Genomic DNA, 283,313 nt, shown 5'->3' on the forward strand with positions numbered 1-283,313 from the left:
AAAGATCAACAGTATGCAAATAGAAAAGACAGTTTTGTGGTAAAATCACACTTGAAATGTAAGTGACAAGCAGTGCTGTTTTAAAAAGCAGGACATTTTGTGGCAGTTTGTAAAAAGCACAAAGATGCGCAAAGTTTCGAAAATCTTGTCGCAACAGTTTGAGTTCTTTTTTTATCATTTTGCTTGCTTGAAAAATATTTTGTTAAGCATAAAATGGCCGAAATTCTTTTGAAAATAATCATAGATTTGAAAAATTCCAAAGTTTTCATGGAAGAATGAACATACAGTGAGCACATTTTTGCAAAGTTTTGTGTGCATGATAAAAGGCATTTATCTCCAAGTTTGCAATCATGGGCCAAAGATTTGAATGTCACTTCTAAATAGATATTCTTGAAGATTTAAATGTATATATATATATATATATTGTACACATAGATAAAATATATCGGCAATATCATTTATAATGAAAACCATTGAGCCTCAATAATTTTTTTCCACTCCTCAGTTTGTCTTAGATAGCAGCTATTGGTAGCGTGGCCGACCGGTCTAAGGCGCTGGATTTAGGCTCCAGTCTCGCAAGAAGCGTGGGTTCAAATCCCACCGCTGCCATGTCTGTATTTTCAAGATTACATTTTAGTGAGGTTACGTGTTTTGTTTTCACAGAGATTTGATCTGTTTTGTGTACTTCTTATTTTGTGTTTTCTGATATTATTAAAACAGAGTATTTTGGAGTAGGTAACATTCTATATTGATAAAAATACATCTGTTAGAAAGCCTTAGTAAACATAGAATGACATCCACATTTTCAAGACAAAACTTACTGTTACATTATAACTCTGTAATCACTGAAAAAGGGAGGCTTTGAAACAAAAACGAATCAAAAGTTAAAAAGAAGATGATACCAAATATCGAGTGATGAGGATATAGGATGTGAAGATTAGATGTGAAATCATTTGGAAAGATCAACAGTATGCAAATAGAAAAGACAGTTTTGTGGTAAAATCACACTTGAAATGTAAGTGACAAGCAGTGCTGTTTTAAAAAGCAGGACATTTTGTGGCAGTTTGTAAAAAGCACAAAGATGCGCAAAGTTTCGAAAATCTTGTCGCAACAGTTTGAGTTCTTTTTTTTATCATTTTGCTTGCTTGAAAAATATTTTGTTAAGCATAAAATGGCCGAAATTCTTTTGAAAATAATCATAGATTTGAAAAATTCCAAAGTTTTCATGGAAGAATGAACATACAGTGAGCACATTTTTGCAAAGTTTTGTGTGCATGATAAAAGGCATTTTTCTCCAAGTTTGCAATCATGGGCCAAAGATTTGAATGTCACTTCTAAATAGATATTCTTGAAGATTTAAATGTATATATATATATATTGTACACATAGATAAAATATATCGGCAATATCATTTATAATGAAAACCATTGAGCCTCAATAATTCTTTTCCACTCCTCAGTTTGTCTTAGATAGCAGCTATTGGTAGCGTGGCCGAGCGGTCAAAGGTGCTTGATTTTGGTCTCCAGTCTCGCAAGAGGCGTATTTTCAAGATTACATTTTAGTGAGGTTACGTGTTTTGATTTCACAGAGATTTGATCTGTTTTGTGTACTTCTTATTTTGTGTTTTCTGATATTATTAAAACAGAGTTATTTGGAGTAGGTAACATTCTATATTGATAAAAATACATCTGTTAGAAAGCCTTAGTAAACATAGAATGACATCCACATTTTCAAGACAAAACTTACTGTTACATTATAACTCTGTAATCACTGAAAAAGGGAGGCTTTGAAACAAAAACGAATCAAAAGTTAAAAAGAAGATGATACCAAATATCGAGTGATGAGGATATAGGATGTGAAGATTAGATGTGAAATCATTTGGAAAGATCAACAGTATGCAAATAGAAAAGACAGTTTTGTGGTAAAATCACACTTGAAATGTAAGTGACAAGCAGTGCTGTTTTAAAAAGCAGGACATTTTGTGGCAGTTTGTAAAAGCACAAAGATGCGCAAAGTTTCGAAAATCTTGTCGCAACAGTTTGAGTTCTTTTTTTATCATTTTGCTTGCTTGAAAAATATTTTGTTAAGCATAAAATGGCCGAAATTCTTTTGAAAATAATCATAGATTTGAAAAATTCCAAAGTTTTCATGGAAGAATGAACATACAGTGAGCACATTTTTGCAAAGTTTTGTGTGCATGATAAAAGGCATTTTTCTCCAAGTTTGCAATCATGGGCCAAAGATTTGAATGTCACTTCTAAATAGATATTCTTGAAGATTTAAATGTATATATATATATATTGTACACATAGATAAAATATATCGGCAATATCATTTATAATGAAAACCATTGAGCCTCAATAATTTTTTTCCACTCCTCAGTTTGTCTTAGATAGCAGCTATTGGTAGCGTGGCCGACCGGTCTAAGGCGCTGGATTTAGGCTCCAGTCTCGCAAGAAACGTGGGTTCAAATCCCACCGCTGCCATGTCTGTATTTTCAAGATTACATTTTAGTGAGGTTACGTGTTTTGTTTTCACAGAGATTTGATCTGTTTTGTGTACTTCTTATTTTGTGTTTTCTGATATTATTAAAACAGAGTATTTTGGAGTAGGTAACATTCTATATTGATAAAAATACATCTGTTAGAAAGCCTTAGTAAACATAGAATGACATCCACATTTTCAAGACAAAACTTACTGTTACATTATAACTCTGTAATCACTGAAAAAGGGAGGCTTTGAAACAAAAACGAATCAAAAGTTAAAAAGAAGATGATACCAAATATCGAGTGATGAGGATATAGGATGTGAAGATTAGATGTGAAATCATTTGGAAAGATCAACAGTATGCAAATAGAAAAGACAGTTTTGTGGTAAAATCACACTTGAAATGTAAGTGACAAGCAGTGCTGTTTTAAAAAGCAGGACATTTTGTGGCAGTTTGTAAAAAGCACAAAGATGCGCAAAGTTTCGAAAATCTTGTCGCAACAGTTTGAGTTCTTTTTTTTATCATTTTGCTTGCTTGAAAAATATTTTGTTAAGCATAAAATGGCCGAAATTCTTTTGAAAATAATCATAGATTTGAAAAATTCCAAAGTTTTCATGGAAGAATGAACATACAGTGAGCACATTTTTGCAAAGTTTTGTGTGCATGATAAAAGGCATTTTTCTCCAAGTTTGCAATCATGGGCCAAAGATTTGAATGTCACTTCTAAATAGATATTCTTGAAGATTTAAATGTATATATATATATATTGTACACATAGATAAAATATATCGGCAATATCATTTATAATGAAAACCATTGAGCCTCAATAATTCTTTTCCACTCCTCAGTTTGTCTTAGATAGCAGCTATTGGTAGCGTGGCCGAGCGGTCAAAGGTGCTTGATTTTGGTCTCCAGTCTCGCAAGAGGCGTATTTTCAAGATTACATTTTAGTGAGGTTACGTGTTTTGATTTCACAGAGATTTGATCTGTTTTGTGTACTTCTTATTTTGTGTTTTCTGATATTATTAAAACAGAGTTATTTGGAGTAGGTAACATTCTATATTGATAAAAATACATCTGTTAGAAAGCCTTAGTAAACATAGAATGACATCCACATTTTCAAGACAAAACTTACTGTTACATTATAACTCTGTAATCACTGAAAAAGGGAGGCTTTGAAACAAAAACGAATCAAAAGTTAAAAAGAAGATGATACCAAATATCGAGTGATGAGGATATAGGATGTGAAGATTAGATGTGAAATCATTTGGAAAGATCAACAGTATGCAAATAGAAAAGACAGTTTTGTGGTAAAATCACACTTGAAATGTAAGTGACAAGCAGTGCTGTTTTAAAAAGCAGGACATTTTGTGGCAGTTTGTAAAAAGCACAAAGATGCGCAAAGTTTCGAAAATCTTGTCGCAACAGTTTGAGTTCTTTTTTTATCATTTTGCTTGCTTGAAAAATATTTTGTTAAGCATAAAATGGCCCAAATTCTTTTGAAAATAATCATAGATTTGAAAAATTCCAAAGTTTTCATGGAAGAATGAACATACAGTGAGCACATTTTTGCAAAGTTTTGTGTGCATGATAAAAGGCATTTTTCTCCAAGTTTGCAATCATGGGCCAAAGATTTGAATGTCACTTCTAAATAGATATTCTTGAAGATTTAAATGTATATATATATATATTGTACACATAGATAAAATATATCGGCAATATCATTTATAATGAAAACCATTGAGCCTCAATAATTTTTTTTCCACTCCTCAGTTTGTCTTAGATAGCAGCTATTTGTAGCGTGGCCGTGCGGTCAAAGGTGCTTGATTTTGGTCTCCAGTCTCGAAAGAGGCGTATTTTCAAGATTACATTTTAGTGAGGTTACGTGTTTTGTTTTCACAGAGATTTGATCTGTTTTGTGTACTTCTTATTTTGTGTTTTCTGATATTATTAAAACAGAGTTATTTGGAGTAGGTAACATTCTATATTGATAAAAATACATCTGTTAGAAAGCCTTAGTAAACATAGAATGACATCCACATTTTCAAGACAAAACTTACTGTTACATTATAACTCTGTAATCACTGAAAAAGGGAGGCTTTGAAACAAAAACAAATCAAAAGTTAAAAAGAAGATGATACCAAATATCGAGTGATGAGGATATAGGATGTGAAGATTAGATGTGAAATCATTTGGAAAGATCAACAGTATGCAAATAGAAAAGACAGTTTTGTGGTAAAATCACACTTGAAATGTAAGTGACAAGCAGTGCTGTTTTAAAAAGCAGGACATTTTGTGGCAGTTTGTAAAAAGCACAAAGATGCGCAAAGTTTCGAAAATCTTGTCGCAACAGTTTGAGTTCTTTTTTTATCATTTTGCTTGCTTGAAAAATATTTTGTTAAGCATAAAATGGCCGAAATTCTTTTGAAAATAATCATAGATTTGAAAAATTCCAAAGTTTTCATGGAAGAATGAACATACAGTGAGCACATTTTTGCAAAGTTTTGTGTGCATGATAAAAGGCATTTTTCTCCAAGTTTGCAATCATGGGCCAAAGATTTGAATGTCACTTCTAAATAGATATTCTTGAAGATTTAAATGTATATATATATATATATATATATTGTACACATAGATAAAATATATTGGCAATATCATTTATAATGAAAACCATTGAGCCTCAATAATTTTTTTCCACTCCTCAGTTTGTCTTAGATAGCAGCTATTGGTAGCGTGGCCGAGCGGTCTAAGGCGCTGGATTTAGGCTCCAGTCTCGCAAGAGGCGTGGGTTCAAATCCCACCGCTGCCATGTCTGTATTTTCAAGATTACATTTTAGAGAGGTTACGTGTTTTGTTTTCACATAGATTTGATCTGTTTTGTGTACTTCTTATTTTGTAATTTTCTGATATTATTAAAACAGAGTATTTTGGAGTAGGTAACATTCTATATTGATAAAAATACATCTGTTAGAAAGCCTTAGTAAACATAGAATGACATCCACATTTTCAAGACAAAACTTACTGTTACATTATAACTCTGTAATCACTGAAAAAGGGAGGCTTTGAAACAAAAACGAATCAAAAGTTAAAAAGAAGATGATACCAAATATCGAGTGATGAGGATATAGGATGTGAAGATTAGATGTGAAATTATTTGGAAAGATCAACAGTATGCAAATAGAAAAGACAGTTTTGTGGTAAAATCACACTTGAAATGTAAGTGACAAGCAGTACTGTTTTAAAAAGCAGGACATTTTGTGGCAGTTTGTAAAAGCACAAAGATGCACAAAGTTTCGAAAATCTTGTCGCAACAGTTTTAGTTCTTTTTTTATCATTTTGCTTGCTTGAAAAATATTTTGTTAAGCATAAAATGGCCCAAATTCTTTTGAAAATAATCATAGATTTGAAAAATTCCAAAGTTTTCATGGAAGAATGAACATACAGTGAGCACATTTTTGCAAAGTTTTGTGTGCATGATAAAAGGCATTTTTCTCCAAGTTTGCAATCATGGGCCAAAGATTTGAATGTCACTTCTAAATAGATATTCTTGAAGATTTAAATGTATATATATATATATATATATTGTACACATAGATAAAATATATCGGCAATATCATTTATAATGAAAACCATTGAGCCTCAATAATTTTTTTCCACTCCTCAGTTTGTCTTAGATAGCAGCTATTGTTAGCGTGGCCGAGCGGTCAAAGGTGATTGATTTTGGTCTCCAGTCTCGCAAGAGGCGTATTTTCAAGATTACATTTTTAGTGAGGTTACGTGTTTTGTTTTCACATAGATTTGATCTGTTTTGTGTATTTCTTATTTTGTGTTTTCTGATATTATTAAAACAGAGTATTTTGGAGTAGGTAACATTCTATATTGATAAAAATACATCTGTTAGAAAGCCTTAGTAAACATAGAATGACATCCACATTTTCAAGACAAAACTTACTGTTACGTTATAACTCTGTAATCACTGAAAAAGGGAGGCTTTGAAACAAAAACGAATCAAAAGTTAAAAAGAAGATGATACCAAATATCGAGTGATGAGGATATAGGATGTGAAGATTAGATGTGAAATCATTTGGAAAGATCAACAGTATGCAAATAGAAAAGACAGTTTTGTGGTAAAATCACACTTGAAATGTAAGTGACAAGCAGTGCTGTTTTAAAAAGCAGGACATTTTGTGGCAGTTTGTAAAAAGCACAAAGATGCGCAAAGTTTCGAAAATCTTGTCGCAACAGTTTTAGTTCTTTTTTTATCATTTTGCTTGCTTGAAAAATATTTTGTTAAGCATAAAATGGCCCAAATTCTTTTGAAAATAATCATAGATTTGGAAAATTCCAAAGTTTTCATGGAAGAATGAACATACAGTGAGCACATTTTTGCAAAGTTTTGTGTGCATGATAAAAGGCATTTTTCTCCAAGTTTGCTATCATGGGCCAAAGATTTGAATGTCACTTCTAAATAGATATTCTTGAAGATTTAAATGTATATATATATATATATATTGTACACATAGATAAAATATATCGGCAATATCATTTATAATGAAAACCATTGAGCCTCAATAATTTTTTTCCACTCCTCAGTTTGTCTTAGATAGCAGCTATTGGTAGCATGGCCGAGCGGTCTAAGGCGCTGGATTTAGGCTCCAGTCTTGCAAGAGGCATGGGTTCAAATCCCACCGCTGCCATGTCTGTATTTTCAAGATTACATTTTAGTGAGGTTACGTGTTTTGTTTTCACATAGATTTGATCTGTTTTGTGTACTTCTTATTTTGTGTTTTCTGATATTATTAAAACAGAGTATTTTGGAGTAGGTAACATTCTATATTGATAAAAATACATCTGTTAGAAAGCCTTAGTAAACATAGAATGACATCCACATTTTCAAGACAAAACTTACTGTTACATTATAACTCTGTAATCACTGAAAAAGGGAGGCTTTGAAACAAAAACGAATCAAAAGTTAAAAAGAAGATGATACCAAATATCGAGTGATGAGGATATAGGATGTGAAGATTAGATGTGAAATCATTTGGAAAGATCAACAGTATGCAAATAGAAAAGACAGTTTTGTGGTAAAATCACACTTGAAATGTAAGTGACAAGCAGTGCTGTTTTAAAAAGCAGGACATTTTGTGGCAGTTTGTAAAAAGCACAAATATGCGCAAAGTTTCGAAAATCTTGTCGCAACAGTTTTAATTCTTTTTTTATCATTTTGCTTGCTTGAAAAATATTTTGTTAAGCATAAAATGGCTCAAATTCTTTTGAAAATAATCATAGATTTGAAAAATTCCAAAGTTTTCATGGAAGAATGAACATACAGTGAGCACATTTTTGCAAAGTTTTGTGTGCATGATAAAAGGCATTTTTCTCCAAGTTTGCAATCATGGGCCAAAGATTTGAATGTCACTTCTAAATAGATATTCTTGAAGATTTAAATGTATATATATATATATATATATATATATATTGTACACATAGATAAAATATATTGGCAATATCATTTATAATGAAAACCATTGAGCCTCAATAATTTTTGTCCACTCCTCAGTTTGTCTTAGATAGCAGCTATTGGTAGCGTGGCCGAGCGGTCTAAGGCGCTGGATTTAGGCTCCAGTCTCGCAAGAGGCGTGGGTTCAAATCCCACCGCTGCCATGTCTGTATTTTCAAGATTACATTTTAGTGAGGTTACGTGTTTTGTTTTCACATAGATTTGATCTGTTTTGTGTACTTCTTATTTTGTAATTTTCTGATATTATTAAAACAGAGTATTTTGGAGTAGGTAACATTCTATATTGATAAAAATACATCTGTTAGAAAGCCTTAGTAAACATAGAATGACATCCACATTTTCAAGACAAAACTTACTGTTACATTATAACTCTGTAATCACTGAAAAAGGGAGGCTTTGAAACAAAAACGAATCAAAAGTTAAAAAGAAGATGATACCAAATATCGAGTGATGAGGATATAGGATGTGAAGATTAGATGTGAAATCATTTGGAAAGATCAACAGTATGCAAATAGAAAAGACAGTTTTGTGGTAAAATCACACTTGAAATGTAAGTGACAAGCAGTACTGTTTTAAAAAGCAGGACATTTTGTGGCAGTTTGTAAAAAGCACAAAGATGCGCAAAGTTTCGAAAATCTTGTCGCAACAGTTTTAGTTCTTTTTTTATCATTTTGCTTGCTTGAAAAATATTTTGTTAAGCATAAAATGGCCCAAATTCTTTTGAAAATAATCATAGATTTGAAAAATTCCAAAGTTTTCATGGAAGAATGAACATACAGTGAGCACATTTTTGCAAAGTTTTGTGTGCATGATAAAAGGCATTTTTCTCCAAGTTTGCAATCATGGGCCAAAGATTTGAATGTCACTTCTAAATAGATATTCTTGAAGATTTAAATGTATATATATATATATATTGTACACATAGATAAAATATATTGGCAATATCATTTATAATGAAAACCATTGAGCCTCAATAATTTTTTTCCACTCCTCAGTTTGTCTTAGATAGCAGCTATTGGTAGCATGGCCGAGCGGTCTAAGGCGCTGGATTTAGGCTCCAGTCTTGCAAGAGGCATGGGTTCAAATCCCACAGCTGCCATGTCTGTATTTTCAAGATTACATTTTAGTGAGGTTACGTGTTTTGTTTTCACATAGATTTGATCTGTTTTGTGTACTTCTTATTTTGTGTTTTCTGATATTATTAAAACAGAGTATTTTGGAGTAGGTAACATTCTATATTGATAAAAATACATCTGTTAGAAAGCCTTAGTAAACATAGAATGACATCCACATTTTCAAGACAAAACTTACTGTTACATTATAACTCTGTAATCACTGAAAAAGGGAGGCTTTGAAACAAAAACGAATCAAAAGTTAAAAAGAAGATGATACCAAATATCGAGTGATGAGGATATAGGATGTGAAGATTAGATGTGAAATCATTTGGAAAGATCAACAGTATGCAAATAGAAAAGACAGTTTTGTGGTAAAATCACACTTGAAATGTAAGTGACAAGCAGTGCTGTTTTAAAAAGCAGGACATTTTGTGGCAGTTTGTAAAAGCACAAAGATGCACAAAGTTTCGAAAATCTTGTCGCAACAGTTTTAATTCTTTTTTTATCATTTTGCTTGCTTGAAAAATATTTTGTTAAGCATAAAATGGCCCAAATTCTTTTGAAAATAATCATAGATTTGAAAAATTCCAAAGTTTTCATGGAAGAATGAACATACAGTGAGCACATTTTTGCAAAGTTTTGTGTGCATGATAAAAGGCATTTTTCTCCAAGTTTGCAATCATGGGCCAAAGATTTGAATGTCACTTCTAAATAGATATTCTTGAAGATTTAAATGTATATATATATATATATTGTACACATAGATAAAATATATTGGCAATATCATTTATAATGAAAACCATTGAGCCTCAATAATTTTTTTCCACTCCTCAGTTTGTCTTAGATAGCAGCTATTGGTAGCGTGGCCGAGCGGTCTAAGGCGCTGGATTTAGGCTCCAGTCTCGCAAGAGGCGTGGGTTCAAATCCCACCGCTGCCATGTCTGTATTTTCAAGATTACATTTTAGTGGGGTTACGTGTTTTGTTTTCACATAGATTTGATCTGTTTTGTGAACTTCTTATTTTGTAATTTTCTGATATTATTAAAACAGAGTATTTTGGAGTAGGTAACATTCTATATTGATAAAAATACATCTGTTAGAAAGCCTTAGTAAACATAGAATGACATCCACATTTTCAAGACAAAACTTACTGTTACATTATAACTCTGTAATCACTGAAAAAGGGAGGCTTTGAAACAAAAACGAATCAAAAGTTAAAAAGAAGATGATACCAAATATCGAGTGATGAGGATATAGGATGTGAAGATTAGATGTGAAATCATTTGGAAAGATCAACAGTATGCAAATAGAAAAGACAGTTTTGTGGTAAAATCACACTTGAAATGTAAGTGACAAGCAGTACTGTTTTAAAAAGCAGGACATTTTGTGGCAGTTTGTAAAAAGCACAAAGATGCGCAAAGTTTCGAAAATCTTGTCGCAACAGTTTTAGTTCTTTTTTTATCATTTTGCTTGCTTGAAAAATATTTTGTTAAGCATAAAATGGCCCAAATTCTTTTGAAAATAATCATAGATTTGGAAAATTCCAAAGTTTTCATGGAAGAATGAACATACAGTGAGCACATTTTTGCAAAGTTTTGTGTGCATGATAAAAGGCATTTTTCTCCAAGTTTGCTATCATGGGCCAAAGATTTGAATGTCACTTCTAAATAGATATTCTTGAAGATTTAAATGTATATATATATATATATATATTGTACACATAGATAAAATATATCGGCAATATCATTTATAATGAAAACCATTGAGCCTCAATAATTTTTTTCCACTCCTCAGTTTGTCTTAGATAGCAGCTATTGGTAGCGTGGCCGAGCGGTCTAAGGCGCTGGATTTAGGCTCCAGTCTTGCAAGAGGCGTGGGTTCAAATCCCACCGCTGCCATGTCTGTATTTTCAAGATTACATTTTAGTGAGGTTACGTGTTTTGTTTTCACATAGATTTGATCTGTTTTGTGTACTTCTTATTTTGTGTTTTCTGATATTATTAAAACAGAGTATTTTGGAGTAGGTAACATTCTATATTGATAAAAATACATCTGTTAGAAAGCCTTAGTAAACATAGAATGACATCCACATTTTCAAGACAAAACTTACTGTTACATTATAACTCTGTAATCACTGAAAAAGGGAGGCTTTGAAACAAAAACGAATCAAAAGTTAAAAAGAAGATGATACCAAATATCGAGTGATGAGGATATAGGATGTGAAGATTAGATGTGAAATCATTTGGAAAGATCAACAGTATGCAAATAGAAAAGACAGTTTTGTGGTAAAATCACACTTGAAATGTAAGTGACAAGCAGTGCTGTTTTAAAAAGCAGGACATTTTGTGGCAGTTTGTAAAAGCACAAAGATGCACAAAGTTTCGAAAATCTTGTCGCAACAGTTTTAATTCTTTTTTTATCATTTTGCTTGCTTGAAAAATATTTTGTTAAGCATAAAATGGCCCAAATTCTTTTGAAAATAATCATAGATTTGAAAAATTCCAAAGTTTTCATGGAAGAATGAACATACAGTGAGCACATTTTTGCAAAGTTTTGTGTGCATGATAAAAGGCATTTTTCTCCAAGTTTGCAATCATGGGCCAAAGATTTGAATGTCACTTCTAAATAGATATTCTTGAAGATTTAAATGTATATATATATATATATATTGTACACATAGATAAAATATATTGGCAATATCATTTATAATGAAAACCATTGAGCCTCAATAATTTTTTTCCACTCCTCAGTTTGTCTTAGATAGCAGCTATTGGTAGCGTGGCCGAGCGGTCTAAGGCGCTGGATTTAGGCTCCAGTCTCGCAAGAGGCGTGGGTTCAAATCCCACCGCTGCCATGTCTGTATTTTCAAGATTACATTTTAGTGGGGTTACGTGTTTTGTTTTCACATAGATTTGATCTGTTTTGTGAACTTCTTATTTTGTAATTTTCTGATATTATTAAAACAGAGTATTTTGGAGTAGGTAACATTCTATATTGATAAAAATACATCTGTTAGAAAGCCTTAGTAAACATAGAATGACATCCACATTTTCAAGACAAAACTTACTGTTACATTATAACTCTGTAATCACTGAAAAAGGGAGGCTTTGAAACAAAAACGAATCAAAAGTTAAAAAGAAGATGATACCAAATATCGAGTGATGAGGATATAGGATGTGAAGATTAGATGTGAAATCATTTGGAAAGATCAACAGTATGCAAATAGAAAAGACAGTTTTGTGGTAAAATCACACTTGAAATGTAAGTGACAAGCAGTGCTGTTTTAAAAAGCAGGACATTTTGTGGCAGTTTGTAAAAAGCACAAAGATGCGCAAAGTTTCGAAAATCTTGTCGCAACAGTTTTAGTTCTTTTTTTATCATTTTGCTTGCTTGAAAAATATTTTGTTAAGCATAAAATGGCCCAAATTCTTTTGAAAATAATCATAGATTTGAAAAATTCCAAAGTTTTCATGGAAGAATGAACATACAGTGAGCACATTTTTGCAAAGTTTTGTGTGCATGATAAAAGGCATTTTTCTCCAAGTTTGCTATCATGGGCCAAAGATTTGAATGTCACTTCTAAATAGATATTCTTGAAGATTTAAATGTATATATATATATATATATTGTACACATAGATAAAATATATTGGCAATATCATTTATAATGAAAACCATTGAGCCTCAATAATTTTTTTCCACTCCTCAGTTTGTCTTAGATAGCAGCTATTGGTAGCGTGGCCGAGCGGTCTAAGGCGCTGGATTTAGGCTCCAGTCTTGCAAGAGGCGTGGGTTCAAATCCCACCGCTGCCATGTCTGTATTTTCAAGATTACATTTTAGTGAGGTTACGTGTTTTGTTTTCACATAGATTTGATCTGTTTTGTGTACTTCTTATTTTGTGTTTTCTGATATTATTAAAACAGAGTATTTTGGAGTAGGTAACATTCTATATTGATAAAAATACATCTGTTAGAAAGCCTTAGTAAACATAGAATGACATCCACATTTTCAAGACAAAACTTACTGTTACATTATAACTCTGTAATCACTGAAAAAGGGATTCTTTGAAACAAAAACGAATCAAAAGTTAAAAAGAAGATGATACCAAATATCGAGTGATGAGGATATAGGATGTGAAGATTAGATGTGAAATCATTTGGAAAGATCAACAGTATGCAAATAGAAAAGACAGTTTTGTGGTAAAATCACACTTGAAATGTAAGTGACAAGCAGTGCTGTTTTAAAAAGCAGGACATTTTGTGGCAGTTTGTAAAAGCACAAAGATGCGCAAAGTTTCGAAAATCTTGTCGCAACAGTTTTAATTCTTTTTTTATCATTTTGCTTGCTTGAAAAATATTTTGTTAAGCATAAAATGGCCCAAATTCTTTTGAAAATAATCATAGATTTGAAAAATTCCAAAGTTTTCATGGAAGAATGAACATACAGTGAGCACATTTTTGCAAAGTTTTGTGTGCATGATAAAAGGCATTTTTCTCCAAGTTTGCAATCATGGGCCAAAGATTTGAATGTCACTTCTAAATAGATATTCTTGAAGATTTAAATGTATATATATATATATATATTGTACACATAGATAAAATATATCGGCAATATCATTTATAATGAAAACCATTGAGCCTCAATAATTTTTTTCCACTCCTCAGTTTGTCTTAGATAGCAGCTATTTGTAGCGTGGCCGAGCGGTCAAAGGTGCTTGATTTTGGTCTCCAGTCTCGCAAGAGGCGTGGGTTCAAATCCCACCGCTGCCATGTCTGTATTTTCAAGATTACATTTTAGTGAGGTTACGTGTTTTGTTTTCACATAGATTTGATCTGTTTTGTGTACTTCTTATTTTGTGTTTTCTGATATTATTAAAACAGAGTATTTTGGAGTAGGTAACATTCTATATTGATAAAAATACATCTGTTAGAAAGCCTTAGTAAACATAGAATGACATCCACATTTTCAAGACAAAACTTACTGTTACATTATAACTCTGTAATCACTGAAAAAGGGAGGCTTTGAAACAAAAACGAATCAAAAGTTAAAAAGAAGATGATACCAAATATCGAGTGATGAGGATATAGGATGTGAAGATTAGATGTGAAATCATTTGGAAAGATCAACAGTATGCAAATAGAAAAGACAGTTTTGTGGTAAAATCACACTTGAAATGTAAGTGACAAGCAGTGCTGTTTTAAAAAGCAGGACATTTTGTGGCAGTTTGTAAAAGCACAAAGATGCGCAAAGTTTCGAAAATCTTGTCGCAACAGTTTTAATTCTTTTTTTATCATTTTGCTTGCTTGAAAAATATTTTGTTAAGCATAAAATGGCCCAAATTCTTTTGAAAATAATCATAGATTTGAAAAATTCCAAAGTTTTCATGGAAGAATGAACATACAGTGAGCACATTTTTGCAAAGTTTTGTGTGCATGATAAAAGGCATTTTTCTCCAAGTTTGCAATCATGGGCCAAAGATTTGAATGTCACTTCTAAATAGATATTCTTGAAGATTTAAATGTATATATATATATATATTGTACACATAGATAAAATATATCGGCAATATCATTTATAATGAAAACCATTGAGCCTCAATAATTTTTTTCCACTCCTCAGTTTGTCTTAGATAGCAGCTATTTGTAGCGTGGCCGAGCGGTCAAAGGTGCTTGATTTTGGTCTCCAGTCTCGCAAGAAGCGTGGGTTCAAATCCCACCGCTGCCATGTCTGTATTTTCAAGATTACATTTTAGTGAGGTTACGTGTTTTGTTTTCACATAGATTTGATCTGTTTTGTGTACTTCTTATTTTGTGTTTTCTGATATTATTAAAACAGAGTATTTTGGAGTAGGTAACATTCTATATTGATAAAAATACATCTGTTAGAAAGCCTTAGTAAACATAGAATGACATCCACATTTTCAAGACAAAACTTACTGTTACATTATAACTCTGTAATCACTGAAAAAGGGAGGCTTTGAAACAAAAACGAATCAAAAGTTAAAAAGAAGATGATACCAAATATCGAGTGATGAGGATATAGGATGTGAAGATTAGATGTGAAATCATTTGGAAAGATCAACAGTATGCAAATAGAAAAGACAGTTTTGTGGTAAAATCACACTTGAAATGTAAGTGACAAGCAGTGCTGTTTTAAAAAGCAGGACATTTTGTGGCAGTTTGTAAAAGCACAAAGATGCGCAAAGTTTCGAAAAACTTGTCGCAACAGTTTTAATTCTTTTTTTATCATTTTGCTTGCTTGAAAAATATTTTGTTAAGCATAAAATGGCCCAAATTCTTTTGAAAATAATCATAGATTTGAAAAATTCCAAAGTTTTCATGGAAGAATGAACATACAGTGAGCACATTTTTGCAAAGTTTTGTGTGCATGATAAAAGGCATTTTTCTCCAAGTTTGCAATCATGGGCCAAAGATTTGAATGTCACTTCTAAATAGATATTCTTGAAGATTTAAATGTATATATATATATATATTGTACACATAGATAAAATATATCGGCAATATCATTTATAATGAAAACCATTGAGCCTCAATAATTTTTTTCCACTCCTCAGTTTGTCTTAGATAGCAGCTATTTGTAGCGTGGCCGAGCGGTCAAAGGTGCTTGATTTTGGTCTCCAGTCTCGCAAGAAGCGTGGCTTCAAATCCCACCGCTGCCATGTCTGTATTTTCAAGATTACATTTTAGTGAGGTTACGTGTTTTGTTTTCACATAGATTTGATCTGTTTTGTGTACTTCTTATTTTGTGTTTTCTGATATTATTAAAACAGAGTATTTTGGAGTAGGTAACATTCTATATTGATAAAAATACATCTGTTAGAAAGCCTTAGTAAACATAGAATGACATCCACATTTTCAAGACAAAACTTACTGTTACATTATAACTCTGTAATCACTGAAAAAGGGAGGCTTTGAAACAAAAACGAATCAAAAGTTAAAAAGAAGATGATACCAAATATCGAGTGATGAGGATATAGGATGTGAAGATTAGATGTGAAATCATTTGGAAAGATCAACAGTATGCAAATAGAAAAGACAGTTTTGTGGTAAAATCACACTTGAAATGTAAGTGACAAGCAGTGCTGTTTTAAAAAGCAGGACATTTTGTGGCAGTTTGTAAAAGCACAAAGATGCGCAAAGTTTCGAAAATCTTGTCGCAACAGTTTTAATTCTTTTTTTATCATTTTGCTTGCTTGAAAAATATTTTGTTAAGCATAAAATGGCCCAAATTCTTTTGAAAATAATCATAGATTTGAAAAATTCCAAAGTTTTCATGGAAGAATGAACATACAGTGAGCACATTTTTGCAAAGTTTTGTGTGCATGATAAAAGGCATTTTTCTCCAAGTTTGCAATCATGGGCCAAAGATTTGAATGTCACTTCTAAATAGATATTCTTGAAGATTTAAATGTATATATTTATATATATATATATTGTACACATAGATAAAATATATCGGCAATATCATTTATAATGAAAACCATTGAGCCTCAATAATTTTTTTCCACTCCTCAGTTTGTCTTAGATAGCAGCTATTGGTAGCGTGGCCGAGCGGTCAAAGGTGCTTGATTTTGGTCTCCAGTCTCGCAAGAGGCGTATTTTCAAGATTACATTTTAGTGAGGTTACGTGTTTTGTTTTCACAGAGATTTGATCTGTTTTGTGTACTTCTTATTTTGTGTTTTCTGATATTATTAAAACAGAGTTATTTGGAGTAGGTAACATTCTATATTGATAAAAATACATCTGTTAGAAAGCCTTAGTAAACATAGAATGACATCCACATTTTCAAGACAAAACTTACTGTTACATTATAACTCTGTAATCACTGAAAAAGGGAGGCTTTGAAACAAAAACGAATCAAAAGTTAAAAAGAAGATGATACCAAATATCGAGTGATGAAGATATAGGATGTGAAGATTAGATGTGAAATCATTTGGAAAGATCAACAGTATGCAAATAGAAAAGACAGTTTTGTGGTAAAATCACACTTGAAATGTAAGTGACAAGCAGTGCTGTTTTAAAAAGCAGGACATTTTGTGGCAGTTTGTAAAAAGCACAAAGATGCGCAAAGTTTCGAAAATCTTGTCGCAACAGTTTGAGTTCTTTTTTTATCATTTTGCTTGCTTGAAAAATATTTTGTTAAGCATAAAATGGCCCAAATTCTTTTGAAAATAATCATAGATTTGAAAAATTCCAAAGTTTTCATGGAAGAATGAACATACAGTGAGCACATTTTTGCAAAGTTTTGTGTGCATGATAAAAGGCATTTTTCTCCAAGTTTGCAATCATGGGCCAAAGATTTGAATGTCACTTCTAAATAGATATTCTTGAAGATTTAAATGTATATATATATATTGTACACATAGATAAAATATATTGGCAATATAATTTATAATGAAAACCATTGAGCCTCAATAATTTTTTTCCACTCCTCAGTTTGTCTTAGATAGCAGCTATTGGTAGCGTGGCCGAGCGGTAAAAGGTGCTTGATTTTGGTCTCCAGTCTTGCAAGAGGCGTATTTTCAAGATTACATTTTAGTGAGGTTACGTGTTTTGTTTTCACAGAGATTTGATCTGTTTTGTGTACTTCTTATTTTGTGTTTTCTGATATTATTAAAACAGAGTATTTTGGAGTAGGTAACATTCTATATTGATAAAAATACATCTGTTAGAAAGCCTTAGTAAACATAGAATGACGAATAATGAAAAGTTCAGTCCGCGCTCTGGCTCTTTAAACTTGGAGTGTTGGTCCCTCTCAGTTCTCTTGCTGCTTCTGTATTTATGAGGTGTCTCCCCCACCTCCAAATGTGGTCTCCACCGGAACCCCGATGGTGATACCAATATCAGCAAAACAAGAAAAAACACAAAAGCGCACCAAGATGAGAGATAGATATTGTATTAGCAACAAATAATTCTGGTGTCTATCACAGGAGTAGGGCATCACATAGGAAGTATGAAGGGTAATCTCAGTTCTGAGAGATCAGACCCGCGCGCTGGGGCTGTCTCTGTTCACTCTCCTGTCCTCCACGTGTGGTAGCGTGGTGCAGAGTGTAGCACACATGTGCAGGAACCGGGGCCTTCAATAGGTGTCCTTAGGATGCCTGTCCGTTTTTGATAGCATAGAAACGATCGGAAATAAGCAGGAACGGTACACTTGAGTGTGTACTGGTGGTGGGTAGTAAAACCGCCAGCCACAACAGTCGCGACGCGTTTCGTTTAACAAAGTAAACTTCTTCAGGCGAATTTTTGGGACACCTGTTTAGGGGTCCTTTATAGGTCTAATTCTGTGCGTCATTGGTTAATACCTAATGGCTGCATGGCCAATCAGGCTCATATACTGATAGGGGCGGGCCACAATAGGAAGACCTCCCTGTTAGTTCATTTAATCCAGTAATGAATTACACTAATTGAGTATATATATAAGTGTAAATAGAAAGGTAAACAGACCTTAATGGGGAGCCAAAATCATGTGTCCCAAATAGTCAAGTGCAATAAAATATGCATAGTAGTAGCATAAAAAACAAAGTATATGTGCATACTGGATAACAACATTAATAACATTAAATGACATATAAATAACTTTTAAAATATGGGAAATAGAACAAATGGAAAGGTGGGTGGGGGGAGGGGAAGAATTGAAGAAAAAGTGGGGGGGGAAAAAAAAAAAAAAAAAAGGAAGTAGGGAAAAAAAAAAAAAAAAAAAAAAAAGGGCTTATAAAATGAATAAAAACCACTGTAATGATAAAGTAGCTAAAAAAATCAGATAAAAAACAGATAAAAAAGGTATTAGACCAATGTTTGTATCAAATTGCAGTATGCATGGTTTCACCTCAAAAAAGGGGTTATTGATCACTTTTTGGCACTACACGGCACTTTACCTTTTCTCCAACGTAGGTTTATTCACAGTTCAATTGAATTTATATTGAAACACAATTATTTTCTTTTTGAACACGAGTTTTATTTACAATTGTGTGGCACTGCAATGGGGACACGTTTTGCACCATCTTTCGCAAATTTGTATATGGGATGGTGGGAATTGGCCAACATATGGGGCATTGATGTATCTGCGCCGCAGTTAATTATGTGGCGCAGATACATCGATGATGTGATTGTTATCTGGGACGGTGATGACACCTCGTTTGATAGCTTTGTTGCAAGGTTGAATGATAATTTGTTCAATCTCACTTTTACCAGTGAAATAAGTCCAAGTAAGATCATCTTCTTGGACTTAGAAATTTACATAATCAACAACGAGTTACACACGAAAACCCATTTTAAGAACACTAATGTTAACTCCTTTCTACACCCAGAAAGTGGACATGAAAGGAGATGCATTAATAACATCCCATTCAGCCAGTTTTTGCGCATTAGGCGTAACTGTGCTGATATAGAAACGTTCAAGGTACAATCTCAAATACTCTTTGAGCGTTTCTTTCAAAAGGGCTATGATGTGACTCTTATAGATAGAGCCTACAAAAGAGCATTAAACATTAATAGGAAGAAACTGATTCAACCTAAGAATAGTAAACCCAATGGTAAACAAAAGTGTGTTTCCACTGGAAAGACACTAGTTCAACCATTGGAGAATCCAGTGACTAATGGCTCTCTTATCACATTGCCCACTTCAGATTCCAGTGAAACAGACCATAAAAATAATAAAAGGAAGAATGAGAAACATGCACCATATTTCGTAACAAAATTTAATAGTTCTCATAGAAAGATCAAATATATTTTGAACAAATACTGGTACATTTTGCAGATGGATCCAATCTTGGCAAAAACTTTACCAGAAAGACCAATGATTGTGTTCACAAAATCCGACAATCTAAAAAGTATCTTGGCCCCTAGTCTCCTCAAAGGCAGTGATTCAAACAAAAAGAAAGATCTTAGGGAGATGTTAGGCATTAAAGGTAACCACAGATGCAATAGGTGCAAAATCTGTCCACGAATGCTTACTCAGGATTACTTTAAATCTAAAGCGACAGATATTAGATATGAAATTAATAGCTACATCGATTGCGTAACCACTCATGTCATTTATATCCTGCAATGTGGATGTGGTTTACAGTATGTGGGCCGTACTAAACGTCAGCTCAAAATTAGAGTGATGGAGCACCTCAGAAATATCACTAATATTCCCAAGCTACTGGCATCTAATAAACCATTGACACATCTGTTGTCACACTTTAAGGATGTCCATCAGTGTAGCACTATAGGGGTTAAATATATGGGCATCGAACATATAACAACTAATGTACGGGCTGGTAACATAGATCTTCAGATTGCAAAAAGGGAGCAATTCTGGATATTTACCCTCCAATCCAAGTACCCGGGGGGCTTGAACGACTATGTGGAATTAACCCCTTTTTTGAGGTGAAACCATGCATACTGCAATTTGATACAAACATTGGTCTAATACCTTTTTTATCTGTTTTTTATCTGATTTTTTAGCTACTTTATCATTACAGTGGTTTTTATTCATTTTATAAGCCCTTTTTTTTTTTTTTTTTTTTTCCTACTTCCTTTTTTTTTTTTTTTTTTTCCCCCCCCCACTTTTTCTTCAATTCTTCCCCTCCCCCCACCCACCTTTCCATTTGTTCTATTTCCCATATTTTAAAAGTTATTTATATGTCATTTAATGTTATTAATGTTGTTATCCAGTATGCACATATACTTTGTTTTTTATGCTACTACTATGCATATTTTATTGCACTTGACTATTTGGGACACATGATTTTGGCTCCCCTTTAAGGTCTGTTTACCTTTCTATTTACACTTATATATATACTCAATTAGTGTAATTCATTACTGGATTAAATGAACTAACAGGGAGGTCTTCCTATTGTGGCCCGCCCCTATCAGTATATGAGCCTGATTGGCCATGCAGCCATTAGGTATTAACCAATGACGCACAGAATTAGACCTATAAAGGACCCCTAAACAGGTGTCCCAAAAATTCGACTGAAGAAGTTTACTTTGTTAAACGAAACGCGTCGCGACTGTTGTGGCTGGCGGTTTTACTACCCACCACCAGTACACACTCAAGTGTACCGTTCCTGCTTATTTCCGATCGTTTCTATGCTATCAAAAACGGACAGGCATCCTAAGGACACCTATTGAAGGCCCCGGTTCCTGCACATGTGTGCTACACTCTGCACCACGCTACCACACGTGGAGGACAGGAGAGTGAACAGAGACAGCCCCAGCGCGCGGGTCTGATCTCTCAGAACTGAGATTACCCTTCATACTTCCTATGTGATGCCCTACTCCTGTGATAGACACCAGAATCGGGGATTATTAAAGAAATTTTATATGTAAGTTACTAATTTTATTATTTGTTGCTAATACAATATCTATCTCTCATCTTGGTGCGCTTTTGTGTTTTTTCTTGTTTTGCTAAACATAGAATGACATCCACATTTTCAAGACAAAACTTACTGTTACATTATAACTCTGTAATCACTGAAAAAGGGAGGCTTTGAAACAAAAACGAATCAAAAGTTAAAAAGAAGATGATACCAAATATCGAGTGATGAGGATATAGGATGTGAAGATTAGATGTGAAATCATTTGGAAAGATCAACAGTATGCAAATAGAAAAGACAGTTTTGTGGTAAAATCACACTTGAAATGTAAGTGACAAGCAGTGCTGTTTTAAAAAGCAGGACATTTTGTGGCAGTTTGTAAAAAGCACAAAGATGCGCAAAGTTTCGAAAATCTTGTCGCAACAGTTTGAGTTCTTTTTTTATCATTTTGCTTGCTTGAAAAATATTTTGTTAAGCATAAAATGGCCCAAATTCTTTTGAAAATAATCATAGATTTGAAAAATTCCAAAGATTTCATGGAAGAATGAACATACAGTGAGCACATTTTTGCAAAGTTTTGTGTGCATGATAAAAGGCATTTTTCTCCAAGTTTGCAATCATGGGCCAAAGATTTGAATGTCACTTCTAAATAGATATTCTTGAATATTTAAATGTATATATATATATATATATATATATTGTACACATAGATAAAATATATCGGCAATATCATTTATAATGAAAACCATTGAGCCTCAATAATTCTTTTCCACTCCTCAGTTTGTCTTAGATAGCAGCTATTGGTAGCGTGGCCGAGCGGTCAAAGGTGCTTGATTTTGGTCTCCAGTCTCGCAAGAGGCGTATTTTCAAGATTACATTTTAGTGAGGTTACGTGTTTTGTTTTCACAGAGATTTGATCTGTTTTGTGTACTTCTTATTTTGTGTTTTCTGATATTATTAAAACAGAGTTATTTGGAGTAGGTAACATTCTATATTGATAAAAATACATCTGTTAGAAAGCCTTAGTAAACATAGAATGACATCCACATTTTCAAGACAAAACTTACTGTTACATTATAACTCTGTAATCACTGAAAAAGGGAGGCTTTGAAACAAAAACGAATCAAAAGTTAAAAAGAAGATGATACCAAATATCGAGTGATGAGGATATAGGATGTGAAGATTAGATGTGAAATCATTTGGAAAGATCAACAGTATGCAAATAGAAAAGACAGTTTTGTGGTAAAATCACACTTGAAATGTAAGTGACAAGCAGTGCTGTTTTAAAAAGCAGGACATTTTGTGGCAGTTTGTAAAAAGCACAAAGATGCGCAAAGTTTCGAAAATCTTGTCGCAACAGTTTGAGTTCTTTTTTTATCATTTTGCTTGCTTGAAAAATATTTTGTTAAGCATAAAATGGCCGAAATTCTTTTGAAAATAATCATAGATTTGAAAAATTCCAAAGTTTTCATGGAAGAATGAACATACAGTAGCGACATCTTTTATTCGAGTAAATGCCGGCGGCATGCCGGGATCTACCCCAGCTGCCGCCAGTCAGAAACGCGCGCCGCCGCGTTTCCCCCACGCACCCCCCCTCCACATCGCGCGCAATTACCCCCCCAAAGACACCCCGAACCCGGCTTCTACTCTGCCCCTCTGCTTCCCCGCACCCCCGCTTACCTAGATTTGAACTCCAGGGGTGTCGGGGAAGCCTGGGGAAGCCGGGGAAGACGGGGAAGCCGGGCACGCTTGTGACCGTGACGTCACAGTGCGCCGCCACGCGCCGCGGCTACCCGCTTCCCAGCCTCATTCAGCCAGCGGCATTTGCTCGAATAAGAGCTGCCGCTGCTTTACAGTGAGCACATTTTTGCAAAGTTTTGTGTGCATGATAAAAGGCATTTATCTCCAAGTTTGCAATCATGGGCCAAAGATTTGAATGTCACTTCTAAATAGATATTCTTGAAGATTTAAATGTATATATATATATATATATTGTACACATAGATAAAATATATCGGCAATATCATTTATAATGAAAACCATTGAGCCTCAATAATTTTTTTCCACTCCTCAGTTTGTCTTAGATAGCAGCTATTGGTAGCGTGGCCGAGCGGTCAAAGGTGCTTGATTTTGGTCTCCAGTCTCGCAAGAGGCGTATTTTCAAGATTACATTTTAGTGAGGTTACGTGTTTTGTTTTCACAGAGATTTGATCTGTTTTGTGTACTTCTTATTTTGTGTTTTCTGATATTATTAAAACAGAGTTATTTGGAGTAGGTAACATTCTATATTGATAAAAATACATCTGTTAGAAAGCCTTAGTAAACATAGAATGACATCCACATTTTCAAGACAAAACTTACTGTTACATTATAACTCTGTAATCACTGAAAAAGGGAGGCTTTGAAACAAAAACGAATCAAAAGTTAAAAAGAAGATGATACCAAATATCGAGTGATGAGGATATAGGATGTGAAGATTAGATGTGAAATCATTTGGAAAGATCAACAGTATGCAAATAGAAAAGACAGTTTTGTGGTAAAATCACACTTGAAATGTAAGTGACAAGCAGTGCTGTTTTAAAAAGCAGGACATTTTGTGGCAGTTTGTAAAAAGCACAAAGATGCGCAAAGTTTCGAAAATCTTGTCGCAACAGTTTGAGTTCTTTTTTTATCATTTTGCTTGCTTGAAAAATATTTTGTTAAGCATAAAATGGCCCAAATTCTTTTGAAAATAATCATAGATTTGAAAAATTCCAAAGTTTTCATGGAAGAATGAACATAAAGTGAGCACATTTTTGCAAAGTTTTGTGTGCATGATAAAAGGCATTTTTCTCCAAGTTTGCAATCATGGGCCAAAGATTTGAATGTCACTTCTAAATAGATATTCTTGAAGATTTAAATGTATATATATATATATATTGTACACATAGATAAAATATATCGGCAATATCATTTATAATGAAAACCATTGAGCCTCAATAATTTTTTTCCACTCCTCAGTTTGTCTTAGATAGCAGCTATTGGTAGCGTGGCCGAGCGGTCAAAGGTGCTTGATTTTGGTCTCCAGTCTCGCAAGAGGCGTATTTTCAAGATTACATTTTAGTGAGGTTACGTGTTTTGTTTTCACAGAGATTTGATCTGTTTTGTGTACTTCTTATTTTGTGTTTTCTGATATTATTAAAACAGAGTTATTTGGAGTAGGTAACATTCTATATTGATAAAAATACATCTGTTAGAAAGCCTTAGTAAACATAGAATGACATCCACATTTTCAAGACAAAACTTACTGTTACATTATAACTCTGTAATAACTGAAAAAGGGAGGCTTTGAAACAAAAACGAATCAAAAGTTAAAAAGAAGATGATACCAAATATCGAGTGATGAGGATATAGGATGTGAAGATTAGATGTGAAATCATTTGGAAAGATCAACAGTATGCAAATAGAAAAGACAGTTTTGTGGTAAAATCACACTTGAAATGTAAGTGACAAGCAGTGCTGTTTTAAAAAGCAGGACATTTTGTGGCAGTTTGTAAAAAGCACAAAGATGCGCAAAGTTTCGAAAATCTTGTCGCAACAGTTTGAGTTCTTTTTTTATCATTTTGCTTGCTTGAAAAATATTTTGTTAAGCATAAAATGGCCCAAATTCTTTTGAAAATAATCATAGATTTGAAAAATTCCAAAGATTTCATGGAAGAATGAACATACAGTGAGCACATTTTTGCAAAGTTTTGTGTGCATGATAAAAGGCATTTTTCTCCAAGTTTGCAATCATGGGCCAAAGATTTGAATGTCACTTCTAAATAGATATTCTTGAATATTTAAATGTATATATATATATATATATATATTGTACACATAGATAAAATATATCGGCAATATCATTTATAATGAAAACCATTGAGCCTCAATAATTCTTTTCCACTCCTCAGTTTGTCTTAGATAGCAGCTATTGGTAGCGTGGCCGAGCGGTCAAAGGTGCTTGATTTTGGTCTCCAGTCTCGCAAGAGGCGTATTTTCAAGATTACATTTTAGTGAGGTTACGTGTTTTGTTTTCACAGAGATTTGATCTGTTTTGTGTACTTCTTATTTTGTGTTTTCTGATATTATTAAAACAGAGTTATTTGGAGTAGGTAACATTCTATATTGATAAAAATACATCTGTTAGAAAGCCTTAGTAAACATAGAATGACATCCACATTTTCAAGACAAAACTTACTGTTACATTATAACTCTGTAATCACTGAAAAAGGGAGGCTTTGAAACAAAAACGAATCAAAAGTTAAAAAGAAGATGATACCAAATATCGAGTGATGAGGATATAGGATGTGAAGATTAGATGTGAAATCATTTGGAAAGATCAACAGTATGCAAATAGAAAAGACAGTTTTGTGGTAAAATCACACTTGAAATGTAAGTGACAAGCAGTGCTGTTTTAAAAAGCAGGACATTTTGTGGCAGTTTGTAAAAAGCACAAAGATGCGCAAAGTTTCGAAAATCTTGTCGCAACAGTTTGAGTTCTTTTTTTATCATTTTGCTTGCTTGAAAAATATTTTGTTAAGCATAAAATGGCCGAAATTCTTTTGAAAATAATCATAGATTTGAAAAATTCCAAAGTTTTCATGGAAGAATGAACATACAGTGAGCACATTTTTGCAAAGTTTTGTGTGCATGATAAAAGGCATTTATCTCCAAGTTTGCAATCATGGGCCAAAGATTTGAATGTCACTTCTAAATAGATATTCTTGAAGATTTAAATGTATATATATATATATATATATATTGTACACATAGATAAAATATATCGGCAATATCATTTATAATGAAAACCATTGAGCCTCAATAATTTTTTTCCACTCCTCAGTTTGTCTTAGATAGCAGCTATTGGTAGCGTGGCCGAGCGGTCAAAGGTGCTTGTTTTTGGTCTCCAGTCTCGCAAGAGGCGTATTTTCAAGATTGCATTTTAGTGAGGTTACGTGTTTTGTTTTCACATAGATTTGATCTGTTTTGTGTACTACTTATTTTGTGTTTTCTGATATTATTAAAACAGAGTATTTTGGAGTAGGTAACATTCTATATTGATAAAAATACATCTGTTAGAAAGCCTTAGTAAACATAGAATGACATCCACATTTTCAAGACAAAACTTACTGTTACATTATAACTCTGTAATCACTGAAAAAGGGAGGCTTTGAAACAAAAACGAATCAAAAGTTAAAAAGAAGATGATACCAAATATCGAGTGATGAGGATATAGGATGTGAAGATTAGATGTGAAATCATTTGGAAAGATCAACAGTATGCAAATAGAAAAGACAGTTTTGTGGTAAAATCACACTTGAAATGTAAGTGACAAGCAGTGCTGTTTTAAAAAGCAGGACATTTTGTGGCAGTTTGTAAAAAGCACAAAGATGCGCAAAGTTTCGAAAATCTTGTCGCAACAGTTTGAGTTCTTTTTTTATCATTTTGCTTGCTTGAAAAATATTTTGTTAAGCATAAAATGGCCGAAATTCTTTTGAAAATAATCATAGATTTGAAAAATTCCAAAGTTTTCATGGAAGAATGAACATACAGTAGCGACATCTTTTATTCGAGTAAATGCCGGCGGCATGCCGGGATCTACCCCAGCTGCCGCCAGTCAGAAACGCGCGCCGCCGCGTTTCCCCCACGCACCCCCCCTCCACATCGCGCGCAATTACCCCCCCAAAGACACCCCGAACCCGGCTTCTACTCTGCCCCTCTGCTTCCCCGCACCCCCGCTTACCTAGATTTGAACTCCAGGGGTGTCGGGGAAGCCTGGGGAAGCTGGGGAAGACGGGGAAGCCGGGCACGCTTGTGACCGTGACGTCACAGTGCGCCGCCACGCGCCGCGGCTACCCGCTTCCCAGCCTCATTCAGCCAGCGGCATTTGCTCGAATAAGAGCTGCCGCTGCTTTACAGTGAGCACATTTTTGCAAAGTTTTGTGTGCATGATAAAAGGCATTTATCTCCAAGTTTGCAATCATGGGCCAAAGATTTGAATGTCACTTCTAAATAGATATTCTTGAAGATTTAAATGTATATATATATATATATATATTGTACACATAGATAAAATATATCGGCAATATCATTTATAATGAAAACCATTGAGCCTCAATAATTTTTTTCCACTCCTCAGTTTGTCTTAGATAGCAGCTATTGGTAGCGTGGCCGAGCGGTCAAAGGTGCTTGATTTTGGTCTCACGTCTCGCAAGAGGCGTATTTTCAAGATTACATTTTAGTGAGGTTACGTGTTTTGTTTTCACAGAGATTTGATCTGTTTTGTGTACTTCTTATTTTGTGTTTTCTGATATTATTAAAACAGAGTTATTTGGAGTAGGTAACATTCTATATTGATAAAAATACATCTGTTAGAAAGCCTTAGTAAACATAGAATGACATCCACATTTTCAAGACAAAACTTACTGTTACATTATAACTCTGTAATCACTGAAAAAGGGAGGCTTTGAAACAAAAACGAATCAAAAGTTAAAAAGAAGATGATACCAAATATCGAGTGATGAGGATATAGGATGTGAAGATTAGATGTGAAATCATTTGGAAAGATCAACAGTATGCAAATAGAAAAGACAGTTTTGTGGTAAAATCACACTTGAAATGTAAGTGACAAGCAGTGCTGTTTTAAAAAGCAGGACATTTTGTGGCAGTTTGTAAAAAGCACAAAGATGCGCAAAGTTTCGAAAATCTTGTCGCAACAGTTTGAGTTCTTTTTTTATCATTTTGCTTGCTTGAAAAATATTTTGTTAAGCATAAAATGGCCCAAATTCTTTTGAAAATAATCATAGATTTGAAAAATTCCAAAGTTTTCATGGAAGAATGAACATAAAGTGAGCACATTTTTGCAAAGTTTTGTGTGCATGATAAAAGGCATTTTTCTCCAAGTTTGCAATCATGGGCCAAAGATTTGAATGTCACTTCTAAATAGATATTCTTGAAGATTTAAATGTATATATATATATATATATATTGTACACATAGATAAAATATATCGGCAATATCATTTATAATGAAAACCATTGAGCCTCAATAATTTTTTTCCACACCTCAGTTTGTCTTATATAGCAGCTATTGGTAGCGTGGCCGAGCGGTCAAAGGTGCTTGATTTTGGTCTCCAGTCTCGCAAGAGGCGTATTTTCAAGATTACATTTTAGTGAGGTTACGTGTTTTGTTTTCACAGAGATTTGATCTGTTTTGTGTACTTCTTATTTTGTGTTTTCTGATATTATTAAAACAGAGTTATTTGGAGTAGGTAACATTCTATATTGATAAAAATACATCTGTTAGAAAGCCTTAGTAAACATAGAATGACATCCACATTTTCAAGACAAAACTTACTGTTACATTATAACTCTGTAATCACTGAAAAAGGGAGGCTTTGCAACAAAAACGAATCAAAAGTTAAAAAGAAGATGATACCAAATATCGAGTGATGAGGATATAGGACGTGAAGATTAGATGTGAAATCATTTGGAAAGATCAACAGTATGCAAATAGAAAAGACAGTTTTGTGGTAAAATCACACTTGAAATGTAAGTGACAAGCAGTGCTGTTTTAAAAAGCAGGACATTTTGTGGCAGTTTGTAAAAAGCACAAAGATGCGCAAAGTTTCGAAAATCTTGTCGCAACAGTTTGAGTTCTTTTTTTATCATTTTGCTTGCTTGAAAAATATTTTGTTAAGCATAAAATGGCCCAAATTCTTTTGAAAATAATCATAGATTTGAAAAATTCCAAAGTTTTCATGGAAGAATGAACATACAGTGAGCACATTTTTGCAAAGTTTTGTGTGCATGATAAAAGGCATTTTTCTCCAAGTTTGCAATCATGGGCCAAAGATTTGAATGTCACTTCTAAATAGATATTCTTGAAGACTTAAATGTATATATATATATATATTGTACACATAGATAAAATATATTGGCAATATCATTTATAATGAAAACCATTGAGCCTCAATAATGTTTTTCCACTCCTCAGTTTGTCTTAGATAGCAGCTATTGGTAGCGTGGCCGAGCGGTCAAAGGTGCTTGATTTTGGTCTCCAGTCTCGCAAGAGTCGTATTTTCAAGATTACATTTTAGTGAGGTTACGTGTTTTGTTTTCACATAGATTTGATCTGTTTTGTGTACTTCTTATTTTGTGTTTTCTGATAATATTAAAACAGAGTATTTTGGAGTAGGTAACATTCTATATTGATAAAAATACATCTGTTAGAAAGCCTTAGTAAACATAGAATGACATCCACATTTTCAAGACAAAACTTACTGTTACATTATAACTCTGTAATCACTGAAAAAGGGAGGCTTTAAAACAAAAACGAATCAAAAGTTAAAAAGAAGATGATACCAAATATCGAGTGATGAGGAAATAGGATGTGAAGATTAGATGTGAAATTATTTGGAAAGATCAACAGTATGCAAATAGAAAAGACAGTTTTGTGGTAAAATCACACTTGAAATGTAAGTGACAAGCAGTGCTGTTTTAAAAAGCAGGACATTTTGTGGCAGTTTGTACTGTAAAAAGCACAAAGATGCGCAAAGTTTCGAAAATCTTGTCGCAACAGTTTTAGTTCTTTTTTTTATCATTTTGCTTGCTTGAAAAATATTTTGTTAAGCATAAAATGGCCCAAATTATTTTGAAAATAATCATAGATTTGAAAAATTCCAAAGTTTTCATGGAAGAATGAACATACAGTGAGCACATTTTTGCAAAGTTTTGTGTGCATGATAAAAGGCATTTTTCTCCAAGTTTGCAATCATGGGCCAAAGATTTGAATGTTACTTCTAAATAGATATTCTTGAAGATTTAAATGTATATATATATATATATATTGTACACATAGATAAAATATATCGGCAATATCATTTATAATGAAAACCATTGAGCCTCAATAATTTTTTTCCACTTCTCAGTTTGTCTTAGATAGCAGCTATTGGTAGCGTGGCCGAGCAGTCAAAGGTGCTTGATTTTGGTCTCCAGTCTCGCAAGAGGCGTATTTTCAAGATTACATTTTAGTGAGGTTACGTGTTTTGTTTTCACAGAGATTTGATCTGTTTTGTGTACTTCTTATTTTGTGTTTTCTGATATTATTAAAACAGAGTTATTTGGAGTAGGTAACATTCTATATTGATAAAAATACATCTGTTAGAAAGCCTTAGTAAACATAGAATGACATCCACATTTTCAAGACAAAACTTACTGTTACATTATAACTCTGTAATCACTGAAAAAGGGAGGCTTTGAAACAAAAACGAATTATAAGTTAAAAAGAAGATGATACCAAATATCGAGTGATGAGGATATAGGATGTGAAGATTAGATGTGAAATCATTTGGAAAGATCAACAGTATGCAAATAGAAAAGACAGTTTTGTGGTAAAATCACACTTGAAATGTAAGTGACAAGCAATGCTGTTTTATAAAGCAGGACATTTTGTGGCAGTTTGTAAAAAGCACAAAGATGCGCAAAGTTTCGAAAATCTTGTCGCAACAGTTTGAGTTCTTTTTTTTATCATTTTGCTTGCTTGAAAAATATTTTGTTAAGCATAAAATGGCCCAAATTCTTTTGAAAATAATCATAGATTTGAAAAATTCCAAAGTTTTCATGGAAGAATGAACATACAGTAGCACATTTTTGCAAAGTTTTGTGTGCATGATAAAAGGCATTTTTCTCCAAGTTTGCAATCATGGGCCAAAGATTTGAATGTCACTTCTAAATAGATATTCTTGAAGATTTAAATGTATATATATATATATAAATATATATATTGTACACATAGATAAAATATATCGGCAATATCATTTATAATGAAAACCATTGAGCCTCAATAATTTTTTTCCACTCCTCAGTTTGTCTTAGATAGCAGCTATTGGTAGCGTGGCCGAGCGGTCAAAGGTGCTTGTTTTTGGTCTCCAGTCTCGCAAGAGGCGTATTTTCAAGATTACATTTTAGTGAGGTTACGTGTTTTGTTTTCACAGAGATTTGATCTGTTTTGTGTACTTCTTATTTTGTGTTTTCTGATATTATTAAAACAGAGTATTTTGGAGTAGGTAACATTCTATATTGATAAAAATACATCTGTTAGAAAGCCTTAGTAAACATAGAATGACATCCACATTTTCAAGACAAAACTTACTGTTACATTATAACTCTGTAATCACTGAAAAAGGGAGGCTTTGAAACAAAAACGAATCAAAAGTTAAAAAGAAGATGATACCAAATATCGAGTGATGAGGATATAGGATGTGAAGATTAGATGTGAAATCATTTGGAAAGATCAACAGTATGCAAATAGAAAAGACAGTTTTGTGGTAAAATCACACTTGAAATGTAAGTGACAAGCAGTGCTGTTTTAAAAAGCAGGACATTTTGTGGCAGTTTGTAAAAAGCACAAAGATGCGCAAAGTTTCGAAAATCTTGTCGCAACAGTTTGAGTTCTTTTTTTATCATTTTGCTTGCTTGAAAAATATTTTGTTAAGCATAAAATGGCCCAAATTCTTTTGAAAATAATCATAGATTTGAAAAATTCCAAAGTTTTCATGGAAGAATGAACATACAGTGAGCACATTTTTGCAAAGTTTTGTGTGCATGATAAAAGCATTTTTCTCCAAGTTTGCAATCATGGGCGAAAGATTTGAATGTCACTTCTAAATAGATATTCTTGAAGATTTAAATGTATATATATATATATATATATATTGTACACATAGATAAAATATATCGGCAATATCATTTATAATGAAAACCATTGGGCCTCAATAATTTTTTTTCCACTCCTCAGTTTGTCTTAGATAGCAGCTATTGGTAGCGTGGCCGAGCGGTCAAAGGTGCTTGATTTTGGTCTCCAGTCTCGAAAGAGGCGTATTTTCAAGATTACATTTTAGTGAGGTTACGTGTTTTGTTTTCACAGAGATTTGATCTGTTTTGTGTACTTCTTATTTTGTGTTTTCTGATATTATTAAAACAGAGTTATTTGGAGTACTGTAGGTAACATTCTATATTGATAAAAATACAACTGTTAGAAAGCCTTAGTAAACATAGAATGACATCCACATTTTCAAGACAAAACTTACTGTTACATTATAACTCTGTAATCACTGAAAAAGGGAGACTTTGAAACAAAAACGAATCAAAAGTTAAAAGAAGATGATATCAAATATCGAGTGATGAGGATTTAGTATGTGAAGATTAGATGTTTAATCATTTGGAAAGATCAACAGTATGCAAATAGAAAAGACAGTTTTGTGGTAAAATCACACTTGAAATGTAAGTGACAAGCAGTGCTGTTTTATAAAGCAGGACATTTTGTGGCAGTTTGTAAAAAGCACAAAGATGCGCAAAGTTTCGAAAATCTTGTCGCAACAGTTTGAGTTCTTTTTTTTATCATTTTGCTTGCTTGAAAAATATTTTGTTAAGCATAAAATGGCCCAAATTCTTTTGAAAATAATCATAGATTTGAAAAATTCCAAAGTTTTCATGGAAGAATGAACATACAGTGAGCACATTTTTGCAAAGTTTTGTGTGCATGATAAAAGGCATTTTTCTCCAAGTTTGCAATCATGGGCCAAAGATTTGAATGTCACTTCTAAATAGATATTCTTGAAGATTTAAATGTATATATATATATAAATATATATATAGTACACATAGATAAAATATATCGGCAATATCATTTATAATGAAAACCATTGAGCCTCAATAATTTTTTTCCACTCCTCAGTTTGTCTTAGATAGCAGCTATTGGTAGCGTGGCCGAGCGGTCAAAGGTGCTTGATTTTGGTCTCCAGTCTCGCAAGAGGCGTATTTTCAAGATTACATTTTAGTGAGGTTACGTGTTTTGTTTTCACAGAGATTTGATCTGTTTTGTGTACTTCTTATTTTGTGTTTTCTGATATTATTAAAACAGAGTATTTTGGAGTAGGTAACATTCTATATTGATAAAAATACATCTGTTAGAAAGCCTTAGTAAACATAGAATGACATCCACATTTTCAAGACAAAACTTACTGTTACATTATAACTCTGTAATCACTGAAAAAGGGAGGCTTTGAAACAAAAACGAATCAAAAGTTAAAAAGAAGATGATACCAAATATCGAGTGATGAGGATATAGGATGTGAAGATTAGATGTGAAATCATTTGGAAAGATCAACAGTATGCAAATAGAAAAGACAGTTTTGTGGTAAAATCACACATGAAATGTAAGTGACAAGCAGTGCTGTTTTAAAAAGCAGGACATTTTGTGGCAGTTTGTAAAAAGCACAAAGATGCGCAAAGTTTCGAAAATCTTGTCGCAACAGTTTGAGTTCTTTTTTTATCATTTTGCTTGCTTGAAAAATATTTTGTTAAGCATAAAATGGCCCAAATTCTTTTGAAAATAATCATAGATTTGAAAAATTCCAAAGTTTTCATGGAAGAATGAACATACAGTGAGCACATTTTTGCAAAGTTTTGTGTGCATGATAAAAGCATTTTTCTCCAAGTTTGCAATCATGGGCCAAAGATTTGAATGTCACTTCTAAATAGATATTCTTGAAGATTTAAATGTATATATATATATATATATATTGTACACATAGATAAAATATATCGGCAATATCATTTATAATGAAAACCATTGGGCCTCAATAATTTTTTTTCCACTCCTCAGTTTGTCTTAGATAGCAGCTATTGGTAGCGTGGCCGAGCGGTCAAAGGTGCTTGATTTTGGTCTCCAGTCTCGAAAGAGGCGTATTTTCAAGATTACATTTTAGTGAGGTTACGTGTTTTGTTTTCACAGAGATTTGATCTGTTTTGTGTACTTCTTATTTTGTGTTTTCTGATATTATTAAAACAGAGTTATTTGGAGTACTGTAGGTAACATTCTATATTGATAAAAATACAACTGTTAGAAAGCCTTAGTAAACATAGAATGACATCCACATTTTCAAGACAAAACTTACTGTTACATTATAACTCTGTAATCACTGAAAAAGGGAGACTTTGAAACAAAAACGAATCAAAAGTTAAAAGAAGATGATATCAAATATCGAGTGATGAGGATTTAGTATGTGAAGATTAGATGTTTAATCATTTGGAAAGATCAACAGTATGCAAATAGAAAAGACAGTTTTGTGGTAAAATCACACTTGAAATGTAAGTGACAAGCAGTGCTGTTTTATAAAGCAGGACATTTTGTGGCAGTTTGTAAAAAGCACAAAGATGCGCAAAGTTTCGAAAATCTTGTCGCAACAGTTTGAGTTCTTTTTTTTATCATTTTGCTTGCTTGAAAAATATTTTGTTAAGCATAAAATGGCCCAAATTCTTTTGAAAATAATCATAGATTTGAAAAATTCCAAAGTTTTCATGGAAGAATGAACATACAGTGAGCACATTTTTGCAAAGTTTTGTGTGCATGATAAAAGGCATTTTTCTCCAAGTTTGCAATCATGGGCCAAAGATTTGAATGTCACTTCTAAATAGATATTCTTGAAGATTTAAATGTATATATATATATAAATATATATATAGTACACATAGATAAAATATATCGGCAATATCATTTATAATGAAAACCATTGAGCCTCAATAATTTTTTTCCACTCCTCAGTTTGTCTTAGATAGCAGCTATTGGTAGCGTGGCCGAGCGGTCAAAGGTGCTTGATTTTGGTCTCCAGTCTCGCAAGAGGCGTATTTTCAAGATTACATTTTAGTGAGGTTACGTGTTTTGTTTTCACAGAGATTTGATCTGTTTTGTGTACTTCTTATTTTGTGTTTTCTGATATTATTAAAACAGAGTTATTTGGAGTAGGTAACATTCTATATTGATAAAAATACATCTGTTAGAAAGCCTTAGTAAACATAGAATGACATCCACATTTTCAAGACAAAACTTACTGTTACATGACCAGGGAGGTTCCAGGCGGTTCCCCTCTCCCCCCGCCTTGTACCCACATGCAACGTACAAATAAAGACAGGAAACGGGAGCTGGAGGTAAAATGGCCGCGGCTATTTATTTATACAGAAAACCTAATGGGGTAAATGCACTCCCTGCCAGAGTGTGCTCCTTTGACAGGAGGGGGAGGGGACGGTCAGCCGGCCCTCGAACCGCTGACCTCGTGTCCCCTACGCGAGCGGGCTCTCGAGGTCATGGATAACTGACCTTGCCCACTCGTACTCCCCCCGGGCTCAAACGGCCCAGCTCCCAGTCTGGTAAGAACAAGCACCCACCCCCCAAGAGCCGCCGCGACAAAGGCAAAACTGGTCAATGACCCCTCCTGTTCGGAACCTCGTCCTTTCACTCAGCACAGTATCAGCTGTTCGTGCTGTAATGGAACAAAGAACCATTAACACGGCATACAATGCATATGTCCACATTCCTGGGAATACCCTGCCCTGCTCAACCTTCTGCTGCCGTTCATTACATGATTGCAATCACTAACTAAGGGGATGGGTGGGTGGGAAATCGTCTGGCGGGCAGCCAAAGAGGATGTGCTGCCCGCCAGCCTGGCCTTAAGTAGGCCTTCCTGGAACTCCTCCCCTGTCCTGGGGAGGGAGGTGTGGGGGCGGGCCAGCGAGGGGAAGGCCGGACCCCCCCCGGTCATGAAGCCCCCCCGCCTATGGCTAGGGGGGCCGCTTGACCAGGGAGGTTCCAGGCGGTTCCCCTCTCCCCCCGCCTTGTACCCACATGCAACGTACAAATAAAGACAGGAAACGGGAGCTGGAGGTAAAATGGCCGCGGCTATTTATTTATACAGAAAACCTAATGGGGTAAATGCACTCCCTGCCAGAGTGTGCTCCTTTGACAGGAGGGGGAGGGGACGGTCAGCCGGCCCTCGAACCGCTGACCTCGTGTCCCCTACGCGAGCGGGCTCTCGAGGTCATGGATAACTGACCTTGCCCACTCGTACTCCCCCCGGGCTCAAACGGCCCAGCTCCCAGTCTGGCAAGAACAAGCACCCACCCCCCAAGAGCCGCCACCGACGGGTCTATTTAACCCCCCTTAAACTAGGCCCGTACCGCCAACCCTCCAGACCCTCTCGAAGCCCTCCCGGAAACTCAAATAAGTCTACCCCGCCTGGCATGCCTAGCAGCGGGACCGATGCTCCTCTACCGGCCCAGCCTGCCCTCTCCATTCCACCTGGGGCTGCCAATCGCGCCTGGGGCAGTAGTTACTCAACTTGCCATGCTTTTTAAAGATGCCCTGAGAATCGCTTTTTTCGCTGCACTATCCCTCACCCGGTCCCGGACATACCCACCTCCGGAGCCGCAGGCCGCCTTTACCCAGCGCTATCTGGGATTTCGCCTTTTTTACTGCTGCAGGCTTCTTACCCGCCCTCAGTGACCCCTAGGGAATCGACCCTGGCAGTGGACTGGGCCACGCCTCTTCCCTTGCTCGCTCTGTGTCGCCCACTGCAAGCCTTGACGCATCTCCTCGATACCGCCCTAAACGCGACTCCTTACCATTACCCGATACGCCATATGCCGTACCTTCCACGGCGTGTCTCCATCAACCGCCTGCCGGGGCTGTTCCACCATCTGTGCAGTGCGTGATGCTGCCGGGTGGGTCGGCTACCGCGCCCCTGACCCCGGCCGTGGCTGAAGAATTGAAAGACACCGGGGTCCGGCTGATGGCTGTTGGTACTGGAATGGGATTCGCGGTGCCAGTGACCCCGGCCGTGGCCACCTGTGGCTTCCCGTGAGGAAGAGACCTGGGCTGCGACTTGGTTCGCCCTTCACCCGATGCCGGCTCCACGTAGTCGAACCATGCTGCGTTCTCTGCTCTACGAAACATTGGCACCAACCGCGGTTGCGGTTGGCCGTCTTTGTCTCCTTGGCCCTGCCGACTCTGCAGGCGAAATCCTGACAGTGACACCGCCCGCGTCAGCAACGGGCGGCCGTGTGGCGTGCCGTGACGCCCTGTTCTGCGTCACGGTGGCTGGAAGTCGCCGCCCCTCCTTGGCGGGCCGACCTGCGCGCCGATCCGCCGTGTCCTGCGTCCCAGCGGTCGAAGTCCTCCCCACCTTCGCTGAGGCCCGACCAGGCCGCTGTGACGCCCTGCCTCGCGGTACCGTGACCGAGGGCTGCCGCCCTGCGTGCGGTTGCTGAACTTCGCCTGCCGCCTTGCACTGCAGCACCCTCCGCGCTCCCTTCCTGTGGAGCGCGGCTTCTCTGCCTGCCGCCTGTCTAGCGCGCAATGCTGCCTGAGGGCTGTCGACTGTCGCCTGTTGCGTTGTGCTGCAGCGCCCTCCGCTTTGACGCCCTGCCTCACGGTACCGTGACCGAGGGCTGCCGCCCTGCGTGCGGTTGCTGAACTTCGCCTGCCGCCTTGCACTGCAGCACCCTCCGCGCTCCCTTCCTGTGGAGCGCGGCTTCTCTACATGCCGCCTGACGCGTTGTGCTGCAGCGCCCTCTGCTTCCCCTTCCCGCGGGGAGCAGCCTTAGTGCCACGTGCTGGTTTCACAGAGAACGCCTGCAGCCACCGATCCAACCATGCCTCGTCATGGTTTTCCGCCTCGACTTGAAGAAGGCGTAACTGCTCTGCCATTGCTGCCATGCAGCCCGCTTCCCGTATGCCTGTCCAAAATTTTCACGCGACGGGGCACCGGCCCGTCCCTACCCGGCCCTGCTTGCACGGGTCGTGACTATTGCCTGCCCCAGGATTAGCAACCCAGGGCCTCACGCGCTGTGACCGCGTGCCTTCGCCAGCCCCTCTCCCCGCACAGCAAACCGTACGCACCCGCGCGCATTTCCGTGTGCCCATATACACGCGCGCGCGCATTTCCGTGTGCCCATATACACCCGCGCGCATTTCCGTGTGCCCATACACACCCGCGCGCACCCATAAACATCCACGCGCACCCATATAAACCCGCGCGCACCCCGCTACACACGCACCCTGCGTGTGCCCGTATACACAGACGCGCGCATTTCCGTGTGCCCATATACACACACGCGCATTTCCGTGTGCCCATATACACACGCGCGCATTTCCGTGTGCCCATATACACACGCGCGCATTTCCGTGTGCCCATATACACACGCGCGCATTTCCATGTGCCCATATACACCCGCGCGCATTTCCGTGTGCCCATACACACCCGCGCGCACCCATAAACATCCACGCGCACCCATATAAACCCGCGCGCACCTGCGTGTGCCCCGCTACACACGCACCCTGCGTGTGCCCCGCTACACACGCACCCGCATTTCCGTGTGCCCATATACACACGCGCGCATTTCCGTGTGCCCATATACACACGCGCGCATTTCCGTGTGCCCATATACACACGCGCGCATTTCCGTGTGCCCATATACACACGCGCGCATTTCCATGTGCCCATATACACACGCGCATTCCCGTGTGCCCATATACACACGCGCGCATTCCCGTGTGCCCATATACACACGCGCGCATCTCCGTGAGCCCATATACACACGCGCGCATTTCCGTGAGCCCATACACACGCGCGCATTTCCGTGAGCCCATATACACGCGCGCATTTCCGTGTTCCCATATACACGCGCACATCTACGTGTGCCCGTATACACGCGCGCATCTACGTGTGCCCATATACACACGCGCGCATCTACGTGTGCCCATATACACACGCGCGCCCATATACACACGCGCGCATCTACGTGTGCCCATATACACACGCGCGCATCTACGTGTCCATATACACGCGCGCATTTACGCATGTCCATATACACGCGCGCATTTACGCATGTCCATATACACGCGCGCATCTACGTATGCCCATATACACACGCGCATTTACGTGCACCCCTATACCCATGCGCGCGTTTACGTGCACCCCTATACCCACGCGCGCATTTACGCTTGGTATTTATCATCTAATAATTACTACAGTATATTTATATAGTTTATAATGTCACTAGATAAAGAGCTCTACTGACATCTACGTGTGCCCATACACACGCGCGCGCGCATCCACGTGTGCTCATACACACGCGCGCATCCACGCGTGCTCATACACACGTGCGCCCATACGCACTCGCGCACATCTACGTGTGGCCATAAATACCCGCACGCATCTACGTGTGCCCACGCACGCAAGCGCACATCTACGTGTGCCCCTATACACCCGCACACTTCTACGTGTGCCCCTACCCATATAAACATCCACATGTGCCTACATACAGACTTCTGATGTGCCTACACGTATATCGCAGAGAACAACGCATGCAACCACCGATCCAACCATGCCTCGTCATGGTTTTCCGCCTCGACTTGAAGAAGGCGTAACTGCTATGCCATTGATGCCATGCAGCCCGCTTCCCGTATGCCTGTCCAAAATTTTTGCGCGACGGGGCACCGGCCCGTCCCTGCTTGCACGGGTCGCGACTATTGCCTGCCCCAGGATTAGCAACCCAGGGCCTCACGCGCTGTGACCGCTTGCCTCCGCCAGCCCCTCTCCCCGCACAGCAAACCGTACGCACCCGCGCGCATTTCCGTGTGCCCATATACACCCGCGCGCATTTCCGTGTGCCCATATACACACGCGCGCATTTCCGTGTGCCCATATACACACACGCGCGCGCATTTCCGCGTGCCCATACACACCCGCGCGCACCCATATACATCCACGCGCACCCATATAAACCCGCGCGCACCTGCGTGTGCCCCTCTACCCACGCACGTGCGCGCCCTGCGTGTGCCCGTATACACACGCGCGCATTTCCGTGTGCCCATATACACACGCGCGCATTTCCGTGTGCCCATATACACATGGGCGCATTTCCGTGAGCCCATATACACGCGCGCATTTCCGTGAACCCATATACACGCGCGCATCTACGTGTGCCCACATACACACGCGCGCGCATCTACGTGTGCCCATATACACACGCGCGCATTTACGCGTGTCCATACACACGCGCGCATCTACGCGCGTCCATACACACGCGCGCATCTACGCGTGTCCATACACACGCGCGCATTTACGCGTGCCCATACACACGCGCGCATCTACGCGTGTCCATACACACGCGCATTTACGCATGTCCACATACACGCGCGCATTTACATGCACCCCTATACCCACGCGCGCATTTACGTGTGGTATTTATCATCTAATAATTACTACAGTATAGTTATATAGTTTATAATGTCACTAGATAAAGAGCTCTACTGACATCTACGAGTGCCCATACACTCGCGCGCATTTACGTGTGCCCATACACACGCGCGCATCCACGTGTGCCCCTACACACGCGCGCATCCACGCGTGCTCATACACGCGCGCATCCACGTGCACCTGCCTACGTGTGCCCATACGCACTCGCGCACCTCTACGTGTGGCCATACATACCCGCACGCATCTACGTGTGCCCACACACGCAAGCGCACATCTACGTGTGCCCCTATACACCCGCACACTTCTACGTGTGCCCCTACACATATAAACATCCACATGTGCCTACATACATACTTCTGATGTGCCTACACGTATATCCATATATCCAACTACCTGTGCCCACACACCTATCCCCCACACATGCGCCTCCGCACGCACGCCTCCCCATGCGCCCATCCATGAATTAATTGGGGAATTCAGATAAAGTAACCAAGCATAAATGCTAAACATTGCGATTCCCATTAACAAGTATTTATCATCTAATAATTACCACAATATATCTATATAGTCTATAATGTCCCTAGATAAAGAGCTCTATTGACATTATATAATTCTCTGCACCGTCTGAGACCATAAGTGGGGGGGACACGTCGCCAGTCAGACCGCGCTCCCTCCTATGCAAATCTTATGCCAGCCTTTCTGTCCCAACTTCGCCATACCCCCACCCCGCACGGGCGGGCAACTGCTACCCCCGCACGGGATACCAGAAGGAAGCGGCCGCTGGGAGCAGTCAAGCATCCACTTGCCATCGCTCCCAGCGCCTCAGCGTGTGTCCCCCCGCCGAACTACAGTATATTTATATAGCTTATAGTATACATGCCTACATACACGTACACCGATTTACCTGTACCCATGTACACATATATACGTACCCGCACACACATACCTGCACATAATCGCCCCGAGCGCATCAGCGTGTGTCCCCCCGCCGAACTACAGTATATTTATATAGCTTATAGTATACATGCCTACATACACGTACACCGATTTACCTGTACCCGTGTACACATATATACGTACCCGTATACACATATATATACCCGCACACACAAACCTGCACATAATCGCCCCGAGCGCATCAGCGTGTGTCCCCCCGCCGAAACTAACTGCGGGGGCAGACCGTGAAGCGCCAACCTTGGCCGCCCCCTCTTTGCGCTTACCCCCGGCCTAGGGCCGCAACCACTAAGAGCGGCTGCACTAGCCTATACATGCGTATATCTCCACTTACGTATACGTGCATACCCATATACACATGTACATACACACCCACATACCTGCACATAACACCCATAAATACCTGTACGTACATCCACATATATACCCACGCACATATACATATATATACCCATACCACACATACATATATATATATATATACACCCCCATACATATATATATACACACATATACATATATATACACACCCATATCACACCCATATATACCCATACAACGTTATTTATTTATTATAGATTTTTTCCGGCCGGCCCCCCCTGTACAGCCCACCTCACGCATACATTTTAACGACCCCACAAGTGTGGGGGAAGGGGGGGGCGCGGGAGCAGCCGCCTCTCCAGCCGCATGGCTGACCGGTCCACCCCAACCCCCGTGCCCCGAGGCCACTAAACGAAAAGGGGGGGGGGGGGAGGGGTAGGAGGGGCCTCTGCCCGCGCTACATTCCACCACGTGGGACTGCGCCCCAGCCCCCGAACGGGCCGCGAGCAGCCGCCCGCATGGGACACACGCGGGCCGCATGCCTCGGCCGGAACCCCCTCTCCCCGCAACCAACATCCCTCTGCCTCTCCCCGCCGGGTGCCCCTACCCATGGCAGCCGCCGCGGGGCTATGCGGATGGAGGAGGCACCCGCCCGCACAACGCTGCGGGAGCAGGTAGCCCCCCTCCCCCCCCCCAGGAGAAGCGGGGAAAAACCCGTCAGGCCCCTACTGCCCGCCAGACCCCCTCTGTCCCCCGAGACCAACCCCTCCCCGCCTGCAGCCGCCGCGGCACAGGCTTAAGTCCGACCCCCCCAGCTGCATGCTGCGCGCCGCAGATGGAGGATGGGGACGGGCCGCTACCCTACGGGGTCCCTCTCCTCCCTGCATCCCGCCTCCCCCCTCGCCGCCGATTCAAAAATCGCGGCTATACAGGAGGGGGGAGTGCCCAGGATTGACCCCCCTTTCGGGGCCTTACCTTAGTTTAAACTGCAGGGAGGAGCGGGACGTCCAAATCGTCTGGCGGGCAGCCAAAGAGGATGTGCTGCCCGCCAGCCTGGCCTTAAGTAGGCCTTCCTGGAACTCCTCCCCTGTCCTGGGGAGGGAGGTGTGGGGGCGGGCCAGCGAGGGGAAGGCCGGACCCCCCCCGGTCATGAAGCCCCCCCGCCTATGGCTAGGGGGGCCGCTTTATAACTCTGTAATCACTGAAAAAGGGAGGCTTTGCAACAAAAACGAATCAAAAGTTAAAAAGAAGATGATACCAAATATCGAGTGATGAGGATATAGGACGTGAAGATTAGATGTGAAATCATTTGGAAAGATCAACAGTATGCAAATAGAAAAGACAGTTTTGTGGTAAAATCACACTTGAAATGTAAGTGACAAGCAGTGCTGTTTTAAAAAGCAGGACATTTTGTGGCAGTTTGTAAAAAGCACAAAGATGCCCAAAGTTTCGAAAATCTTGTCGCAACAGTTTGAGTTCTTTTTTTATCATTTTGCTTGCTTGAAAAATATTTTGTTAAGCATAAAATGGCCCAAATTCTTTTGAAAATAATCATAGATTTGAAAAATTCCAAAGTTTTCATGGAAGAATGAACATACAGTGAGCACATTTTTGCAAAGTTTTGTGTGCATGATAAAAGGCATTTTTCTCCAAGTTTGCAATCATGGGCCAAAGATTTGAATGTCACTTCTAAATAGATATTCTTGAAGACTTAAATGTATATATATATATATATTGTACACATAGATAAAATATATTGGCAATATCATTTATAATGAAAACCATTGAGCCTCAATAATGTTTTTCCACTCCTCAGTTTGTCTTAGATAGCAGCTATTGGTAGTGTGGCCGAGCGGTCAAAGGTGCTTGATTTTGGTCTCCAGTCTCGCAAGAGTCGTATTTTCAAGATTACATTTTAGTGAGGTTACGTGTTTTGTTTTCACATAGATTTGATCTGTTTTGTGTACTTCTTATTTTGTGTTTTCTGATAATATTAAAACAGAGTATTTTGGAGTAGGTAACATTCTATATTGATAAAAATACATCTGTTAGAAAGCCTTAGTAAACATAGAATGACATCCACATTTTCAAGACAAAACTTACTGTTACATTATAACTCTGTAATCACTGAAAAAGGGAGGCTTTAAAACAAAAACGAATCAAAAGTTAAAAAGAAGATGATACCAAATATCGAGTGATGAGGAAATAGGATGTGAAGATTAGATGTGAAATTATTTGGAAAGATCAACAGTATGCAAATAGAAAAGACAGTTTTGTGGTAAAATCACACTTGAAATGTAAGTGACAAGCAGTGCTGTTTTAAAAAGCAGGACATTTTGTGGCAGTTTGTACTGTAAAAAGCACAAAGATGCGCAAAGTTTCGAAAATCTTGTCGCAACAGTTTTAGTTCTTTTTTTTATCATTTTGCTTGCTTGAAAAATATTTTGTTAAGCATAAAATGGCCCAAATTATTTTGAAAATAATCATAGATTTGAAAAATTCCAAAGTTTTCATGGAAGAATGAACATACAGTGAGCACATTTTTGCAAAGTTTTGTGTGCATGATAAAAGGCATTTTTCTCCAAGTTTGCAATCATGGGCCAAATATTTGAATGTTACTTCTAAATAGATATTCTTGAAGATTTAAATGTATATATATATATATATATTGTACACATAGATAAAATATATCGGCAATATCATTTATAATGAAAACCATTGAGCCTCAATAATTTTTTTCCACTTCTCAGTTTGTCTTAGATAGCAGCTATTGGTAGCGTGGCCGAGCGGTCAAAGGTGCTTGATTTTGGTCTCCAGTCTCGCAAGAGGCGTATTTTCAAGATTACATTTTAGTGAGGTTACGTGTTTTGTTTTCACAGAGATTTGATCTGTTTTGTGTACTTCTTATTTTGGGTTTTCTGATATTATTAAAACAGAGTTATTTGGAGTAGGTAACATTCTATATTGATAAAAATACATCTGTTAGAAAGCCTTAGTAAACATAGAATGACATCCACATTTTCAAGACAAAACTTACTGTTACATTATAACTCTGTAATCACTGAAAAAGGGAGGCTTTGAAACAAAAACGAATTATAAGTTAAAAAGAAGATGATACCAAATATCGAGTGATGAGGATATAGGATGTGAAGATTAGATGTGAAATCATTTGGAAAGATCAACAGTATGCAAATAGAAAAGACAGTTTTGTGGTAAAATCACACTTGAAATGTAAGTGACAAGCAGTGCTGTTTTAAAAAGCAGGACATTTTGTGGCAGTTTGTAAAAAGCACAAAGATGCGCAAAGTTTCGAAAATCTTGTCGCAACAGTTTGAGTTCTTTTTTTTTCATTTTGCTTGCTTGAAAAATATTTTGTTAAGCATAAAATGGCCCAAATTCTTTTGAAAATAATCATAGATTTGAAAAATTCCAAAGTTTTCATGGAAGAATGAACATACAGTGAGCACATTTTTGCAAAGTTTTGTGTGCATGATAAAAGGCATTTTTCTCCAAGTTTGCAATCATGGGCCAAAGATTTGAATGTCACTTCTAAATAGATATTCTTGAAGATTTAAATGTATATATATATATAAATATATATATTGTACACATAGATAAAATATATCGGCAATATCATTTATAATGAAAACCATTGAGCCTCAATAATTTTTTTCCACTCCTCAGTTTGTCTTAGATAGCAGCTATTGGTAGCGTGGCCGAGCGGTCAAAGATGCTTGATTTTGGTCTCCAGTCTCGCAAGAGGCGTATTTTCAAGATTACATTTTAGTGAGGTTACGTGTTTTGTTTTCACAGAGATTTGATCTGTTTTGTGTACTTCTTATTTTGTGTTTTCTGATATTATTAAAACAGAGTTATTTGGAGTAGGTAACATTCTATATTGATAAAAATACATCTGTTAGAAAGCCTTAGTAAACATAGAATGACATCCACATTTTCAAGACAAAACTTACTGTTACATTATAACTCTGTAATCACTGAAAAAGGGAGGCTTTGAAACAAAAACGAATCAAAAGTTAAAAAGAAGATGATATCAAATATCGAGTGATGAGGATATAGGATGTGAAGATTAGATGTGAAATCATTTGGAAAGATCAACAGTATGCAAATGGAAAAGACAGTTTTGTGGTAAAATCACACTTGAAATGTAAGTGACAAGCAGTGCTGTTTTAAAAAGCAGGACATTTTGTGGCAGTTTGTAAAAAGCACAAAGATGCGCAAAGTTTCGAAAATCTTGTCGCAACAGTTTGAGTTCTTTTTTTATCATTTTGCTTGCTTGAAAAATATTTTGTTAAGCATAAAATGGCCCAAATTCTTTTGAAAATAATCATAGATTTGAAAAATTCCAAAGTTTTCATGGAAGAATGAACATACAGTGAGCACATTTTTGCAAAGTTTTGTGTGCATGATAAAAGGCATTTTTCTCCAAGTTTGCAATCATGGGCCAAAGATTTGAATGTCACTTCTAAATAGATATTCTTGAAGAATTAAATGTATATATATATATATATTGTACACATAGATAAAATATATTGGCAATATCATTTATAATGAAAACCATTGAGCCTCAATAATTTTTTTCCACTCCTCAGTTTGTCTTAGATAGCAGCTATTGGTAGCGTGGCCGAGCGGTCAAAGGTGCTTGATTTTGGTCTCCAGTCTCGCAAGAGGCGTATTTTCAAGATTACATTTTAGTGAGGTTACGTGCTTAGTTTTCACAGAGATTTGATCTGTTTTGTGTACTTCTTATTTTGTGTTTTCTGATATTATTAAAACAGAGTTATTTGGAGTAGGTAACATTCTATATTGATAAAAATACATCTGTTAGAAAGCCTTAGTAAACATAGAATGACATCCACATTTTCAAGACAAAACTTACTGTTACATTATAACTCTGTAATCACTGAAAAAGGGAGGCTTTGAAACAAAAACGAATCAAAAGTTAAAAAGAAGATGATACCAAATATCGAGTGATGAGGATATAGGATGTGAAGATTAGATGTGAAATCATTTGGAAAGATCAACAGTATGCAAATAGAAAAGACAGTTTTGTGGTAAAATCACACTTGAAATGTAAGTGACAAGCAGTGCTGTTTTAAAAAGCAGGACATTTTGTGGCAGTTTGTAAAAAGCACAAAGATGCACCAAGTTTCGAAAATCTTGTCGCAACAGTTTGAGTTCTTTTTTTATCATTTTGCTTGCTTGAAAAATATTTTGTTAAGCATAAAATGGCCCAAATTCTTTTGAAAATAATCATAGATTTGAAAAATTCCAAAGTTTTCATGGAAGAATGAACATACAGTGAGCACATTTTTGCAAAGTTTTGTGTGCATGATAAAAGGAAATTTTCTCCAAGTTTGCAATCATGGGCCAAAGATTTGAATGTCACTTCTAAATAGATATTCTTGAAGATTTAAATGTATATATATATATATATATATATATATATATATATATATATATATATATATATATATATATATATATATATATATATATATATATATATATATTGTACACATAGATAAAATATATCGGCAATATCATTTATAATGAAAACCATTGAGCCTCAATAATTTTTTTCCACTCCTCAGTTTGTCTTAGATAGCAGCTATTGGTAGCGTGGCCGAGCGGTCAAAGGTGCTTGATTTTGGTCTCACGTCTCGCAAGAGGCGTATTTTCAAGATTACATTTTAGTGAGGTTACGTGTTTTGTTTTCACATAGATTTGATCTGTTTTGTGTACTTCTTATTTTGTGTTTTCTGATATTATTAAAACAGAGTTATTTGGAGTAGGTAACATTCTATATTGATAAAAATACATCTGTTAGAAAGCCTTAGTAAACATAGAATGACATCCACATTTTCAAGACAAAACTTACTGTTACATTATAACTCTGTAATCACTGAAAAAGGGAGGCTTTGAAACAAAAACGAATTATAAGTTAAAAAGAAGATGATACCAAATATCGAGTGATGAGGATATAGGATGTGAAGATTAGATGTGAAATCATTTGGAAAGATCAACAGTATGCAAATAGAAAAGACAGTTTTGTGGTAAAATCACACTTGAAATGTAAGTGACAAGCAGTGCTGTTTTTAAAAGCAGGACATTTTGTGGCAGTTTGTAAAAAGCACAATAATGCGCAAAGTTTCGAAAATCTTGTCGCAACAGTTTTAGTTCTTTTTTTATCATTTTGCTTGCTTGAAAAATATTTTGTTAAGCATAAAATGGCCCAAATTCTTTTGAAAATAATCATAGATTTGAAAAATTCCAAAGTTTTCATGGAAGAATGAACATACAGTGAGCACATTTTTGCAAAGTTTTGTGTGCATGACAAAAGGCAATTTTCTCCAAGTTTGCAATCATGGGCAAAAGATTTGAATGTCACTTCTAAATAGATATTCTTGAAGATTTAAATGTATATATATATATATATATATATTGTACACATAGATAAAATATATCAGCAATATCATTTATAATGAAAACCATTGAGCCTCAATAATTTTTTTCCATTCCACAGTTTGTCTTAGATAGCAGCTATTGATTAGCGTGGCCGAGCGTTCTAAGGCGCTGGATTTAGGCTCCAGTCTCGCAAGAGGCGTGGGTTCAAATGCCACCGCTGCCATTTCTGTATTTTCAAGATTACATTTTAGTGAGGTTACGTGTTTTGTTTTCACATAGATTTTATCTGTTTTATGTACTTCTTATTTTGTGTTTTCTGATATTATTAAAACAGAGTATTTTGGTGTAGGTAACATTCTAAATTGATAAAAATATATCTGTTAGAAAGCCTTAGTAAACATTGAATGACATCCACATTTTCAAGACAAAACTTACTGTTACATTATAACTCTGTAATCACTGAAAAAGGGAGGCTTTGAAACAAAAACGAATCAAAAGTTAAAAAGAAGATGATACCAAATATCGAGTGATGAGGATATAGGATGTGAAGATTAGATGTGAAATCATTTGGAAAGATCAACAGTATGCAAATAGAAAAGACAGTTTTGTGGTAAAATCACACTTGAAATGTAAGTGACAAGCAGTGCTGTTTTAAAAAGCAGGACATTTTGTGGCAGTTTGTAAAAAGCACAAAGATGCGCAAAGTTTAGAAAATCTTGTCGCAACAGTTTGAGTTCTTTTTTTATCATTTTGCTTGCTTGAAAAATATTTTGTTAAGCATAAAATGGCCCAAATTCTTTTGAAAATAATCATAGATTTGAAAAATTCCAAAGTTTTCATGGAAGAATGAACATACAGTGAGCACATTTTTGCAAAGTTTTGTGTGCATGATAAAAGGCATTTTTCTCCAAGTTTGCAATCATGGGCCAAAGTTTTGAATGTCACTTCTAAATAGATATTCTTGAAGATTTAAATGTATAAATATATATATAATGTACACATAGATAAAATATATCGGCAATATCATTTATAATGAAAACCATTGAGCCTCAATAATTTTTTTCCACTCCTCAGTTTGTCTTAGATAGCAGCTATTGGTAGCGTGGCCGAGCGGTCAAAGGTGCTTGATTTTGGTCTCCAGTCTCGCAAGAGGCGTATTTTCAAGATTACATTTTAGTGAGGTTACGTGTTTTGTTTTCACATAGATTTGATCTGTTTTGTGTACTTCTTATTTTGTGTTTTCTGATATTATTAAAACAGAGTTATTTGGAGTAGGTAACATTCTATATTGATAAAAATACATCTGTTAGAAAGCCTTAGTAAACATAGAATGACATCCACATTTTCAAGACAAAACTTACTGTTACATTATAACTCTGTAATCACTGAAAAAGGGAGGCTTTGAAACAAAAACGAATTATAAGTTAAAAAGAAGATGATACCAAATATCGAGTGATGAGGATATAGGATGTGAAGATTAGATGTGAAATCATTTGGAAAGATCAACAGTATGCAAATAGAAAAGACAGTTTTGTGGTAAAATCACACTTGAAATGTAAGTGACAAGCAATGCTGTTTTTAAAAGCAGGACATTTTGTGGCAGTTTGTAAAAAGCACAATAATGCGCAAAGTTTCGAAAATCTTGTCGCAACAGTTTTAGTTTTTTTTTATCATTTTGCTTGCTTGAAAAATATTTTGTTAAGCATAAAATGGCCCAAATTCTTTTGAAAATAATCATAGATTTGAAAAATTCCAAAGTTTTCATGGAAGAATGAACATACAGTGAGCACATTTTTGCAAAGTTTTGTGTGCATGACAAAAGGCAATTTTCTCCAAGTTTGCAATCATGGGCCAAAGATTTGAATGTCACTTCTAAATAGATATTCTTGAAGATTTAAATGTATATATATATATATATATTGTACACATAGATAAAATATATCAGCAATATCATTTATAATGAAAACCATTGAGCCTCAATAATTTTTTTCCATTCCACAGTTTGTCTTAGATAGCAGCTATTGATTAGCGTGGCCGAGCGTTCTAAGGCGCTGGATTTAGGCTCCAGTCTCGCAAGAGGCGTGGGTTCAAATGCCACCGCTGCCATTTCTGTATTTTCAAGATTACATTTTAGTGAGGTTACGTGTTTTGTTTTCACATAGATTTTATCTGTTTTATGTACTTCTTATTTTGTGTTTTCTGATATTATTAAAACAGAGTATTTTGGTGTAGGTAACATTCTAAATTGATAAAAATATATCTGTTAGAAAGCCTTAGTAAACATTGAATGACATCCACATTTTCAAGACAAAACTTACTGTTACATTATAACTCTGTAATCACTGAAAAAGGGAGGCTTTGAAACAAAAACGAATCAAAAGTTAAAAAGAAGATGATACCAAATATCGAGTGATGAGGATATAGGATGTGAAGATTAGATGTGAAATCATTTGGAAAGATCAACAGTATGCAAATAGAAAAGACAGTTTTGTGGTAAAATCACACTTGAAATGTAAGTGACAAGCACTTCTGTTTTAAAAAGCAGGACATTTTGAGGCAGTTTGTAAAAAGCACAAAGTTGCGCAAAGTTTCGAAAATCTTGTCGCAACAATTTGAGTTCTTTTTTTATCATTTTGCTTGCTTTAAAAATATTTTGTTAAGCATAAAATGGCCCAAATTCTTTTGAAAATAATCATAGATTTGAAAAATTCCAAAGTTTTCATGGAAGAATGAACATACAGTGAGCACATTTTTGCAAAGTTTTGTGTGCATGAAAAAAGGCATTTTTCTCCAAGTTTGCAATCATGTGCCAAAGATTTGAATGTCACTTCTAAATAGATATTCTTGAAAATTTAAATGTATATATATATATATATATTGTAGACATAGATAAAATATATTGGCAATATAATTTATAATGAAAACCATTGAGCCTCAATAATTTTTTTCCACTCCTCAGTTTGTCTTAGATAGCAGCTATTGGTAGCGTGGCTGAGCGGTCTAAGGCGCTGGATTTAGGCTCCAGTCTTGCAAGAGGTGTGGGTTCAAATCCCACCGCGGCCATGTCTGTATTTTCAAGATTACATTTTAGTGAGGTTACGTGTTTTGTTTTCACATAGATTTGATCTGTTTTGTGTATTTCTTATTTTGTGTTTTCTGATATTATTAAAACAGAGTATTTTGGAGTAGGTAACATTCTATATTGATAAAAATACATCTGTTAGAAAGCCTTAGTAAACATAGAATGACATCCACATTTTCAAGACAAAACTTACTGTTACATTATAACTCTGTAATCACTGAAAAAGGGAGGCTTTGAAACAAAAACGAATTATAAGTTAAAAAGAAGATGATACCAAATATCGAGTGATGAGGATATAGGATGTGAAGATTAGATGTGAAATCATTTGGAAAGATCAACAGTATGCAAATAGAAAAGACAGTTTTGTGGTAAAATCACACTTGAAATGTAAGTGACAAGCACTTCTGTTTTAAAAAGCAGGACATTTTGAGGCAGTTTGTAAAAAGCACAAAGATGCGCAAAGTTTCGAAAATCTTGTCGCAACAGTTTGAGTTCTTTTTTTTATCATTTTGCTTGCTTGAAAAATATTTTGTTAAGCATAAAATGGCCCAAATTCTTTTGAAAATAATCATAGATTTGAAAAATTCCAAAGTTTTCATGGAAGAATGAACATACAGTGAGCACATTTTTGCAAAGTTTTGTGTGCATGATAAAAGGCAATTTTCTCCAAGTTTGCAATCATGGGCCACAGATTTGAATGTCACTTCTAAATAGATATTCTTGAAGATTTAAATGTTTATATATATATATATTGTACACATAGATAAAATATATTGGCAATATCATTTATAATGAAAACCATTGAGCCTCAATAATTTTTTTCCACTCCTCAGTTTGTCTTAGATAGCAGCTATTGGTAGCGTGGCTGAGTGGTCTAAGGCGCTGGATTTAGGCTCCAGTCTCGCAAGAGGTGTGGGTTCAAATCCCACCGCTGCCATGTCTGTATTTTCAAGATTACATTTTAGTGAGGTTACGTGTTTTGTTTTCACATAGATTTGATCTGTTTTTTGTATTTCTTATTTTGTGTTTTTTGATAATATTAAAACAGAGTATTTTGGAGTAGGTAACATTCTACATTGATAAAAATACATCTGTTAGAAAGCCTTAGTAAACATAGAATGACATCCACATTTTCAAGACAAAACTTACTGTTACATTATAACTCTGTAATCACTGAAAAAGGGAGGCTTTGAAACAAAAACGAATCAAAAGTTAAAAAGAAGATGATACCAAATATCGAGTGATGAGGATATAGGATGTGAAGATTAGATGTGAAATCATTTGGAAAGATCAACAGTATGCAAATAGAAAAGACAGTTTTGTGGTAAAATCACACTTGAAATGTAAGTGACAAGCACTTCTGTTTTAAAAAGCAGGACATTTTGAGGCAGTTTGTAAAAAGCACAAAGATGCGCAAAGTTTCGAAAATCTTGTCGCAACAGTTTGAGTTCTTTTTTTATCATTTTGCTTGCTTGAAAAATATTTTGTTAAGCATAAAATGGCCGAAATTCTTTTGAAAATAATCATAGATTTGAAAAATTCCAAAGTTTTCATGGAAGAATGAACATACAGTGAGCACATTTTTGCAAAGTTTTGTGTGCATGATAAAAGGCATTTTTCTCCAAGTTTGCAATCATGGGCCAAAGATTTGAATGTCACTTCTAAATAGATATTCTTGAAGATTTAAATGTTTATATATATATATATTGTAAACATAGATAAAATATATTGGCAATATCATTTATAATGAAAACCATTGAGCCTCAATAATTTTTTTCCACTCCTCAGTTTGTCTTAGATAGCAGCTATTGGTAGCGTGGCCGAGCGGTCAAAGGTGCTTGATTTTGGTCTCCAGTCTCGCAAGAGGCATATTTTCAAGATTACATTTTAGTGAGGTTACGTGTTGTGTTTTCACATAGATTTGATCTGTTTTGTGTATTTCTTATTTTGTGTTTTCTGATATTATTAAAACAGAGTATTTTGGAGTAGGTAACAATCTACATTGATAAAAATACATCTGTTAGAAAGCCTTAGTAAACATAGAATTACATCCACATTTTCAAGACAAAACTTACTGTTACATTATAACTCTGTAATCACTGAAAAAGGGAGGCTTTGAAACAAAAACGAATCAAAAGTAAAAAAGAAGATGATACCAAATATCGAGTGATGAGGATATAGGATGTGAAGATTAGATGTGAAATCATTTGGAAAGATCAACAGTATGCAAATAGAAAAGACAGTTTTGTGGTAAAATCACACTTGAAATGTAAGTGACAAGCAGTGCTGTTTTAAAAAGCAGGACATTTTGTGGCAGTTTGTAAAAAGCACAAAGATACGCAAAGTTTCGAAAATCTTGTCGCAACAGTTTTTTGTTTTTTTTATCATTTTGCTTGCTTGAAAAATATTTTGTTAAGCATAAAATGGCCCAAATTCTTTTGAAAATAATCATAGATTTGAAAAATTCCAAAGTTTTCATGGAAGAATGAACATACAGTGAGCACATTTTTGCAAAGTTTTGTGTGCATGATAAAAGGCATTTTTCTCCAAGTTTGCAATCATGGGCCAAAGATTTGAATGTCACTTCTAAATAGATATTCTTGAAGATTTAAATGTTTATATATATATATATTGTACACATAGATAAAATATATTGGCAATATCATTTATAATGAAAACCATTGAGCCTCAATAATTTTTTTCCACTCCTCAGTTTGTCTTAGATAGCAGCTATTGGTAGCGTGGCCGAGCGGTCAAAGGTGCTTGATTTTGGTCTCCAGTCTTGCAAGAGGCATATTTTCAAGATTACATTTTAGTGAGGTTACGTGTTGTGTTTTCACATAGATTTGATCTGTTTTGTGTATTTCTTATTTTGTGTTTTCTGATATTATTAAAACAGAGTATTTTGGAGTAGGTAACATTCTATATTGATAAAAATACATCTGTTAGAAAGCCTTAGTAAACATAGAATGACATCCACATTTTCAAGACAAAACTTACTGTTACATTATAACTCTGTAATCACTGAAAAAGGGAGGCTTTGAAACAAAAACGAATTATAAGTTAAAAAGAAGATGATACCAAATATCGAGTGATGAGGATATAGGATGTTAAGATTAGATGTGAAATCATTTGGAAAGATCAACAGTATGCAAATAGAAAAGACAGTTTTGTGGTAAAATCACACTTGAAATGTAAGTGACAAGCACTTCTGTTTTAAAAAGCAGGACATTTTGAGGCAGTTTGTAAAAAGCACAAAGATGCGCAAAGTTTCGAAAATCTTGTCGCAACAGTTTTAGTTCTTTTTTTATCATTTTTGCATGCTTGAAAAATATTTTGTTAAGCATAAAATGGCCCAAATTCTTTTGAAAATAATCATAGATTTGAAAAATTCCAAAGTTTTCATGGAAGAATGAACATACAGTGGTGACCAACTTTATTCTTATTTTCGCGGCTGTGATTTAAGCATTTTATTCCCGCTGGCTGCAATACTGCAATGCCATGTAAAAACGAAAGTGGTTACCACAATCTGTGTACAGTTTGGATACAGTCTAGATATTAATGCCTCTGCATTATATCACTACATCAAAACGCCCAAAGAAATGAGCTATATTTCCCTACACATGACACTCCCAATAATTAACAATTAAAGTCCAATTAGATATATAGATAGAACCCCACATCCCCAAAAAGGAAAAAATGTAAGTCAAAAATCAATACAGAAGCAACTATAGCAATAATTATAATATAACTATAGAAATAGTTCTAAGCGAGATATTCGTGTGTCTATGATGAAACCCCACAGGTCCTTAAGATACTTATTTAAGAAACGCCTGGTAAAGAAGAACCAAGATAGGAAAAGTTAGCCCAAACCTGGACATGACTCAAGCTGTTCACCACATACTCTTGAGATTTGTGAATTTGGGAAATATAAGTCTGCTGTCCTTTTTATTAACCTCACAGTTAAGGTTAAGGTTATCAAATAGCGATATGTGTGTTTACATATTATATATCACATTTTTTCGTTTATGAAAAGCCGAGGGAGGGAGGGAGCCACTTACTCCTGGCCCTTGCCATGTTGCCGATTCAGAGTGTCCTGGGTAATCACAGGACACTCACCCAAGTCCTTTGGAGAGGAGAAGACCGTTTTGATCTGGTCTATCGTACACCAGATTATGGTTTACGGGACTCCAGCCTTCCTCCAAAGGCAAGAGATCTATTGGAGTCTCAGACCCCACAAAGATCTCCGTTGTTAAGTTTTTGTATGTCTCATCCCTTGTTTTTCCTTCCCACCCCCCCCTCTCCCATCTGGCCGCTTGCCACGCAACAGTCTGAAAGTTCCCTCAAAAGGACACCGATGTCATGGACAGCTACAGAAAAGGTACAGATCACCTACAAACACCCCACACCAAACACTAAGGTTAGATCACTCCGTTTAGAGATGCTGTAATGGGGTTAATAATCATATCTCACAATGTGAAAGGCTTAAATAGCCCGAATAAACGACATATAGCTTTTGCCGACTACCAACGTAAAAAAGCTGATATCATATTATTACAAGAAACACATTTTAGCATAAAAAACGCCCCAAAATATCTAGATAGAAGATTCAGACAATTTTATTTCTCATCTTCCCCAAAGAAAACAAAGGGAGTAGCAATTATATTCCATAACAAATGTCCCTTTAAAGCAGAAAAAGTTATTAAAGACAAGAACGGAAGATATTTAATCCTCATAGGTTCTATAAATGGCCAAACACTATCTATTGCATCTATCTACGCCCCCGGTGAAGTGGACCCCACTTTCCTCACAAGCGTTTTCAATAAACTAAACAAGGTTGCACAGGGCCCTTTAATAATAGCAGGGGACTTTAACACAGTCCTCGACCCAAACATGGACAGATCAAACCCGCAATCCCGACAATCCAAATATACGGCATACACTCTACGACAGGGCCTGAAAGAGAATAATCTCCTAGACATCTGGAGGGAACAACACCCCACCGATAGAGATTATACCTTTTTCTCGCACCCCCACTCTTCATATAGCAGAATCGATTACTTCTTTATCTCTAGCAGACTGGTCCCGCAGATCTCCCATACAGGGATCCATGATATTTCATGGTCGGATCATGCGCCTATAGAGCTACGGTGCACCCAGCTAATTCTTGACAGACCTAGAGCAAACTGGAGACTAAATGAAGCCCTATTAAAAAATCCTGTCACCGCCCAATTAGTAGCCAACGAAATAGATCAATTTTTCCAAACGAACCACGGTTCAGTAGACTCTTATCTATCCCTATGGGGGGCTCATAAAGCCACGCTCAGGGGCATACTAATTAGTATAGCGTCTAGAAAAAAAAGAGAACGTGAATACAAACTAAATTTACTACAATCTAAATTGAAAACCCTAGAGGACAAACATAAACAATCCAATAACCCAAACCTACTCAAACCAATAAAAGATGCCAAAATAGAACTAAATCTTCTGTTGACATCCCAGGCTGATATATCCCTGAATTGGTCAAAGAGGAAATTTTTCGATAAAGCAAACAAGCCAGATACTATGCTCGCCAACAAACTGAGACACAGACCCCCCAATTATAGTATACAAGCCATTAAAAAATCCTCAGGTTCTATCTCTGGCAATCCTTCTGTAATTGTAGATGAATTCAAGTCATTCTACGAGAAATTATATAATGGGGATAAAATAGTACATAACCAAACCACTGATCGATCTCGTGAGTCATTTCTCTCGAGTTCAAAGCTGCCAAAGCTGACGTATGAAGAGAGAGGACGACTGAGTTCTGACTTTACCACAGAAGAGCTAGATCTAGTTATAGACAACCTTAAAAATTCAAAAGCCCCGGGACCAGACGGCTTCTCGGGCCTCTATTATAAGAAATTCAGTAAGATATTGACCCCATACCTGCTCAAAATGTTCAACGCGGTATTAGCAGGCCAACCCTTTCCCGAAGACATGCTCCAAGCGTCAATCTCTGTAATTCATAAATCTGGCAAAGACCCATTAGACTGTAAAAGTTACCGACCTATCTCGCTTATCAATACGGATATCAAAATCTATGCTAAATTAATTGCCAATAGATTAAGTCAGATCCTACCTAGACTAATACACCCAGATCAAGTCGGATTCATTAAGGATAGACAAGCGGGAGATAATATCCGACGAATCATTGATCTGTTAGAAATAGCCAAATCAAAAAATGTAAAAATTATGGTGTTAAGTCTAGATGCAGAAAAGGCCTTCGATAGGATCGACTGGGCATACCTAAAAGCTACACTTGGAGCATTTGGTTTCGAGAATAAATTAATATCAGCTATCATGGCGCTATACACTGGCCCGACAGCTAAAGTTAAGCATCAAGGTTACCAATCGGACATGTTTAAGATCAAGAGTGGCACGAGACAGGGTTGTCCCCTCTCGCCCTTACTCTTCGCCATGTGCATGGAGCCCTTAGCGGCACATGTGAGAAACAATCCAGATATCTCCGGTCTCAAAATAGAGAACCAGATCCATAAAATAGCTCTCTATGCTGATGATGTACTAATGGTCTTGTCAAAGCCACTCACCTCTCTCCCTAACCTCTTCAGCCTATTAGATAAGTTTAACAAAATATCAGGATTTAAAATAAACCAGTCAAAGTCAGAAGCCCTGAACGTTAACATTCCAAAACCAGAAGAAAAACTAATCTCTTTGAACTTCAACTTTCAATGGCAGCTTAAAGCGATCAAATACCTAGGGATATTCATCACAAGTGAATATAAATCTATCTATAAAGCAAACTATCCCAAATTAATTAAAACACTGAAGGAGGATATAAGAAAGTGGGCGAAATTCAATATCTCCTGGATAGGAAAAATATATAGCATAAAAATGAATATTCTCCCACGCATCTTATACTTATTCCAAACCCTCCCAGTGCCGTTAAATTTAAAGGAAATTAGAGATCTACAATCCATCATCTTTACATTCATTTGGAGTGGCAAAAAATCTAGAATTACTAAACAGACACTATTGAAACACCCAACAGAAGGGGGCTTAGCAGTACCTTGCTTGATTTCATACTTTCGTGCGGCCCAATTATGCCAACTTTCCCAATGGCAAATACACCCTGATTTGAAGCGATGGGTAGCATTGGAAAGCAAAGCTTGTTCCCCATTGGAACTAAGCAATCTAATATGGACCCCAAAAATAGCAAGAAAATCCGCTATACAACAACCGCTATCCTCAATGACCAATTCTTTAGCAATCTGGGATGCTACCAAATTTAGGTGCGGACTTACGTCCAGAAAAACCCTAATGACACCCCTATGGGGAAACCCACACTTTGCTCCGGGTATGCCTAGCGCTAACTTTCAAATCTGGAAACAGTATAATATTATGAGATTACAAGATCTGGTGGTAGATAACAAACTAATATCATTTACACAATTAAGAGAAGAGAAAAATATCCCACATTCAGAATTTTTTAGATACCTCCAGATCAGAGCCTTCTACAATAATTCAACCCCATACCCACCATTGACAACATTTGAAAAGCTCTGTCTGAAAGAGACCAACACAAGGGGACTCACATCGCAGATGTATAGAGAAGTGATCGGTTCTGGAACTAAAGTCACCCACAAACTAGGTTACATGCTAAAATGGGAACTGGACTTAGGGGAGACCCTAGATGTTGACGAATGGACCCAAATAGCAACAGCAGCTGCTAAGAGCTCGATTTGCACAACATTAAAGGAGAACGCATATAAAGTCCTAATGAGGTGGTACCTCACCCCACTTAGACTATCCAAATTTGTAAACGGTAGTTCACCACTCTGTCCTAGACAGTGTGGAGAACCCGCTGATCTGTTACATATGCTGTGGTCCTGCCCCCGGCTGATTCCAATGTGGAAAAAAATCATTAATTGGCTTCATAGGCTTTTGGGCCTCGATATCCCATTTGATCCTGGTCTCTTCCTTCTGGGAAGGGCAAGACAAGGCTTCTCAAAAGCCACTCTTAAATTAATAGCACATTTTGCTACAGCCGTGCGGTGCGAGATTGCAGCATTATGGAAACAAAATGAAATTCCTGTTATCCCCAAAATTCGGAATAGAATTTGGTTCGTATGCCAGATGGAAAAATTGACAAGTCTAGTCAATGACACTGGCGAAAATTTTCTAAAAGTCTGGACGCCTTGGCTGGCCCAGACAGACATCCCTGGGGTGAAGGGTGCCACCGTTTTGCTTTAATAGTAACTAGATACGTTCTCCGTTAATGGAGTAGCTTACCCAGCAGCAATAAATTAAACCAGACATCGGTTCCCGAGGTGTTGATCAGAACCGCGGCCTCCCAACTTCCCTCTCATCCTCCCCACCCTCTTCCTCTTCCCCCCCCACCTAATTTTACTTTAGGATTATTTATTATTTAAGTCTATGTTGTTACTTATAACTTTGGTTCTGATGATAATGTTTGTGTTCAGATATCATACATAAGAGATATGAATAATGCTGGTCACAGTACTGGAAATAAGATGTATACATGCTGTATTTTCACAAAAATAAAATACAAGTTATAAAAAAAAAAAACGCATGGGGGCGTTTGCGAGCTGTTGTCTCTGAAGTCTAATACCTTCGCGGTTCAACCTGCAGTACACAGTCTGTGCGTGCGCGTGCAGTAATAGTAAAATTGCATATTTAATTTATTTTAAAGTACAGTACTGTACATGCTCGGACCTTGTTGGGGTGAAGTGAGGGGGTTCCTAACATCTGGGGGAAAATGAATTTTAATTCTATGGTGAGTACTGTCTTGTTGCCGTATTATTTTGGTGGGGCTAGCTGGGTACTTCTTTAGGGGGCTGACCATTACTGTACATTAAAACTTTTCTTTTTTTTCCTCAGAAAAGAAAACGGCTAATGGGGGGATTTCGATGGATAATATTGTACTGTATGCTGATGTTTTCCGGCCGTACAGTATACTGTGTAATAAACCCGAATAAATAAAACTATGCATTTATTCTACATATTCAGTATCGTTTCATTATGTGTCTTACACAGTATACTGTACAGTGGTATACAGTGCCTAACATCTATGGACAAAAGGAATTTTATTTCTAGGTGCCCTAGAACAGAAGTTCCCACGCCAATTACCCATGAACTTGACCGCGGCCCTAAGTAGTTCCTACGCCAATTGCGCGAATATAATGTAAAAAAACCCATTCTGTGGGTCTGAGCGGGTTTAAATTTACCTGGTCCTCATGCGGGAGGACCCTTGCCATAGTGGCAAAATATCAGCCTTGCACGACCCCCGGAACCGGTGGTACCAAAAGACAGTTTAAAAGCACATTACCAAAGTGGCTTTTTTTCTGCCATGCAAGTCAATGGCAGAAAACTAACATTTAACATCACCCTGACTCCGTTCTGTTGCCACGAGAGGGTCGCAATTTGCCATGCAATCCTGCCGCAACTAGGACTACATGGTCACCGAATCTGAGCCCTCTAGGTCGAACAGAACCGGAGTTGTGGGTTCCAGGTTTCTGCTCATTCTGACTTAGCCGGTTCAAAGCTTTCTCTGCCATTGCGCTCAATGGCAGGACACTCCTCGCTGGCGTGACCCTTTCTCGTCGCCATTACTGCTCGGACCCTGTTGGGGTCAAGTGAGGGGGTTCCTAACATCTAGGGGCAAAATTTTATTTCTAGGTGCCCTAGAACAGAAGTTCCCATGCCAATTGACCTAGTTCCCACGCCAATTGCCATAGTTCCTACACCAATTGCACGACCAGGCAGTTAAAAAACAGTGCAGCAAGCCTCTACATTTGTTACACTGGCAAAGGAGAAAATGGAAACAATGTGAGGCAATTCAACATGGTCTTTTATTGGTGGAGTCAGTACAAAAACATTTATTTACAATGTTGAAACATTTAAAGTGCACAGCAATTCTAACCATCAACACACAATAATACATTCTGCAGCCTTTATTAAATTCTTCTGCCACAAAACATTTTTGGTGCATGGGGCACAGGGAGTTAAAGTGACTTGCTTTTTATGTACTGTATTTGGGGGTTGTCTTTGGGTTTTTATTCATCAAATTATTATGATGAACTGTCTTTTGAAATGACTCTGCTGTTAACTATTTCAGCCACACACCTCAAGAGTTTTTAATCCCTCCCTAGACAAGCGTCAATCGGCCGAGTCACCCTAGCCTACCATCCCTCTCTCTCCACTGGGTCGTTGATCTTCTGCATATTGCCATTGTGTTCTTAATCCGCCCATAGCCGAGCTACAAACACTCAGCACGCCTGCGTCTAATCACACCATCCCCCTCCCCCATCTCTTAGAGGCCTGTTGTTTGAACGGTAATGCTTTCGAAAATCCCCTCTCGAATTTGAAAATGTAAATCTGATGTTCACAGCACTGTGAGAATTGAGAGTACACTGATACAGTATTTCATCAGGGTGTAAAAATATTTGTCAGTCACTATGGTTTACAGTCACATGTTGGTTTACAGTCACATGTTTTTAATTCAATACAGTACATTCTTTAATATATTTAAAATAAAAATATATAAATCCTGGTATAAATCCTGGTAAAATATTTTATAAATAAATAAATAAATAAAATAATTCATTGGTGCACTGTTTATGATTCGCAGGAAAGTGAATAAATATTTATTTTATTTTATCAGGAACCAAAAAATACAAATATAAAAATAATCAGGAATAATACATACAGTAATGCAGTCTTTATTAAGTTATTTTGGCAGCTTGAAATTGGATAACCATTTGGAAAACCTTTGTAAAACATGGGGAAACATGATTAATGCACATTTATAAGAATATTATTTAATACTACAGTATACAGTATACAGTACAGTACTGTAATGTACTGTATAATATACTGTACAGTATATACTGTATAGTAAAATTATTTTTTCTTTAGTCTTTATCTTTTCCTCATTCTGTCTGCAGTACAGTAGTTCATTGAGAGAGGAGAGGTTTTGTGTACATCATTGCTGCTGTTTATATACTGTACATTTGACTGTACAAGCAGATTTGACTGGACACAACGCCCCCAACCCCTAGGCCACCGTTTTTCCTGGAATGACAAGAAAACCAAAAATTAGTGCAGTTACTGTACTGTATTATGGCAGAACTACTGTAGGTGGCTGGTGCAGCTTTCTCTGGAAAGAAAAAAAATGGGGCAGTTAGTAGGCAGTTACTGTAGTACTGTCAAACTAGTGTACTGTATACTGTACTGGAACTACTGTATACTCTGACTACTGTTAAATTCTATGTACTGTACTGTAACCTGATGGCTGGTGCTGCTCTCTCTGTAAAGAAAAAACTAACTACTGTATACTCTTATTATCTGGAAAGAAAAAATCTGTGCCATACTTACCTGTAACATACTGTACTTACAATACTACAGCACAGTACTACTTTCCTGATGCTTACCCATTAAGCGCGATGACAATGGGCAACACAGTGGCATTATGGCCTATATATTTATTGCAGCGTTCCACGGTGAGTACATCGTTCCAAAAACTCATTATGTCTTTCAACAACTCGTCATTTTTGGAGGGTTTCACCACTTTCCGGATATGGTTCTTCAGCTGATGCCAGACCATTTTGATTGGATTGAAGTCTGGCGACCTGTCATTGGAAAGAAAGGACAATTGGTTTAAGAGCTAAAAACAGTGGGGAACAAAAATTGGACATGGTCTACTGCACTTACTCCGCTGGCATCTTCACCCAGTTGATGCCGCCCTCAAGGATATGCACCGTTGACGCAGTGTGCTTGGGCTCGTTGTCCTGGTAGAAGCGGTGACCATTGGGGAAGTCGCGTGTGATGTATTGCATCTCGGGCACAATGTTGTCTTGGAAGAAAGCTTTATTCATGATTCCTATAGCAAGAAAAGAAAAGTGCTCAAAAATTGCACAATAGTACAGTACAGTGCATACGGTAAGTCAACACTAGTCAAGTACAGTGCATTAGGCAACATTATATTTGATAAATTTTACCTTCAAAGATGACAATGCATCCCGGTCCATGCCTAGAAATGGCACCCCACACATGCAGCTTCACAGGGTGTTTTGGCCGCGGCTTCCAAGATAAGCGGCCTTTTTGTGGAACGCAAACCGTGCAAATCTCTCCAGCGACACAGTAGACTCATCAGTGAAGATGCAATCCTGGAAAATCTCCCCGCTGTCGATCCATGCCTGGGCCTGGAGCACTCTTTTGATTTTGTTTGCGTCCCGTATCATGGGGTACACTCTGTAATGACAAGGAATAAAAAAAATTTTTGTGGCACAGGGCAGTACAGTTTGCTAAACAACACTTTTACCTCCTGTACTGTCCAGTACTAACCTCACACGTCCATGTTTCCATCCAATATTGCGTCTCATATTCTTTATGCTGCTCTCGGATACAGTCAGATTGTGCTTTTCCTGCAGAGTGTTTTTAACCCTTAATGCACACCTCTCATAATTCCCCTCACTTATTTTGTCCACCAGAACAGTTGTCTCCCTACAATGTAAAGAAATTATATTGTTTTATTAATATGCAGCAATATAAAATGTATATAAATGTAATGTTGTAATATACATTAAATATAAATAGACAAAATATAAATACTGTTGTACTATAAATATAAATAGACAAAATAAATATACTGTTGTAATATAAATATAAATATACAGTACATCCTATTCAGTATACTGTATACCGTTGTAAGATTAATTGAAATATATAAAAAATGTATACTGCTGTACTATAAATATAAATAGACAAAATATATATACTGTTGTACTATAAATATAAATATGCAGTACATCCTATTCAGTATATACCGTTGTAAGATTAATTGAAATATACAACAAATGTATACTGCTGTACTATAAATATAAATAGACAAAATATATATACTGTTGTACTATAAATATAAATAGACAAAATAAATATACTGTTGTAATATAAATATAAATATACAGTACATCCTATTCAGTATATACCGTTGTAAGATTAATTGAAATATACAAAAAATGTATACTGCTGTACTATAAATATAAATAGACAAACTACTGTACAGTATGTTGTAATATAAATCAACAGACATAACAACAGTATTACAGTAGATACAGAACTGTACTGTAGATGTACAGTACAGTTTTCTATATATTTTTTTTGTTAAGTTTTATAAATATACTTACGCGTTTGTTACCCTTGGTGCCTTTTTCCGGTCTCTGTTTTTTCCTTGTGCATGATAGCTCACGGTGGTTAATGGCACAACGAGGCCAGAAGTAGCTAACCAGCATTGGATAGCAGCAATTTGGTGTCCACTCCTGTACATCTCCTTAATTCGCATGCTGAAATCCTTTGAAATCTTTTTAACAGGCATTGCTGCAAGTAGAAAGAAATACAAACACAAGAATGTATATTCGATGTTTAGTCGATGTGTATTCTATGTGCAGTCAATGCACAAAATGGATAGTGTATTTATACGGTAATGACTCACACGCCCACTTTCAATACCAGTACCTGGACACCATGCATAAAAAGTTACACACTTTGCATAGGCCACCACTCCAGGATCTTTATCTGAACTTGTCCTTGTCCAGATACTGTACTGCATTGTGCCACCTGCTTCCATTGAGCATCCCCGTTTCTATGGACGCAAGAACCCACTCACCTCTGCCGTGCCTGTCATGCTGAAAAAGCGAAAGGCGGTTGCCGTTTCCATGCTAAGTCAAAAGCGACAGGCTAAGGCAAATAAAGAAAACCTTCTGCTGACCCCAAAGTTTAAGGGTTTTCTTAGACGTAAGCCTCATTATGTGAAGAAGATATACGGTGATGTACTCTAGACGCAGAACGAATGGCAGCCAACCCATCGGACCCGCAGACCACTTCCTCCCATATGCTTCGACGACTCTGCTTTAGCTGTCCCGGAAATCTTCATCCCGTCTTCTCCACCCCCATCTTCTCCGGTTCCATCTGACGACGGGTCACTGTCTCCTTTGCGCTTAGACGACTCTGCTTCTCGCACGGAAATCCACAGGTCACCTCCTCCACTCTCCATCGATGCCGCTTCTCTCCATGGAAGCCCCATCTCATCCTCCATTGCACCCATCCCCCCAGATGTCCAGACGCCATGCACAAGAAGCAACTCGTTGGACCGGATGCTGAATGGGATAAGTGTGGATCTCCCCGGGAATTCTATTGTGCTGGCAAAGATGGATCTGCTTCTGGAGACCATGCTAAATGTGGAGCAACGGATGCTACAAATGGAGCAACGGATGGAGAAGATAGAGGCTGACATTGCGGGCATACATTATTTGCTCGGTGCTAATGCCCCTTTTTCCCTGACGCCGGAGCAGGAGGGTGACATGGATGTGATGAATGGGACCTTTGACCCCATTCCATCACCAAGCACACCCCCTCCACCACAAGATGTAGTGTGGTGATGATAATTACAGTACCATATCGAAAGACAGTCCTGTTTGAAAAGTCAGTCCTGGTAGTAGAATGATTCATCAACAATGTGAGGTAGATTTTCCTCTAGGCGTGTTCCCTTATGTTGTCTGCAATAACAGATAAAGAAAACACACCATTGCGCAGTATACAGACTCAATTGCCCCAACCTGAAGAGGAAAATCCCTACTTACAGGATATTTTCTTGTTTATTCGGGGGAGAGAATCTGTTCTTTGGCTCTCTTCCTCCACCTTGATCTCCATGGGCCCCTCGTGGTACCTAAGGTGGCTCTCTTCAACTCGGTCTGCGTCGTCCCAGTAGCAGCATACACCGCAACAACCGTTGGAGAAAATTGAAAGACAGCCTAGTGTACTCCGCAAATTTTATTTAACAATGTTAAAAAGCAGCGATGAAATAAGAAATAAAAGAACGGAAGAATTAAAATTGTTACTAGGTTCTGAAGTAAATGTATGGTGTGTTTATTGCAATAAGTTTCTTCAGTTCACTATCATTAGAGATTTGTAAAGCAGCAGTGCCATCATGAGGTTTATCTATGAACTGCAGACTGTTCAAACAATTTTAATTCTTCAGTTCTTTTATTTCTTATTTCATTTTCTCCTGTTAAAGAATGAAAATGTCAACCAAAAGCAGAAAGTAGTTATAAATTCTAATGGAAATCTTACACAGCCACTGAGGTTGGAGGTTCAAACAAAGAGAAAACACAGGGCTTTGAAACACACTTTGGGAACTCATTTCTGGTTTCTGAATTTCTGCTTTGGATGGGGCGAAGAAAATGTAATATCTATAGACAGAGTTAACATGATAATATATGTAATTTTGAAAAGAATTGCTAGAAGTTTGATTTTCAATGTCGAAAACACCTTAGATAGGCAAATATCTGCTTTTTTTCCACATGGCAAATCTATGTTGCAAAATAAAATCACATTTAGTTTTAGGACTTTTTTATTGGACTAACAATTTATGTCATAGGACAAGCTTTCGAGAGTTATCCTCTTTTCTTCAGGTATTGCTTCAGGTATTGCTTGACCTGAAGAAGAGAGGATAACTCTCGAAAGCTTGTCCTATGACATAAATGGTTAGTCCAATAAAAAAGGTATCACCGAATACTGAAGAACTCATTTATTCTGCACTATATATATATAAATATATTTATATATAAATATTTATATATATACAAATATATATATATATATATATTTATATATATATATATATATATATATATATATACATATATATATATATAAAATAAATATATATATATATATATATATATATATATATATATATATATATTTAACTAATATACCAGTAACCCCATAAGTTCTCTAACAGTTTTGCATTGCACAGGAATGACACTATAGGCAACCGGTGGTCCTCAGGTGTTCCCTCTGGTTTCCCCGCTTGTCGCCTGAATGAAGTGTGTGCACACAAACTATAACAAAAACACACATAACTGCATATAAATAAAGAACCATAAAAAGAAACAAAGTTTTGTCCATGTAACCATTAGTTAACATGCCGGTAATTAACCGCTACCGCCTGTAAGGGGTTAAACCATCATCAGCCACCATTTGGAAGGCATAACCACAAACCCCACTACCCAACCCTGTGAGGCATAACCACCATCACCACCAACACACAGGGAGCACTATCCTCTGTCCCTTGGCGACAATATACCCTACCCCCAATACCCACAATCACAACAGTTCACACACCCACAATAAACATAACAATTTGTAAAAAAGTATACCTAACCCACCGTCACCATATAGCAAATCTATTGTGCTTTAACTGCACCCCTTAAAAACAATAACGGTTCATAAGCCCAACAGGTAATAATGGGTTATGTCACCCTGCATCCATTCATAGTTAGAGTGGCTTCAGCTATTTCTGTTTATATATATATAATTTATTATATACATAATATAAAATATATTTATATATATATATATATATATATATATATATATATATATACATATATATATATATATATATATATATATATATATATATATATATATAATATAGATATATATATATAATATAGATATATATATATATATATATATATATATATATATATATATATATATATATATATATATAGATATATATATAAAACACACAAAAAAGGAAGTTGCTCAACATCTAATATTAAAGGTGAAATCAAGCCCCCAGATTAATACTGACTATAGGGGTAAAATAAAATATAAACCCCAAATTAAAGCAGTTAGAAAAATTATCGAGCTTGTTGGTGCTAGGGGATAATAACAACTATATAGAACACACAAATGAAAGGACAAAGACAACCCCCTTGTTAGCACTCTAAATTACACCTAAAGAAAATCTACTAATAAAGATTATATTGCAAGAACCAGATGCACTGCAGAGTCAGAAAAATGAACAAGATTTTATTGGAATAACAGCAAGACACACTAACTTAAAAACATGAATATACTAAAGACCGCCTAACAAAATATATGTATCAAAAATATATTAGATAAAAGGGGGACTGTTGATCTAGTGAATTGAATTCTATTTTACCTCAAAAAAACTAAAGTGTGTCTAAATGAATATAAATTGTAACACAGAAGTAGTTTAATATAACCCTTAAAGGTAATACAAAATATTATAAATCCCTACTGGCATGAATGCCTAATAGAGAGATATATGATGGATTGTGGCATGGAGGAAAAGTATATGATCAATGACCCAGTATACAGCCAGGAAAAATAATATATTACCAAAAATAAAGGGGGAAGAAAAAAGCAAACAGGGAAAAAAATTATATAAAAATAATAATCATACCCTGCCTAGCAATTCCCCCCCAAAAAAGGAAAACAATGAGAATTGATGCAGCGAACAAAAAAATATACCTATTAATGACATGCTAACAAACAGAGTCATACAAATGTAAAATACAGCAGTGCATAGCACTGCAAGGACAAGTAATGCCCAGACAGCAAAGAGAGTTAATACTCAGCTGTAGCAGGGTTGCGTGAGGCATGTGTCCATCAGATTGTAGAAGGTTTCTTCCAATGTTTGTGCATAGCAGAAATAAAGAGAATAAAAAAATGCTGCAGCAGATCCTTCACAAGTCCATCCAAATAAAGATTACATGGGGGCTGTCAAAAAATAAACACTCAACGCGTTTCACCCGTCGGTGGGCTTCTTCCCGGAGTAGTAAAATTTAAAGTGCAGGCGAGCAGTGTTATATAGGAGGAGAAGTAATCAGTTGCAGCATTGTCAGTATTTCTTTATCCAATAGAAGATGCTGGCCAAGTTCAATTGCATCACAAACACCAGTGCAAGTAATAATGTAATTACTTAAGGTAACAATAGGTTAAATAGGTTGAACCTATATATTGGCAGTGGTGCGCATGTGCTTATCAACTTTGCTAACAGCAGCCAGTGTCACCATAAAAAAGCATATAGGTAGCCTAGATCACAGGCAATAAGAGATAAAAGATCCCTTAGAAACTAGTAAGGCTGCTATAAACATATTAATCATCTGAACTTGATCACTGTCATTTCATTATGCACAAGATCATAGACAGAAGGCAGCAGTCATATTTCAGAAAGTACTTGTACTGCTGCAGAGTCCTAAGTTGTATACATCGCTACTCATCACAGTCTTAATTGTATCAGCAATACATTACTTCTATTATTGGCTTAACAGCTTCTAAAGACATATATAGACTTATATCAATTGTTGCATAACACTGCATCTGACTCTGCAGTGCATCTGGTTCTTGCAATATAATATAATAATAATATATATATAATAATATATATAATCTTTATTAGTAGATTTTCTTTAGGTGTAATTTAGAGTGCTAACAAGGGGGTTGTCTTTGTCCTTTCATTTGTTATATATATATATATATATATATATATATATATATATATATTTTTATAATATAGTATATATCTCGTTTCAAATATATGTGCAATTTAACAATGATTCACAATGTACAGAGACATGGGACAGGATATGCATGTAGCAATCTCAAACATCTGACCTGTCATTGACAACATGACTGGCAAATTGCAAACAAAGCCAATTGGAAATAACAACACATCTCTTAAGACAATACAGCAAGCACCTATCCACACCAGGCAAGAGTAAATCGCAATACAACTTAAAAATCAGCAATTTGATCAGGATGCAAATAATATTTCCATGCTGTACACAATAGCTAAAAATGGTCCAACTTAAATACACGAATGACACTAAACATTTTAAATAAACAAAACAAGTACACCAGAAAAAGTTACCAACATGCAATGTATGCCTTCCGAAATACAGTACAAGCAAATGTAAACATAGAACCTACTCAAGATTGTTATGCAAACACATAACCATAGGAAAAACAACAATATTTCCACCTAACAACATCATACACAATCTAAAGACATGAAGTAAGACACAATAAAGAATTAAGGCTAGGTCCCAACATATACCCATGCAATCCTCCTGATCTGAAATGACAACTGCATTTACATTGCATTTGACACACACACAATAGTAATGAAATATGGCAAAGACTTGCCGAAGACATGATGAAATGCAATAAACATGGGGACAACCACGCTTAAATAAACATGTTTGTATATAGTTCAATAGTGATACATATACATACATGCCCATGAAATGGACAATTGAACACCATATCAGACTTCTGAAAAAAACAATACAGAAATAGTTACAGCTTAAATAAGAAACATGTCTTCACTTTCCTTACCATTACATGACCAATCACCGACTTAAGGGGGAACTGCTATGTCTTCAACAAATCCAAAGACAGGAACAAGGAACACATACAATATTCAAACTTTGTAATCCAATGTTATGTATTCTTTATTGTCTTTGTAATCCATTCCGTATGTGGTCTTCTTTTCTGTGTCTTCTTCACCGTCTGTGTGGTCTTCGGGGTATGCAGCCTTCTTTGTCGGTGACGCACGTCCATCTTCTTGAGAGGAGAGGTCCTCTCCCCACGGCGTAAAGATGGAAAATGAGACGACATAGGGTTTTATAGGCCTATAACGTCACATTTGCCATGAAATGGTTCTCATGGTCCTGATTGGTCCCTGAAAAACATGCATTCTTGGATACGGCTAACACAATTGATGAGGTCATTTAACGGAAATGAAGCCAGCCAATCAGAATGGCTGTGCTTTCTTTCCCTTTAACATGACGTCAACCAAACAAAAATGGTGCCGTCACATGGGACTACAGCCAATGAGATCGTGGAAATTAAGGAAACGATCTCATTGGCTGTAGTTCCATGTGACGACGCCATGTTGGTGTGTTTGACGTCATGTTATGGGAAATGTAGCACAGCCATTCTGATTGGCTGGCTTCATGTCCTTTAAATCACATCATCATTTGTGTTAGCCTTATCCAAATTCACATGTGTTTCACGGACCAATCAGGACCGTGAGAAGCAATTGATGCAAAATGTGACTTCATAGGCCTATAAATGTCTATGTCGTCTCATTTTCAAGCTAGACTCCGTGGGGAGAGGACCTCCACTCTGAAGAAGATGGACGTGCGTCACACAAGAAGAATCTAGAAGACCTCTAAGACCCCGCAGACGGGGAAGAATACACAAGAAATACGACCACAGACGGCATGGATTACAAAAACAATAATGAATGAACCAGAATGGATTACAAAATGTTTTTTATTTTTGGGGTTCCTGGTTCCGGTTTTTGGATTATTTGAAGACATCGCGGTTCCCCGTTAAGTCGGTGATTGGTCATCTAATGGTATGTAAAGGAAAGAAATGTATTTTGATTGAAGTTAAACTTTCTATTTGTGTATATTTCTCACAAGTCAGAGGAATGATTGTAATGACCATTTAAGGTCCATGTATTTATGTCAATCCCTATGGCCCTAGATACCTACATGATTAGTAATTTTTTTTTGCAAATGTTTACTGCATGATTGCATGTCTTCCACAACTATATTCGCTCTTATTTTACTATTGAGTGTGTGACATGTCATTGACAATAATGTAAGGAAATTACGAGGATGATGATTGCATGGCTATATGTTGTGACCCTGCGTTAATTGTGTATTGCGGCTTATTTTGTTCATGTAGATTGTGTATTATCGTTTTCGTTTGCAATCAATTGGTTTGTGGTATGGCTTTGTTTTTCCATAAAAATGTTGAATATGGTTTCTTGTGTTAGATGTGCTTGTGATGTTAATCTAATGCCATTAATCTTGTGTTACAAAAGTATTCTTGTCTACTTGTTGTGTTTATATGTCATCTTGGTGGATGGTACGCCTCCAGGTGTGTTGGGGGGCATTGTGGTTATGGCTCCCAGGTGATGGTTTGGGGGCTGTATGTATGTAAAGGCATGTATGTGTTTTATATTAAGTTTTTGGCCCCACTTACTTCATACAGCTGTCAGCACCCGAGGGACACCAGCAGGCTATAGTACCATTCCTGTGTACAAATACAGAACTATGGCTTCTGTATAAAAGGGGGGTTTGTGTGTTGAGTGGGGCACAGGATCGGATTGTGTGGTTTGTAGTAATGTTTATTGGTGGACTTTTTTCCCTGGAAACATGCAACGGGAACGTAACACCTTCAGTGCCATCACGGATTGCCGTTAACGGAATAAAGTAGCTTAACTGGTTTTGTTTCAAGAGTGTGCGGGAGCAGGGGGTCCCTTGTACGTAAACGCATTGTTTTCAGCCTACGGGACAACATGTTTCCCAAGTTTGAGGACCTAGGTTGGGGCAGAAATTCCAGTTTCACCGCCATCTTTATAGAGCCCACGACGTGGCTTGCACGCTATGCAGATTGCAGTGACATTGATGACCGATGCCCCATACCGGGACCTGTAAATTAGAAAGCAGGGGTTCTCTGAAGCGGAAGTCAATGCGGTTCAGCTCATGGTAGACCCTGCTCCGACACAGTATTATGAACTTGTCCAGAAATGCAGTTTCCTTACCGTTGCGGATAGGCGCAACGGAAAGGAGTTGTAGTCTATAGCTAGGATTTTTTTTTTTACAATTGGGTATATGTGTAGTGCTTGTACAGAGCTGAACAGCATGGGTTTCAGGACCGGGAACCCGCTAGTTCACGATATATAGGCCCTGTTATGAGTTACGGTTATCCACAGGAAATTGGACTTTGCCGCGTCACGTGACCGGAACATTTTCATTTTGCCAGGGATATCACCATCCCTTAACGTGGCATATATCTCTTGACGTAGGGGGTTCCAGGAGCTGATGCGGTTCAGGTCTGGAGCACCCCTGCTCATGTCCAAGACTGCAACCAATCATGTTTGTAGTGCACAATCGCATGTAAGAGGCATGCATTTACACGCTGCCTCTCCATGCAGTTCTTGCAGGCATCTTTTTTGGATATATTTATACTGCTATGTAACTGCACGCACAATCTCACAGGGGCAAGAAGGTGATTGAGCGAACTGACCCTTCTGGCCAACGCAGGCCGTAAAAGTGCCAAACAACATATTTTGCACAGCGTTTATGCCTTATCAATGTTTCTGCCAAGACAGGTAACCCATCTGTGCGCTACGTGAAGTGGCTTACTAAATAAGCACCTAGGGATTCCGTCTTACATGTCATTGCACTGTACCTTGAAAGGTTATAATACATTGCATTGCCTGTAGAATGTCAATATGCCACTGCAGCAACATTAGTTATAACCTTGTCTCCTTGTTGCGAATATTAGATACCAGTCACTGACACTTTACATAATCTAAAGCCACTAGGGCTTTATGCATTGGTCAGTTTTCTGCATTGTCAATGGCTGATTGTGATGCAGCTGCTGTACATAATTGCACACCTGTGCAGCCTTACACACACCTGACTTTTTCACGTACGGATAGAAATGCATGTAATTCTGAGCACTGTACATGATAGCTATGGCGGATGGACACCTACAGCTCATACAGTTCTGCTTGGCAAGAAGACAATGTCTTATTCAGCATGTACACAGGACAGCTTGAGGAGAGACAGGATGTCAGGGGTAACGACAGGTTGGAGGAGAGGAGAGAGGAGATAGGGCAGGACAGGGTGGAGGAGAGAGTGGAGGACAGGAGACAGGGCAGAGTACAACAGAGGGTTGAACTGAATATGCAGTTAGAACATGATATGATTGAGATAAATCAAGTGGATAGGAGACAGGAGAAAAGGCTTAGAGTTCCAAGGCAACGTATGGTACATGACCGAACTTTATTGGAGGGGTTAAGTGAAGAGGAAATATGTAGTAGATATCGTCTGAGTTCGGCTGCACTCTTAGATTTGTACTCTGAATTGCAAGCAGATTTGGATAGGCCAACAGAGAGAGGCCATGCAATCCCAGGCATAGTACACATGTTAAGTAGTATTCACTTTCTAGCATCGGGGTCTTTCAAGACTATCGTAGGCATTGTAGTTGGTGTCTCACAATCTGCGTTTTCACGAGGCCTGAATATGTTTTTAAGTGCCTTAACGAAACGTGCACGAAAATACATTCATTTCCCCAATGACAATGCACAGTGGATGGAAGTTAGAAATGGATTTTATGCAGTAGCAGGCCTCCCATGTGTCATGGGTGCAATAGATTGCACCCATGTCGCTTTGGCACCACCATCTGTGGAGGAGTATGTGTACAGGAATCGGAAACATTTTAATTCGATCAATGTCCAGGCTGTACAGTATGTGACTCCAAGATGAAAATCATGAATGTAGTAGCCAAGTATCCGTGATTAACACACAACTCGTCCATTCTGAGTAATTCGTCAGTTTTTCACGGGTTTCAAACAGGATATTATGACAACGGATGGCTGATTGGTAAGTGTATATGTATGTTCATGCAGCATAAAGAGATGCAGTGGTTCACGTGGCTATGCATGTGAATAAAATACTTCATACCATGGTCTGCATTGTGTTCTGTGTTTCTAATTGTTCTGTTATTTGCCTGTTTTTTTTCCTTCAGGAGACTCAGGATATGCCTTTCAAAGGTGGCTTCTAACACCTGTACCAAGACCTGTGACATTGGTGGAGGACAGATACAATGCAGCCCACATATCTACAAGGTGCATAATAGAACGGACGTTTGGGTTGCTGAAAAGCAGGTTCCGGTGTCTAGATAAATCTGGGGGGGCCTTGCTATACAAACCTTCTAAGGTTTCATCAATAGTTGTGGCTTGCTGCATTCTACACAACATTGCGTTGGCGTACAATGTACGCTGAAATTTGCCAGAGTTTGTGGACGACGAATCTTTTGGCAATGATGGGGTGCCTCATGAGCAAACAGCCAGTGCCGTGGAGACACGAAGACATGTCATTGAAAACTATTTTTCTGGTAAGCAAGATAATCTTACTAACTTTTTTATTTAGTCTGTGCATGATGGGTAACTGTAATTAACTGTCACATTGTCATGTACATAGGTTGAACGTTGATGGGACCATGTGTTTACCATGTATGACCATGGACGCGGTAAGTTGATGTGTTTTCAGTACTGTCCTGGAATGTTACACAAACTAAAGTTAATAACACATTTTTAAAGTGACATATCTATGTACTTTTATATAAGGCATGACCTATACATGTAGCTTTTGCTTGTCTTGCATGTATTACCAAAGTGCTATGTTGTGCTATTTATGTTTGCTCAACATGGTACATTAATGTGTGTTATGTGATGACATATTTCATGTATGTAAAGTGTACGTTTAAACAGGTAATGTGTACAGAAGCATGACAATTGTATTAACATTATGTCTGTGTATTTGAACGCTTACATGTTTTGTACCATTCCTATTATACATGGAACAATAACATGAACATGCTGTGTTACAGGAATTACAAAAGTAGAAAATAAAATTGATACTCAGGCTCAAATGTGTAGGTGCACAGTACAGCACACACTGTTGAATGCTTGAGTCAACATTAATACTCCCAAATTGCATTGCCGTGTTCAAATATATATTAACATGCTGTATAGATGGGAATACTGATTCAAATGCCATGTTAAACGTGTGTCCACATACTTTGCATGTAAGTTAATATACAAAACGTTTCCTGTTTGTAAGCAATGCTGCCCTGTGCATAGGTTATAGAAATTTTGTCCAAACCTTGAAATAGTGTTTCTTCTTTCTTACTCTTAGGTTTACAATCCTAACTGTGGTACATGTACATTGTTTCTGTCATGATTTCCTGCCCTATTCTTGTTTGGTGCTATACTGCTGCGGCTAATCTGAGTCTAACACATCGCCGGTTTTTCCCTGGCTTTTTCCTGGAATGCGACGCACTTCACCTGGAGCATGCCGCATTCATTTTGCATTCTCAGCTATGGGTCATGCGCGGGTCATGCGCGGTTGATACGCGGTTGATGCGTTTATTGAGAATGGTTTGGATTTAATAGGTTGCAAGTCTTCGCGTGTCCGCCAGATGGCAGATATTCATGAATTGTAATGCGCATGCGCTTCAGTAATGTGTCGACTTGCAGGTGTTTTGTTTAAAAAAGATACCACAGTGTGCTATTGTAACTTGGCCTTGAGACTGAAGGAAGAGGTTGCAAAAATGTATCAATTTGGGCTTTTCATATTAAATAAAGACAAAGACCAGTTTCTGTTACAGTATTCTCCAGAGAGCCATCGCCATGAGTGTTGAAGTGCAGCCCGTTTTCCAAAAACCCGACAGAAGTTACGCGTATTTGATATGGGCCGCAATTAATGCAACAGATGATAAGATGGCAACAGTTGTTCAAATTTATCAATATTTTATCGAAAACTATGACTTTTACAAATTTTCGCCAGCTCCTCATACGTGGAAGCGTTCAATAAGGAAAAGGTTATGTAGTGATCCCTGTTTTTATCGTATTGAGCCACAATTTGTTGGAGGGTATTGGTGTGTATCACTGGCTTTTTCCTGTATCTATGATCATGCAGACGGCAAAAGGCGAAGGGTAGTGTTAAAACCAACTAAGAAATGACAGTCGCTGCCAAGCAATGCACCGCCACTGGCTTCTGATAACAGTCCCATCGTCAGTGACAACCCTGAGCCTGAGTCGGATTTCACGTGCAGTTTCGATCAAGCTTGCATGTACCTAAGTTTCACGGTCTCCTAGACCTCCTGCCTAGACATAGTTCTTCTTTGTCCACTGGGTGTGCTGCAGTCTTCTGTTTCCTCTGGGTTCCTCTGTCTGCCTGTCTGTCTTCTTGTTGCTCCTGTCTCTGCCCTTTATAGCTTCTGCTTCCTGGTTGGTTCAATTGCCTTTGCTTGAAGTCAGACTCCTATTGCACATGCCTCTGATCCTGATCTGTTTTCTGTACCTGTACCTGTATTATAGAAATCTGTTCACAGTAAAAGCCCTTGCTGGTAATCTGGCTTGTCCCTGTTTGTTCCTGTTCTCAGTCCCTGCCCCCAGACCTGTCCTTGCTCCCCTGTCCTGTTCCAGTCTCCTCGTTGCTGACCTCTGCTTGTTACCTGACTTCGCTACCTGCTGCCTGCCTCGGACCTCTGCTTGTTACCTGACTTTGCTACCTGCCGCCTGCCTCGGAACCTCTGATTGTGACCCCTACTACGCTCGTGCTGTTCCGGCCACCGAGATCCTACCCGCCACAGGAGTCTCCCGTGACACTAAGCAATTTCCAGCCTCATCAGCTGACTACAGGTGGACTAGTCCCACTGCAAACTATCGATGTGGATGATCAAGAACACTGGACTGGCAGTGGACTGGCGCCAGCTGAATGGGAAATTCTATGGTGAGTATTGTTGCCGTATTATTTTCTGTGTTTTTTTATTTTGACAATACAGTATCAATATTGGTGCGATTCAAAAGTCAAGCGATTCTCCTGTAAGCAATATCATTGGCTGACCGGCTTCTACAGTACTGTACTGCAGATACTGAACAATTGGTGGAACGCTAGGCGCATGCTATTTGGAACCTTCTTGAAACGCATGTGTGTCATTACATTGACGATATGCACATGCACATGTGAACAGAAGATGCCCCCCGAGAAAATTATTGGTGGGACTGGCTGGGAACTTCTTTAGGGGGCTGACCATTACAGTAAAACTTTTCTTTTTGTTTTTCCTCAGAAAAGAAAACGGCTAATGGAGGGATTTCGATGGCTAATATCGCTTTGTGTAACAATGTCTGCACATTGCTGAATCGGATTTAAAAAGCCACGTACCAGAGTCTACAGTTTAGTGGCCGTTGTTAATGATTAGGATAGAATACTGTACCTGAAACAGTATGCTGATGTTTTCCGGCCGTACCGTATACAATACTTTTTTCTATACAGTATACTGTGTAATAAACCCGAAAAAATAAAAACTATGCATTTATTCTACACTAGCTGATATACCCGGTGTTGCCCGGAGGCCATGAGGGGGGGCGTGAAAGGCAGGGGGGGGGCGTGAAAGGCAGGGGGGGCGTGAAAAGCAGGGGGGGGGCGTGAAAGGCAGGGGGGGGCATGAAAGGCAGGGGGGGGCGTGAAAGGCAGGGGGGGCGTGAAAGGCAGGGGGGGCGTGAAAGGCAGGGGGGGGGCGGCGTGAAAGGCAGGGGGGGGCGTGAAAGGCAGGGGGGGGGTGAAAGGCAGGGGGGGGCGTGAAAGGCAGGGGGGGCGTGAAAGGCAGGGGGGGGCATGAAAGGCAGGGGGGGCATGAAAGGCAGGGGGGGCGTGAAAGGCAGGGGGGGCGTGAAAGGCAGGGGGGGGCATGAAAGGCAGGGGGGGCATGAAAGGCAGGGGAGGGCGTGAAAGGCAGGGGGGGGGGCATGAAAGGCAGGGGGGGGCGTGAAAGGCAGGGGGGGCGTGAAAGGCAGGGGGGGCGTGAAAGGCGGGGGGGCGTGAATGGCAGGGGGGGCGACACACACACACAGTGTGACACACACACACAGTGTCACACACACACAGTGTCACACACACACACACAGTATCACACACACACAGTGTCACACACACACACAGTGTCACACACACACACACAGTGTCACACAGACACACAGTGACACACACACACGTCACCTAGAGCGACACACACGCGACACCTACCTCTACTTCCGGCCGCCGCCATCTTCTCACTCGGCGCCGTGAGGGAAGAAGGGTGTCCTTCCGGGCGCGCCGCCATCTTAGGCGCCGCGAGGGAGGAAGGGGGTCCGCTGCCTGTTCCCCCGCCGGGGATGGAGATGAGGCGCCGCGAGGGAGGAAGGGGGTCTGCTGCCTGTTCCCCCGCCGGGGATGGAGATGAGGGGAGCACCGGGAGAGGTGAGCGGAGGGGGTGTAATGTGCGCGTGTGCACAGGGACAATAAAGGTAATGGACACGTGCGGGCGGTGTAATGTGTGCGGCGGCGGGCATATATGAGCGGTTTAGACGGGCATGTGGCCAGAGAGCGGGATGAAAAGAGATGATGTGCACAGGGACAATAAAGGAAATGGGTGAGTGTGAATGTGTGGAATGTGTAAGATGTGTGTGTGTGTACACAGGGGTGAGAGTGTGTGTGTGTGTGTACACAGGGCTGACAGTGTGTGTGTGTGTGTGTGTGTGTGTGTGTGTGTGTGTGTGTGTGTGTGTGTGTGTGTGTGTGTACAGGTTGTTGTTTGACAGGGGTGAGTGTGAATGTGTGTGTACACAGGGGTGACAGTGTGTGTGTGTGTACAGGGTTGAGTGTGAGTGTTTGTACAGTGTTGAGTGTGGCACTGAGTGTGTGAGTGTGAGGGGGTGAATGTGTGTACAGGGTTGTGTGTGAGTGTGGGGGGTGACAGTGTGATATGTCAACTTACCAAGGAGTCCTCAGAGGTTCTGGGCGTGTGGTGTGACTGCAAGTGTGTGAGAGTGAAGGAGGTGATGTCACAGTGGGGCGTACCTCTTGGCCAATGAGAGTCACGGACCAATCAGATTCACCGCAGATAGCACTAACCTCACTAACCATTCGATTTTATATATTAAGTTGTATTACAGTGCCAGTACATACAGTACAGTACAGTATGTGTCTTCTATTTTTTTTAATACTCTTATAATGAGCATGCCTACAGTGTACAGTGCAGTATGCCTCGACATTCTAGAAACACTGTATTTTGTTACAGTAGCAAAGGAGCCAATGGAACAATGTAAAACAAATAAACATTTTCTTTTATTGGTGGAGTAAGTACAAAAACATTTATTTACAAATACTGTACAATGTAGAAACATTTTAAGTGCACAGCAATTCAAAACATCAACAGGTGTATGGTTTACTGCTACAGTAGTGAAAACATTTATGTATAGAAAGTAAAAACATTTACAATCAGTCAGTATGGTTTGCAGTCACATGTTTTAAAAACAAATTCTTTATTCATAAAATATACAAAACCCAACATCTCCTTTATTAAAGTCAAAACATATACAGTGGGATGGTCTGCAAAACAGTCTGCACCAGTAAAGTCCTCGAGGGCAGCAGACAGGCCCGGTTTTCAAGACAACCTTGAAAACCGTGCCTGTTTGCAGCCCTCGGGGACTGGAATTGTGCAGGTCCTGTGTGTGTGTGTGTACAGCAAGTTAAAACAGTAAGTTAAATACAGTTAAATACAGTTCAGCACAACAGTATGGTCTTACAGTTCCCGTGATTAAACCATAAAGTCCACATATTGTCCGTCCATGGCCGTTTCCTTGCATGGCGCAAAACGCCATTAATGCAGTCTCGAACGCCTTTCATTACAGGATCTGTAATTGGATAAAAGCGCCGCATTTCATCCCGAATGTTCTTTCTTAAATTGGCAGGAAGCGCCTTTTTTACGCGATTTCCATCGTAGTTCACTCTGAAGGCCCAGTCGCAGTACGACGAGTAGGGAACATGGTGCTTAAAAAGTAACAAGGCATACTTGTGGGGTGCACCAGCACTCATCACCCTATACTTCTCCCTGAGTGTCGGTGGCAGATCGCACAGAGTGATGTCGGGCACCGTATCGATGCGAGCGAATGTAGGTCTTCTGCGAGCGGGTGTGCTTGAGGCGACGGGCAGTGGTAGGTTGTCTGGGAGGAAGCTTTCCTCTGGTCTTGGTTGCCGTGTTGTCTCCTGGCGTGGTCTTGACGGGGTTGTCATGTCCTCCTCAACGACATACATGTACACAACATCTTCTGGTGGAGGGGGTGCACTTGGTGATGGAAGGGGGTCGATGCTCCCATTCCTCACATCCATGTCACTCCCCTGCTCCGGCATCAGGGAAACAGGGGCATTAACACCGAGCAAATGATGTATACCCGCTATGTCAGCCTCTATCTTCTCCATCCGTTGATCCATCCATTGATCCATATCTAGCATCCATTGATCCATATGTATCATCTGTTGATCCATATGTAGCATCTGTTGCTCCACATTTAATATGGTTCCCAGAAGCAAATCTATCTTTACTAGCATGATAGAGTTCCCGGGGAGATCCACACATCCCATTCAGCATCCGGTCTAACGAGCTGCTTCTTGTGCATGGCGTTTGGACATCTGGGTGGATGGGTGCAACAGAGGATGAGATGGGGGTTCCATGGAGAGAAGCGGCAGCGACGTCGAAGAAGGGTGGAGGAGGTGACCTGTGGATATCCGGTAGAGGAGAAGTGGCAGCGTTGTGGAAGAGGGATGGAGAAAGTGACCTTTGGATTTCCGGGCGAGAAGCAGAGCCGTCTAAGAGCAAAGGAGAAAGTGACCCGTGGATTTCAGAGGCGGCAGCGTCGTCGGATAGAACCAGAGAAGATGGCCTGTGGGTTTCCAGGAGGGCGGCGGCAGCATCGAGGACGAGGGGTGGAGAAGACGGGCTGAAGATTTCCGGGACAGCGGCGGCAGAGTCGTCGAAGGGTAAGTGAGGAAGTGGTCTGCGGGTTCGATGGGTTGGCTGCCAATCGTTTTGCGTCAAGAGTACATCACCGTGTATCTTCTTGACGTAATAAGGCTGACATCTATGAAAACCCTTAGCCTTTGGGGTCAGCAGAAGGTTTTCTTTATTGGCCTTAGCCTTTTGCTTTGGCGTTGGTGTGGAAACGGCAACCGCCTTTCACTTTTTCTGCCTGTCAGGCATGGCAGAGGCGTGTGGGTTCCTGCGTCCGTAGAATCGGGGTTGCTCCATGGAAGCAGGTGGCACAATACAGTATCTGGACAAGGGTAAGTTCAGATAAAGATCATCGAGTGGTGGGCTATGCAAAGTGTGTAACCTTTTATGCATGGCAGCGAGGTACAGGTGTTGCAAGTGGGCGTACTCTAATGTGAGTCATTACCGTATAAATACACCATCCATTTTGTGGATTCACTGCACATTGAATACACATCGACTAAACATTGAATATACATTCTTGTGTTTGTATTTCTTTCTACTCGCAGCAATGGTTGTTAAAAAGATTTCCAAGGATATCAGCATGCGAATTAAGGAGATGTACACGAGCGGACACCGAATTGCTGCTATCCAACGCTGGTTAGCTAATTCTGGCCTCGTTGTGCCAGCAACCACCGTGAGCTATCATGCACATGGAAAAAACAGAGAACGCAAAAAGGCACCAAGGGTAATTAACGCGTAAGTATATTTATAACACTTTAAAAAAAAAATAGATCCAAAAATGTACTGTACATGTACAGTACTGTATCTAATATTTTTATTATTTCTGTAGATTTATATTACACCAGTATATACATTTTGTATATTTATATTTATATTACAACAGTATACATATTTTGTATATTTATATTTATCTTACAACAGTATACATATTTTGTATATTTATATTTATATTACAACATTATATATATTTAGTATATTTATATTTATATTACAACAGTATATATATTTTGTATATTTATATTTATATTACAACAGTGTATATATTTTGTATATTTATATTTATATTACAACAGTATATACATTATATTTTGTATATTTATATTTATATTACAACAGTATATATATTTTGTATATTTATATTTATATTACAACAGTATAAATATTTTGTATATTTATATTTATATTACAACAGTGTATATATTTTGTATATTTATATTACAACAGTATATATATTATATTTTGTATATTTATATTACAACAGTGTATATATTTTGCATATTTATATTTATATTACAACAGTATATATATTTTGTATATTTATATTTATATTACAACAATTTTATATTGCTGCATATTAATAGAACAATATATTGTATCCTGTTGATCTACTGTCTCTAATATTTTTACTTACCGGAATGTTTTTCTTTACATTGTAGGGAGACAACTCTTCTGGTGGACAAAATAAATGAGGACAATGATGAGAAGAGTGCATTAAGGATCAAATACACTCTGCAGGAAAATCACAATCTCACTGTATCTGAGACCAGCATAAAGAAGATGAGACTCAGCATTGGATGGAAATATGGACGTGTGAGGTTAGTACTGGACAGTACAGAAGGTAAAAGTGTTGTTTAGGAAACTGCACTGTACCGCTAAAATTATTTATTCCTTGTCATTGCAGAGCGTACCCCATGATAAGGGATGCAAACAAAACTAAAAGAGTGGTCCAGGCCCAGGCATGGATCGACAGTGGGGAAACTTTCTAGGATTGCATCTTCACTGACGAGTTTACGGTATCGCTGGAGAGATTTGCAAGCTTTGCGTTCAACAAAAAAGGCCGCATATCTTTGAAGCCGTGGCCAAAACACCCCGTGAAGCTGCATGTGTGGGGTGCCATCTCAAGGTGTGGACCAGGATGCATTGTCATCTTTGAAGACAAAATATATGAAATATAATGTAGCCTTATGCACTGTACTTTACTAGTGTAGCCTTACAGTATGCACTGTACTGTACTATTGTGCAGTTTTGTGTGCACTTTTCTATTCTTGCTATAGGAATCATGAATAAAGCTTTCGTCCAAGACAAGGGTGAAAATATCGAAAATGAATTCACAACAAATGTAGGGCTTTCAAAACAAAGTTTGGGGATAAAGTTTCACACATCATAAGTAACAAGTTTGCAATCGTGGACCAAAGATTTGAATGTCACTCCTAAATAGATATTCTTGAAGATTTAAATGTATATATATATATATATATTGTCCACATAGATAGAAAATATCGGCAATAACAGTTATAATGAAAACCATTGAGCCTCAATAATTTTTTTCCACCCCTCAGTTTGTCTTAGATAGAAGCTATTGGTTGTGTGGCCGAGTGGTCTAAGGCACTGGGTTTAGACTCCAGTCTCGCAAGAGGCGTGGGTTCCAATACCACCACTGCTATTTCTGTATTTTCAAGATTACATTTTAGTGAGGTTACGTGTTTTGTTTTCACATAGATTTTATCTGTTTTGTGTACTTCTTATTTTGTGTTTTATGATATTATTAAAACAGAGTTATTTGGAGTAGGTAACATTCTATATTGATAAAAATACATCTGTTACAAAGCCTTAGTAAACATAGAATTACATCCACATTTTCAAGACAAAACTTACTGTTACATTATAACTCTGTAATCACTGAAAAAGGGAGGCTTTGAAACAAAAATGAAACAAAAGTTAAAAAGAAGATGATACCAAATATCGATTGATGAGGATATAGGATGTGAAGACTAGATGTGAAATCATTTGGAAAGATCAACAGTATGCAAATAGAAAAGACAGTTTTGTGGTAAAATCACACTTGAAATGTAAGTGACAAGCAGTGCTGTTTTAAAAAGCAGGACATTTTGTGGCAGTTTGTAAAAAGCACAAAGATGCGCAAAGTTTCGAAAATCTTGTTGCAACAGTTTTAGTTCTTTTTTTTATCATTTTGCTTGCTTGAAAAATATTTTGCCTGAGTGACTGAGTGACAGCTGGGAAATCACCTCAGGCGCTGTCAGTGTCATTTTGACAGGCTAACATAGACGTTCCTCACGATTGAAGCATATAGCAGAGACACATTATACAAACACTGGCCACAGTTGCTGTGTGTGTGTCAGCCGTGTGTTCTATAGAGAAATATCTCTATTGCTGTGTGAATGTGTCATTCGTGCATGCAAATTTTGTTGTGTTGTATCATTTTGTCATATTTGTCTGTCAACAGTGGACCGTATTCCGCCGTTGAGTGGCAATATGGCTGCAACCTCAGGGGTCAAGTCAGTTGCTGCGTCTGGTGCTGCAGTTGCATCCTCATGTACTTACTGCAGCACCAGTTTAGTAGGGGGCTATGGTGGCGCAACAGTGACACGATCATCTCCTATGATTGGAGCTGCTGGACCGAGTACTGTACTGACTGTGGTTGCAAGTGGTGGCATTGTTGGGAATGCAGGTGTGACAGGTATGGTGAGTTGTGCATCTGTGGTGAGTGGTGATGCAGGGGTCATTGCGGTGCGCTGTGGTGTGAGTGGTGTGAGTGGTGCTGGTGTGCGTGTGAGGGGTGCTGGTGTGCGGGTGAGGGGAGGTGTTCGTGTGCGGGGTGGAGGTGTGCGTGTGAGGGCTGGTGGTATGTCAAGTGGAGGAGTGATGTGCAGTGGAGCAGTAATGGATGGTTGTGGTGCAAATGTGATGCGTACATCTACGGGTAGAGTTCGCATAGGTGTTAGTCGATCATCAATGGTGACAGCGGGTGGGATCTTGGATGTGGAGTCCAGTGTCTGTTCTTCACAAAGTGTGTCTGCTCATTATGGTGCAAGTTTACTTGACATGCAGTCCCTTCCAATAGAGGAAGGAGAGAGCAGTACTGTCCATCAGAGTACACAATTTAAAAAAAGAAATCAGAAGTTTAACGACAAGGAGAACTGTGTACTTGTCACATGTATCCTCGAGCACTATGATCGTATTTTTGGCCACTTAGCAGGTAATAAAGTACAGTATTTCAAATGGCATTCAATATCCGTAAGTGAATGACAAGTTTTGTTATTGTTCACATGAAATATAGTACATAATATGTTCACGCATAACTGAAACATTACTTTTTACACATTTCACATTTCACATAAGCAAAAAATGGCAGCTGTTGACAAAATGGAGCCACACACTGTTATAGGTCAGCAGTCAACATGTTATCTAGACTACTTGACATGTTGCCTTGCGGCCTATAACAGAGTATTCCTCAATTTTGTTACGAGTAGCAGTGTCGGGATGTGGTCGTCAGCAGAGATCCCACGATAACTGTAGGAAAAGGTTTGATGACATAAAACAAAAACTAAAGAAAAAAATCCAACAAGGCATTTTACATGCCTCAGCAACTGGAGGGGGTCCAGCAGCAGAGCACTTTAAATTGAGTCCCTTGGAGGAGCAGCTTGCTGCAAAATTTCCTACTGTACAGATAGCAGGTTTGCCAGGATATTTGGACATTGGTGTGTATGACCATGTTTATTCGGAAGGTTTGTAATATTTTAACATATCTAAATTGTGTAGAATGTGTGTATTCTGTACATGTTCTGTGTGATGTGTGAATGGCATTGGCTGTCAATAAAGGGCTTTAAACAATGTTGTCAGTGTTGTAAAACATTTAAATGGCATTAGAGATCTGTGTCATTACACTAGTAACCTAGCATACAGAGTGTGTAACATAAGTACAGAACTAGAGGCACATCCTTAACACATACCTGCTGCCAAAGTAATCCTAATGTGCAGCTATTAGTTATACATTAAATGAGGATGTGTATGTTTTCATCCTAACATCTCACCACTGTGTAACATGTTGTCCATGGTATGCGAATGTAAGTGACCTACTAAATGTTCTGGACTGAAGCATGGCATGTTTCATGGACACTTTGCTTCCATATACTTCACAATGTGTCCCGCTTCACAAATAGGAGATGACCCTATTAACATGGATACAGAATGTAGCCCACGAACGCCATCACGTGATTCACATACCTCCATGCCTCTTGAACAAGGTGAGAGCTTCAGAAGACAACTGAATTTAACAGTGTGTGAGCGGCAATGAAGCATTTATCTAAGCATCCAAACATACAAGACTGGTAATGAAGACGTGTTTCACACTGTTACCAATAGAGTGGAACACTCTTCTTACAAAATTTCAAATGGACATTGCCAGAAGAGTATCATGTTGTGTGCTGTTTGAAGTGGTTGCCTTTTAATTAATGTTCAAGCAGAATTTATATGGGGCAATGACACATTGGATTAACACCGCGGGGTTGGCTGACAAAAGCATTCATTATATATGTGTTGTACATGGACTGACACAGTTTATGTGATGTGCATTACACAAAGTCTGTAATGCGAAATAATGAGGAGCACATGTTGTCCTTAAGTCTACATGAAGAACATCAGTGTATGTGAAATGAGTGTAACATTGCCACTGATGTGGCATAGAAGCCTCGTGGTTCCTTGGTGACGTGTGTAAAGAAATACTTGACTTTACTGTAACTGTAATGTTGCTTATGATGTTGTCTTTGTGTGGTGTCCTAGGTTCGATCCAAAATATAATCCGCTCCTTATTGACAGGCAACATTAATAAGTTTTGAAGCACTATGTGTTAAAGTACATTGATGTTATGATCATGCTATAACCTTGGCAAATATTTTTATTAACTTATTATTATTTCACATAGATGACATGTATATGTATGTGTCTTGTATACATCAAATCTAATTTTGTGATTTTTGGTGATTTGCAGATATGGTTATTTTATGCAGCGTGTCACCCAGCATCCGGCCATGCACCATTTTTCCTGAACAGAATACAGCCTCAAACCCAAACACAGAAGTTACTCATGATGGTGATGTAGGCCTCCAGCAACAGTTATTAGGCTTTGAACGAGCTGAGGAAAAATTAATGCTCCTCCATCATGAACGACATGTAGAAGTCATGGGTCTCCAGGAAAAAATGTTGGCTGAAATGCGGGAGATGGAAGACATTATGAAAATTACCAATGACCAAATACGTAAACATAATGAGTTTATGCAAACAATTTCTGATACACTTATTAAACTAGTTTATCAGAGCTGTGCAGCAACGCCAGCCACAACGAGTAGTCCTACGTTGTTTCCAACAGTAGAAGTCCCATTGTGTTCCCCATCTGCAATGCCTGTGCAACTCCAGCAAAGTGTTGTAAACACGCCCCCCCCCCCCACTAAAGTGACAAGTGACATTGAAACATCTGCAGCCGTACAGATACCCTCATGTGAGGGTAAAGAAGCCACAAATATTGACAGCAATGTTCCTGTTTACACTGAATTGGATGCAATGGTTTCCTGTGACCAGGAAGGTATGGACGATTCCCTTGTACAGGAAACTGTTCATCCAATTCTTCTAGGTAACACAGTTGTGACTGGACAACAGGAGGGTTGCCTTCATCTATGGCATGGCAGTTCTCTGAAAAATAAGAGGAGAAGGAAATATTACTATCGACGGCACATTTGGTGTCCACAACAATCTAAATGGATGACAGGTGGGGTTAATGCAACACTTGCAATGGGCTCACACATGCAAATAGAAGTGCCTAGCATGATTAGTAATTGTTACGCCGATGCTCGCCACAAACCGGGACCGGACCGCGGGGCTGAGGTGGGGTTATATAATCACCGACCTTAGTCCACGCAGACTGATCCGGAGTGCGCAGTTCGTAGTCGTACATCGCAGGGTCAGGATTGGAGAAGGCAGCATCGTCGTTAATGAAGCAGGAGTTCGGCAACAGGAAATCAGGAGTGCCCCGCTTCAGCTTAGGAGCGTGAGCGCGGGGGTGGCTTCTGCGCGAGGAGCGGCCTCGGCCCATGACGCCGATCTCAGCAGGAGGAGACAGCAGGCTGGCCGAAGTTCACCGCAGGGAAGCGTCGGGAAGAACCAACGCTTCAGCGCAGAAGTCCAAGGCAGGCCACTGCAAGGGGATAGCAGCAGGCCGCAGGAAAGGAAGGGTAGCCACTGCTAGGAGGGAATGCAGCAGGTACCGGTGCTGGCAACACGCTTCAGCACAGACGTTCAGAACAGGCCACTGCAGGGGGATAGCAGCAGGCCAGTGCTGGCAACAACACTTCAGCACAAACGTCCAGGGCAGGCCACTGCAAGGAGATAGCAGCAGACCAGTGCTGGCAACAACGCTTCAGCACAGACGTCCAGGACCAGGCCTCTGGATAACCAGGAACTTGGAAGGTAAGAACGCTAGGAGAGAGGCCTGGGGTGGTTTGTGGCAGAGACAGTAACATAGAGGTAGGAATAGTTATGCTCGGCGCTGGTTCAGAGCCAATGCCTAGAATATAAAGGGCGGAGATCCAATCACAGGAGGAGGGTGTGTGAGAATTCCTCCAATGAAAGAGCACAGGGCAGAAGCTGCAATGAGAGGCAGCACCTGTGCCATAGATTGCCAGAGGAAGCTTGCAACTGCACAGGTCTGCACGGCTATAGTCAAAGCCAGTAGTGGATTCCTTACAGTACCCCCCCCCTTCAGGTGAGACCTCCGGACGAACAAGATCCATCACAGATTTGGGGGACATGGAATTGTTCCTAAACCTCCTTAGGCGAGAGGTGGCGTTGAAAGCCCATAGTTTGTTGGGATTCCTTACAGTACCCCCACCACTGGGTGAGAAGCCTGGGTGAACAGGACCATTCATAGGTCTGGGAGACATTGAGTTTTTCCTGAAGTGTCTCCGGCGAGAATTAGGTCCACAATCCAGATGTACATTGGCGAGTGCCATGAAAGACAGCGGTGGTACTGCAGTTCTTGGTACATGGACAATGGGACCTGAGGGCTCCGGAATGGGAACATCGGAAGGACAGTAGCCAGATGTCCGGTGCATAGTAATAGTCCAAGAGTACGGGACACAGGACACAGATTGTCGGACAAAAATGGCAGAGGGACCTTCAGAGAAGGCAATGTCTTTGGTGAAATCAGCACGGAGGAAGTTGCGAGAGTCTTTAGCTTCCAAGGAATTCCGGGTGGTGGTTAGCAAGGGAATGGGGTGGGAGGGTTCACTACACACTATTGCAGTGGTACTTTTGATACCAAGCAGGGTTGCTATCCCAAGCAATTTGCGAGAGTCTGTAGCAGTGTGTATGCAACTCATGGTACTGGCAGTTGAAGAAGGATCCGCTTCCTTTGGTTTGTGATCTTTAGAGAGAATCAAATCCGAAATTGTGGCCTTGGCGAAGGACATAATAAGCATGTCTATACCCATAGTGGACCCATAGAGAACAGGAACGGACGCTTCAGGTAAAGCGACGAGGTCCAGTAAGGGTGTCTTCGTCTTAGGGAGAGGCCAATTGCCATACAGAACGGGCACTTTGGGCACCACACAGAGACCTGCGAGTAAGGAGTCTGTTTGAAAGGTGAGAAAACAGATTTTATCCAAAAAACAAGGCAGGCGGTTAAGCGGTGCATCAACCTTAGAGAAAAAAGTCTTGGGGTTAAAGCTGGGTGCCTCCAACACAGAGAAATAAGACAGAGAACTAAAGCTTGGCTTCGGAGTGGAGGTCCCAGGTACCCAGGTCTCACATGATACTGTGGGAGAAGCAATGCAAATTGTTACTGTTTTAAACATAGGGTTTTTAACATCGGTAGCTCCAGGCACCTTTTTGAGAGGTAACCCTAGTTTTGGGACAGGACAGTCAATAGCAAGTACCCCACGTATTGTGGAAGACACAGAGAAAAATAAGTCCATTTTAAAGACGGGATCTTCTGAAAAAAGGGAAAGTTCCAAATGCGATACCCCTGAGTTCGTGGTAGTAGACATACAGTCAGTAGTGGATACCCCGAATACTGTGGGCGAATCAGCGTGAAACAGTATTATTACAGGAATGGGCATCCCAGACTTAAAGTCATTTTTAATCATCCCGGAGGCTGTGGCATGATCCGTGAGAGAAACTGGGGTAAACTCTCCAACAGACACAAGGGACATCTTGCTTGTTACAGAATTGGGTCCCTGAGAATCCCTAGTGAGGGCATCAGACTCCATGGGAGACTTAGTGACAGGGGTTTTGGAACTGATTAAAGGAATTGCAGGTATCACAGATTTAATAGGAGAAATACCTTGCAAAACAGAAATTTTAGTAAAGGTGATAGGCATCACAGATAGAACAGACAGAAGTAAGCTAGGCAAGGTTGCTTCTATAACAGAAGATTTGGCAGCGGCAAAGCTTAACTCAGCGGCTGCTGGAGAACTTTTAACTACAGTGAGAAGGGACTGCAGATTTACAAAGTCAGGGATAAAGGGAGTCTCAAACTTGAAAGCCTGATCCTTCAAAAAAAAGGGCCCTAACTTTAATTGTACTAAGGGAGCAACAGCAGATACGCTGATCTCAGAAGGGGTCACTTGGAAAGGAGCATAATATGTACTGTTCGCTTTAAACCCTAGGATTTGAGAAAAGGAGAACTCAGACAGTGCAAGTGGGGCAACCACGACTGTGCTGGCCTCTGAAGTGGGTATTTGGGAAAGTGTGTCTGGGACATCAGAAACGACAACAGATTCCACGAAAAGGGGTCTATGCTCAGAAGCAGGGGTCTCAGCTCTCTGAGTGGCAGACGGGGTGAGTGAAATACCTAGGAGTAGGGATTCTGCGAACAGGTTTAGAGAAACAAACGGCTCCAGAATACTTTTTACTGGAGCCAGTATTATTGCCGAAAGTTCAGGGGGCATAGCCCCGAGAATTTTAGCCGAGTCAGAGGACAAAAGGGGTTGATCCTCTGAGGCTAAGGAGGTGTCCCTGACTGACGAACTAAAGGGATCTACCAAGGAAGGTTCACAGGGCTGACCTGCAGGGGTTAACATAGGAAAAACCCCAAGGGTTAAATTACTCTGTACCTGAGAATCAGAGAAATAGAAGCTAGTCTCCGAGAGTGGGGTCATAGGGGGTTCTGCCTCTTGCCCTAGGGACCTATCATTAGACTGCGGAATACAAGGGTTAGCAGTAGGGACCTCACAGAGCAGACTAGCAGGGGTTAATACAGAAAAAACCTCGGAAACAGAGTTTAGAATTTTTGGGTTAGGAAAAGAGGGCAAACAGGATTCATTCTCTGGTGCTAGGGAAGACACACTGACCTGGGAAAACAGAAATAAACTGTGCGCTACTATCTATCTCCTTATAATTGAATACAGTGCAGTGACTAAACCATATATAAATAAAGTAAACCCCAATACCACAGTGAATAAGTGATTAAATAATTAAATTATAACATAACCGTGTGGTTGATAAGGGCGTCTGCTGCTATAAACATTAGGGGTGGCTCAGCACCCCACACACTCTAAGAAATGGAAACAAAAAGAAAACAGCGCACAACGCCAAATAGTGAAGTAAGTAATAGAATGTATTACAATGGTAAAGGGGTAATAAATCTGCGTACATCAGATAAAAATAACATGTGCATTTAGTGCATAACACACTGGTTACCACTCTGTAGCTGTAAAACAGGACGGTCTGGCACTCAGCTGTCTCTGCAGGAGCCTCTATGATGGTTCTGGGGCATGGGATCCTTCATGCACTCCTCACACAGCAGGACGCTGCTCACAAGGGGATTCCTTTCAAGCAGCCTGGTAATACTGCAGATTCAGACACTTAGTGGGACCGCTCCTCAACCGGCGATATACTGTACTGCCTCCAGGGGAATTCCCCTACAGTCCCCCGTCTCTCCTGTGTAGATTTGCTGCTTTTCCCAGCTGCTATGATCTTAGGGCAGTCCAGAGCTGTTGGAATTGCTCTGCAAACACTTCCGCAACTGCAGGGGCTTACACAGCGTGCCACGATGCCGCTCCGTCACGTGGTATAGCGGAGTGACGTCACAGTTCTCGTGGCAATGGAGGAATCAATAGGGAGGAAGAAGGAGAGTCCCTTACAGTCTCTTACCGGCGCAGAGATCGCTCAGTTAGCACGGTGGCAGCCAATATAAGCTGATAGTGATACAAATCCAAAGGATGAATATAGGCAAAATTATGGCATTAATACATCCAACATGTTTCGTAGATCTAACTACTTCTTCAGGGAATAATTTGGCCATTACCCAGAGGTCTTAAATACCTCTCAGAGATGTCTCATTGGTCAAACAATTAGAGTTAGACCAATCATCTGAGCTATGGTCAAAGTATTAGGGAAGATTTATTTCTACTTTTAAAACAACAACTTTATTAACAAATGAACAATCACATATATAAAAAAACACTAGCATATAATCAAAACCTAACATGAACTTAAAACCATGCTGGAATAAAAAGAAACACATTATTAGTATATTAAAAGATTAAAATAGACATCATAAATTCCTTAAGCAATATAATATATATATATATATCTAACTAGAAATAGCAGGTAAGCTACAGCAGGGAGAAGGAAACACATAGCAGTGCCTTATCACTAAATCTAATGAGGACGTGGGCTGGAGGTTTTAATATAATGCCCAAATATCCACATCCTCATTGAGCCCCTTGGGGGACATGGTATCTAGCTTATGTATCCAATAAGTCTCCTTAGAGGATAATGTTTTGACTCTGTCTCCCCCTCTTCTATTAACTGGAATAAACTGAATCCCCTTGAAAGTAAGACTAGAAGGGTCTTTACCATGATGTAATGAAAAGTGTCTTGACACACTATGTTTGTCAAACCCAATTTTAATGTTTCGGACATGTTCCTGGATACGGATTTTAAGGCTACGTTTGGTTCTGCCTACATATTGGTATCCGCATGCACACTCCAACAGATATACAATATGTGTCGATGTACATAAAATAAAGTCATCAATATTAAAAACCTCTAGTGTATTATTAGATTTAAACGTTTGCTTTACAGGGTGTTGATACTTGCAAATACTGCATTTACCACAGGTATAGTTGCCTCTTGGTTTGGTTCCAAGCCATTGTTTGGATGATACGGTGTTGTTACATACAAAAACATCACTAGGTGCTAGTATGCTTTTAATGTTTTTGGCTCTCCTATATATAAACCGTGGTTTGGTGTCTAAATGAGATCCCAATATGGGATCTTTACACAGTATACCCCAGTGTTTACTAAAAACCTTTTCAATGTCCCTATATGCAGAGTTGTAATTGGTAATGAAGGCCACATCTACCAATCCGCCCTTATTTTGTTGGCTCTCATTATTTCTATTTTTAGATCTATTTTGAATCAGCATCTCATTGCGATCCAGATTACGTACTCTTTTTATCTCTCTATCTAAAAGCTCTTTAGGATATCCCCTCTCTCTAAATCGTAAAAATAATTTGTTAGCCTGTTTATTAAAAACCTCTATATTGCTGCAGTTGCGTCTGAGTCTGACAAATTGCCCTCCTGGTATGTTTTTGATCCATGTGCTCTTGTGACTGCTATTTGCCATCAGCAAATTGCTGGTATCCACCTCCTTAAAGAAGGTCTCGGTTTCCACAGTGCCATCCACTCGCGAAGTGAGTCTTAGATCTAAAAAATCTATCTGTGTGGCATCCAATTTATGTGTGAATTCGAGATTATAATCATTTTTATTCAAGTCAGCCACAAATGCACTGGCTGAAGCACAATCACCATCCCATACACACAGGATGTCGTCTATGTAGCGCCTCCACACAACGACATTCCTGTGGTGCGGGTTATCGGGCATAATAAACTGGGACTCCCACTTACCCACATACAGGTTTGCGAAACTGGGGGCAAATCTAGTGCCCATTGCAGTTCCGCAAACCTGCAGGTAGAAAGTGGAGAGGAACAGAAAATAATTATGTTTTAAAATAAAACTAATAGACTCAAGAATAAACTCCCTATTTAGTGGATGCAGTGTATGATCATCCTCCAAAAAGGAGTTCACTGCTTCTAGCCCTTTCTGATGAGGTATGTTGGTATATAAGGCTTTTATATCACACGCAATCCATACATATGAATTCTTCCATTGAAAGTCCTTAAATAAGTTTAAAACTGCAGTAGAATCTTTTAAATAGGAGGTTAATTTTCCCACATAAGGTTGGAGAAAGAAATCCACATATTGGCTAAGGTTGGCTGTCATTGATTGTATACCTGACACGATAGGACGTCCAGGGGGATCAGTCAGAGCCTTATGTATTTTCGGTAGATGATAAAATATGGGGATCCTTGGGAATTCAGAGAATAAAAAGGCAAATTCCACTGTAGTGATAACAGAGAGGGCGAGTGCTCTGTCTAACAGAACCCTCAATTCCTTTAAAAATTCAGCTGTAGGGTCTTTGGATAATTTCACATATGATGATGTATCGTTAAGAAGTCGTGAGGCTTCTTTTTCATAGTCGCACCTATCCTGGACTACTACGCTCCCACCTTTATCTGCTTGCCTTATAATTAAACCTGTATCTTCCTTAAGATTTTTAAGGGCTATTGACGAACTAGCACTGAGGTTGTGCTTAATATCACCTGACTTAAAATTGCGTGATAAAACATTAAAATCATTGATGACCATATTAAAAAATGTATTGATGTGATGACCCTTGGAGTGTGCGGGATAAAATTTAGATTGACTTTTGAAGTCAGAATGTCTAATAACCGATTCTGAATCAAGGTTACTTGCAGCAACCAATACGGCTTTGCCTTGATTAATATCCATATCTTGTTTCAGGAAATGTCGCTTAAGGGTAATGTTGCGAGTAAACTTATGTAGATCCCTGAACAACTGGAAGGAGCTTGGTCCACAGGCCTTAGAGAAACTCAAGCCCCTTCCAAGTATGTTCAATTGATCTTTACTCAAAACTGTGGAGGAGAGATTAAAGACCCCTTTATTGGCTAAGGTGTCCCTTCCCAGGAGTACCCTCTTCTTTTGTGTTCTGGTCCCTCCTCGTGTTCCTCGTCTGACACATCCCTTATCTTTCTTTTCTCTTGTGGGGTATTCTGTATATCTTTTACAGTTTTCACCTTCCTCTCCAATCTGGTTTTGATCAGATCTAAAAAAGAAGGTGAATCTGTTGTGGGTTCTAGTCTAACTGGGCGCTTAGGTGAGTATTTAGGAGAGTTCCTGGGTGAGTATCTAGATGTTCTTACATGGGGGTCTTTATGTTCGTATTCATAGTTCCTATGTTGGCCCTGTGGCCTTGTACCATATCTAAAGCCCTCAATGTAATTTTTCCCTTTATAATTGGGATTGCGATACCCCTTACCATGGTTAGAGCGTGATCGATCTCTATTTGATTTATCATTTTTATTTGTCCTGCTCTCTCTCTTTTCTTCATAGGTGTGATAGTTCTGTTGCCTGTTTCTTGAATGTGCAGACCCCCCTCTTTCTTTCTTATTGGGGATATATTCATCACCTACTACCCTTCCTCTATCTTTTTTCGCCCAGTCTCTCTGTCTCCCTTGCTGATAATCTAGTTTGTCTCTTAAAAATTTATTGTGTTTCGTTTTTAAAAGTTCATCTTCCACATACTCTAACTTTACTTTAAGATCATGCTCAATCTCTGAGCAATCAGTGTCTATCACTATAGGTTCTAATGCCTTAATCGCTTTCAATATCTCTTTTTCTAATTGTTTGATCTCACGGTTCCTTTCATAAATAATTAACCTAATGAGATCATTAGAACACTCATCCTGGATCCTATTCCACTCCTGCATAAATTTTAAGTTATCCTTACCGAAGGTAGGGCTTTTAGAAAACCTGAGACCTCTTGGTATTCTACCCACATCCAGATAACTCTGAAGGGTTTTTGTCTCAAGCCAATGTTTACCCTCGGTAAGCAATAACTTTTCCAATATTTTAAAGCGGTCTTTTGCTGTTAAATCAATTGGTTCATTAGGCTGACCATGTAGCACTTCATCTGTGAACAGGAGTTTGAAATGTTCCTCCCTTTTCTCTCTACAGTTAACCAGGCTCCAAACCATGTTAATGCACTAGTGATGTTAGCAGAAAAATTGAATGGTAAAGGATTAAAAGACGTGCTGCAACAGTAAAGAGCAAAACAGTGGAAAAACAGAAATAAACTGTGCGCTACTATCTATCTCCTTATAATTGAATACAGTGCAGTGACTAAACCATATATAAATAAAGTAAACCACAATACCACAGTGAATAAGTGATTAAATAATTAAATTATAACAAAACCGTGTGGTTGATAAGGGCGTCTGCTGCTATAAACATTAGGGGTGGCTCAGCACCCCACACACTCTAAGAAATGGAAACAAAAAGAAAACAGCGCACAACGCCAAATAGTGAAGTAAGTAATAGAATGTATTACAATGTTAAAGGGGTAATAAATCTGCGTACATCAGATAAAAATAACATGTGCATTTAGTGCATAACACACTGGTTACCACTCTGTAGCTGTAAAACAGGATGGTCTGGCACTCAGCTGTCTCTGCAGGAGCCTCTATGATGGTTCTGGGGCATGGGATCCTTCATGCACTCCTCACACAGCAGGACGCTGCTCACAAGGGGATTCCTTTCAAGCAGCCTGGTAATACTGCAGATTCAGACACTTAGTGGGACCGCTCCTCAACCGGCGATATACTGTACTGCCTCCAGGGGAATTCCCCTACAGTCCCCCGTCTCTCCTGTGTAGATTTGCTGCTTTTCCCAGCTGCTATGATCTTAGGGCAGTCCAGAGCTGTTGGAATTGCTCTGCAAACACTTCCGCAACTGCAGGGGCTTACACAGCGTGCCACGATGCCGCTCCGTCACGTGGTATAGCGGAGTGACGTCACAGTTCTCGTGGCAATGGAGGAATCAATAGGGAGGAAGAAGGAGAGTCCCTTACAGTCTCTTACCGGCGCAGAGATCGCTCAGTTAGCACGGTGGCAGCCAATATAAGCTGATAGTGATACAAATCTAAAGGATGAATATAGGCAAAATTATGGCATTAATACATCCAACATGTTTCGTAGATCTAACTACTTCTTCAGGGAATAATTTGGCCATTACCCAGAGGTCTTAAATACCTCTCAGAGATGTCTCATTGGTCAAACAATTAGAGTTAGACCAATCATCTGAGCTATGGTCAAAGTATTAGGGAAGATTTATTTCTACTTTTAAAACAACAACTTTATTAACAAATGAACAATCACATATATAAAAAACACTAGCATATAATCAAAACCTAACATGAACATAAAACCATGCTGGAATAAAAAGAAACACATTATTAGTATATTAAAAGATTAAAATAGACATCATAAATTCCTTAAGCAATATAATATATATATATATATATATATATATATATATATATATATATATATATATATATATATATATATATATATATATATATATATATATATATATAACTAGAAATAGCAGGTAAGCTACAGCAGGGAGAAGGAAACACATAGCAGTGCCTTATCACTAAATCTAATGAGGACATGGGCTGGAGGTTTTAATATAATGCCCAAATATCCACATCCTCATTGAGCCCCTTGGGGGACATGGTATCTAGCTTATGTATCCAATAAGTCTCCTTAGAGGATAATGTTTTGACTCTGTCTCCCCCTCTTCTATTAACTGGAATAAACTGAATCCCCTTGAAAGTAAGACTAGAAGGGTCTTTACCATGATGTAATGAAAAGTGTCTTGACACACTATGTTTGTCAAACCCAATTTTAATGTTTCGGACATGTTCCTGGATACGGATTTTAAGGCTACGTTTGGTTCTGCCTACATATTGGTATCCGCATGCACACTCCAACAGATATACAATATGTGTCGATGTACATAAAATAAAGTCATCAATATTAAAAACCTCTAGTGTATTATTAGATTTAAACGTTTGCTTTACAGGGTGTTGATACTTGCAAATACTGCATTTACCACAGGTATAGTTGCCTCTTGGTTTGGTTCCAAGCCATTGTTTGGATGATACGGTGTTGTTACATACAAAAACATCACTAGGTGCTAGTATGCTTTTAATGTTTTTGGCTCTCCTATATATAAACCGTGGTTTGGTATCTAAATGAGATCCCAATATGGGATCTTTACACAAAGATCTTTACACTAAACATAGTGTGTCAAGACACTTTTCATTACATCATGGTAAAGACCCTTCTAGTCTTACTTTCAAGGGGATTCAGTTTATTCCAGTTAATAGAAGAGGGGGAGACAGAGTCAAAACATTATCCTCTAAGGAGACTTATTGGATACATAAGCTAGATACCATGTCCCCCAAGGGGCTCAATGAGGATGTGGATATTTGGGCATTATATTAAAACCTCCAGCCCACGTCCTCATTAGATTTAGTGATAAGGCACTGCTATGTGTTTCCTTCTCCCTGCTGTAGCTTACCTGCTATTTCTAGTTAGATATATATATATATATTTTATATTGCTTAAGGAATTTATGATGTCTATTTTAATCTTTTAATATACTAATAATGTGTTTCTTTTTATTCCAGCATGGTTTTATGTTCATGTTAGGTTTTGATTATATGCTAGTGTTTTTTTTATATATGTGATTGTTCATTTGTTAATAAAGTTGTTGTTTTAAAAGTAGAAATAAATCTTCCCTAATACTTTGACCATAGCTCAGATGATTGGTCTAACTCTAATTGTTTGACCAATGAGACATCTCTGAGAGGTATTTAAGACCTCTGGGTAATGGCCAAATTATTCCCTGAAGAAGTAGTTAGATCTACGGAACATGTTGGATGTATTAATGCCATAATTTTGCCTATATTCATCCTTTGGATTTGTATCACTATCAGCTTATATTGGCTGCCACCGTGCTAACTGAGCGATCTCTGCGCTGGTAAGAGACTGTAAGGGACTCTCCTTCTTCCTCCTTATTGATTCCTCCATTGCCACGAGAACTGTGACGTCACTCCGCTATACCACGTGACGGAGCGGCATCGTGGCACGCTGTGTAAGCCCCTGCAGTTGCGGAAGTGTTTGCAGAGCAATTCCAACAGCTCTGGACTGCCCTAAGATCATAGCAGCTGGGAAAAGCAGCAAATCTACACAGGAGAGACGGGGGACTGTAGGGGAATTCCCCTGGAGGCAGTACAGTATATCGCCGGTTGAGGAGCGGTCCCACTAAGTGTCTGAATCTGCAGTATTACCAGGCTGCTTGAAAGGAATCCCCTTGTGAGCAGCGTCCTGCTGTGTGAGGAGTGCATGAAGGATCCCATGCCCCAGAACCATCATAGAGGCTCCTGCAGAGACAGCTGAGTGCCAGACCGTCCTGTTTTACAGCTACAGAGTGGTAACCAGTGTGTTATGCACTAAATGCACATGTTATTTTTATCTGATGTACGCAGATTTATTACCCCTTTAACATTGTAATACATTCTATTACTTACTTCACTATTTGGCGTTGTGCGCTGTTTTCTTTTTGTTTACACTGACCTGGGGACTGCAGGGATTTACAGTGGGGAACGCATAAGCCTGACTAGAAGGGGTTAAGACCGAAATAACCTCAGGGACAGAATTTAGGGAGGTTAACTCAGGATTAGGGAGCGTGGCAGCTTCTTCCTTAGCGGGCAGCGACAGAGAAATGGTTTGACCATTCTTAAGAGAGAGAGGTACCCCCACAGGTTTAGCAACAGGACTGGCAGAAAAGAGTTTGTGAATAGTCTGCGCGTGGGCAGCAAGTAGAGGTTCACGCTCGCTTATGTTTTTGTCAAATTCCAGGAATAATTTAAGGGTGGTGTCTATAGCCTGAACCGGTACCCCAAAATCCGCAGGTTCCAGACCTGGAGTAGACATAAGAAGGAGTAGTTGGGAGTACTGGGCTTGTAACATCTTCTTCACCTCTCTACATTCCTGAGACCTTGTAAGTATTTCTTTACGAGTTAGTATTTCTGCAGGGGTTAACCCTTCATACATACAGGCAAGATTAGGTGGAGGCAGTCTTTCAAACAGATACTGTTTTTCAAACAGGGACTGGTCCGCAGCCTGGGACATAGGTACAGTTAAACATTTACCAACCACCGCCACGGCGCGGTCCGGTTTTGGGCCGAGCATACTGTTACGCCGATGCTCGCCACAAACCGGGACCGGACCGCGGGGCTGAGGTGGGGTTATATAATCACCGACCTTAGTCCACGCAGACTGATCCGGAGTGCGCAGTTCGTAGTCGTACATTGCAGGGTCAGGATTGGAGAAGGCAGCATCGTCGTTAATGAAGCAGGAGTTCGGCAACAGGAAATCAGGAGTGCCCCGCTTCAGCTTAGGAGCTTGAGCGCGGGGGTGGCTTCTGCGCGAAGAGCGGCCTCGGCCCATGACGCCGATCTCAGCAGGAGGAGACAGCAGGCTGGCCAAAGTTCACCGCAGGGAAGCGTCGGGAAGAACCAACGCTTCAGCGCAGAATTCCAAGGCAGGCCACTGCAAGGGGATAGCAGCAGGCCGCAGGAAAGGAAGGGTAGCCACTGCTAGGAGGGAATGCAGCAGGTACCGGTGCTGGCAACACGCTTCAGCACAGACGTTCAGGACAGGCCACTGCAGGGGGATAGCAACAGGCCAGTGCTGGCAACAACGCTTCAGCACAAACGTCCAGGGCAGGCCACTGCAAGGAGATAGCAGCAGACCAGTGCTGGCAACAACGCTTCAGCACAGACGTCCAGGACCAGGCCTCTGGATAACCAGGAACTTGGAAGGTAAGAACGCTAGGAGAGAGGCCTGGGGTGGTTTGTGGCAGAGACAGTAACATAGAGGTAGGAATAGTTATGCTCGGCGCTGGTTCAGAGCCAACGCCTAGAATATAAAGGGCGGAGATCCAATCACAGGAGGAGGGTGTGTGAGAATTCCTCCAATGAAAGAGCACAGGGCAGAAGCTGCAATGAGAGGCAGCACCTGTGCCATGGATTGCCAGAGGAAGCTTGCAACTGCACAGGTCTGCATGGCTATAGTCAAAGCCAGTAGTGGATTCCTTACAGTAATAGTGCACGACTGGCAGGTATGGGAAATATCTGTCAGACAAGTATGATAGAATAATGTCCATCAACAGTTGTTGAATGTAGTATGGGCGCAGACATGCAAGAGTGCAAGGCAGTATGCGTTGAAAACACCAGCGGCATACAACATAGCATAGAAGGGGAAAACATGTCAAACACAGCCATTGCACCACATACAGCAAACACTGAACATATTACACAGACACAGTTGATGGTTGAAAATGCTGGTCCCAAACGTGTAAAGCGCAGTTACAATAAACGTATATAGCTTGCAAGCAGCATTGCAAGGCCACAAACGCGCTCTCAACCACATTTATGATTGCATTTGCATAATTGCAATATTTTGTTAAGTTAATCATTTACTTTGTACAGTTATTACGTTATGTGTTAAATTGTAGGGCTTTTATATATATGTATAAATGTTGAGAATTGTTTTTACGTCCCCTCCCTCACATGTTTGTCTCCTCCCCTCCCCTTTACTAGTTCTCCAAATGAAAATGGGAAAGTGTCATTGTTTCCTCTGGAAAAGTAATGAGCAGAAATGTTGAGTTCCCACGACACCACTTTATGTATATTTATCTATGCCAGTGAGCAATAAAAAAGTTGTTTAAAATAATAATTGGTTTTCACGTTATGTGCAGTTACAGGACTGAAGATTGCACTGCAAACAGTAGCATTCTATAAAAAATGCACACCTTCTAACTGCAGTAAATGCTGCATGGAATGCTACATTCAGTGTATGCAACAGAAGATCAGCTCCATGTACATTGTATGTATGCATGTATGTATTGTGAGCATGTTTGCAAACATGTATTGAAGTGTAAAGACAGTTTAAAAACATTGAAAGAGAAGCATTGTAGCTATTACTTTTGTAGGGCCAGCATAAATTTGAGAAACCAAAAATAATACATTCTACAAAGTTGTCTTACATATCTAGTTAATGTGTCCATAGTGACATGCTTAGTAACATGTAGAATGCTTGTTTGAAAAGCTACCACTCAATGTAATATGTTAACGTATAATAAGAACACCACAGAGCTGTGTTCAATGCAAAAAACATAACATTTTGTCAGCTGTGACTTACACTACTGCAAAGTTTCCCAACGCTTCTTCACAAAGGAAGGCCTTTTTTAAATTCCAAATGTTACAGATAGTAGCAGGGAAATTTTTTAAAGTGCATTTCATGAAAAGTTTAAACATTTGCAGACACACACCTGTGTGTCGGGGAGTAGTGTGGCTACACAGTTCCCCTTTTGTTATATGACCTTGAGTCTGAAACTGTCCCAGATTAAAAGTAGCAACGCAAAATCTAATTGACACCAAGAAACAGTTCACATTGCCATTCTTGAAATATTTTTGCACATTTAGCACGGAGTTTGAAGCAGGCATGGAGACTCGTCCTAATATTACTTACAAACAGTTAATTGCCAATGCAATTAACTGTCAAGATGATCAGCGCACAACACTACAAGAAATTTATGAATACATTTCCAACAATTATGACTATTATAAATTCTATGCTAGAAAATCTACATGGAAGAATGGTGTGAGACGTAGCTTGTCTGTCCAGTCCTGCTTTGTCCGAACCTTGCCACGACACACAAACAGTTATGGCTGCTGGAAATTAAAAGATTTTTTAGCAGGCGCATCTGCAGAAACAAACTGTCATTTGCAAGACCAGCAGAACTACACCTGTCACATTGGTAATTGTGAAGGTCATAGGCAACAAATATGTAGCAGCAGAGAATATTTTTATGAGAACTCGGACAACAGTTATGGAGGCAAAACCATCAGCCAAGCAGAAGAACAGCATGTCTTGGGAGATAACATTCTGCAGCAGAACATGTGTATGCAAGGGTTAAGGCAGAGTGAACAACATGCAATGATCCAAGAGCCAATGATGCCACATTATGATCATATATTCACATACATGGAATCAAACATGCATCCTAGCACTGCTTGTGATGTTCAAAACATGCTTCCTGAAGGACAGCCACGATTTTATTTTTGAAGGTAACATTATTGCACTCACTAACACTTTCTCTACATATTGATAATGTTGTATACAATTATGTGTAACGTTATGATGCATAGCAAAGCATCATAACATAGGAAAAAGAACATATTCATATGTAATAATCTTTGTGCTTTTCTTATTTGAAAAACATGTACATTACATGGTCAAGTATGTTGTTATTGTGCTACTTCAGCTGTGTTATATAAATAAGCATATGTGTCAATACTCGTGTACAACTTCATTTTAAGACACTTGTGCATCTACACTGCATATATGTTGATGAGTCGCATGCAGTGAAGCAATAGTCAAGAACACAAATTTGGATAGTACAGCATTAATAATGTTTTTATTTTTTTATGTGTTTTTTTTTTTCTATTCATAGTGCGGAACAGCTAAATGTCTCTTGAATAACTGTCACACACAGGAATATTTAATGTTACACCTATGGTGACAATGATGATATCATTATTTAATTTTAATATTGTTTTTTATTGTTCTGTAACAGTATGAAATAATGTTCTGTAATGCAGTAGAGCAGGAAAAAGCCTCCCTATGTGCTGCTAACATAAGCTACATGTCACACCAGTCATTTACAACATAGTAATGTTGTTTATTACATCACTGTTGTATACTTGTAAGCTGTTACGAAACAAAGTGCACTGCAATATAATGGATAGAACATATGTATAGAATGGTTGCTATATACAGTGAGTAACAGATGTTCCAACATCTGTGCCATTGAGTTCGTAGTAACATGTTGGCCAAATGTCTACTCATTAGATATGTTAATATTTGACCCATAAGTTGCTGATTAGTAGTTGCTGGGAACAACGTCATAAGAGTAATAATTGCAACATATTATAACAGCAATGTGTAATGGGTCCAAAAACTTGCCTATTATGGCACAAATATATCATATATTTGTGATGTTACCATCACATGGGTGTACATGGTATATAAAGTAATGTTATGTCTTTTTCTCTATGCACATTTCAGAGCTGCTATACTGCACGTTTGAATGGGGAATCAACTATCCATGTAAGACCAGATCGTACCACGAAAGGATACGGATATATAACAGTTGAAGATGTAAACTGCAGAAATAGATTAGTCATGCAACACACTGATATGTTTCACTTGTGGTTTGTCTAGAAATTGATTAGAAGTGCCTATGGAATTCCATTTGTATGCTATCTGGTGACTTAGTAGTCGCCATCACATTGTTAAAGCTATTAGAGCGTACATTTTAGCTTCTATAAGCAACATGATGCCGTTGCATGATTGCAATATTGTATGTATGTTTCAAATGCTGGAACGATCACAAAGCATATAGTAGAGAAAGTTTAATCGCATAGCGCCAATAGCAGTAAGACAACGCATACGTATCTGTACTGATTACACATGCATAGTAACATGTCTATTTGTTTGTAATGGTTACACATGTATATAACTACAGAAAACTGATGCTCACCTCTTCTCGGCCCTTATCTTACCTCGGATCAGCACATACGCGTCCCCTCTATAGGGGGCCGCCATGTTCCATACCACATCGAGCATGTGCACAAGACACCATATCATCCAGCGCACATGCGCACACACAATGCTGCGCGCGGTTGTCTCAGTCTGGACGCAGACTACTTACGCTGCGCATGCGCAGAAGAGGCACAATGTCTTACAGCGCATAGGCACATTAGCCTGTCGCTGGAGGCAGTGTGCAGTATTTAAAACAACACGGGGGGGAAGCGTTGAGAAGCACATGGAGTATACACACGCACATCCTTACTGTTGCTGTATATAAAATAAAGTTTAGAGCATGTCCTACACAAGTGTTGTAACGTATGACGTACAGCGCTGTACCAATAAAATATGCATTATATCGTCTATGTTATGATACACTTCTGTTAATTTGTAGGGCACTGTCAACTGTAAACAGAGCAGAACTTGCAATTGCAAAGCAGTTAACGTTGTTAAAAAACCTATGGCACTGTCAAAGCTGCAAAAAACGTGCACAATCAACACATATGTAACAATGAAGCATGCTACAGCTACATTTGTCCCGACTATGCTGCATTGCAAAAAGATTTGTGTTTACTATAGTGGGCTGTGTGGCATTATTTGTTCTGTAGCATGTTACTACACTGTACAATCTTATAATGCATACTTGTGTATGTTATCACACGACCTTTGAAATGCTCCATTCTGTAACTATACTGGTTCTTGCCTCCATCACACTTACAAATTAATACACCATGTTAACACATAAGTAATGGCAGTGATTGGTGACAGCATTGAAGACCTATGTATAACATAATTAAATTGTGTCATAACATCATGTATGTAAGACAGCATAAGAAACGGGAAAGCAGCATAAAGCAGTATAGTAACAGCAGGTACATATAGCACCAAACAAGAATAGGCCAGGAAATCATGACAGAAACAATGTACATGCACCACAGATAGGATTGTAAACCTGAGTGCAAGAAAGAAGAAACGCTATTTCAACGTTTGGACAACATTTATATAACCTATGCACAGGGCAGCATTGCTTACAAACAGGAAAAGTTTTGTATATTAACTTACATGCAAAGTATGAGGACAAACGTTTAACATGACATTTGAATCAGTATTTTTGAATCAGTATATTGAAAACAGTGTATTTTGTAGTAGGTGACATTCTATTTTGATAACAATAAAATCTGTATGAAATCTTTAGCAAACATAGAATTACATGCCCATTTTCAAACTTGATTTTGTGGCAGATATTAAAAAGCAGAGAAGGGTGAAAACATCTAAAATGAAGTCACAACAAATGTAGGGCTTTTAAAACCAAATTTGGGGATAAAGTTTTGAACATCACAAGTAAATAGATAATCTTTCAGCTTTCTAATATATTATTATAAGCAGTTAAAAAACAGTGGAAATAAAATTCTTAATGACAACAGTTGAGCCTCAAGCAATTTAAACAATTCGGTCATGCAAATACTGTAGAATTGTTTTACTTTGTTGATAAAACATTCAACTTTCTACGAAAAAGATTTTTTCCACCTCCCAATTTGTCACACAGATCAAGCGACAGGTAGCGTGGCCGAGCGGTCTAAGGCGCTGGATTAAGGCCCCAGTATCGCTGCTTTTATTTATTTTTTTCCTTATTTCTACGACTGACCACTGAATAAACTGGTATTGTGACGGGTCAGTGTAATTTACCCTCTCACCTTTTTCTCTTCTCCCCCCCCACCTTCTCTAATTTTCTCTCCTCCCCGTCTCCTTTCCTTTTTCTCCCCTCCCCGGTTCCTTTCCTTTTTCTCCCCTCCCCGTCTCCTTTGCTTCTCTCCCCACCCTGCATCTTCTTTCTACCTTTTTTCTCTCTCTCTCTCCCCTCTACCTTTTCTCTCTCCCTTTTTTATCTCTTCCCCTCCCCCTCTCTCCCCACAGACTGCCCTTCTCCCCTATTGGGGAAGCCCCTCGCCTCGGCCCTGCAGCCCTCCTCCCTCACGCTCTTGTGGTCCGGTCCTTGCTACGACGGGGGCTTAGCCATGCTGAGTTATTCGATCAAGGCAAAACGCGTCGGTTCGCAGATGGGGAGCTGGTGGCTGCTGACCGATGCCTGTGTCAGCACCTTGCACTGCGTGGCCGGCTGCCTGGAGCCAGGAGCGAGGTACAAATTCCGCGTGCGAGAGGCCAACGCCCACGAGCAAGGCCGGAGCGGCGTCTGACGTCATCACCATGTCCCGTCCCAAAGGTCTTGAAATTTCCTTGAGGGACCAATTTTTACCCCACCCCCACAAAAAAAGTAGTCGTTTCCCAGGTTAGAGAAATGTTTGATATTCTGTGGGCAGTTCTTGTTGGTAGTAATTTCCATATGTAAAGCACCAACCTATTCCGTGGCGCAGTACAAGGAGGATTGAAAACATTATTATAGTTACAGTGACCCCGACAGGATGGACTCGCACAATTTCTCGCTCTCTCATTCCTCTCCTCTGTTGACTCTCCTCACTCTCCCTTTCTGTTCTCCTCCCCCCCTCGCATCTCTCCTCAGGCTCTCTCCCATCCCTCTCCCTTTCTCTCCTCACTCTGTCTTTCTTTCACCCCTGTCCCTTCCCCCTCTCCTTTCATCCCTCTCTCTTCCTTTCTCTCAACCCCTCTGCTCACTCTCACTCCCTGCCCCCACACTCTCTCTCCCTTTCTCTTGCCCTCTCCTCCCCCCCCACTCTCACACTCCTCTCTTCTATTTTCCTCTTCTCTCCCGTCGTGCCCTTCTCTCTCTCTCTTTCTGCCCATCGCGCGCCCTTCTCTCTCTCGCCCGTCGCGTGCCCTTCTCTCTCTCTCTCTCTCTGTCTCGCCCTTGTAACTCTTGACCCCCCTACCATGCCAGCAAAGGCCTGTCCCCCCTCCCTATAGACTAGCTTTGCACCCTGTCTGGCAGTGACGTCGGTGACCTATTCTCTGTCCTTCTGCAGAAGATGAGTGTGAGGAGGTTACCGAGTACATGCAGGTCACCGTGAGCACCAAGGAGAGGGTGTGTGACTTGTACACGCAGCTGGAGAAGCTAAGCGTGTGAGTGCCAGGCGGGGCTGGAGGGTTGGGAGAGAACTGATGGGAGGGTGTGTTGGGCAAGATGTCTCTTGAGTCAGTCTCTTCTCACTCTCTCTCCTCTTGGGTCAGGCTCTCTCTTCTTTCACTTGGGTCTGCCTCTCTTCTCATTCTTTCCTCTTGGGTCTCTGTCTCTCTACTCTGTCTGTCTGTCTCTCTACTCTGTCTGTCTGTCTACTCTCTCTTCTGTTTGTCTGTCTCTCGACTCTGTCTGTCTGTCTCTCTACTCTGTCTGTCTGTCTCTCTACTCTGTCTGTCTTTCTGTCTCTCTACTCTGTCTGTCTCTCTACTGTCTGTCTGTCTGTCTCTCTACTCTGTCTGTCTCTCTACTCTGTCTGTCTGTCTGTCTCTCTACTCTGTCTGTCTGTCTGTCTCTCTACTCTCTCTTCTGTCTGTCTGTCTCTCTACTCTCTCTTTTGTCTGTCTGTCTCTCTACTCTCTCTTCTGTCTGTCTGTCTCTCTACTCTGTCTGTCTGTCTGTCTCTCTACTCTCTCTTCTGTCTGTCTGTCTCTCTACTCTCTCTTTTGTCTGTCTGTCTCTCTACTCTCTCTTCTGTCTGTCTGTCTCTCGACTCTGTCTGTCTGTCTGTCTCTCTACTCTCTCTTCTGTCTGTCTGTCTGTCTCTCTACTGTCTGTCTGTCTGTCTCTCTACTCTGTCTGTCTGTCTCTCTATTCTCTCTTCTGTCTGTCTCTCTACTCTCTCTTCTGTCTGTCTGTCTCTCTACCCTCTCTACTGTCTGTCTGTCTCTCTACTCTCTCTTCTGTCTGTCTCTCTACTGTCTGTCTGTCTCTCTACTGTATGTCTGTCTGTCTGTCTCTCTACTGTCTGTCTGTCTGTCTGTCTCTCTACTCTGTCTGCCTGTCTCTCTACTCTCTCTTCTGTCTGTCACTACTCTCTCTTCTGTCTGTCTCTCTACTGTCTGTCTGTCTCTCTACTGTCTGTCTGTCTCTCTACTCTGTCTGTCTGTCTGTCTCTCTACTCTCTCTTCTGTCTGTCTCTACTCTCTCTTCTGTCTGTCTGTCTCTCTACTCTCTCTTCTGTCTGTCTCTCTACTCTGTCTGTCTGTCTCTCTACTCTCTCTTCTGTCTGTCTCTACTCTCTCTTCTGTCTGTCTCTCTACTGTCTGTCTGTCTCTCTACTCTCTCTTCTGCCTGTCTGTCTCTCTACTCTCCTGTCTGTCTCTACTCTCTCTTCTGTCTGTCTTTCTACTCTGTCTGTCTGTCTCTCTACTCTCTCTTCTGTCTGTCTCTCTACTCTCTCTTCTGTCTGTCTCTACTCTCTCTTCTGTCTGTCTCTCTACAGTCTGTCTGTCTCTCTACTCTCTCTTCTGTCTGTCTGTCTCTCTACTCTCCTGTCTATCTCTACTCTCTCTTCTGTCTGTCTTTCTACTCTGTCTGTCTGTCTCTCTACTCTCTCTTCTGTCTGTCTGTCTCTCTACTCTCTCTTCTGTCTGTCTCTACTCTCTCGTCTGTCTGTCTCTACTCTCTCTTCTGTCTGTCTCTACTCTCTCTTCTGTCTGTCTCTACTCTCTCTTCTGTCTGTCTCTACTCTCTCTTCTGTCTGTCTCTACTCTCTCTTCTGTCTGAATCTACTCTCTCTTCTGTCTGTCTCTACTCTCTCTTCTGTCTGTCTCTCTAGTGTCTGTCTGTCTGTCTGTCTCTCTACTCTGTCTGTCTGTCTCTCTACTCTCTCTTCTGTCTGTCTCTCTACTCTCCTGTCTGTCTCTACTCTCTCTTCTGTCTGTCTCTCTACTCTCTCTTCTGTCTGTCTGTCTCTCTACTCTCACTTCTGTCTCTCTACTCTCTCTTCTGTCTGTCTCTCTACACTCTCTTCTGTCTGTCTGTCTCTCTGTACTCTGTCTGTCTGTCTCTCTACTCTCTCTTCTGTCTGTCTGTCTCTCTACTCTCTCTTGTGTCTGTCTGCCTGTCTCTCTACTCTCTATTCTGTCTGTCTCTACTTTCTCTTCTGTCTGCCTCTACTCTCTCTTCTGTCTGTCTCTCTACTGTCTGTCTGTCTCTCTACTCTGTCTGACTGTCTGTCTCTCTACTCTGTCTGTCTGTCTGTCTCTCTACTCTCTCTTCTGTCTGTCTCTCTACTCTCTCTTCTGTCTGTCTGTCTCTCTACTCTGTCTGTCTGTCTCTCTACTCTCTCTTCTGTCTGTCTGTCTTTCTACTCTGTCTGTCTCTCTACTCTCTCTTCTGTCTGTCTCTCTACTCTGTCTGTCTGTCTCTCTACTCTCTCTTCTGTCTGTCTCTCTACTCTGTCTGTCTGTCTCTCTACTCTCTCTTCTGTCTGTCTCTCTACTGTCTGTCTGTCTGTCTATCTCTCTACTCTGTCTGTCTCTCTACTCTGTCTGTCTGTCTCTCTACTCTCTCTTCTGTCTGTCTCTACTCTCTCTCCTGTCTGTCTCTCTACTCTCTGTCTGTCTATCTCTTGTCTGTCCGTCTCTCTACTTTGTCTGTCTGTCTTCTACTCTGTCTGTCTGTCTGTCTCCCTACTCTGTCTGTCTCTCTACTCTGTCTGACTGTCTGTCTCTCTACTCTGTCTGTCTGTCTGTCTCTCTACTCTCTCTTCTGTCTGTCTCTCTACTCTCTCTTCTGTCTGTCTGTCTCTCTACTCTGTCTGTCTGTCTCTCTACTCTCTCTTCTGTCTGTCTGTCTTTCTACTCTGTCTGTCTCTCTACTCTCTCTTCTGTCTGTCTCTCTACTCTGTCTGTCTGTCTCTCTACTCTCTCTTCTGTCTGTCTCTCTACTCTGTCTGTCTGTCTCTCTACTCTCTCTTCTGTCTGTCTCTCTACTGTCTGTCTGTCTGTCTATCTCTCTACTCTGTCTGTCTCTCTACTCTGTCTGTCTGTCTCTCTACTCTCTCTTCTGTCTGTCTCTACTCTCTCTTCTGTCTGTCTCTCTACTGTCTGTCTGTCTATCTACTGTCTGTCTGTCTCTCTACTGTCTGTCTGTCTATCTACTGTCTGTCTGTCTCTCTACTCTGTCTGTCTCTCTACTGTCTGTCTGTCTGTCTGTCTGTCTGTCTCTCTACTCTGTCTGTCTGTCTCTCTACTCTCTCTTCTGTCTGTCTGTCTGTCTCTCTACTCTCTCTTCGGTCTGTCTCTACTCTCTCTTCTGTCTGTCTCTCTACTCTGTCTGTCTGTCTCTCTACTCTCTCTTCTGTGTGTCTCTACTCTCTCTTCTATCTGTCTCTCTACTGTCTGTCTGTCTGTCTGTCTGTCTCTCTACTCTCTCTTCTGTCTGTCTCTACTCACTCTTCTGTCTGTCTCTCTAATCTGTCTGTCTCTCTACTCTCTCTTCTGTCTGTCTCTACTCTCTCTTCTGTCTGTCTCTCTACTGTATGTCTGTCTATCTACTGTCTGTCTGTCTCTCTACTCTCTCTTCTGTCTGTCACTACTCTCTCTTCTGTCTGTCTCTCTACTCTGTCTGTGTGTCTCTCTACTCTCTCTTCTGTCTGTCTCTCTACTCTGTCTGTCTGTCTGTCTCTCTACTCTCTCTTCTGTGTGTCTCTACTCTCTCTTCTGTCTGTCTCTCTACTCTGTCTGTCTAACTCTCTACTCTCTCTTCTGTCTGTCTCTACTCTCTCTTCTGTCTGTCTCTCCACGGTCTGTCTGTCTCTCTACTGTCTGTCTGTCTGTCTCTCTACTGTCTCTTCTGTCTGTCTCTAGTCACTCTTCTGTCTGTCTCTCTACTCTGTCTGTCTTTCTCTCTACTCTCTCTTCTGTGTGTCTCTACTCTCTCTTCTGTCTGTCTCTCTACACTGTCTGTCTAACTCTCTACTCTCTCTTCTGTCTGTCTCTACTCTCTCTTCTGTCTGTCTCTCCACGGTCTGTCTGTCTCTCTACTGTCTGTCTGTCTGTCTCTCTACTGTCTCTTCTGTCTGTCTCTACTCACTCTTCTGTCTGTCTCTCTACTCTGTCTGTCTGTCTCTCTACTCTCTCTTCTGTCTGTCTCTACTCTCTCTTCTGTCTGTCTCTCTACTGTATGTCTGTCTATCTACTGTCTGTCTGTCTCTCTACTTTCTGTCTGTCTGTCTCTCTACTTTCTGTCTGTCTGTCTCTCTACTTTCTGTCTGTCTGTCTCTCTACTTTCTGTCTGTCTGTCTGTCTCTCTACTTTCTGTCTGTCTGTCTCTCTACTCTGTCTGTCTGTCTGTCTCTCTACTCTGTCTGTCTGTCTGTCTCTCTACTCTGTCTGTCTGTCTCTCTACTCTCTCTTCTGTCTGTTTACTCTCTCGTCTGTCTGTCTCTCTACTGTCTGTCTGTCTCTCTACTGTCTGTCTGTCTCTCTACTGTCTGTCTGTCTGTCTGTCTCTCTACTCTCTCTTCTGTCTGTCTGTATCTCTACTCTCTCTCTTCTGTCTGTCTCTAATCTCTCTTCTGTCTGTCTCTCTACTCTGTCTGTCTGTCTCTCTACTCTCTCTTCTGTCTGTCTCTACTCTCTCTTCTGTCTGTCTCTCTACTCTGTCTGTCTCTACTCTCTCTTCTGTCTGTTTCTACTCTCTCTTCTGTCTGTCTCTCTACTGTCTGTCTGTGTCTCTACTGTCTGTCTGTCTGTCTGTCTCTCTACTCTGTCTGTCTGTCTGTCTCTCTACTGTCTGTCTGTCTGTCTCTCTACTCTGTCTGTCTGTCTCTACACTGTCTGTCTGTCTCTCTACTGTCTGTCTGTCTCTCTACTCTGTCTCTCTATTCTGTCTTTAATATATCAAAACATTGTTATAAAGGAATTAAACTGAGGAAGAATACTTTTGTATTCGAAACGCGTCGCGAAGGGTGTCGCTGGTCTGTTTATCACATACAGCCAGTCTTCACACAAGTGTTTTTATTGCTATTTTTATTGCCATTTTCGATCGAAACGGAAAACGGGCGGGCACTTCCGGGACTACTATAGGGGGCCTCATTTGCCGCGCATGCGCACTACGCAGATCATCACGCCGACAAGCGTGTGAAGCAGAGACGCAGCACAGCCTCTGAATACAGCCCCAGCGCACGGGGCTTGTTCCAGAGAACTGAGATTACCCCCCTCTTCATCCCATTTGTTGCCCTACCAATAGAAGTGACGATCGTGATCTGGACCATTAAAGTTTTTATATATGTAAGTGCATATTATTATCTTTATTTGTTGTCAATACACATCATATCTCAATCTTGGTGCGCTTTTGTGTTTTTTCTTTTTTCCTGGGACTTGGTATCGCTGTTGGAGTTTTCCTGCGGGGATCCATATTGGAGGTGGGGGCAGACACCTTCAACACTAAGAGCTGCAAGAGATTAGAGAGGAACCACCATTCCACTATCCTAAAGAGCAAGAGCGCGGACTGGACTCAATTGACTTCACTTTCCAGGTAGAAACATATCCCCCTCTCCCTTCTCCCCTCTAAGCTGCACATATTAACCCTTTATATATGTGACAGTGTCTCTCATATCCCCCTCTCCCTTCTCCCCTCTAAGCGGCACATATTAACCCTTTATATATGTGACAGTGTCTCACATATCCCCCTCGCCCTTCTCCTCTCTAAGCTGCACATATTAACCCTTTATATATGTGACAGTTTCTCCCATATCCCTCTCCCCTCTAAGCTGCACATATTAACCCTTTATATATTTGACAGTGTCTCTCACATCCCCCTCTCCCTTCTCGCTGGTTTGGGGAGTCAGTCTCACTGGTTTTGGGTGTAAGCCTCACTGGTTTGGGGGGGTCAGTCTCACTGGTTTGGGGGGGTCAGTCTCACTGGTTTGGGGGGGTCAGTCTCACTGGTTTGGGGGTCAGCCTCACTGGTTTTGGGGGTCCACCTCACTGGTTTGGTGGTCAGTCTCACTGGTTTTGGGGGCTTAGCCTCACTGGTTTTGGGGGTCAGCCTCACTGGTTTGGGGGTTCAGCCTCACTGGTCTGGGGATTCAGCCTCACTGGATTGGGTTTCATCCTCACTGGTTTTGGGGGTCAGTCTCACTGGTTGGGGGGGTCAGCTTCACTGGTTTGGGGTGGGTCAGCCTCACTGGTTTGGGGGGGTTAGCCTCACTGGTTTGGGGGTCAGCCTCACTGGTTTGGGGGAGGGGGGGTCAGCCTCACTAGTTTTGGTGGTCAGCCTCACTGGTTTCGGGGGTCAGCCTCACTTGTTTGGGGGTCAGCCTCCCTGGTTTGGGGGTCACCCTCATGGTTTGGGGGTCAGCCTCACTGGTTTGGGGTCAGCCTCACTGGTTTGGGGGTCAGCCTCACTGGTTTGGGGGTCAGCCTCGCTGGTTTGGGGGTCAGCCTCACTGGTTTAAAGGTCAGCCTCACTGGTTTAGGGGTCAGACTCACTGGTTTGGGGGTCAGCCTCACTAGTTTGGGGGTCAGCCTCACTGGTTTGGGGGTCAGCCTCACTGGTTTTGGGGGTCAGCCTCACTGGTTTTGGGGGTCAGCCTCACTGGTTTTGGGGGTCAGCCTCACTGGTTTGGCGGTCAGCCTCACTGGTTTGGGGGTCAGTCTCACTGGTTTGGGGGTCAGTCTCACTTGTTTTGGGGTCAGCCTCACTGGTTTTGGGGGTCAGCCTCACTGGTTTGGGGGTCAGCTCACTGGTTTGGCGGTCAGCCTCACTGGTTTGGGGGTCAGCCTCACTGGTTTGGGGGTCAGTCTCACTGGTTTGGGGGTCTGCCTCACTGGTTTAGGGGTCAGCCTCACTGGTTTGGGGTTCAGTCTCACTGGTTTGGGGATCAGTCTCACTGGTTTGGGGGTCAGTCTCACTGGTTTGGGAGTCAGTCTCACTGGTTTGGGGGTCAGTGTCACTTGTTTGGGGGAGTCAGCCTCACTGGTTTGGGGGAGTCAGCCTCACTGGTTTGGGGGAGTCAGCCTCACTGGTTTGGGGGAGTCAGCCTCACAGGTTTGGGGGTCAGTCTCACTGGTTTGGGGATCAGCCTCACTGGATTGGGGGTTCAGCCTCCCTGGTTTGGGGATCAGTCTCACTGGTTTGGGGGAGTCAGCCTCACTGGTTTGGGGGTCAGCCTCACTGGTTTGGGGGTCAGTCTCACTGGTTTGGGGGTCAGTCTCACTGGTTTGGGGGTCAGTCTCACTGGTTTGGGGGAGTCAGCCTCACTGGTTTGGGGGTCAGCCTCACTGGTTTGGGGGGTCAGCCTCACTGATTTGTGGGTCAGTCTCACTGGTTTGGGGGGTCAGTCTCACTGGTTTGGGGGGTCAGCCTCCCTGGTTTGGGGGTCAGTCTCACTGGTTTGGGGGTCAGTCTCACTGGTTTGGTGGAGTCAGCCTCACTGGTTTGGGGGAGTCAGCCTCACTGGTTTGGGGGTCAGCCTCACTGGTTTGAGGGTCATCCTCACTGGTTTAGGGGTCAGCCTCACTGGTTTAGGGGTCAGCCTCACTGGTTTAGGGGTCAGCATCACTGGTTTAGGGGTCAGCCTCACTGGTTTAGGGGTCAGCCTCACTGGTTTGGGGGTCAGCCTCACTGGTTTAGGGGTCAGCCTCACTGGTTTGGGGGTCAGCCTCACTGGTTTAGGGGTCAGCCTCACTGGTTTAGGGGTCAGCCTCACTGGTTTAGGGGTCATCCTCACTGGTTTGGGGGTCAGCCTCTCTGGTTTTGGGGTCAGCCTCACTGGCTTGGGGGTCAGTCTCACTGGTTTAAGGGTCAGCCTCATTTGTTTAGGGGTCAGCCTCACTGGTTTGGAGGTCAGCCTCACTGGTTTGGGGGTCAGTCTCACTGGTTTAGGGGTCAGCCTCATTTGTTTAGGGGTCAGCCTCACTGGTTTGGAGGTCAGCCTCACTGGTTTGGGGGTCAGCCTCACTGGTTTGGGGGTCAGCCTCACTGGTTTGGGGGTCAGCCTCACTGGTTTGGGGGTGAGCCTCACTGGTTTGGGGGTGTACGTATGTAAACATTTATAAGCACGCAGCGCTTTTCAAAATCCAACGTTTCCCCGAAATGCCTAAAATGAAGTAATCTCAGCAATTCCCCATTTTATCAACCCCCCCCTTTTTAACAGAGTGAGAACAACCTTCTACCCCCCCCCCCCACTCCCCCCCTGGGGTTGAACCAAGCTATATATAGCTCTGCGGACCCTCTTGCTTCCTGAGAAAATTACCGGTTGCAGTAAAAACAAAATGGCGGTTTAAATCTCTCGCTGGTATTTGTCTCGGTCACCGGAGCGGAAATCTACGCGGTTCTTCCCCCTGCGTCCTCCCCCTAATAAATAAAAGGAGGGTCCGAGAGGGGGAACGAAGAATTATCCGTATGAATTGGCGGAACGTTATGACGGGAACGCGGGTGTGTTTGCAGGTGGAACAACGACTCGCAGGAACACGGTGGACGTGGGATCCCACGGGCGGGCGCTCAGCAACGGTGCCGGCGGGGCGAGCGGCGCAGCGGAGGAGAGGGAGAAAGGTAACCGTCAAGGGGCTAAGCCAAGAGCTGACAGTCACAGTGAGGATGGGATATGCAGAGTGAGACATGCAATGTAAGGGTGTGGACTGGGGGGCGTTGGGGGTATGGAAAGTTACAGGTCCCTTCTGAGTCACTGTGTCACCCTGTAGGGGGAGGGACAGATGCCATGTCCCATAGCTCCAATCTGTCTGTGTCACTGTGTCACCCTGCGGGGGGAGGGACAGACTCCATGTCCCATAGCTCCCTTCTGTCTGTGTCACCCTGTGGGGGGAGGGACAGACTAACAGCTCCCTTCTGTCTGTGTCACTGTATCACCCTGCGGGGGGAGGGACAGACTCATAGCTCCCTTCTGTCTGTGTCACTGTGTCACCCTGTGGGGGGAGGGACAGACTCAATGTCCCATAGCTCCCTTCTGCCTGTGTCACTGTGTCACCCTGCGGGGGGAGGGACAGACGGCATGTCCCATAGCTCCCTTCTGCCTGTGTCACTGTGTCACCCTGCGGGGGAGGGACAGACGGCATGTCCCATAGCTCCCTTCTGCCTGTGTCACTGTGTCACCCTGCAGGGGGAGGGACAGACTCAATGTCCCATAGCTCCCTTCTGCCTGTGTTACTGTGTCACCCTGTGGGGGGAGGGACAGACGGCATGTCCCATAGCTCCCTTCTGTCTGTGTCACTGTGTCACCCTGCGGAGGGATGGACAGACTCCATGTCCCATAGCTCCCTTCTGCCTGTGTCACTGTGTCACCCTGCAGGGGGATGGACAGACTCCATGTCCCATAGCTCCCTTCTGCCTGTGTCACTGTGTCACCCTGTGGGGGGAGGGACAGACTCCATGTTATGGCTGTGTAACATCAAAAGAGTCACATCTTAAGTGTCACATCTAAAGTGTATACAAGAGTTAATTTTGGAGTTGAAATTGGAGGTGAAGATTGGAGGAAGATCTGGACTCTAAATTACAACTTTGCCTCTGTGAGACATTCTCTTTTAACATCTGTGATTATTTGTTCAGTTTTATTCTCCATTACCTGGGAAGTCTCTCCTCCTGCATCTTACTATGCCCTCCCTACTGATTTTTCTGTTTACTGTTTCCTCACTCCTTTGTGAATGTCTCTGTTCTCTCCAACATCCCCACTCCCCGCTGCACCATTATTTATACACCCCTCTCCCAACAACTTCTATACCCCTCAATAAAAAAACACCCACACAAATCCTCTATTCACACCCTCTATCTACTCCTTCCTGCTTCTGGGGATATCCCCTAAGCCTGAAGTCAGACATAAACACCTGCTCTCACCCACGCCTCCCTGCCATCTCTTCCCCTGTAAATGGTGTTAACCTTTTCATTTAATACTGACTAACCTTAAAACTCGCCCCACAAATTAAGCATCCCAACAGCCTGCCCTCATGGCTAATGTCCCACACCCACAGTCACTCCTACCACACATTGTGACAAAGCACTGGCATCTACAGCACTTACTCCCTCACCTGATGTCTCTGTAAGTTTCCCATTAAATCTCTTAGAGTGTAAGCTCTTCGGGGCAGGGATTTACTTTCCTATTGTCTGATTTTGCAGCACTTATTGTATTATTATAATTCCCCGTACTGTATTCTTTGTGAAGCGCTGAGTACACTTTTGGCGCTATATAAATAAAGACATACAATACAATACAATGTCCCAAAGCTCCCTTCTCCCTGTGTCACTGTGTCACGACCCTCTCTTTGCCCCCGCAGGGGCTGACATGAAGGTGACACAGATGATTGCGTCTCCCAGCCGAGCGGTAAAGACATCCGGAAGATTCCTGATGCTGATAATGGAAATCTGTCCCAAAATGGGGGCGCGATAAGTGTATGCCGAGTGCTTCCCCCGGGATCTGGTGTCACCGACCCCACTGCCACCGGTGAGATGTTATATGCACATGCGGCGCTCACTGTAGATACGTGCACGGTGCTCCCCGTATACATGCGCACATGCAGCGCTCCCCATAATATACACCCGCGCAGTGCTCCCTATAATACGCACGCGTGCAGTGCTTTCCATAATATGCACACACACAGCACTCACTGCATATGCATGCAGCATCCCCATATACACATGGTCCCCATATCTACGTGTGTGCAGTGCTCCCCGTATATACGCGCACGCAACGCTCCCCGTATATACGTGCACACCCTCCCTGTATATACACACGCAGCATTCCCCATATACACACGCAGCGCTCCCCATATACAAAACCTCCCCTATGTGTTTATCTTTGTGTGTATATCTGTGTGTGTATCTATCTGAGTGTATCTATCCATCTGTGTGTGTATCTGTGTATCTATCTATCTGTGTGTGTATCTATCTGTGTGTGTGTGTGTGTGTGTTTGTGTGTATCTATCTGTGTGTGTGTGTGTGTGTGTGTGTGTGTATATCTCTATCTGCGTGTGTGTGTATCTATCTGTGACTATATATCTGTGTGTGTGTGTGTATCTCTACCTGTGTGTGTATCTATCTATCTGTGTGTGTGTGTGTGTGTGTATCTGTGTGTGTGTGTATCTGTGTGTGTATCTGTGTGTGTGTGTGTGTGTGTGTGTGTGTGTGTGTGTGTGTGTGTGTGTGTGTGTGTGTGTGTGTGTGTGTGTGTGTGTGTGTGTGTGTGTGTGTGTGTCTCTGTGTATGTATTGTGATCACGTTGCGGGGTCTTTTGTCCCAGATTAAGGCAGGAAACATTGGGGTTTGTTGAACAGGGTTTTTATAACTCCACAATAATAATTAAACAATAGGCACACCATCCCTTTAAGGCAAAACAAATCATACAATAAACACCTACTCCTATTTAGGATTCTGACCAAACAACTCCAGCCCTTTCTAACTGGGTGGCTAGCTATGCTGGTTACCACCCCAAAACATGTACTGCAAATACAAAAGTCTAATAAGAAAATATAACAGTCCTTATCTGTTTTGATGCTGATGGGGAAACCCTCCCACGAGACTCCAGGAAATCCCTCTCTGGGGTTGGAATGCCGGTTCTTTGGTGACAGGCTGTGTCCCGCAGCTTCATGGCCAACCTCTTTCTGGATGTGAGACCCAGCTGGTCCCAGCAGGCCCTGCTTCCTGCAGGCCCACTACGCCAGAACAACCAGAGTCCTTCCTGGCTGGGGAGAAGTCTCTCTTTCGCCCCCTTCTCTGGGTAAAGCAATCTCTCAGAGTGTCAGCTCTCTGACTGCCTTTTAAAACTCTGGTTCCTGCAGGAGTTCTCTGCTAATTAGCTACACCTGTATCTAGCCTCTCCAGGAGGAATTTAACCTCCTGCATGCTGGAACCTACACTAGCTGCACCACTCCAGAAGATAGAGACAGTGACTATCTGTGTGTGTGTGTGTGTGTGTGTGTGTGTGTGTGTGTGTGTGTGTGTGTGTGTGTGTGTGTGTGTGTGTGTGTGTGTGTGTGTGTGTGTGTGTGTGTGTGTGTGTGTGTGTGTGTGTGTGTGTGTGTGTATCTGTCTATCTACTGTATCTGTGTATCTGTCCATCTGTGAGATTATTCTATGGGAGCTGCACTGAGGGTTTCCCCACGTTACTACTGCGCCTTACACTGACGTTTATTCCCAGCGCAGGACGTGAGCTCGGCCCGCAAAGCGCAGAACATGAGCTCGGCCCGCAAAGCGCAGGACATGAGCTCGGCCCGCACAGCGCAGGACATGAGCTCGACACGCACAGCGAAAAAAAACAGTGGAAATAAAATTCTTAATGACAACAGTTGATCCTCAAGCAATTTAAACAATTCGGTCATGCAAATACTGTAGAATGTCTTTACTTTGTTGATAAAACATTCAACTTTCTGCGAAAAAGATTTTTTCCACCTCCCAATTTGTCACACAGATCAAGTGATGGGTAGCGTGGCCGAGCGGTCTAAGGCGCTGGATTAAGGCTCCAGTCTCTCAGGAGGCGTGGGTTCAAATCCCACCACTGCCATTATTTTACTTTAGAGATGACATCTTTGTGAAGATATATTTTGTTTTTCACATAGACGTCATCTGTTTTGTGTACGTCTGATTTGGTGCTTTGATATATTGAAAACAGTATATTTTGTAGTAGGTGACATTATATTTCGATAACAATAAAATCTGTATGAAATCTTTAGCAAACATTGAATTACATGCCCATTTTCAAGACAAAATATAAATCATGGCTCTGTAATCTCTGAAACAAGGAGGCCTTGAAACTGAAAACTATTCAAAAGTTAAAAAGAACTTGAGTTTGTGGCAGATATTAAAAAGCAGAGAAGGGTGAAAACATCTAAAATGAAGTCACAACAAATGTAGGGATTTTAAAACAAAATTTGTGGATAAAGTTTTGAACATCACAAGTAAATAGATAATCTTTCAGCTTTCTAATATATATATTATAAGCAGTTAAAAAACAGTGGAAATAAAATTCTTCATGACAACAGTTGATCCTCAAGCAATTTAAACAATTCGGTCATGCAAATACTGTAGAATGTTTTTACTTTGTTGATAAAACATTCAACTTTCTGCGAAAAAGATTTTATCCACCTCCCAATTTGTCACACAGATATTGAAAACAGTGTATTTTGTAGTAGGTGACATTCTATTTCGATAACAATAAAATCTGTATGAAATCTTTAGCAAACATAGAATTACATGCCCATTTTCAAGACAAAATATAAATCATGCCTCTGTAATCTCTGAAGCAAGGAGGCATTGAAACTGAAAACTATTCAAAAGTTAAAAAGAACTTGAGTTTGTGGCAGATATTAAAAAGCAGAGAAGGGTGAAAACATCTAAAATGAAGTCACAACAAATGTAGGGCTTTCAAAACAAAATTTGGGGATAAAGTTTTGAACATCACAAGTAAATAGATAATCTTTCAGCTTTCTAATATATATATTATAAGCAGTTAAAAAACAGTGGAAATAAAATTCTTAATGACAACAGTTGAGCCTCAAGCTATTTAAACAAGTTGGACATGCAAATACTGCAGAATTGTTTTACTTTGTTGATAAAACATTCAACTTTCTACGAAAAAGATTTTTTCCACCTCCCAATTTGTCACACAGATATTGAAAACAGTGTATTTTGTAGTAGGTGACATTCTATTTCGATAACAATAAAATCTGTATGAAATCTTTAGCAAACATAGAATTACATGCCCATTTTCAAGACAAAATATAAATCATGCCTCTGTAATCTCTGAAGCAAGGAGGCATTGAAACTGAAAACTATTCAAAAGTTAAAAAGAACTTGAGTTTGTGGCAGATATTAAAAAGCAGAGAAGGGTGAAAACATCTAAAATGAAGTCACAACAAATGTAGGGCTTTCAAAACAAAATTTGGGGATAAAGTTTTGAACATCACAAGTAAATAGATAATCTTTCAGCTTTCTAATATATATATTATAAGCAGTTAAAAAACAGTGGAAATAAAATTCTTAATGACAACAGTTGAGCCTCAAGCTATTTAAACAAGTTGGACATGCAAATACTGCAGAATTGTTTTACTTTGTTGATAAAACATTCAACTTTCTACGAAAAAGATTTTTTCCACCTCCCAATTTGTCACACAGATATTGAAAACAGTGTATTTTGTAGTAGGTGACATTCTATTTCGATAACAATAAAATCTGTATGAAATCTTTAGCAAACATAGAATTACATGCCCATTTTCAAGACAAAATATAAATCATGCCTCTGTAATCTCTGAAGCAAGGAGGCATTGAAACTGAAAACTATTCAAAAGTTAAAAAGAACTTGAGTTTGTGGCAGATATTAAAAAGCAGAGAAGGGTTAAAAACATCTAAAATGAAGTCACAACAAATGTAGGGCTTTCAAAACAAAATTTGGGGATAAAGTTTTGAACATCACAAGTAAATAGATAATCTTTCAGCTTTCTAATATATATATTATAAGCAGTTAAAAAACAGTGGAAATAAAATTCTTAATGACAACAGTTGAGCCTCAAGCAATTTAAACAAGTTGGTCATGCAAATATTGTAGAATTGTTTTACTTTGTTGATAAAACATTCAACTTTCTACGAAAAAGATTTTTCCACCTCCCAATTTGTCACACAGATATTGAAAACAGTGTATTTTGTAGTAGGTGACATTCTATTTCGATAACAATAAAATCTGTATGAAATCTTTAGCAAACATAGAATTACATGCCCATTTTCAAGACAAAATATAAATCATGCCTCTGTAATCTCTGAAACAAGGAGGCCTTGAAACTGAAAACAATTCAAAAGTTAAAAAGAACTTGATTTTGTGGCAGATATTAAAAAGCAGAGAAGGGTGAAAACATCTAAAATGAAGTCACAACAAATGTAGGGCTTTTAAAACAAAATTTGGGGATAAAGTTTTGAACATCACAAGTAAATAGATAATCTTTCAGCTTTCTAATATATATATTATAAGCAGTTAAAAAACAGTGGAAATAAAATTCTTCATGACAACAGTTGAGCCTCAAGCAATTTAAACAATTCGGTCATGCAAATACTGTAGAATGTTTTTACTTTGTTGATAAAACATTCAACTTTCTACGAAAAAGATTTTTTCCACCTCCCAATTTGTCAAACAGATCAAGCAGCAGGTAGCGTGGCCGAGCGGTCTAAGGCGCTGGATTAAGGCTCCAGTCTCTCAGGAGGCGTGGATTCAAATCCCAACGCTGCCATTTTTTTATTTTAGAGATTACATCTTTGTGAAGATATATTTTGTTTTTCATATAGACGTCATCTGTTTTGTGTACGTCTGATTTGGTGCTTTGATATATTGTAAACAGTGTATTTTGTAGTAGGTGACATTCTATTTCGATAACAATAAAATCTGTATGAAATCTTTAGCAAACATAGAATTACATGCCCATTTTCAAGACAAAATATAAATCATGCCTCTGTAATCTCTGAAGCAAGGAGGCATTGAAACTGAAAACTATTCAAAAGTTAAAAAGAACTTGAGTTTGTGGCAGATATTAAAAAGCAGAGAAGGGTGAAAACATCTAAAATGAAGTCACAACAAATGTAGGGCTTTCAAAACAAAATTTGGGGATAAAGTTTTGAACATCACAAGTAAATAGATAACCTTTCAGCTTTCTAATATATTTATTATAAGCAGTTAAAAAACAGTGGAAATAAAATTCTTCATGACAACAGTTGATCCTCAAGCAATTAAACAATTCGGTCATGCAAATACTGTTGAATTTTTTTTAACTTTGTTGATAAAACATTCAACTTTCTACGAAAAAGATTTTTTCCACCTCCCAATTTGTCACACAGATATTGAAAACAGTGTATTTTGTAGTAGGTGACATTCTATTTCGATAACAATAAAATCTGTATGAAATCTTTAGCAAACATAGAATTACATGCCCATTTTCAAGACAAAATATAAATCATGCCTCTGTAATCTCTGAAACAAGGAGGCCTTGAAACAGAAAACAATTCAAAAGTTAAAAAGAACTTGATTTTGTGGCAGATATTAAAAAGCAGAGAAGGGTGAAAACATCTAAAATGAAGTCACAACAAATGTAGGGCTTTTAAAACAAAATTTGGGGATAAAGTTTTGAACATCACAAGTAAATAGATAACCTTTCAGCTTTCTAATATATTTATTATAAGCAGTTAAAAAACAGTGGAAATAAAATTCTTCATGACAACAGTTGAGCCTCAAGCAATTTAAACAATTCAGTCATGCAAATATTGTAGAATTGTTTTACTTTGTTGATAAAACATTCAACTTTCTACGAAAAAGATTTTTTCCACCTCCCAATTTGTCACACAGATATTGAAAACAGTGTATTTTGTAGTAGGTGACATTCTATTTCGATAACAATAAAATCTGTATGAAATCTTTAGCAAACATAGAATTACATGCCCATTTTCAAGACAAAATATAAATCATGCCTCTGTAATCTCTGAAACAAGGAGGCCTTGAAACAGAAAACAATTCAAAAGTTAAAAAGAACTTGATTTTGTGGCAGATATTAAAAAGCACAGAAGGGTGAAAACATCTAAAATGAAGTCACAACAAATGTAGGGCTTTTAAAACAAAATTTGGGGATAAAGTTTTGAACATCACAAGTAAATAGATAACCTTTCAGCTTTCTAATATATTTATTATAAGCAGTTAAAAAACAGTGGAAATAAAATTCTTCATGACAACAGTTGATCCTCAAGCAATTAAACAATTCGGTCATGCAAATACTGTAGAATGTTTTTATTTTGTTGATAAAACATTCAACTTTCTACGAAAAAGATTTTTTCCACCTCCCAATTTGTCACACAGATCAAGCGGCAGGTAGCGTGGCCGAGCGGTCTAAGGCGCTGGATTAAGGCTCCAGTCTCTCAGGAGGCGTGGGTTCAAATCCCACCGCTGCCATTTTTTTTATTTTAGAGATTACATCTTTGTGAAGATATATTTTGTTTTTCATATAGACGTCATCTGTTTTGTGTACGTCTGATTTGGTGCTTTGATATATTGTAATCAGTGTATTTTGTAGTAGGTGACATTCTATTTCGATAACAATAAAATCTGTATGAAATCTTTAGCAAACATAGAATTACATGCCCATTTTCAAGACAAAATATAAATCATGCCTCTGTAATCTCTGAAACAAGGAGGCATTGAAAATGAAAACAATTCAAAAGTTAAAAAGAACTTGATTTTGTGGCAGATATTAAAAAGCAGAGAAGGGTGAAAACATCTAAAATGAAGTCACAACAAATGTAGGGCTTTCAAAACAAAATTTGGGGATAACGTTTTGAACATCACAAGTAAATAGATAACCTTTCAGCATTCTAATATATATATTATAAGCAGTTAAAAAACAGTGGAAATAAAATTCTTAATGACAACAGTTGAGCCTCAAGCAATTTAAACAAGTTGCTCATGCAAATATGGTAGAATTGTTTTACTTTGTTGATAAAACATTCAACTTTCTACGAAAAAGATTTTTTCCACATCCCAATTTGTCACACAGATATTGAAAACAGTGTATTTTGTAGTAGGTGACGTTCTATTTCGATAACAATAAAATCTGTATGAAATCTTTAGCAAACATAGAATTACATGCCCATTTTCAAGACAAAATATAAATCATGCCTCTGTAATATCTGAAGCAAGGAGGCATTGAAACTGAAAACTATTCAAAAGTTAAAAAGAACTTGAGTTTGTGGCAGATATTAAAAAGCAGAGAATAGTGAAAACATCTAAAATGAAGTCACAACAAATGTAGGGCTTTCAAAACAAAATTTGGGGATAAAGTTTTGAACATCACAAGTAAATACATAACCTTTCAGCTTTCTAATATATTTATTATAAGCAGTTAAAAAATAGTGGAAATAAAATTCTTCATGACCACAGTTGATCCTCAAGCAATTAAACAATTCGGTCATGCAAATACTGTAGAATTTTTTTTAACTTTGTTGATAAAACATTCAACTTTCTACGAAAAAGATTTTTTCCACCTCCCAATTTGTCACACAGATATTGAAAACAGTGTATTTTGTAGTAGGTGACATTCTATTTCGATAACAATAAAATCTGTATGAAATCTTTAGCAAACATAGAATTACATGCCCATTTTCAAGACAAAATATAAATCATGCCTCTGTAATCTCTGAAACAAGGAGGCATTGAAACTGAAAACAATTCAAAAGTTAAAAAGAACTTGATTTTGTGGCAGATATTAAAAAGCAGAGAAGGGTGAAAACATCTAAAATGAAGTCACAACAAATGTAGGGCTTTTAAAACAAAATTTGGGGATAAAGTTTTGAACATCACAAGTAAATAGATAACCTTTCAGCTTTCTAATATATATATTATAAGCAGTTAAAAAACAGTGGAAATAAAATTCTTCATGACAACAGTTGAGCCTCAAGCAATTTAAACAATTCAGTCATGCAAATATTGTAGAATTGTTTTACTTTGTTGATAAAACATTCAACTTTCTACGAAAAAGATTTTTTCCACCTCCCAATTTGTCACAAAGATATTGAAAACAGTGTATTTTGTAGTAGGTGATATTCTATTTCGATAACAATAAAATCTGTATGAAATCTTTAGCAAACATAGAATTACATGCCCATTTTCAAGACAAAATATAAATCATGCCTCTGTAATCTCTGAAACAAGGAGGCCTTGAAACAGAAAACAATTCAAAAGTTAAAAAGAACTTGATTTTGTGGCAGATATTAAAAAGCAGAGAAGGGTGAAAACATCTAAAATGAAGTCACAACAAATGTAGGGCTTTTAAAACAAAATTTGGGGATAAAGTTTTGAACATCACAAGTAAATAGATAATCTTTCAGCTTTCTAATATATATATTATAAGCAGTTAAAAAACAGTGGAAATAAAATTCTTCATGACAACAGTTGATCCTCAAGCAATTTAAACAATTCGGTCATGCAAATATTGTAGAATTGTTTTACTTTGTTGATAAAACATTCAACTTTCTACGAAAAAGATTTTTTCCACCTCCCAATTTGTCACAAAGATATTGAAAACAGTGTATTTTGTAGTAGGTGACAGTCTATTTCGATAACAATAAAATCTGTATGAAATCTTTAGCAAACATAGAATTACATGTCCATTTTCAAGACAAAATATAAATCATGCCTCTGTAATCTCTGAAACAAGGAGGCCTTGAAACTGAAACTATTCAAAAGTTAAAAAGAACTTGATTTTGTGGCAGATATTAAAAAGCAGAGAAGGGTGAAAACATCTAAAATGAAGTCACAACAAATGTAGGGCTTTAAAAACAAAATTTGGGGATAAAGTTTTGAACATCACAAGTAAATAGATAATCTTTCAGCTTTCTAATATATATATTATAAGCAGTTAAAAAACAGTGGAAATAAAATTCTTAATGACAACAGTTGAGCCTCAAGCAATTTAAACAAGTTGCTCATGCAAATATTGTAGAATTGTTTTACTTTGTTGATAAAACATTCAACTTTCTACGAAAAAGATTTTTTCCACATCCCAATTTGTCACACAGATATTGAAAACAGTGTATTTTGTAGTAGGTGACGTTCTATTTCGATAACAATAAAATCTGTATGAAATCTTTAGCAAACATAGAATTACATGCCCATTTTCAAGACAAAATATAAATCATGCCTCTGTAATATCTGAAGCAAGGAGGCATTGAAACTGAAAACTATTCAAAAGTTAAAAAGAACTTGAGTTTGTGGCAGATATTAAAAAGCAGAGAATAGTGAAAACATCTAAAATGAAGTCACAACAAATGTAGGGCTTTCAAAACAAAATTTGGGGATAAAGTTTTGAACATCACAAGTAAATACATAACCTTTCAGCTTTCTATTATATTTATTATAAGCAGTTAAAAAACAGTGGAAATAAAATTCTTCATGACCACAGTTGATCCTCAAGCAATTAAACAATTCGGTCATGCAAATACTGTAGAATTTTTTTTAACTTTGTTGATAAAACATTCAACTTTCTACGAAAAAGATTTTTTCCACCTCCAAATTTGTCACAAAGATATTGAAAACAGTGTATTTTGTAGTAGGTGATATTCTATTTCGATAACAATAAAATCTGTATGAAATCTTTAGCAAACATAGAATTACATGCCCATTTTCAAGACAAAATATAAATCATGCCTCTGTAATCTCTGAAAAAAGGAGGCCTTGAAACTGAAACTATTCAAAAGTTAAAAAGAACTTGATTTTGTGGCAGATATTAAAAAGCAGAGAAGGGTGAAAACATCTAAAATGAAGTCACAACAAATGTAGGGCCTTTAAAACAAAATTTGGGGATAAAGTTTTTAACATCACAAGTAAATAGATAACCTTTCAGCTTTCTAATATATTTATTATAAGCAGTTAAAAAACAGTGGAAATAAAATTCTTCATGACAACAGTTGATCCTCAAGCAATTTAAACAAATCGGTCATGCAAATACTGTAGAATGTTTTTACTTTGTTGATAAAACATTCAACTTTCTACGAAAAAATTTTTTTTCCAACTCCCAATTTGTCACACAGATATTGAAAACAGTGTATTTTGTAGTAGGTGACAGTCTATTTCGATAACAATAAAATCTGTATGAAATCTTTAGCAAACATAGAATTACATGTCCATTTTCAAGACAAAATATAAATCATGCCTCTGTAATCTCTGAAAAAAGGAGGCCTTGAAACTGAAACTATTCAAAAGTTAAAAAGAACTTGATTTTGTGGCAGATATTAAAAAGCAGAGAAGGGTGAAAACATCTAAAATGAAGTCACAACAAATGTAGGGCTTTTAAAACAAAATTTGGGGATAAAGTTTTGAACATCACAAGTAAATAGATAATCTTTCAGCTTTCTAATATATATATTATAAGCAGTTAAAAAACAGTGGAAATAAAATTCTTAATGACAACAGTTGAGCCTCAAGCAATTTAAACAAGTTGCTCATGCAAATATTGTAGAATTGTTTTACTTTGTTGATAAAACATTCAACTTTCTACGAAAAAGATTTTTTCCACATCCCAATTTGTCACACAGATATTGAAAACAGTGTATTTTGTAGTAGGTGACGTTCTATTTCGATAACAATAAAATCTGTATGAAATCTTTAGCAAACATAGAATTACATGCCCATTTTCAAGACAAAATATAAATCATGCCTCTGTAATATCTGAAGCAAGGAGGCATTGAAACTGAAAACTATTCAAAAGTTAAAAAGAACTTGAGTTTGTGGCAGATATTAAAAAGCAGAGAATAGTGAAAACATCTAAAATGAAGTCACAACAAATGTAGGGCTTTCAAAACAAAATTTGGGGATAAAGTTTTGAACATCACAAGTAAATACATAACCTTTCAGCTTTCTAATATATTTATTATAAGCAGTTAAAAAACAGTGGAAATAAAATTCTTCATGACCACAGTTGATCCTCAAGCAATTAAACAATTCGGTCATGCAAATACTGTAGAATTTTTTTTAACTTTGTTGATAAAACATTCAACTTTCTACGAAAAAGATTTTTTCCACCTCCCAATTTGTCACAAAGATATTGAAAACAGTGTATTTTGTAGTAGGTGATATTCTATTTCGATAACAATAAAATCTGTATGAAATCTTTAGCAAACATAGAATTACATGCCCATTTTCAAGACAAAATATAAATCATGCCTCTGTAATCTCTGAAACAAGGAGGCCTTGAAACAGAAAACAATTCAAAAGTTAAAAAGAACTTGATTTTGTGGCAGATATTAAAAAGCAGAGAAGGGTGAAAACATCTAAAATGAAGTCACAACAAATGTAGGGCTTTTAAAACAAAATTTGGGGATAAAGTTTTGAACATCACAAGTAAATAGATAACCTTTCAGCTTTCTAATATATTTATTATAAGCAGTTAAAAAACAGTGGAAATAAAATTCTTCATGACAACAGTTGAGCCTCAAGCAATTTAAACAATTCAGTCATGCAAATATTGTAGAATTGTTTTACTTTGTTGATAAAACATTCAACTTTCTACGAAAAAGATTTTTTCCACCTCCCAATTTGTCACACAGATATTGAAAACAGTGTATTTTGTATTAGGTGACATTCTATTTCGATAACAATAAAATCTGTATGAAATCTTTAGCAAACATAGAATTACATGCCCATTTTCAAGACAAAATATAAATCATGCCTCTGTAATCTCTGAAACAAGGAGGCCTTGAAACAGAAAACAATTCAAAAGTTAAAAAGAACTTGATTTTGTGGCAGATATTAAAAAGCAGAGAAGGGTGAAAACATCTAAAATGAAGTCACAACAAATGTAGGGCTTTTAAAACAAAATTTGGGGATAAAGTTTTGAACATCACAAGTAAATAGATAACCTTTCAGCTTTCTAATATATTTATTATAAGCAGTTAAAAAACAGTGGAAATAAAATTCTTCATGACAACAGTTGATCCTCAAGCAATTAAACAATTCGGTCATGCAAATACTGTAGAATGTTTTTACTTTGTTGATAAAACATTCAACTTTCTACGAAAAAGATTTTTTCCACCTCCCAATTTGTCACACAGATCAAGCGGCAGGTAGCGTGGCCGAGCGGTCTAAGGCGCTGGATTAAGGCTCCAGTCTCTCAGGAGGCGTGGGTTCAAATCCCACCGCTGCCATTTTTTTTATTTTAGAGATTACATCTTTGTGAAGATATATTTTGTTTTTCATATAGACGTCATCTGTATTGTGTACGTCTGATTTGGTGCTTTGATATATTGTAAACAGTGTATTTTGTAGTAGGTGACATTCTATTTCGATAACAATAAAATCTGTATGAAATCTTTAGCAAACATAGAATTACATGCCCATTTTCAAGACAAAATATAAATCATGCCTCTGTAATCTCTGAAACAAGGAGGCCTTGAAACTGAAAACAATTCAAAAGTTAAAAAGAACTTGATTTTGTGGCAGATATTAAAAAGCAGAGAAGGGTGAAAACATCTGAAATGAAGTCACAACAAATGTAGGGCTTTCAAAACAAAATTTGGGGATAAAGTTTTGAACATCACAAGTAAATACATAACCTTTCAGCTTTCTAATATATTTATTATAAGCAGTTAAAAAATAGTGGAAATAAAATTCTTCATGACCACAGTTGATCCTCAAGCAATTAAACAATTCGGTCATGCAAATACTGTAGAATTTTTTTTAACTTTGTTGATAAAACATTCAACTTTCTACGAAAAAGATTTTTTCCACCTCCCAATTTGTCACACAGATATTGAAAACAGTGTATTTTGTAGTAGGTGACATTCTATTTCGATAACAATAAAATCTGTATGAAATCTTTAGCAAACATAGAATTACATGCCCATTTTCAAGAGAAAATATAAATCATGCCTCTGTAATCTCTGAAACAAGGAGGCATTGAAACTGAGAACAATTCAAAAGTTAAAAAGAACTTGATTTTGTGGCAGATATTAAAAAGCAGAGAAGGGTGAAAACATCTAAAATGAAGTCACAACAAATGTAGGGCTTTTAAAACAAAATTTGGGGATAAAGTTTTGAACATCACAAGTAAATAGATAACCTTTCAGCTTTCTAATATATTTATTATAAGCAGTTAAAAAACAGTGGAAATAAAATTCTTCATGACAACAGTTGAGCCTCAAGCAATTTAAACAATTCAGTCATGCAAATATTGTAGAATTGTTTTACTTTGTTGATAAAACATTCAACTTTCTACGAAAAAGATTTTTTCCACCTCCCAATTTGTCACACAGATATTGAAAACAGTGTATTTTGTAGTAGGTGACATTCTATTTCGATAACAATAAAATCTGTATGAAATCTTTAGCAAACATAGAATTACATGCCCATTTTCAAGACAAAATATAAATCATGCCTCTGTAATCTCTGAAACAAGGAGGCCTTGAAACAGAAAACAATTCAAAAGTTAAAAAGAACTTGATTTTGTGGCAGATATTAAAAAGCAGAGAAGGGTGAAAACATCTAAAATGAAGTCACAACAAATGTAGGGCTTTTAAAACAAAATTTGGGGATAAAGTTTTTAACATCACAAGTAAATAGATAACCTTTCAGCTTTCTAATATATTTATTATAAGCAGTTAAAAAACAGTGGAAATAAAATTCTTCATGACAACAGTTGATCCTCAAGCAATTTAAACAATTCGGTCATGCAAATACTGTAGAATGTTTTTACTTTGTTGATAAAACATTCAACTTTCTACGAAAAAATTTTTTTCCACCTCCCAATTTGTCACACAGATATTGAAAACAGTGTATTTTGTAGTAGGTGACAGTCTATTTCGATAACAATAAAATCTGTATGAAATCTTTAGCAAACATAGAATTACATGTCCATTTTCAAGACAAAATATAAATCATGCCTCTGTAATCTCTGAAAAAAGGAGGCCTTGAAACTGAAACTATTCAAAAGTTAAAAAGAACTTGATTTTGTGGCAGATATTAAAAAGCAGAGAAGGGTGAAAACATCTAAAATGAAGTCACAACAAATGTAGGGCTTTTAAAACAAAATTTGGGGATAAAGTTTTGAACATCACAAGTAAATAGATAACCTTTCAGCTTTCTAATATATTTATTATAAGCAGTTAAAAAACAGTGGAAATAAAATTCTTCATGACAACAGTTGAGCCTCAAGCAATTTAAACAATTCAGTCATGCAAATATTGTAGAATTGTTTTACTTTGTTGATAAAACATTCAACTTTCTACGAAAAAGATTTTTTCCACCTCCCAATTTGTCACACAGATATTGAAAACAGTGTATTTTGTAGTAGGTGACATTCTATTTCGATAACAATAAAATCTGTATGAAATCTTTAGCAAACATAGAATTACATGCCCATTTTCAAGACAAAATATAAATCATGCCTCTGTAATCTCTGAAACAAGGAGGCCTTGAAACAGAAAACAATTCAAAAGTTAAAAAGAACTTGATTTTGTGGCAGATATTAAAAAGCAGAGAAGGGTGAAAACATCTAAAATGAAGTCACAACAAATGTAGGGCTTTTAAAACAAAATTTGGGGATAAAGTTTTTAACATCACAAGTAAATAGATAACCTTTCAGCTTTCTAATATATTTATTATAAGCAGTTAAAAAACAGTGGAAATAAAATTCTTCATGACAACAGTTGATCCTCAAGCAATTTAAACAATTCGGTCATGCAAATACTGTAGAATGTTTTTACTTTGTTGATAAAACATTCAACTTTCTACGAAAAATTTTTTTTTCCAACTCCCAATTTGTCACACAGATATTGAAAACAGTGTATTTTGTAGTAGGTGACAGTCTATTTCGATAACAATAAAATCTGTATGAAATCTTTAGCAAACATAGAATTACATGTCCATTTTCAAGACAAAATATAAATCATGCCTCTGTAATCTCTGAAAAAAGGAGGCCTTGAAACTGAAACTATTCAAAAGTTAAAAAGAACTTGATTTTGTGGCAGATATTAAAAAGCAGAGAAGGGTGAAAACATCTAAAATGAAGTCACAACAAATGTAGGGCTTTTAAAACAAAATTTGGGGATAAAGTTTTGAACATCACAAGTAAATAGATAATCTTTCAGCTTTCTAATATATATATTATAAGCAGTTAAAAAACAGTGGAAATAAAATTCTTAATGACAACAGTTGAGCCTCAAGCAATTTAAACAAGTTGCTCATGCAAATATTGTAGAATTGTTTTACTTTGTTGATAAAACATTCAACTTTCTACGAAAAAGATTTTTTCCACATCCCAATTTGTCACACAGATATTGAAAACAGTGTATTTTGTAGTAGGTGACGTTCTATTTCGATAACAATAAAATCTGTATGAAATCTTTAGCAAACATAGAATTACATGCCCATTTTCAAGACAAAATATAAATCATGCCTCTGTAATATCTGAAGCAAGGAGGCATTGAAACTGAAAACTATTCAAAAGTTAAAAAGAACTTGAGTTTGTGGCAGATATTAAAAAGCAGAGAATAGTGAAAACATCTAAAATGAAGTCACAACAAATGTAGGGCTTTCAAAACAAAATTTGGGGATAAAGTTTTGAACATCACAAGTAAATACATAACCTTTCAGCTTTCTAATATATTTATTATAAGCAGTTAAAAAACAGTGGAAATAAAATTCTTCATGACCACAGTTGATCCTCAAGCAATTAAACAATTCGGTCATGCAAATACTGTAGAATTTTTTTTAACTTTGTTGATAAAACATTCAACTTTCTACGAAAAAGATTTTTTCCACCTCCCAATTTGTCACAAAGATATTGAAAACAGTGTATTTTGTAGTAGGTGATATTCTATTTCGATAACAATAAAATCTGTATGAAATCTTTAGCAAACATAGAATTACATGCCCATTTTCAAGACAAAATATAAATCATGCCTCTGTAATCTCTGAAACAAGGAGGCCTTGAAACAGAAAACAATTCAAAAGTTAAAAAGAACTTGATTTTGTGGCAGATATTAAAAAGCAGAGAAGGGTGAAAACATCTAAAATGAAGTCACAACAAATGTAGGGCTTTTAAAAGAAAATTTGGGGATAAAGTTTTGAACATCACAAGTAAATAGATAACCTTTCAGCTTTCTAATATATTTATTATAAGCAGTTAAAAAACAGTGGAAATAAAATTCTTCATGACAACAGTTGATCCTCAAGCAATTAAACAATTCGGTCATGCAAATACTGTAGAATGTTTTTACTTTGTTGATAAAACATTCAACTTTCTACGAAAAAGATTTTTTCCACCTCCCAATTTGTCACACAGATCAAGTGGCAGGTAGCGTGGCCGAGCGGTCTAAGGCGCTGGATTAAGGCTCCAGTCTCTCAGGAGGCGTGGGTTCAAATCCCACCGCTGCCATTTTTTTTTATTTTAGAGATTACATCTTTGTGAAGATATATTTTGTTTTTCATATAGACGTCATCTGTTTTGTGTACGTCTGATTTGGTGCTTTGATATATTGAAAACAGTGTATTTTGTAGTAGGTGACATTCTATTTCGATAACAATAAAATCTGTATGAAATCTTTAGCAAACATAGAATTACATGCCCATTTTAAAGACAAAATATAAATCATGCCTCTGTAATCTCTGAAACAAGGAGGCATTGAAACTGAAAACTATTCAAAAGTTAAAAAGAACTTGATTTTGTGGCAGATATTAAAAAGCAGAGAAGGGTGAAAACATCTAAAATCAAGTCACAACAAATGTAGGGCTTTTAAAACAAAATTTGGGGATAAAGTTTTGAACATCACAAGTAAATAGATAACCTTTCAGCTTTCTAATATATTTATTATAAGCAGTTAAAAAACAGTGGAAATAAAATTCTTCATGACAACAGTTGATCCTCAAGCAATTTAAACAATTCGGTCATGCAAATACTGTAGAATGTTTTTACTTTGTTGATAAAACATTCAACTTTCTACGAAAAAAATTTTTTTCCACCTCCCAATTTGTCACACAGATATTGAAAACAGTGTATTTTGTAGTAGGTGACAGTCTATTTCGATAACAATAAAATCTGTATGAAATCTTTAGCAAACATAGAATTACATGTCCATTTTCAAGACAAAATATAAATCATGCCTCTGTAATCTCTGAAAAAAGGAGGCCTTGAAACTGAAACTATTCAAAAGTTAAAAAGAACTTGATTTTGTGGCAGATATTAAAAAGCAGAGAAGGGTGAAAACATCTAAAATGAAGTCACAACAAATGTAGGGCTTTTAAAACAAAATTTGGGGATAAAGTTTTGAACATCACAAGTAAATAGATAACCTTTCAGCTTTCTAATATATTTATTATAAGCAGTTAAAAAACAGTGGAAATAAAATTCTTCATGACAACAGTTGAGCCTCAAGCAATTTAAACAATTCAGTCATGCAAATATTGTAGAATTGTTTTACTTTGTTGATAAAACATTCAACTTTCTACGAAAAAGATTTTTTCCACCTCCCAATTTGTCACACAGATATTGAAAACAGTGTATTTTGTAGTAGGTGACATTCTATTTCGATAACAATAAAATCTGTATGAAATCTTTAGCAAACATAGAATTACATGCCCATTTTCAAGACAAAATATAAATCATGCCTCTGTAATCTCTGAAACAAGGAGGCCTTGAAACAGAAAACAATTCAAAAGTTAAAAAGAACTTGATTTTGTGGCAGATATTAAAAAGCAGAGAAGGGTGAAAACATCTAAAATGAAGTCACAACAAATGTAGGGCTTTTAAAACAAAATTTGGGGATAAAGTTTTTAACATCACAAGTAAATAGATAACCTTTCAGCTTTCTAATATATTTATTATAAGCAGTTAAAAAACAGTGGAAATAAAATTCTTCATGACAACAGTTGATCCTCAAGCAATTTAAACAATTCGGTCATGCAAATACTGTAGAATGTTTTTACTTTGTTGATAAAACATTCAACTTTCTACGAAAAAAATTTTTTTCCAACTCCCAATTTGTCACACAGATATTGAAAACAGTGTATTTTGTAGTAGGTGACAGTCTATTTCGATAACAATAAAATCTGTATGAAATCTTTAGCAAACATAGAATTACATGTCCATTTTCAAGACAAAATATAAATCATGCCTCTGTAATCTCTGAAAAAAGGAGGCCTTGAAACTGAAACTATTCAAAAGTTAAAAAGAACTTGATTTTGTGGCAGATATTAAAAAGCAGAGAAGGGTGAAAACATCTAAAATGAAGTCACAACAAATGTAGGGCTTTTAAAACAAAATTTGGGGATAAAGTTTTGAACATCACAAGTAAATAGATAATCTTTCAGCTTTCTAATATATATATTATAAGCAGTTAAAAAACAGTGGAAATAAAATTCTTAATGACAACAGTTGAGCCTCAAACAATTTAAACAAGTTGCTCATGCAAATATTGTAGAATTGTTTTACTTTGTTGATAAAACATTCAACTTTCTACGAAAAAGATTTTTTCCACATCCCAATTTGTCACACAGATATTGAAAACAGTGTATTTTGTAGTAGGTGACGTTCTATTTCGATAACAATAAAATCTGTATGAAATCTTTAGCAAACATAGAATTACATGCCCATTTTCAAGACAAAATATAAATCATGCCTCTGTAATATCTGAAGCAAGGAGGCATTGAAACTGAAAACTATTCAAAAGTTAAAAAGAACTTGAGTTTGTGGCAGATATTAAAAAGCAGAGAATAGTGAAAACATCTAAAATGAAGTCACAACAAATGTAGGGCTTTCAAAACAAAATTTGGGGATAAAGTTTTGAACATCACAAGTAAATACATAACCTTTCAGCTTTCTAATATATTTATTATAAGCAGTTAAAAAACAGTGGAAATAAAATTCTTCATGACCACAGTTGATCCTCAAGCAATTAAACAATTCGGTCATGCAAATACTGTAGAATTTTTTTTAACTTTGTTGATAAAACATTCAACTTTCTACGAAAAAGATTTTTTCCACCTCCCAATTTGTCACAAAGATATTGAAAACAGTGTATTTTGTAGTAGGTGATATTCTATTTCGATAACAATAAAATCTGTATGAAATCTTTAGCAAACATAGAATTACATGCCCATTTTCAAGACAAAATATAAATCATGCCTCTGTAATCTCTGAAACAAGGAGGCCTTGAAACAGAAAACAATTCAAAAGTTAAAAAGAACTTGATTTTGTGGCAGATATTAAAAAGCAGAGAAGGGTGAAAACATCTAAAATGAAGTCACAACAAATGTAGGGCTTTTAAAACAAAATTTGGGGATAAAGTTTTGAACATCACAAGTAAATAGATAACCTTTCAGCTTTCTAATATATTTATTATAAGCAGTTAAAAAACAGTGGAAATAAAATTCTTCATGACAACAGTTGATCCTCAAGCAATTTAAACAATTCGGTCATGCAAATATTGTAGAATGTTTTTACTTTGTTGATAAAACATTCAACTTTCTACGAAAAAAATTTTTTTCCACCTCCCAATTTGTCACACAGATATTGAAAACAGTGTATTTTGTAGTAGGTGACAGTCTATTTCGATAACAATAAAATCTGTATGAAATCTTTAGCAAACATAGAATTACATGTCCATTTTCAAGACAAAATATAAATCATGCCTCTGTAATCTCTGAAAAAAGGAGGCCTTGAAACTGAAACTATTCAAAAGTTAAAAAGAACTTGATTTTGTGGCAGATATTAAAAAGCAGAGAAGGGTGAAAACATCTAAAATGAAGTCACAACAAATGTAGGGCTTTTAAAACAAAATTTGGGGATAAAGTTTTGAACATCACAAGTAAATAGATAACCTTTCAGCTTTCTAATATATTTATTATAAGCAGTTAAAAAACAGTGGAAATAAAATTCTTCATGACAACAGTTGAGCCTCAAGCAATTTAAACAATTCAGTCATGCAAATATTGTAGAATTGTTTTACTTTGTTGATAAAACATTCAACTTTCTACGAAAAAGATTTTTTCCACCTCCCAATTTGTCACACAGATATTGAAAACAGTGGGCCTCATGCAGAGAGCATCGTTATTTCAAAACTCGCCATTTTTTGTTCAATTTCCCTCAGAAAACGGCATAAAATGGCGGGTTGCGAAAAACGCGCCATTTTTTTATTTCTATGTTTAAAACTCGCCTCGCGGCTGGCGAGAACCTCAATCGCGCCATTTTTAAAACTCTCCGAATGCAGAGAGGTGCGAACGGCAAGTAGCGGCTGTTCGCGCCAAAAAAAGGCGCGATTCTCGCATTTTTGCCGCGCCACGAAAATATGGCAAGATGGCGCTCGCCGCCTATAGTAAAGGGGAAAAAAAAGGCGCGAATTTGTTTTTACACGTTTCTGAAGCGCGCATCTCGCCAATTTAAACTCGCCACACGCATCCATGTTAAACATAGCAGAATTCGCACTTTTCTGCATATGGAGAATAAAACTCTCCAAAAAAGCTACTTTTTATGAAATTCGCCATTTTTAAAATTCTATGCTCTCTGCATGAGGCCCAAAGTATTTTGTAGTAGGTGACATTCTATTTCGATAACAATAAAATCTGTATGAAATCTTTAGCAAACATAGAATTACATGCCCATTTTCAAGACAAAATATAAATCATGCCTCTGTAATCTCTGAAACAAGGAGGCCTTGAAACTGAAAACAATTCAAAAGTTAAAAAGAACTTGATTTTGTGGCAGATATTAAAAAGCAGAGAAGGGTGAAAACATCTAAAATGAAGTCACAACAAATGTAGGGCTTTTAAAACAAAATTTGGGGATAAAGTTTTGAACATCACAAGTAAATAGATAATCTTTCAGCTTTCTAATATATATATTATAAGCAGTTAAAAAACAGTGGAAATAAAATTCTTCATGACAACAGTTGAGCCTCAAGCAATTTAAACAATTCGGTCATGCAAATACTGTAGAATGTTTTTACTTTGTTGATAAAACATTCAACTTTCTACGAAAAAGATTTTTTCCACCTCCCAATTTGTCACACAGATCAAGCGGCAGGTAGCGTGGCCGAGCGGTCTAAGGCGCTGGATTAAGGCTCCAGTCTCTCAGGAGGCGTGGGTTCAAATCCCACCGCTGCCATTATTTTACTTTAGAGATGACATCTTTGTGAAGATATATTTTGTTTTTCATATAGACGTCATCTGTTTTGTGTACGTCTGATTTGGTGCTTTGATATATTGTAAACAGTGTATTTTGTAGTAGGTGACATTCTATTTCGATAACAATAAAATCTGTATGAAATCTTTAGCAAACATAGAATTACATGCCCATTTTCAAGACAAAATATAAATCATGCCTCTGTAATCTCTGAAGCAAGGAGGCATTGAAACTGAAAACTATTCAAAAGTTAAAAAGAACTTGAGTTTGTGGCAGATATTAAAAAGCAGAGAATAGTGAAAACATCTAAAATGAAGTCACAACAAATGTAGGGCTTTCAAAACAAAATTTGGGGATAAAGTTTTGAACATCACAAGTAAATAGATAACCTTTCAGCTTTCTAATATATTTATTATAAACAGTTAAAAAACAGTGGAAATAAAATTCTTCATGACCACAGTTGATCCTCAAGCAATTAAACAATTCGGTCATGCAAATACTGTAGAATGTTTTTACTTTGTTGATAAAACATTCAACTTTCTACGAAAAATATTTTTTCCACCTCCCAATTTGTCACACAGATATTGAAAACAGTGTATTTTGTAGTAGGTGACATTCTATTTCGATAACAATAAAATCTGTATGAAATCTTTAGCAAACATAGAATTACATGCCCATTTTCAAGACAAAATATAAATCATGCCTCTGTAATCTCTGAAACAAGGAGGCATTGAAACTGAAAACTATTTCAAAAGTTAAAAAGAACTTGATTTTGTGGCAGATATTAAAAAGCAGAGAAGGGTGAAAACATCTGAAATGAAGTCACAACAAATGTAGGGCTTTTAAAACAAAATTTGGGGATAAAGTTTTGAACATCACAAGTAAATAGATAATCTTTCAGCTTTCTAATATATATATTATAAGCAGTTAAAAAACAGTGGAAAGTAAATTCTTCATGACAACAGTTGAGCCTCAAGCAATTTAAACAATTCGGTCATGCAAATACTGTAGAATGTTTTTACTTTGTTGATAAAACATTCAACTTTCTATGAAAAAGATTTTTTCCACCTCCCAATTTGTCACACAGATCAAGCGGCAGGTATCGTGGCCGAGCGGTCTAAGGCGCTGGATTAAGGCTCCAGTCTCTCAGGAGGCGGGGGTTCAAATCCCACCGCTGCCATTATTTTACTTTAGAGATGACATCTTTGTGAAGATATATTTTGTTTTTCATATAGACGTCATCTGTTTTGTGTACGTCTGATTTGGTGCTTTGATATATTGTAAACAGTGTATTTTGTAGTAGGTGACATTCTATTTCGATAACAATAAAATCTGTATGAAATCTTTAGCAAACATAGAATTACATGCCCATTTTCAAGACAAAATATAAATCATGCCTCTGTAATCTCTGAAGCAAGGAGGCATTGAAACTGAAAACTATTCAAAAGTTAAAAAGAACTTGAGTTTGTGGCAGATATTAAAAAGCAGAGAATAGTGAAAACATCTAAAATGAAGTCACAACAAATGTAGGGCTTTCAAAACAAAATTTGGGGATAAAGTTTTGAACATCACAAGTAAATAGATAACCTTTCAGCTTTCTAATATATTTATTATAAACAGTTAAAAAACAGTGGAAATAAAATTCTTCATGACCACAGTTGATCCTCAAGCAATTAAACAATTCGGTCATGCAAATACTGTAGAATGTTTTTACTTTGTTGATAAAACATTCAACTTTCTACGAAAAATATTTTTTCCACCTCCCAATTTGTCACACAGATATTGAAAACAGTGTATTTTGTAGTAGGTGACATTCTATTTCGATAACAATAAAATCTGTATGAAATCTTTAGCAAACATAGAATTACATGCCCATTTTCAAGACAAAATATAAATCATGCCTCTGTAATCTCTGAAACAAGGAGGCATTGAAACTGAAAACAATTTCAAAAGTTAAAAAGAACTTGATTTTGTGGCAGATATTAAAAAGCAGAGAAGGGTGAAAACATCTGAAATGAAGTCACAACAAATGTAGGGCTTTTAAAACAAAATTTGGGGATAAAGTTTTGAACATCACAAGTAAATAGATAATCTTTCAGCTTTCTAATATATATATTATAAGCAGTTAAAAAACAGTGGAAAGTAAATTCTTCATGACAACAGTTGAGCCTCAAGCAATTTAAACAATTCGGTCATGCAAATACTGTAGAATGTTTTTACTTTGTTGATAAAACATTCAACTTTCTATGAAAAAGATTTTTTCCACCTCCCAATTTGTCACACAGATCAAGCGGCAGGTATCGTGGCCGAGCGGTCTAAGGCGCTGGATTAAGGCTCCAGTCTCTCAGGAGGCGGGGGTTCAAATCCCACCGCTGCCATTATTTTACTTTAGAGATGACATCTTTGTGAAGATATATTTTGTTTTTCATATAGACGTCATCTGTTTTGTGTACGTCTGATTTGGTGCTTTGATATATTGTAAACAGTGTATTTTGTAGTAGGTGACATTCTATTTCGATAACAATAAAATCTGTATGAAATCTTTAGCAAACATAGAATTACATGCCCATTTTCAAGACAAAATATAAATCATGCCTCTGTAATCTATGAAAAAAGGAGGCCTTGAAACTGAAACTATTCAAAAGTTAAAAAGAACTTGATTTTGTGGCAGATATTAAAAAGCAGAGAAGGGTGAAAACATCTAAAATGAAGTCACAACAAATGTAGGGCTTTTAAAACAAAATTTGGGGATAAAGTTTTGAACATCACAAGTAAATAGATAACCTTTCAGCTTTCTAATATATAAATATATAAGCAGTTAAAAAACAGTGGAAATAAAATTCTTAATGACAACATTTGAGCCTCAAGCAATTTAAACAAGTTGCTCATGCAAATATTGTAGAATTGTTTTACTTTGTTGATAAAACATTCAACTTTCTACGAAAAAGATTTTTTCCACATCCCAATTTGTCACACAGATATTGAAAACAGTGTATTTTGTAGTAGGTGACGTTCTATTTCGATAACAATAAAATCTGTATGAAATCTTTAGCAAACATAGAATTACATGCCCATTTTCAAGACAAAATATAAATCATGCCTCTGTAATCTCTGAAACAAGGAGGCATTGAAACTGAAAAAATTTCAAAAGTTAAAAAGAACTTGATTTTGTGGCAGATATTAAAAAGCAGAGAAGGGTGAAAACATCTAAAATGAAGTCACAACAAATGTAGGGCTTTTAAAACAAAATTTGGGGATAAAGTTTTGAACATCACAAGTAAATAGATAATCTTTCAGCTTTCTAATATATATATTATAAGCAGTTAAAAAACAGTGGAAAGTAAATTCTTCATGACAACAGTTGAGCCTCAAGCAATTTAAACAATTCGGTCATGCAAATACTGTAGAATGTTTTTACTTTGTTGATAAAACATTCAACTTTCTATGAAAAAGATTTTTTCCACCTCCCAATTTGTCACACAGATCAAGCGGCAGGTATCGTGGCCGAGCGGTCTAAGGCGCTGGATTAAGGCTCCAGTCTCTCAGGAGGCGGGGGTTCAAATCCCACCGCTGCCATTATTTTACTTTCAGCTTTCTAATATATATATTATAAGCAGTTAAAAAACAGTGGAAATAAAATTCTTAATGACAACAGTTGAGCCTCAAGCAATTTAAACAAGTTGGTCATGCAAATATTGTAGAATTGTTTTACTTTGTTGATAAAACATTCAACTTTCTACGAAAAAGATTTTTTCCACCTCCCAATTTGTCACACAGATATTGAAAACAGTGTATTTTGTAGTAGGTGACATTCTATTTCGATAACAATAAAATCTGTATGAAATCTTTAGCAAACATAGAATTACATGCCCATTTTCAAGACAAAATATAAATCATGCCTCTGTAATCTCTGAAACAAGGAGGCCTTGAAACTGAAAACAATTCAAAAGTTAAAAAGAACTTGATTTTGTGGCAGATATTAAAAAGCAGAGAAGGGTGAAAACATCTGAAATGAAGTCACAACAAATGTAGGGCTTTTAAAACAAAATTTGGGGATAAAGTTTTGAACATCACAAGTAAATAGATAATCTTTCAGCTTTCTAATATATATATTATAAGCAGTTAAAAAACAGTGGAAATAAAATTCTTCATGACAACAGTTGAGCCTCAAGCAATTTAAACAATTCGGTCATGCAAATACTGTAGAATGTTTTTACTTTGTTGATAAAACATTCAACTTTCTACGAAAAAGATTTTTTCCACCTCCCAATTTGTCACACAGATCAAGCGGCAGGTAGCGTGGCCGAGCGGTCTAAGGCGCTGGATTAAGGCTCCAGTCTCTCAGGAGGCGTGGGTTCAAATCCCACCGCTGCCATTATTTTACTTTAGAGATGACATCTTTGTGAAGATATATTTTGTTTTTCATATAGACGTCATCTGTTTTGTGTACGTCTGATTTGGTGCTTTGATATATTGTAAACAGTGTATTTTGTAGTAGGTGACATTCTATTTCGATAACAATAAAATCTGTATGAAATCTTTAGCAAACATAGAATTACATGCCCATTTTCAAGACAAAATATAAATCATGCCTCTGTAATCTCTGAAGCAAGGAGGCATTGAAACTGAAAACTATTCAAAAGTTAAAAAGAACTTGAGTTTGTGGCAGATATTAAAAAGCAGAGAATAGTGAAAACATCTAAAATGAAGTCACAACAAATGTAGGGCTTTCAAAACAAAATTTGGGGATAAAGTTTTGAACATCACAAGTAAATAGATAACCTTTCAGCTTTCTAATATATTTATTATAAACAGTTAAAAAACAGTGGAAATAAAATTCTTCATGACCACAGTTGATCCTCAAGCAATTAAACAATTCGGTCATGCAAATACTGTAGAATGTTTTAACTTTGTTGATAAAACATTCAACTTTCTACGAAAAAGATTTTTTCCACCTCCCAATTTGTCACACAGATATTGAAAACAGTGTATTTTGTAGTAGGTGACATTCTATTTCGATAACAATAAAATCTGTATGAAATCTTTAGCAAACATAGAATTACATGCCCATTTTCAAGACAAAATATAAATCATGCCTCTGTAATCTCTGAAACAAGGAGGCATTGAAACTGAAAACAATTTCAAAAGTTAAAAAGAACTTGATTTTGTGGCAGATATTAAAAAGCAGAGAAGGGTGAAAACATCTAAAATGAAGTCACAACAAATGTAGGGCTTTTAAAACAAAATTTGGGGATAAAGTTTTGAACATCACAAGTAAATAGATAATCTTTCAGCTTTCTAATATATATATTATAAGCAGTTAAAAAACAGTGGAAATAAAATTCTTAATGACAACAGTTGAGCCTCAAGCAATTTAAACAAGTTGGTCATGCAAATATTGTAGAATTGTTTTACTTTGTTGATAAAACATTCAACTTTCTACGAAAAAGATTTTTTCCACCTCCCAATTTGTCACACAGATATTGAAAACAGTGTATTTTGTAGTAGGTGACATTCTATTTCGATAACAATAAAATCTGTATGAAATCTTTAGCAAACATAGAATTACATGCCCATTTTCAAGACAAAATATAAATCATGCCTCTGTAATCTCTGAAACAAGGAGGCCTTGAAACTGAAAACAATTCAAAAGTTAAAAAGAACTTGATTTTGTGGCAGATATTAAAAAGCAGAGAAGGGTGAAAACATCTGAAATGAAGTCACAACAAATGTAGGGCTTTTAAAACAAAATTTGGGGATAAAGTTTTGAACATCACAAGTAAATAGATAATCTTTCAGCTTTCTAATATATATATTATAAGCAGTTAAATAACAGTGGAAAGTAAAATTCTTCATGACAACAGTTGAGCCTCAAGCAATTTAAACAATTCGGTCATGCAAATACTGTAGAATGTTTTTACTTTGTTGATAAAACATTCAACTTTCTATGAAAAAGATTTTTTCCACCTCCCAATTTGTCACACAGATCAAGCGGCAGGTATCGTGGCCGAGCGGTCTAAGGCGCTGGATTAAGGCTCCAGTCTCTCAGGAGGCGGGGGTTCAAATCCCACCGCTGCCATTATTTTACTTTAGAGATGACATCTTTGTGAAGATATATTTTGTTTTTCATATAGACGTCATCTGTTTTGTGTACGTCTGATTTGGTGCTTTGATATATTGTAAACAGTGTATTTTGTAGTAGGTGACATTCTATTTCGATAACAATAAAATCTGTATGAAATCTTTAGCAAACATAGAATTACATGCCCATTTTCAAGACAAAATATAAATCATGCCTCTGTAATCTATGAAAAAAGGAGGCCTTGAAACTGAAACTATTCAAAAGTTAAAAAGAACTTGAGTTTGTGGCAGATATTAAAAAGCAGAGAAGGGTGAAAACATCTAAAATGAAGTCATAACAAATGTAGGGCTTTTAAAACAAAATTTGGGGATAAAGTTTTGAACATCACAAGTAAATAGATAATCTTTCAGCTTTCTAATATATATATTATAAGCAGTTAAATAACAGTGGAAATAAAATTCTTCATGACAACAGTTGAGCCTCAAGCAATTTAAACAATTCGGTCATGCAAATACTGTAGAATGTTTTTACTTTGTTGATAAAACATTCAACTTTCTACGAAAAAGATTTTTTCCACCTCCCAATTTGTCACACAAATCAAGCGGCAGGTAGAGTGGCCGAGCGGTCTAAGGCGATGGATTAAGGCTCCAGTCTCTCAGGAGGCGTGAGTTCAAATCCCACCGCTGCCATTTTTTTACTTTAGAGATGACATCTTTGTGAAGATATATTTTGTTTTTCACATAGACGTCATCTGTTTTGTGTACGTCTGATTTGGTGCTTTGATATATTGAAAACAGTGTATTTTGTAGTAGGTGACATTCTATTTCGATAACAATAAAATCTGTATGAAATCTTTAGCAAACATAGAATTACATGCCCATTTTCAAGACAAAATATAAATCATGCCTCTGTAATCTCTGAAAAAAGGAGGCCTTGAAACTGAAACTATTCAAAAGTTAAAAAGAACTTGATTTTGTGGCAGATATTAAAAAGCAGAGAAGGGTGAAAACATCTAAAATGAAGTCACAACAAATGTAGGGCTTTTAAAACAAAATTTGGGGATAAAGTTTTGAACATCACAAGTAAATAGATAACCTTTCAGCTTTCTAATATATAAATATATAAGCAGTTAAAAAACAGTGGAAATAAAATTCTTAATGACAACATTTGAGCCTCAAGCAATTTAAACAAGTTGCTCATGCAAATATTGTAGAATTGTTTTACTTTGTTGATAAAACATTCAACTTTCTACGAAAAAGATTTTTTCCACATCCCAATTTGTCACACAGATATTGAAAACAGTGTATTTTGTAGTAGGTGACGTTCTATTTCGATAACAATAAAATCTGTATGAAATCTTTAGCAAACATAGAATTACATGCCCATTTTCAAGACAAAATATAAATCATGCCTCTGTAATCTCTGAAACAAGGAGGCATTGAAACTGAAAAAATTTCAAAAGTTAAAAAGAACTTGATTTTGTGGCAGATATTAAAAAGCAGAGAAGGGTGAAAACATCTAAAATGAAGTCACAACAAATGTAGGGCTTTTAAAACAAAATTTGGGGATAAAGTTTTGAACATCACAAGTAAATAGATAATCTTTCAGCTTTCTAATATATATATTATAAGCAGTTAAAAAACAGTGGAAAGTAAATTCTTCATGACAACAGTTGAGCCTCAAGCAATTTAAACAATTCGGTCATGCAAATACTGTAGAATGTTTTTACTTTGTTGATAAAACATTCAACTTTCTATGAAAAAGATTTTTTCCACCTCCCAATTTGTCACACAGATCAAGCGGCAGGTATCGTGGCCGAGCGGTCTAAGGCGCTGGATTAAGGCTCCAGTCTCTCAGGAGGCGGGGGTTCAAATCCCACCGCTGCCATTATTTTACTTTCAGCTTTCTAATATATATATTATAAGCAGTTAAAAAACAGTGGAAATAAAATTCTTAATGACAACAGTTGAGCCTCAAGCAATTTAAACAAGTTGGTCATGCAAATATTGTAGAATTGTTTTACTTTGTTGATAAAACATTCAACTTTCTACGAAAAAGATTTTTTCCACCTCCCAATTTGTCACACAGATATTGAAAACAGTGTATTTTGTAGTAGGTGACATTCTATTTCGATAACAATAAAATCTGTATGAAATCTTTAGCAAACATAGAATTACATGCCCATTTTCAAGACAAAATATAAATCATGCCTCTGTAATCTCTGAAACAAGGAGGCCTTGAAACTGAAAACAATTCAAAAGTTAAAAAGAACTTGATTTTGTGGCAGATATTAAAAAGCAGAGAAGGGTGAAAACATCTGAAATGAAGTCACAACAAATGTAGGGCTTTTAAAACAAAATTTGGGGATAAAGTTTTGAACATCACAAGTAAATAGATAATCTTTCAGCTTTCTAATATATATATTATAAGCAGTTAAAAAACAGTGGAAATAAAATTCTTCATGACAACAGTTGAGCCTCAAGCAATTTAAACAATTCGGTCATGCAAATACTGTAGAATGTTTTTACTTTGTTGATAAAACATTCAACTTTCTACGAAAAAGATTTTTTCCACCTCCCAATTTGTCACACAGATCAAGCGGCAGGTAGCGTGGCCGAGCGGTCTAAGGCGCTGGATTAAGGCTCCAGTCTCTCAGGAGGCGTGGGTTCAAATCCCACCGCTGCCATTATTTTACTTTAGAGATGACATCTTTGTGAAGATATATTTTGTTTTTCATATAGACGTCATCTGTTTTGTGTACGTCTGATTTGGTGCTTTGATATATTGTAAACAGTGTATTTTGTAGTAGGTGACATTCTATTTCGATAACAATAAAATCTGTATGAAATCTTTAGCAAACATAGAATTACATGCCCATTTTCAAGACAAAATATAAATCATGCCTCTGTAATCTCTGAAGCAAGGAGGCATTGAAACTGAAAACTATTCAAAAGTTAAAAAGAACTTGAGTTTGTGGCAGATATTAAAAAGCAGAGAATAGTGAAAACATCTAAAATGAAGTCACAACAAATGTAGGGCTTTCAAAACAAAATTTGGGGATAAAGTTTTGAACATCACAAGTAAATAGATAACCTTTCAGCTTTCTAATATATTTATTATAAACAGTTAAAAAACAGTGGAAATAAAATTCTTCATGACCACAGTTGATCCTCAAGCAATTAAACAATTCGGTCATGCAAATACTGTAGAATGTTTTAACTTTGTTGATAAAACATTCAACTTTCTACGAAAAAGATTTTTTCCACCTCCCAATTTGTCACACAGATATTGAAAACAGTGTATTTTGTAGTAGGTGACATTCTATTTCGATAACAATAAAATCTGTATGAAATCTTTAGCAAACATAGAATTACATGCCCATTTTCAAGACAAAATATAAATCATGCCTCTGTAATCTCTGAAACAAGGAGGCATTGAAACTGAAAACAATTTCAAAAGTTAAAAAGAACTTGATTTTGTGGCAGATATTAAAAAGCAGAGAAGGGTGAAAACATCTAAAATGAAGTCACAACAAATGTAGGGCTTTTAAAACAAAATTTGGGGATAAAGTTTTGAACATCACAAGTAAATAGATAATCTTTCAGCTTTCTAATATATATATTATAAGCAGTTAAAAAACAGTGGAAATAAAATTCTTAATGACAACAGTTGAGCCTCAAGCAATTTAAACAAGTTGGTCATGCAAATATTGTAGAATTGTTTTACTTTGTTGATAAAACATTCAACTTTCTACGAAAAAGATTTTTTCCACCTCCCAATTTGTCACACAGATATTGAAAACAGTGTATTTTGTAGTAGGTGACATTCTATTTCGATAACAATAAAATCTGTATGAAATCTTTAGCAAACATAGAATTACATGCCCATTTTCAAGACAAAATATAAATCATGCCTCTGTAATCTCTGAAACAAGGAGGCCTTGAAACTGAAAACAATTCAAAAGTTAAAAAGAACTTGATTTTGTGGCAGATATTAAAAAGCAGAGAAGGGTGAAAACATCTGAAATGAAGTCACAACAAATGTAGGGCTTTTAAAACAAAATTTGGGGATAAAGTTTTGAACATCACAAGTAAATAGATAATCTTTCAGCTTTCTAATATATATATTATAAGCAGTTAAATAACAGTGGAAAGTAAAATTCTTCATGACAACAGTTGAGCCTCAAGCAATTTAAACAATTCGGTCATGCAAATACTGTAGAATGTTTTTACTTTGTTGATAAAACATTCAACTTTCTATGAAAAAGATTTTTTCCACCTCCCAATTTGTCACACAGATCAAGCGGCAGGTATCGTGGCCGAGCGGTCTAAGGCGCTGGATTAAGGCTCCAGTCTCTCAGGAGGCGGGGGTTCAAATCCCACCGCTGCCATTATTTTACTTTAGAGATGACATCTTTGTGAAGATATATTTTGTTTTTCATATAGACGTCATCTGTTTTGTGTACGTCTGATTTGGTGCTTTGATATATTGTAAACAGTGTATTTTGTAGTAGGTGACATTCTATTTCGATAACAATAAAATCTGTATGAAATCTTTAGCAAACATAGAATTACATGCCCATTTTCAAGACAAAATATAAATCATGCCTCTGTAATCTATGAAAAAAGGAGGCCTTGAAACTGAAACTATTCAAAAGTTAAAAAGAACTTGAGTTTGTGGCAGATATTAAAAAGCAGAGAAGGGTGAAAACATCTAAAATGAAGTCATAACAAATGTAGGGCTTTTAAAACAAAATTTGGGGATAAAGTTTTGAACATCACAAGTAAATAGATAATCTTTCAGCTTTCTAATATATATATTATAAGCAGTTAAATAACAGTGGAAATAAAATTCTTCATGACAACAGTTGAGCCTCAAGCAATTTAAACAATTCGGTCATGCAAATACTGTAGAATGTTTTTACTTTGTTGATAAAACATTCAACTTTCTACGAAAAAGATTTTTTCCACCTCCCAATTTGTCACACAAATCAAGCGGCAGGTAGAGTGGCCGAGCGGTCTAAGGCGATGGATTAAGGCTCCAGTCTCTCAGGAGGCGTGAGTTCAAATCCCACCGCTGCCATTTTTTTACTTTAGAGATGACATCTTTGTGAAGATATATTTTGTTTTTCACATAGACGTCATCTGTTTTGTGTACGTCTGATTTGGTGCTTTGATATATTGAAAACAGTGTATTTTGTAGTAGGTGACATTCTATTTCGATAACAATAAAATCTGTATGAAATCTTTAGCAAACATAGAATTACATGCCCATTTTCAAGACAAAATATAAATCATGCCTCTGTAATCTCTGAAAAAAGGAGGCCTTGAAACTGAAACTATTCAAAAGTTAAAAAGAACTTGATTTTGTGGCAGATATTAAAAAGCAGAGAAGGGTGAAAACATCTAAAATGAAGTCACAACAAATGTAGGGCTTTTAAAACAAAATTTGGGGATAAAGTTTTGAACATCACAAGTAAATAGATAACCTTTCAGCTTTCTAATATATAAATATATAAGCAGTTAAAAAACAGTGGAAATAAAATTCTTAATGACAACATTTGAGCCTCAAGCAATTTAAACAAGTTGCTCATGCAAATATTGTAGAATTGTTTTACTTTGTTGATAAAACATTCAACTTTCTACGAAAAAGATTTTTTCCACATCCCAATTTGTCACACAGATATTGAAAACAGTGTATTTTGTAGTAGGTGACGTTCTATTTCGATAACAATAAAATCTGTATGAAATCTTTAGCAAACGTAGAATTACATGCCCATTTTCAAGACAAAATATAAATCATGCCTCTGTAATCTCTGAAACAAGGAGGCATTGAAACTGAAAAAATTTCAAAAGTTAAAAAGAACTTGATTTTGTGGCAGATATTAAAAAGCAGAGAAGGGTGAAAACATCTAAAATGAAGTCACAACAAATGTAGGGCTTTTAAAACAAAATTTGGGGATAAAGTTTTGAACATCACAAGTAAATAGATAATCTTTCAGCTTTCTAATATATATATTATAAGCAGTTAAAAAACAGTGGAAAGTAAATTCTTCATGACAACAGTTGAGCCTCAAGCAATTTAAACAATTCGGTCATGCAAATACTGTAGAATGTTTTTACTTTGTTGATAAAACATTCAACTTTCTATGAAAAAGATTTTTTCCACCTCCCAATTTGTCACACAGATCAAGCGGCAGGTATCGTGGCCGAGCGGTCTAAGGCGCTGGATTAAGGCTCCAGTCTCTCAGGAGGCGGGGGTTCAAATCCCACCGCTGCCATTATTTTACTTTCAGCTTTCTAATATATATATTATAAGCAGTTAAAAAACAGTGGAAATAAAATTCTTAATGACAACAGTTGAGCCTCAAGCAATTTAAACAAGTTGGTCATGCAAATATTGTAGAATTGTTTTACTTTGTTGATAAAACATTCAACTTTCTACGAAAAAGATTTTTTCCACCTCCCAATTTGTCACACAGATATTGAAAACAGTGTATTTTGTAGTAGGTGACATTCTATTTCGATAACAATAAAATCTGTATGAAATCTTTAGCAAACATAGAATTACATGCCCATTTTCAAGACAAAATATAAATCATGCCTCTGTAATCTCTGAAGCAAGGAGGCATTGAAACTGAAAACTATTCAAAAGTTAAAAAGAACTTGAGTTTGTGGCAGATATTAAAAAGCAGAGAAGGGTGAAAACATCTAAAATGAAGTCACAACAAATGTAGGGCTTTCAAAACAAAATTTGGGGATAAAGTTTTGAACATCACAAGTAAATAGATAACCTTTCAGCTTTCTAATATATTTATTATAAACAGTTAAAAAACAGTGGAAATAAAATTCTTCATGACCACAGTTGATCCTCAAGCAATTAAACAATTCGGTCATGCAAATACTGTAGAATGTTTTTACTTTGTTGATAAAACATTCAACTTTCTACGAAAAATATTTTTTCCACCTCCCAATTTGTCACACAGATATTGAAAACAGTGTATTTTGTAGTAGGTGACATTCTATTTCGATAACAATAAAATCTGTATGAAATCTTTAGCAAACATAGAATTACATGCCCATTTTCAAGACAAAATATAAATCATGCCTCTGTAATCTCTGAAACAAGGAGGCATTGAAACTGAAAACAATTTCAAAAGTTAAAAAGAACTTGATTTTGTGGCAGATATTAAAAAGCAGAGAAGGGTGAAAACATCTGAAATGAAGTCACAACAAATGTAGGGCTTTTAAAACAAAATTTGGGGATAAAGTTTTGAACATCACAAGTAAATAGATAATCTTTCAGCTTTCTAATATATATATTATAAGCAGTTAAAAAACAGTGGAAAGTAAATTCTTCATGACAACAGTTGAGCCTCAAGCAATTTAAACAATTCGGTCATGCAAATACTGTAGAATGTTTTTACTTTGTTGATAAAACATTCAACTTTCTATGAAAAAGATTTTTTCCACCTCCCAATTTGTCACACAGATCAAGCGGCAGGTATCGTGGCCGAGCGGTCTAAGGCGCTGGATTAAGGCTCCAGTCTCTCAGGAGGCGGGGGTTCAAATCCCACCGCTGCCATTATTTTACTTTAGAGATGACATCTTTGTGAAGATATATTTTGTTTTTCATATAGACGTCATCTGTTTTGTGTACGTCTGATTTGGTGCTTTGATATATTGTAAACAGTGTATTTTGTAGTAGGTGACATTCTATTTCGATAACAATAAAATCTGTATGAAATCTTTAGCAAACATAGAATTACATGCCCATTTTCAAGACAAAATATAAATCATGCCTCTGTAATCTATGAAAAAAGGAGGCCTTGAAACTGAAACTATTCAAAAGTTAAAAAGAACTTGATTTTGTGGCAGATATTAAAAAGCAGAGAAGGGTGAAAACATCTAAAATGAAGTCACAACAAATGTAGGGCTTTTAAAACAAAATTTGGGGATAAAGTTTTGAACATCACAAGTAAATAGATAACCTTTCAGCTTTCTAATATATAAATATATAAGCAGTTAAAAAACAGTGGAAATAAAATTCTTAATGACAACATTTGAGCCTCAAGCAATTTAAACAAGTTGCTCATGCAAATATTGTAGAATTGTTTTACTTTGTTGATAAAACATTCAACTTTCTACGAAAAAGATTTTTTCCACATCCCAATTTGTCACACAGATATTGAAAACAGTGTATTTTGTAGTAGGTGACGTTCTATTTCGATAACAATAAAATCTGTATGAAATCTTTAGCAAACATAGAATTACATGCCCATTTTCAAGACAAAATATAAATCATGCCTCTGTAATCTCTGAAACAAGGAGGCATTGAAACTGAAAAAATTTCAAAAGTTAAAAAGAACTTGATTTTGTGGCAGATATTAAAAAGCAGAGAAGGGTGAAAACATCTAAAATGAAGTCACAACAAATGTAGGGCTTTTAAAACAAAATTTGGGGATAAAGTTTTGAACATCACAAGTAAATAGATAATCTTTCAGCTTTCTAATATATATATTATAAGCAGTTAAAAAACAGTGGAAAGTAAATTCTTCATGACAACAGTTGAGCCTCAAGCAATTTAAACAATTCGGTCATGCAAATACTGTAGAATGTTTTTACTTTGTTGATAAAACATTCAACTTTCTATGAAAAAGATTTTTTCCACCTCCCAATTTGTCACACAGATCAAGCGGCAGGTATCGTGGCCGAGCGGTCTAAGGCGCTGGATTAAGGCTCCAGTCTCTCAGGAGGCGGGGGTTCAAATCCCACCGCTGCCATTATTTTACTTTCAGCTTTCTAATATATATATTATAAGCAGTTAAAAAACAGTGGAAATAAAATTCTTAATGACAACAGTTGAGCCTCAAGCAATTTAAACAAGTTGGTCATGCAAATATTGTAGAATTGTTTTACTTTGTTGATAAAACATTCAACTTTCTACGAAAAAGATTTTTTCCACCTCCCAATTTGTCACACAGATATTGAAAACAGTGTATTTTGTAGTAGGTGACATTCTATTTCGATAACAATAAAATCTGTATGAAATCTTTAGCAAACATAGAATTACATGCCCATTTTCAAGACAAAATATAAATCATGCCTCTGTAATCTCTGAAACAAGGAGGCATTGAAACTGAAAACAATTTCAAAAGTTAAAAAGAACTTGATTTTGTGGCAGATATTAAAAAGCAGAGAAGGGTGAAAACATCTAAAATGAAGTCACAACAAATGTAGGGCTTTTAAAACAAAATTTGGGGATAAAGTTTTGAACATCACAAGTAAATAGATAATCTTTCAGCTTTCTAATATATATATTATAAGCAGTTAAAAAACAGTGGAAATAAAATTCTTAATGACAACAGTTGAGCCTCAAGCAATTTAAACAAGTTGGTCATGCAAATATTGTAGAATTGTTTTACTTTGTTGATAAAACATTCAACTTTCTACGAAAAAGATTTTTTCCACCTCCCAATTTGTCACACAGATATTGAAAACAGTGTATTTTGTAGTAGGTGACATTCTATTTCGATAACAATAAAATCTGTATGAAATCTTTAGCAAACATAGAATTACATGCCCATTTTCAAGACAAAATATAAATCATGCCTCTGTAATCTCTGAAACAAGGAGGCCTTGAAACTGAAAACAATTCAAAAGTTAAAAAGAACTTGATTTTGTGGCAGATATTAAAAAGCAGAGAAGGGTGAAAACATCTGAAATGAAGTCACAACAAATGTAGGGCTTTTAAAACAAAATTTGGGGATAAAGTTTTGAACATCACAAGTAAATAGATAATCTTTCAGCTTTCTAATATATATATTATAAGCAGTTAAATAACAGTGGAAAGTAAAATTCTTCATGACAACAGTTGAGCCTCAAGCAATTTAAACAATTCGGTCATGCAAATACTGTAGAATGTTTTTACTTTGTTGATAAAACATTCAACTTTCTATGAAAAAGATTTTTTCCACCTCCCAATTTGTCACACAGATCAAGCGGCAGGTATCGTGGCCGAGCGGTCTAAGGCGCTGGATTAAGGCTCCAGTCTCTCAGGAGGCGGGGGTTCAAATCCCACCGCTGCCATTATTTTACTTTAGAGATGACATCTTTGTGAAGATATATTTTGTTTTTCATATAGACGTCATCTGTTTTGTGTACGTCTGATTTGGTGCTTTGATATATTGTAAACAGTGTATTTTGTAGTAGGTGACATTCTATTTCGATAACAATAAAATCTGTATGAAATCTTTAGCAAACATAGAATTACATGCCCATTTTCAAGACAAAATATAAATCATGCCTCTGTAATCTATGAAAAAAGGAGGCCTTGAAACTGAAACTATTCAAAAGTTAAAAAGAACTTGAGTTTGTGGCAGATATTAAAAAGCAGAGAAGGGTGAAAACATCTAAAATGAAGTCATAACAAATGTAGGGCTTTTAAAACAAAATTTGGGGATAAAGTTTTGAACATCACAAGTAAATAGATAATCTTTCAGCTTTCTAATATATATATTATAAGCAGTTAAATAACAGTGGAAATAAAATTCTTCATGACAACAGTTGAGCCTCAAGCAATTTAAACAATTCGGTCATGCAAATACTGTAGAATGTTTTTACTTTGTTGATAAAACATTCAACTTTCTACGAAAAAGATTTTTTCCACCTCCCAATTTGTCACACAAATCAAGCGGCAGGTAGAGTGGCCGAGCGGTCTAAGGCGATGGATTAAGGCTCCAGTCTCTCAGGAGGCGTGAGTTCAAATCCCACCGCTGCCATTTTTTTACTTTAGAGATGACATCTTTGTGAAGATATATTTTGTTTTTCACATAGACGTCATCTGTTTTGTGTACGTCTGATTTGGTGCTTTGATATATTGAAAACAGTGTATTTTGTAGTAGGTGACATTCTATTTCGATAACAATAAAATCTGTATGAAATCTTTAGCAAACATAGAATTACATGCCCATTTTCAAGACAAAATATAAATCATGCCTCTGTAATCTCTGAAAAAAGGAGGCCTTGAAACTGAAACTATTCAAAAGTTAAAAAGAACTTGATTTTGTGGCAGATATTAAAAAGCAGAGAAGGGTGAAAACATCTAAAATGAAGTCACAACAAATGTAGGGCTTTTAAAACAAAATTTGGGGATAAAGTTTTGAACATCACAAGTAAATAGATAACCTTTCAGCTTTCTAATATATAAATATATAAGCAGTTAAAAAACAGTGGAAATAAAATTCTTAATGACAACATTTGAGCCTCAAGCAATTTAAACAAGTTGCTCATGCAAATATTGTAGAATTGTTTTACTTTGTTGATAAAACATTCAACTTTCTACGAAAAAGATTTTTTCCACATCCCAATTTGTCACACAGATATTGAAAACAGTGTATTTTGTAGTAGGTGACGTTCTATTTCGATAACAATAAAATCTGTATGAAATCTTTAGCAAACGTAGAATTACATGCCCATTTTCAAGACAAAATATAAATCATGCCTCTGTAATCTCTGAAACAAGGAGGCATTGAAACTGAAAAAATTTCAAAAGTTAAAAAGAACTTGATTTTGTGGCAGATATTAAAAAGCAGAGAAGGGTGAAAACATCTAAAATGAAGTCACAACAAATGTAGGGCTTTTAAAACAAAATTTGGGGATAAAGTTTTGAACATCACAAGTAAATAGATAATCTTTCAGCTTTCTAATATATATATTATAAGCAGTTAAAAAACAGTGGAAAGTAAATTCTTCATGACAACAGTTGAGCCTCAAGCAATTTAAACAATTCGGTCATGCAAATACTGTAGAATGTTTTTACTTTGTTGATAAAACATTCAACTTTCTATGAAAAAGATTTTTTCCACCTCCCAATTTGTCACACAGATCAAGCGGCAGGTATCGTGGCCGAGCGGTCTAAGGCGCTGGATTAAGGCTCCAGTCTCTCAGGAGGCGGGGGTTCAAATCCCACCGCTGCCATTATTTTACTTTCAGCTTTCTAATATATATATTATAAGCAGTTAAAAAACAGTGGAAATAAAATTCTTAATGACAACAGTTGAGCCTCAAGCAATTTAAACAAGTTGGTCATGCAAATATTGTAGAATTGTTTTACTTTGTTGATAAAACATTCAACTTTCTACGAAAAAGATTTTTTCCACCTCCCAATTTGTCACACAGATATTGAAAACAGTGTATTTTGTAGTAGGTGACATTCTATTTCGATAACAATAAAATCTGTATGAAATCTTTAGCAAACATAGAATTACATGCCCATTTTCAAGACAAAATATAAATCATGCCTCTGTAATCTCTGAAGCAAGGAGGCATTGAAACTGAAAACTATTCAAAAGTTAAAAAGAACTTGAGTTTGTGGCAGATATTAAAAAGCAGAGAAGGGTGAAAACATCTAAAATGAAGTCACAACAAACGTAGGGCTTTCAAAACAAAATTTGGGGATAAAGTTTTGAACATCACAAGTAAATAGATAATCTTTCAGCTTTCTAATATATATATTATAAGCAGTTAAAAAACAGTGGAAATAAATTTCTAAATGACAACAATTGAGCCTCAAGCAATTTAAACAAGTTGGTCATGCAAATATTGTAGAATTGTTTTACTTTGTTGATAAAACATTCAACTTTCTACGAAAAAGATTTTTTCCACCTCCCAATTTGTCACACAGATATTGAAAACAGTGTATTTTGTAGTAGGTGACATTCTATTTCGATAACAATAAAATCTGTATGAAATCTTTAGCAAACATAGAATTACATGCCCATTTTCAAGACAAAATATAAATCATGCCTCTGTAATCTCTGAAGCAAGGAGGCATTGAAACTGAAAACTATTCAAAAGTTAAAAAGAACTTGATTTTGTGGCAGATATTAAAAAGCAGAGAAGGGTGAAAACATCTAAAATGAAGTCACAACAAATGTAGGGCTTTTAAAACAAAATTTGGGGATAAAGTTTTGAACATCACAAGTAAATAGATAACCTTTCAGCTTTCTAATATATTTATTATAAGCAGTTAAAAAACAGTGGAAATAAAATTCTTAATGACAACAGTTGAGCCTCAAGCAATTTAAACAAGTTGGTCATGCAAATATTGTAGAATTGTTTTACTTTGTTGATAAAACATTCAACTTTCTACGAAAAAGATTTTTTCCACCTCCCAATTTGTCACACAGATATTGAAAACAGTGTATTTTGTAGTAGGTGACATTCTATTTCGATAACAATAAAATCTGTATGAAATCTTTAGCAAACATAGAATTACATGCCCATTTTCAAGACAAAATATAAATCATGCCTCTGTAATCTCTGAAACAAGGAGGCCTTGAAACTAAAAACAATTCAAAAGTTAAAAAGAACTTGATTTTGTGGCAGATATTAAAAAGTAGAGAAGGGTGAAAACATCTAAAATGAAGTCACAACAAATGTAGGGCTTTTAAAACAAAATTTGGGGATAAAGTTTTGAACATCACAAGTAAATAGATAACCTTTCAGCTTTCTAATATATTTATTATAAGTAGTTAAAAAACAGTGGAAATAAAATTCTTCATGACAACAGTTGATCCTAAAGAAATTTAAACAATTCGGTCATGCAAATACTGTAGAATGTTTTTACTTTGTTGATAAAACATTCAACTTTCTACGAAAAAGATTTTTTCCACCTCCCAATTTGTCACACAGATATTGAAAACAGTGTATTTTGTAGTAGGTGACATTCTATTTCGATAACAATAAAATCTGTATGAAATCTTTAGCAAACATAGAATTACATGCCCATTTTCAAGACAAAATATAAATCATGCCTCTGTAATCTCTGAAGCAAGGAGGCATTGAAACTGAAAACTATTCAAAAGTTAAAAAGAACTTGATTTTGTGGCAGATATTAAAAAGCAGAGAAGGGTGAAAACATCTAAAATGAAGTCACAACAAATGTAGGGCTTTTAAAACAAAATTTGGGGATAAAGTTTTGAACATCACAAGTAAATAGATAACCTTTCAGCTTTCTAATATATTTATTATAAGCAGTTAAAAAACAGTGGAAATAAAATTCTTCATGACAACAGTTGAGCCTCAAGCAATTTAAACAATTCAGTCATGCAAATATTGTAGAATTGTTTTACTTTGTTGATAAAACATTCAACTTTCTACGAAAAAGATTTTTTCCACCTCCCAATTTGTCACACAGATATTGAAAACAGTGTATTTTGTAGTAGGTGACATTCTATTTCGATAACAATAAAATCTGTATGAAATCTTTAGCAAACATAGAATTACATGCCCATTTTCAAGACAAAATATAAATCATGCCTCTGTAATCTCTGAAACAAGGAGGCCTTGAAACTAAAAACAATTCAAAAGTTAAAAAGAACTTGATTTTGTGGCAGATATTAAAAAGTAGAGAAGGGTGAAAACATCTAAAATGAAGTCACAACAAATGTAGGGCTTTTAAAACAAAATTTGGGGATAAAGTTTTGAACATCACAAGTAAATAGATAACCTTTCAGCTTTCTAATATATTTATTATAAGTAGTTAAAAAACAGTGGAAATAAAATTCTTCATGACAACAGTTGATCCTAAAGAAATTTAAACAATTCGGTCATGCAAATACTGTAGAATGTTTTTACTTTGTTGATAAAACATTCAACTTTCTACGAAAAAGATTTTTTCCACCTCCCAATTTGTCACACAGATATTGAAAACAGTGTATTTTGTAGTAGGTGACATTCTATTTCGATAACAATAAAATCTGTATGAAATCTTTAGCAAACATAGAATTACATGCCCATTTTCAAGACAAAATATAAATCATGCCTCTGTAATCTCTGAAGCAAGGAGGCATTGAAACTGAAAACTATTCAAAAGTTAAAAAGAACTTGAGTTTGTGGCAGATATTAAAAAGCAGAGAAGGGTGAAAACATCTAAAATGAAGTCACAACAAATGTAGGGCTTTTAAAACAAAATTTGGGGATAAAGTTTTGAACATCACAAGTAAATAGATAACCTTTCAGCTTTCTAATATATTTATTATAAGCAGTTAAAAAACAGTGGAAATAAAATTCTTCATGACTACAGTTGATCCTCAAGCAATTTAAACAATTCGGTCATGCAAATACTGTAGAATGTTTTTACTTTGTTGATAAAACATTCAACTTTCTACGAAAAAGATTTTTTCCACCTCCCAATTTGTCACACAGATCAAGCGGCAGGTAGCGTGGCCGAGCGGTCTAAGGCGCTGGATTAAGGCTCCAGTCTCTCAGGAGGCGTGGGTTCAAATCCCACCGCTGCCATTATTTTACTTTAGAGATGACATCTTTGTGAAGATATATTTTGTTTTTCACATAGACGTCATCTGTTTTGTGTACGTCTGATTTGGTGCTTTGATATATTGAAAACAGTGTATTTTGTAATAGGTGACATTCTATTTTGATAACAATAAAATCTGTATGAAATCTTTAGCAAACATAGAATTACATGCCCATTTTCAAGACAAAATATAAATCATGCCTCTGTAATCTCTGAAGCAAGGAGGCATTGAAACTGAAAACTATTCAAAAGTTAAAAAGAACTTGATTTTGTGGCAGATATTAAAAAGCAGAGAAGGGTGAAAACATCTAAAATGAAGTCACAACAAATGTAGGGCTTTTAAAACAAAATTTGGGGATAAAGTTTTGAACATCACAAGTAAATAGATAACCTTTCAGCTTTCTAATATATTTATTATAAGCAGTTAAAAAAACAGTGGAAATAAAATTCTTAATGACAACAGTTGAGCCTCAAGCAATTTAAACAAGTTGGTCATGCAAATATTGTAGAATTGTTTTACTTTGTTGATAAAACATTCAACTTTCTACGAAAAAGATTTTTTCCACCTCCCAATTTGTCACACAGATATTGAAAACAGTGTATTTTGTAGTAGGTGACATTCTATTTCGATAACAATAAAATCTGTATGAAATCTTTAGCAAACATAGAATTACATGCCCATTTTCAAGACAAAATATAAATCATGCCTCTGTAATCTCTGAAACAAGGAGGCCTTGAAACTAAAAACAATTCAAAAGTTAAAAAGAACTTGATTTTGTGGCAGATATTAAAAAGTAGAGAAGGGTGAAAACATCTAAAATGAAGTCACAACAAATGTAGGGCTTTTAAAACAAAATTTGGGGATAAAGTTTTGAACATCACAAGTAAATAGATAACCTTTCAGCTTTCTAATATATTTATTATAAGTAGTTAAAAAACAGTGGAAATAAAATTCTTCATGACAACAGTTGATCCTAAAGAAATTTAAATAATTCGGTCATGCAAATACTGTAGAATGTTTTTACTTTGTTGATAAAACATTCAACTTTCTACGAAAAAGATTTTTTCCACCTCCCAATTTGTCACACAGATATTGAAAACAGTGTATTTTGTAGTAGGTGACATTCTATTTCGATAACAATAAAATCTGTATGAAATCTTTAGCAAACATTGAATTACATGCCCATTTTCAAGACAAAATATAAATCATGCCTCTGTAATCTCTGAAGCAAGGAGGCATTGAAACTGAAAACTAATCAAAAGTTAAAAAGAACTTGAGTTTGTGGCAGATATTAAAAAGCAGAGAAGGGTGAAAACATCTAAAATGAAGTCACAACAAATGTAGGGCTTTCAAAACAAAATTTGGGGATAAAGTTTTGAACATCACAAGTAAATAGATAATCTTTCAGCTTTCTAATATATATATATTATAAGCAGTTAAAAAACAGTGGAAATAAAATTCTTAATGACAACAGTTGAGCCTCAAGCAATTTAAACAAGTTGGTCATGCAAATATTGTAGAATTGTTTTACTTTGTTGATAAAACATTCAACTTTCTACGAAAAAGATTTTTTCCACCTCCCAATTTGTCGCACAGATATTGAAAACAGTGTATTTTGTAGTAGGTGACATTCTATTTCGATAACAATAAAATCTGTATGAAATCTTTAGCAAACATAGAATTACATGCCCATTTTCAAGACAAAATATAAATCATGCCTCTGTAATCTCTGAAACAAGGAGGCCTTGAAACTGAAAACAATTCAAAAGTTAAAAAGAACTTGATTTTGTGGCAGATATTAAAAAGCAGAGAAGGGTGAAAACATCTAAAATGAAGTCACAACAAATGTAGGGCTTTTAAAACAAAATTTGGGGATAAAGTTTTGAACATCACACGTAAATAGATAACCTTTCAGCTTTCTAATATATTTATTATAAGCAGTTAAAAAACAGTGGAAATAAAATTCTTAATGACAACAGTTGAGCCTCAAGAAATTTAAACAAGTTGGTCATGCAAATATTGTAGAATTGTTTTACTTTGTTGATAAAACATTCAACTTTCTACGAAAAAGATTTTTTCCACCTCCCAAATTGTCACACAGATATTTAAAACAGTATATTTTGTAGTAGGTGACATTCTATTTCGATAACAATAAAATCTGTATGAAATCTTTAGCAAACATTGAATTACATGCCCATTTTCAAGACAAAATATAAATCATGCCTCTGTAATCTCTGAAGCAAGGAGGCATTGAAACTGAAAACTATTCAAAAGTTAAAAAGAACTTGAGTTTGTGGCAGATATTAAAAAGCAGAGAAGGGTGAAAACATCTAAAATGAAGTCACAACAAATGTAGGGCTTTTAAAACAAAATTTGGGGATAAAGTTTTGAACATCACAAGTAAATAGATAACCTTTCAGCTTTCTAATATATTTATTATAAGCAGTTAAAAAACAGTGGAAATAAAATTCTTCATGACTACAGTTGATCCTCAAGCAATTTAAACAATTCGGTCATGCAAATACTGTAGAATGTTTTTACTTTGTTGATAAAACATTCAACTTTCTACGAAAAAGATTTTTTCCACCTCCCAATTTGTCACACAGATCAAGCGGCAGGTAGCGTGGCCGAGCGGTCTAAGGCGCTGGATTAAGGCTCCAGTCTCTCAGGAGGCGTGGGTTCAAATCCCACCGCTGCCATTATTTTACTTTAGAGATGACATCTTTGTGAAGATATATTTTGTTTTTCACATAGACGTCATCTGTTTTGTGTACGTCTGATTTGGTGCTTTGATATATTGAAAACAGTGTATTTTGTAGTAGGTGACATTCTATTTCGATAAACAATAAAATCTGTATGAAATCTTTAGCAAACATAGAATTACATGCCCATTTTCAAGACAAAATATAAATCATGCCTCTGTAATCTCTGAAGCAAGGAGGCATTGAAACTGAAAACTATTCAAAAGTTAAAAAGAACTTGAGTTTGTGGCAGATATTAAAAAGCAGAGAAGGGTGAAAACATCTAAAATGAAGTCATAACAAATGTAGGGCTTTCAAAACAAAATTTGGGGATAAAGTTTTGAACATCACAAGTAAATAGATAACCTTTCAGCTTTCTAATATATTTATTATAAGCAGTTAAAAAACAGTGGAAATAAAATTCTTAATGACAACAGTTGAGCCTCAAGCAATTTAAACAAGTTGGTCATGCAAATATTGTAGAATTGTTTTACTTTGTTGATAAAACATTCAACTTTCTACGAAAAAGATTTTTTCCACCTCCCAATTTGTCACACAGATATTGAAAACAGTGTATTTTGTAGTAGGTGACATTCTATTTCGATAACAATAAAATCTGTATGAAATCTTTAGCAAACATAGAATTACATGCCCATTTTCAAGACAAAATATAAATCATGCCTCTGTAATCTCTGAAACAAGGAGGCCTTGAAACTAAAAACAATTCAAAAGTTAAAAAGAACTTGATTTTGTGGCAGATATTAAAAAGTAGAGAAGGGTGAAAACATCTAAAATGAAGTCACAACAAATGTAGGGCTTTTAAAACAAAATTTGGGGATAAAGTTTTGAACATCACAAGTAAATAGATAACCTTTCAGCTTTCTAATATATTTATTATAAGTAGTTAAAAAACAGTGGAAATAAAATTCTTCATGACAACAGTTGATCCTAAAGAAATTTAAACAATTCGGTCATGCAAATACTGTAGAATGTTTTTACTTTGTTGATAAAACATTCAACTTTCTACGAAAAAGATTTTTTCCACCTCCCAATTTGTCACACAGATATTGAAAACAGTGTATTTTGTAGTAGGTGACATTCTATTTCGATAACAATAAAATCTGTATGAAATCTTTAGCAAACATAGAATTACATGCCCATTTTCAAGACAAAATATAAATCATGCCTCTGTAATCTCTGAAACAAGGAGGCCTTGAAACTGAAAACAATTCAAAAGTTAAAAAGAACTTGAGTTTGTGGCAGATATTAAAAAGCAGAGAAGGGTGAAAACATCTAAAATGAAGTCACAACAAATGTAGGGCTTTCAAAACAAAATTTGGGGATAAAGTTTTGAACATCACAAGTAAATAGATAATCTTTCAGCTTTCTAATATATATATTATAAGCAGTTAAAAAACAGTGGAAATAAAATTCTTAATGACAACAGTTGAGCCTCAAGCAATTTAAACAAGTTGGTCATGCAAATATTGTAGAATTGTTTTACTTTGTTGATAAAACATTCAACTTTCTACGAAAAAGATTTTTTCCACCTCCCAATTTGTCACACAGATATTGAAAACAGTGTATTTTGTAGTAGGTGACATTCTATTTCGATAACAATAAAATCTGTATGAAATCTTTAGCAAACATTGAATTACATGCCCATTTTCAAGACAAAATATAAATCATGCCTCTGTAATCTCTGAAGCAAGGAGGCATTGAAACTGAAAACTAATCAAAAGTTAAAAAGAACTTGAGTTTGTGGCAGATATTAAAAAGCAGAGAAGGGTGAAAACATCTAAAATGAAGTCACAACAAATGTAGGGCTTTCAAAACAAAATTTGGGGATAAAGTTTTGAACATCACAAGTAAATAGATAATCTTTCAGCTTTCTAATATATATATTATAAGCAGTTAAAAAACAGTGGAAATAAAATTCTTAATGACAACAGTTGAGCCTCAAGCAATTTAAACAAGTTGGTCATGCAAATATTGTAGAATTGTTTTACTTTGTTGATAAAACATTCAACTTTCTACGAAAAAGATTTTTTCCACCTCCCAATTTGTCGCACAGATATTGAAAACAGTGTATTTTGTAGTAGGTGACATTCTATTTCGATAACAATAAAATCTGTATGAAATCTTTAGCAAACATAGAATTACATGCCCATTTTCAAGACAAAATATAAATCATGCCTCTGTAATCTCTGAAGCAAGGAGGCATTGAAACTGAAAACTATTCAAAAGTTAAAAAGAACTTGAGTTTGTGGCAGATATTAAAAAGCAGAGAAGGGTGAAAACATCTAAAATGAAGTCACAACAAATGTAGGGCTTTTAAAACAAAATTTGGGGATAAAGTTTTGAACATCACAAGTAAATAGATAACCTTTCAGCTTTCTAATATATTTATTATAAGCAGTTAAAAAACAGTGGAAATAAAATTCTTCATGACTACAGTTGATCCTCAAGCAATTTAAACAATTCGGTCATGCAAATACTGTAGAATGTTTTTACTTTGTTGATAAAACATTCAACTTTCTACTAAAAAGATTTTTTCCACCTCCCAATTTGTCACACAGATCAAGCAGTAGGTAGCGTGGCCGAGCGGTCTAAAGCGCTGGATTAAGGCTCCAGTCTCTCAGGAGGCGTGGGTTCAAATCCCACCGCTGCCATTATTTTACTTTAGAGATGACATCTTTGTGAAGATATATTTTGTTTTTCACATAGACGTCATCTGTTTTGTGTACGTCTGATTTGGTGCTTTGATATATTGAAAACAGTGTATTTTGTAATAGGTGACATTCTATTTTGATAACAATAAAATCTGTATGAAATCTTTAGCAAACATAGAATTACATGCCCATTTTCAAGACAAAATATAAATCATGCCTCTGTAATCTCTGAAGCAAGGAGGCATTGAAACTGAAAACTATTCAAAAGTTAAAAAGAACTTGATTTTGTGGCAGATATTAAAAAGCAGAGAAGGGTGAAAACATCTAAAATGAAGTCACAACAAATGTAGGGCTTTTAAAACAAAATTTGGGGATAAAGTTTTGAACATCACAAGTAAATAGATAACCTTTCAGCTTTCTAATATATTTATTATAAGCAGTTAAAAAACAGTGGAAATAAAATTCTTAATGACAACAGTTGAGCCTCAAGCAATTTAAACAAGTTGGTCATGCAAATATTGTAGAATTGTTTTACTTTGTTGATAAAACATTCAACTTTCTACGAAAAAGATTTTTTCCACCTCCCAATTTGTCACACAGATATTGAAAACAGTGTATTTTGTAGTAGGTGACATTCTATTTCGATAACAATAAAATCTGTATGAAATCTTTAGCAAACATAGAATTACATGCCCATTTTCAAGACAAAATATAAATCATGCCTCTGTAATCTCTGAAACAAGGAGGCCTTGAAACTAAAAACAATTCAAAAGTTAAAAAGAACTTGATTTTGTGGCAGATATTAAAAAGCAGAGAAGGGTGAAAACATCTAAAATGAAGTCACAACAAATGTAGGGCTTTTAAAACAAAATTTGGGGATAAAGTTTTGAACATCACAAGTAAATAGATAATCTTTCAGCTTTCTAATATATATATTATAAGCAGTTAAAAAACAGTGGAAATAAAATTCTTAATGACAACAGTTGATCCTAAAGCAATTTAAACAATTCGGTCATGCAAATACTGTAGAATGTTTTTACTTTGTTGATAAAACATTCAACTTTCTACGAAAAAGATTTTTTCCACCTCCCAATTTGTCGCACAGATCAAGCAGCAGGTAGCGTGGCCGAGCGGTCTAAGGCGCTGGATTAAGGCTCCAGTCTCTCAGGAGGCGTGGGTTCAAATCCCACCGTTGCCATTATTTTACTTTAGAGATGACATCTTTGTGAAGATATATTTTGTTTTTCACATAGACGTCATCTGTTTTGTGTACGTCTGATTTAGTGCGTTGATATATTGAAAACAGTGTATTTTGTAGTAGGTGACATTCTATTTCGATAACAATAAAATCTGTATGAAATCTTTAGCAAACATAGAATTACATGCCCATTTTCAAGACAAAATATAAATCATGCCTCTGTAATCTCTGAAGCAAGGAGGCATTGAAACTGAAAACTATTCAAAAGTTAAAAAGAACTTGAGTTTGTGGCAGATATTAAAAAGCAGAGAAGGGTGAAAACATCTAAAATGAAGTCATAACAAATGTAGGGCTTTCAAAACAAAATTTGGGGATAAAGTTTTGAACATCACAAGTAAATAGATAATCTTTCAGCTTTCTAATATATATATTATAAGCAGTTAAAAAACAGTGGAAATAAAATTCTTCATGACAACAGTTGAGCCTCAAGCAATTTAAACAAGTTGGTCATGCAAATATTGTTTTACTTTGTTGATAAAACATTCAACTTTCTACGAAAAAGATTTTTTCCACCTCCCAATTTGTCACACAGATATTTAAAACAGTATATTTTGTAGTAGGTGACATTCTATTTCGATAACAATAAAATCTGTATGAAATCTTTAGCAAACATTGAATTACATGCCCATTTTCAAGACAAAATATAAATCATGCCTCTGTAATCTCTGAAGCAAGGAGGCATTGAAACTGAAAACTATTCAAAAGTTAAAAAGAACTTGAGTTTGTGGCAGATATTAAAAAGCAGAGAAGGGTGAAAACATCTAAAATGAAGTCACAACAAATGTAGGGCTTTTAAAACAAAATTTGGGGATAAAGTTTTGAACATCACAAGTAAATAGATAACCTTTCAGCTTTCTAATATATTTATTATAAGCAGTTAAAAAACAGTGGAAATAAAATTCTTCATGACTACAGTTGATCCTCAAGCAATTTAAACAATTCGGTCATGCAAATACTCTAGAATGTTTTTACTTTGTTGATAAAACATTCAACTTTCTACGAAAAAGATTTTTTCCACCTCCCAATTTGTCACACAGATCAAGCGGCAGGTAGCGTGGCCGAGCGGTCTAAGGTGCTGGATTAAGGCTCCAGTCTCTCAGGAGGTGTGGGTTCAAATCCCACCGCTGCCATTATTTTACTTTAGAGATGACATCTTTGTGAAGATATATTTTGTTTTTCACATAGACGTCATCTGTTTTGTGTACGTCTGATTTGGTGCTTTGATATATTGAAAACAGTGTATTTTGTAATAGGTGACATTCTATTTTGATAACAATAAAATCTGTATGAAATCTTTAGCAAACATAGAATTACATGCCCATTTTCAAGACAAAATATAAATCATGCCTCTGTAATCTCTGAAGCAAGGAGGCATTGAAACTGAAAACTATTCAAAAGTTAAAAAGAACTTGAGTTTGTGGCAGATATTAAAAAGCAGAGAAGGGTGAAAACATCTAAAATGAAGTCACAACAAATGTAGGGCTTTCAAAACAAAATTTGGGGATAAAGTTTTGAACATCACAAGTAAATAGATAATCTTTCAGCTTTCTAATATATATATTATAAGCAGTTAAAAAACAGTGGAAATAAAATTCTTAATGACAACAGTTGAGCGTCAAGAAATTTAAACAAGTTGGTCATGCAAATATTGTAGAATTGTTTTACTTTTTTGATAAAACGTTCAACTTTCTACGAAAAAGATTTTTTCCACCTCCCAATTTGTCACACAGATATTGAAAACAGTGTATTTTGTAGTAGGTGACATTCTATTTCGATAACAATAAAATCTGTATGAAATCTTTAGCAAACATAGAATTACATGCCCATTTTCAAGACAAAATATAAATCATGCCTCTGTAATCTCTGAAACAAGGAGGCCTTGAAACTGAAAACAATTCAAAAGTTAAAAAGAACTTGAGTTTGTGGCAGATATTAAAAAGCAGAGAAGGGTGAAAACATCTAAAATGAAGTCACAACAAATGTAGGGCTTTTAAAACAAAATTTGGGGATAAAGTTTTGAACATCACAAGTAAATAGATAACCTTTCAGCTTTCTAATATATTTATTATAAGCAGATAAAAAACAGTGGAAATAAAATTCTTCATGACAACAGTTGATCCTCAAGCAATTTAAACAATTCGGTCATGCAAATACTGTAGAATGTTTGTACTTTGTTGATAAAACATTCAACTTTCTACGAAAAAGATTTTTTCCACCTCTCAATTTGTCACACAGATCAAGTGGCAGGTAGCGTGGCCGAGCGGTCTAAGGCGCTGGATTAAGGCTCCAGTCTCTCAGGAGGCGTGGGTTCAAATCCCACCGCTGCCATTATTTTACTTTAGAGATGACATCTTTGTGAAGATATATTTTGTTTTTCACATAGACGTCATCTGTTTTGTGTACGTCTGATTTGGTGCTTTGATATATTGAAAACAGTGTATTTTGTAATAGGTGACATTCTATTTTGATAACAATAAAATCTGTATGAAATCTTTAGCAAACATAGAATTACATGCCCATTTTCAACACAAAATATAAATCATGCCTCTGTAATCTCTGAAGCAAGGAGGCATTGAAACTGAAAACTATTCAAAAGTTAAAAAGAACTTGAGTTTGTGGCAGATATTAAAAGCAGAGAAGGGTGAAAACATCTAAAATGAAGTCACAACAAATGTAGGGATTTCAAAACAAAATTTGGGGATAAAGTTTTGAACATCACAAGTAAATAGATAATCTTTCAGCTTTCTAATATATATATTATAAGCAGTTAAAAAACAGTGGAAATAAAATTCTTAATGACAACAGTTGAGCCTCAAGCAATTTAAACAAGTTGGTCATGCAAATATTGTAGAATTGTTTTACTTTGTTGATAAAACATTCAACTTTCTACGAAAAAGATTTTTTCCACCTCCCAATTTGTCGCACAGATATTGAAAACAGTGTATTTTGTAGTAGGTGACATTCTATTTCGATAACAATAAAATCTGTATGAAATCTTTAGCAAACATAGAATTACATGCCCATTTTCAAGACAAAATATAAATCATGCCTCTGTAATCTCTGAAACAAGGAGGCCTTGAAACTGAAAACAATTCAAAAGTTAAAAAGAACTTGATTTTGTGGCAGATATTAAAAAGCAGAGAAGGGTGAAAACATCTAAAATGAAGTCACAACAAATGTAGGGCTTTTAAAACAAAATTTGGGGATAAAGTTTTGAACATCACACGTAAATAGATAACCTTTCAGCTTTCTAATATATTTATTATAAGCAGTTAAAAAACAGTGGAAATAAAATTCTTAATGACAACAGTTGAGCCTCAAGAAATTTAAACAAGTTGGTCATGCAAATATTGTAGAATTGTTTTACTTTGTTGATAAAACATTCAACTTTCTACGAAAAAGATTTTTTCCACCTCCCAATTTGTCACACAGATATTTAAAACAGTATATTTTGTAGTAGGTGACATTCTATTTCGATAACAATAAAATCTGTATGAAATCTTTAGCAAACATTGAATTACATGCCCATTTTCAAGACAAAATATAAATCATACCTCTGTAATCTCTGAAGCAAGGAGGCATTGAAACTGAAAACTATTCAAAAGTTAAAAAGAACTTGAGTTTGTGGCAGATATTAAAAAGCAGAGAAGGGTGAAAACATCTAAAATGAAGTCACAACAAATGTAGGGCTTTCAAAACAAAATTTGGGGATAAAGTTTTGAACATCACAAGTAAATAGATAATCTTTCAGCTTTCTAATATATATATTATAAGCAGTTAAAAAACAGTGGAAATAAAATTCTTAATGACAACAGTTGAGCCTCAAGCAATTTAAACAAGTTGGTCATGCAAATATTGTAGAATTGTTTTACTTTGTTGATAAAACATTCAACTTTCTACGAAAAAGATTTTTTCCACCTCCCAATTTGTCGCACAGATATTGAAAACAGTGTATTTTGTAGTAGGTGACATTCTATTTCGATAACAATAAAATCTGTATGAAATCTTTAGCAAACATAGAATTACATGCCCATTTCAAGACAAAATATAAATCATGCCTCTGTAATCTCTGAAACAAGGAGGCCTTGAAACTGAAAACAATTCAAAAGTTAAAAAGAACTTGATTTTGTGGCAGATATTAAAAAGCAGAGAAGGGTGAAAACATCTAAAATGAAGTCACAACAAATGTAGGGCTTTTAAAACAAAATTTGGGGATAAAGTTTTGAACATCACACGTAAATAGATAACCTTTCAGCTTTCTAATATATTTATTATAAGCAGTTAAAAAACAGTGGAAATAAAATTCTTAATGACAACAGTTGAGCTTCAAGAAATTTAAACAAGTTGGTCATGCAAATATTGTAGAATTGTTTTACTTTGTTGATAAAACATTCAACTTTCTACGAAAAAGATTTTTTCCACCTCCCAATTTGTCACACAGATATTTAAAACAGTATATTTTGTAGTAGGTGACATTCTATTTCGATAACAATAAAATCTGTATGAAATCTTTAGCAAACATTGAATTACATGCCCATTTTCAAGACAAAATATAAATCATGCCTCTGTAATCTCTGAAGCAAGGAGGCATTGAAACTGAAAACTATTCAAAAGTTAAAAAGAACTTGAGTTTGTGGCAGATATTAAAAAGCAGAGAAGGGTGAAAACATCTAAAATGAAGTCACAACAAATGCAGGGCTTTCAAAACAAAATTTGGGGATAAAGTTTTGAACATCACAAGTAAATAGATAATCTTTCAGCTTTCTAATATATATATTATAAGCAGTTAAAAAACAGTGGAAATAAAATTCTTCATGACAACAGTTGATCCTCAAGCAATTTAAACAATTCGGTCATGCAAATACTGTAGAATGTTTTTACTTTGTTGATAAAACATTCAACTTTCTACGAAAAAGATTTTTTCCACCTCCTAATTTGTCACACAAATCAAGCAGCAGGTAGCGTGGCCGAGCGGTCTAAGGCGCTGGATTAAGGCTCCAGTCTCTCAGGAGGCGTGGGTTCAAATCCCACCGCTGCCATTATTTTACTTTAGAGATGACATCTTTGTGAAGATATATTTTGTTTTTCACATAGACGTCATCTGTTTTGTGTACGTCTGATTTGGTGCTTTGATATATTGAAAACAGTGTATTTTGTAATAGGTGACATTCTATTTTGATAACAATAAAATCTGTATGAAATCTTTAGCAAACATAGAATTACATGCCCATTTTCAAGACAAAATATAAATCATGCCTCTGTAATCTCTGAAGCAAGGAGGCATTGAAACTGAAAACTATTCAAAAGTTAAAAAGAACTTGATTTTGTGGCAGATATTAAAAAGCAGAGAAGGGTGAAAACATCTAAAATGAAGTCACAACAAATGTAGGGCTTTTAAAACAAAATTTGGGGATAAAGATTTGAACATCACAAGTAAATAGATAACCTTTCAGCTTTCTAATATATTTATTATAAGCAGTTAAAAAACAGTGGAAATAAAATTCTTAATGACAACAGTTGAGCCTCAAGCAATTTAAACAAGTTGGTCATGCAAATATTGTAGAATTGTTTTACTTTGTTGATAAAACATTCAACTTTCTACGAAAAAGATTTTTTCCACCTCCCAATTTGTCACACAGATATTGAAAACAGTGTATTTTGTAGTAGGTGACATTCTATTTCGATAACAATAAAATCTGTATGAAATCTTTAGCAAACATTGAATTACATGCCCATTTTCAAGACAAAATATAAATCATGCCTCTGTAATCTCTGAAGCAAGGAGGCATTGAAACTGAAAACTATTCAAAAGTTAAAAAGAACTTGAGTTTGTGGCAGATATTAAAAAGCAGAGAAGGGTGAAAACATCTAAAATGAAGTCACAACAAATGTAGGGCTTTCAAAACAAAATTTGGGGATAAAGTTTTGAACATCACAAGTAAATAGATAATCTTTCAGCTTTCTAATATATATATTATAAGCAGTTAAAAAACAGTGGAAATAAAATTCTTAATGACAACAGTTGAGCCTCAAGCAATTTAAACAAGTTGGTCATGCAAATATTGTAGAATTGTTTTACTTTGTTGATAAAACATTCAACTTTCTACGAAAAAGATTTTTTCCACCTCCCAATTTGTCGCACAGATATTGAAAACAGTGTATTTTGTAGTAGGTGACATTCTATTTCGATAACAATAAAATCTGTATGAAATCTTTAGCAAACATAGAATTACATGCCCATTTTCAAGACAAAATATAAATCATGCCTCTGTAATCTCTGAAACAAGCAGGCCTTGAAACTGAAAACAATTCAAAAGTTAAAAAGAACTTGATTTTGTGGCAGATATTAAAAAGCAGAGAAGGGTGAAAACATCTAAAATGAAGTCACAACAAATGTAGGGCTTTTAAAACAAAATTTGGGGATAAAGTTTTGAACATCACACCTAAATAGATAACCTTTCAGCTTTCTAATATATTTATTATAAGCAGTTAAAAAACAGTGGAAATAAAATTCTTAATGACAACAGTTGAGCCTCAAGAAATTTAAACAAGTTGGTCATGCAAATATTGTAGAATTGTTTTACTTTGTTGATAAAACATTCAACTTTCTACGAAAAAGATTTTTTCCACCTCCCAATTTGTCACACAGATATTTAAAACAGTATATTTTGTAGTAGGTGACATTCTATTTCGATAACAATAAAATCTGTATGAAATCTTTAGCAAACATTGAATTACATGCCCATTTTCAAGACAAAATATAAATCATGCCTCTGTAATCTCTGAAGCAAGGAGGCATTGAAACTGAAAACTATTCAAAAGTTAAAAAGAACTTGAGTTTGTGGCAGATATTAAAAAGCAGAGAAGGGTGAAAACATCTAAAATGAAGTCACAACAAATGCAGGGCTTTCAAAACAAAATTTGGGGATAAAGTTTTGAACATCACAAGTAAATAGATAATCTTTCAGCTTTCTAATATATATATTATAAGCAGTTAAAAAACAGTGGAAATAAAATTCTTCATGACAACAGTTGATCCTCAAGCAATTTAAACAATTCGGTCATGCAAATACTGTAGAATGTTTTTACTTTGTTGATAAAACATTCAACTTTCTACGAAAAAGATTTTTTCCACCTCCTAATTTGTCACACAAATCAAGCAGCAGGTAGCGTGGCCGAGCGGTCTAAGGCGCTGGATTAAGGCTCCAGTCTCTCAGGAGGCGTGGGTTCAAATCCCACCGCTGCCATTATTTTACTTTAGAGATGACATCTTTGTGAAGATATATTTTGTTTTTCACATAGACGTCATCTGTTTTGTGTACGTCTGATTTGGTGCTTTGATATATTGAAAACAGTGTATTTTGTAATAGGTGACATTCTATTTTGATAACAATAAAATCTGTATGAAATCTTTAGCAAACATAGAATTACATGCCCATTTTCAAGACAAAATATAAATCATGCCTCTGTAATCTCTGAAGCAAGGAGGCATTGAAACTGAAAACTATTCAAAAGTTAAAAAGAACTTGATTTTGTGGCAGATATTAAAAAGCAGAGAAGGGTGAAAACATCTAAAATGAAGTCACAACAAATGTAGGGCTTTTAAAACAAAATTTGGGGATAAAGATTTGAACATCACAAGTAAATAGATAACCTTTCAGCTTTCTAATATATTTATTATAAGCAGTTAAAAAACAGTGGAAATAAAATTCTTAATGACAACAGTTGAGCCTCAAGCAATTTAAACAAGTTGGTCATGCAAATATTGTAGAATTGTTTTACTTTGTTGATAAAACATTCAACTTTCTACGAAAAAGATTTTTTCCACCTCCCAATTTGTCACACAGATATTGAAAACAGTGTATTTTGTAGTAGGTGACATTCTATTTCGATAACAATAAAATCTGTATGAAATCTTTAGCAAACATTGAATTACATGCCCATTTTCAAGACAAAATATAAATCATGCCTCTGTAATCTCTGAAGCAAGGAGGCATTGAAACTGAAAACTATTCAAAAGTTAAAAAGAACTTGAGTTTGTGGCAGATATTAAAAAGCAGAGAAGGGTGAAAACATCTAAAATGAAGTCACAACAAATGTAGGGCTTTCAAAACAAAATTTGGGGATAAAGTTTTGAACATCACAAGTAAATAGATAATCTTTCAGCTTTCTAATATATATATTATAAGCAGTTAAAAAACAGTGGAAATAAAATTCTTAATGACAACAGTTGAGCCTCAAGCAATTTAAACAAGTTGGTCATGCAAATATTGTAGAATTGTTTTACTTTGTTGATAAAACATTCAACTTTCTACGAAAAAGATTTTTTCCACCTCCCAATTTGTCGCACAGATATTGAAAACAGTGTATTTTGTAGTAGGTGACATTCTATTTCGATAACAATAAAATCTGTATGAAATCTTTAGCAAACATAGAATTACATGCCCATTTTCAAGACAAAATATAAATCATGCCTCTGTAATCTCTGAAACAAGCAGGCCTTGAAACTGAAAACAATTCAAAAGTTAAAAAGAACTTGATTTTGTGGCAGATATTAAAAAGCAGAGAAGGGTGAAAACATCTAAAATGAAGTCACAACAAATGTAGGGCTTTTAAAACAAAATTTGGGGATAAAGTTTTGAACATCACACCTAAATAGATAACCTTTCAGCTTTCTAATATATTTATTATAAGCAGTTAAAAAACAGTGGAAATAAAATTCTTAATGACAACAGTTGAGCCTCAAGAAATTTAAACAAGTTGGTCATGCAAATATTGTAGAATTGTTTTACTTTGTTGATAAAACATTCAACTTTCTACGAAAAAGATTTTTTCCACCTCCCAATTTGTCACACAGATATTTAAAACAGTATATTTTGTAGTAGGTGACATTCTATTTCGATAACAATAAAATCTGTATGAAATCTTTAGCAAACATTGAATTACATGCCCATTTTCAAGACAAAATATAAATCATGCCTCTGTAATCTCTGAAGCAAGGAGGCATTGAAACTGAAAACTATTCAAAAGTTAAAAAGAACTTGAGTTTGTGGCAGATATTAAAAAGCAGAGAAGGGTGAAAACATCTAAAATGAAGTCACAACAAATGTAGGGCTTTTAAAACAAAATTTGGGGATAAAGTTTTGAACATCACAAGTAAATAGATAACCTTTCAGCTTTCTAATATATTTATTATAAGCAGTTAAAAAACAGTGGAAATAAAATTCTTCATGACTACAGTTGATCCTCAAGCAATTTAAACAATTCGGTCATGCAAATATTGTAGAATTGTTTTACTTTGTTGATAAAACATTCAACTTTCTACGAAAAAGATTTTTTCCACCTCCCAATTTGTCGCACAGATCAAGCGGCAGGTAGCGTGGCCGAGCGGTCTAAGGCGCTGGATTAAGGCTCCAGTCTCTCAGGAGGCGTGGGTTCAAATCCCACCGTTGCCATTATTTTACTTTAGAGATGACATCTTTGTGAAGATATATTTTGTTTTTCACATAGACGTCATCTGTTTTGTGTACGTCTGATTTAGTGCGTTGATATATTGAAAACAGTGTATTTTGTAGTAGGTGACATTCTATTTCGATAACAATAAAATCTGTATGAAATCTTTAGCAAACACAGAATTACATGCCCATTTTCAAGACAAAATATAAATCATGCCTCTGTAATCTATGAAGCAAGGAGGCATTGAAACTGAAAACTATTCAAAAGTTAAAAAGAACTTGAGTTTGTGGCAGATATTAAAAAGCAGAGAAGGGTGAAAACATCTAAAATGAAGTCATAACAAATGTAGGGCTTTCAAAACAAAATTTGGGGATAAAGTTTTGAACATCACAAGTAAATAGATAATCTTTCAGCTTTCTAATATATATATTATAAGCAGTTAAAAAACAGTGGAAATAAAATTCTTAATGACAACAGTTGAGCCTCAAGCAATTTAAACAAGTTGGTCATGCAAATATTGTAGAATTGTTTTACTTTGTTGATAAAACATTCAACTTTCTACGAAAAAGATTTTTTCCACCTCCCAATTTGTCACACAGATATTGAAAACAGTGTATTTTGTAGTAGGTGACATTCTATTTCGATAACAATAAAATCTGTATGAAATCTGTAGCAAACATAGAATTACATGCCCATTTTCAAGACAAAATATAAATCATGCCTCTGTAATCTCTGAAGCAAGGAGGCATTGAAACTGAAAACTATTCAAAAGTTAAAAAGAACTTGAGTTTGTGGCAGATATTAAAAAGCAGAGAAGGGTGAAAACATCTAAAATGAAGTCATAACAAATGTAGGGCTTTCAAAACAAAATTTGGGGATAAAGTTTTGAACATCACAAGTAAATAGATAATCTTTCAGCTTTCTAATATATATATTATAAGCAGTTAAAAAACAGTGGAAATAAAATTCTTAATGACAACAGTTGAGCCTCAAGCAATTTAAACAAGTTGGTCATGCAAATATTGTAGAATTGTTTTACTTTGTTGATAAAACATTCAACTTTCTACGAAAAAGATTTTTTCCACCTCCCAATTTGTCACACAGATATTGAAAACAGTGTATTTTGTAGTAGGTGACATTCTATTTCGATAACAATAAAATCTGTATGAAATCTGTAGCAAACATAGAATTACATGCCCATTTTCAAGACAAAATATAAATCATGCCTCTGTAATCTCTGAAGCAAGGAGGCATTGAAACTGAAAACTATTCAAAAGTTAAAAAGAACTTGATTTTGTGGCAGATATTAAAAAGCAGAGAAGGGTGAAAACATCTAAAATGAAGTCACAACAAATGTAGGGCTTTTAAAACAAAATTTGGGGATAAAGTTTTGAACATCACAAGTAAATAGATAACCTTTCAGCTTTCTAATATATTTATTATAAGCAGTTAAAAAACAGTGGAAATAAAATTCTTCATGACAACAGTTGATCCTCAAGCAATTTAAACAATTCGGTCATGCCTCTGTAATCTCTGAAACAAGGAGGCATTGAAACTGAAAACAATTCAAAAGTTAAAAAGAACTTGATTTTGTGGCAGATATTAAAAAGCAGAGAAGGTGAAAACATCTAAAATGATGTCACAACAAATGTAGGGCTTTTAAAACAAAATTTGGGGATAAAGTTTTGAACATCACAAGTAAATAGATAATATATTTATTATAAGCAGTTAAAAAACAGTGGAAATAAAATTCTTCATGACAACAGTTGATCCTCAAGCAATTTAAACAATTCGGTCATGCAAATACTGTAGAATGTTTTTACTTTGTTGATAAAACATTCAACTTTCTACGAAAAAGATTTTTTCCACCTCCCAATTTGTCACACAGATCAAGCAGCAGGTAGCGTGGCCGAGCAGTCTAAGGCGCTGGATTAAGGCTCCAGTCTCTCAGGAGGCGTGGGTTCAAATCCCACCGCTGCCATTATTTTACTTTAGAGATGACATCTTTGTGAAGATATATTTTGTTTTTCACATAGACGTCATCTGTTTTGTGTACGTCTGATTTGGTGCTTTGATATATTGAAAACAGTGTATTTAGTAGTAGGTGACATTCTATTTCGATAACAATAAAATCTGTATGAAATCTTTAGCAAACATAGAATTACATGCCCATTTTCAAGACAAAATATAAATCATGCCTCTGTAATCTCTGAAGCAAGGAGGCATTGAAACTGAAAACTATTCAAAAGTTAAAAAGAACTTGAGTTTGTGGCAGATATTAAAAAGCAGAGAAGGGTGAAAACATCTAAAATGAAGTCACAACAAATGTAGGGCTTTTAAAACAAAATTTGGGGATAAAGTTTTGAACATCACAAGTAAATAGATAATCTTTCAGCTTTCTAATATATATATTATAAGCATTTAAAAAAACAGTGGAAATAAAATTCTTAATGACAACAGTTGAGCCTCAAGAAATTTAAACAAGTTGGTCATGCAAATATTGTAGAATTGTTTTACTTTGTTATAAAACATTCAACTTTCTACGAAAAAGATTTTTTCCACCTCCCAATTTGTCACACAGATATTGAAAACAGTGTATTTTGTAGTAGGTGACACTCTATTTCGATAACAATAAAATCTGTATGAAATCTTTAGCAAACATAGAATTACATGCCCATTTTCAAGACAAAATATAAATCATGCCTCTGTAATCTCTGAAACAAGGAGGCCTTGAAACTGAAAACAATTCAAAAGTTAAAAAGAACTTGAGTTTGTGGCAGATATTAAAAAGCAGAGAAGGGTGAAAACATCTAAAATGAAGTCACAACAAATGTAGGGCTTTCAAAACAAAATTTGGGGATAAAGTTTTGAACATCACAAGTAAATAGATAATCTTTCAGCTTTCTAATATATATATTATAAGCAGTTAAAAAACAGTGGAAATAAAATTCTTAATGACAACAGTTGAGCCTCAAGAAATTTAAACAAGTTGGTCATGCAAATATTGTAGAATTGTTTTACTTTGTTGATAAAACATTCAACTTTCTACGAAAAAGATTTTTTCCACCTCCCAATTTGTCACACAGATATTGAAAACAGTATATTTTGTAGTAGGTGACATTCTATTTCGATAACAATAAAATCTGTATGAAATCTTTAGCAAACATAGAATTACATGCCCATTTTCAAGACAAAATATAAATCATGCCTCTGTAATCTCTGAAGCAAGGAGGCATTGAAACTGAAAACTATTCAAAAGTTAAAAAGAACTTGAGTTTGTGGCAGATATTAAAAAGCAGAGAAGGGTGAAAACATCTAAAATGAAGTCACAACAAATGTAGGGCTTTCAAAACAAAATTTGGGGATAAAGTTTTGAACATCACAAGTAAATAGATAATCTTTCAGCTTTCTAATATATATATTATAAGTAGTTAAAAAACAGTGGAAATAAAATTCTTAATGACAAGAGTTGAGCCTCAAGCAATTTAAACAAGTTGGTCATGCAAATATTGTAGAATTGTTTTACTTTGTTGATAAAACATTCAACTTTCTACGAAAAAGATTTTTTCCACCTCCCAATTTGTCACACAGATATTGAAAACAGTGTATTTTGTAGTAGGTGACATTCTATTTCGATAACAATAAAATCTGTATGAAATCTTTAGCAAACATAGAATTACATGCCCATTTTCAAGACAAAATATAAATCATGCCTCTGTAATCTCTGAAACAAGGAGGCCTTGAAACTGAAAACAATTCAAAAGTTAAAAAGAACTTGAGTTTGTGGCAGATATTAAAAAGCAGAGAAGGGTGAAAACATCTAAAATGAAGTCACAACAAATGTAGGGCTTTCAAAACAAAATTTGGGGATAAAGTTTTGAACATCACAAGTAAATAGATAAACTTTCAGCTTTCTAATATATATATTATAAGCAGTTAAAAAACAGTGGAAATAAAATTCTTAATGACAACAGTTGAGCCTCAAGAAATTTAAACAAGTTGGTCATGCAAATATTGTAGAATTGTTTTACTTTGTTGATAAAACATTCAACTTTCTACGAAAAAGATTTTTTCCACCTCCCAATTTGTCACACAGATATTGAAAACAGTATATTTTGTAGTAGGTGACATTCTATTTCGATAACAATAAAATCTGTATGAAATCTTTAGCAAACATAGAATTACATGCCCATTTTCAAGACAAAATATAAATCATGCCTCTGTAATCTCTGAAGCAAGGAGGCATTGAAACTGAAAACTATTCAAAAGTTAATAAGAACTTGAGTTTGTGGCAGATATTAAAAAGCAGAGAAGGGTGAAAACATCTAAAATGAAGTCACAACAAATGTAGGGCTTTCAAAACAAAATTTGGGGATAAAGTTTTGAACATCACAAGTAAATAGATAATCTTTCAGCTTTCTAATATATATATTATAAGTAGTTAAAAAACAGTGGAAATAAAGTTCTTAATGACAACAGTTGAGCCTCAAGCAATTTAAACAAGTTGGTCATGCAAATATTGTAGAATTGTTTTACTTTGTTGATAAAACATTCAACTTTCTACGAAAAAGATTTTTTCCACCTCCCAATTTGTCACACAGATATTGAAAACAGTGTACTGTAGAATGTTTTTACTTTGTTGATAAAACATTCAACTTTCTACGAAAAAGATTTTTTCCACCTCCCAATTTGTCACACAAATCAAGCAGCAGGTAGCGTGGCCGAGCAGTCTAAGGCGCTGGATTAAGGCTCCAGTCTCTCAGGAGGCGTGGGTTCAAATCCCACCGCTGCCATTATTTTACTTTAGAGATGACATCTTTGTGAAGATATATTTTGTTTTTCACATAGACGTCATCTGTTTTGTGTACGTCTGATTTGGTGCTTTGATATATTGAAAACAGTGTATTTTGTAATAGGTGACATTCTATTTTGATAACAATAAAATCTGTATGAAATCTTTAGCAAACATAGAATTACATGCCCATTTTCAAGACAAAATATAAATCATGCCTCTGTAATCTCTGAAGCAAGGAGGCATTGAAACTGAAAACTATTCAAAAGTTAAAAAGAACTTGAGTTTGTGGCAGATATTAAAAAGCAGAGAAGGGTGAAAACATCTCAAATGAAGTCACAACAAATGTAGGGCTTTCAAAACAAAATTTGGGGATAAAGTTTTGAACATCACAAGTAAATAGATAACCTTTCAGCTTTCTAATATATATATTATAAGCAGTTAAAAAACAGTGGAAATAAAATTCTTAATGACAACAGTTGAGCCTCAAGCAATTTAAACAAGTTGGTCATGCAAATATTGTAGAATTGTTTTACTTTGTTGATAAAACATTCAACTTTCTACGAAAAAGATTTTTTCCACCTCCCAATTTCTCACACAGATCAAGCGGCAGGTAGTGTGGCCGAGAGGTCTAAGGCGCTGGATTAAGGCTCCAGTCTCTCAGGAGGCGTGGGTTCAAATCCCACCGCTGCCATTATTTTACTTTAGAGATGACATCTTTGTGAAGATATATTTTGTTTTTCTCATAGACGTCATCTGTTTTATGTATGTCTGATTTGGTGCTTTGATATATTGAAAACAGTGTATTTTGTAATAGGTGACATTCTATTTTGATAACAATAAAATCTGTATGAAATCTTTAGCAAACATAGAATTACATGCCCATTTTCAAGACAAAATATAAATCATGCCTCTGTAATCTCTGAAGGAAGGAGGCATTGAAACTGAAAACTATTCAAAAGTTAAAAAGAACTTGATTTTGTGGCAGATATTAAAAAGCAGAGAAGGGTGAAAACATCTAAAATGAAGTCACAACAAATGTAGGGCTTTCAAAACAAAATTTGGGGATAAAGTTTTGAACATCACAAGTAAATAGATAATCTTTCAGCTTTCTAATATATATATTATAAGCAGTTAAAAAACAGTGGAAATAAAATTTTTAATGACAACAGTTGAGCCTCAAGCAATTTAAACAAGTTGGTCATGCAAATATTGTAGAATTGTTTTACTTTGTTGATAAAACATTCAACTTTCTACGAAAAAGATTTTTTCCACCTCCCAATTTGTCACACAGATATTGAAAACAGTGTATTTTGTAGTAGGTGACATTCTATTTCGATAACAATAAAATCTGTATGAAATCTGTAGCAAACATAGAATTACATGCCCATTTTCAAGACAAAATATAAATCATGCCTCTGTAATCTCTGAAGTAAGGAGGCATTGAAACTGAAAACTATTCAAAAGTTAAAAAGAACTTGAGTTTGTGGCAGATATTAAAAAGCAGAGAAGGGTGAAAACATCTAAAATGAAGTCATAACAAATGTAGGGCTTTTAAAACAAAATTTGGGGATAAAGTTTTGAACATCACAAGTAAATAGATAATCTTTCAGCTTTCTAATATATATATTATAAGCATTTAAAAAAACAGTGGAAATAAAATTCTTAATGACAACAGTTGAGCCTCAAGCAATTTAAACAAGTTGGTCATGCAAATATTGTAGAATTGTTTTACTTTGTTGATAAAACATTCAACTTTCTACGAAAAAGATTTTTTCCACCTCCCAATTTGTCACACAGATATTGAAAACAGTGTATTTTGTAGTAGGTGACATTCTATTTCGATAACAATAAAATCTGTATGAAATCTGTAGCAAACATAGAATTACATGCCCATTTTCAAGACAAAATATAAATCATGCCTCTGTAATCTCTGAAGCAAGGAGGCATTGAAACTGAAAACTATTCAAAAGTTAAAAAGAACTTGATTTTGTGGCAGATATTAAAAAGCAGAGAAGGGTGAAAACATCTAAAATGAAGTCACAACAAATGTAGGGCTTTTAAAACAAAATTTGGGGATAAAGTTTTGAACATCACAAGTAAATAGATAACCTTTCAGCTTTCTAATATATTTATTATAAGCAGTTAAAAAACAGTGGAAATAAAATTCTTCATGACAACAGTTGAGCCTCAAGAAATTTAAACAAGTTGGTCATGCAAATATTGTAGAATTGTTTTACTTTGTTATAAAACATTCAACTTTCTACGAAAAAGATTTTTTCCACCTCCCAATTTGTCACACAGATATTGAAAACAGTGTATTTTGTAGTAGGTGACACTCTATTTCGATAACAATAAAATCTGTATGAAATCTTTAGCAAACATAGAATTACATGCCCATTTTCAAGACAAAATATAAATCATGCCTCTGTAATCTCTGAAACAAGGAGGCCTTGAAACTGAAAACAATTCAAAAGTTAAAAAGAACTTGAGTTTGTGGCAGATATTAAAAAGCAGAGAAGGGTGAAAACATCTAAAATGAAGTCACAACAAATGTAGGGCTTTCAAAACAAAATTTGGGGATAAAGTTTTGAACATCACAAGTAAATAGATAATCTTTCAGCTTTCTAATATATATATTATAAGCAGTTAAAAAACAGTGGAAATAAAATTCTTAATGACAACAGTTGAGCCTCAAGAAATTTAAACAAGTTGGTCATGCAAATATTGTAGAATTGTTTTACTTTGTTGATAAAACATTCAACTTTCTACGAAAAAGATTTTTTCCACCTCCCAATTTGTCACACAGATATTGAAAACAGTATATTTTGTAGTAGGTGACATTCTATTTCGATAACAATAAAATCTGTATGAAATCTTTAGCAAACATAGAATTACATGCCCATTTTCAAGACAAAATATAAATCATGCCTCTGTAATCTCTGAAGCAAGGAGGCATTGAAACTGAAAACTATTCAAAAGTTAAAAAGAACTTGAGTTTGTGGCAGATATTAAAAAGCAGAGAAGGGTGAAAACATCTAAAATGAAGTCACAACAAATGTAGGGCTTTCAAAACAAAATTTGGGGATAAAGTTTTGAACATCACAAGTAAATAGATAATCTTTCAGCTTTCTAATATATATATTATAAGTAGTTAAAAAACAGTGGAAATAAAATTCTTAATGACAAGAGTTGAGCCTCAAGCAATTTAAACAAGTTGGTCATGCAAATATTGTAGAATTGTTTTACTTTGTTGATAAAACATTCAACTTTCTACGAAAAAGATTTTTTCCACCTCCCAATTTGTCACACAGATATTGAAAACAGTGTATTTTGTAGTAGGTGACATTCTATTTCGATAACAATAAAATCTGTATGAAATCTTTAGCAAACATAGAATTACATGCCCATTTTCAAGACAAAATATAAATCATGCCTCTGTAATCTCTGAAACAAGGAGGCCTTGAAACTGAAAACAATTCAAAAGTTAAAAAGAACTTGAGTTTGTGGCAGATATTAAAAAGCAGAGAAGGGTGAAAACATCTAAAATGAAGTCACAACAAATGTAGGGCTTTCAAAACAAAATTTGGGGATAAAGTTTTGAACATCACAAGTAAATAGATAAACTTTCAGCTTTCTAATATATATATTATAAGCAGTTAAAAAACAGTGGAAATAAAATTCTTAATGACAACAGTTGAGCCTCAAGAAATTTAAACAAGTTGGTCATGCAAATATTGTAGAATTGTTTTACTTTGTTGATAAAACATTCAACTTTCTACGAAAAAGATTTTTTCCACCTCCCAATTTGTCACACAGATATTGAAAACAGTATATTTTGTAGTAGGTGACATTCTATTTCGATAACAATAAAATCTGTATGAAATCTTTAGCAAACATAGAATTACATGCCCATTTTCAAGACAAAATATAAATCATGCCTCTGTAATCTCTGAAGCAAGGAGGCATTGAAACTGAAAACTATTCAAAAGTTAATAAGAACTTGAGTTTGTGGCAGATATTAAAAAGCAGAGAAGGGTGAAAACATCTAAAATGAAGTCACAACAAATGTAGGGCTTTCAAAACAAAATTTGGGGATAAAGTTTTGAACATCACAAGTAAATAGATAATCTTTCAGCTTTCTAATATATATATTATAAGTAGTTAAAAAACAGTGGAAATAAAGTTCTTAATGACAACAGTTGAGCCTCAAGCAATTTAAACAAGTTGGTCATGCAAATATTGTAGAATTGTTTTACTTTGTTGATAAAACATTCAACTTTCTACGAAAAAGATTTTTTCCACCTCCCAATTTGTCACACAGATATTGAAAACAGTGTACTGTAGAATGTTTTTACTTTGTTGATAAAACATTCAACTTTCTACGAAAAAGATTTTTTCCACCTCCCAATTTGTCACACAAATCAAGCAGCAGGTAGCGTGGCCGAGCAGTCTAAGGCGCTGGATTAAGGCTCCAGTCTCTCAGGAGGCGTGGGTTCAAATCCCACCGCTGCCATTATTTTACTTTAGAGATGACATCTTTGTGAAGATATATTTTGTTTTTCACATAGACGTCATCTGTTTTGTGTACGTCTGATTTGGTGCTTTGATATATTGAAAACAGTGTATTTTGTAATAGGTGACATTCTATTTTGATAACAATAAAATCTGTATGAAATCTTTAGCAAACATAGAATTACATGCCCATTTTCAAGACAAAATATAAATCATGCCTCTGTAATCTCTGAAGCAAGGAGGCATTGAAACTGAAAACTATTCAAAAGTTAAAAAGAACTTGAGTTTGTGGCAGATATTAAAAAGCAGAGAAGGGTGAAAACATCTCAAATGAAGTCACAACAAATGTAGGGCTTTCAAAACAAAATTTGGGGATAAAGTTTTGAACATCACAAGTAAATAGATAACCTTTCAGCTTTCTAATATATATATTATAAGCAGTTAAAAAACAGTGGAAATAAAATTCTTAATGACAACAGTTGAGCCTCAAGCAATTTAAACAAGTTGGTCATGCAAATATTGTAGAATTGTTTTACTTTGTTGATAAAACATTCAACTTTCTACGAAAAAGATTTTTTCCACCTCCCAATTTCTCACACAGATCAAGCGGCAGGTAGTGTGGCCGAGAGGTCTAAGGCGCTGGATTAAGGCTCCAGTCTCTCAGGAGGCGTGGGTTCAAATCCCACCGCTGCCATTATTTTACTTTAGAGATGACATCTTTGTGAAGATATATTTTGTTTTTCACATAGACGTCATCTGTTTTGTGTACGTCTGATTTGGTGCTTTGATATATTGAAAACAGTGTATTTTGTAATAGGTGACATTCTATTTTGATAACAATAAAATCTGTATGAAATCTTTAGCAAACATAGAATTACATGCCCATTTTCAAGACAAAATATAAATCATGCCTCTGTAATCTCTGAAGCAAGGAGGCATTGAAACTGAAAACTATTCAAAAGTTAAAAAGAACTTGAGTTTGTGGCAGATATTAAAAAGCAGAGAAGGGTGAAAACATCTCAAATGAAGTCACAACAAATGTAGGGCTTTCAAAACAAAATTTGGGGATAAAGTTTTGAACATCACAAGTAAATAGATAACCTTTCAGCTTTCTAATATATATATTATAAGCAGTTAAAAAACAGTGGAAATAAAATTCTTAATGACAACAGTTGAGCCTCAAGCAATTTAAACAAGTTGGTCATGCAAATATTGTAGAATTGTTTTACTTTGTTGATAAAACATTCAACTTTCTACGAAAAAGATTTTTTCCACCTCCCAATTTCTCACACAGATCAAGCGGCAGGTAGTGTGGCCGAGAGGTCTAAGGCGCTGGATTAAGGCTCCAGTCTCTCAGGAGGCGTGGGTTCAAATCCCACCGCTGCCATTATTTTACTTTAGAGATGACATCTTTGTGAAGATATATTTTGTTTTTCTCATAGACGTCATCTGTTTTATGTATGTCTGATTTGGTGCTTTGATATATTGAAAACAGTGTATTTTGTAATAGGTGACATTCTATTTTGATAACAATAAAATCTGTATGAAATCTTTAGCAAACATAGAATTACATGCCCATTTTCAAGACAAAATATAAATCATGCCTCTGTAATCTCTGAAGGAAGGAGGCATTGAAACTGAAAACTATTCAAAAGTTAAAAAGAACTTGATTTTGTGGCAGATATTAAAAAGCAGAGAAGGGTGAAAACATCTAAAATGAAGTCACAACAAATGTAGGGCTTTCAAAACAAAATTTGGGGATAAAGTTTTGAACATCACAAGTAAATAGATAATCTTTCAGCTTTCTAATATATATATTATAAGCAGTTAAAAAACAGTGGAAATAAAATTTTTAATGACAACAGTTGAGCCTCAAGCAATTTAAACAAGTTGGTCATGCAAATATTGTAGAATTGTTTTACTTTGTTGATAAAACATTCAACTTTCTACGAAAAAGATTTTTTCCACCTCCCAATTTGTCACACAGATATTGAAAACAGTGTATTTTGTAGTAGGTGACATTCTATTTCGATAACAATAAAATCTGTATGAAATCTGTAGCAAACATAGAATTACATGCCCATTTTCAAGACAAAATATAAATCATGCCTCTGTAATCTCTGAAGTAAGGAGGCATTGAAACTGAAAACTATTCAAAAGTTAAAAAGAACTTGAGTTTGTGGCAGATATTAAAAAGCAGAGAAGGGTGAAAACATCTAAAATGAAGTCATAACAAATGTAGGGCTTTTAAAACAAAATTTGGGGATAAAGTTTTGAACATCACAAGTAAATAGATAATCTTTCAGCTTTCTAATATATATATTATAAGCATTTAAAAAAACAGTGGAAATAAAATTCTTAATGACAACAGTTGAGCCTCAAGCAATTTAAACAAGTTGGTCATGCAAATATTGTAGAATTGTTTTACTTTGTTGATAAAACATTCAACTTTCTACGAAAAAGATTTTTTCCACCTCCCAATTTGTCACACAGATATTGAAAACAGTGTATTTTGTAGTAGGTGACATTCTATTTCGATAACAATAAAATCTGTATGAAATCTGTAGCAAACATAGAATTACATGCCCATTTTCAAGACAAAATATAAATCATGCCTCTGTAATCTCTGAAGCAAGGAGGCATTGAAACTGAAAACTATTCAAAAGTTAAAAAGAACTTGATTTTGTGGCAGATATTAAAAAGCAGAGAAGGGTGAAAACATCTAAAATGAAGTCACAACAAATGTAGGGCTTTTAAAACAAAATTTGGGGATAAAGTTTTGAACATCACAAGTAAATAGATAACCTTTCAGCTTTCTAATATATTTATTATAAGCAGTTAAAAAACAGTGGAAATAAAATTCTTCATGACAACAGTTGATCCTCAAGCAATTTAAACAATTCGGTCATGCCTCTGTAATCTCTGAAACAAGGAGGCATTGAAACTGAAAACAATTCAAAAGTTAAAAAGAACTTGATTTTGTGGCAGATATTAAAAAGCAGAGAAGGGTGAAAACATCTAAAATGATGTCACAACAAATGTAGGGCTTTTAAAACAAAATTTGGGGATAAAGTTTTGAACATCACAAGTAAATAGATAATATATTTATTATAAGCAGTTAAAAAACAGTGGAAATAAAATTCTTCATGACAACAGTTGATCCTCAAGCAATTTAAACAATTCGGTCATGCAAATACTGTAGAATGTTTTTACTTTGTTGATAAAACATTCAACTTTCTACGAAAAAGATTTTTTCCACCTCCCAATTTGTCACACAGATCAAGCAGCAGGTAGCGTGGCCGAGCAGTCTAAGGCGCTGGATTAAGGCTCCAGTCTCTCAGGAGGCGTGGGTTCAAATCCCACCGCTGCCATTATTTTACTTTAGAGATGACATCTTTGTGAAGATATATTTTGTTTTTCACATAGACGTCATCTGTTTTGTGTACGTCTGATTTGGTGCTTTGATATATTGAAAACAGTGTATTTAGTAGTAGGTGACATTCTATTTCGATAACAATAAAATCTGTATGAAATCTTTAGCAAACATAGAATTACATGCCCATTTTCAAGACAAAATATAAATCATGCCTCTGTAATCTCTGAAGCAAGGAGGCATTGAAACTGAAAACTATTCAAAAGTTAAAAAGAACTTGAGTTTGTGGCAGATATTAAAAAGCAGAGAAGGGTGAAAACATCTCAAATGAAGTCACAACAAATGTAGGGCTTTCAAAACAAAATTTGGGGATAAAGTTTTGAACATCACAAGTAAATAGATAACCTTTCAGCTTTCTAATATATATATTATAAGCAGTTAAAAAACAGTGGAAATAAAATTCTTAATGACAACAGTTGAGCCTCAAGCAATTTAAACAAGTTGGTCATGCAAATATTGTAGAATTGTTTTACTTTGTTGATAAAACATTCAACTTTCTACGAAAAAGATTTTTTCCACCTCCCAATTTCTCACACAGATCAAGCGGCAGGTAGTGTGGCCGAGAGGTCTAAGGCGCTGGATTAAGGCTCCAGTCTCTCAGGAGGCGTGGGTTCAAATCCCACCGCTGCCATTATTTTACTTTAGAGATGACATCTTTGTGAAGATATATTTTGTTTTTCTCATAGACGTCATCTGTTTTATGTATGTCTGATTTGGTGCTTTGATATATTGAAAACAGTGTATTTTGTAATAGGTGACATTCTATTTTGATAACAATAAAATCTGTATGAAATCTTTAGCAAACATAGAATTACATGCCCATTTTCAAGACAAAATATAAATCATGCCTCTGTAATCTCTGAAGGAAGGAGGCATTGAAACTGAAAACTATTCAAAAGTTAAAAAGAACTTGATTTTGTGGCAGATATTAAAAAGCAGAGAAGGGTGAAAACATCTAAAATGAAGTCACAACAAATGTAGGGCTTTCAAAACAAAATTTGGGGATAAAGTTTTGAACATCACAAGTAAATAGATAATCTTTCAGCTTTCTAATATATATATTATAAGCAGTTAAAAAACAGTGGAAATAAAATTTTTAATGACAACAGTTGAGCCTCAAGCAATTTAAACAAGTTGGTCATGCAAATATTGTAGAATTGTTTTACTTTGTTGATAAAACATTCAACTTTCTACGAAAAAGATTTTTTCCACCTCCCAATTTGTCACACAGATATTGAAAACAGTGTATTTTGTAGTAGGTGACATTCTATTTCGATAACAATAAAATCTGTATGAAATCTGTAGCAAACATAGAATTACATGCCCATTTTCAAGACAAAATATAAATCATGCCTCTGTAATCTCTGAAGTAAGGAGGCATTGAAACTGAAAACTATTCAAAAGTTAAAAAGAACTTGAGTTTGTGGCAGATATTAAAAAGCAGAGAAGGGTGAAAACATCTAAAATGAAGTCATAACAAATGTAGGGCTTTTAAAACAAAATTTGGGGATAAAGTTTTGAACATCACAAGTAAATAGATAATCTTTCAGCTTTCTAATATATATATTATAAGCATTTAAAAAAACAGTGGAAATAAAATTCTTAATGACAACAGTTGAGCCTCAAGCAATTTAAACAAGTTGGTCATGCAAATATTGTAGAATTGTTTTACTTTGTTGATAAAACATTCAACTTTCTACGAAAAAGATTTTTTCCACCTCCCAATTTGTCACACAGATATTGAAAACAGTGTATTTTGTAGTAGGTGACATTCTATTTCGATAACAATAAAATCTGTATGAAATCTGTAGCAAACATAGAATTACATGCCCATTTTCAAGACAAAATATAAATCATGCCTCTGTAATCTCTGAAGCAAGGAGGCATTGAAACTGAAAACTATTCAAAAGTTAAAAAGAACTTGATTTTGTGGCAGATATTAAAAAGCAGAGAAGGGTGAAAACATCTAAAATGAAGTCACAACAAATGTAGGGCTTTTAAAACAAAATTTGGGGATAAAGTTTTGAACATCACAAGTAAATAGATAACCTTTCAGCTTTCTAATATATTTATTATAAGCAGTTAAAAAACAGTGGAAATAAAATTCTTCATGACAACAGTTGATCCTCAAGCAATTTAAACAATTCGGTCATGCCTCTGTAATCTCTGAAACAAGGAGGCATTGAAACTGAAAACAATTCAAAAGTTAAAAAGAACTTGATTTTGTGGCAGATATTAAAAAGCAGAGAAGGGTGAAAACATCTAAAATGATGTCACAACAAATGTAGGGCTTTTAAAACAAAATTTGGGGATAAAGTTTTGAACATCACAAGTAAATAGATAATATATTTATTATAAGCAGTTAAAAAACAGTGGAAATAAAATTCTTCATGACAACAGTTGATCCTCAAGCAATTTAAACAATTCGGTCATGCAAATACTGTAGAATGTTTTTACTTTGTTGATAAAACATTCAACTTTCTACGAAAAAGATTTTTTCCACCTCCCAATTTGTCACACAGATCAAGCAGCAGGTAGCGTGGCCGAGCAGTCTAAGGCGCTGGATTAAGGCTCCAGTCTCTCAGGAGGCGTGGGTTCAAATCCCACCGCTGCCATTATTTTACTTTAGAGATGACATCTTTGTGAAGATATATTTTGTTTTTCACATAGACGTCATCTGTTTTGTGTACGTCTGATTTGGTGCTTTGATATATTGAAAACAGTGTATTTAGTAGTAGGTGACATTCTATTTCGATAACAATAAAATCTGTATGAAATCTTTAGCAAACATAGAATTACATGCCCATTTTCAAGACAAAATATAAATCATGCCTCTGTAATCTCTGAAGCAAGGAGGCATTGAAACTGAAAACTATTCAAAAGTTAAAAAGAACTTGAGTTTGTGGCAGATATTAAAAAGCAGAGAAGGGTGAAAACATCTAAAATGAAGTCACAACAAATGTAGGGCTTTTAAAACAAAATTTGGGGATAAAGTTTTGAACATCACAAGTAAATAGATAATCTTTCAGCTTTCTAATATATATATTATAAGCATTTAAAAAAACAGTGGAAATAAAATTCTTAATGACAACAGTTGAGCCTCAAGCAATTTAAACAAGTTGGTCATGCAAATATTGTAGAATTGTTTTACTTTGTTGATAAAACATTCAACTTTCTACGAAAAAGATTTTTTCCACCTCCCAATTTCTCACACAGATCAAGCGGCAGGTAGTGTGGCCGAGAGGTCTAAGGCGCTGGATTAAGGCTCCAGTCTCTCAGGAGGCGTGGGTTCAAATCCCACCGCTGCCATTATTTTACTTTAGAGATGACATCTTTGTGAAGATATATTTTGTTTTTCTCATAGACGTCATCTGTTTTATGTATGTCTGATTTGGTGCTTTGATATATTGAAAACAGTGTATTTTGTAATAGGTGACATTCTATTTTGATAACAATAAAATCTGTATGAAATCTTTAGCAAACATAGAATTACATGCCCATTTTCAAGACAAAATATAAATCATGCCTCTGTAATCTCTGAAGGAAGGAGGCATTGAAACTGAAAACTATTCAAAAGTTAAAAAGAACTTGATTTTGTGGCAGATATTAAAAAGCAGAGAAGGGTGAAAACATCTAAAATGAAGTCACAACAAATGTAGGGCTTTCAAAACAAAATTTGGGGATAAAGTTTTGAACATCACAAGTAAATAGATAATCTTTCAGCTTTCTAATATATATATTATAAGCAGTTAAAAAACAGTGGAAATAAAATTTTTAATGACAACAGTTGAGCCTCAAGCAATTTAAACAAGTTGGTCATGCAAATATTGTAGAATTGTTTTACTTTGTTGATAAAACATTCAACTTTCTACGAAAAAGATTTTTTCCACCTCCCAATTTGTCACACAGATATTGAAAACAGTGTATTTTGTAGTAGGTGACATTCTATTTCGATAACAATAAAATCTGTATGAAATCTGTAGCAAACATAGAATTACATGCCCATTTTCAAGACAAAATATAAATCATGCCTCTGTAATCTCTGAAGCAAGGAGGCATTGAAACTGAAAACTATTCAAAAGTTAAAAAGAACTTGAGTTTGTGGCAGATATTAAAAAGCAGAGAAGGGTGAAAACATCTAAAATGAAGTCATAACAAATGTAGGGCTTTTAAAACAAAATTTGGGGATAAAGTTTTGAACATCACAAGTAAATAGATAATCTTTCAGCTTTCTAATATATATATTATAAGCATTTAAAAAAACAGTGGAAATAAAATTCTTAATGACAACAGTTGAGCCTCAAGCAATTTAAACAAGTTGGTCATGCAAATATTGTAGAATTGTTTTACTTTGTTGATAAAACATTCAACTTTCTACGAAAAAGATTTTTTCCACCTCCCAATTTGTCACACAGATATTGAAAACAGTGTATTTTGTAGTAGGTGACATTCTATTTCGATAACAATAAAATCTGTATGAAATCTGTAGCAAACATAGAATTACATGCCCATTTTCAAGACAAAATATAAATCATGCCTCTGTAATCTCTGAAGCAAGGAGGCATTGAAACTGAAAACTATTCAAAAGTTAAAAAGAACTTGATTTTGTGGCAGATATTAAAAAGCAGAGAAGGGTGAAAACATCTAAAATGAAGTCACAACAAATGTAGGGCTTTTAAAACAAAATTTGGGGATAAAGTTTTGAACATCACAAGTAAATAGATAACCTTTCAGCTTTCTAATATATTTATTATAAGCAGTTAAAAAACAGTGGAAATAAAATTCTTCATGACAACAGTTGATCCTCAAGCAATTTAAACAATTCGGTCATGCCTCTGTAATCTCTGAAACAAGGAGGCATTGAAACTGAAAACAATTCAAAAGTTAAAAAGAACTTGATTTTGTGGCAGATATTAAAAAGCAGAGAAGGGTGAAAACATCTAAAATGATGTCACAACAAATGTAGGGCTTTTAAAACAAAATTTGGGGATAAAGTTTTGAACATCACAAGTAAATAGATAATATATTTATTATAAGCAGTTAAAAAACAGTGGAAATAAAATTCTTCATGACAACAGTTGATCCTCAAGCAATTTAAACAATTCGGTCATGCAAATACTGTAGAATGTTTTTACTTTGTTGATAAAACATTCAACTTTCTACGAAAAAGATTTTTTCCACCTCCCAATTTGTCACACAGATCAAGCAGCAGGTAGCGTGGCCGAGCAGTCTAAGGCGCTGGATTAAGGCTCCAGTCTCTCAGGAGGCGTGGGTTCAAATCCCACCGCTGCCATTATTTTACTTTAGAGATGACATCTTTGTGAAGATATATTTTGTTTTTCACATAGACGTCATCTGTTTTGTGTACGTCTGATTTGGTGCTTTGATATATTGAAAACAGTGTATTTAGTAGTAGGTGACATTCTATTTCGATAACAATAAAATCTGTATGAAATCTTTAGCAAACATAGAATTACATGCCCATTTTTAAGACAAAATATAAATCATGCCTCTGTAATCTCTGAAGCAAGGAGGCATTGAAACTGAAAACTATTCAAAAGTTAAAAAGAACTTGAGTTTGTGGCAGATATTAAAAAGCAGAGAAGGGTGAAAACATCTAAAATGAAGTCACAACAAATGTAGGGCTTTTAAAACAAAATTTGGGGATAAAGTTTTGAACATCACAAGTAAATAGATAATCTTTCAGCTTTCTAATATATATATTATAAGCATTTAAAAAAACAGTGGAAATAAAATTCTTAATGACAACAGTTGAGCCTCAAGAAATTTAAACAAGTTGGTCATGCAAATATTGTAGAATTGTTTTACTTTGTTATAAAACATTCAACTTTCTACGAAAAAGATTTTTTCCACCTCCCAATTTGTCACACAGATATTGAAAACAGTGTATTTTGTAGTAGGTGACACTCTATTTCGATAACAATAAAATCTGTATGAAATCTTTAGCAAACATAGAATTACATGCCCATTTTCAAGACAAAATATAAATCATGCCTCTGTAATCTCTGAAACAAGGAGGCCTTGAAACTGAAAACAATTCAAAAGTTAAAAAGAACTTGAGTTTGTGGCAGATATTAAAAAGCAGAGAAGGGTGAAAACATCTAAAATGAAGTCACAACAAATGTAGGGCTTTCAAAACAAAATTTGGGGATAAAGTTTTGAACATCACAAGTAAATAGATAATCTTTCAGCTTTCTAATATATATATTATAAGCAGTTAAAAAACAGTGGAAATAAAATTCTTAATGACAACAGTTGAGCCTCAAGAAATTTAAACAAGTTGGTCATGCAAATATTGTAGAATTGTTTTACTTTGTTGATAAAACATTCAACTTTCTACGAAAAAGATTTTTTCCACCTCCCAATTTGTCACACAGATATTGAAAACAGTATATTTTGTAGTAGGTGACATTCTATTTCGATAACAATAAAATCTGTATGAAATCTTTAGCAAACATAGAATTACATGCCCATTTTCAAGACAAAATATAAATCATGCCTCTGTAATCTCTGAAGCAAGGAGGCATTGAAACTGAAAACTATTCAAAAGTTAAAAAGAACTTGAGTTTGTGGCAGATATTAAAAAGCAGAGAAGGGTGAAAACATCTAAAATGAAGTCACAACAAATGTAGGGCTTTCAAAACAAAATTTGGGGATAAAGTTTTGAACATCACAAGTAAATAGATAATCTTTCAGCTTTCTAATATATATATTATAAGTAGTTAAAAAACAGTGGAAATAAAATTCTTAATGACAAGAGTTGAGCCTCAAGCAATTTAAACAAGTTGGTCATGCAAATATTGTAGAATTGTTTTACTTTGTTGATAAAACATTCAACTTTCTACGAAAAAGATTTTTTCCACCTCCCAATTTGTCACACAGATATTGAAAACAGTGTATTTTGTAGTAGGTGACATTCTATTTCGATAACAATAAAATCTGTATGAAATCTTTAGCAAACATAGAATTACATGCCCATTTTCAAGACAAAATATAAATCATGCCTCTGTAATCTCTGAAACAAGGAGGCCTTGAAACTGAAAACAATTCAAAAGTTAAAAAGAACTTGAGTTTGTGGCAGATATTAAAAAGCAGAGAAGGGTGAAAACATCTAAAATGAAGTCACAACAAATGTAGGGCTTTCAAAACAAAATTTGGGGATAAAGTTTTGAACATCACAAGTAAATAGATAATCTTTCAGCTTTCTAATATATATATTATAAGCAGTTAAAAAACAGTGGAAATAAAATTCTTAATGACAACAGTTGAGCCTCAAGAAATTTAAACAAGTTGGTCATGCAAATATTGTAGAATTGTTTTACTTTGTTGATAAAACATTCAACTTTCTACGAAAAAGATTTTTTCCACCTCCCAATTTGTCACACAGATATTGAAAACAGTATATTTTGTAGTAGGTGACATTCTATTTCGATAACAATAAAATCTGTATGAAATCTTTAGCAAACATAGAATTACATGCCCATTTTCAAGACAAAATATAAATCATGCCTCTGTAATCTCTGAAGCAAGGAGGCATTGAAACTGAAAACTATTCAAAAGTTAAAAAGAACTTGAGTTTGTGGCAGATATTAAAAAGCAGAGAAGGGTGAAAACATCTAAAATGAAGTCACAACAAATGTAGGGCTTTCAAAACAAAATTTGGGGATAAAGTTTTGAACATCACAAGTAAATAGATAATCTTTCAGCTTTCTAATATATATATTATAAGTAGTTAAAAAACAGTGGAAATAAAGTTCTTAATGACAACAGTTGAGCCTCAAGCAATTTAAACAAGTTGGTCATGCAAATATTGTAGAATTGTTTTACTTTGTTGATAAAACATTCAACTTTCTACGAAAAAGATTTTTTCCACCTCCCAATTTGTCACACAGATATTGAAAACAGTGTACTGTAGAATGTTTTTACTTTGTTGATAAAACATTCAACTTTCTACGAAAAAGATTTTTTCCACCTCCCAATTTGTCACACAGATCAAGCGGCAGGTAGCGTGGCCGAGAAGTCTAAGGCGCTGGATTAAGGCTCCAGTCTCTCAGGAGGCGTGGGTTCAAATCCCACCGCTGCCATTATTTTACTTTAGAGATGACATCTTTGTGAAGATATATTTTGTTTTTCACATAGACGTCATCTGTTTTGTGTACGTCTGATTTGGTGCTTTGATATATTGAAAACAGTGTATTTTGTAATAGGTGACATTCTATTTTGATAACAATAAAATCTGTATGAAATCTTTAGCAAACATAGAATTACATGCCCATTTTCAAGACAAAATATAAATCATGCCTCTGTAATCTCTGAAGCAAGGAGGCATTGAAACTGAAAACTATTCAAAAGTTAAAAAGAACTTGAGTTTGTGGCAGATATTAAAAAGCAGAGAAGGGTGAAAACATCTCAAATGAAGTCACAACAAATGTAGGGCTTTCAAAACAAAATTTGGGGATAAAGTTTTGAACATCACAAGTAAATAGATAATCTTTCAGCTTTCTAATATATATATTATAAGCAGTTAAAAAACAGTGGAAATAAAATTCTTAATGACAACAGTTGAGCCTCAAGCAATTTAAACAAGTTGGTCATGCAAATATTGTAGAATTGTTTTACTTTGTTGATAAAACATTCAACTTTCTACGAAAAAGATTTTTTCCACCTCCCAATTTCTCACACAGATCAAGCGGCAGGTAGTGTGGCCGAGAGGTCTAAGGCGCTGGATTAAGGCTCCAGTCTCTCAGGAGGCGTGGGTTCAAATCCCACCGCTGCCATTATTTTACTTTAGAGATGACATCTTTGTGAAGATATATTTTGTTTTTCTCATAGACGTCATCTGTTTTATGTATGTCTGATTTGGTGCTTTGATATATTGAAAACAGTGTATTTTGTAATAGGTGACATTCTATTTTGATAACAATAAAATCTGTATGAAATCTTTAGCAAACATAGAATTACATGCCCATTTTCAAGACAAAATATAAATCATGCCTCTGTAATCTCTGAAGGAAGGAGGCATTGAAACTGAAAACTATTCAAAAGTTAAAAAGAACTTGATTTTGTGGCAGATATTAAAAAGCAGAGAAGGGTGAAAACATCTAAAATGAAGTCACAACAAATGTAGGGCTTTCAAAACTAAATTTGGGGATAAAGTTTTGAACATCACAAGTAAATAGATAATCTTTCAGCTTTCTAATATATATATTATAAGCAGTTAAAAAACAGTGGAAATAAAATTTTTAATGACAACAGTTGAGCCTCAAGCAATTTAAACAAGTTGGTCATGCAAATATTGTAGAATTGTTTTACTTTGTTGATAAAACATTCAACTTTCTACGAAAAAGATTTTTTCCACCTCCCAATTTGTCACACAGATCAAGCGGCAGGTAGCGTGGCCGAGAAGTCTAAGGCGCTGGATTAAGGCTCCAGTCTCTCAGGAGGCGTGGGTTCAAATCCCACCGCTGCCATTATTTTACTTTAGAGATGACATCTTTGTGAAGATATATTTTGTTTTTCACATAGACGTCATCTGTTTTGTGTACGTCTGATTTGGTGCTTTGATATATTGAAAACAGTGTATTTTGTAATAGGTGACATTCTATTTTGATAACAATAAAATCTGTATGAAATCTTTAGCAAACATAGAATTACATGCCCATTTTCAAGACAAAATATAAATCATGCCTCTGTAATCTCTGAAGCAAGGAGGCATTGAAACTGAAAACTATTCAAAAGTTAAAAAGAACTTGAGTTTGTGGCAGATATTAAAAAGCAGAGAAGGGTGAAAACATCTCAAATGAAGTCACAACAAATGTAGGGCTTTCAAAACAAAATTTGGGGATAAAGTTTTGAACATCACAAGTAAATAGATAATCTTTCAGCTTTCTAATATATATATTATAAGCAGTTAAAAAACAGTGGAAATAAAATTCTTAATGACAACAGTTGAGCCTCAAGCAATTTAAACAAGTTGGTCATGCAAATATTGTAGAATTGTTTTACTTTGTTGATAAAACATTCAACTTTCTACGAAAAAGATTTTTTCCACCTCCCAATTTCTCACACAGATCAAGCGGCAGGTAGTGTGGCCGAGAGGTCTAAGGCGCTGGATTAAGGCTCCAGTCTCTCAGGAGGCGTGGGTTCAAATCCCACCGCTGCCATTATTTTACTTTAGAGATGACATCTTTGTGAAGATATATTTTGTTTTTCTCATAGACGTCATCTGTTTTATGTATGTCTGATTTGGTGCTTTGATATATTGAAAACAGTGTATTTTGTAATAGGTGACATTCTATTTTGATAACAATAAAATCTGTATGAAATCTTTAGCAAACATAGAATTACATGCCCATTTTCAAGACAAAATATAAATCATGCCTCTGTAATCTCTGAAGGAAGGAGGCATTGAAACTGAAAACTATTCAAAAGTTAAAAAGAACTTGATTTTGTGGCAGATATTAAAAAGCAGAGAAGGGTGAAAACATCTAAAATGAAGTCACAACAAATGTAGGGCTTTCAAAACAAAATTTGGGGATAAAGTTTTGAACATCACAAGTAAATAGATAATCTTTCAGCTTTCTAATATATATATTATAAGCAGTTAAAAAACAGTGGAAATAAAATTTTTAATGACAACAGTTGAGCCTCAAGCAATTTAAACAAGTTGGTCATGCAAATATTGTAGAATTGTTTTACTTTGTTGATAAAACATTCAACTTTCTACGAAAAAGATTTTTTCCACCTCCCAATTTCTCACACAGATCAAGCGGCAGGTAGTGTGGCCGAGAGGTCTAAGGCGCTGGATTAAGGCTCCAGTCTCTCAGGAGGCGTGGGTTCAAATCCCACCGCTGCCATTATTTTACTTTAGAGATGACATCTTTGTGAAGATATATTTTGTTTTTCTCATAGACGTCATCTGTTTTATGTATGTCTGATTTGGTGCTTTGATATATTGAAAACAGTGTATTTTGTAATAGGTGACATTCTATTTTGATAACAATAAAATCTGTATGAAATCTTTAGCAAACATAGAATTACATGCCCATTTTCAAGACAAAATATAAATCATGCCTCTGTAATCTCTGAAGGAAGGAGGCATTGAAACTGAAAACTATTCAAAAGTTAAAAAGAACTTGATTTTGTGGCAGATATTAAAAAGCAGAGAAGGGTGAAAACATCTAAAATGAAGTCACAACAAATGTAGGGCTTTCAAAACTAAATTTGGGGATAAAGTTTTGAACATCACAAGTAAATAGATAATCTTTCAGCTTTCTAATATATATATTATAAGCAGTTAAAAAACAGTGGAAATAAAATTTTTAATGACAACAGTTGAGCCTCAAGCAATTTAAACAAGTTGGTCATGCAAATATTGTAGAATTGTTTTACTTTGTTGATAAAACATTCAACTTTCTACGAAAAAGATTTTTTCCACCTCCCAATTTCTCACACAGATCAAGCGGCAGGTAGCGTGGCCGAGAAGTCTAAGGCGCTGGATTAAGGCTCCAGTCTCTCAGGAGGCGTGGGTTCAAATCCCACCGCTGCCATTATTTTACTTTAGAGATGACATCTTTGTGAAGATATATTTTGTTTTTCACATAGACGTCATCTGTTTTGTGTACGTCTGATTTGGTGCTTTGATATATTGAAAACAGTGTATTTTGTAATAGGTGACATTCTATTTTGATAACAATAAAATCTGTATGAAATCTTTAGCAAACATAGAATTACATGCCCATTTTCAAGACAAAATATAAATCATGCCTCTGTAATCTCTGAAGCAAGGAGGCATTGAAACTGAAAACTATTCAAAAGTTAAAAAGAACTTGAGTTTGTGGCAGATATTAAAAAGCAGAGAATGGTGAAAACATCTAAAATGAAGTCACAACAAATGTAAGGCTTTCAAAACAAAATTTGGGGATAAAGTTTTGAACATCACAAGTAAATAGATAATCTTTCAGCTTTCTAATATATATATTATAAGCAGTTAAAAAACAGTGGAAATAAAATTCTTAATGACAACAGTTGATCCTAAAGCAATTTAAACAATTCGGTCATGCAAATACTGTAGAATGTTTTTACTTTGTTGATAAAACATTCAACTTTCTACGAAAAAGATTTTTTCCACCTCCCAATTTGTCGCACAGATCAAGCGGCAGGTAGCGTGGCCGAGCGGTCTAAGGCGCTGGATTAAGGCTCCAGTCTCCCAGGAGGCGTGGGTTCAAATCCCACCGCTGCCATTATTTTACTTTAGAGATGACATCTTTGTGAAGATATATTTTGTTTTTCACATAGACGTCATCTGTTTTGTGTACGTCTGATTTGGTGCTTTGATATATTGAAAACAGTGTATTTAGTAGTAGGTGACATTCTATTTCGATAACAATAAAATCTGTATGAAATCTTTAGCAAACATAGAATTACATGCCCATTTTCAAGACAAAATATAAATCATGCCTCTGTAATCTCTGAAGCAAGGAGGCATTGAAACTGAAAACTATTCAAAAGTTAAAAAGAACTTGAGTTTGTGGCAGATATTAAAAAGCAGAGAAGGGTGAAAACATCTAAAATGAAGTCACAACAAATGTAGGGCTTTTAAAACAAAATTTGGGGATAAAGTTTTGAACATCACAAGTAAATAGATAACCTTTCAGCTTTCTAATATATTTATTATAAGTAGTTAAAAAACAGTGGAAATAAAATTCTTCATGACAACAGTTGATCCTAAAGCAATTTAAACAATTCGGTCATGCAAATACTGTAGAATGTTTTTACTTTGTTGATAAAACATTCAACTTTCTACGAAAAAGATTTTTTCCACCTCCCAATTTGTCGCACAGATCAAGCAGCAGGTAGCGTGGCTGAGCGGTCTAAGGCGCTGGATTAAGGCTCCAGTCTCTCAGGAGGCGTGGGTTCAAATCCCACCGTTGCCATTATTTTACTTTAGAGATGACATCTTTGTGAAGATATATTTTGTTTTTCACATAGACATCATCTGTTTTGTGTACGTCTGATTTAGTGCGTTGATATATTGAAAACAGTGTATTTTGTAGTAGGTGACATTCTATTTCGATAACAATAAAATCTGTATGAAATCTTTAGCAAACATAGAATTACATGCCCATTTTCAAGACAAAATATAAATCATGCCTCTGTAATCTCTGAAGCAAGGAGGCATTGAAACTGAAAACTATTCAAAAGTTAAAAAGAACTTGAGTTTGTGGCAGATATTAAAAAGCAGAGAAGGGTGAAAACATCTAAAATGAAGTCACAACAAATGTAGGGCTTTCAAAACAAAATTTGGGGATAAAGTTTTGAACATCACAAGTAAATAGATAATCTTTCAGCTTTCTAATATATATTATAAGTAGTTAAAAAACAGTGGAAATAAAATTCTTAATGACAACAGTTGAGCCTCAAGCAATTTAAACAAGTTGGTCATGCAAATATTGTAGAATTGTTTTACTTTGTTGATAAAACATTCAACTTTCTACGAAAAAGATTTTTTCCACCTCCCAATTTGTCACACAGATATTGAAAACAGTGTATTTTGTAGTAGGTGACATTCTATTTCGATAACAATAAAATCTGTATGAAATGTTTAGCAAACATAGAATTACATGCCCATTTTCAAGACAAACTATAAATCATGCCTCTGTAATCTCTGAAACAAGGAGGCCTTGAAACTGAAAACAATTCAAAAGTTAAAAAGAACTTGAGTTTGTGGCAGATATTAAAAAGCAGAGAAGGGTGAAAACATCTAAAATGAAGTCACAACAAATGTAGGGCTTTCAAAACAAAATTTGGGGATAAAGTTTTGAACATCACAAGTAAATAGATAATCTTTCAGCTTTCTAATATATATATTATAAGCAGTTAAAAAACAGTGGAAATAAAATTCTTAATGACAACAGTTGAGCCTCAAGAAATTTAAATAAGTTGGTCATGCAAATATTGTAGAATTGTTTTACTTTGTTGATAAAACATTCAACTTTCTACGAAAAAGATTTTTTCCACCTCCCAATTTGTCACACAGATATTGAAAACAGTATATTTTGTAGTAGGTGACATTCTATTTCGATAACAATAAAATCTGTATGAAATCTTTAGCAAACATAGAATTACATGCCCATTTTTAAGACAAAATATAAATCATGCCTCTGTAATCTCTGAAGCAAGGAGGCATTGAAACTGAAAACTATTCAAAAGTTAAAAAGAACTTGAGTTTGTGGCAGATATTAAAAAGCAGAGAAGGGTGAAAACATCTAAAATGAAGTCACAACAAATGTAGGGCTTTCAAAACAAAATTTGGGGATAAAGTTTTGAACATCACAAGTAAATAGATAATCTTTCAGCTTTCTAATATATATATTATAAGTAGTTAAAAAACAGTGGAAATAAAGTTCTTAATGACAACAGTTGAGCCTCAAGCAATTTAAACAAGTTGGTCATGCAAATATTGTAGAATTGTTTTACTTTGTTGATAAAACATTCAACTTTCTACGAAAAAGATTTTTTCCACCTCCCAATTTGTCACACAGATATTGAAAACAGTGTATTTTGTAGTAGGTGACATTCTATTTCGATAACAATAAAATCTGTATGAAATCTTTAGCAAACATAGAATTACATGCCCATTTTCAAGACAAAATATAAATCATGCCTCTGTAATCTCTGAAACAAGGAGGCCTTGAAACTAAAAACAATTCAAAAGTTAAAAAGAACTTGATTTTGTGGCAGATATTAAAAAGCAGAGAAGGGTGAAAACATCTAAAATGAAGTCACAACAAATGTAGGGCTTTTAAAACAAAATTTGGGGATAAAGTTTTGAACATCACAAGTAAATAGATAACCTTTCAGCTTTCTAATATATTTATTATAAGTAGTTAAAAAACAGTGGAAATAAAATTCTTCATGACAACAGTTGATCCTAAAGCAATTTAAACAATTCGGTTATGCAAATACTGTAGAATGTTTTCACTTTGTTGATAAAACATTCAACAAGTAAATAGATAATCTTTCAGCTTTCTAATATATTTATTATAAGTAGTTAAAAAACAGTGGAAATAAAATTCTTCATGACAACAGTTGATCCTAAAGCAATTTAAACAATTCGGTCATGCAAATACTGTAGAATGTTTTTACTTTGTTGATAAAACATTCAACTTTCTACGAAAAAGATTTTTTCCACCTCCCAATTTGTCACACAGATCAAGCAGCAGGTAGCGTGGCCGAGCGGTCTAAGGCGCTGGATTAAGGCTCCAGTCTCTCAGGAGGCGTGGGTTCAAATCCCACCGTTGCCATTATTTTACTTTAGAGATGACATCTTTGTGAAGATATATTTTGTTTTTCACATAGACGTCATCTGTTTTGTGTACGTCTGATTTAGTGCGTTGATATATTGAAAACAGTGTATTTTGTAGTAGGTGACATTCTATTTCGATAACAATAAAATCTGTATGAAATCTTTAGCAAACATAGAATTACATGCCCATTTTCAAGACAAAATATAAATCATGCCTCTGTAATCTCTGAAGCAAGGAGGCATTGAAACTGAAAACTATTCAAAAGTTAAAAAGAACTTGAGTTTGTGGCAGATATTAAAAAGCAGAGAAGGGTGAAAACATCTAAAATGAAGTCACAACAAATGTAGGGCTTTCAAAACAAAATTTGGGGATAAAGTTTTGAACATCACAAGTAAATAGATAATCTTTCAGCTTTCTAATATATATATTATAAGCAGTTAAAAAACAGTGGAAATAAAATTCTTAATGACAACAGTTGAGCCTCAAGAAATTTAAACAAGTTGGTCATGCAAATATTGTAGAATTGTTTTACTTTGTTGATAAAACATTCAACTTTCTACGAAAAAGATTTTTTCCACCTCCCAATTTTTCACACAGATCAAGTGGCAGGTAGCGTGGCCGAGCGGTCTAAGGCGCTGGATTAAGGCTCCAGTCTCTCAGGAGGCGTGGGTTCAAATCCCACCGCTGCCATTATTTTACTTTAGAGATGACATCTTTGTGAAGATATATTTTGTTTTTCACATAGACGTCATCTGTTTTGTGTACGTCTGATTTGGTGCTTTGATATATTGAAAACAGTGTATTTTGTAATAGGTGACATTCTATTTTGATAACAATAAAATCTGTATGAAATCTTTAGCAAACATAGAATTACATGCCCATTTTCAAGACAAAATATAAATCATGCCTCTGTAATCTCTGAAGCAAGGAGGCATTGAAACTGAAAACTATTCAAAAGTTAAAAAGAACTTGATTTTGTGGCAGATATTAAAAAGCAGAGAAGGGTGAAAACATCTAAAATGAAGTCACAACAAATGTAGGGCTTTCAAAACAAAATTTGGGGATAAAGTTTTGAACATCACAAGTAAATAGATAATCTTTCAGCTTTCTAATATATATATTATAAGCAGTTAAAAAACAGTGGAAATAAAATTCTTAATGACAACAGTTGAGCCTCAAGCAATTTAAACAAGTTGGTCATGCAAATATTGTAGAATTGTTTTAATTTGTTGATAAAACATTCAACTTTCTACGAAAAAGATTTTTTCCACCTCCCAATTTGTCACACAGATCAAGTGGCAGGTAGCGTGGCCGAGCGGTCTAAGGCGCTGGATTAAGGCTCCAGTCTCTCAGGAGGCGTGGGTTCAAATCCCACCGCTGCCATTATTTTACTTTAGAGATGACATCTTTGTGAAGATATATTTTGTTTTTCACATAGACGTCATCTGTTTTGTGTACGTCTGATTTGGTGCTTTGATATATTGAAAACAGTGTATTTTGTAATAGGTGACATTCTATTTTGATAACAATAAAATCTGTATGAAATCTTTAGCAAACATAGAATTACATGCCCATTTTCAAGACAAAATATAAATCATGCCTCTGTAATCTCTGAAGCAAGGAGGCATTGAAACTGAAAACTATTCAAAAGTTAAAAAGAACTTGATTTTGTGGCAGATATTAAAAAGCAGAGAAGGGTGAAAACATCTAAAATGAAGTCACAACAAATGTAGGGCTTTCAAAACAAAATTTGGGGATAAAGTTTTGAACATCACAAGTAAATAGATAATCTTTCAGCTTTCTAATATATATATTATAAGCAGTTAAAAAACAGTGGAAATAAAATTCTTAATGACAACAGTTGAGCCTCAAGAAATTTAAATAAGTTGGTCATGCAAATATTGTAGAATTGTTTTACTTTGTTGATAAAACATTCAACTTTCTACGAAAAAGATTTTTTCCACCTCCCAATTTGTCACACAGATATTGAAAACAGTATATTTTGTAGTAGGTGACATTCTATTTCGATAACAATAAAATCTGTATGAAATCTTTAGCAAACATAGAATTACATGCCCATTTTTAAGACAAAATATAAATCATGCCTCTGTAATCTCTGAAGCAAGGAGGCATTGAAACTGAAAACTATTCAAAAGTTAAAAAGAACTTGAGTTTGTGGCAGATATTAAAAAGCAGAGAAGGGTGAAAACATCTAAAATGAAGTCACAACAAATGTAGGGCTTTCAAAACAAAATTTGGGGATAAAGTTTTGAACATCACAAGTAAATAGATAATCTTTCAGCTTTCTAATATATATATTATAAGCAGTTAAAAAACAGTGGAAATAAAATTCTTAATGACAACAGTTGAGCCTCAAGAAATTTAAATAAGTTGGTCATGCAAATATTGTAGAATTGTTTTACTTTGTTGATAAAACATTCAACTTTCTACGAAAAAGATTTTTTCCACCTCCCAATTTGTCACACAGATATTGAAAACAGTGTATTTTGTAGTAGGTGACATTCTATTTCGATAACAATAAAATCTGTATGAAATCTTTAGCAAACATAGAATTACATGCCAATTTTCAAGACAAAATATAAATCATGCCTCTGTAATCTCTGAAACAAGGAGGCCTTGAAACTAAAAACAATTCAAAAGTTAAAAAGAACTTGATTTTGTGGCAGATATTAAAAAGCAGAGAAGGGTGAAAACATCTAAAATGAAGTCACAACAAATGTAGGGCTTTTAAAACAAAATTTGGGGATAAAGTTTTGAACATCACAAGTAAATAGATAACCTTTCAGCTTTCTAATATATTTATTATAAGTAGTTAAAAAACAGTGGAAATAAAATTCTTCATGACAACAGTTGATCCTAAAGCAATTTAAACAATTCGGTTATGCAAATACTGTAGAATGTTTTCACTTTGTTGATAAAACATTCAACAAGTAAATAGATAATCTTTCAGCTTTCTAATATATATATTATAAGCAGTTAAAAAACAGTGGAAATAAAATTCTTAATGACAACAGTTGAGCCTCAAGCAATTTAAACAAGTTGGTCATGCAAATATTGTAGAATTGTTTTACTTTGTTGATAAAACATTCAACTTTCTACGAAAAAGATTTTTTCCACCTCCCAATTTGTCACACAGATATTGAAAACAGTGTATTTTGTAGTAGGTGACATTCTATTTCGATAACAATAAAATCTGTATGAAATCTTTAGCAAACATAGAATTACATGCCCATTTTCAAGACAAAATATAAATCATGCCTCTGTAATCTCTGAAGCAAGGAGGCATTGAAACTGAAAACTATTCAAAAGTTAAAAAGAACTTGAGTTTGTGGCAGATATTAAAAAGCAGAGAAGGGTGAAAACATCTAAAATGAAGTCACAACAAATGTAGGGCTTTCAAAACAAAATTTGGGGATAAAGTTTTGAACATCACAAGTAAATAGATAATCTTTCAGCTTTCTAATATATATATTATAAGCAGTTAAAAAACAGTGGAAATAAAATTCTTAATGACAACAGTTGAGCCTCAAGAAATTTAAACAAGTTGGTCATGCAAATATTGTAGAATTGTTTTACTTTGTTGATAAAACATTCAACTTTCTACGAAAAAGATTTTTTCCACCTCCCAATTTGTCACACAGATCAAGTGGCAGGTAGCGTGGCCGAGCAGTCTAAGGCGCTGGATTAAGGCTCCAGTCTCTCAGGAGGCGTGGGTTCAAATCCCACCGCTGCCATTATTTTACTTTAGAGATGACATCTTTGTGAAGATATATTTTGTTTTTCACATAGACGTCATCTGTTTTGTGTACGTCTGATTTGGTGCTTTGATATATTGAAAACAGTGTATTTTGTAATAGGTGACATTCTATTTTGATAACAATAAAATCTGTATGAAATCTTTAGCAAACATAGAATTACATGCCCATTTTCAAGACAAAATATAAATCATGCCTCTGTAATCTCTGAAGCAAGGAGGCATTGAAACTGAAAACTATTCAAAAGTTAAAAAGAACTTGATTTTGTGGCAGATATTAAAAAGCAGAGAAGGGTGAAAACATCTAAAATGAAGTCACAACAAATGTAGGGCTTTCAAAACAAAATTTGGGGATAAAGTTTTGAACATCACAAGTAAATAGATAATCTTTCAGCTTTCTAATATATATATTATAAGCAGTTAAAAAACAGTGGAAATAAAATTCTTAATGACAACAGTTGAGCCTCAAGCAATTTAAACAAGTTGGTCATGCAAATATTGTAGAATTGTTTTAATTTGTTGATAAAACATTCAACTTTCTACGAAAAAGATTTTTTCCACCTCCCAATTTGTCACACAGATCAAGTGGCAGGTAGCGTGGCCGAGCGGTCTAAGGCGCTGGATTAAGGCTCCAGTCTCTCAGGAGGCGTGGGTTCAAATCCCACCGCTGCCATTATTTTACTTTAGAGATGACATCTTTGTGAAGATATATTTTGTTTTTCACATAGACGTCATCTGTTTTGTGTACGTCTGATTTGGTGCTTTGATATATTGAAAACAGTGTATTTTGTAATAGGTGACATTCTATTTTGATAACAATAAAATCTGTATGAAATCTTTAGCAAACATAGAATTACATGCCCATTTTCAAGACAAAATATAAATCATGCCTCTGTAATCTCTGAAGCAAGGAGGCATTGAAACTGAAAACTATTCAAAAGTTAAAAAGAACTTGATTTTGTGGCAGATATTAAAAAGCAGAGAAGGGTGAAATCATCTAAAATGAAGTCACAACAAATGTAGGGCTTTCAAAACAAAATTTGGGGATAAAGTTTTGAACATCACAAGTAAATAGATAATCTTTCAGCTTTCTACTATATATATTATAAGCAGTTAAAAAACAGTGGAAATAAAATTCTTAATGACAACAGTTGAGCCTCAAGCAATTTAAACAAGTTGGTCATGCAAATATTGTAGAATTGTTTTACTTTGTTGATAAAACATTCAACTTTCTACGAAAAAGATTTTTTCCACCTCCCAATTTGTCGCACAGATATTGAAAACAGTGTATTTTGTAGTAGGTGACATTCTATTTCGATAACAATAAAATCTGTATGAAATCTTTAGCAAACATAGAATTACATGCCCATTTTCAAGACAAAATATAAATCATGCCTCTGTAATCTCTGAAACAAGGAGGCCTTGAAACTGAAAACAATTCAAAAGTTAAAAAGAACTTGATTTTGTGGCAGATATTAAAAAGCAGAGAAGGGTGAAAACATCTAAAATGAAGTCACAACAAATGTAGGGCTTTTAAAACAAAATTTGGGGATAAAGTTTTGAACATCACAAGTAAATAGATAACCTTTCAGCTTTCTAATATATTTATTATAAGCAGTTAAAAAACAGTGGAAATAAAATTCTTAATGACAACAGTTGATCCTAAAGCAATTTAAACAATTCGGTCATGCAAATACTGTAGAATGTTTTTACTTTGTTGATAAAACATTCAACTTTCTACGAAAAAGATTTTTTCCACCTCCCAATTTGTCGCACAGATCAAGCAGCAGGTAGCGTGGCCGAGCGGTCTAAGGCGCTGGATTAAGGCTCCAGTCTCTCAGGAGGCGTGGGTTCAAATCCCACCGTTGCCATTATTTTACTTTAGAGATGACATCTTTGTGAAGATATATTTTGTTTTTCACATAGACGTCATCTGTTTTGTGTACGTCTGATTTAGTGCGTTGATATATTGAAAACAGTGTATTTTGTAGTAGGTGACATTCTATTTCGATAACAATAAAATCTGTATGAAATCTTTAGCAAACATAGAATTACATGCCCATTTTCAAGACAAAATATAAATCATGCCTCTGTAATCTCTGAAGCAAGGAGGCATTGAAACTGAAAACTATTCAAAAGTTAAAAAGAACTTGAGTTTGTGGCAGATATTAAAAAGCAGAGAAGGGTGAAAACATCTAAAATGAAGTCACAACAAATGTAGGGCTTTCAAAACAAAATTTGGGGATAAAGTTTTGAACATCACAAGTAAATAGATAATCTTTCAGCTTTCTAATATATATATTATAAGCAGTTAAAAAACAGTGGAAATAAAATTCTTAATGACAACAGTTGAGCCTCAAGAAATTTAAACAAGTTGGTCATGCAAATATTGTAGAATTGTTTTACTTTGTTGATAAAACATTCAACTTTCTACGAAAAAGATTTTTTCCACCTCCCAATTTGTCACACAGATCAAGTGGCAGGTAGCGTGGCCGAGCGGTCTAAGGCGCTGGATTAAGGCTCCAGTCTCTCAGGAGGCGTGGGTTCAAATCCCACCGCTGCCATTATTTTACTTTAGAGATGACATCTTTGTGAAGATATATTTTGTTTTTCACATAGACGTCATCTGTTTTGTGTACGTCTGATTTGGTGCTTTGATATATTGAAAACAGTGTATTTTGTAATAGGTGACATTCTATTTTGATAACAATAAAATCTGTATGAAATCTTTAGCAAACATAGAATTACATGCCCATTTTCAAGACAAAATATAAATCATGCCTCTGTAATCTCTGAAGCAAGGAGGCATTGAAACTGAAAACTATTCAAAAGTTAAAAAGAACTTGATTTTGTGGCAGATATTAAAAAGCAGAGAAGGGTGAAAACATCTAAAATGAAGTCACAACAAATGTAGGGCTTTCAAAACAAAATTTGGGGATAAAGTTTTGAACATCACAAGTAAATAGATAATCTTTCAGCTTTCTAATATATATATTATAAGCAGTTAAAAAACAGTGGAAATAAAATTCTTAATGACAACAGTTGAGCCTCAAGCAATTTAAACAAGTTGGTCATGCAAATATTGTAGAATTGTTTTACTTTGTTGATAAAACATTCAACTTTCTACGAAAAAGATTTTTTCCACCTCCCAATTTGTCGCACAGATATTGAAAACAGTGTATTTTGTAGTAGGTGACATTCTATTTCGATAACAATAAAATCTGTATGAAATCTTTAGCAAACATAGAATTACATGCCCATTTTCAAGACAAAATATAAATCATGCCTCTGTAATCTCTGAAACAAGGAGGCCTTGAAACTGAAAACAATTCAAAAGTTAAAAAGAACTTGATTTTGTGGCAGATATTAAAAAGCAGAGAAGGGTGAAAACATCTAAAATGAAGTCACAACAAATGTAGGGCTTTTAAAACAAAATTTGGGGATAAAGTTTTGAACATCACAAGTAAATAGATAACCTTTCAGCTTTCTAATATATTTATTATAAGCAGTTAAAAAACAGTGGAAATAAAATTCTTAATGACAACAGTTGAGCCTCAAGAAATTTAAACAAGTTGGTCATGCAAATATTGTAGAATTGTTTTACTTTGTTGATAAAACATTCAACTTTCTACGAAAAAGATTTTTTCCACCTCCCAATTTGTCGCACAGATCAAGCGGCAGGTAGCGTGGCCGAGCGGTCTAAGGCGCTGGATTAAGGCTCCAGTCTCTCAGGAGGCGTGGGTTCAAATCCCACCGTTGCCATTATTTTACTTTAGAGATGACATCTTTGTGAAGATATATTTTGTTTTTCACATAGACGTCATCTGTTTTGTGTACGTCTGATTTAGTGCGTTGATATATTGAAAACAGTGTATTTTGTAGTAGGTGACATTCTATTTCGATAACAATAAAATCTGTATGAAATCTTTAGCAAACATAGAATTACATGCCCATTTTCAAGACAAAATATAAATCATGCCTCTGTAATCTCTGAAGCAAGGAGGCATTGAAACTGAAAACTATTCAAAAGTTAAAAAGAACTTGAGTTTGTGGCAGATATTAAAAAGCAGAGAAGGGTGAAAACATCTAAAATGAAGTCACAACAAATGTAGGGCTTTCAAAACCAAATTTGGGGATAAAGTTTTGAACAACACAAGTAAATAGATAATCTTTCAGCTTTCTAATATATTTATTATAAGCAGTTAAAAAACAGTGGAAATAAAATTCTTCATGACAACAGTTGATCCTCAAGCAATTTAAACAATTCGGTCATGCAAATACTGTAGAATGTTTTTACTTTGTTGATAAAACATTCAACTTTCTATGAAAAAGATTTTTTCCACCTCCTAATTTGTCACTCAAATCAAGCAGTAGGTAGCGTGGCCGAGCGGTCTAAGGCGCTGGATTAAGGCTCCAGTCTCTCAGGAGGCGTGGGTTCAAATCCCACCGCTGCCATTATTTTACTTTAGAGATGACATCTTTGTGAAGATATATTTTGTTTTTCACATAGACGTCATCTGTTTTGTGTACGTCTGATTTGGTGCTTTGATATATTGAAAACAGTGTATTTTGTAATAGGTGACATTCTATTTTGATAACAATAAAATCTGTATGAAATCTTTAGCAAACATAGAATTACATGCCCATTTTCAAGACAAAATATAAATCATGCCTCTGTAATCTCTGAAGCAAGGAGGCATTGAAACTGAAAACTATTCAAAAGTTAAAAAGAACTTGATTTTGTGGCAGATATTAAAAAGCAGAGAAGGGTGAAAACATCTAAAATGAAGTCACAACAAATGTAGGGCTTTCAAAACAAAATTTGGGGATAAAGTTTTGAACATCACAAGTAAATAGATAATCTTTCAGCTTTCTAATATATATATTATAAGCAGTTAAAAAACAGTGGAAATAAAATTCTTAATGACAACAGTTGAGCCTCAAGCAATTTAAACAAGTTGGTCATGCAAATATTGTAGAATTGTTTTACTTTGTTGATAAAACATTCAACTTTCTACGAAAAAGATTTTTTCCACCTCCCAATTTGTCGCACAGATATTGAAAACAGTGTATTTTGTAGTAGGTGACATTCTATTTCGATAACAATAAAATCTGTATGAAATCTTTAGCAAACATAGAATTACATGCCCATTTTCAAGACAAAATATAAATCATGCCTCTGTAATCTCTGAAACAAGGAGGCCTTGAAACTGAAAACAATTCAAAAGTTAAAAAGAACTTGATTTTGTGGCAGATATTAAAAAGCAGAGAAGGGTGAAAACATCTAAAATGAAGTCACAACAAATGTAGGGCTTTTAAAACAAAATTTGGGGATAAAGTTTTGAACATCACAAGTAAATAGATAACCTTTCAGCTTTCTAATATATTTATTATAAGCAGTTAAAAAACAGTGGAAATAAAATTCTTAATGACAACAGTTGAGCCTCAAGAAATTTAAACAAGTTGGTCATGCAAATATTGTAGAATTGTTTTACTTTGTTGATAAAACATTCAACTTTCTACGAAAAAGATTTTTTCCACCTCCTAGTTTGTCACACAAATCAAGCAGCAGGTAGCGTGGCTGAGCGGTCTAAGGCGCTGGATTAAGGCTCCAGTCTCTCAGGAGGCGTGGTTTAAAATCCCACCGCTGCCATTATTTTACTTTAGAGATGACATCTTTGTGAAGATATATTTTGTTTTTCACATAGACGTCATCTGTTTTGTGTACATCTGATTTGGTGCTTTGATATATTGAAAACAGTGTATTTAGTAGTAGGTGACATTCTATTTCGATAACAATAAAATCTGTATGAAATCTTTAGCAAACATAGAATTACATGCCCATTTTCAAGACAAAATATAAATCATGCCTCTGTAATCTCTGAAGCAAGGAGGCATTGAAACTGAAAACTATTCAAAAGTTAAAAAGAACTTGATTTTGTGGCAGATATTAAAAAGCAGAGAAGGGTGAAAACATCTAAAATGAAGTCACAACAAATGTAGGGCTTTCAAAACAAAATTTGGGGATAAAGTTTTGAACATCACAAGTAAATAGATAATCTTTCAGCTTTCTAATATATATATTATAAGCAGTTAAAAAACAGTGGAAATAAAATTCTTAATGACAACAGTTGAGCCTCAAGCAATTTAAACAAGTTGGTCATGCAAATATTGTAGAATTGTTTTACTTTGTTGATAAAACATTCAACTTTCTACGAAAAAGATTTTTTCCACCTCCCAATTTGTCACACAGATATTGAAAACAGTGTATTTTGTAGTAGGTGACATTCTATTTCGATAACAATAAAATCTGTATGAAATCTTTAGCAAACATAGAATTACATGCCCATTTTCAAGACAAAATATAAATCATGCCTCTGTAATCTCTGAAACAAGGAGGCATTGAAACTGAAAACAATTCAAAAGTTAAAAAGAACTTGATTTTGTGGCAGATATTAAAAAGCAGAGAAGGGTGAAAACATCTAAAATGATGTCACAACAAATGTAGGGCTTTTAAAACAAAATTTGGGGATAAAGTTTTGAACATCACAAGTAAATAGATAACCTATCAGCTTTCTAATATATTTATTATAAGCAGTTAAAAAACAGTGGAAATAAAATTCTTCATGACAACAGTTGATCCTCAAGCAATTTAAACAATTCGGTCATGCAAATACTGTAGAATGTTTTTACTTTGTTGATAAAACATTCAACTTTCTACGAAAAAGATTTTTTCCACCTCCCAATTTGTCACACAGATCAAGCAGCAGGTAGCGTGGCCGAGCGGTCTAAGGCGCTGGATTAAGGCTCCAGTCTCTCAGGAGGCGTGGGTTCAAATCCCACCGCTGCCATTATTTTACTTTAGAGATGACATCTTTGTGAAGATATATTTTGTTTTTCACATAGGCGTCATCTGGTTTGTGTACGTCTGATTTGATGCTTTGATATATTGAAAACAGTGTATTTTGTAATAGGTGACATTCTATTTTGATAACAATAAAATCTGTATGAAATCTTTAGCAAACATAGAATTACATCCCCATTTTCAAGACAAAATATAAATCATGCCTCTGTAATCTCTGAAGCAAGGAGACATTGAAACTGAAAACTATTCAAAAGTTAAAAAGAACTTGAGTTTTTGGCAGATATTAAAAAGCAGAGAAGGGTGAAAACATCTAAAATGAAGTCACAACAAATGTAGGGCTTTTAAAACAAAATTTGGGGATAAAGTTTTGAACATCACAAGTAAATAGATAACCTTTCAGTTTTCTAATATATTTATTATAAGCAGTTAAAAAACAGTGGAAATAAAATTCTTCATGACAACAGTTGATCCTCAAGCAATTTAAACAATTCGGTCATGCAAATACTGTAGAATGTTTTTACTTTGTTGATAAAACATTCAACTTTTTTCGAAAAAGATTTTTTCCACCTCCCAATTTGTCACACAGATCAAGCGGCAGGTAGCGTGGCCGAGCGGTCTAAGGCGCTGGATTAAGGCTCCAGTCTCTCAGGAGGTGTGGGTTCAAATCCCACCGCTGCCATTATTTTACTTTAGAGATGACATCTTTGTGAAGATATATTTTGTTTTTCACATAGACGTCATCTGTTTTGTGTACGTCTGATTTGGTGCTTTGATATATTGAAAACAGTGTATTTTGTAGTAGGTGACATTCTATTTCGATAACAATAAAATCTGTATGAAATCTTTAGCAAACATAGAATTACATGCCAATTTTCAAGACAAAATATAAATCATGCCTCTGTAATCTCTGAAGCAAGGAGGCATTGAAACTGAAAACTATTCAAAAGTTAAAAATAACTTGAGTTTGTGGCAGATATTAAAAAGCAGAGAAGGGTGAAAACATCTAAAATGAAGTCACAACAAATGTAGGGCTTTCAAAACAAAATTTGGGGATAAAGTTTTGAACATCACAAGTAAATAGATAATCTTTCAGCTTTCTAATATATATATTATAAGCAGTTAAAAAACAGTGGAAATAAAATTCTTAATGACAACAGTTGAGCCTCAAGCAATTTAAACAAGTTGGTCATGCAAATATTGTAGAATTGTTTTACTTTGTTGATAAAACATTCAACTTTCTACGAAAAAGATTTTTTCCACCTCCCAATTTGTCACACAGATATTGAAAACAGTGTATTTTGTAGTAGGTGACATTCTATTTCGATAACAATAAAATCTGTATGAAATCTTTAGCAAACATAGAATTACATGCCCATTTTCAAGACAAAATATAAATCATGCCTCTGTAATCTCTGAAGCAAGGAGGCATTGAAACTGAAAACTATTCAAAAGTTAAAAAGAACTTGAGTTTGTGGCAGATATTAAAAAGCAGAGAAGGGTGAAAACATCTAAAATGAAGTCACAACAAACGTAGGGCTTTCAAAACAAAATTTGGGGATAAAGTTTTGAACATCACAAGTAAATAGATAATCTTTCAGCTTTCTAATATATATATTATAAGCAGTTAAAAAACAGTGGAAATAAAATTCTTAATGACAACAGTTGAGCCTCAAGCAATTTAAACAATTCGGTCATGCAAATACTGTAGAATGTTTTTACTTTGTTGATAAAACATTCAACTTTCTACGAAAAAGATTTTTTCCACCTCCCAATTTGTCACACAGATCAAGCGGCAGGTAGCGTGGCCGAGCGGTCTAAAGCGCTGGATTAAGGCTCCAGTTTCTCAGGAGGTGTGGGTTCAAATCCCACCGTTGCCATTATTTTACTTTAGAGATGACATCTTTGTGAAGATATATTTTGTTTTTCACATAGACGTCATTTGTTTTGTGTACGTCTGATTTAGTGCGTTGATATATTGAAAACAGTGTATTTTGTAGTAGGTGACATTCTATTTCGATAACAATAAAATCTGTATGAAATCTGTAGCAAACATAGAATTACATGCCCATTTTCAAGACAAAATATAAATCATGCCTCTGTAATCTCTGAAACAAGGAGGCCTTGAAACTGAAAACAATTCAAAAGTTAAAAAGAACTTGATTTTGTGGCAGATATTAAAAAGCAGAGAAGGGTGAAAACATCTAAAATGAAGTCACAACAAATGTAGGGCTTTTAAAACAAAATTTGGGGATAAAGTTTTGAACATCACAAGTAAATAGATAACCTTTCAGTTTTCTAATATATTTATTATAAGCAGTTAAAAAACAAAGGAAATAAAATTCTTCATGACAACAGTTGATCCTCAAGCAATTTAAACAATTCGGTCATGCAAATACTGTAGAATGTTTTTACTTTGTTGATTAAACATTCAACTTTTTTCGAAAAAGATTTTTTCCACCTCCCAATTTGTCACAGAGATCAAGCGGCAGGTAGCGTGGCCGAGCGGTCTAAGGCGCTGGATTAAGGCTCCAGTTTCTCAGGAGGCGTGGGTTCAAATCCCACCGCTGCCATTATTTTACTTTAGAGATGACATCTTTGTGAAGATATATTTTGTTTTTCACATAGACGTCATCTGTTTTGTGTACGTCTGATTTGGTGCTTTGATATATTGAAAACAGTGTATTTTGTAGTAGGTGACATTCTATTTCGATAACAATAAAATCTGTATGAAATCTTTAGCAAACATAGAATTACATGCCCATTTTCAAGACAAAATATAAATCATGCCTCTGTAATCTCTGAAGCAAGGAGGCATTGAAACTGAAAACTATTCAAAAGTTAAAAATAACTTGAGTTTGTGGCAGATATTAAAAAGCAGAGAAGGGTGAAAACATCTAAAATGAAGTCACACCAAATGTAGGGCTTTCAAAACAAAATTTGGGGATAAAGATTTGAACATCACAAGTAAATAGATAATCTTTCAGCTTTCTAATATATATATTATAAGCAGTTAAAAAACAGTGGAAATAAAATTCTTAATGACAACAGTTGAGCCTCAAGCAATTTAAACAAGTTGGTCATGCAAATATTGTAGAATTGTTTTACTTTGTTGATAAAACATTCAACTTTCTACGAAAAAGATTTTTTCCACCTCCCAATTTGTCACACAGATATTGAAAACAGTGTATTTTGTAGTAGGTGACATTCTATTTCGATAACAATAAAATCTGTATGAAATCTTTAGCAAACATAGAATTACATGCCCATTTTCAAGACAAAATATAAATCATGCCTCTGTAATCTCTGAAGCAAGGAGGCATTGAAACTGAAAACTATTCAAAAGTTAAAAAGAACTTGAGTTTGTGGCAGATATTAAAAAGCAGAGAAGGGTGAAAACATCTAAAATGAAGTCACAACAAACGTAGGGCTTTCAAAACAAAATTTGGGGATAAAGTTTTGAACATCACAAGTAAATAGATAATCTTTCAGCTTTCTAATATATATATTATAAGCAGTTAAAAAACAGTGGAAATAAAATTCTTAATGACAACAGTTGATCCTCAAGCAATTTAAACAATTCGGTCATGCAAATACTGTAGAATGTTTTTACTTTGTTGATAAAACATTCAACTTTCTACGAAAAAGATTTTTTCCACCTCCCAATTTGTCACACAGATCAAGCGGCAGGTAGCGTGGCCGAGCGGTCTAAGGCGCTGGATTAAGGCTCCAGTCTCTCAGGAGGCATGGGTTCAAATCCCACCGCTGCCATTATTTTACTTTAGAGATGACATCTTTGTGAAGATATATTTTGTTTTTCACATAGACGTCATCTGTTTTTTGTACGTCTGATTTGGTGCTTTGATATATTGAAAACAGTGTATTTTGTAGTAGGTGACATTCTATTTCGATAACAATAAAATCTGTATGAAATCTTTAGCAAACATAGAATTACATGCCCATTTTCAAGACAAAATATAAATCATGCCTCTGTAATCTCTGAAGCAAGGAGGCATTGAAACTGAAAACTATTCAAAAGTTAAAAAGAACTTGAGTTTGTGGCAGATATTAAAAAGCAGAGAAGGGTGAAAACATCTAAAATGAAGTCACAACAAATGTAGGGCTTTCAAAACAAAATTTGGGGATAAAGTTTTGAACATCACAAGTAAATAGATAATCTTTCAGCTTTCTAATATATATATTATAAGCAGTTAAAAAACAGTGGAAATAAAATTCTTAATGACAACAGTTGAGCCTCAAGAAATTTAAACAAGTTGGTCATGCAAATATTGTAGAATTGTTTTACTTTGTTGATAAAACATTCAACTTTCTACGAAAAAGATTTTTTCCACCTCCCAATTTGTCACACAGATCAAGTGGCAGGTAGCGTGGCCGAGCGGTCTAAGGCGCTGGATTAAGGCTCCAGTCTCTCAGGAGGCGTGGGTTCAAATCCCACCGCTGCCATTATTTTACTTTAGAGATGACATCTTTGTGAAGATATATTTTGTTTTTCACATAGACGTCATCTGTTTTGTGTACGTCTGATTTGGTGCTTTGATATATTGAAAACAGTGTATTTTGTAATAGGTGACATTCTATGTTGATAACAATAAAATCTGTATGAAATCTTTAGCAAACATAGAATTACATGCCCATTTTCAAGACAAAATATAAATCATGCCTCTGTAATCTCTGAAGCAAGGAGGCATTGAAACTGAAAACTATTCAAAAGTTAAAAAGAACTTGATTTTGTGGCAGATATTAAAAAGCAGAGAAGGGTGAAAACATCTAAAATGAAGTCACAACAAATGTAGGGCTTTCAAAACAAAATTTGGGGATAAAGTTTTGAACATCACAAGTAAATAGATAATCTTTCAGCTTTCTAATATATATATTATAAGCAGTTAAAAAACAGTGGAAATAAAATTCTTAATGACAACAGTTGAGCCTCAAGCAATTTAAACAAGTTGGTCATGCAAATATTGTAGAATTGTTTTACTTTGTTGATAAAACATTCAACTTTCTACGAAAAAGATTTTTTCCACCTCCCAATTTGTCGCACAGATATTGAAAACAGTGTATTTTGTAGTAGGTGACATTCTATTTCGATAACAATAAAATCTGTATGAAATCTTTAGCAAACATAGAATTACATGCCCATTTTCAAGACAAAATATAAATCATGCCTCTGTAATCTCTGAAACAAGGAGGCCTTGAAACTGAAAACAATTCAAAAGTTAAAAAGAACTTGATTTTGTGGCAGATATTAAAAAGCAGAGAAGGGTGAAAACATCTAAAATGAAGTCACAACAAATGTAGGGCTTTTAAAACAAAATTTGGGGATAAAGTTTTGAACATCACAAGTAAATAGATAACCTTTCAGCTTTCTAATATATTTATTATAAGCAGTTAAAAAACAGTGGAAATAAAATTCTTAATGACAACAGTTGAGCCTCAAGAAATTTAAACAAGTTGGTCATGCAAATATTGTAGAATTGTTTTACTTTGTTGATAAAACATTCAACTTTCTACGAAAAAGATTTTTTCCACCTCCCAATTTGTCGCACAGATCAAGCGGCAGGTAGCGTGGCCGAGCGGTCTAAGGCGCTGGATTAAGGCTCCAGTCTCTCAGGAGGCGTGGGTTCAAATCCCACCGTTGCCATTATTTTACTTTAGAGATGACATCTTTGTGAAGATATATTTTGTTTTTCACATAGACGTCATCTGTTTTGTGTACGTCTGATTTAGTGCGTTGATATATTGAAAACAGTGTATTTTGTAGTAGGTGACATTCTATTTCGATAACAATAAAATCTGTATGAAATCTTTAGCAAACATAGAATTACATGCCCATTTTCAAGACAAAATATAAATCATGCCTCTGTAATCTCTGAAGCAAGGAGGCATTGAAACTGAAAACTATTCAAAAGTTAAAAAGAACTTGAGTTTGTGGCAGATATTAAAAAGCAGAGAAGGGTGAAAACATCTAAAATGAAGTCACTACGAAAAAGATTTTTTCCACCTCCCAATTTGTCGCACAGATCAAGCGGCAGGTAGCGTGGCCGAGCGGTCTAAGGCGCTGGATTAAGGCTCCAGTCTCTCAGGAGGCGTGGGTTCAAATCCCACCGTTGCCATTATTTTACTTTAGAGATGACATCTTTGTGAAGATATATTTTGTTTTTCACATAGACGTCATCTGTTTTGTGTACGTCTGATTTAGTGCGTTGATATATTGAAAACAGTGTATTTTGTAGTAGGTGACATTCTATTTCGATAACAATAAAATCTGTATGAAATCTTTAGCAAACATAGAATTACATGCCCATTTTCAAGACAAAATATAAATCATGCCTCTGTAATCTCTGAAGCAAGGAGGCATTGAAACTGAAAACTATTCAAAAGTTAAAAAGAACTTGAGTTTGTGGCAGATATTAAAAAGCAGAGAAGGGTGAAAACATCTAAAATGAAGTCACAACAAATGTAGGGCTTTCAAAACCAAATTTGGGGATAAAGTTTTGAACAACACAAGTAAATAGATAATCTTTCAGCTTTCTAATATATTTATTATAAGCAGTTAAAAAACAGTGGAAATAAAATTCTTCATGACAACAGTTGATCCTCAAGCAATTTAAACAATTCGGTCATGCAAATACTGTAGAATGTTTTTACTTTGTTGATAAAACATTCAACTTTCTATGAAAAAGATTTTTTCCACCTCCTAATTTGTCACTCAAATCAAGCAGTAGGTAGCGTGGCCAAGCGGTCTAAGGCGCTGGATTAAGGCTCCAGTCTCTCAGGAGGCGTGGGTTCAAATCCCACCGCTGCCATTATTTTACTTTAGAGATGACATCTTTGTGAAGATATATTTTGTTTTTCACATAGACGTCATCTGTTTTGTGTACGTCTGATTTGGTGCTTTGATATATTGAAAACAGTGTATTTTGTAATAGGTGACATTCTATTTTGTTAACAATAAAATCTGTATGAAATCTTTAGCAAACATAGAATTACATGCCCATTTTCAAGACAAAATATAAATCATGCCTCTGTAATCTCTGAAGCAAGGAGGCATTGAAACTGAAAACTATTCAAAAGTTAAAAAGAACTTGATTTTGTGGCAGATATTAAAAAGCAGAGAAGGGTGAAAACATCTAAAATGAAGTCACAACAAATGTAGGGCTTTCAAAACAAAATTTGGGGATAAAGTTTTGAACATCACAAGTAAATAGATAATCTTTCAGCTTTCTAATATATATATTATAAGCAGTTAAAAAACAGTGGAAATAAAATTCTTAATGACAACAGTTGAGCCTCAAGCAATTTAAACAAGTTGGTCATGCAAATATTGTAGAATTGTTTTACTTTGTTGATAAAACATTCAACTTTCTACGAAAAAGATTTTTTCCACCTCCCAATTTGTCGCACAGATATTGAAAACAGTGTATTTTGTAGTAGGTGACATTCTATTTCGATAACAATAAAATCTGTATGAAATCTTTAGCAAACATAGAATTACATGCCCATTTTCAAGACAAAATATAAATCATGCCTCTGTAATCTCTGAAACAAGGAGGCCTTGAAACTGAAAACAATTCAAAAGTTAAAAAGAACTTGATTTTGTGGCAGATATTAAAAAGCAGAGAAGGGTGAAAACATCTAAAATGAAGTCACAACAAATGTAGGGCTTTTAAAACAAAATTTGGGGATAAAGTTTTGAACATCACAAGTAAATAGATAACCTTTCAGCTTTCTAATATATTTATTATAAGCAGTTAAAAAACAGTGGAAATAAAATTCTTAATGACAACAGTTGAGCCTCAAGAAATTTAAACAAGTTGGTCATGCAAATATTGTAGAATTGTTTTACTTTGTTGATAAAACATTCAACTTTCTACGAAAAAGATTTTTTCCACCTCCCAATTTGTCGCACAGATCAAGCGGCAGGTAGCGTGGCCGAGCGGTCTAAGGCGCTGGATTAAGGCTCCAGTCTCTCAGGAGGCGTGGGTTCAAATCCCACCACTGCCATTATTTTACTTTAGAGATGACATCTTTGTGAAGATATATTTTGTTTTTCACATAGACGTCATCTGTTTTGTGTACGTCTGATTTGGTGCTTTGATATATTGAAAACAGTGTATTTTGTAATAGGTGACATTCTATTTTGATAACAATAAAATCTGTATGAAATCTTTAGCAAACATAGAATTACATGCCCATTTTCAAGACAAAATATAAATCATGCCTCTGTAATCTCTGAAGCAAGGAGGCATTGAAACTGAAAACTATTCAAAAGTTAAAAAGAACTTGATTTTGTGGCAGATATTAAAAAGCAGAGAAGGGTGAAAACATCTAAAATGAAGTCACAACAAATGTAGGGCTTTCAAAACAAAATTTGGGGATAAAGTTTTGAACATCACAAGTAAATAGATAATCTTTCAGCTTTCTAATATATATATTATAAGCAGTTAAAAAACAGTGGAAATAAAATTCTTAATGACAACAGTTGAGCCTCAAGCAATTTAAACAAGTTGGTCATGCAAATATTGTAGAATTGTTTTACTTTGTTGATAAAACATTCAACTTTCTACGAAAAAGATTTTTTCCACCTCCCAATTTGTCGCACAGATATTGAAAACAGTGTATTTTGTAGTAGGTGACATTCTATTTCGATAACAATAAAATCTGTATGAAATCTTTAGCAAACATAGAATTACATGCCCATTTTCAAGACAAAATATAAATCATGCCTCTGTAATCTCTGAAACAAGGAGGCCTTGAAACTGAAAACAATTCAAAAGTTAAAAAGAACTTGATTTTGTGGCAGATATTAAAAAGCAGAGAAGGGTGAAAACATCTAAAATGAAGTCACAACAAATGTAGGGCTTTTAAAACAAAATTTGGGGATAAAGTTTTGAACATCACAAGTAAATAGATAACCTTTCAGCTTTCTAATATATTTATTATAAGCAGTTAAAAAACAGTGGAAATAAAATTCTTAATGACAACAGTTGAGCCTCAAGAAATTTAAACAAGTTGGTCATGCAAATATTGTAGAATTGTTTTACTTTGTTGATAAAACATTCAACTTTCTACGAAAAAGATTTTTTCCACCTCCCAATTTGTCGCACAGATCAAGCGGCAGGTAGCGTGGCCGAGCGGTCTAAGGCGCTGGATTAAGGCTCCAGTCTCTCAGGAGGCGTGGGTTCAAATCCCACCGCTGCCATTATTTTACTTTAGAGATGACATCTTTGTGAAGATATATTTTGTTTTTCACATAGACGTCATCTGTTTTGTGTACGTCTGATTTGGTGCTTTGATATATTGAAAACAGTGTATTTTGTAATAGGTGACATTCTATTTTGATAACAATAAAATCTGTATGAAATCTTTAGCAAACATAGAATTACATGCCCATTTTCAAGACAAAATATAAATCATGCCTCTGTAATCTCTGAAGCAAGGAGGCATTGAAACTGAAAACTATTCAAAAGTTAAAAAGAACTTGATTTTGTGGCAGATATTAAAAAGCAGAGAAGGGTGAAAACATCTAAAATGAAGTCACAACAAATGTAGGGCTTTCAAAACAAAATTTGGGGATAAAGTTTTGAACATCACAAGTAAATAGATAATCTTTCAGCTTTCTAATATATATATTATAAGCAGTTAAAAAACAGTGGAAATAAAATTCTTAATGACAACAGTTGAGCCTCAAGCAATTTAAACAAGTTGGTCATGCAAATATTGTAGAATTGTTTTACTTTGTTGATAAAACATTCAACTTTCTACGAAAAAGATTTTTTCCACCTCCCAATTTGTCGCACAGATATTGAAAACAGTGTATTTTGTAGTAGGTGACATTCTATTTCGATAACAATAAAATCTGTATGAAATCTTTAGCAAACATAGAATTACATGCCCATTTTCAAGACAAAATATAAATCATGCCTCTGTAATCTCTGAAACAAGGAGGCCTTGAAACTGAAAACAATTCAAAAGTTAAAAAGAACTTGATTTTGTGGCAGATATTAAAAAGCAGAGAAGGGTGAAAACATCTAAAATGAAGTCACAACAAATGTAGGGCTTTTAAAACAAAATTTGGGGATAAAGTTTTGAACATCACAAGTAAATAGATAATCTTTCAGCTTTCTAATATATATATTATAAGCAGTTAAAAAACAGTGGAAATAAAATTCTTCATGACAACAGTTGATCCTCAAGCAATTTAAACAATTCGGTCATGCAAATACTGTAGAATGTTTTTACTTTGTTGATAAAACATTCAACTTTCTACGAAAAAGATTTTTTCCACCTCCTAATTTGTCACACAAATCAAGCAGCAGGTAGCGTGGCCGAGCTGTATAAGGCGCTGGATTAAGGCTCCAGTCTCTCAGGAGGCGTGGGTTCAAATCCCACCGCTGCCATTATTTTACTTTAGAGATGACATCTTTGTGAAGATATATTTTGTTTTTCACATAGACGTCATCTGTTTTGTGTACGTCTGATTTGGTGCTTTGATATATTGAAAACAGTGTATTTAGTAGTAGGTGACATTCTATTTCGATAACAATAAAATCTGTATGAAATCTTTAGCAAAAATAGAATTACATGCCCATTTTCAAGACAAAATATAAATCATGCCTCTGTAATCTCTGAAGCAAGGAGGCATTGAAACTGAAAACTATTCAAAAGTTAAAAAGAACTTGAGTTTGTGGCAGATATTAAAAAGCAGAGAAGGGTGAAAACATCTAAAATGAAGTCACAACAAATGTAGGGCTTTCAAAACAAAATTTGGGGATAAAGTTTTGAACATCACAAGTAAATAGATAATCTTTCAGCTTTCTAATATATATATTATAAGCAGTTAAAAAACAGTGGAAATAAAATTCTTAATGACAACAGTTGAGCCTCAAGCAATTTAAACAAGTTGGTCATGCAAATATTGTAGAATTGTTTTACTTTGTTGATAAAACATTCAACTTTCTAGGAAAAAGATTTTTTCCACCTCCCAATTTGTCACACAGATATTGAAAACAGTGTATTTTGTAGTAGGTGACATTCTATTTCGATAACAATAAAATCTGTATGAAATCTTTAGCAAACATAGAATTACATGCCCATTTTCAAGACAAAATATAAATCATGCCTCTGTAATCTCTGAAACAAGGAGGCCTTGAAACTAAAAACAATTCAAAAGTTAAAAAGAACTTGATTTTGTGGCAGATATTAAAAAGCAGAGAAGGGTGAAAACATCTAAAATGAAGTCACAACAAATGTAGGGCTTTTAAAACAAAATTTGGGGATAAAGTTTTGAACATCACAAGTAAATAGATAACCTTTCAGCTTTCTAATATATTTATTATAAGTAGTTAAAAAACAGTGGAAATAAAATTCTTCATGACAACAGTTGATCCTAAAGCAATTTAAACAATTCGGTCATGCAAATACTGTAGAATGTTTTTACTTTGTTGATAAAACATTCAACTTTCTACGAAAAAGATTTTTTCCACCTCCCAATTTGTCGCACAGATCAAGCAGCAGGTAGCGTGGCCGAGCGGTCTAAGGCGCTGGATTAAGGCTCCAGTCTCTCAGGAGGCGTGGGTTCAAATCCCACCGTTGCCATTATTTTACTTTAGAGATGACATCTTTGTGAAGATATATTTTGTTTTTCACATAGACGTCATCTGTTTTGTGTACGTCTGATTTAGTGCGTTGATATATTGAAAACAGTGTATTTTGTAGTAGGTGACATTCTATTTCGATAACAATAAAATCTGTATGAAATCTTTAGCAAACATAGAATTACATGCCCATTTTCAAGACAAAATATAAATCATGCCTCTGTAATCTCTGAAGCAAGGAGGCATTGAAACTGAAAACTATTCAAAAGTTAAAAAGAACTTGAGTTTGTTGCAGATATTAAAAAGCAGAGAAGGGTGAAAACATCTAAAATGAAGTCACAACAAATGTAGGGCTTTCAAAACCAAATTTGGGGATAAAGTTTTGAACATCACAAGTAAATAGATAATCTTTCAGCTTTCTAATATATTTATTATAAGCAGTTAAAAAACAGTGGAAATAAAATTCTTAATGACAACAGTTGAGCCTCAAGAAATTTAAACAAGTTGGTCATGCAAATATTGTAGAATTGTTTTACTTTGTTGATAAAACATTCAACTTTCTACGAAAAAGATTTTTCCACCTCCCAATTTGTCACACAGATCAAGTGGCAGGTAGCGTGGCCGAGCGGTCTAAGGCGCTGGATTAAGGCTCCAGTCTCTCAGGAGGCATGGGTTCAAATCCCACCGCTGCCATTATTTTACTTTAGAGATGACATCTTTGTGAAGATATATTTTGTTTTTCACATAGACGTCATCTGTTTTTTGTACGTCTGATTTGGTGCTTTGATATATTGAAAACAGTGTATTTTGTAGTAGGTGACATTCTATTTCGATAACAATAAAATCTGTATGAAATCTTTAGCAAACATAGAATTACATGCCCATTTTCAAGACAAAATATAAATCATGCCTCTGTAATCTCTGAAGCAAGGAGGCATTGAAACTGAAAACTATTCAAAAGTTAAAAAGAACTTGATTTTGTGGCAGATATTAAAAAGCAGAGAAGGGTGAAAACATCTAAAATGAAGTCACAACAAATGTAGGGCTTTCAAAACAAAATTTGGGGATAAAGTTTTGAACATCACAAGTAAATAGATAATCTTTCAGCTTTCTAATATATATATTATAAGCAGTTAAAAAACAGTGGAAATAAAATTCTTAATGACAACAGTTGAGCCTCAAGCAATTTAAACAAGTTGGTCATGCAAATATTGTAGAATTGTTTTACTTTGTTGATAAAACATTCAACTTTCTACGAAAAAGATTTTTTCCACCTCCCAATTTGTCGCACAGATATTGAAAACAGTGTATTTTGTAGTAGGTGACATTCTATTTCGATAACAATAAAATCTGTATGAAATCTTTAGCAAACATAGAATTACATGCCCATTTTCAAGACAAAATATAAATCATGCCTCTGTAATCTCTGAAACAAGGAGGCCTTGAAACTGAAAACAATTCAAAAGTTAAAAAGAACTTGATTTTGTGGCAGATATTAAAAAGCAGAGAAGGGTGAAAACATCTAAAATGAAGTCACAACAAATGTAGGGCTTTTAAAACAAAATTTGGGGATAAAGTTTTGAACATCACAAGTAAATAGATAACCTTTCAGCTTTCTAATATATTTATTATAAGCAGTTAAAAAACAGTGGAAATAAAATTCTTAATGACAACAGTTGAGCCTCAAGAAATTTAAACAAGTTGGTCATGCAAATATTGTAGAATTGTTTTACTTTGTTGATAAAACATTCAACTTTCTACGAAAAAGATTTTTTCCACCTCCCAATTTGTCGCACAGATCAAGCGGCAGGTAGCGTGGCCGAGCGGTCTAAGGCGCTGGATTAAGGCTCCAGTCTCTCAGGAGGCGTGGGTTCAAATCCCACCGCTGCCATTATTTTACTTTAGAGATGACATCTTTGTGAAGATATATTTTGTTTTTCACATAGACGTCATCTGTTTTGTGTACGTCTGATTTGGTGCTTTGATATATTGAAAACAGTGTATTTTGTAATAGGTGACATTCTATTTTGATAACAATAAAATCTGTATGAAATCTTTAGCAAACATAGAATTACATGCCCATTTTCAAGACAAAATATAAATCATGCCTCTGTAATCTCTGAAGCAAGGAGGCATTGAAACTGAAAACTATTCAAAAGTTAAAAAGAACTTGATTTTGTGGCAGATATTAAAAAGCAGAGAAGGGTGAAAACATCTAAAATGAAGTCACAACAAATGTAGGGCTTTCAAAACAAAATTTGGGGATAAAGTTTTGAACATCACAAGTAAATAGATAATCTTTCAGCTTTCTAATATATATATTATAAGCAGTTAAAAAACAGTGGAAATAAAATTCTTAATGACAACAGTTGAGCCTCAAGCAATTTAAACAAGTTGGTCATGCAAATATTGTAGAATTGTTTTACTTTGTTGATAAAACATTCAACTTTCTACGAAAAAGATTTTTTCCACCTCCCAATTTGTCGCACAGATATTGAAAACAGTGTATTTTGTAGTAGGTGACATTCTATTTCGATAACAATAAAATCTGTATGAAATCTTTAGCAAACATAGAATTACATGCCCATTTTCAAGACAAAATATAAATCATGCCTCTGTAATCTCTGAAACAAGGAGGCCTTGAAACTGAAAACAATTCAAAAGTTAAAAAGAACTTGATTTTGTGGCAGATATTAAAAAGCAGAGAAGGGTGAAAACATCTAAAATGAAGTCACAACAAATGTAGGGCTTTTAAAACAAAATTTGGGGATAAAGTTTTGAACATCACAAGTAAATAGATAATCTTTCAGCTTTCTAATATATATATTATAAGCAGTTAAAAAACAGTGGAAATAAAATTCTTCATGACAACAGTTGATCCTCAAGCAATTTAAACAATTCGGTCATGCAAATACTGTAGAATGTTTTTACTTTGTTGATAAAACATTCAACTTTCTACGAAAAAGATTTTTTCCACCTCCTAATTTGTCACACAAATCAAGCAGCAGGTAGCGTGGCCGAGCTGTATAAGGCGCTGGATTAAGGCTCCAGTCTCTCAGGAGGCGTGGGTTCAAATCCCACCGCTGCCATTATTTTACTTTAGAGATGACATCTTTGTGAAGATATATTTTGTTTTTCACGTAGACGTCATCTGTTTTGTGTACGTCTGATTTGGTGCTTTGATATATTGAAAACAGTGTATTTAGTAGTAGGTGACATTCTATTTCGATAACAATAAAATCTGTATGAAATCTTTAGCAAAAATAGAATTACATGCCCATTTTCAAGACAAAATATAAATCATGCCTCTGTAATCTCTGAAGCAAGGAGGCATTGAAACTGAAAACTATTCAAAAGTTAAAAAGAACTTGAGTTTGTGGCAGATATTAAAAAGCAGAGAAGGGTGAAAACATCTAAAATGAAGTCACAACAAATGTAGGGCTTTCAAAACAAAATTTGGGGATAAAGTTTTGAACATCACAAGTAAATAGATAATCTTTCAGCTTTCTAATATATATATTATAAGCAGTTAAAAAACAGTGGAAATAAAATTCTTAATGACAACAGTTGAGCCTCAAGCAATTTAAACAAGTTGGTCATGCAAATATTGTAGAATTGTTTTACTTTGTTGATAAAACATTCAACTTTCTAGGAAAAAGATTTTTTCCACCTCCCAATTTGTCACACAGATATTGAAAACAGTGTATTTTGTAGTAGGTGACATTCTATTTCGATAACAATAAAATCTGTATGAAATCTTTAGCAAACATAGAATTACATGCCCATTTTCAAGACAAAATATAAATCATGCCTCTGTAATCTCTGAAACAAGGAGGCCTTGAAACTAAAAACAATTCAAAAGTTAAAAAGAACTTGATTTTGTGGCAGATATTAAAAAGCAGAGAAGGGTGAAAACATCTAAAATGAAGTCACAACAAATGTAGGGCTTTTAAAACAAAATTTGGGGATAAAGTTTTGAACATCACAAGTAAATAGATAACCTTTCAGCTTTCTAATATATTTATTATAAGTAGTTAAAAAACAGTGGAAATAAAATTCTTCATGACAACAGTTGATCCTAAAGCAATTTAAACAATTCGGTCATGCAAATACTGTAGAATGTTTTTACTTTGTTGATAAAACATTCAACTTTCTACGAAAAAGATTTTTTCCACCTCCCAATTTGTCGCACAGATCAAGCAGCAGGTAGCGTGGCCGAGCGGTCTAAGGCGCTGGATTAAGGCTCCAGTCTCTCAGGAGGCGTGGGTTCAAATCCCACCGTTGCCATTATTTTACTTTAGAGATGACATCTTTGTGAAGATATATTTTGTTTTTCACATAGACGTCATCTGTTTTGTGTACGTCTGATTTAGTGCGTTGATATATTGAAAACAGTGTATTTTGTAGTAGGTGACATTCTATTTCGATAACAATAAAATCTGTATGAAATCTTTAGCAAACATAGAATTACATGCCCATTTTCAAGACAAAATATAAATCATGCCTCTGTAATCTCTGAAGCAAGGAGGCATTGAAACTGAAAACTATTCAAAAGTTAAAAAGAACTTGAGTTTGTTGCAGATATTAAAAAGCAGAGAAGGGTGAAAACATCTAAAATGAAGTCACAACAAATGTAGGGCTTTCAAAACCAAATTTGGGGATAAAGTTTTGAACATCACAAGTAAATAGATAATCTTTCAGCTTTCTAATATATTTATTATAAGCAGTTAAAAAACAGTGGAAATAAAATTCTTAATGACAACAGTTGAGCCTCAAGAAATTTAAACAAGTTGGTCATGCAAATATTGTAGAATTGTTTTACTTTGTTGATAAAACATTCAACTTTCTACGAAAAAGATTTTTCCACCTCCCAATTTGTCACACAGATCAAGTGGCAGGTAGCGTGGCCGAGCGGTCTAAAGCGCTGGATTAAGGCTCCAGTCTCTCAGGAGGCATGGGTTCAAATCCCACCGCTGCCATTATTTTACTTTAGAGATGACATCTTTGTGAAGATATATTTTGTTTTTCACATAGACGTCATCTGTTTTTTGTACGTCTGATTTGGTGCTTTGATATATTGAAAACAGTGTATTTTGTAGTAGGTGACATTCTATTTCGATAACAATAAAATCTGTATGAAATCTTTAGCAAACATAGAATTACATGCCCATTTTCAAGACAAAATATAAATCATGCCTCTGTAATCTCTGAAGCAAGGAGGCATTGAAACTGAAAACTATTCAAAAGTTAAAAAGAACTTGATTTTGTGGCAGATATTAAAAAGCAGAGAAGGGTGAAAACATCTAAAATGAAGTCACAACAAATGTAGGGCTTTCAAAACAAAATTTGGGGATAAAGTTTTGAACATCACAAGTAAATAGATAATCTTTCAGCTTTCTAATATATATATTATAAGCAGTTAAAAAACAGTGGAAATAAAATTCTTAATGACAACAGTTGAGCCTCAAGCAATTTAAACAAGTTGGTCATGCAAATATTGTAGAATTGTTTTACTTTGTTGATAAAACATTCAACTTTCTACGAAAAAGATTTTTTTCACCTCCCAATTTGTCACACAGATCAAGTGGCAGGTAGCGTGGCCGAGCGGTCTAAGGCGCTGGATTAAGGCTCCAGTCTCTCAGGAGGCGTGGGTTCAAATCCCACCGCTGCCATTATTTTACTTTAGAGATGACATCTTTGTGAAGATATATTTTGTTTTTCACATAGACGTCATCTGTTTTGTGTACGTCTGATTTGGTGCTTTGATATATTGAAAACAGTGTATTTTGTAATAGGTGACATTCTATTTTGATAACAATAAAATCTGTATGAAATCTTTAGCAAACATAGAATTACATGCCCATTTTCAAGACAAAATATAAATCATGCCTCTGTAATCTCTGAAGCAAGGAGGCATTGAAACTGAAAACTATTCAAAAGTTAAAAAGAACTTGATTTTGTGGCAGATATTAAAAAGCAGAGAAGGGTGAAAACATCTAAAATGAAGTCACAACAAATGTAGGGCTTTCAAAACAAAATTTGGGGATAAAGTTTTGAACATCACAAGTAAATAGATAATCTTTCAGCTTTCTAATATATATATTATAAGCAGTTAAAAAACAGTGGAAATAAAATTCTTAATGACAACAGTTGAGCCTCAAGCAATTTAAACAAGTTGGTCATGCAAATATTGTAGAATTGTTTTACTTTGTTGATAAAACATTCAACTTTCTACGAAAAAGATTTTTTCCACCTCCCAATTTGTCGCACAGATATTGAAAACAGTGTATTTTGTAGTAGGTGACATTCTATTTCGATAACAATAAAATCTGTATGAAATCTTTAGCAAACATAGAATTACATGCCCATTTTCAAGACAAAATATAAATCATGCCTCTGTAATCTCTGAAACAAGGAGGCCTTGAAACTGAAAACAATTCAAAAGTTAAAAAGAACTTGATTTTGTGGCAGATATTAAAAAGCAGAGAAGGGTGAAAACATCTAAAATGAAGTCACAACAAATGTAGGGCTTTTAAAACAAAATTTGGGGATAAAGTTTTGAACATCACAAGTAAATAGATAATCTTTCAGCTTTCTAATATATATATTATAAGCAGTTAAAAAACAGTGGAAATAAAATTCTTCATGACAACAGTTGATCCTCAAGCAATTTAAACAATTCGGTCATGCAAATACTGTAGAATGTTTTTACTTTGTTGATAAAACATTCAACTTTCTACGAAAAAGATTTTTTCCACCTCCTAGTTTGTCACACAAATCAAGCAGCAGGTAGCGTGGCTGAGCGGTCTAAGGCGCTGGATTAAGGCTCCAGTCTCTCAGGAGGCGTGGTTTAAAATCCCACCGCTGCCATTATTTTACTTTAGAGATGACATCTTTGTGAAGATATATTTTGTTTTTCACATAGACGTCATCTGTTTTGTGTACATCTGATTTGGTGCTTTGATATATTGAAAACAGTGTATTTAGTAGTAGGTGACATTCTATTTCGATAACAATAAAATCTGTATGAAATCTTTAGCAAACATAGAATTACATGCCCATTTTCAAGACAAAATATAAATCATGCCTCTGTAATCTCTGAAGCAAGGAGGCATTGAAACTGAAAACTATTCAAAAGTTAAAAAGAACTTGATTTTGTGGCAGATATTAAAAAGCAGAGAAGGGTGAAAACATCTAAAATGAAGTCACAACAAATGTAGGGCTTTCAAAACAAAATTTGGGGATAAAGTTTTGAACATCACAAGTAAATAGATAATCTTTCAGCTTTCTAATATATATATTATAAGCAGTTAAAAAACAGTGGAAATAAAATTCTTAATGACAACAGTTGAGCCTCAAGCAATTTAAACAAGTTGGTCATGCAAATATTGTAGAATTGTTTTACTTTGTTGATAAAACATTCAACTTTCTACGAAAAAGATTTTTTCCACCTCCCAATTTGTCACACAGATATTGAAAACAGTGTATTTTGTAGTAGGTGACATTCTATTTCGATAACAATAAAATCTGTATGAAATCTTTAGCAAACATAGAATTACATGCCCATTTTCAAGACAAAATATAAATCATGCCTCTGTAATCTCTGAAACAAGGAGGCATTGAAACTGAAAACAATTCAAAAGTTAAAAAGAACTTGATTTTGTGGCAGATATTAAAAAGCAGAGAAGGGTGAAAACATCTAAAATGATGTCACAACAAATGTAGGGCTTTTAAAACAAAATTTGGGGATAAAGTTTTGAACATCACAAGTAAATAGATAACCTATCAGCTTTCTAATATATTTATTATAAGCAGTTAAAAAACAGTGGAAATAAAATTCTTCATGACAACAGTTGATCCTCAAGCAATTTAAACAATTCGGTCATGCAAATACTGTAGAATGTTTTTACTTTGTTGATAAAACATTCAACTTTCTACGAAAAAGATTTTTTCCACCTCCCAATTTGTCACACAGATCAAGCAGCAGGTAGCGTGGCCGAGCGGTCTAAGGCGCTGGATTAAGGCTGTACAATAAAATCTGTATGAAATCTGTTTCAAGACAAAATATAAATCATGCCTCTGTAATCTCTGAAACAAGGAGGCCTTGAAACTGAAAACAATTCAAAAGTTAAAAAGAACTTGATTTTGTGGCAGATATTAAAAAGCAGAGAAGGGTGAAAACATCTAAAATGAAGTCACAACAAATGTAGGGCTTTTAAAACAAAATTTGGGGATAAAGTTTTGAACATCACAAGTAAATAGATAACCTTTCAGTTTTCTAATATATTTATTATAAGCAGTTAAAAAACAAAGGAAATAAAATTCTTCATGACAACAGTTGATCCTCAAGCAATTTAAACAATTCGGTCATGCAAATACTGTAGAATGTTTTTACTTTGTTGATTAAACATTCAACTTTTTTCGAAAAAGATTTTTTCCACCTCCCAATTTGTCACAGAGATCAAGCGGCAGGTAGCGTGGCCGAGCGGTCTAAGGCGCTGGATTAAGGCTCCAGTTTCTCAGGAGGCGTGGGTTCAAATCCCACCGCTGCCATTATTTTACTTTAGAGATGACATCTTTGTGAAGATATATTTTGTTTTTCACATAGACGTCATCTGTTTTGTGTACGTCTGATTTGGTGCTTTGATATATTGAAAACAGTGTATTTTGTAGTAGGTGACATTCTATTTCGATAACAATAAAATCTGTATGAAATCTTTAGCAAACATAGAATTACATGCCCATTTTCAAGACAAAATATAAATCATGCCTCTGTAATCTCTGAAGCAAGGAGGCATTGAAACTGAAAACTATTCAAAAGTTAAAAATAACTTGAGTTTGTGGCAGATATTAAAAAGCAGAGAAGGGTGAAAACATCTAAAATGAAGTCACACCAAATGTAGGGCTTTCAAAACAAAATTTGGGGATAAAGATTTGAACATCACAAGTAAATAGATAATCTTTCAGCTTTCTAATATATATATTATAAGCAGTTAAAAAACAGTGGAAATAAAATTCTTAATGACAACAGTTGAGCCTCAAGCAATTTAAACAAGTTGGTCATGCAAATATTGTAGAATTGTTTTACTTTGTTGATAAAACATTCAACTTTCTACGAAAAAGATTTTTTCCACCTCCCAATTTGTCACACAGATATTGAAAACAGTGTATTTTGTAGTAGGTGACATTCTATTTCGATAACAATAAAATCTGTATGAAATCTTTAGCAAACATAGAATTACATGCCCATTTTCAAGACAAAATATAAATCATGCCTCTGTAATCTCTGAAGCAAGGAGGCATTGAAACTGAAAACTATTCAAAAGTTAAAAAGAACTTGAGTTTGTGGCAGATATTAAAAAGCAGAGAAGGGTGAAAACATCTAAAATGAAGTCACAACAAACGTAGGGCTTTCAAAACAAAATTTGGGGATAAAGTTTTGAACATCACAAGTAAATAGATAATCTTTCAGCTTTCTAATATATATATTATAAGCAGTTAAAAAACAGTGGAAATAAAATTCTTAATGACAACAGTTGAGCCTCAAGCAATTTAAACAAGTTGGTCATGCAAATATTGTAGAATTGTTTTACTTTGTTGATAAAACATTCAACTTTCTACGAAAAAGATTTTTTCCACCTCCCAATTTGTCACACAGATATTGAAAACAGTGTATTTTGTAGTAGGTGACATTCTATTTCGATAACAATAAAATCTGTATGAAATCTTTAGCAAACATAGAATTACATGCCCATTTTCAAGACAAAATATAAATCATGCCTCTGTAATCTCTGAAACAAGGAGGCATTGAAACTGAAAACAATTCAAAAGTTAAAAAGAACTTGATTTTGTGGCAGATATTAAAAAGCAGAGAAGGGTGAAAACATCTAAAATGATGTCACAACAAATGTAGGGCTTTTAAAACAAAATTTGGGGATAAAGTTTTGAACATCACAAGTAAATAGATAACCTATCAGCTTTCTAATATATTTATTATAAGCAGTTAAAAAACAGTGGAAATAAAATTCTTCATGACAACAGTTGATCCTCAAGCAATTTAAACAATTCGGTCATGCAAATACTGTAGAATGTTTTTACTTTGTTGATAAAACATTCAACTTTCTACGAAAAAGATTTTTTCCACCTCCCAATTTGTCACACAGATCAAGCAGCAGGTAGCGTGGCCGAGCGGTCTAAGGCGCTGGATTAAGGCTGTACAATAAAATCTGTATGAAATCTGTTTCAAGACAAAATATAAATCATGCCTCTGTAATCTCTGAAACAAGGAGGCCTTGAAACTGAAAACAATTCAAAAGTTAAAAAGAACTTGATTTTGTGGCAGATATTAAAAAGCAGAGAAGGGTGAAAACATCTAAAATGAAGTCACAACAAATGTAGGGCTTTTAAAACAAAATTTGGGGATAAAGTTTTGAACATCACAAGTAAATAGATAACCTTTCAGTTTTCTAATATATTTATTATAAGCAGTTAAAAAACAAAGGAAATAAAATTCTTCATGACAACAGTTGATCCTCAAGCAATTTAAACAATTCGGTCATGCAAATACTGTAGAATGTTTTTACTTTGTTGATTAAACATTCAACTTTTTTCGAAAAAGATTTTTTCCACCTCCCAATTTGTCACAGAGATCAAGCGGCAGGTAGCGTGGCCGAGCGGTCTAAGGCGCTGGATTAAGGCTCCAGTTTCTCAGGAGGCGTGGGTTCAAATCCCACCGCTGCCATTATTTTACTTTAGAGATGACATCTTTGTGAAGATATATTTTGTTTTTCACATAGACGTCATCTGTTTTGTGTACGTCTGATTTGGTGCTTTGATATATTGAAAACAGTGTATTTTGTAGTAGGTGACATTCTATTTCGATAACAATAAAATCTGTATGAAATCTTTAGCAAACATAGAATTACATGCCCATTTTCAAGACAAAATATAAATCATGCCTCTGTAATCTCTGAAGCAAGGAGGCATTGAAACTGAAAACTATTCAAAAGTTAAAAATAACTTGAGTTTGTGGCAGATATTAAAAAGCAGAGAAGGGTGAAAACATCTAAAATGAAGTCACACCAAATGTAGGGCTTTCAAAACAAAATTTGGGGATAAAGATTTGAACATCACAAGTAAATAGATAATCTTTCAGCTTTCTAATATATATATTATAAGCAGTTAAAAAACAGTGGAAATAAAATTCTTAATGACAACAGTTGAGCCTCAAGCAATTTAAACAAGTTGGTCATGCAAATATTGTAGAATTGTTTTACTTTGTTGATAAAACATTCAACTTTCTACGAAAAAGATTTTTTCCACCTCCCAATTTGTCACACAGATATTGAAAACAGTGTATTTTGTAGTAGGTGACATTCTATTTCGATAACAATAAAATCTGTATGAAATCTTTAGCAAACATAGAATTACATGCCCATTTTCAAGACAAAATATAAATCATGCCTCTGTAATCTCTGAAGCAAGGAGGCATTGAAACTGAAAACTATTCAAAAGTTAAAAAGAACTTGAGTTTGTGGCAGATATTAAAAAGCAGAGAAGGGTGAAAACATCTAAAATGAAGTCACAACAAACGTAGGGCTTTCAAAACAAAATTTGGGGATAAAGTTTTGAACATCACAAGTAAATAGATAATCTTTCAGCTTTCTAATATATATATTATAAGCAGTTAAAAAACAGTGGAAATAAAATTCTTAATGACAACAGTTGATCCTCAAGCAATTTAAACAATTCGGTCATGCAAATACTGTAGAATGTTTTTACTTTGTTGATAAAACATTCAACTTTCTACGAAAAAGATTTTTTCCACCTCCCAATTTGTCACACAGATCAAGCGGCAGGTAGCGTGGCCGAGCGGTCTAAGGCGCTGGATTAAGGCTCCAGTCTCTCAGGAGGCATGGGTTCAAATCCCACCGCTGCCATTATTTTACTTTAGAGATGACATCTTTGTGAAGATATATTTTGTTTTTCACATAGACGTCATCTGTTTTTTGTACGTCTGATTTGGTGCTTTGATATATTGAAAACAGTGTATTTTGTAGTAGGTGACATTCTATTTCGATAACAATAAAATCTGTATGAAATCTTTAGCAAACATAGAATTACATGCTCATTTTCAAGACAAAATATAAATCATGCCTCTGTAATCTCTGAAGCAAGGAGGCATTGAAACTGAAAACTATTCAAAAGTTAAAAAGAACTTGAGTTTGTGGCAGATATTAAAAAGCAGAGAAGGGTGAAAACATCTAAAATGAAGTCACAACAAATGTAGGGCTTTCAAAACAAAATTTGGGGATAAAGTTTTGAACATCACAAGTAAATAGATAATCTTTCAGCTTTCTAATATATATATTTTAAGCAGTTAAAAAAACAGGGGAAATAAAATTCTTAATGACAACAGTTGAACCTCAAGCAATTTAAACAATTCGGTCATACAAATACTGTAGAATTGTTTTACTTTGTTGATAAAACATTCAACTTTCTGCGAAAAATTTTTTTTTCTACCTCCCAATTTGTCACACAGATTAAGTGGCAGGTAGCGTGGCCGAGCAGTCTAAAGTGCTGGATTAAGGCTCCAGTCTCTCAGGAGGTGTGTGTTCGAATCCCACCGCTGCAATTATTTTACTTTAGAGTTTACATCTTTGTAAAGGGTACATAACACTGCGATCAAACGAACAACGCACTAAATAAATGTAACCGATTTTCTGGCCTAGCCTGACCCACCCAATCTCACATTGGCCCCTGTGGTCTAACCAGTCCCCATTACAGTGTAGTGTCTGGTGGTGCACCTGTTGGCAACAGGACTCCTGAGTCTCCCGCATGATGTTGTGTGGGGAATGCCAACCCAGACAGGCAGCTGAGGTAGTGTGCTTGAGTCCTACCTATATCCAGTGCAGCGCCTCCAACTCATCAGGAACCCAGTGTCCGCTTGTGGATGGTCCTGGTGAGGAACTCCTCCGTGGTGCACTCCTCTGTGTAATCGCTCCACACTTACACACGAGGGTATGGTTTAACAGGATCATCTTTATTGACTTGCGGCGGGCCAGCTGCCCCTCACAGTGGGTGTACATACCCTCTCATGTTCACCGCACTTCCCTTTGAAAGGTGTCCTTTCCCTAATTGGTGGATTCCCTATCTCCCCTTAGGGAGATAGTCCCTCTGCCAGGTCTCTGGTCACAGTCTTATAAGCTGTCTCCTCCCAAGCCTGCACTCAGACTTGCTCCTTGTCTCATAACAGCTTAACAACAACTCAGCAACTCCTAACTTTTGAACAGTGCTGTGCCTTATGTATCCTCTGGGGGCTGGCACAACTCTGACATCACTAATCATGGATTCAGAGCACGTGACCACTCCCATCCATACATAGGGCACCTCACCAGGGTGTGAGGGCAAACCTCCATAATTACTGCTGGCATGCCCATAACTTACCAGGGCTTACTGTCAGCAGGAGAGATGACTGCAGCCATTTTACAGCATGGTTATATAAATATAAGTAGAATAATAGATACTGCACCGACACACTTTATTCGAGCAAATGCCTGGTTTGTACCTGGCAGAAACCTGGAATCCGCCGCTGCTCACCTCTTGCATGCTTCGTTGCGTTTGCCTTCCCAGCCACGGTTCATGCCTGGCTGACGGGGGCCTGATCTGTTAAATGATAATGAGAATGATTTACTAGGCTGCGATGTTTCGATTGTCCACCAGATGGCATAAACTCATGACTTAAGTAATGTGTGGCCTTTGCAAGTTGTTTCGTTTCCAAAAAAAGATACTTTATCCCAGTACAGTATGCTACAGTATTGTAACTTGTCCTTGAGACTGAAGGGAGAGTTGCAAAAAATGTATCAATTTAGGCTTTACATACAGTAATGTATTAAATAAAGACAAAAATCATTTTCACTTACACTATTCTACAGAGACATGAGTGTTCAAGTGGAGCCCGTGTTCCAAAAACCTGACAGAAGTTATGCTTATTTGATATGGGCCGCTATTAATGCAACAGAGGATAAGATGGCAACAGTTGTTCAAATTTATCAGTATTTTATCGAAAATTATGACTTTTACAGATTTTCGCCAACTCCTCATTTGTGGAAGCATGCAATAAGGAAAAGGTTATGTAGTGACCCCTGTTTTCACCGTATTGAGCCCCAATTTGTTGGAGGGTATTGGTGTGTGTCACAGGGTTTTTCCCGTATCTATGATAATGGAGGCGGCAAAAGGCGAAGGGTCGTGTTAAAACGAAATAAGAAGCGACAGTCCCTGCCAAGCAATGCGCCAGAACCAGAACCAGAACCAGAACCAGCAGCAGCACCAGCTTATCATCATGGTCCCGCCGTCGGTGACAACTCTGAGATGGATTTCGCAGCCAGTTTTGATGAAGCTTGCATGTACCTAAGCGATTTCCCGCTGACTACAGGTGGGCTAGTCCCTCTGCAAAATGATGAAAGCTGGACTGGAAGTGGGCCGGCGCCAGCGCAAGCTGAATGGGAAATTTAGTAATACTGTACAGTATGGTGAGTACTGTATTTTTGCCGTATTATTTTGGTGGGGCTGGCTGGGAACTTCTTTAGGAGGCTGACCATTACTGTACATTAAAACTTTTCATTTTGTTTTTCCTCAGAAAAGAAAACGGCTAATGGGGGGATTTCGATGGATTATATTGTACTGTATGCTGATGTTTTCCGGCCATACAGTATACTGTGTAATAAACCCGAATAAATAAAACTATGCATTTATTCTACAGTACATGTTCAGTAAATTACTGCACATACTGGGGGCGAGATGTGTTTGCAGCAGAGAGAGATTTAATAATATTGTACAGTGAGCAGGGGGTTCCCTGAGCCAGAAATTAATGCTCAGGGACCCCCCCCCCCCCTGCTCCTGATCAGTATTATTAAAAATACGGAAAATGCTGCGTCATTACCATAGCGGATAGCCGCTAAGGCAATGAAGGGGTTAACCCATCGTGCCCGCTTTATTGTGTGTAGTGGGGATGGGTGAGGGGGGTATTTGGCCCTTGGTGTGAGTTTAGGACTTGCGGGAGGGGGGGGGGGGGGTTGCGGGTGCACTTAACCCCTTCACGATCGTAGCAGTTAATACCGCTACGGTCATGAAGGGGTTAAGCCCTCCCGCTACCCCACCCCCCCCCCCCCCCGCAAGCCCTCCCCAACCATCGTTGGGGCGAATACCCCATTCACCCACCCTCCCGCAACCCACAACAATAAAATACTGTACACACAGCAGCCGCCAAAAAATAAATAAATAAATGACAATAAATACATTTGAAATACATTTTTATTGATAGTGTAGATGTGCAGGGGGTCTCCGGAGCTGAACCGCGTTGGTTTTAGGTCTGGGGACCCCGTGCCCCCCGAGATACAGGCCCCTTTAGGGGCTGCCGGTAGCCCTCTGCTTGGTTTAAAGGTCCGATCACGTGATCGCGGCCTGTAAACCAAGCAGAGCAGAGGGATACCGGCACCCCCTAAAGGGGCCTGTATCTCGGGGGGCACGGGGTCCCCAGACCTGAAACCTGTGCGCTTCTGCTCCGGAGACCCTCTGCACATGTACACTATCAATAAAAATGTATTTCAAATGTATTTATTTTTCATTTATTTATTTATATTTATTTATTAATTGTGCTGCTGCTGCAAGTCGTAAACTCACACCAAGGGCCAAACACCCCCCTCACCCCCAATAAAAAAAATTCACGCACAGCAGCCCCACAATTAATAAATAAATCTAAATAAATAAATAAAATCTATGTAAAACCCCCTCCCCTATTCTCGCTTTTAAAACGCCCTGCCTTCTCTCTAATCTATGTAAAAAACCCTCCCCCTATCCCCCTATTGTGTGTGTGCGTTAAGCTTCCCTGCAAGCTATGTAAAAAAACCTCCCCCTATTGTGTGTGTGTTTAAATCTGTCTGGCCTGTGTTTCTGAGTGCTGAGTGCTCTGCGTTTAAAGGTCCCGATCACATGATCGCGGCCTGTAAACCAAGCAGAGCAGAGGGATACCGGCACCCCCTAAAGGGGCCTGTATCTCGGGGGGCGCGGGGTCCCCAGACCTGAAACCTGTGCGCTTCTGCTCCGGAGACCCTCTGCACATGTACACTATCAATAAAAATGTATTTCAAATGTATTTATTTTTCATTTATTTATTTATTTATTTATATTTATTTATTAATTGTGCTGCTGCTGCAAGTCGTAAACTCACACCAAGGGCCAAACACCCCCCTCACCCCCAATAAAAAAAATTCACGCACAGCAGCCCCACAATTAATAAATAAATCTAAATAAATAAATAAAGACATGAAGAGAAATAAATATATACTGTACAGTATATACTTTGTATATATATATACACTGTATATATATATATATATATATATATATATATATATATATATATATATATATATATATATATATACAGTATACATATATACACTGTGTATATATATATATATATATCATACAGCTATATATATATATATATATATATATATATATATATATACTGTATATATATATATATATATATATATATATATATATATACATACTGTATGTGAGTGAAAAGAGAAAAAAGTAACCCGTATGGGAGCACTCAGGTATGCAATTGATATATTTGTTTATTTATTTGACACAGTGCAAAAAGGGATGAATAAACAGTACAGTACATGATTTAAAAACACTTAAAAAAGAGGCATGGACCCTTAAACACTAATGAACAGCACTAGGGAACGACACACACTGTCAACCCTAAACATGAAAAGGATAGTGACTCAAAAAACACTAGGGAGAATCAAAGTGAATCACAATAGGTTACTGGGTTTAAAGGCACCTACAGTATACAACGCTAAGGATAATGCACACTACACACCAAAAGGTAGACTTGTCAAAGTATAAATGACAGTCTCAAAGCATCACACATCTGCATTAGCATACAGTAATATAACCAATGCCTAAAGCACAAATCATGTGTAGGAAAGGTGGTAAGGTGGAATGAAATCCCTAGATGTGTAGAGCAATGAAGTTAATGAATAGCATACAGTATACAGTAAAACATAACATTACAATCCACACAGTACATTGCATTTACAGTACATTGTATACTGTAAATGATGCATAGCATTAAATCTATGCACCATATACAGTACTGTACATTCTGCAAATGAATGTTAACAATATAATTGCAAGCTACTCTACCAGTAAATACTGTACAAACACTTCCAAACAAGTCAACTTAACTACAGTATTTTAACCAAGCAAGTAAACCAAAATCAATATACTGTATACTGTAAGTAACAACCAGAAAAGACAATTTAAAACCAAACTAACCCTTACAATACCAAGGATTACATCTATCTAATTGTAAAAAACCTTATACATTATACACAGCATTGTTTAAAAACCCCTTCCCCCCTAATGTTTGTGTTAAGCAGATTACACTGAAGGGAGAGAGATATAAAGGCCTAAAGCCCCTTCCCCCCTAATGTTTCTGTTAAGCAGATTACACTGAAGGGAGAGAGATATAAAGGCCTAAAGCCTTACCTGCATTGGTAAACCCTCCCTGCATTGATGTCGTGTAGTGTACAGTATGTAAATGTGGGGAGGAGGGGGGCCCAATGTGCATAATGTACTGTGAGGTCTAACCACCCTCACCCCCTACCCACATACTGTACCGTTACCCCCCCCCCCCCCCATCCTGGCCATGGCCCCTCACGCACAGCAGCTCCACAATTAATAAATAAATCTAAATAAATACATGAAGAGAAATAAATATATACTTTATATATAAATGTGAGTTTATAAATAAAATAAAGAATATTATTTCTAGGGGCCCTAGAACAGAAGTTCCCACGCCAATTTCGCGCTCATTGCTCTTTTTTTGCTCTTTTTTTACAATGTTGCTGGTCTTGCGGCTTTGCAGTATGCAAGCAAAAAGCGCAGTGTATGAAGTCTGGGTGAGCGCTTTCCACATTTGATGCCTACGGCACCTTCCCATTTCTACACACTTCAATACCGGCACAGTTGGTAGCGCTTTCCATCCCAGCTACCATTCTGGATATTCACCTCTCACAGGCCATTCTTGCCCGAGTCTGTCCTATCAGACAGGGGCATTAACCTGTATCCACACCACCTGGACAATTTCTCTCTGTCAGAGACTTGTGCTATTTATTTTATATATTTTTGTGTAATTATTCATGCAAATTTATGCTCATTTCATATGTGGTTTTCAACATAAAGTGGCTGCTGGGCCTGATCCTAACTCATACAGTATACAGTAGCGCTTCCCTGTTTGTTTGTTTATTGCAAGCAAAAAGCAGTTTGTAGTACTGAGTGTGAGATAAATTACTGTATTTATCAGTGTTGATCAAAGAGAGTTGATCAGAAGGATTCCCCTTATATACAGTACGTAGAATTAATAAAATTGTATTATTTTCCGATATCCGCAGTGATTCTGGTCAACCTGACAGATTTTTAGTAATACAGTATACTGTACTGCAAGACCATGTGTTGTCTACCTTTTACTACAGTATACTGTACTGTATGAATGACAATAGAGTGCTGTATACTTTATAAGGGGAATCCTTCTGATCAACTCTCTTTGATCAATACTGATAAATACAGTATCATATTTATACCCCTTTAGCACCTGTCGTTCCATCCTATGCACCCATTTACTGTACAATGGTGATTGCGGTCGTATTCACGTACTTTATGTGAGATAAATTAACCAGTTCTTTTATTGCTGAAGTCGCCACAAAATACTTTTATTTACAAATACAGTACAATACAATGGTGAAACTTTTCAAGTTAACAGCAATTCAAAACATCAACACACAATAATACATACTTTACAGTACTGTACAGTATACTGTACTAGTATATTTGGGCCTTGTCTTTGGGGGTTTATTCATGCAATTATTAGGGTGACCTGGCGTTGGAAATACTGACACAGTACAATCCTACAGCTACACCACCCACCCCCTCCCTTAGAGTTTTTAATCCCTCCCTGGCCAAGCATCAATCGTCTGGCTAATCCAATCCAAGCCATTGTTTTGTTAATCTGGCCCTGGGCTGTTCAGAACAGCCACTGCTTCTAAATTACTGAAAATATACAGGATAAATATACAGTGATGTGAAATAATCCTTTCTGTGTGTCTGAGAGTGTTGAAAGTCACCAGGTCCTCATCTAGTAGAGTACATTCTCGAATACCTTTAGAATAAAAATACAGTATATATAAATATACAGTTTAAATATTGCACAGTATACTGTAATGTTAAATAACCCATCCTGTTCTTTTTCCCTTCATACTGTAACAGTATCCTCATTGTGTCTGCGGTACAGTAGTTCATTGAGAGAGGAGAGGTTTTGTGTACATCATTACTGCTGTTTATATACTGTACATTTGACTGCACAAGCAGATTTGACGAACACAAGGCCCCCCCTCCCCTCTGGTGCACCCTTTTTCCTGGAACGACAAGAAAACAAAAACTTTGTTCAGTTACTGTACTGTACTGTATGTGCGTACTGTATTATGGTAGACCTACTGTACAGTAGGTGGCTGGTGCAGCTTTCTCTGGAAAGAAAAAATGGAGCAGTTAGTAGGCAGTTACTGTAGTATGTCAAACTAGTCTACTGTACTGTATACTGGAACTACTGTAAACTCTGACTATTGGGAAAGCTAAAATCTGTGCCATACTTACCTGTATCATAGTGTACCTACTGTACAATACTACAGCACTGTACTACTTTCCTGATGCTTGTCCATTGCGCGCGATGACAATGGGCAACACAGTGGCAATATGGTCTATATATTTATTGCATCGTTCAACGGTGAGTACATCGTTCCAAAAACTCATTATGGCTGTATACAACTCGTCCTTCTTGGAGGGTTTCGCCACTTTACGGATGTGGTCCTTCAGCTGATGCCAGACCATTTCGATCGGATTGAAGTCTGGTGATCTGTGATTGGAAAGAAAGGACAATTAGTTTAAGAGATACAGTACACAGTAAAAACAGTGGGGAACATATAAATGGGACACGGTCTACTACACTTACTCCGCTGGCGTCTTCACCCAGTTGATGCCGCGCTCAAGGATATGCGCCGTCGACGCGGTGTGCTTGGGATCATTGTCCTGGTAAAAGCGATGACCATTGGGAAAGTCTTGTGTGATGTATCGCACTATCACGGGCACAATGTTGTCTTGGAAGAAATCTTTATTCATGATTCCTATAGCAAGAAAAGAAAAGTGCTCAATAGTACAGTACAGTGCATACGGTAAGGCAACACTAGTCAAGTACAGTGCATTAGGCGGCATTATATTTGAGAAATTGTACCTTCAAAGACGACAATGCATCCCGGTCCACGCCTAGAGATGGCACCCCACACATGCAGCTTCACAGGGTGTTTTGGCCGTGGCTTCAAAGTTATGCGGCCTTTTTTGTGGAACGCAAATCTTGCAAATCTCTCCAGCGACACAGTAGACTCATCAGTGAAGATGCAATCCTGGAAAGTCTCACCGCTGTCGATCCATGCCTGGGCCTGGAGCACTCTTTTGATTTTGTTTGCGTCCCGTATCATGGGGTACGCTCTGTAATGACAATGAATAAAAAATGTTAGCGTCACAGCGCAGTACAGTTTGCAAAACAACATTTTTACTTTACAGTACAGTACCTCCTGTACTGTCCACTACTAACCTCACACGTCCATATTTCCATCCAATTCTGCGTCTCATCTTCTTTATGCTGCTCTCGGATACAGTCAGATTGTGGTTTTCCTGAAGAGTGTTTTTAACCCTTAATGCGCTCCTCTCATCATTCTCCTCACTTATTCTGTCCACCAGAAGAGTAGTCTCCCTACAATGCAAAGAAATTATATTGTGTTATTAATATGCAGCAATATAAAATGTATATTGTATACTGTACATGTAATGTTGTAATATACAGTAAATATAAATATACAAAAAATGTATACTGCTGTACTATAAATATAAATAGACAAAATATACAGTATACAGTACTGTTGTAATATAATAAATATACTATATAAATACGGTATACTGTTGTTATATCATAATAAATACACATCATATACTGTATATTCCGTTGTAAGATGAATTGCAATATACCAAAAGTGTATACTGCTGCACAAAAAATATAAATTGACCACACATACAGTACACTACAGTATATACTGTTGTAATATAATAAATATACTATATAAATACGGTATACTGTTGTTATATCATAATAAATACACATCATATACTGTATATTCCGTTGTAAGATGAATTGCAATATACCAAAAGTGTATACTGCTGCACAAAAAATATAAATTGACCACACATACAGTACACTACAGTATATACTGTTGTAATATAATAAATATACTATATAAATACGGTATACTGTTGTTATATCATAATAAATACACATCATATACTGTATATTTCGTTGTAAGATGAATTGCAATATACCAAAAGTGTATACTGCTGCACAAAAAATATAAATTGACCACACATACAGTACACTACAGTATATACTGTTGTAATATAATAAATATACTATATAAATACGGTATACTGTTGTTATATCATAATAAATACACATCATATACTGTATATTCCGTTGTAAGATGAATTGCAATATACCAAAAGTGTATACTGCTGCACAAAAAATATAAATTGACCACACATACAGTACACTACAGTATATACTGTTGTAATATAATAAATATACTATATAAATACGGTATACTGTTGTTATATCATAATAAATACACATCATATACTGTATATTCCGTTGTAAGATGAATTGCAATATACCAAAAGTGTATACTGCTGCACAAAAAATATAAATTGACCACACATACAGTACACTACAGTATATACTGTTGTAATATAATAAATATACTATATAAATACGGTATACTGTTGTTATATCATAATAAATACACATCATATACTGTATATTCCGTTGTAAGATGAATTGCAATATACCAAAAGTGTATACTGCTGCACAAAAAATATAAATTGACCACACATACAGTACACTACAGTATATACTGTTGTAATATAATAAATATACTATATAAATACGGTATACTGTAGATGTACACTACAGTTTTCTATATTTTTTTTGGTTAAGTTTTATAAATACAGTATACAGTACTTACGCATTTGTTACCCTTGGTGCCTTTTTGCGGTCTCTGTTTTTTCCTTGTGCATGATAGCACACAGTGCTTGATGGCACAACGAGGCCAGAAGCAGTTAACCAGCGCTGGATATCTGCAATTCGTTGTCCGCTCGTGTACATCTCCTTCATTCTCATGCTGAGATCCTTTGAAATCTTCTTAACAGGCATTGCTGCGAGTAGAAAGAAATACAAACACAAGAATGTGTATTCGATGTTTAGTCGATGTGTATTCAATGTGCAGTGAATCCACAAAATGGATGGTGTATTTATATGTTAATGACTCACATAACAGACCACCCACTTTCAACACCTGTACCTGGCCACCATGCATAAAAGGTTGTACACGTTGCATAGCCCACCACTTGCTGATCTTTATCTGAGCCATTGTCCAGATACTGCATTGTGTCTCCCGCTTACATGCCCCGGTTCTATGGACGAAAGAATCATCTCACCTCTGCTGTGCCTGCCACACTGAAAAAGAGAAAGGCAGTTACCGTTCCCAAGCCAAAGGCAAAGCGACAGGCTAAGGCCAACAAAGAAAACCTTCTGCTGACCCCAAAGGCTAAGGCTTTTAAAACACGTCAGCCTTATTATGTGAAGAAGAAATACGGTACTGTGCTCGGTACGCAAGACGCATGGCAGCCAACTCACCGAATCCGCAGACCACTTGCTCCCATATGCTTCGACGACTCTGCTGTAGCTGTCCCGGAAATCTTCAGCCCGGCTTCTCCACCCCCATCTTCTCCGGTTCCATCTGAAGATGCTGCTGCCTCTGAAATCAACGGGTCACTGTCTCCTTTGCTCTTGGACGACTCTGCTTCTCTCCCGGAAATCCAGCGGTCACCTTCTCCATCCCTCTTCCACCACGCTGCAGCTTCTCCTGTACCGGGCATCCCCAGGTCACCTCTTCCACTCTCCATCGATGCCGCTTCTCTCCAGGGAACCCCCATCTCATCCTCCGTTGCACCCATCCCCCCAGATCTCCAGATGCCATGCACAAGCAGCTCGTTGGACCGGATCCTGAATGGGCTAAGTGTGGATCTCCCCGGGAATTCTAGTGTGCTGGCAAAGCTAGATCTGCTTCTGGAGTCGGTGCTACATATGGAGCAACGGCTGGATCAACGGATGCTACATATGGAGCAACGTATGGATCAACGGATGGACAAGATAGAGGCAGACATAGCGGGCATACATTATTTGCTCGGTGTTAATGCCCCTGTTTCCCCGACGCTGGAGCAGGGGGGTGACATGGATGTGATGCATGGTACCTTCGACCCCCTTCCATCACCAAGCACACCCCCTCCACCAGAAGATACAGTGTACTATGCTATTGAGGAGGACATGACAACCCCATCTAGACCACGCCAGGAGACAACCCGGCGACCACTACCGGAGGAAAGCTTCCTCCCAGACACCCTACCATTGCCCATCGCCTCAAGTACACCCGCTCCCAAAAGACTTCCTACACCCGCTCGCATACAAACAGTGCCCGACATCTCCCTGTGCGATCTGACACCGGCGCTGAGGGAGAAGTATAGGGTGAGGAGTGCTTGTATACCACACAAGTATGCCTTGATCATATTTAAACACCATGTTCCCTACACATTGTACTGCGAGTGGGTGTTCAAAGTGAACTATGATGGGAATCGCCAAAAAAATGCCCTTCCTGCCAATTTAAGGAAAAAGATTGTGGAAGAAATGCAGCGCTATTACCCTGTTACAGATCCTGTAATGAGAGGCGTTAGAGACTGCATTAATGGCGTTTTGCGCCATGCAAGGCATCGGCCATGGCTGGAAAATGGGGAGGACTTTCAGTGAGACCATACTGTAATGTTGTGCTGTACTGTACAGTACATGTTTTACCCTATAGTACCTGCTGTACTTAAACAAAGGATACTGTATGTTGTTGTGTGTTGCACGGTTTTTGTACTGTATTTGTAAATAAAAGTTTTTAGTGGCGACTTCAGCAATAAAAGAACTGGTTACTTTATCTCACACACAGTACTACAGTACAAACTGCTTTTTGCTGCCAGACTGCAAACCCGCAAGACCAGCAACATTGTAACAAAAGAGCAATGAGCGCGCAATTGGCGTGGGAACTTCTGTTCTAAGGCCCCTATAAATAATATTCTTTATTTTATTTATAAACTCACATTTATAAACCCCGTCACCCACCCCCGCTAAACACAATAAAAAATAATCACACGCAGCATCCCCGCAATAAATAAATAAATAAATAAATACAAATAAATACATTTGAAATACATTTTTATTGATAGTGTAGATGTGCAGGGGTCTCTGGAGCTGAACCGCACAGGTTTTAGGTCTGGGGACCCCGTGCCCCCCGAGATACAGGCCCCTTTAGGGGGTGCCGGTATCCAGCTCTGCGTTAAAAGCCCCGATCACGTGACCGCGGCCTGTAAACCAAGCAGAGCAGAGGGATACCGGCACCCCCTAAAGGGGCCTGTATCTCGGGGGGCACGGGGTCCCCAGACCTGAAACCTGTGCGCTTCAGCTCCGGAGAACATCTACACTGTGAATAAAACACACACATCATTAAAGAATCATTCTTTAGCTTAGCGGCTATGCGCTATGGTAAAGAAGCAGCATTTCTGTCTTTTTAATAATATTGTAGAGTGAGCAGGGGGTTCCCTGAGACAGAAATCTAATCTCAGGGGACCCCCTGCTCCTGCACAATATTATTAAAAGTTCAGAAACGAGGCTTCATTAGCATAGCGTATAGCCGCTAAGGTAATGAAGGGGTTAACGCATAATAACCAATAAATACATTCAATACACTACCCACTACCCATGGCAACCTCCGCTGCTGTACAGTAAAACAGAGAAAAAAAATAACACTTTCAAAGTAATGTCCCCTAACCCCTTAATCACCATAGCGGTTATTAACCGCTACAGTCATGAAGGGGTTAACCCGCCCTCACCCACCACTTGGGACGCCTACTGTACATACCCTCCCACTCTAACCCCCCACCCCGTGAGGCCTAACCACCCTCAACCCTCACCCACTAACTACCCACAAGGGAGGCCTACCCACATACCGTTGGGGAAACACCCCACCCCCACCCCAGTACCCACAATAAAAACAGTACAATCACCCACAATAAACAGCATTCTATTTATTAAATACATTACCCACCCCCTGTGCCCCCCCCCCCCCCATAAATACAAGATTTATTCTTTTACATTCAGGGTCCATAACGTAGCCCCACGCTAGTCCCCGGTGGGCTGGCAGGGCACCTGGACAGACCTACAGTTTACCAGCAGCATTCCACAGGTTCTGGAGGCCTGCTGGTGGATCCTGCCAGCACCATGGCGCCCAGGTGGTCTCCTTGGGTCACCGTGAGCCTCAATTGGGTCCACACGGTAGGCCCAAGGATGTCTGGGAGCCCCGGGTCAAACCCACAGGTGTCTGCGGGGCCTCGGGTGGTTCCCATGGGGGTCTGGGGAACTCACGGGTGCTCACTACGGGTCCGCGGTGCCCCCACAGAAGTGGGACCACACATCATCATCCCCGCACCTACGGCTCGGAGGTGCCCCCACAGAAGTGGGACCACACATCGTCATACCCGCAGACTACGGGTCCGCGGTGCCCCCACAGAAGTGGGACCACACATCATCATCCCCGCATGTGTCACCCGTGGAACCACCAGCCTGCTACCCTTTAGGATACCCGAGGATTCCCCGCGGGTGGTCTCCAGAGGTCCTACGCAAAACCACGGAAGTAACCCTGAATGTAAAAAAAATAAACCTGGCCAATACATTCAATACATACACCCTCCCCCCCAACACCTACAGTACAATAATGTGCAAAATAACTATTATCCAGATATGGATAATAGATTAATTGCCCATTATTAAAAACATTAACTAGCATATACAAATAAATAAAGTACTACTGACCTCATCAATACGAAGTGTCCGACGCCAGCGCCTTTCTTCTCTTGCCCACACAAAACATAGCCAAAACCAAGCCAATACATTGCAATTACATTCAGATATCAATTAACCCCTTAAACACCTTATCGGATAATAACCGCAAAGGTAATTAAGGGGTTAAGCCACACAGGCACGATACCCACCCTTCACCCATGAATTTGTACTGCGGCTTCATCATGCAACTGTATATATATACTGTATATATATACATACAGAGAGACAGAGAGAAAGAGAGAGATATATACAGTATATATATATACACACGTTATATACACACCCATGATAAACCAAATATACAGTACAAATAAATGTAGAAGGGTTATCAAAACCATACTGTTCTACAACCAAACACTTCTCCATACAGACACTACATTAAAAATCAATTTCCTTTAAAAATCCTAACTGATCTCACAATCTACTGTACTGTATATGATCACAAACCAATGAAAAAAGTCACATTCCAAAATGCATAAAATCTATGCACCATACTGTATACATTCTGCAAATTAATCAACGTAAACAAAAATCAATTAGCAATCATTATTTACATCCCTAAACATTTCACACTCAATCATGAACAATGAAACCATTAACAGATTCACGCCTAGAGCAGAACAATTAAGCCTTTGAAAAAAATATAAGTACCGACAAAAATACAACCTTTACAGTACAACCAAGGCTATCTATCCCTGACCTTCCTCAAACACACAATACAATACCAAGGAATAATACATCTATCTAATTTTAAAATACTTTAAACTCACAAAATAATTAAAAACACATCTAATCCAGCTTTTAAAACATCATCATTTCTTACCCTGAATGTATACTGTACAGTATATCTCTCTAGACATACAGTATATATTGTACATACATACATACAGTGGCAAGAAATGATATACCACAAACAAAAAAAAAATACACATGTTAAAAAACCTTTTGAAATAATGAACAAGTTAAATAAAATACATTTCTTTACTGTAGTTCACTTACCATTACTTGCCCCCACCGACTCCCGTTGCCCAGCTTACTCACGAACCAATCCACGATCAGGAACCCATAAAATAATAAACCATTGAAAATAATAAACATTAAACTAAAAATCCAAACCAATCCACGGGTCTTCTACTTGTAATACACCTTCATCTGTATTCTTCTTTCTTCTATCTCCTTCCGGGCGGGGCAGGGCGTGGTCTTCTTTCCATCATCAGCCACGCCCTTGTCTTTTTTCTTCTCCGGAGGTCCTTCCTCCGCGGCGTCTGGCTGCAAAATGAGACGACATAGGCTTTTAAAGACCTATGACGTCACATTTTGCGTCATGGTTCCCACGGTCCTGATTGGACCGTGAAAACCATGTGTTTTGGCCGATAATAAAAAAATGATGACGTCACTTAAAGGGAATGAAAGCACAGCCAATCAGAATGGCTTTGCTTCAATTGCCTTTAAGATGACGTCATGAAAAGGCACATGGCCGTGCACACATGGTACTAGAGCCAATCAGAGCGTGGGAACTTTATCCCTACTCTGATTGGCTCTGGTATACCATGTGTCAGGGGCTTGGGGGAGAAAGGATGTGACGTCAATAAGGATAAAGTTCCCACGCTCTGATTGGCTACCGTACCACGTGACAGGTTTTCATTGACGTCACATCCTTTCTCCCCCAAGCCCCTGACACATGGTATACCAGAGCCAATCAGAGTAGGGATAAAGTTCCCACGCTCTGATTGGCTCTAGTACCATGTGTGCACGGCCATGTGCCTTTTCATGACGTCATCTTAAAGGCAATTGAAGCAAAGCCATTCTGATTGGCTGTGCTTTCATTCCCTTTAAGTGACGTCATCATTTTTTATTATCGGCCAAAACACATGGTTTTCACGGTCCAATCAGGACCGTGGGAACCATGACGCAAAATGTGACGTCATAGGTCTTTAAAAGCCTATGTCGTCTCATTTTGCAGCCAGACGCCGCGGAGGAAGGACCTCCGGAGAAGAAAAAAGACAAGGGCGTGGCCGATGATGGAAAGAAGACCACGCCCTGCCCCGCCCGGAAGGAGATAGAAGAAAGAAGAATACAGATGAAGGTGTATTACAAGTAGAAGACCCGTGGATTGGTTTGGATTTTTAGTTTAATGTTTATTATTTTCAATGGTTTATTATTTTATGGGTTCCTGATCGTGGATTGGTTCGTGAGTAAGCTGGGCAACGGGAGTCGGTGGGGGCAAGTAATGGTAAGTGAACTACAGTAAAGAAATGTATTTTATTTAACTTGTTCATTATTTCAAAAGGTTTTTTAACATGTGTATTTTTTTTTTGTTTGTGGTATATCATTTCTTGCCACTGTATGTATGTATGTACAATATATACTGTATGTCTAGAGAGATATACTGTACAGTATACATTCAGGGTAAGAAATGATGATGTTTTAAAAGCTGGATTAGATGTGTTTTTAATTATTTTGTGAGTTTAAAGTATTTTAAAATTAGATAGATGTATTATTCCTTGGTATTGTATTGTGTGTTTGAGGAAGGTCAGGGATAGATAGCCTTGGTTGTACTGTAAAGGTTGTATTTTTGTCGGTACTTATATTTTTTTCAAAGGCTTAATTGTTCTGCTCTAGGCGTGAATCTGTTAATGGTTTCATTGTTCATGATTGAGTGTGAAATGTTTAGGGATGTAAATAATGATTGCTAATTGATTTTTGTTTACGTTGATTAATTTGCAGAATGTATACAGTATGGTGCATAGATTTTATGCATTTTGGAATGTGACTTTTTTCATTGGTTTGTGATCATATACAGTACAGTAGATTGTGAGATCAGTTAGGATTTTTAAAGGAAATTGATTTTTAATGTAGTGTCTGTATGGAGAAGTGTTTGGTTGTAGAACAGTATGGTTTTGATAACCCTTCTACATTTATTTGTACTGTATATTTGGTTTATCATGGGTGTGTATATAACGTGTGTATATATATATACTGTATATATCTCTCTCTCTCTCTTTCTCTCTGTCTCTCTGTATGTATATATATATACAGTATATATATACAGTTGCATGATGAAGCCGCAGTACAAATTCATGGGTGAAGGGTGGGTATCGTGCCTGTGTGGCTTAACCCCTTAATTACCTTTGCGGTTATTATCCGATAAGGTGTTTAAGGGGTTAATTGATATCTGAATGTAATTGCAATGTATTGGCTTGGTTTTGGCTATGTTTTGTGTGGGCAAGAGAAGGAAGGCGCTGGCGTCGGACACTTCGTATTGATGAGGTCAGTAGTACTTTATTTATTTGTATATGCTAGTTAATGTTTTTAATAATGGGCAATTAATCTATTATCCATATCTGGATAATAGTTATTTTGCACATTATTGTACTGTAGGTGTTGGGGGGGAGGGTGTATGTATTGAATGTATTGGCCAGGTTTATTTTTTTTACATTCAGGGTTACTTCCGTGGTTTTGCGTGGGACCTCTGGAGACCACCCGCGGGGAATCCTCGGGTATCCTAAAGGGTAGCAGGCTGGTGGTTCCACGGGTGACACATGCGGGGATGATGATGTGTGGTCCCACTTCTGTGGGGGCACCGCGGACCCGTAGTCTGCGGGCATGACGATGTGTGGTCCCACTTCTGTGGGGGCACCTCCGAGCCGTAGGTGCGGGGATGATGATGTGTGGTCCCACTTCTGTGGGGGCACCGCGGACCCGTAGTGAGCACCCGTGAGTTCCCCAGACCCCCATGGGAACCACCCGAGGCCCCGCAGACACCTGTGGGTTTGACCCGGGGCTCCCAGACATCCTTGGGCCTACCGTGTGGACCCAATTGAGGCTCACGGTGACCCAAGGAGACCACCTGGGCGCCATGGTGCTGGCAGGATCCACCAGCAGGCCTCCAGAACCTGTGGAATGCTGCTGGTAAACTGTAGGTCTGTCCAGGTGCCCTGCCAGCCCACCGGGGACTAGCGTGGGGCTACGTTATGGACCCTGAATGTAAAAGAATAAATCTTGTATTTATGGGGGGGGGGCACAGGGGGTGGGTAATGTATTTAATAAATAGAATGCTGTTTATTGTGGGTGATTGTACTGTTTTTATTGTGGGTACTGGGGTGGGGGTGGGGTGTTTCCCCAACGGTATGTGGGTAGGCCTCCCTTGTGGGTACTGACTGGGTGGTTAGGCCTCACGGGTGGGGGGGGGGGGTTAGTGTGGGAGGGTATGTAGGCATCCCGAGTGGTGGGTGGGTGAGGGTGGGTTAACCCCTTCATGACTGTAGCGGTTAATAACCGCTATGGTGATTAAGGGGTTAGGGGACATTACTTTGTACTGTATGTTTTAATTTTTGTGTCTGTTTTGCAGAAGCGGAGGGGCCATGGCCAGGATGGGGGGGGGGGGGTTAACGGTATGTGGGTAGGGGGTGAGGGTGGTTAGCAATGCAGGGAGGGAGATTTACTGGTAACAGAAACATCTCTCTCCCTTCAATGTACTGTAATCTGTTTAAAGCCCCCTCCCCCCTAATGTGTGTTTCTGTAAAATCTCTCTCCCTTCAATGTACTGTAATCTGTTTAACAGAAACATTAGGGGGGAAGGGGCTTTAGGCCTTTATATCTCTCTCCCTTCAGTGTAATCTGCTTAACAGAAACATTAGGGGGGAAGGGGCTTTAGGCCTTTATATCTCTCTCCCTTCAGTGTAATCTGCTTAACAGAAACATTAGGGGGGAAGGGGCTTTAGGCCTTTATATCTCTCTCCCTTCAGTGTAATCTGCTTAACACAAACATTAGGGGGGAAGGGGTTTTTAAACAATGCTGTGTATAATGTATAAGGTTTTTTACAATTAGATAGATGTAATCCTTGGTATTGTAAGGGTTAGTTTGGTTTTAAATTGTCTTTTCTGGTTGTTACTTACAGTATACAGTATATTGATTTTGGTTTACTTGCTTGGTTAAAATACTGTAGTTAAGTTGACTTGTTTGGAAGTGTTTGTACAGTATTTACTGGTAGAGTAGCTTGCAATTATATTGTTAACATTCATTTGCAGAATGTACAGTACTGTATATGGTGCATAGATTTAATGCTATGCATCATTTACAGTATACAATGTACTGTAAATGCAATGTACTGTGTGGATTGTAATGTTATGTTTTACTGTATACTGTATGCTATTCATTAACTTCATTGCTCTACACATCTAGGGATTTCATTCCACCTTACCACCTTTCCTACACATGATTTGTGCTTTAGGCATTGGTTATATTACTGTATGCTAATGCAGATGTGTGATGCTTTGAGACTGTCATTTATACTTTGACAAGTCTACCTTTTGGTGTGTAGTGTGCATTATCCTTAGCGTTGTATACTGTAGGTGCCTTTAAACCCAGTAACCTATTGTGATTCACTTTGATTCTCCCTAGTGTTTTTTGAGTCACTATCCTTTTCATGTTTAGGGTTGACAGTGTGTGTCGTTCCCTAGTGCTGTTCATTAGTGTTTAAGGGTCCATGCCTCTTTTTTAAGTGTTTTTAAATCATGTACTGTACTGTTTATTCATCCCTTTTTGCACTGTGTCAAATAAATAAACAAATATATCAATTGCATACCTGAGTGCTCCCATACGGGTTACTTTTTTCTCTTTTCACTCACATACAGTATGTATATATATATATATATATATATATATATATATATATATATATAGCTGTATGATATATATATATATATACACAGTGTATATATGTATACTGTATATATATATATATATATATATATATATATATATATATATATATATATATATATATATACAGTGTATATATATATACAAAGTATATACTGTACAGTATATATTTATTTCTCTTCATGTCTTTATTTATTTATTTAGATTTATTTATTAATTGTGGGGCTGCTGTGCGTGAATTTTTTTTATTGGGGATGAGGGGGGTGTTTGGCCCTTGGTGTGAGTTTACGACTTGCAGCAGCAGCACAATTAATAAATAAATATAAATAAATAAATAAATAAATGAAAAATAAATACATTTGAAATACATTTTTATTGATAGTGTACATGTGCAGAGGGTCTCCGGAGCAGAAGCGCACAGGTTTCAGGTCTGGGGACCCCGTGCCCCCCGAGATACAGGCCCCTTTAGGGGGTGCCGGTATCCCTCTGCTCTGCTTGGTTTACAGGCCGCGATCATGTGATCGGGACCTTTAAACGCAGAGCACTCAGCACTCAGAAACACAGGCCAGACAGATTTAAACACACACACAATAGGGGGAGGTTTTTTTACATAGCTTGCAGGGAAGCTTAACGCACACACACAATAGGGGGATAGGGGGAGGGTTTTTTACATAGATTAGAGAGAAGGCAGGGCGTTTTAAAAGCGAGAATAGGGGAGGGGGTTTTACATAGATTTTATTTATTTATTTAGATTTATTTATTAATTGTGGGGCTGCTGTGCGTGAATTTTTTTTATTGGGGGTGAGGGGGGTGTTTGGCCCTTGGTGTGAGTTTACGACTTGCAGCAGCAGCACAATTAATAAATAAATATAAATAAATAAATAAATAAATGAAAAATAAATACATTTGAAATACATTTTTATTGATAGTGTACATGTGCAGAGGGTCTCCGGAGCAGAAGCGCACAGGTTTCAGGTCTGGGGACCCCGTGCCCCCCGAGATACAGGCCCCTTTAGGGGGTGCCGGTATCCCTCTGCTCTGCTTGGTTTACAGGCCGCGATCATGTGATCGGGACCTTTAAACGCAGAGCACTCAGCACTCAGAAACACAGGCCAGACAGATTTAAACACACACACAATAGGGGGAGGTTTTTTTACATAGCTTGCAGGGAAGCTTAACGCACACACACAATAGGGGGATAGGGGGAGGGTTTTTTACATAGATTAGAGAGAAGGCAGGGCGTTTTAAAAGCGAGAATAGGGGAGGGGGTTTTACATAGATTTTATTTATTTATTTAGATTTATTTATTAATTGTGGGGCTGCTGTGCGTGAATTTTTTTTATTGGGGGTGAGGGGGGTGTTTGGCCCTTGGTGTGAGTTTACGACTTGCAGCAGCAGCACAATTAATAAATAAATATAAATAAATAAATAAATAAATGAAAAATAAATACATTTGAAATACATTTTTATTGATAGTGTACATGTGCAGAGGGTCTCCGGAGCAGAAGCGCACAGGTTTCAGGTCTGGGGACCCCGTGCCCCCCGAGATACAGGCCCCTTTAGGGGGTGCCGGTATCCCTCTGCTCTGCTTGGTTTACAGGCCGCGATCATGTGATCGGGACCTTTAAACGCAGAGCACTCAGCACTCAGAAACACAGGCCAGACAGATTTAAACACACACACAATAGGGGGAGGTTTTTTTACATAGCTTGCAGGGAAGCTTAACGCACACACACAATAGGGGGATAGGGGGAGGGTTTTTTACATAGATTAGAGAGAAGGCAGGGCGTTTTAAAAGCGAGAATAGGGGAGGGGGTTTTACATAGATTTTATTTATTTATTTAGATTTATTTATTAATTGTGGGGCTGCTGTGCGTGAATTTTTTTTATTGGGGGTGAGGGGGGTGTTTGGCCCTTGGTGTGAGTTTACGACTTGCAGCAGCAGCACAATTAATAAATAAATATAAATAAATAAATAAATAAATGAAAAATAAATACATTTGAAATACATTTTTATTGATAGTGTACATGTGCAGAGGGTCCCCGGAGCAGAAGCGCACAGGTTTCAGGTCTGGGGACCCCGTGCCCCCCGAGATACAGGCCCCTTTAGGGGGTGCCGGTATCCCTCTGCTCTGCTTGGTTTACAGGCCGCGATCATGTGATCGGGACCTTTAAACGCAGAGCACTCAGCACTCAGAAACACAGGCCAGACAGATTTAAACACACACACAATAGGGGGAGGTTTTTTTACATAGCTTGCAGGGAAGCTTAACGCACACACACAATAGGGGGATAGGGGGAGGTTATTTTACATAGATTAGAGAGAAGGCAGGGCGTTTTAAAAGCGAGAATAGGGGAGGGGGTTTTACATAGATTTTATTTATTTATTTAGATTTATTTATTAATTGTGGGGCTGCTGTGCGTGAATTTTTTTTATTGGGGGTGAGGGGGGTGTTTGGCCCTTGGTGTGAGTTTACGACTTGCAGCAGCAGCACAATTAATAAATAAATATAAATAAATAAATAAATAAATGAAAAATAAATACATTTGAAATACATTTTTATTGATAGTGTACATGTGCAGAGGGTCTCCGGAGCAGAAGCGCACAGGTTTCAGGTCTGGGGACCCCGTGCCCCCCGAGATACAGGCCCCTTTAGGGGGTGCCGGTATCCCTCTGCTCTGCTTGGTTTACAGGCCGCGATCACGTGATCGGACCTTTAAACCAAGCAGAGGGCTACCGGCAGCCCCTAAAGGGGCCTGTATCTCGGGGGGCACGGGGTCCCCAGACCTAAAACCAACGCGGTTCAGCTCCGGAGACCCCCTGCACATCTACACTATCAATAAAAATGTATTTCAAATGTATTTATTGTCATTTATTTATTTATTTTTTGGCGGCTGCTGTGTGTACAGTATTTTATTGTTGTGGGTTGCGGGAGGGTGGGTGAATGGGGTATTCGCCCCAACGATGGTTGGGGAGGGCTTGTGGGGGGGGGGGTAGCGGGAGGGCTTAACCCCTTCATGACCGTAGCGGTATTAACTGCTACGATCGTGAAGGGGTTAAGTGCACCCGCAACCCCCCCCCCCTCCCGCAAGTCCTAAACTCACACCAAGGGCCAAATACCCCCCTCACCCATCCCCACTACACACAATAAAGCGGGCACGGTGGGTTAACCCCTTCATTGCCTTAGCGGCTATCCGCTATGGTAATGACGCAGCATTTCTGTATTTTTAATAATATTGAGCAGGAGCAGGGGGGGTCCCTGAGCATTAATTTCTGGCTCAGGGAACCCCCTGCTCACTTTACAATATTATTAAAATAATGCTTCTTTACCATAGCGCATAGACGCTAAGGTAAAGAACGAGTGTTTATTTATACTGTATATTGTATGTGTTTTATTGATACTGTACATGTGCAGAGGGTCTCCAGAGCAGAAGCGCACAGGTTTCAGGTCTGGGGACCCCGTGCCCCCCGAGATACAGGCCCCTTTAGGGGGTGCCGGTATCCCTCTGCTCTGCTTGGTTTACAGGCCGCGGTCACGTGATCGGGGCTTTTAACGCAGAGCTGGATACCGGCACCCCCTAAAGGGGCCTGTATCTCGGGGGGCACGGGGTCCCCAGACCTAAAACCAACGCGGTTCAGCTCCGGAGACCCCCTGCACATCTACACTATCAATAAAAATGTATTTCAAATAATTTTTAATGTGCGGATGTTTGCGCAGAGAGAGACCAGCGGATCTCTCTCTGCTGCAAACACATCTCGCCCCCGCCGCCCATACAGTAGTATCATTTATGTATGTGCATATACAGTACAGTACAGTACAGTACTGTACAGTACTGTATGTTAGGGCTTACAGGGGTTGTTGTTATACAGTATATATATATATATATATATATACTGCATTACAATTCATTATAGGGGACGGCTTCACAGAGAATAGCTCGCAAGCGCCACCATGTGTATTTTGACGGCATTGCAGTATTGTAACCAGCCGGAATAAAAAGCTTAAATTCCTGCCGGAAAATAACACAATGCACTCTGGCTGAAAAATATCAGAAACCTGAATACACCCGAGTATACCCGAATTCGCGGGACTAGCCGTGCTCGAATAAAGTGTGTCGCCAGTGTATAATTAAAATTAGACTTGATGATTATAAAAAGTACAATACATGAATCAATATAAATCAAATTGCTCAATGATTATGGGAGAGAGAGAGAGAGAGAGAAAATATCAATTAGTAAAATACATTTCAACAAGATATATTGAGGGGTTTCTAATCAGAGAATGTATACTAGGTTATACAACCAGAAATTCATAGTGAAGTATAAACCAGATCATAGAAGACATAATATTATTACAGAATTTAATGGGCATATTTAGATCAGTAGCAATAGATATGAGACTAAAGGAATGGTGTCACTTCAAAATCTGCATTTAGACCATTTGGTATAAGCAGTGTTCGACAAATCACCCAAAAATCTACTAGCCCAACCAAAAAATCTACTCGCCCCTAACCCCGCCCCTAGCCCCGCCCCCAACCCCGCCCTAGTCCCGCCCCCAACCCGCCATAGTCCCGCCCCCAACCCTGCTTAAAAATAAAACACATTTAATAAATTCCTAGTCAGAACAACATTTATTTTTGTGTGTGTGTGTGTGTTTGTGTGTCTGAGTGTGTGTTTGTCTGTGAGTGTCTGTGTGTGTGAGTGTCTGTCTGTGTGTGTGTGTGTCTGTCTGTGTGTGTCTGTCTGTCTGTGTGTGAGAGTGTCATCTGTGAGTGTCGTCTGTGAGTGTGTGTGTGTGTGTGTGTCTGTGTGTGTGTGTTTGAGTCTGTGAGTGTTTGTGTCTGAGTGTTTGTGTGTCTGTGAGTGAGTGTGTCTGTGAGTGTGGGTGTGTGTGAGTGTGTGTGACTGTCTGTGTGTGAGTGTGTGTGTGTCTGTGAGTGTGGGTGTGTGTGTCTGTGTGTGGATGTGTGTGTCTGTGAGTGTGGGTGGGTGTGGGTGTTTGTGTGTCTGAGTGTGTGTTTGTCTGTGAGTGTCTGTGACACACACATCCACCCTCCCAGACACACACTCACAGACACACACTCACACATAGACACTCACACACACTCACACACACACTCACACACACTCACACACACACTCACAGACACACACACACACTCACAGACACACACACACACTCACAGACACACACACACACACTCACAAACACACAGACACACACACACACACACACACACACACACACACACACACACACACACACACACACACACACACACACACACACACACACACACACACACACACACACACACACCACACTCACTCACAGACACACAAACACTCAGACACACACACCCACACTCACAGACACATAAACACACACACACACACAAACACACAAACACACAAACACTCACAGACACACACTCACTGGGTGGGTGACTGGGTTTGTATTCATTGGAAGGGAGGGGGCCTACCTGTTCCTCCAGGGCCTGCTTGTCCTCCACATGCTGCTCCACATGCCAGGGGATCAGGCTGGAGTTGCGGGAGGATCGGGGGGATGGGGGGGCAAGCAGGGGGATGGGGGGGCCAGCGGGGGGATGGGGGGGGCCAGCGGGAGGATGGGGGGGCCAGCGGGAGGATAGGGGGGCCAGCGGGAGGATGGAGGGGCCAGCGGGAGGATTGGGGGGCCAGAGGGGGAGGCGTTAAGGTGCCAGCGGGAGGATCGGGGGGCCAGCGGGGGGGTCAAGGTGCGAGCGGGAGGATCGGGGTCCAGCGGGAGGATTGAGGGGACAGCGGGAGGATCGGGGGGCCAGCAGGAGGATTGGGGGGGGCAGCGGGTCGATCTGGGGGCCAGCGGGAGGATGGGGGGTGCAGCGGGAGGATCGGGGGGGGCAGCGGGAGGATCGGGGGGCAGCGGGAGGGTCGGGGGGGGGCAGCCGGACAGGCGCATGGCCACCAACCTCCCCGATGGGAAACGTGGCAAGCCGCGCGTGCGCCCAGGCTGCAGCCAGGAGGGGGGTCAGGGGGAGGTCAGGCAGCCAGACATTCGGGCATTAGTTGCGCAGGGAACGGTGGTGAGCAGGGAACAGCCGCACTGCCACACCAACCTCCCTGATGGGTCGTGGCCGGGAACTCCACGTGCCGCCCCCCCTCCAACGCGTGCGTGCGCACCCCCCTCAATGCGTGCGCGTGCACCCCCCTCCAACGCATGCGCGCGCACTCCCCTTGTGCCAAGGCTGCTTCCCTTCTTCCCTGCTCCTATTACCCTGCCCACGCGGATGCCAAAGGAGCGTGGGACGGAGGGGAAGCGCCTACCTTGTCATCCAGCCCTGGGCAGCAAGCGGGGTGGGGCGGGGGGGGGTTGCCTCTTCCTTGCGGCAGGCCAATCAGGGAGGGGAATTACTTATTTATTTAAAAATATATATATATATATTGGCGCGAGCAGGGGAAATTCATAGAGACGCAGCAGCGGCCTAAATCCACTCGCCAGCGGCCTAAGTTCACACGCCACGGGCGTGTAGTTAACATTAATTGTCGAACACTGGGTATAAGGGTGTTCAATCTATGTACCCAGTACATCTCCCTTTTGCTTAGATCCAAATCCCTACTGCGACCTCTCCAGTGCTGTGTTACATTCTCAATTGCAGTAAACATCAAACCTCTAGTACTGGAATTGTGGAAATTTGCAAAGTGTTTAGAGACACTAGGTGTTAGTACACCTCGTCTAATGTTGCTTAAGTGTTCTAAAATACGGGTTTTAATAGCCCTTTTCGTTTTTCCCACATATTGTACCCCGCATGGGCATTCTAAAACATAAATCACATATTCTGTATACACTGGCGACACATTTAATTGCACTGCGGCCAGATCCGCAAGCCGGGAGATTTCCCGGCTTGCTAGTGGCCGCCCCTCGGCGTGCCGCGCGTCATAGACGCGCGGTCACGCGTCTTCGGGAGCGTGCGCCCCCTGCACGCACGTCCAGGGGCTCCCCGAGGGAGCCCTGGTGTCCCGCGATCGCGGGACAGCGGCAGGGGGTTCCGGGGGACCCGGCGGACCCGGCAGCGGGAGGGAGAGCGCCCCGATCGGAGGGCGCTCTTCCGCTGCTTCGGCGCGCGCCCGTCACACTCGGGCGCGCGCCAGGCTACTGCTGCGGCACAGAACGGGCAAATGCTCGAATAAACTGTGCCGCAGCAGTAGCAGTTCATATATTGTTTTATTTTGAAATCCTCCTTGCGATTATTACATTTGAAATTCTTTTTGTCTAGTTGTTTAGATTCGCAGGCTTTACAAGTGGAACAGCCATAAAATCCTTCAAGTTTTTGGAACCATCCATTATTTTTAGTTTCCAACTTTTTAAGTGCACTTAGAGCAATAATATTTTTTACATTTCTTGCTTTTTTAAAGATTATTTTTGGATTTTCTGGAATTTCATTTTTTAAAACAGGGTCATTGCGCAGAATATGCCAATGTTTGCGGATTATTTGACTAATTTTATTTGCTTCTTTATTAAAGGTAGTTAAAAATGCAGTGTCAAAATTCTTATTCACGTTTGTCTGTCTACTATTGGGTACAATTAAATCCTTTCTATTCAAAGCCTTTGCTTTGGTGAATGCTGTATCTAGGATGTCTTTTCTATAGTTTTTTTCTAAGAATCGTGTTTTTAATGTGTCACATTGATCTTCAAAGACTTCATCATCAGTACAATTTCTACGCATCCTTCTATATTGGTTATATGGAACATTATCCACCCATAGATGGTGGTGACAACTAGAATGCAGAATATAATTGTTACTGTCCACGTCTTTAAAAAAGGACCTGGTTTTTAGAAGACCATTTTCTATATAAATGTTTAAATCCAAAAAGTTCAATGAAACATTGCTAGTCATAGATGTAAACTGTAAATTATAGGTGTTTGTATTCATATTTGTTCAAAATAGATCTAGATCATGTTGATCACCTTGCCAAATTAAAATGATATCATCGATGTAGCGCCGCCATAGGACAATGCCCGCCCCCAGAATGCCACTGGTCCAGATGTTATTCTCCTCCCAAAGTCCCATAAAGAGATTGGCATAACTGGGGGAAAACCTTGTTCCCATGGCGGTGCCACATCTCTAAATATAAAATGTGTCTTCAAACCAGAAATAATTTTTTTCAAATATGAAGGAAATACCATCAATAATAAATTGAACTTGTGTCTCTTTGAGTTCAGGATCTTGCCCTAGAAAAAATCTGACAGCTTCACAACCTAAATGTTTCATGATGGAAGTATAGAGATGACACATCAATAGTGGCCATGATATAGTCTTCCTTCCAGATAATAGTATCTAGGAGTTCAAGCACATCTGTGGTATCTTTCAAATAGGACTTTAAAGATTTTACATAACCTTGTAGGAAGGTGTCAATATAGGCTGACAGATTGGACGTTAGCGAGTTTATTCCGAAGATAATTGGTCTACCCGGGGGTTGTTTTAAACACTTGTGGATTTTTGGTAATATGTAGAAAATAGGCAATTGTGGATGTTCATTAAACAGAAACTTATACTCATGTTCTGTTAAAACGCCTAGATTTTTACCTTTTTCCAATAATAATTGTAATTCCTTAATGAATGTTTTAGTTGGATTCTTTTTTAGAATTTCGTATGTTTTATTATCTCCCAAAATACGTTTAGCTTCCTTAAGGTTATCCTCTCTGTTCATAATGACCACACCCCCTCCCTTGTCAGCCTGCTTTATCATTAGTTATTTCTTCCAAGGCCTTCGTTTCTTCCTTAGTCAGATTTTTTCTAGTTTTAGATTTTTTATTGTTAGATAAATCCTCAAAGTCTTTGGTAATTAGATTATAGAAAACTTCAAGATAGTTACCTTTATAGTATGTAGGATTAAAGGTAGATTTTTTCTTCAGGGTTGTATGCCTATATACTTCAATTTCTTTTTCAACGACCGGATTAAGATTAGTCATCCTAGACTCAACATTTTTACTCAAAAAAACCTTTTCACAGTAAGGTTTCTTAGGTGTTTGTTCGCATCCAAAAATAGTTCAAAATTATTTGGCCCAGTTGTGGGGGCAAAGGATAGACCCTTGGAGATCAAATTCAACTGTGGGGTAGACAGATTTATAGAACTCAAATTAAATATGCTTTTATTATTTTTATGATCTTTATTATCTCTTTTTTCTTTCTTCTCCCCCGCTTTCCTCTCTGTTTCTTTCTCCTTTGGGGTGAGTACTCCCCTCTTCTTTCTCTGAGAGTGGGGTGAAGGGTTTTTTGATATCATTTTAATTTGGCAAGGTGATCAACATGATCTAGATCTTTTTTTAACAAATATGAATACAAACACCAATAATTTACAGTTTACATCTATGACTAGCAATGTTTCATTGAACTTTTTGGATTTAAACATTTATATAGAAAATGGTCTTCTAAAAACCAGGTCCTTTTTTAAAAACGTGGACAGTTTTCACCCCCCAGGAAGAAGTTTTTCAAAACCAAAAACAAAAGGGTGATTGAGGAGGTCGAGGAGGGTGAACCATATTACGTTCACCCTCAGAAGTCTCAGAAGGGGAACGTAACATCAGTTCCGCACAGGGTGGTCCTGCCCGGCCCACTGTTTAGAACTAGCCAGTGTGAACCGGATCCCACAAAACAGTCCCCCTCCCTCGAAGTACTGGGAGGAATGCAGGAGGAGGTACCCGGCGTCTCTGAGGTGGAAGGCCAAAATGCTCAGCAGCATGAGGCCTTGCCCATAGATATAGACGTTGGGGAGCCTCCCAATGCAACTCCCGGTTGGAGAATATCCCCCGGAGAATTGTGCTTCAGTGAATTTGCCATGCCGGATGCACATGTCTTCGGGGATTCGGACGTCGGCCAGGATCCCCCTCCAGCTGTACTGCCTTCGGGTGACGCACCTGGGGCTTGGGGCTGAGTCAGAGTTTGTGTCACTGGAAGGAAGGGATGGGCTAGGGCTGACCCCCGTGGTTGAGGGTTTGGAGGTTGGAGCGGGTGAGGGTGAAGAATTTTTGTCGAGCACTTCAGGTTACATCTGGAGGTTGTCTGACCTGAGCCCTCTTGGTGCGGAGTTTTGGTTGGAGGTGACTGCTGGGCTGGACCCTCCTTATGGGGTGCTTGCTGAAGAGCGCCCTCCCGCGGTTGAGGCGAACACCCCTGGCATCCCGTTTACTAATGCAGCGATAGAGGAGACCAGGAGGGAACTGGGTGCCTCGTTGGCCACCGAGGACATTCGGGAGACCGCTGCCTCCGCCATGCCACCACCAGCTACCCCTGAACATGCTACCCCTGGGTTGGATGTGGAGGATATGGTGGACCCCCTCGTGGAAACACCGAAGAGGGGACCCACTCTAGGGCTGAGAAAGGCCCCCGCCGGGAAGGGGGGGGTCTTGAGTTTTTCAGCCAAGAGGAGCCTGGGGAGTTGGGGCTCAGTGGGGAGTTCTCTGGCACCATGGAGTCGGTGGACTCCTCGAACCCCGTTATGCCTGCCCAGGAGCTAGATAGTTTCCTGGAGGTTACCCTCTACAGACACGGAGACACGAAGGTGCAGTTGGCCCTTGAGAGGTGGAAGGATGCCTCGGTCATTCTCCACTCTCTCAGAGTATATATCAGGGATAACCACAAGGCCAAAATCTCCGGGACTAACGAACATGTTCGGGTCCTGAAGTTTAACAAAATGTTGCGAGAGCACGTAAAGGCTTCTCGGGGTATAGCACCCTGAGCGCCTATGGGAAGCAAGACTCTTGACTACCAATTGCTTTGAGCATCGGTACGCTTAATGTAAATGGCTGTAAGGATGGGTTTCGCAGGTTCCAGGTACTCTCCTTTTTACAGAAGGGAAAGTATTCTGTGAGTTTCCTGCAGGAAACCCATACCACTCCAGAGGCTGAAGCCAGCTGGCATCTGGAGTGGCGAGGCAAGGTCTTCTTCAGCCACCTCACTTCGTCATCTTGTGGAGTGGTGACCCTGTTCTCTGAGTCCTTTCAACCAGAGCTGCTGCTTGCCAAAACTGTTCCAGGTCGCCTGTTGCATCTCAGGGTCCGGCACGAGGACTACACGTTTAATTTCTTGAACGTGTATGCTCCTGCCACCGGACCCCTGAGAAGGCAGTTCTTCGTTAGAATGTCTGAATACCTGGAGACAGTCGACGCGGACGAACACGTGGTGCTCGGGGGTGATTTTAACTGCACCCTCGAGGCTCTGAAAGACCGGAGTGGTCCGGAGCCACACCCGGGTTCTGCGTCGGCCTTGCGGGAGGTCATCACCCGCTACTCCTTTGTAGACATCTGGCGAGAACAACATCCCGAGGTATCCACTGAGTTCACCTATGTTAGGGTGTTTAGAGGCGAACGGATATCCTGGTCCAGGATCGACAGGCTGTACATTTCCAGCCACAGTCTGTCGCGAGCCCAGTCCAGTACCATTAGGCTGGCGCCGTTTTCAGACCACAATTGTGCATCCGTGACGGTGGCGCTAATACCAGCAGCGCCCTCGGCCGCCTATTGGCATTTCAACAATACGTTGTTGGAGGATAAGGGGTTTGCGACGTCGGTCCGAGACTTTTGGATGGCCTGGAGAGGTTGCAGGTCAGACTTTGCCACGTTAGAGCAGTGGTGGGACGTGGGCAAGGTTCATCTGCGCCTCGTTTGTCAAGAGCACACCAAAGGTGCCAGCAGGCGGCGCAATGCTGAGATCGAGGCCCTTAGGGAAGAGGTGCTCGATCTCGAGAGGCAGCTGTCTGTGGCAGGAGACCAATACCTGCAGTGTGCGTACGTGGAGAGGAAGTGCGCTCTCCTGGACTTGGAAGATCGGAGAACTCGGGGGGCATATGTGCGATCCCGCATCCACTTCCTTCGGGAGATGGGTCGCGCCTCTTCTACGCGCTGGAGAAAAAGAGGGGAAACCGTAAACATATCACCTGCTTGCTAGCAGAGGACGGTACCCCTCTGACTGACCCAGAGAGCATCCGGGACAGAACCCAGAGGTTCTACGTAGATCTTTTCTCTCCGGAGTCCGTCCAGCCAGATGCGTGCAGGGTTTTATGGGAGGGGCTTCCCACGGTCGGCGAGGGTGGAAGAGAGCGGCTTGAGTTACCTTTGACTCTGGCCGAGCTCTCTGAAGCCCTCAGTCTCATGTCCCGCGGAAAAACACAGGGGCTGGATGGGCTGACCGTGGAGTTCTTCCAGTTTTTTCTGGGAGATGCTGGGACCTGATTTCACCGAGGTCCTGGCCGAAGCCCTGGAGACTGGTGAGATGCCCCTTTCATGTCGGCGGGCAGTACTGTCTCTGCTGCCGAAGAAGGGGGATCTCTTCCAGATCTCTAACTGGCGACCGGTCTTACTGCTCAGCACGGACTACAAGATCGTATCCAAAGCATTTTCGCTGAGGCTCAAGTCCGTGCTGGCAGAGGTGATTCACCCCGAACAGTCCTATACTGTCCCGGGCCGGAGCATTCATGACAACATTTTTCTGGTCCGGGACCTGCTACACCATGCGCAGAGGACTGGTCTGTCACTCGCCTTCTTGTCCCTAGATCAGGAAAAGGTGTTTGACAGGGTGGATCATCGTTACCTCATGCAGACCCTGCGGGCGTTTGGCCTAGGCCCACAATTTGTGGGCTTTCTCCAGATGTTGTATGCCTCTGCAGAGTGTCTGGTTAAAATCAATTGGTCCCTGACGGCACCTTTTGTGTTTGGTCAGGGAGTACGTCAAAGGTGTCCCCTGTCTGGGCAACTATACGCGCTGGCCATCGAGCCTTTCCTCTGCCTACTGAGGAGGAGGCTCCCCGGGCTGGTGCTGCAGGAGCCCGACATGCGGGTAGTCCTGTCGGCTTATGCTGATGACGTGCTCTTCGTGGCCCAGGACCTAGTTGATCTGGAGCGGGCACAAGCGTGCCAAGAGGTCTACACCGCGGCCTCTTCTGCTCGGATCAACTGGTCCAAGTGCTTCGGCATTTTGGTGGGTCCCTTACAGGTGGACTCTTTGCCCCCCACGTTTCGTAATATCTCGTGGGGTAGCGATACTCTCAAATATCTGGGAGTCTACCTGTCTGCTGCGGAGAACCCAGCCCCAGAAAACTTCAGTGATCTTGAAGAACGAGTCATTGCTCATCTGGGGTCATGGGTGTATCTGTCGAGAATGCTTTCCCTTAGGGGAAGAACCCTGGTGATCAACCAGCTGGTGGCCAGTCACCTATGGCACCGGCTGATAGCCATGGGTCCGACCCCCGAATTTATCAACAAGATCCAGAGGAGATTGATGGATTTTCTCTGGATGGGGAAGCATTGGGTCTCTGCGGGAGTTGCGTGCCTCCCTTTGGAGGAGGGTGGACAGGGCATGGTGTGTGTCCGCTCCCAGTTACACACTTTCCGCCTCCAATACCTGCAGAGATACCTATTCGCAGATCCGTCTCCGCAGTGGTGCCAGCTGGCGACCAGTTTCTTTCACCAGCTGCGCAATATGAGGTATGACCGGCAACTGTTTATCATCAGGCCCGAGGTGTTAGGTAGAAACCTCTCGGAGCTGCCGGCATACTACCGGGACTTATTAAAGGCCTGGAAACTGGTCTCCGCGACCAGGAAGGAACAGGCGGTGGGGGTTGATTTCCTCGCCGAGCCCCTGCTGTATAATCTGGCAGTGGGGGCTCGGATGTTGGATTCACCCTCTATTTGCCGCCAACTAATCCTGGCGCAGGTGACCAGAGTCGGGGATCTCCTGGACTATGAGTGGCGAGACTGGGTAAGGGCAGAGGTGCTTGCGCCCCGTATGTGTATGCTTAATGCCCGTGTCCCTCGTCGTTTGATCCGGGAGATTAAAGATGCCATCCACCCCGACTCACGCACCTTCATCGAGGGGGTATTGCAGACCGGAGAGCCTTCTCAACCTATCAACTTCAGCTTTCCGGATCTTTGCATGGAACCCAAACCACGGCAACCCCCTCGGGCTTCTCTCTCCCCCAACCTCAGCAGGTTGGGGGATATGTCCACGACATGTTTCCAAGGCATGCCGAGGAAAGTCCTGTATTCTCTGGTGCTCCACATAGTGCACTACCTCGCCCTTGTCACCCGCCCCGATACCATCTGGAGGCGGGTATTTCCTGCGAACGAGGGCGAGAGACCCCGGTGGAGGGAACTCTATTCAGTTTTGGTTCCCCGTCCCGCCGGGGATTTGAGTTGGAGGGTCCTCCACGGTGCACTGAGCACAGGAGAGTACTTGGCACACTTCACAGACACCCCCACCGCCTGTCCCTTCTGTGGCGAGCGGGAGTCCGTGTATCACATTTATTTGAGCTGCGCCAGACTGCAGCCCCTCTTATCCACCTTGAGGAGCCTTCTCCTGCAGTTCTGGCTGCATTTTTCCCCTCATCTTTTTATTTTTGGGTGCCCAGTGTCCCGAGACAATAAGCCTAGGGATCTCCTAGTCAACCTGCTCCTGGCAGTGGCTAAGGTAGCCATTTACAAGACCAGGAGGCAGTGTTTGGAGAGGGGGGTCCCAACGAACATCGTGGCAGTGTTCCGGGCGCTGGTGCACTCCCGTATTCGGGCAGAGTTCACGTACGCCGAGTCCACTGGGACGGTTTTGGAGTTTGCCTCCCAGTGGGCATCAGGCAGGGTGCTCTGCTCGGTGTCCCCTACTATGGATTCCGTTGAATTGATGCTAAATTTTTAGTGCACTTTATTTTATTTACAGTGCACTTACTGGTTTAATTTAATATTTGTTTGACTGGTTTTTCTTTGTTCTACTTGGCAACAAGTAGAATTGCTGTTCAACTGAATTGGCCGGTTTCACCGGCCAATCAGTTCAAACCAGATCCAAATAGACTCACTTGAACCTGCAATCAAGAATCACCTGCTTTTGCAATTAGACTGCAGCCTGCTTCTTGCTGCCTCCTATGCAGCTCTGTCTGATTGGCTGTCTGTTCTATTTAACTCCTGCCCCGCCCACCAAGAAGTTGCTGGACATAGACTTTCTTTAGTAACTGTGTTTGCCACAGCCTGTCTTTGGCCTGCCTGGCCTTCTTGTCACAGTTCTCAGTTACTGGCAGACCCCACCGTGGTTACACTGAAGCCTCAGTGTTTCTTGTCCAGTCTGCAGTTCCTGTTTCCCTGTGTGAACCTATGCTGATTCCCGCTTCTCCTTCCACTCAGAAGCGTATGTGCAGAGCTCCCAGGCATTGTGGAATCAGGATGTATTCTTTTCTTCTTTTCATTTGTTATATTTTGGAGTGAAACTGTGGGCGACTGTGTGTTTTGTAGAGGGTTTTGGGTGTATTTTGAGTTTAAAAAACCGTTTTTGGTTTTTCACCCAGGGGCTGCAGTGTTTTCAACCCAGCAAAACTACACATTAGCTGGCTGGTAACTGTAGTCTCAACCCCTCTCTCCTCCCCCACCCCTGGTTGTTTTACTTCTAATTTCACTTTATTTTTAAGCCTGATTCCTCTTTTTCACATACAATTGGAGCTCTGTGTCTTTCTTTAAAGACTTGTAAAAATTGTGGTGTGGCTTATTGCAACAGAGAGAGAGTAATAAGGGGAAAAAAGTAAAACTGCAGCAGGTTTTTAAAAGCTGTTTTTTTCCCCTCCCTTTGAAGAGAGATAGTTTATTGGTCCTTAAAAGGGACAGTTCCTCTCTGCACCTCTCTCCCAAAGCAATACCTCCTCCCCTTACTTAGAGGCTTATTTTTATCATGCCTAAGGGGAATAGGAGTAGTGCAGCAATGGGGGCCACAGCCGGATACAGGACCCCAAAAACTGGGGTCCATAAGAGCAATTGTGTTAGCCACAGCCCTAGGCCTGGTACATCTAGTGCCCTGGCCACACCTCCCCTGGTGCCTGTTGTCATTGTAACCCCTGCAGTCCCAGCTCAAACATGGGCGCAGATAACACTGCAGGCGTTGACCCCTGCGACAACAATGCTGGGGCCACGCCCTGTGTAAGCAGGAAGCTTGGCATGAGGTGTCCAATGTCACCTGGCCTTAGCATGGAGATCTATGTAAGGGCTGTGGCACACGTTGTGGGTCCTTCTGCTGTGGTGGCAGCCAGCACGACGTATGGGAGGGGCATTTTCTTCCTCCGTACACTGGTTGCCACCCACACCCTGGTGCAGAAGGGCATCAATGTAGGGAGCACAGAATCTGTGGAGGAGTCCTTTAGGGTGCCCTACGAGGGCATTCAATATACTGTGTTCTATGGCACGGAGGGGGTTAGGTGTTATCTGTGCAAGGAACTAGGGCACACTCGTAGGAGTTGGCCTAAAGGGAACAGGAATCCCACCTTAGCACCTGCACCCGCCCCTCCCTCTGCCAAGACACCCGGTACTGCTTTGCCCACCACAGCGGGGCCCTCGAGAGCCCAGATCCCCCCTGGAACCGTAGGAGATGTTGCTGTCCCATCCCGAACAGTGACATCTCTACCTCTCCCCAAAGAACAGAGGGAGAAGGAAAAGCCCTCGAGGGCCCAGGTCCCCCCAGTAACCACAGGAGATGTCGCTGCCCCATCTCAAACAGTGACATCTGAACCTCTCCCCCAAAAAAAGAGGGAGAAGAAAAAAGTCACCCCAAAACAGTTACCCTCTGTTGTCGCTGTCCCCCCCCCAAGAACACCTTACCCCCAATGTAAGCACCATACAGGGTGCAGGGGAGCAGGAGGAAGCTCCTGCTGGAGAGGCAGCAGCACCCTCTCCTGGGGAATCACCCCCCAGGAAGAAGCTTTTCAAAACCAAAAACAAGAGGGTGATTGAGGAGGTCGAGGAGGGTGAACCGTATTACGTTCACCCTCAGAAGTCTCTGAAGCGGAACATAACATCAGTTCCGCACAGGGTGGTCCTGCCCGGCCCACTGTTTAGAAGTAGCCAGTGTGAACCGGATATCACTAAACAGTCCCCCCCTCGAAGATCTGGGAGGAATGCAGGAGGAGGTAACCGGCGTCTCTGAGGTGGAAGGCCAAAATGCTCAGCAGCAGGAGGCCTTGCCCATAGATATAGACATTGGGGAGCCTCCCAACGCCCCTCCCGGTTGGAGAACATCCCCCAGAGAATTGTGCTTCGGGGCATTTACCATGCCGGACGCACCTGTCTTCGGGGAATGGTAGGTCAGCCAGGATCCCCCTCCGGCTGTACCGCCTTCGGGTGATGCACTTGGGGCTGAGTCAGAGTTTGTGTCACCGGAAGGAGGGGATGGGCTAGGGCTGACCCCCATGGTTGAGGGTTTGGAGGTTGGAGTGGGTGTAGGTGAGGAATTTTTGTCGAGCACTTCAGGTTACATCTGGAGGTTGTCTGACCTGAGCCCTCTTGGTGCGGAGTTTTGGTTGGAGGTGACTGCTGGGCTGGACCCTCCTTATGGGGTGCTTGCTGAAGAGCGCCCTCCCACGGTTGAGGCGAACACCCCTGGCATCCCGTTTACTTATGCAGAGGTAGAGGAGACCAGGAGGGCCTGGGTTGGATGTGGAGGATATAGTGGACTCCCTCGTGGAAACACCGAAGAAGGGACCCAATCTAGGGCTGAGAAAGGCCCCCGCGGGGAAGGGCGGAGGTCTTGAATTCTTCAGCCAAGAGGAGCCTGGGGAGTTGGGGCTTAGTGGGGAGTCCTCTGGCACCGTGGAGTCTGTGGACTCCTCGACCCCCATTATCCGTGCCCAGGAGCTAGATAGTTTCCTGGAGGCTACCCTCTACAGACACGGAGACATGAAGGTGCAGTTGGCCCTTGAGAGGTGGAAGGATGCCTCAGTCATTCTCCACTCTCTCAGAGTATATATCAGGGCTAACCACAAGGCCAAAATCTCCGGGACTAACGAACATGTTCGGGTCCTGAAGTTTAACAAAATGTTGCGAGAGCATGTAAAGGCTTCTCGGGGTATAGTACCCTGAGCGCCTGTGGGAAATAAAACACTATCAATGGCTTTGAGCATCGGTACGCTTAACGTAAATGGCTGTAAGAATGGTTTTCGCAGGTTCCAGGTACTCTCCTTTTTACAGAAGGGAAAGTATTCTGTGAGTTTCCTACAGGAAACCCATACCACTCCAGAGGCTGAAGCCAGCTGGCATCTGGAGTGGCGAGGCAAGGTCTTCTTCAGCCACCTCACTTCGTCATCTTGTGGGGTGGTGACCCTGTTCTCTGAGTCCTTTCAACCTGAACTGCTGCTTGCCAAAACTGTTGTTCCAGGTCGCCTGTTGCATCTCAGGGTCCGGCACGAGGACTACACATTTAATTTCTTGAATGTGTATGCTCCTGCCACCAGACCCCTGAGAAGGCAGTTCTTCATCAGAATGTCTGAATACCTGGAGACAGTCGACGCGGACGAACACGTGGTGCTCGGGGGTGATTTTAACTGCACCCTCGAGGCTCTGAAAGACCGGAGTGGTCCGGAGCCACACCCGGGTTCTGCATCGGCCTTGTGGGAGGTCATCACCCGCTACTCCTTGGTAGACGTCTGGCGAGAACAACTTCCCGAGGTATCCACTGAGTTCACCTATGTTAGGGTGTTTAGAGGTGAACGGATATCCTGGTCCCAGATTGACAGGCTGTACATTTCCAGCCACAGCCTGTCGCGAGCCCAGTCCAGTACCATTAGGCTGGCGCCGTTTTCAGACCACAATTGTGCGTCCGTGACGGTGGCGCTAATACCAGCAGCGCCCTCGGCCGCCTATTGGCATTTCAACAATACGTTGTTGGAGGACAAGGGGTTTGCGACGTCGGTCCGAGACTTTTGGATGGCCTGGAGAGGTTGCAGGTCAGACTTTGTCATGTTAGAGCAGTGGTGGGACGTGGGCAAGGTTCATCTGCACCTCGTTTGTCAAGAGCACACCAAAGGTGCCAGCAGGCAGCGCGATGCTGAGATCGAGGCCCTTAGGGAAGAGATGCTCGATCTCGAGAGGTGGCTGTCTGTGGCAGGAGACCAATTCCTGCAGTGTGTGTACGTTGAGAGGAAGTGCGCTCTCCTGGACTTGGAAGACCGGAAAGCTCGGGGGGCGTATGTACGATCCCGCATCCACTTCCTTCAGGAGATGGGTCGCGGGTCGCGCCTCTTCTATGCGCTGGAGAAAAAGAGGGGAAACCGTAAACATATCACCTGCTTGCTAGCAGAGGACGGTACCCCTCTGACTGACCGGGAGAGCATCCGGGACAAACCCGGAGGTTCTACGTAGATATTTTCTCTCCGGAGTCCATCCAGCCGGATGCATGCAGGGTCTTATGGGAGGGGCTTCTCACGGTCAGCGAGGGTGGAAGAGAGCGGCTTGAGTTACCTTTGACTCTGGCCGAGCTCTCTGAAGCCCTCAGTCTCATGTCCCGCGGAAAAACGCCGGGGCTGGACGGGCTGACTGTGGAGTTCTTCCAGTTTTTCTGGGAGATGCTGGGACCTGATTTCACCGAGGTCCTGGCCGAAGCCCTGGAGACCGGTGAGTTGCCCCTTTCATGTCGGCGGGCAGTACTGTCTCTGCTGCCGAAGAAAGGGGAGTTCCACCAGATATCTAACTGGCGACCAGTCTCACTGCTCAGCACGGACTATAAGATCAGAGCCAAAGTGCTATCGCTGAGGCTCAAGTCCATGCTGGCAGAGGTGATTCATCCCGACCAGTCCTATACTGTCCCAGGCCGGAGCATTCATGACAACATTTTTCTGTCTCCCTCCCCGTCTAAACCTCTCCGTCTCCCTCTCCCTATCCCTCCCCATTTCCCTCCCTGTCTCCCTCTCACTCCCCGTCTCCCTCCCCGTGTCCCTCCACGTCTCCCTCTCCGTCTCCCTCTCCCCTCTCCCTCTCCGTCTCCCTCTCCCTCCACGTCTCCTTCTCCCTCCCCGTCTCCTTCTCCCTCCCTGTCTCACTCTCCCTCCCCGTCTCACTCTCCCTCCCTCCCCATCTCCCTCTCCGTATCCCTCTCCGTCTCCCTCTCCATTTCCCTCTCCGTCTCCCTCTCCATCCCCATCTCCCTCTCCCTCCCCGTCTCCGTCTCCCTCTCCGTCACCCTCTCCGTCTCCCTCTCCATCTCCCTCTCCATCTCCCTCTCCCTCCCCGTCTCCCTATCCCTCCCCATCTCCCTCCCCATCTCTCTCTCCGTCTCCCTCTCCCTCTCCCTCCCTCACCCCGTCTCCCTCTCCCTCCCCGTCTCCCTCTCCCTCACCATCTCCCTCTCCCTCACCATCTCCCTCTCCCTCCCCGACTCCCTCTCCCTCCCCGTCTCCCTCTCCCTCCCAATCTCCCTCTCCCTCCCCATCTCCCTCCCCGTCTTCCTCAACAACCCCGTCTCCCTCTCCATCTCCCTCTCCCTCTCCCTATCCCTCCCCATTTCCCTCCCTGTCTCCCTCTCCCTCCCTGTCTCCCTCCCTGTCTCCCTCTCCCTCCCCGTCTCCCTCTCCCTCCCCGTCTCACTCTACCTCCCCGTCTCACTCTCCCTCCCCGTCTCCTCTACCTCCCCATCTCCTTCTCCCTCCCCTCTCCCTCCCCATCTCCCTCTCCCTCCCCGTATCCCTCTCCCTCCCTCCCTACCCGTGTCCCTACCCGTCTCCCTCTCCGTCTCCCTCCCTGTCTCACTCTCCCTCCCCGTCTCCATCTCCCTCCCCGTCTCCGTCTCCCTCCCCGTCTCCCTCTACATTCCCGTCTCTCTCTCCCCATCTCCCTCTCCCTGTCTCCCTCCCCCTCCCCATCTCTCTCCCTCCACGTCTCCCTCTTCCTCACCGTCTTCCTCTCCCTCCCCGTCTCACTCTCCCTCCCCATCTCCCTCTCCCTCCCTTCCCTCTCTGTCTCCCCCTCTCTGTCTCCCTCTCCTCCCTCTCTGTCTCCCTCTCCTCCTCTGTCTCCCTCCCCATGTCCCCCCCCCGTCTCCCTCCCCGTCTCCCTCCCCATCTCCCTCCCCATCTCCCTCCCCGTCTCCCTCCCCGTCTCCCTCCCCGTCTCCCTCCCCGTCTCTCTCTCCCTCCCTCCCCATCTCACTCTCCGTATCCCTCTCCGTCTCCCTCTCCCTCCCCATCTCCCTCTCCGTCTCCCTCTCCATCTCCCTCTCCATCTCCCTCTAAATCCCCATCTCCCTCTCCCTCCCCGTCTCCGTCTCCCTCTCCGTCACCCTCTCCGTCTCCCTCTCCCTCTCCATCTCCCTCTCCCTCCCCGTCTCCCTATCCCTCCCCATCTCCCTCCCCGTCTCACTCTCCGTCTCCCTCTCCATCTCCCTCTCCCTCCCCGTCTCCCTCTCCATTTCCCTCTCCCTCCCTCACTCCCTCCCCATCTCCCTCTCCCTCCCCGTCTCCCTCTCCCTCCCCGTCTCCCTCTCCCTCCCCATCTCCCTCTCCCTCCCCGTCTCCCTCTCCCTCCCCGTCTCCCTCTCCTCCCCGTCTCCCTCTCCCTCCCCATCTCCCCCTCCCTCCCCGTCTCCCTCTCCCTCCCCGTCTCCTTCTCCCTCCCCATCTCCCTCCCCATTTTCCTCTCCATCCCCGTCTCCCTCTCCATCTCCCTCTCCCTATCCCTCCTCATTTCCCTCCCTGTCTCCCTCTCCCTCTCCGTCTCCCTCCCCGTCTCCCTCGCCGTCTCCGTCTCCCTCTCCCTCTCCGTCTCCCTCTCCCTCCCCGTCTCCCTCCCCGTCTCCCTCCCCGTCTCCCTCCCCGTCTCCCTCTCCCTCCCAATCTCACTCTCCCTCCCTATCTCACTCTCCCTCCCCGTCTCCCTCTCCCTCCCTCCCCATCTCCCTCTCCCTCCCTCCCTCTCTCTATGTTTCCCTTTACCTCCCCGTCTCCCTCTCCCTCCCCGTCTCCCTCTCCTCCCCGTCTCCCTCTCCCTCCCCGTCTCCCTCTCCCTCCCCGTCTCCCTCCCCATCTCCCTCTCCGTCTCCCTCTCCCTCCCCATCCCCGTCTCCCTCCCCGTCTCCCTCCCTGTCTACCTCTCCATCTCCCTCACCCTCTCCCTCCCTCCCCGTCTCCATCTCCCTCCCCGTCTCCCTCTCCCTCCCCATCTCCCTCTCCCTCTCCCTCCCCGTCTCCCTCTCCCTCCCCGTCTCCCTCTACCTCCCCATCTCCCTCCCCGTCTTCCTCAACATCCCCGTCTCCCTCTCCATCTCCATCTCCCTATCCCTCCCCATTTCCCTCTCTGTCTCCCTCTCACTCCCTGTCTCCCTCCCTGTATCCCTCCCCGTCTCCCTCTCCGTCTCCCTCTCCCTATCCCTCCCCATTTCCCTCCGTGTCTCCCTCTCACTCCCCGTCTACCTCCCCGTGTCCCTCCCCGTCTCCCTCTCTGTCTCCCTCTCCCTTTCCGTCTCCCTCTCCCTCCCTGTCTCCCTCCCCCTCCCCATCTCCCTCTCCCTCCCTGTGTCACTCTCCCTCCCCGTCTCACACTCCCTCCCCGTCTCCCTCTACCTCCCCGTCTCCTTCTCCCTCCCCGTCTCCCTCCCCATCTCCCTCTCCCTCCCCGTATCCCTCTCCCTCCCTCCCCATCTCCCTCCCCGTCTCCCTCTCCGTCTCCCTCCCTGTCTCCCTCTCCTTCCCCGTCTCCCTCTCCCTCCCCGTCTCCCTCTCCCTCCCCGTCTCCCTCTACCTCCCAGTCTCCCTCACCCCATCTCCGTCTCCCTCTACCTGTCTCCCTCCCCCTCCCCATCTCCCTCTCCCTCCACGTCTCCCTTCTCCTCACCGTCTCCCTCTCCCTCCCCATCTCACTCTCCCTCCCCATCTCACTCTCCCTCCCCGTCTCCCTCTCCCTCCCCTCCCTCTCTGTCTCCCCCTCTCTGTCTCCCTCTTCTCCTCCCCATGTCCCTCCCCGTGTCCCTCCCCGTCAACCTCCTCGTCTCCTTACCCATCTCCCTCCCCGTCTCCCTCTCCGTATCCCTCTCTGTCTCCCTCTCCCTCCCCGTCTCCCTCTCCCTCCCCATCTCCCTCTCCCTCCCCATCTCCTCTCCCTCCCCATCTCCCTCTCCCTCCCCGTCTCCCTCTCCCTCCCCGTCTCCCTCTCCCTCCCCATCTCCCTCCCCGTCTTCCTCAACATCCCCGTCTCCCTCTCCATCTCCCTCTCCCTATCCCTCCCCATTTCCCTCTCTGTCTCCCTCTCCCTCCCTGTCTCCCTCCATGTATCCCTCTCCGTCTCCCTCTCCGTCTCCCTCTCCCTATCCCTCCCCATTTCCCTCCGTGTCTCCCTCTCACTCCCCGTCTACCTCCCCGTGTCCCTCCCCGTCTCCCTCTCCATCTCCCTCTCCCTTTCCGTCTCCCTCTCCCTCCCTGTCTCCCTCCCCCTCCCCATCTCCCTCTCCCTCCCTGTGTCACTCTCCCTCCCCGTCTCACACTCCCTCCCCATCTCCCTCTACCTCCCCGTCTCCTTCTCCCTCCCCGTCTCCCTCCCCATCTCCCTCTCCCTCCCCGTATCCCTCTCCCTCCCTCCCCGTCTCCCTCCCCGTCTCCCTCTCCGTCTCCCTCCCTGTCTCCCTCTCCTTCCCTGTCTCCCTCTCCCTCCCCGTCTCCCTCTCCCTCCCCGTCTCCCTCTACCTCCCAGTCTCCCTCTACCTCCCAGTCTCCCTCACCCCATCTCCGTCTCCCTCTACCTGTCTCCCTCCCCCTCCCCATCTCCCTCTCCCTCCACGTCTCCCTTTTCCTCACCGTCTCCCTCTCCCTCCCCATCTCACTCTCCCTCCCCATCTCACTCTCCCTCCCCGTCTCCCTCTCCCTCCCCTCCCTCTCTGTATCCCCCTCTCTGTCTCCCTCTCCTCCCTCTCTGTCTCCCTCTTCTCCTCCCCATGTCCCTCCCCGTGTCCCTCCCCGTGTCCCTCCCCGTCACCCTCCTCGTCTCCTTACCCATCTCCCTCCCCGTATCCCTCCCCGTCTCCCTCTCTGTCTCTCTCTCCCTCCCCGTCTCCCTCTCCGTATCCCTCTCTGTCTCCCTCTCCCTCCCCGTCTCCCTCTCCCTCCCCATCTCCCTCTCCCTCCCCGTCTCCTTCTCCCTCCCCATCTCCCTCTCCGTCTCCCTCTCCATCTCCCTCTCCATCTCCCTCTAAATCCCCATCTCCCTCTCCCTCCCCGTTTCCGTCTCCCTCTCCGTCTCCCTCTCCGTCTCCCTCTCCC

General features: G+C 37.6%; 90 non-coding genes across 90 annotated transcripts; all 90 read left to right on the forward strand.

Annotated features, from left to right (window-relative positions):
• Window positions 1-5,215: 5,215 nt before the first annotated feature.
• Window positions 5,216-5,297, forward strand: TRNAL-UAG (transfer RNA leucine (anticodon UAG)). The gene has a single exon. It is a non-coding gene; the product is annotated as a tRNA-Leu (tRNA).
• Window positions 5,298-8,070: 2,773 nt separating this feature from the next.
• On the forward strand, window positions 8,071-8,152 carry TRNAL-UAG (transfer RNA leucine (anticodon UAG)). Its single transcript has one exon. It is a non-coding gene; the product is annotated as a tRNA-Leu (tRNA).
• A 1,828-nt stretch (window positions 8,153-9,980) lies between these two features.
• Window positions 9,981-10,062, forward strand: TRNAL-UAG (transfer RNA leucine (anticodon UAG)). The gene has a single exon. It is a non-coding gene; the product is annotated as a tRNA-Leu (tRNA).
• An 878-nt stretch (window positions 10,063-10,940) lies between these two features.
• Window positions 10,941-11,022, forward strand: TRNAL-UAG (transfer RNA leucine (anticodon UAG)). Its single transcript has one exon. It is a non-coding gene; the product is annotated as a tRNA-Leu (tRNA).
• Window positions 11,023-11,896: 874 nt separating this feature from the next.
• On the forward strand, window positions 11,897-11,978 carry TRNAL-UAG (transfer RNA leucine (anticodon UAG)). Its single transcript has one exon. It is a non-coding gene; the product is annotated as a tRNA-Leu (tRNA).
• An 876-nt stretch (window positions 11,979-12,854) lies between these two features.
• Window positions 12,855-12,936, forward strand: TRNAL-UAG (transfer RNA leucine (anticodon UAG)). The gene has a single exon. It is a non-coding gene; the product is annotated as a tRNA-Leu (tRNA).
• A 39,269-nt stretch (window positions 12,937-52,205) lies between these two features.
• TRNAL-UAG (transfer RNA leucine (anticodon UAG)) lies at window positions 52,206-52,287 on the forward strand. Its single transcript has one exon. It is a non-coding gene; the product is annotated as a tRNA-Leu (tRNA).
• Window positions 52,288-120,378: 68,091 nt separating this feature from the next.
• On the forward strand, window positions 120,379-120,460 carry TRNAL-AAG (transfer RNA leucine (anticodon AAG)). Its single transcript has one exon. It is a non-coding gene; the product is annotated as a tRNA-Leu (tRNA).
• Window positions 120,461-123,091: 2,631 nt separating this feature from the next.
• On the forward strand, window positions 123,092-123,173 carry TRNAL-AAG (transfer RNA leucine (anticodon AAG)). The gene has a single exon. It is a non-coding gene; the product is annotated as a tRNA-Leu (tRNA).
• Window positions 123,174-124,794: 1,621 nt separating this feature from the next.
• On the forward strand, window positions 124,795-124,876 carry TRNAL-AAG (transfer RNA leucine (anticodon AAG)). The gene has a single exon. It is a non-coding gene; the product is annotated as a tRNA-Leu (tRNA).
• Window positions 124,877-130,538: 5,662 nt separating this feature from the next.
• On the forward strand, window positions 130,539-130,620 carry TRNAL-AAG (transfer RNA leucine (anticodon AAG)). The gene has a single exon. It is a non-coding gene; the product is annotated as a tRNA-Leu (tRNA).
• A 4,147-nt stretch (window positions 130,621-134,767) lies between these two features.
• TRNAL-AAG (transfer RNA leucine (anticodon AAG)) lies at window positions 134,768-134,849 on the forward strand. The gene has a single exon. It is a non-coding gene; the product is annotated as a tRNA-Leu (tRNA).
• A 4,640-nt stretch (window positions 134,850-139,489) lies between these two features.
• Window positions 139,490-139,571, forward strand: TRNAL-AAG (transfer RNA leucine (anticodon AAG)). The gene has a single exon. It is a non-coding gene; the product is annotated as a tRNA-Leu (tRNA).
• A 1,112-nt stretch (window positions 139,572-140,683) lies between these two features.
• TRNAL-AAG (transfer RNA leucine (anticodon AAG)) lies at window positions 140,684-140,769 on the forward strand. The gene has a single exon. It is a non-coding gene; the product is annotated as a tRNA-Leu (tRNA).
• Window positions 140,770-141,881: 1,112 nt separating this feature from the next.
• On the forward strand, window positions 141,882-141,967 carry TRNAL-AAG (transfer RNA leucine (anticodon AAG)). Its single transcript has one exon. It is a non-coding gene; the product is annotated as a tRNA-Leu (tRNA).
• Window positions 141,968-143,079: 1,112 nt separating this feature from the next.
• Window positions 143,080-143,165, forward strand: TRNAL-AAG (transfer RNA leucine (anticodon AAG)). The gene has a single exon. It is a non-coding gene; the product is annotated as a tRNA-Leu (tRNA).
• Window positions 143,166-143,882: 717 nt separating this feature from the next.
• TRNAL-AAG (transfer RNA leucine (anticodon AAG)) lies at window positions 143,883-143,964 on the forward strand. Its single transcript has one exon. It is a non-coding gene; the product is annotated as a tRNA-Leu (tRNA).
• A 1,618-nt stretch (window positions 143,965-145,582) lies between these two features.
• Window positions 145,583-145,668, forward strand: TRNAL-AAG (transfer RNA leucine (anticodon AAG)). Its single transcript has one exon. It is a non-coding gene; the product is annotated as a tRNA-Leu (tRNA).
• A 610-nt stretch (window positions 145,669-146,278) lies between these two features.
• Window positions 146,279-146,360, forward strand: TRNAL-AAG (transfer RNA leucine (anticodon AAG)). Its single transcript has one exon. It is a non-coding gene; the product is annotated as a tRNA-Leu (tRNA).
• Window positions 146,361-147,472: 1,112 nt separating this feature from the next.
• Window positions 147,473-147,558, forward strand: TRNAL-AAG (transfer RNA leucine (anticodon AAG)). The gene has a single exon. It is a non-coding gene; the product is annotated as a tRNA-Leu (tRNA).
• Window positions 147,559-148,275: 717 nt separating this feature from the next.
• On the forward strand, window positions 148,276-148,357 carry TRNAL-AAG (transfer RNA leucine (anticodon AAG)). Its single transcript has one exon. It is a non-coding gene; the product is annotated as a tRNA-Leu (tRNA).
• Window positions 148,358-149,975: 1,618 nt separating this feature from the next.
• TRNAL-AAG (transfer RNA leucine (anticodon AAG)) lies at window positions 149,976-150,061 on the forward strand. Its single transcript has one exon. It is a non-coding gene; the product is annotated as a tRNA-Leu (tRNA).
• Window positions 150,062-150,671: 610 nt separating this feature from the next.
• On the forward strand, window positions 150,672-150,753 carry TRNAL-AAG (transfer RNA leucine (anticodon AAG)). Its single transcript has one exon. It is a non-coding gene; the product is annotated as a tRNA-Leu (tRNA).
• A 1,112-nt stretch (window positions 150,754-151,865) lies between these two features.
• Window positions 151,866-151,951, forward strand: TRNAL-AAG (transfer RNA leucine (anticodon AAG)). Its single transcript has one exon. It is a non-coding gene; the product is annotated as a tRNA-Leu (tRNA).
• A 1,218-nt stretch (window positions 151,952-153,169) lies between these two features.
• TRNAL-AAG (transfer RNA leucine (anticodon AAG)) lies at window positions 153,170-153,255 on the forward strand. The gene has a single exon. It is a non-coding gene; the product is annotated as a tRNA-Leu (tRNA).
• Window positions 153,256-154,367: 1,112 nt separating this feature from the next.
• On the forward strand, window positions 154,368-154,453 carry TRNAL-AAG (transfer RNA leucine (anticodon AAG)). Its single transcript has one exon. It is a non-coding gene; the product is annotated as a tRNA-Leu (tRNA).
• Window positions 154,454-155,673: 1,220 nt separating this feature from the next.
• TRNAL-AAG (transfer RNA leucine (anticodon AAG)) lies at window positions 155,674-155,759 on the forward strand. Its single transcript has one exon. It is a non-coding gene; the product is annotated as a tRNA-Leu (tRNA).
• A 610-nt stretch (window positions 155,760-156,369) lies between these two features.
• TRNAL-AAG (transfer RNA leucine (anticodon AAG)) lies at window positions 156,370-156,451 on the forward strand. Its single transcript has one exon. It is a non-coding gene; the product is annotated as a tRNA-Leu (tRNA).
• A 1,112-nt stretch (window positions 156,452-157,563) lies between these two features.
• On the forward strand, window positions 157,564-157,649 carry TRNAL-AAG (transfer RNA leucine (anticodon AAG)). Its single transcript has one exon. It is a non-coding gene; the product is annotated as a tRNA-Leu (tRNA).
• Window positions 157,650-160,891: 3,242 nt separating this feature from the next.
• TRNAL-AAG (transfer RNA leucine (anticodon AAG)) lies at window positions 160,892-160,973 on the forward strand. The gene has a single exon. It is a non-coding gene; the product is annotated as a tRNA-Leu (tRNA).
• A 2,634-nt stretch (window positions 160,974-163,607) lies between these two features.
• Window positions 163,608-163,689, forward strand: TRNAL-AAG (transfer RNA leucine (anticodon AAG)). The gene has a single exon. It is a non-coding gene; the product is annotated as a tRNA-Leu (tRNA).
• Window positions 163,690-166,321: 2,632 nt separating this feature from the next.
• TRNAL-AAG (transfer RNA leucine (anticodon AAG)) lies at window positions 166,322-166,403 on the forward strand. Its single transcript has one exon. It is a non-coding gene; the product is annotated as a tRNA-Leu (tRNA).
• Window positions 166,404-167,519: 1,116 nt separating this feature from the next.
• TRNAL-AAG (transfer RNA leucine (anticodon AAG)) lies at window positions 167,520-167,601 on the forward strand. The gene has a single exon. It is a non-coding gene; the product is annotated as a tRNA-Leu (tRNA).
• A 1,108-nt stretch (window positions 167,602-168,709) lies between these two features.
• TRNAL-AAG (transfer RNA leucine (anticodon AAG)) lies at window positions 168,710-168,791 on the forward strand. The gene has a single exon. It is a non-coding gene; the product is annotated as a tRNA-Leu (tRNA).
• A 1,116-nt stretch (window positions 168,792-169,907) lies between these two features.
• Window positions 169,908-169,989, forward strand: TRNAL-AAG (transfer RNA leucine (anticodon AAG)). The gene has a single exon. It is a non-coding gene; the product is annotated as a tRNA-Leu (tRNA).
• Window positions 169,990-172,618: 2,629 nt separating this feature from the next.
• Window positions 172,619-172,700, forward strand: TRNAL-AAG (transfer RNA leucine (anticodon AAG)). Its single transcript has one exon. It is a non-coding gene; the product is annotated as a tRNA-Leu (tRNA).
• Window positions 172,701-174,826: 2,126 nt separating this feature from the next.
• TRNAL-AAG (transfer RNA leucine (anticodon AAG)) lies at window positions 174,827-174,908 on the forward strand. Its single transcript has one exon. It is a non-coding gene; the product is annotated as a tRNA-Leu (tRNA).
• Window positions 174,909-177,034: 2,126 nt separating this feature from the next.
• On the forward strand, window positions 177,035-177,116 carry TRNAL-AAG (transfer RNA leucine (anticodon AAG)). Its single transcript has one exon. It is a non-coding gene; the product is annotated as a tRNA-Leu (tRNA).
• A 1,900-nt stretch (window positions 177,117-179,016) lies between these two features.
• On the forward strand, window positions 179,017-179,098 carry TRNAL-AAG (transfer RNA leucine (anticodon AAG)). Its single transcript has one exon. It is a non-coding gene; the product is annotated as a tRNA-Leu (tRNA).
• Window positions 179,099-181,828: 2,730 nt separating this feature from the next.
• Window positions 181,829-181,910, forward strand: TRNAL-AAG (transfer RNA leucine (anticodon AAG)). Its single transcript has one exon. It is a non-coding gene; the product is annotated as a tRNA-Leu (tRNA).
• A 611-nt stretch (window positions 181,911-182,521) lies between these two features.
• On the forward strand, window positions 182,522-182,603 carry TRNAL-AAG (transfer RNA leucine (anticodon AAG)). The gene has a single exon. It is a non-coding gene; the product is annotated as a tRNA-Leu (tRNA).
• Window positions 182,604-186,343: 3,740 nt separating this feature from the next.
• TRNAL-AAG (transfer RNA leucine (anticodon AAG)) lies at window positions 186,344-186,425 on the forward strand. The gene has a single exon. It is a non-coding gene; the product is annotated as a tRNA-Leu (tRNA).
• A 611-nt stretch (window positions 186,426-187,036) lies between these two features.
• TRNAL-AAG (transfer RNA leucine (anticodon AAG)) lies at window positions 187,037-187,118 on the forward strand. The gene has a single exon. It is a non-coding gene; the product is annotated as a tRNA-Leu (tRNA).
• Window positions 187,119-187,729: 611 nt separating this feature from the next.
• On the forward strand, window positions 187,730-187,811 carry TRNAL-AAG (transfer RNA leucine (anticodon AAG)). The gene has a single exon. It is a non-coding gene; the product is annotated as a tRNA-Leu (tRNA).
• A 1,902-nt stretch (window positions 187,812-189,713) lies between these two features.
• TRNAL-AAG (transfer RNA leucine (anticodon AAG)) lies at window positions 189,714-189,795 on the forward strand. Its single transcript has one exon. It is a non-coding gene; the product is annotated as a tRNA-Leu (tRNA).
• A 611-nt stretch (window positions 189,796-190,406) lies between these two features.
• TRNAL-AAG (transfer RNA leucine (anticodon AAG)) lies at window positions 190,407-190,488 on the forward strand. The gene has a single exon. It is a non-coding gene; the product is annotated as a tRNA-Leu (tRNA).
• Window positions 190,489-192,390: 1,902 nt separating this feature from the next.
• Window positions 192,391-192,472, forward strand: TRNAL-AAG (transfer RNA leucine (anticodon AAG)). The gene has a single exon. It is a non-coding gene; the product is annotated as a tRNA-Leu (tRNA).
• A 612-nt stretch (window positions 192,473-193,084) lies between these two features.
• Window positions 193,085-193,166, forward strand: TRNAL-AAG (transfer RNA leucine (anticodon AAG)). The gene has a single exon. It is a non-coding gene; the product is annotated as a tRNA-Leu (tRNA).
• A 1,902-nt stretch (window positions 193,167-195,068) lies between these two features.
• Window positions 195,069-195,150, forward strand: TRNAL-AAG (transfer RNA leucine (anticodon AAG)). The gene has a single exon. It is a non-coding gene; the product is annotated as a tRNA-Leu (tRNA).
• Window positions 195,151-197,880: 2,730 nt separating this feature from the next.
• Window positions 197,881-197,962, forward strand: TRNAL-AAG (transfer RNA leucine (anticodon AAG)). The gene has a single exon. It is a non-coding gene; the product is annotated as a tRNA-Leu (tRNA).
• A 611-nt stretch (window positions 197,963-198,573) lies between these two features.
• On the forward strand, window positions 198,574-198,655 carry TRNAL-AAG (transfer RNA leucine (anticodon AAG)). Its single transcript has one exon. It is a non-coding gene; the product is annotated as a tRNA-Leu (tRNA).
• A 611-nt stretch (window positions 198,656-199,266) lies between these two features.
• Window positions 199,267-199,348, forward strand: TRNAL-AAG (transfer RNA leucine (anticodon AAG)). The gene has a single exon. It is a non-coding gene; the product is annotated as a tRNA-Leu (tRNA).
• A 611-nt stretch (window positions 199,349-199,959) lies between these two features.
• On the forward strand, window positions 199,960-200,041 carry TRNAL-AAG (transfer RNA leucine (anticodon AAG)). Its single transcript has one exon. It is a non-coding gene; the product is annotated as a tRNA-Leu (tRNA).
• A 611-nt stretch (window positions 200,042-200,652) lies between these two features.
• TRNAL-AAG (transfer RNA leucine (anticodon AAG)) lies at window positions 200,653-200,734 on the forward strand. Its single transcript has one exon. It is a non-coding gene; the product is annotated as a tRNA-Leu (tRNA).
• A 611-nt stretch (window positions 200,735-201,345) lies between these two features.
• TRNAL-AAG (transfer RNA leucine (anticodon AAG)) lies at window positions 201,346-201,427 on the forward strand. Its single transcript has one exon. It is a non-coding gene; the product is annotated as a tRNA-Leu (tRNA).
• A 611-nt stretch (window positions 201,428-202,038) lies between these two features.
• On the forward strand, window positions 202,039-202,120 carry TRNAL-AAG (transfer RNA leucine (anticodon AAG)). Its single transcript has one exon. It is a non-coding gene; the product is annotated as a tRNA-Leu (tRNA).
• Window positions 202,121-202,731: 611 nt separating this feature from the next.
• On the forward strand, window positions 202,732-202,813 carry TRNAL-AAG (transfer RNA leucine (anticodon AAG)). The gene has a single exon. It is a non-coding gene; the product is annotated as a tRNA-Leu (tRNA).
• A 2,288-nt stretch (window positions 202,814-205,101) lies between these two features.
• TRNAL-AAG (transfer RNA leucine (anticodon AAG)) lies at window positions 205,102-205,183 on the forward strand. The gene has a single exon. It is a non-coding gene; the product is annotated as a tRNA-Leu (tRNA).
• A 611-nt stretch (window positions 205,184-205,794) lies between these two features.
• TRNAL-AAG (transfer RNA leucine (anticodon AAG)) lies at window positions 205,795-205,876 on the forward strand. Its single transcript has one exon. It is a non-coding gene; the product is annotated as a tRNA-Leu (tRNA).
• Window positions 205,877-206,487: 611 nt separating this feature from the next.
• TRNAL-AAG (transfer RNA leucine (anticodon AAG)) lies at window positions 206,488-206,569 on the forward strand. The gene has a single exon. It is a non-coding gene; the product is annotated as a tRNA-Leu (tRNA).
• Window positions 206,570-208,859: 2,290 nt separating this feature from the next.
• On the forward strand, window positions 208,860-208,941 carry TRNAL-AAG (transfer RNA leucine (anticodon AAG)). Its single transcript has one exon. It is a non-coding gene; the product is annotated as a tRNA-Leu (tRNA).
• A 611-nt stretch (window positions 208,942-209,552) lies between these two features.
• On the forward strand, window positions 209,553-209,634 carry TRNAL-AAG (transfer RNA leucine (anticodon AAG)). Its single transcript has one exon. It is a non-coding gene; the product is annotated as a tRNA-Leu (tRNA).
• A 1,116-nt stretch (window positions 209,635-210,750) lies between these two features.
• On the forward strand, window positions 210,751-210,832 carry TRNAL-AAG (transfer RNA leucine (anticodon AAG)). Its single transcript has one exon. It is a non-coding gene; the product is annotated as a tRNA-Leu (tRNA).
• Window positions 210,833-211,443: 611 nt separating this feature from the next.
• On the forward strand, window positions 211,444-211,525 carry TRNAL-AAG (transfer RNA leucine (anticodon AAG)). Its single transcript has one exon. It is a non-coding gene; the product is annotated as a tRNA-Leu (tRNA).
• A 1,116-nt stretch (window positions 211,526-212,641) lies between these two features.
• TRNAL-AAG (transfer RNA leucine (anticodon AAG)) lies at window positions 212,642-212,723 on the forward strand. The gene has a single exon. It is a non-coding gene; the product is annotated as a tRNA-Leu (tRNA).
• Window positions 212,724-213,334: 611 nt separating this feature from the next.
• TRNAL-AAG (transfer RNA leucine (anticodon AAG)) lies at window positions 213,335-213,416 on the forward strand. Its single transcript has one exon. It is a non-coding gene; the product is annotated as a tRNA-Leu (tRNA).
• A 1,116-nt stretch (window positions 213,417-214,532) lies between these two features.
• On the forward strand, window positions 214,533-214,614 carry TRNAL-AAG (transfer RNA leucine (anticodon AAG)). Its single transcript has one exon. It is a non-coding gene; the product is annotated as a tRNA-Leu (tRNA).
• Window positions 214,615-215,730: 1,116 nt separating this feature from the next.
• On the forward strand, window positions 215,731-215,812 carry TRNAL-AAG (transfer RNA leucine (anticodon AAG)). The gene has a single exon. It is a non-coding gene; the product is annotated as a tRNA-Leu (tRNA).
• A 611-nt stretch (window positions 215,813-216,423) lies between these two features.
• TRNAL-AAG (transfer RNA leucine (anticodon AAG)) lies at window positions 216,424-216,505 on the forward strand. The gene has a single exon. It is a non-coding gene; the product is annotated as a tRNA-Leu (tRNA).
• Window positions 216,506-217,621: 1,116 nt separating this feature from the next.
• TRNAL-AAG (transfer RNA leucine (anticodon AAG)) lies at window positions 217,622-217,703 on the forward strand. The gene has a single exon. It is a non-coding gene; the product is annotated as a tRNA-Leu (tRNA).
• A 611-nt stretch (window positions 217,704-218,314) lies between these two features.
• TRNAL-AAG (transfer RNA leucine (anticodon AAG)) lies at window positions 218,315-218,396 on the forward strand. Its single transcript has one exon. It is a non-coding gene; the product is annotated as a tRNA-Leu (tRNA).
• A 1,116-nt stretch (window positions 218,397-219,512) lies between these two features.
• Window positions 219,513-219,594, forward strand: TRNAL-AAG (transfer RNA leucine (anticodon AAG)). Its single transcript has one exon. It is a non-coding gene; the product is annotated as a tRNA-Leu (tRNA).
• Window positions 219,595-220,205: 611 nt separating this feature from the next.
• TRNAL-AAG (transfer RNA leucine (anticodon AAG)) lies at window positions 220,206-220,287 on the forward strand. The gene has a single exon. It is a non-coding gene; the product is annotated as a tRNA-Leu (tRNA).
• A 1,116-nt stretch (window positions 220,288-221,403) lies between these two features.
• On the forward strand, window positions 221,404-221,485 carry TRNAL-AAG (transfer RNA leucine (anticodon AAG)). Its single transcript has one exon. It is a non-coding gene; the product is annotated as a tRNA-Leu (tRNA).
• Window positions 221,486-221,875: 390 nt separating this feature from the next.
• Window positions 221,876-221,957, forward strand: TRNAL-AAG (transfer RNA leucine (anticodon AAG)). Its single transcript has one exon. It is a non-coding gene; the product is annotated as a tRNA-Leu (tRNA).
• Window positions 221,958-222,568: 611 nt separating this feature from the next.
• On the forward strand, window positions 222,569-222,650 carry TRNAL-AAG (transfer RNA leucine (anticodon AAG)). Its single transcript has one exon. It is a non-coding gene; the product is annotated as a tRNA-Leu (tRNA).
• A 1,116-nt stretch (window positions 222,651-223,766) lies between these two features.
• Window positions 223,767-223,848, forward strand: TRNAL-AAG (transfer RNA leucine (anticodon AAG)). The gene has a single exon. It is a non-coding gene; the product is annotated as a tRNA-Leu (tRNA).
• Window positions 223,849-224,964: 1,116 nt separating this feature from the next.
• On the forward strand, window positions 224,965-225,046 carry TRNAL-AAG (transfer RNA leucine (anticodon AAG)). Its single transcript has one exon. It is a non-coding gene; the product is annotated as a tRNA-Leu (tRNA).
• Window positions 225,047-226,162: 1,116 nt separating this feature from the next.
• On the forward strand, window positions 226,163-226,244 carry TRNAL-AAG (transfer RNA leucine (anticodon AAG)). Its single transcript has one exon. It is a non-coding gene; the product is annotated as a tRNA-Leu (tRNA).
• Window positions 226,245-227,360: 1,116 nt separating this feature from the next.
• Window positions 227,361-227,442, forward strand: TRNAL-AAG (transfer RNA leucine (anticodon AAG)). Its single transcript has one exon. It is a non-coding gene; the product is annotated as a tRNA-Leu (tRNA).
• A 610-nt stretch (window positions 227,443-228,052) lies between these two features.
• Window positions 228,053-228,134, forward strand: TRNAL-AAG (transfer RNA leucine (anticodon AAG)). The gene has a single exon. It is a non-coding gene; the product is annotated as a tRNA-Leu (tRNA).
• A 1,116-nt stretch (window positions 228,135-229,250) lies between these two features.
• On the forward strand, window positions 229,251-229,332 carry TRNAL-AAG (transfer RNA leucine (anticodon AAG)). The gene has a single exon. It is a non-coding gene; the product is annotated as a tRNA-Leu (tRNA).
• Window positions 229,333-230,448: 1,116 nt separating this feature from the next.
• TRNAL-AAG (transfer RNA leucine (anticodon AAG)) lies at window positions 230,449-230,530 on the forward strand. Its single transcript has one exon. It is a non-coding gene; the product is annotated as a tRNA-Leu (tRNA).
• A 1,116-nt stretch (window positions 230,531-231,646) lies between these two features.
• On the forward strand, window positions 231,647-231,728 carry TRNAL-AAG (transfer RNA leucine (anticodon AAG)). The gene has a single exon. It is a non-coding gene; the product is annotated as a tRNA-Leu (tRNA).
• Window positions 231,729-232,338: 610 nt separating this feature from the next.
• Window positions 232,339-232,420, forward strand: TRNAL-AAG (transfer RNA leucine (anticodon AAG)). The gene has a single exon. It is a non-coding gene; the product is annotated as a tRNA-Leu (tRNA).
• Window positions 232,421-233,031: 611 nt separating this feature from the next.
• Window positions 233,032-233,113, forward strand: TRNAL-AAG (transfer RNA leucine (anticodon AAG)). The gene has a single exon. It is a non-coding gene; the product is annotated as a tRNA-Leu (tRNA).
• A 1,116-nt stretch (window positions 233,114-234,229) lies between these two features.
• TRNAL-AAG (transfer RNA leucine (anticodon AAG)) lies at window positions 234,230-234,311 on the forward strand. Its single transcript has one exon. It is a non-coding gene; the product is annotated as a tRNA-Leu (tRNA).
• Window positions 234,312-235,912: 1,601 nt separating this feature from the next.
• On the forward strand, window positions 235,913-235,994 carry TRNAL-AAG (transfer RNA leucine (anticodon AAG)). Its single transcript has one exon. It is a non-coding gene; the product is annotated as a tRNA-Leu (tRNA).
• A 2,106-nt stretch (window positions 235,995-238,100) lies between these two features.
• Window positions 238,101-238,182, forward strand: TRNAL-AAG (transfer RNA leucine (anticodon AAG)). The gene has a single exon. It is a non-coding gene; the product is annotated as a tRNA-Leu (tRNA).
• Window positions 238,183-239,298: 1,116 nt separating this feature from the next.
• Window positions 239,299-239,380, forward strand: TRNAL-AAG (transfer RNA leucine (anticodon AAG)). Its single transcript has one exon. It is a non-coding gene; the product is annotated as a tRNA-Leu (tRNA).
• Window positions 239,381-283,313: the final 43,933 nt, after the last annotated feature.

Source organism: Ascaphus truei, unplaced genomic scaffold, assembly GCF_040206685.1.
Source record: "Ascaphus truei isolate aAscTru1 unplaced genomic scaffold, aAscTru1.hap1 HAP1_SCAFFOLD_97, whole genome shotgun sequence".
Taxonomy (NCBI): Eukaryota; Metazoa; Chordata; class Amphibia; order Anura; family Ascaphidae; genus Ascaphus; species Ascaphus truei.